General features: G+C 46.7%; 4 protein-coding genes and 2 non-coding genes across 7 annotated transcripts; 4 read left to right on the top strand and 2 right to left on the bottom strand.

Moving 5' to 3' along the window:
- Positions 1-7,635: 7,635 nt before the first annotated feature.
- Positions 7,636-17,890, bottom strand: P2RY2 (purinergic receptor P2Y2). Its single transcript, XM_062578354.1, has 2 exons — positions 17,772-17,890; positions 7,636-11,321 (listed from the first exon to the last, which is right to left on the bottom strand). Exon 2 carries the CDS (start codon positions 11,315-11,317, stop codon positions 10,241-10,243), a length of 1,077 nt encoding a protein of 358 aa, XP_062434338.1. The 5' UTR covers positions 11,318-11,321; positions 17,772-17,890; the 3' UTR covers positions 7,636-10,240.
- Positions 17,891-34,927: 17,037 nt separating this feature from the next.
- Positions 34,928-175,777, top strand: FCHSD2 (FCH and double SH3 domains 2). Its single transcript, XM_062578343.1, has 20 exons — positions 34,928-35,023; positions 38,722-38,819; positions 70,713-70,758; positions 111,589-111,665; positions 112,726-112,870; positions 116,317-116,450; positions 119,457-119,511; positions 119,931-120,059; positions 137,306-137,428; positions 140,680-140,775; positions 149,406-149,522; positions 150,781-150,885; positions 163,602-163,763; positions 168,259-168,393; positions 169,164-169,247; positions 169,377-169,554; positions 169,827-170,047; positions 171,167-171,296; positions 171,453-171,535; positions 173,522-175,777. The coding sequence occupies exons 1-20, from the start codon at positions 35,003-35,005 to the stop codon at positions 173,603-173,605; spliced, it is 2,223 nt and encodes a 740-aa protein (XP_062434327.1). The 5' UTR covers positions 34,928-35,002; the 3' UTR covers positions 173,606-175,777.
- Positions 175,778-201,015: 25,238 nt separating this feature from the next.
- Positions 201,016-207,262, top strand: RPS3 (ribosomal protein S3). The gene is made up of 7 exons (XM_062567461.1): positions 201,016-201,106; positions 201,771-201,901; positions 202,161-202,254; positions 203,519-203,613; positions 204,521-204,708; positions 205,984-206,180; positions 207,194-207,262. The coding sequence occupies exons 1-6, from the start codon at positions 201,077-201,079 to the stop codon at positions 206,175-206,177; spliced, it is 732 nt and encodes a 243-aa protein (XP_062423445.1). The 5' UTR covers positions 201,016-201,076; the 3' UTR covers positions 206,178-206,180; positions 207,194-207,262.
- Positions 204,007-204,153, top strand: LOC134135769 (small nucleolar RNA SNORD15). The gene has a single exon (XR_009957357.1). It is a non-coding gene; the product is annotated as a small nucleolar RNA SNORD15 (small nucleolar RNA).
- Positions 205,464-205,611, top strand: LOC134135770 (small nucleolar RNA SNORD15). Its single transcript, XR_009957358.1, has one exon. It is a non-coding gene; the product is annotated as a small nucleolar RNA SNORD15 (small nucleolar RNA).
- Positions 207,263-209,892: 2,630 nt separating the features above from the next.
- Positions 209,893-216,167, bottom strand: SERPINH1 (serpin family H member 1). 2 transcript variants are annotated; one of them, XM_062567459.1, is made up of 5 exons: positions 216,061-216,167; positions 213,232-213,845; positions 212,947-213,045; positions 212,302-212,534; positions 209,893-212,122 (listed from the first exon to the last, which is right to left on the bottom strand). In XM_062567459.1, exons 2-5 carry the CDS (start codon positions 213,812-213,814, stop codon positions 211,820-211,822), a joined length of 1,218 nt encoding a protein of 405 aa, XP_062423443.1. In that variant the 5' UTR covers positions 213,815-213,845; positions 216,061-216,167; the 3' UTR covers positions 209,893-211,819. The 2 variants fall into 2 exon arrangements, with proteins under 2 accessions (XP_062423443.1, XP_062423444.1); XM_062567460.1 differs by having other exon boundaries at positions 213,232-213,848; positions 216,061-216,161.
- Positions 216,168-221,903: the final 5,736 nt, after the last annotated feature.

Below are 221,903 nucleotides of genomic sequence, written 5' to 3'. Positions count from 1 at the left end.
TGATCCTATCTGTGTGCCCCACAGGAGTTCAGACATCTACCCAGATGGAGGTGCCACCAGTGTAGGTGACTCTGTCAGACTTGGTTGCCCTGGGCTCCCTGTAGAGCCAGTGGAGGGGCTCACTGTCTACCAGATGTCCACAAGAGAAGACAAATTGCTCCTTGGAGTGCCTTCCTCTCCCTGGCAGCAGAGGAAACCCAAGATGACTAGCTCCTGTGGAAACTCCTAGCCTCAAGGCATATATAATTGCCCAGGGTAATCCTATCCTAGCCTTGTAGTCTGAGTTAATCCTCTACAGCTCCTTGGGAGTCAGAGAAGAAATCCTTCCCCTGGGTTGGGAGAAATGGAAACATCTCTGGGGAGCATCCTTGCCTCCCACCAACACCTGGGGGTGAGCTCAGGCTGGCTTCTTGCCTTTGGAAATATTGCCAAGGGAGACGTGTCCATTTACAGGCATCATCCCCTTATGATCCCAGGGGATGGTCCTGCAGTTGAGTGCATGCAGCAGGCTCTGGGGCATCAAAGAGCTTCGAGAAAGCCAGTGCAGTGTCGGGGGAAGTGAGGCTGAGTACCTTAGAGCATCTTTCTTTCCTTATTCCCATCTCCTTGGTCTACTGGTAGCTCAGATGCCACAACGAAACCATGGCCACTGAGCATTCCAGAACAAAATTCCTTAATCAGGGGCTGAGACTGTGAATGGTGGTCATGAGACAAAATGCATCTGTCCAGCTGGGTGGTGGCAGAGCTGAAGCCTTACATGGCTGGTACACAGCTGCGGGCAGCGTGGGGAACATAGGGGCGGGTTGGGTTTGGCGATGCCTGGCGACAGGAGGGCTGGCAGGGCTTGCTTCGGAGGCTAGTCCATGGAGCAGCTTAACTCTGTCTTTTTGGATTAGTTTTGGAGTGTGTCACCAGCTGAGCTTCTGCAGGCCACCAACTGGAAACGTGATGAGAGTCAAACAGCCTGGACCATCATTGGCCAATGTCTGAGCCCATGTCTCAGCCCTGGCTAGTTACTAGCATGAACCTTTGGTGGCATTTTTCATAACATTCTTAACGGATGCCTTACGAAAGGCCAGGACATTGCATCCTCTTACATCCTAACCCAGCGTAGGAGGTTTACAGGCATCCACCAGCATCCACCTGAGGCATCCTAAAACCCAGAGCTGGGCTCATAGCCTCACTAAAGACATTGCGGGTGTGCTGAGTAACCATCCCTGGAGGGCTAACAGTTCGGATCGTACCCCAGGTGAATGGCTGATTGCCCCCCTCGGGGACAGGCCAGGAACATCTTTCTAAAATAAAGCTCTCTGGGCTGTTTCCAAATACTCCCAGAGCCAACCCAAATGACTCAAGGGTGACACTGGGAGGCTTTTCAATCTCTGCTCCTCAGGCTTTCACCTCCACCTAGATGGACAAAGGATTATCGGTCTTTCCTGGCTGTCTTTCCAAAGGGAAGAAGAAAGGGAAGTGAATGTCAGGGAAAAGGGAGGTAGAATAGTCTACACTCAAGCTATGGGGCATGAAGAGCAGATGGTGCTGGACATCTGATTTTCTACTTGCCTCTCCCAGAGGTGGAGGAAAGTCCTAGTCCATTTAGGGGAGGATAAATCATTCTTAGAGTCTCCTCTGTGTCTGGAGCATCTTCTACTGGCTACTCAGTGATGCAAACTGCCACTCTCATAGTTTTGCAGCCCCAAACATCCCTATAGCAGTCTGCAGACTTAAACAACTGCGAGCAGCAGGAGGGAAGAAAGATCTTCTTGAGGCTATAAATCTAGGCACCCTTAGGTGTGACCCTCTTCTTAGACCTACTCACCCCAAGTTTGACTAAGTCCTGTTCAGGCCCTGAGAGGAAAACAGTGCTCTTTGCACTGGGCTATCAAGTATGAACCAGGATAGGCCAGGGCGCTTCTGGCCAATGGTTCAGAAGGAAGCAAAGGGGATGAAGTGACCAGGAGAAAAGAAAGTTAAACAAATATTGAGTCTTCATGTCGTGGGCAGGGACAGAGCTGAGAGCAGCGGGTGGGAGGCTGGATGAAAAGCAGACAGATGATGCCTGGGCCCCTTTTTTGGCCTTAAAACCCACGGCTACAGGGAGGGAGGCTGATTCTCATCCCATGCTGTTGCTCAGCTTTGGCACGCAAGGAGAACTTCAAAGCGAATATAAACATCTCCATCCCCCGGAAAGTCCCTCTCAGCCAGGCTGGAGAGCGTGGATGAAAACCAGGGCCCTGACTGCAATGGCATGGCCTGGAGCAAAAGAAAGGGAAGAGCCGTGTGGCCACAGGGTGTGCTGGCTAGGTTGGCTGTCCCACCGCAGACACAGCAACCCAGCACCGCAGTGTCCTCTTAGGGGCACCCTGATGCTCCCAGTGTTAGCTGGGGTCTAGATGCTCAATCCCTTAGCTTGGCCCTGGTGTGTTGGACCCCATGGCCAGCTAGTTCAGCTCACCAAACTGGCAGTAAACTGGCCGTTGTTGATATGGCATGTTTTTCTCCCAGTTTAGGGATCTGAACTTTGGTGGCCCCCAATACCACTTAACAATGCTGCATCTTCTGGCAGCTCAGAGGTGTTTGGGGCCTCCTAGACAGACACAGGTGACCAAACTTCTCCAGTGCATGAGTTTGTGGTGCTCAGGTTTGGTTACGTCTCAAGGCAAGGAGGAAAGGGTACAATTTGCTTTTGAATGGACAGAAATTACTATTTGCACATTAATGAATGAAAAGCCAGGGCTCTACACTCTGTCTTTCACCCAGTATGGGGTGTTCAGGCCCATTCTGTCCACTGGGAAAGGCTTGGGCATCAGCACTGGGTTTCAGGCTCCACCAGGGTAAGCGTCAAGCCTGAAATGGCCCACCGTGGCTGAGCAATGCCTGGAGCGTGCTGGTCCTGTGGTGTCACCAGTGGGAAGGTGACAAGTGTCTACGGCATCAGTAGTGTAGTGATCACTGCAAACGCTGGTTGGGGCTGGGGTGGGAGAAGGGGTGGGCTCAGCCCTGCTTTCCTACTCCTCTGACAGCCCTTGGTGGGGTGCAACCTCCTCTCACCCTGGCAGCTGCCCCAACCCCCTGCTCCAGCTTCTGCTCTGCCATGTCCCCCTTTTGCCGGCAGAGGACTCTGCTGCAGCAGGATTTACCCTATTAAGGAAAAACAACTTCTGCAAGGCAGATCAGTCCAGGACGTTGGCCTGGAAGGCAGAGAGCAGGAAATCCTCCATCGGATCTGAGCTGGGCGCCTGCTGAAGAGTCCTGTGCCAAGGTGCAGGGTTGCATCTCTGCATGCTGATACCCCACTGGAACATCCTGGGGACAGGGAATACAAAGACAGGGCAGGTACGGAGATGTCTGGATCCAGGGTCAGGCTCTGGTAGCATCACTTAAGCTGATGGTGGGCCAGGGGCAGGCAATGCCACCACTCTGAAGGAAGAGAAAATGCCCCTGACAGAGCTGGCTGAGTTTTCTGGGCTGATTCAGAAGATATCTTGGGATTTGGATGGTGAGCTGAGCCTGGACACAGCAGCCCGAAATCCTGATCTCCATGGTTATATTCCTCTTTTTAGTGGGCTCGCTCAGCAAATGCACATTTCTTCCTGGACTTATTCAGCTCTGGGTTCAACCTGCATCCTCAGAAACAGCTGAGATGGAAATAACAGGATGTTTGTTCTCTCCTGGTACCAGTAGGATGGTCTTTCCTACTGCGTCGATGAACTGCCTGAGAAAAGGAGTAAACTGGAGCAATTGGGAACTCAGAGGTTGCTGCAATGACTCCAGCCTCCTGGGGCAGATCTGCAGCACAGGAAAGGGCAGGAGCCTTTCTCTGGAGCCTGAGCAATTTATTCCAGCTCCTTTGGTGCTGTGTCCAGCGTCGGGTGGTACATGGCGTACAAAAGGCCTGCTGATCTTGCTCCTGGAGTTCGGGCCAAACACAACAGAGGGAGAGGGAGACAGACTGTGGCGAAGCTGCGCTCTTGGCAGATGTTTCGCAATCCCGTTTGCTCCGCCTGGAGATGCCTCGGGTGCCGTCACCACCGGGAAGGAGGTGCCCTCTCCTTCCTCCAGACCCCGTGATCGGCAAAATAAATAGGCTGGGTGTTCCACCTGGGTTTCAGGACCGCGAGGGTCCCTCATCCTTTTCTCCACGATGGGATCCTAGTGAGGATCCACCACCGAGCAGATCTTCCTCCTGCAGGATGCGTGCGAAGAGCTGTGCTGGAAATCGTCTCAATTCTCCCTCTTTCATTTCCAAACCTTCTCCCCCGGCCGTGAAGGAGCCAGTGCCAGGATTTCAATCCAAAAGCAAAGAGCCTGATTTCCCCCCTCCCCCCCCCCCGCTAAATTTCTAAGGGTTTGGCCCCGGTGCAGCGTGCCATTTTTTCTGAATTTGCAGCAAACCAAGGCGTCAGCTCCGGGGCCGCGAGACCCGCGGGGCCGCGATTGCGCAGCCTGCGCTGGAGAGCGAGACACGGGCTGGCGGCAGGGACCGCAACGCTGGGAAAGTCATTTTGGTCCCCACCATGGAGGGAGACGCACGCATCTGCCAGGGAGGGCTGAGCCACTCAGGACTCCTCGTGGGAAGCTGGACATGTGAGTCCTGTTTCTGGAGACACCCAACCTTTACAGGCTCCATTTGAGGAACGAATGCTCATGCCGAGGTGCCCGGGGCCATCTGACGAGGGCCACCACGGGAAGACTCAGGCTGTAATATTCCCTGCATTTGAGATTCCACTTTTAGAGGCTTTTTGCTGCAGAGGATTCACCTGTGTTTGTCCCTGAGCCAAAAAAACTCCTTTCTTTTTTTTTTTTTAAATATGCCTCCATCATTTTAAAAATATTTTACATGAATTTCAAGAGCTGACAGATATTTTAATGTGACAACGCTCTGACATCTCACTTCATCTTGATTGCAAAGGAGGCATGGGGACCGAGGCGAGGGGGGGGAAAAGAAAAAAAGAAACACTGAAAAAATGCTCCTTATGGTCTTTGGTACACCGCGAAAGCACGAGATGCCAAAGACGGTTCGATCCTGAAATGAAAAATGGGGCTGTGAAAATGAAAAGTCTCACGTTTCGGGAGAGCACTATTGAACAAGGACAGAAAAAGCCTGCAGAGCAGAGGCAGAACCTCGGCGGCGCGGCCGAGGAGCCGCTCTCCCGCGGGCAGGAGCCTCCAGCAGCCGAGCTGAGAGCTTGCAGCTCATCTCACCGATGCCACCACCCAACCCGCTGCTTTCAGCTTGCTGGGAGACTTCGGCAATTAGCTCTTCCTCTGAGATCCAGCACCGGATTGCCCTGACTGTGGTTAGCCAGTTTAGAAAGAATATTTAAACTGGACATTTTGGGCTTTCCTGGGCGTTTATTTGCTAAGGAGTCTGCAAATATTGGCGTTCAGCTTGTGAAGGCCTTAAAATAAACCGGTCGCAAAGCCGGGTGATTGGCGTGGGTTATTTCAAACACTTGCCGGGTTGTTTTTTCAAAGCAAATGATACGTCGCTCGATCCATTTTTGGGAACTCCTGGAATAATATTATTAGCCTGCGGGATACGGGAATCTCTGCCGTTTAAGTGAACCCGATGCCGGGCTCCCGGACGGCACCCTGGGGCCAACGCTGGGTGAAACGAAGGCGTTGTGCCTCGCCAAGCCACCGCAGGCTGGAGCATCAGGGAACTGGGTGACGTCCCCGGAGCGTGTGTGTGTGTGTGTGTGTGTGTGTGTGTGTGTGTGTGTGGGAGGATTCTCTGGTGTCTAACGTAAAGGTTGAGCTATCAGGTGAGGACTCCTTTGGCTCTCTCCCTGCTTTGGCGACGAGCTCTTTTCTGTGAGCCTTGTAGGAGCTCAACAGTGTGGAGACACCAGTTCGCTGTTGAATTGGTCACGGGTTCAGAAACTACTCGGCAGGGCAGATGGGGCAATTTCGAAGACTCACTCCATTGAAAATCAGGCCCCAAAAGAGGAAAACTGAAAGAAAAATGTACCCAGGACCCAGCACTTGAAGAGAAGTGGACATATCAAGTGACTCACAGTAACAGCACGGCCAGCTGCCTGCCTCCACTGGTTTAAGGATCTGCTTCCTCGAAAGGCATGAACGGGGAAGAAAAAATCCTGTACATGGACACTGAGGGCTAGCAAAAAATCAGAGAGAGCCGTGCAGTCTTCCAGTCCATGCGGCAGATGTGCTTGGGTGGCAGGAAACTGTTAGCGCTGTGCACTTTCCCTTGCTGCTCCCAGTGCTCAGAGCTATTTAGGAAGAGTGGTTTCTTGGTTTTCTCTTTCTCTGAAGTGCCACCACGACCTCCTCATTCCCCCTTGGTGGATATTATTCTTGCTAAATTCACATTCTTGGGTTTGAGTGACTCACACAAGTCGGCGCTCGGCTGAGTGACACAGAGCGGCTATTGCCTGCGGACGAGAGGGAAGGAATTCGAGCTGCTCTGCTTATTACAAGGAAGATTTCAAGGTGATTCAATCACAGCTTATAATAAATTCATAAGTGAAATGACGGCGTCCTCAGAGACTCATTACCTTGGCAGAGAAAGGCATAGCAGAAGCCAAGGCTAGGAGCAGACGACAGATAAATTACAATAGAAAATAGTATTTTTTTTTTCACTGTGGTTAGATGCTGGAAACCTCCCCCTCTTGGTTTCTTTCGATCAGGGTGAGAAGCCTTTGAGAACAAGTCATTTCACTCCAGCACGAGTTGTGGGTGGTCCCAGCCACCAGGTGAAGCAGAAAGACTGTGGTACTGGGGATTACTCAAATTAATCTAGCAACCTTGTCTGGTCTTCAACAAGAGAAGCCTAGGAAAGCCCCCCTCCCCCAAGCACGGGGAGATGGGTCACATAGCCAGAAGAAGACCAGAGACTGAATTGATCACATTACCAGTGGTGGCATCAACCCCCTGTGAGTGTTGTGGGTGAGTGGAGATCCAGATCCAAATTCAGGAGATATTAGGCGGAGGCCGAGTTCTGCCGAGGAAGTTTTGCCCCGCAGGTGGACTCCAGGAGACATTGCCTCACTTGGTGCCAGAGCATCTTCTAGCCTGCTTGAACCTTTGTTGAGCCATCTAAGATCAAATCAGAGTTTTTCGGGTCACCTTGTTAAAAACACTTGGCCGCGCTGTGCAGGTCTGGTGTGCAGTGACTGCAAGGAGCTCTAGGAAGCTGCTGGGGACAGATCAGACAGAGGGAGGCCTGAAACCTGCTCAATGGCTTTAGAGATCCACTTTCAGCTGCAGGACAAGAGCCATCAGGGGGAATGCTGGGGTTGCCTTTGAGCTGCCTCCACACCAAAGCCTCATCCACTACGGTTGGCTGGCTCTTTTGGATCGCCTATCCTCCTGCCTTCAAAAGGCAACGACTTGGGAAGAGCATGGGCACTACTAGACATTTCTGGAAAGAGGGAGATGGTGGCAAGAAAAACTGAAGTCAGCTCAGAGATGAAGCCCTCCTCACTGAGCTGCTGGGTTTTGGGTCGTTCCAGCAGCCCCCTCCACCTGAGCAGGTCACCCAGCTCCTGGGAGACGTTCAGTAACCCCACTCCTATGTCTGCTACCCTCTTCCCTGCACACACCAGAGGAGACAGCAGAAGAGTGCTAGTAGTTGAAATAAATTTATTTCCTATAAGAAATCTGAGATCATGTTACAAAAATAAAAAATGTACAGTTATTGTCACAAAAACCCACATTTTTAGTATAAGTTAGTGCTTTTACAAACAGTAAGAACAAAAAAAAAATTTCCAGCTGGTACCTCTCCAATTACTCTGAACCCAAATAGTGCCACTAGCATGTGCAGAGCCAGAAGCACAGAGGGACCCACATCGGATGGTGAATGAGGTGAATCACCCTACAAATGTTCTGTTTCTCTTCACGAATGGTGCTCAGGGTTGAGCGCAGATGGAGACAATTCCCCCACTGCCTCCTGCGGCTGCTATAATGTTTGTCAGGTCAGGAGTCCTCCAAGTGACCATGGCTCCACTGAGTGGGACCACAAGAACCTCCCAGTTATCTCTGTGGGGTCCTAGTCACCCCGGCTATACTTGGCTGGCTACGTGGCGCCATGTCGTTATCTCCAGCAAGCCATAAACACATGCTTAGAAGAAGGAGGAATGGGAGAAACTCTTTTTAGGTCTGAGCAATTGGTTTTAAACCAGGATCAAATGTATCTAATGTCTAACCCTAAAATAGAGTCGCGGCTGCTCTTACAAGATACGACTAGTCCAGCTTTGCAGGACGAACAATTTTCATTTTTGGGTGAGTAAACAGCATCCTTGCGGCAAGACTGGGCAAGGAAACCACGTGCCTGGGCTCTCTACTCTCAAACCCTGCAATTACAGGGAGAAAGACCGAGTGGGTCATCTAGTGAATTGTTTTGTGGATATTTTCACTACCCCAGTTTGAATTGTCCTGACTGACTGCAGGATGCAAGGCCAAAGTCAGTCACGACTGGCATGACGCATGTCAACTCAGTGGCTAAAAAGCTGATCAGAGAAGACCTGAACAAAAGCATCCAAGATGGTGATGTCCATTCCAACTGCAACTGGCTAGATTCTGCTGGTTTTGCACATGCTGAAGAATACTTGACTCCTGTTGGCCACACGAAGCCATAGGTGGAGGTCAGCCTGCACCCATCCTCCTTGAGAAGGGACATGGTGCTTGAGGAGCTGTGCTAGGTCCAGCTCTTCTCCCCCACCTCTGCTGCCCACCTTTCCTTAGCTTGGGGTTTCCTGTCCTTCTTGATCTGCAGATCCTGAAAAATCTTCCAAGTGGACGAGAGGAGCATCTCCATGCGAGGGAGACGTGAGCCTTATGCATGATGTCTGCCTCTCCTTTTACAGACCCTCAGGATCAGCGCAGGGCAAGACAGCCAGCCCAGCACAGGCTGGAGGAGAAGGGGGTTAGGACTAGACGCAGGAGCAGGGTCATTTTCCTGCTTAAATATGCTTCAGTGGGAGTTAAACCCACACAGAGGCTTAGCCCTGGCTAGCAGACACGGTGCTCCCTAAGCACTACGTTTAATATTACGGCTCCTAAAGTCAGCATTCAGCACTGCCAAATTTCCAAGGGAAGGTTCATGCTGTCAGTGAGGGCTATGCTGAGTGCTGGGATTATGGGGAGACCGGACAGCAGGGTCTGCGCAGGATTTCAGCAGCTCTTTGGGTCATGGCAAGCTGTTAAGGGCTATCGTCTCTGAGCAGCAACGAGCTCATGGCAGCCCACAGTTGAGGGTGTGACACCGGTCTATGGTTCTTCGCTGGAAACACAAGTCATTAATAAGAGGGCTAAAAACAAGGCATAAAGAGCTCAACCCCCCTTCAGTTTTAATGGGTTGGAGATGATTATTAAAGGCAGCAGCTGAGACAGTGTTACGGATTGCTGAAAGCCTTTCAAAGGTGGATGTTGTCGGGTGGCAAAGCATTAGCAGTTCTCTGGTGAGTAGAACATTAACGCCACTTGCGTATCTTCATGGAGGAGGCTACAGAGGACCTACTTGCTAATGCCAGCAAGCCCCCGAGTGGTGGAGGGTATCAACCCACCAGTAACTCTCCAAGGAGCAAAGCAGCCCTTGGACAAGACCTCAAAATCCCTTCCTGGCTAGTCCAGCAGAGGCATGGGCAGTAGCTGGGGGAACATTTCTTAAGGGCTGTCAAAGTTGTGAGAGTCCCTTCCCTGCTTCCTGGGTGGTATTTGCACTTGATATTTTTATCGACCTGTTTATTAAAACCACAGCTGACACTCCTCATCGATCGAAAGCCTTTCTTCCCTTGCCAAGACACACAAAACTTCGGATAAACACTTGCTAACAATGTGCCAGGGAATCTGGAGAAAGGCAAATGTATTTTCTTCAGTTTTTGGAGGCCTTTTGCTTGAAAAGTTTCTGGTTTAGAAAATAATCTTAAATATTCAGGGCATGATTTTCTAGCACATTTTGCCACCATCATAGAGGTCTCCAACACTCACCATTGGGGAGATGCCATTCGGTGTTGAGCAGATGAGCAGGTTTGGCAGAAGAGACACAGATACGGAGTTTCTCGGTATAACCACAACCATGTCTTCCTTTAAATTGTTCAAAATGGCAGCTTGCATAGGAGTGCATTTAACAGGGATCATGCTGAAGTGGGTGCAAGTCAGGGCACTGCAAACCACCACAGGCCTCGGGAGACCCAAGGATCACCAATTCCGTTCACACACAGGACAAACCCTTCCACTGGCGAAAGGGTACTCACCGCAACGCGATGGAGAAGACCTAGGACTTTCCATCCTTGGATATCATGTCTGTGTCGTTGCTGGTTTTCAACTGAGCAGTGGGCGTGACTCCCAAGGCCATTTCATTTTGGGGTTTCCCTGGCATTTTGTTGCCTGCAAATTTCATAAATCTTTGTCCTGCTAAGAAATATAAAATGGGATCCAAGCAACTGTTGGTGCTAGCTAAGGGTCTGGTCACCTTATAGGCTAAATTGATAGCATTGAGAGTCTGACAACTTAAGTCCCAGCTCCGGAAGGAGTAGTACAAGGTACGAGTGATGTGGAACGGAAGAAAGCAAACAATGAAGACCACAAGCACTATGATTATCATCTTAACTGACTTCCTTTTGGACTGAGACATCCGGGAGGTACCCCGTGTGGGCTGTAGCAGCCTCCGAGCCATTAGGCAATAGCACACGATGATGGTGAGAAAAGGGATGCAGAAAAGAAGCACCAGCATCACTGAACTGTAAATGACAAACTGGCCAAAGAGGTCCTTCCTGGATGTGTCGTGGCAGGTGACACTGTCGCGCTTCATGCTGGTAGTGACGAAGAAGAGCACGGGTGACTGGCACACCACAGTGACCACCCACACGATGACTGACACTCTCCGGGCATAGCGAACGTGGCCCCACTGCAGTGATTTCAGCGGGAAGCAGATGCCCAGGAATCGATGGACGCTGATACAGAGGAGGAAAAGGATGCTGCAGTAGAGGTTGGTGTAAAACAGGAAGCGGACTATCTTACACAAGCCCACACTGAACGGCCAGTTGTCCCCCATGGCATAGTAGTACACCAGGAGGGGCAGGGAGACCACGTAGAGTGTGTCAGACACAGCCAGGTTGAACATGTATGTGGTGGAGGCATTCCATGTCTTGATCCTGAAGATGAAGACATAGAGGGCCAGAAGATTGAGGAACAGCCCCACCACGCACACGATGCCGTAGGAGACAGGCAGCAGGATGTACTTGAAGTCTTCATCAAATACACACTTGTACGTGTTGTCTCCTGTGCTGCTTGTCACCAAGGAGGTGTTGACGATTCTGGTCCAGGCCTGAGGAGTTGTTAAGTTCGCCATTACCCTGGGGGAAAAGGAAAGAGGCAGTTAGGACACAGAGGTGAGGATTCCCCGGAAGAGGTGGATTAGATGAGAAAACCACACTGCCGCAGGGATGTGGTACTTTCCAGAGCCCAACATTTTCATCATTACTATGATATTTGCACACCTCCTCTCTCCTCTTGTCAATGTTGCCATCAGCACCTAGGTGTGTCTATTCGAGAGCCACCTGTAAGCACGGCTCACTGTGTGGCAGGCAATGCCATTGCAACACACGTGACAATGACCTGACCGGTGGCAGTGCACACCTCACGCCAGGACATCGTGTCGCCATCGAGATCAGGGCCTCATCGTGTTGGTGTCAACACAAGCAAGGCAGCCCCTCACGTGTAGGACTTACGGTCTATCAGATAAAGGGAGTTTTATTTTTCCACATTTTACATCTGCAGCACAGAGAAGGAACCAAACTGGTCTAAAGTCACCAAGAAATCTAGGCCATACCTGAATGTTAAACTCAGACCTTCTGCAGCCTAGTTCAGTGCCCCAAACCACCTTTCCTGGCAGGACCAAATCTGGTCTCCTGAGTTACAGAACGGGAAGTACACTCTGTTCTGTGGTCAACCATCCATGAGAAAAGACACAGTTGGGCACTGTGAAACGTGCATCCTACAAAACCACAGGCAGAGAGGGAAGAAAAGGGAACTTGTTCAGCAAGCAGTCTCGTGACTGGCAGGGCAGTGATTTCATAGGTCCTCCACGTCCTCCTGGCAGAACAAACATCACCACAGCATCTGGAGACCCCTATAATAAAGCCTTGCCAATGGAAGAGTGTCCTGCACCTTCACCCTTTAGTTGCCCTATCTTAATTTAGGAGGAAAGAGTTGGTTTGTTGCTGCTGCTGTTTTTTTTTAATACCAAGGGGCTCCAGAAGAGAAATTGCAGGGTTTTCTTGTGTTAAGAGGATGGTGACCATCTGGCTGGTCCTGCTCTCTGGCCTTGAGAACTGCCTTTCCAGCATTACCATCACCAGAAAGTCCATCTATGCTTGCACAAGACCAGTTCACACATGGGAATAACTGGCTAAGGCTGGAAAAATCAGCTACAAACAGTCACTGCAGACGTGCACAGTCTGGCATTGCCCTGTTTTAGGAGGAACAAGGGCCCTTTTGTATGCTGGAGACAGCCCACGATCAAACTGACACACGATCACTTAGCCAGTCCATCGGCCAGGCTGCAAAACAAAACGGTTTTGCCTCGTTTTTTGCAAAATGAGCTGGTTTGATCCCGGGCGATGGGCAGCGATTCCCTTGATGGCCCAGCACTGCTGCACCCCATCACAATCTCAACACAGAAGTGGCTGCAGACACCCGCCGACACAAGGCTTCGTCTTGCAGCCCAGCGGTTTTCCCTGAGCTGAACCAAGTGAAACTCATTAAAATCCTGCCCACTAACGCTGGGTAAAAGGGGAACCTAAACACCAGGCGAGAAGCAGAACCCAACCATCCTCCACACCGTAGTCCTCTAGTTAAGCCCGGAGGACGGAGCAGCCCCAGGGCCTGCTGCTGGGAGAGGTAATCCAGTCCGTCTTGCTGGCCAGCTGCCCAAACCGGACTGAAATGACTATTGTCCCCATGTCTACAACTCACACGGCTAATGACAACTGTCCCTTTGAAAGCATCCCTTTTGAGAAAGTCCCGAAACAGTCTCCGCTTTCATCTCCCTGTGCACAAAGGCAGAGGCAGGAGGGGCACGGAGGCGGGCGGTGAGGCTGGCGCAGCTGGAGGGGAGCCGGCAGAAACAGGGTTACGGGCGGCTGAAGCCACTGCGGGAGCTCAGTAAGCAGGAGCGACCGTGGGATGAAGGATTTGGGTAAAAGTGCTCTCGTATGATTTTACTGAGCCTGGTACGTGCCCTGAGTGTCCAAATCCTTGCGTGGCTTTAGGTGACAGCGCACAGCTCTAACCTGGCACCACCAGGCTACATGAAACAAGACATCCTAGGCAAGAGGGAGGCAACGCTGTGCTTCTAGATGCCATCAGCCAGGACTATCTCTTCCTGAAGTGGAGCTCCACTGTGAAGAAAGTGACCTGACAAGTCCTATCAGACGGAGAAGGGGTGAAGTGATCCTCCCAACTCATCATCACACAGGATAATCCCAATTGCTTGCTCCCAGGGGTGGATTAGACAGAGCCAGCTGTTGCCTGGCCTCCGTGGACGTGGCACAGAAACGCTCCCCACTGATGTCTCCCTCCGTTTGCTCGTCCCACTTAATGCGTTTGGGAAGCAGACCACAAGCCTCATTGGCCGAGGCTCGCGCATCCCAGGAACGTGGAAAGAAACCGCACGCTCATGCCCTGTCTAATCTGCAACATCTGAAAAAATCCAAATATAACTTTGGAAACCACTCTGTTCTCAACACAAGGAACTGAGACGCATCCCACACCATCTCTGCCCAGCAGGTTCTGCTTTTTCTTGTGTCTGGTTCTTCTGCTTTCTTCTCACCCAGGCAAGTACTTCGCTTGACCATCTTCCACAAACACTTCTTCCCCTGCATACGGAGATGTCCAGTAATGCTCAGGGAAACACGAAAACACTTTTTTGCTGCTTATTTCCCTGACTTTTTCCTTCGCTCTGAGCTTTGCAGATCTGGAGCCAAAGACACAACGGTTCCCCACAAACCTGGCAATGGATGAAACAGTTAGAATAGGCCACCATGAAGAAGCAGGCCATCCAAGAGATGTTCAAAAAGGCCCAGGGAAGGTCTGCGGCGCTCCAGAAACCTCAGCCTCATATGCGAGAAGCCCCTGGCGCCCTCTGAGCCGAGCAGGGATATTGCTATCGCTGAAGCTGCTCTCTGGCGCTAGCACCACTGGGAGCAGGCAAGAATCCTCCGCTTGCCAGCCCAACCGTGGCTCTTCCCCTTTTCATCACAAGCCTGTGAAACAGCTGCAAGCCCCAAGCTCCTACATTCACCTCGGACTGAGTTATGGTATGTCCTTGCCTGAAGAGGGTCTTTCAGGGCAATTTTTAGAGAAACTGGTGCAGGGGAATGGCCAAAACCCCATGAAGCCGTCAAATGAGGGTCTGGGCCTGATGGCCACTCTGCCGTGACCAACTCCACTCTCGGCACTCATCTGGCTCCCTCCAGCTTGCAGCTGGGGGCTTGTGGCACGCTGTGATGGGGCTGCTTATTTTCTGAGCTGTTTTGGCTGGCATCAGTGGATCTGCCATGCTGAAACACAGCAGAACAGCAAAGCTCCCTTACCCTTTCTCCGGACACCCCATCCTTCAGCGTCCAGCCTGTTTCCATGAGTTATTTCCTCCTGGCAAGCTCCTGCACGCCAACTACAAATCACAACTCATTTGAAACCCACCTGTAAGACGACATGGGGACATTCGGGGGGACACAGGCTGTCCCGAGCCCTACGGAGCCCTTGATGCGGACGTGCCAAGGTCCACGTGGCCTTCTTTGAGAAAAAAGAACAAATGGGCTTTTCCGGTTGGCTTGACAGCGTAATTACGGAGACAAAACCCCCGCTCACAAGGCAGCCTTGTCCTTGCTGCGCTGTTCTTCTTCTTCGCTTTTTTGGAAATGCAAAAGAGTTTTTTTTTTTTTTTCTTATGAATTTTGCCCAGATGCCCAGGATTCCTGGGACAAAACCTGCTGTGTCTATCGGGGCTGCGGTTTGCCCTCGACCCCGTTACATCTGCGTTGAGCAAGCTGGAAAGGATGCGGCCAGCCAAGCCATGGGGAGATGCAAAAGCTGGCAGCCGCCCTTTCCTCTGCCGACCGGCGAGACGACAAGCGTGCCAGATTTTACAGCGATGCATCCAACCCCGGGTGGGACGACGGGGCAGGAAGGGCCAGCGGGGAGGGAGAACGCAAAGGGAGGCAGCGCTCTTTGCCCAAGGAAAATGAGCTGGAAAGATACTTCTGGGACTTCTAAAAGCAAATCCCTCCCGATGCTTCGGTGAGGACCAGTCGCATCTGCTTCCACTGCTACGTCTTTCCCACGGGTATTTTCTCTCGCACGAACGCAGGTGACTGCGCACAGCTTTTTAAGCACCTTCCGGTCACCCAGGCACAGCAAGCGCAGGGCAAGCTGCAGGTTGGCTCCTCCAGCTTGGATCGTGCGCCGAGTCCGGATGAACCCGGCTGCACTGGCCGGATCGGCTCGCTCCATCCCCCTCTTTGCAGTCGGGCTCCGGGCTGCCGGCTGGAAGAGCCCGTTTATCCCAAGAGCCTTGTTTCCTTTCCCAGAAAGCAGGAGAAAGCTCATCACCTAACAAGGGGGCAACGCAGAGGGCCGGCAAACGAGGGGACGTTGCAGCACCCCGTCCAGCTGCGCCAACCTGCAGGGAGCTCCGAGCACGGCGCGGGAGAGCAGGAGGGCGCGGGAGGCACCCGGCGGCCGCGGCCGGTCTGCGTTGCAATCCCAGACTCCACACGCCCACGTATATATTCCCCTTGGCACGCACATGTGCTGCCGGTCTCCCAAAATACTCCTGTAACGGTATCTGCACGGGGATATTTGGAGGAGTAAATGAGGGAAGGAGGGGGCTGCCGGCGGAGGAGGGCCTGCGCCAAGGTCATGGGTGCCCGAGGGACCGCAGCACCCAGGGCCAAGACAGGGCGACCGAGGGGAAACGGGGTTGTGCATCGGATCGCTGAGTAGCGGGGTTCAATCCTCTTTTTTTGCCCCTTCTCTCGGCGATCCTGCTGCCCTCCCAGCAGTCTCCAAGGGGGCTCTGCGCCGGGGAGTCCGGCAGCAGGGTCGAAATCACCGAAGCAAAACCAAATAGCGGCCGCGACTGAATTGTCGCCGGCCTTGGACATGGTTCAGCAGGAATCGTTAACGCGGCTGCGTTTGCCGGCAGGGCCGCGGAGCGGGGCCCTCCTCTGTAGGCACTTCGCCGAACGTGCAGGGGTTTCGCAGACTTTGCGGGCGTTTCATGGGATTTGCACGCATTTTGCGGAATTCGCAGGCTTTTTTGCAGGATTTGCAGGAATTTGGCAGGATTTGCAGGCGTTTCGCAGAATTTGCAGGTGTTTCACGGGCTCTGCAGGCGTTTCACCAAAATCCCCACTCCGCACCAGGAACCGCTGGAGACGCCGGGCAGCAGACGGCACGGCGCTCTCTCCTCCGGGAGCACGGTTATAATCCTCAGCAACCGCAAGAAAACTGCCGGCAACCTTCGACCCCACGAAACCCCGGCCAAACGAGCGGCGTCCTCGCCCCGGCCAGCACCCGCCGGCTCTGCAAAGCCCCGCTGCTCGTTTCCGCCTGCCGAGCGACCGCCGTGGCCCCGTGCCTCAGTTTCCCCTTGCGCCCCTCAACCAGAAGGTCAAAAAGCTGCGCCGGGTTACAGGAGCTTGGGGAAGCAGCGGCCAGGAACGGATTTGGCTCTAACGCGGCGAAACCACAACCCTTCCCTAACGTATCGGGAACGATGCAAACAGCTGGAATATTTCAAATTTGTTTTTGCGCTGAAAAGTGTTTTTTGGAGGCTTGGCTGAATAGGGGGCCATAACTTGACTCGAAGGGGCAGTCGCGGCGCCGAGGAGGGAGCGGGGACGCCGGAGCGCGGCCCGACGGCGGGACCGTCCCGTTCCTCCGCGCCGCTACAAGGCGGCCGAGGGCCGAGGGCGTCTTCGGGCGCCTGCGGGCGAGGAAGAGGAACTCGGAGGGCGCCGAAGGCATTTTGCAACAGCCCGATAAGAAAACCGGAGCAGAGGGAAGAAAGCAGATGCCGCGGTGCAACGGCCGCCCCGCGAACGCGCAGCTCCCCGGCGGCTCGCGGCCGACGAAACGATTCAGAGGGTTCGGAGACGGCGGCGGGGGGGGAAACAGGGGGTTGCGGCCAGCAAGGAGCAGCGAAAAAAAAATAAACGAAGGGAGCTGGTCCGGCCGGGGCCGGAGGTGCGTGCCGGAAATCGCGGACGAGCGGCCGGCTGAGTCCCCGCGCGGCCGGGCAGGCGGTTGCAAATTAGTGAGTAAGCGAGCGAGCGACGCGGGGGGAAAGGGGCGCAGCAGGGGGAGGCCGGGCCGAGGGTCGGGCGGCTCCGCGGCTCCGCGCTCGGTTCGTCGAAGCACCCCGACTGCCCCCGGCGCTTGCACCGGTTTTAGGGGTTTGGGGCAGTTTTCCCGTTTTTTCTTTCTTTTTTTTTTTTTTTCTTTTTTTGCATCGCTGCTCCAGCCGCGAGCGGCAGCGGCCGACTCCGGCTTCGCGCCTCTGCCCTGCGCGTGTGCACGCAGCTGCGTGTGCACACAGGCGTGCGCGTGCAACGCCCGGCTGCCGGCCAGGTGTTGCACGCTCCTTCCCTGCGGGCTGCTGCGCGGCATCCGCGCGTCGCACGCTCCTGCCCCGTTGCACGCTCGCGCTCACCCGTGCGTGTTGCACGCGCACGCACCGCCGTGCCCCAGCGCAGCCCGTCGGGACGGTGCTGCTGCCCCGCGCTCCGCTCACTGCTCACCGGGCCGGGCAGCGCTGTGCCGAGCCGAGCCGAGCCGAATGGGTCTGAGCCGAACGGATCCGAGCCGAGCGGAGCCGAGCCGAATGGGTCCGAGCCGAGCAGCGCCGAGCCAAGCCGAACCGAGTCGAATGGGTCCGTGCCGAATGGGTCCGAGCCGAACCGAGCCGAGCGGGTCCGAGCCGAGCGGGACGCCCCGCTCAGGCCATGCTCGGGCTCGGGCCCCTCGGCGGGCCGCGCCGGGCCGGGCCGGGCCGGGCCGAGCCGCGCCGGGTGCCGCTCGCTCGGCGGCCGCCGCTGCCTCGGCGCGTGTGAGCCGCGGGAGGCGGGTCGGGGCCGGGCCGGGCCGGGCCGGGGCCGGGCCTGCGGCCGCACCGCCCCCCCGGGGCACCGGGCCCCCCTGGGCGGCGCGGGGAGCTGCCCGGAGCCGGCGCCGAGGCAGCTCAACCCCCCCCACCACCACCACCGCGGGGTCGGGATGGGACCGGACCGCCCCCCACCCCGGGCCGGCATTGGGACCGGACCGTCCCTTCGGGGCTGGGAGCGGGACCTGACCGCCCCCCTTCCCCCCCCCCCCCTCCGAGGCCGGGATGGGACCGGACCGCCCCCCCGGGCCGGGATTGAGATCGGACCGTCCCTTCGGGGCTGGGATCAGGACCGGGATGGGACGTGACCGCCCCCCCCAGGGCCGGGAGCGGGGCTGGGAGCGGGACCTGACCGCCCCCCCGAGGCCAGGATGGGACCTGACCGCTCCCCCCCCCCCGGGGCCGGGATGGGACCAGACCTTCCCCCTGACTGGGATCAGGGCCAGGACGGGACCAGACCGCCCCCTCGGGCCGGAATGATGCCCCCCCCCGCCGCCCCGGGTCCAGGATGGAGTCCAGGACCGGGAGCCGCCTGCCCCCTGAGGAAGCACATCCCACCCCACAGGGCCGCGGCAGCCCCCAGCTCCCCCGGGAGCCCAGGACACCCGGGACGGCCCTGGCGCCCTCCTGGTGCACCCCAAGGTGCCCCCCAACCCCTTGTCCCAGGCGAGACCTGGGGTGCAGTCATGGAAAGGGCGGGAAAGGTGATCCCAGGGCTCCGGGAGGATGAGACTGGAAGCGGAGCCAGAGCAAGTGGCTCCGCTGGGGCAAAAACGCCTCCGGCCTGGCTGGATGAGTTGTTAGGTGACAACGGGACTTGGAGGCCACTTGGGCTTTGCTTCTTCTTCACCTCCCCGAAAAGCGCCTGCTGGAGAAGAGCCTCCTCCGTGGGGATGCGGGTACCACGGCATCCCCCGGGAGATGCCGGGCCGTGGCGCGGCTCCGGAAGGGAAAGGCGATGCGCTCGGCTTGCCGCCGGCGAAGCCCTGGCTCGCCGGGACCACCCCGCGGGGCACGCCGTCCTCTGGCTGATCCCCCGAGCGCCCGCGGCTCTGCTCGAGCGGGAAGAAGAAGAAGAAAAAAAACCCAAATTAAAAAATCCAGTGCAAGCAGCTTTTTCATGCCACGGGGGGAATGAAATCCTGAGCTTTCCCTGCAAGCCCGCTCGGAGCGGGAATCGCCCGGGGAAGCGATGCCGGGAGCTCGCGCTGCGGCAGGGGCTTGCGGATCAGCGTGCTGGTAACGGGTGCGACACCAGGTTCTCGGCCAACTTACTCCACCGGTGTCTTCTCCGTCCTTCTTGACCCAGGAGTTTTGGCAGGTGACCGGACCGGCGGGGTCCCCCCAAAATCTCCATTTGCATTCAGCGGCTGGGGCGGGCAGTGCAAACAGCGGCTTTGCACCGTGCTTTAGCATCTGTTTTCTTTTTTGGGGGGTGGATGATTAGTTTTTTTTTTTTTTTTTTTTTTTTTTAAGCCCAGCTTTTGCTTCCTCCCCACGGAGGACACGCGATCCCCCGGCATCCGCTGGCCGTGGGGGCTTGAGCATCCCGAGCCGGGGCTGGCCGGGCTGGGGGGAAGCCGGGGCCGGCGGAGAAGCCTCATCGTGGGCTCGGCTTCGCCAAGGCCCTTGAAATAAACACGGACGCGCCGGGAAAGGTGGGTTAAAATTAACCTCCCCCCCCTGCCCCTTGCTGGGCATATGTGTCCTGCGGGCAGGAGCGGGGCGCCGCGGGTGGCACGGGAGCCCTGGTGCCCCCTCGAGCCATCCCCTGCCGCGGGAGCTGTTCCTTTTTATTTTTGTGGGCTTTTTTTTTTTCTTTTTTCTTTTTGCACCAGCAGACCTGATTTTCTGCCTAAAAAACAGCGGCGCAAAAAGCGACCCGTCGACATAATGGGCAGGAGCCTCGTTGCCTGTCCCCAAATCCTCCTTCTTGGAGCTATTTGCTGCCCCGCGAGATGCAGCGGCGAAGCGGGACGTGGGCCGCGGGGATGCCGAGGAGCGAGCTGCCGGCGGCGGTGCTGGCGGGGAGTTTTCCTGCTCTCGGCCGGAGCGGCGAGAGCGCGGGCACCCACGCAGGGTGCCACCCTCCAACCTCTGTTCCCCCCCCTCCAAAAAAAAATAAATCGCTGTTCTCAGTAAGGGGCTTTTGAATTCGCTTCCTTCCTCTCTTGCTCCAAAATAACCTTTCACTCTCAGGGGAGACCTGCGGCGGCGGCGGGAGGGCGGACGGACACACGGCCCCTGGACGGCGGGATGCCGCTTTTCCATCCTAACCTAAGAGATTTGCTCAGCCCCCCCCCCCCGACCCAGCCCCGCGCGGAGGGGGCCGAGGGTGCCCGCACACGGCCCCTCGGCACCGTCCGTCCCCATCGACGTTTCCAGCGGCTCGGAGGGCTGCGCCGAGGCCCTCCCGCGCCCCCCACGCCGGCGGCACCAGCTAGGAGGCATCTTCCCACCGCCGCGGGCTCTGCGCCGGGGGTGACAACCCCCCCCCAAGGAGGGAGACGCCGTTCCAGGCTGGCTCCCAAATCGCGTCCTTGTCAGGAGGCCAATATTGTTATCCAGCACCCGGCCGGCGTTTCGTGTTTGGACCTTGGCCACCGCCTTGAAAATAGCTCTCCCACCACTCCCTGAATTTAAAGGGCACGTTCCAGAGGTTGGGATGGAGCCTCCCGGGCAGGAGAGGCCGACGCAGAGCGAAGAGGCCGGCCGGGCGCTCCGAGCGCCGGAGATCCCCCGGCCGGGAGAAGGCTCAGCCTCCTCCGCGCATGGGAAGAAACTCCGATCGACAAGCCTTAGCTAAACAGGAGTGAGTCCCCGCCGGGGGAAATGGTGATTTCCACGTAAATATGCCTCTTGCCCTTGGCTGAGCAGCACTGGAAAGCCTAGATTTGCAAAATAAGCTGCTTTAGGCAATAACGCTTATTCCAGCGACTGGTACCGTTGGAAAAATGAGACCTGCTTTTGGGCTACACCAATCCTAAAACCAGGTTTCCAAGCTAAAAATGAGCGGGGAGTAATTGAGCGCTTAATGAAATGGGTAGCAGCTTGACCATTCCTAAGGTAAAGTATCAACTGGGCCTAAAGGGTGCTGCCTGGGTCCCCAGGGCAGCTGATGGGGCAGCACCATAGCCTGGACCACAGTGGGTCCACATCAAAAGTCGGCCTCTTCTGGGCTGCAGGCTGAATGGGTGGTGGGTGGCACCGGATTCACGCTCACAGATGGACTATGCACAAAGCACTCATGGAAAACAAGGCCAATGGTCTCCTGGGGTGCATTGAGGAAAGCGTTGCCAGCAGGTCGAGGGAGGTGATCCTGCCCCTCTACTCAGCCCTGGGGAGGCCTCATCTTGAGTACTGTGTCCAGTTCTGGGCTCCCCAGGACAACAGAGACATGGCAAGAGTCCAGCGTACGGCTATGAGGATGATCAGAGGGCTGGAGCACCTGCCCTGTGAGGAACGGCTGCGAGAGCTGGGCCTCTTCAGCCTGGAGAAAAGTCTGAGAGGGGATCTTATCCATGTCTTCAAATATCTTAAGGGAGGGTGTCAAGAGGATGGGGTGGGACTCTTTTCACTGGTACTCAGTGAAAGGACAAGAGGCAATGGGCACAAACTGAAACACAGGAAGTTCCACCTGAATATAAGGAAGAACTTCTTTCCTGTGAGAGTGACGGAGCACTGGACCAGGTTGCCCAGAGAGGTTGTGGAGTCTCCTTCTCTGGAGATATTCAAAACCCACCTGGATGTGATCCTGTGCAATGTGCTCTAGGTGACCCTGCTTGAGCAGGGAGGTTGGACTAGATGATCTCCAGAGGTCCCTTCCAACCTCAACCATTCTGTGATTCTGATTCTATGGGGTAGCCCAGACAGAGACTGAGGTACATCTAAAGTACCGTAAATTCAGACCTTAGTTCACCCTATGATGTAGCTGGACCTTAACTGAGATAAGTGAACAGAGTTTAAATGAGGGCAGTTCACACATCAGCAGGTTGCAGAGTCATCTCAGGCATGATCTGGGCTAAAATCACAACTTTAGTCTCAAGTTGATAGCTCATATAAAACTGGCACACATATGGCCAGACTAGGATTTCCCTCCTCCTGGTTAGAAAAGGCCCATGATGAGCAAGCGAGCAAGACACTTCCTACAGCCCAGACAAAGCTTGGGCTGATGTCTCCAGCTTTGAGGACCCACTGGGTTCAACTTTTTAATGTGTTGGCCTCAGGGCAGCTACATCAGGCTGCGAAGGACAAACCATCAGGACATGATTGGAGCCACAACAGGGATCGTGGGAGATCTGTGGTTTTCAGAGCGAATAAATCATCGGAGAAAAAAAAAATGGGAAGAGATCTTTGCAGGAGGAGCAGGTATTTGCAAAGGAAGTGAATGGACATTTATCTCTAGCTAGATAAGGATGACCAGGATTGCCTCCTGGCCGCCCAGCTGCAGCAGGAGTGAGTCACTCGCCTTCCTGTGGCGGGAGGAAAACCTCCTACTCATGGAGAGCCCTCCAGGTTCACTCTTCAGTGCCCTGCTCTGCGTAACGGAGAAGCTATTTTGGCCTACAACGCCCTGCCGCTTCCTGCAGCCCCAGGGCTCAGCCCAAATCTCAGGGCCAGCTGTCCCAGCCGTGGCAAAGACTTGGCTTCAGGGCAGCTGGGGAGTCTCTGCTCTGCAATTCAGCTGCTAAAATGACCCCAAACTCCAGTTTGGCAATGTGATAGGCATGAAGGGACCAGAATCTGGGCCCAACATCCCCAGAAATAGGGTGATGAGCTCTGCACTGAGTGGTGATCTCCTCCCAGCTGACTGGGACCTTCTCCAGTGTATGGAGAGCTGCAGGGCAATGCTCAGCAGGAGCTGGGCAGATGGCACCCAGGGACGGTCATGGGTGGAGAGGTCACTTGGCAGGAGGATTTCTCGCCCAGGACTGGGCAGCTACCAATGCCCTAAGTCTCATCACTGCACCTGAGCAAGCTTCCTTGGCCGTGCTGGTTACACATTGCGGGAAGAGTCCATGTCTCAGTTTCCACAGCTGCTGAAAGGAGGATACAGAGCAGATACTGCAACTAGACACTGCTCCAAGAGCCTACGCCAAAAACATGACTGGAATAAAGAGAAACAATTACATTACATTAGCTAATTACATCACCACGCTATTTCCCCATGGATTACAGCAGCCAGGGGATCATTTTGCATATCAGCACATTTTCCTAGCTCACTTTCAGGTTTCTCAGCTCCTCTCCACTTTCTAGGACCAACCTAAGAAACAGGGTGAAAGCAGCAGGACCAAGGCAGTAAGCCTGGCCGGACATTGCTGTCTCCCAGGTCTCCCAGGGGAGCACCTGGGAGAGCCGGGAGGACGGAGTCACCTGGTAATTAGATCATCTCAGCTGCCCTGTCCTGCCACGTTGTGCTCCATCAAGCACCAGGTCAGGCCCTGTGGAAAGGTAGGCTTCTCGTAGCAGGTGGAGGGTGTTTGCTGAAGGACAGGTTGCTGAAGGACCTCTGGGACCTCCCAAATAATGAGTTTGTTGGCCTTGGAGCCCACTGATAAGGAGGAAGTTGTCTTCTTGCCAGATGGAGGAAATGACACATTGCCTGGCTTTCTGTGGAGCAAACAAAAAGCCCTAAGGGATGAAGCTGGAAGGGACCTATGGGGTCCTGGAAGCTGGAAGGGACCTATGCTTAAAGCATGGACAGAGCAGGCTGTTCAGGGTCATGTCCAGGATAGGCTTGAATATCTCCTGGGATGGAGATTCCCTTGCTCTCCAGGCCCCCTTCCAAAGTTTGACCACCCTTAAGGAGAATTTTTTTTCCAGTGTCCAATGGGAATTTTCCTGGTCCAGCTTGTGCAGTTTTCTCTCATGCCATCACATCTCTTGTCTCATCTGGGCATCGCCGAGCTGAGTCCAGCTCCTCTCCACCAGCTACAAGATCCTCTTTGGCCTTCTCCTCTCTCCTGGGCTCCAGCCCCAACCAGTCTGTCACTGTCTGCCTGGCACTGGGGAGCCCCAGCGTGGACCCAGTGTCCCAACATGGCCTCACCAGTGCCAAGGTCAGTGTGTCCCATGTTGGCCCATATTGAACCTCCTGAGCTATCAGCCACTCCCCCCAATCTGGCATCATTCACAGGCTTGCTGAGAGCATGCTCCATCCCAGGTTGTTGTAAGAGCTGCTAAGCGTGTCTTGGTCCTCCAGTCCTCCCTGGAGCATGCACGAGAGGTCTCAGAAGCACTGCTGCGGTGGGACATTGCGTCTGTGGGACTGGCAGCCAGACACCGGGTTAACTCTTTATTTCTCCTGCTCTCCTAGCTGCCTAGTTTGCTTTCCAAAGAGTTCACTGCGTATTGTCATCAGGTGAATGACAGAAAAAGTCACTAGGAGTCTGCAGTCAGTTTTTAGCTTTAGCCAACCATTTGCCACCCAAGGAAATGCTGATGAATCCTCCTTGGGCAGAAATGGCTCTTCTTTGGGAATGTTTTGGGAGCCTGCAATGGTTTGTGGGCCCTCCTTGGTTAGCATTAGGTGATATTCTTTGTTTTGCTGGCATTTCATGAAGTCACGTTGTTTTTAGGGGTGGCTATGTCCCAGCTCCCCCAACCCCAATCCTCCCTATAGACACCCACGGCTAAAACCTGGCTCCCGTCAGCATCGTCTGAAGCCTGCGTGATGTCTGCATGGATGGATTTAGTCCCACTCCGAGAGGATAGGCCCCACGCTGTGTCCCTGCACTGGCAGGTTCAGGTGCCAGTGGGGTCCCTGCCCAGGAGATGGGGAGGCTGCTGGGGCCACTGTGCTCCCAATCCCACCTCTACGTTTAGGGCACAGGATGCTCTGAACCAGGGACCATCCAGCATAGGGACCATCCAGCCTCTTGCAACTGGAAGGAGATGCTCAGAGAGGGGCAAGGATGCTCCTGCCTCTGCGCTTGTGTCCAGCACCGTGGCCTTCAGCCCCGGGCAGCATCTCCTTCCATCCTCTGCCGGCAAATTCATCTCGCGCGGGGCATGGGGACACACTGTGCCTACGTACAGCAGAAATAAGGGCACGTGCTATAGAGCCGTCCGACGAGCACGCCGGTGGGAACGCCCTGCCCAGCGGCGTCACTCCGTGCCGCAGCTCCGCTTGCACTGGCACAGACGTTTTTCCGAGCTTTTCTAAGTGATGCGTTGCCAGATGCACATCCTTTCTCTATACGCTGAAGGGATGCGATGAAGCTGAGCTTAGCTAATGTTTATAACTCATATGTTTATATGCCTACAATGCTTTTAGCTACTGCCTCACTCCAAAAGCTGGGACTTTCCCGAGGCACAGCCTGCATTTGTGAATGTCCAGAGTAAATAGAATAGATTTTTCATGGAGTTCAAACCAAAATAAATTCTTATTTCATTTCCCCTATGACTCAGAGATGAAAAATTGCTCTCCAGAGCAGCTATTGTGTAAGAGTGGGCTTGGTAAGACCGTTTTGCTGTTTGCCACTGCAGCCTATCAACTGCTCCCCCAGAGGATAAACCTCTCGCAGAGCAGGAGCAACACACTCGGACCCGCAGAAGAAACTCGCTCAGGAATACGGCAAGTCTTTCTAGTGCATAGGGTCTGGTTATATGCAGGTGATGTATTAAAATAGCAACCTTTTAGCCAGCACGCTTTGCGCATTTAGTGCTATGGTGAAGCTGTTGAGAAATTACCCACCGTGGCTGAACAAACTCAGCTCCGGGAGAGCAACTGGAAGCTGTTCTGACTTTTCTACCGCAAAGAAATGATTGCTTAAACTAGTATTTGCAGGGATCGTAGTGCTGCTTTCTTATCTTCAAGCTCTGAGCAGCAACAGGAGTGTGCTTACAAAAAAGGCTGAACCCATACTCCTGTATATACCTGTATCTTTAGATCTGGAAATTCGAATTAGGGGATTACCCCCATTAAAAATGCTGCAGCTGTGATCAGACCTGGTAACTGCCATGGCAGTCTCTTTCCTCGGCACGTACTCTGTTCCACAAGAATAAAAATCTCAGGGCCATTCGGTTTATTCTGCTTCACATGGGCCTAACGCAGCTTTTATATCAGAGTTGTCACCTCTCTGCGTATCTCCAAGACCGCTCTTCCAACCAAGATCATTTCATTAAAAAAACCCTAAAGGCAGAAGAGAAAAGTAAGAAGGAGCTGATCCTGTGGGCCTGCCCTGTTCAGTCACAGCAGGGCTAAACCACTACCACCAATTCAAGCCCAAACCAAGTGGTTTCAGTTCCCAGCATTACACCCAAGCCCAAATTCCTCTCCAGTGGGATAAAAGATGCTGAACTTTGCTGCTGCCACTTTGCCAGATCCTTACCCAGTTTTGCTTCCACCTGAGCCTCAGCAGACCGTGAGCACCTCCAAGGTCTCTATCCACCTCTCTGCTGGTGTCCCTTCCTCCTGCCCCCTTTCCGATGCTTCCTTCGGAGCTGGGTCCTGTCAGCGATGATGAAGATCACAATTCTCCAGTCCATATTTCTGGAGAGACGCATCTGGTCTCCTCCCAATAGTTCCTCTAGGAGCTTCTTTCTGTTTCCTTCCCCTTATTGGAACCAAGGATGAGCTCTTCCTTGGAGAAACCCCAGAATGATGGGATCCCTCCCTGCAACGATGCTTTTGTCTCCTACAGCCTTTGTCCAAGCAAGTAAAACCTCAACACGACTTCACTTCCATGGCACTGGATATAATATTTGGTGTTGGGGTCTCAGTCCTTTCATGGAGAAGACTGAAAGAAAAGGAACGGAGTCAGATAGTGAAGTCTCCCAGAAACAAAAGAGGAAGAGACATGAGTGTTGATGAGTTACGCCATGGGAGTGTTGTGGCCGAAAGCAGCAGCAACTGAAATATGTTCATAAGTGAGAAATTCTCAGTCAAACTGTCTTTCTGTGGTTGAGATGGGGGCAGCGTGCAAAGCATGAAGCAAACAAGGGAGAAGGGAAGTGTGGGCTTGTGGCCATGATGCAGGCAGGAGACTCGCCAGAGTCATCTTCAGTCTCTGGTCTGGTGATGCCACCATTCTCTACTGACCCAGAGAAAAGGTCCTTAAACCACGTTCAGGCCCCAAGGCACACACCTCTCCTTGGCTGACCCATAGCTGCTCTCCTGGGCTTCAGAGGTGTGTTGGGGGTCAGAAGAAGCTAACCTCCCATCAGGACACAGCTTCTTCCTCACTTCAGCTGCACGTGGCTATAGGGAAGGAGGCAGAGCTCCCCTGGGGAGCTGCAGAGATGTGCAACAGAGATATTAAGGAAGGTTTCAGTGAAAGATGAATGGAGATGTCTGCGAGTGGAAGCAGCAGAAGAAACATTGGAGCCAGGGTGGCAGGAGTGGCTGGGGCTAATAACCAGGGCATGATGGGCAGCATGAGCACCAAACGGGGAACACTGGAAATGTGCCGCTCCCATCCAGCCCAGACGGTCGTGGTCTGATATGGCCCCAGCCCAGCAAGCCCTCAGAACAGACCAGCACTCTGATAACAGGAGAGTCGCAACAAGGTGCTGGCACATCCCGTGAGCTGCCTCCACCCCGCTGTTCAGCAGGGAGACAGCCTGGAGCCACTGCGATACCCAACGCACAAGGAGACAGCGAGCAGCATCGCCCGGGCTCATGGAGGCTGAAGTCTGTAAGACTGAAGCACCAGGATCACACCAAGTCCTGAAGGGTGTAAAAAGCCTTGTCTCAAACCCAGTTTTTTGTTGCCTGTCCAGGGGAACCCAAGAGAGGTGACAAGAAGGTCGTGTCCCTTGTTGTCCATGTCTCACCAGGCTGCTTGAACACACGTCTGTCTTGCAGTGTGTGGAAGTGAGCGTGGGTAGTATAAACTGGAGACAATGTATAATGAAAGCCCCTTCCCGAAGGTCTCGCGCTTATTTTTGTTGCATTAATTTCCCGCTGAGCCGTGAAGGTGGGAGCAGGTTTGATGGCACAGTGTCTGCACCGGACAGCTTCCTTTGTGCTGATGCCATGGTAGGTCCATGGTTCTCCATGAGCTTTGGAGACACTAACATCACTTCCAACAGCATGTCCAAGGTACACCACCATCCCTGGGTCTGCAGGAGTAAGAAGAGCTTTGCCATGGTCCTCACTGGAGAGACAGTAACCGTCTGGACTGCTCACGGATGCACAGCCACCCCTCTGCTGGACACTTGGGGCAGGGAATAATTTTGGCCACAGAGCCAAAAATGAGCAAAGCCCTATTGATCCAGACATCTCTGGGGATGCTCCCTACAGATCAAGTAGGTCTTTCCAAGAAAAATGGCCTTCTGAGGCAGCAAAATCTGGGCTGGAAAGGGCATCTCCACCATCCTCCTGCTCCAAGGGGAGGATTTTCCGCAGCTGCCCCGGAGGGACACGTGGATCCAGGAAATCCTTCTCCAGCACGCAGTTCTGCCTGCTCAGCCCTGCCCAGGCAGTGCCCTTTACACGGTACCAGCCACCCCGAGATAAAAATGCCTGTGGTCCAAGGGGCAGGGATGCACCCAGCCGGGAAGAGATAACGTTGCAATCACAGAAATGTGCCCAAGTGAGTTTCAGGTTACACATTAACAAGAAGCGGGGAGCGCAGCCCCGGCGGCGGCGTTAGGCAGTGATGCACGAACGGGCAGGGGAATTTGTGTCAGGAATGCACACGGGGCTCAGCGCACACGATGGGAACGACAGCCCTGGGAGCCGGAACAGCTCGGTGCCAGGATGCTCCTGCATAAGCCAGGGCTGGCAGCTCTCGCGCACGCTGAAATCCCCCGGCTCAGGAGGGTGCAGGGTCTCAGCAGGGTGCTGGGGAGCTCCGTGGGGTGCAGGAGGCTCAGGAGGTGCTGGGGGGCTCAGGAGGGTGCAGGGCTGGCCAATCCTGACCTCCCCATGCCAGGGCCACGGGGGTGGCACCAACTCATAGGGTTCCTTGGCCCCTGGACTTTGCTGGCCGCGTCCCCCCACCCCACCTCGTCTCTTAAGCTCCCATCACCGCTGATGGAGGTCTGGTCAGCATGGACCACAGGGTTTCTTTTCTGAGGCTCAAGCTGCCTTACAGCATACAGCATCTCCCATGAGTCAGGTTCTCCCTATCAGGCTCTTTTCCTCTGTGAATCTGAAGCAATTTGGGATTATCACTTCTTTCTCTCCCTCAAAATATGCCCAAGGATTGCCCAGGAGGCTGCCAGCTGGCGTGAATAAAACTATGCCAGGGAGCGTGCCAGCAATTAGACTAGCTGGGTGATCAAGGAACCGTGCCTGGATCTCTGCCCCAGCCCTGTTCAGCTACCAGAAGGAGAGAAGACAAATGTGTAGAGCGGGTCAGAGCCCTAACGGTCACTGCACGGGGAATTTGCAGCAGGGCAGACCTCTCCAGCTGGCGGAGGGGATGCTGTCCTTAAACAACCCTTGTTCCTCTGGCTGTGTTGTTGAGCTCTCCTGGCGTTCTCCTCTCATCTCTTACCAGCTGGCTCACCTCTTCCACGAACAGCAGGTCTCCACGAGCTGGAGACACTCAAAGTGTGCCCAGGGCAGCAGGGCAAACACTGAAAGGGCTTCTGGAGTCAGATCTACGTCTGGTGGAGCTCATGAGCCCCACTGGAATCTGCTGAGCCCGCTAGTTCTGCTTTATCTCTGAGCAGGATCTCCTGGTGCAGAGTGAAACACGGCTCCTCTCTGAGCAGCTTCAGGGTCCAATTTCACTGTTCCAGGGCATATCTTCAAGTCTGCCTTCTCAATACCGTTCATCACCTTGCAAACATCCTCATCCTTTCTGTCTCCTCTCATACTGAAGCCAGACAAGCAGGAACAACTGAGCTTTTGTCTCTTCTTTCACCCCTCTTTTTTTTAACACTGCCTTGCTGCTGATTTTCTGATTATTCTATCAACCTCTGAGCTCTCAGAAACCCAACAGCCACAAGGAAACTACACAGCCCATCAGCCAGAAAACCTTTAAGTGTGAACTGGGCAGGAGAGGATGGGCCACTGGTGTTGAATACATTTCAGGAAGGCCACCTTTCTGAAGACCTTTATCAACAACTGGCTTTTAAGAGCAGCTCAGCAGGCATGCCTTTACCTTGGGCAACCTGAACAACCTGAGCTCCTGGTGGGAGCTCTTCACTGTCCCTGCTGCCCAGTGCGATGTCTATGTCCACGTCACGTGGAAAAGTTTGGAGGAAAGAGCTTGCTGGAGGTTTGCTAATGCTCCTGTCCCTGAACTCTGCGTATGACCCCTGGGAGGAATCACAGGCATCCAGGGAATTTCCCTGCCACACTTGGCACCAACAACCTCCTGTGCCAGTGTCTGTGAATCCACCCTGTGCAAGCAAACTGCTTTTCTATATATGCTCTTTGGTGGAGGATGGTGCATGAGGTGGGACAAGGACTATGGTCTTGGGGGTCTGCAGAAGGGTGTTGACCGTCAGTAGGGGAGGTGTAATGATGGTGAATGGTGAAAATGATGGTGAGAACTCCTGGTTGAACTCAGATGTGTGTTCCTGGGACTTCGCTCGGTGATGGTGTAGCTGTGAGGCTGGCTCTGGCAGAAGGCCTCCCCTGTGCCTTGCTACACCCAAAAGCTCTGTAGCCATCTCCGGGTGTCCCACATCCCAGGGGCAATGTGATCCCACTGAGCTGAGCCCAATGTTTGTGCCCGATTTCTCTAGGAGCCAGGGCAAAGCAAGAGTCAGCAAAGACTCCCAGGGAGTCACTGCCTGTGTTTTCGGCTTGGACAAAAGGACCTCCATGGCCAGAGTCAGTTCATTTGAACTGCTGTCATGGAGAAACCACCCTAGGCAAGGAAGAACCCCCCATCCCCTGCACACCTCTGGTCACGAGCAGATTTGGGCTGGGAGGGGGGGAGGTCTGGGCAGCCCTGTGCCACCCAGCACCAGCTCTGTGGTGCTGCTTATCAATACAGAGGAGGAGCAGGATCAGAAAGACAAAATCAGGAGCAGCTGCACGCTCAGCCTCTGCATGCAAGGGCTCCTCTGGTTGCTGGGAAAGGGGCAAGGACACGCTGCTATCCTACGAGACACGGAGATGGCAGTGCGTTCTGCTGGGGCCTGCTCAGTCGCAGAGGGAGAGAATCGGGGGCTTCTCTACTGATGGTGGTAGACCAAAAACTGTTCTCAAGCGCCAGGCTTGCCTGGTGACTCTGGCCTCTTCTGCACGCTGGATGAGCCTCGATGAGAAAAGAGGCCCTGAAGATGCAGCCCATAAGGCCTGCCTGCTGCTAAAATAGTCCAGAGCTTCACGATGGTTGCTGGGCACCTCTTTGAGGCTCTTCTAGGGTCTCACCTGCCCTTGTATTAGTGTATTGGTCGCCCTCCATCTCGTGCTCCTGAAATGCCGCTAGTGTAATGCAACTCTGCATTACCAAGTGACCTGATGGGGTTGTACTTTGTGGGCTTGACTCCGCCTGCTCACTCCTAGACTCATGGGGCTCAGGTCATGGCAGCTCCACAGCGTGCAGATTCAGTCCCACCTGGGCAGTGAGCTGTCGCTTGCGATCTCTGGGCATAACCCTCATCTTGCGTGGGTCCCATCTTTGCTTCCCCCCGTCTGCTCACCAGCTCTGAGACAAGCTCACAGGATGGAAGACAACACTGGTGTTGTCCAACACCAGGACCCAAGACTAATCTTTTGATTTCTCCAGATGGGTAGATTTCTCTTGCCTCCTTCGAGCCTTCTGATCATGTCTGGTCATGAGCACCCAGGAAAAGAGGAGAAAAGTTGCCAAGATTTTGGGAGGAAAAAAAAAATCTTGCCAAGCCTCCGTGCTTTGAGATATTTACTCTGGGCATCGCGTTCTCACGGAAATTAATCCCCGTCCCACCTGCCAGGTACGGTAAACATTACGAACGAGGAATGGGGAGAGGCCAGGACAGCTGAGCACGAGGAGCAGAGCAGCCTGGGTGTACCAACACCTCCTGCACCGAAATGCAGCGGAACAGGCCCAAGCAGGATGTGGCAGGGCCGCGGCTGGCTGCGGGCTCTCTTCCAGCCCTTGCGAACTGCTCAGCAGGACCTCTGTCCCCCACGGCAATCTCAGCTGCAGGACGCTCCGTTCCACCTGGGCTTAACCTGGAGGAGGCTGATTCAACCCTTGGGCTCCTGTAGGGCCTCTTCAAAATTTCTCCAGCTTGCACCAGGTTGTAGCACGCTGCAAAGAGTGATCCCCTCCAGCTGGGGAGTGCCCGAGCGTGCAAAAAGCCCAGGAGGCTCAAGTCGGCTGCTGAAGGCTCCCAGGTTAACCCTGAGGAGCCCGATGCGCCCGATATCCTTACAAACGCTGATGTTTCGGAGCCTCCTCGTGCGTTTGGGCACTGCAGCGACTGCAGCTGTTTACCGATGCAACACCCAGAGCCAGGAACCTGCCAGACTCGGGCAAACTCTCCCGCAGAGTCCCACCTCCGCTTGACGGGACGGGAGCACGCAAGCAAGCGCATGGATCAGCCACGTCCTTCTGCCGACCCTCTCGCTCTAAACGTGCTGCTCGCTGCTCGGGTGGGCGGCAGTCAGGTCTCGATTTAGACAGCAACGTCTACGCTACCGAAGAGTCCCCTGGAAATGCAGTTTATGAGGCTGTGGAGTATCTTTGGAGATGCTCAAAACCCTACTGGACATGGTCATGCAGAAGCTGGGTCTGGCTGACCCAGCTGGAGCACTGCGGTTGGACTACATGGTCTCCAGACACCCTGTCCATCCTCAACTACTCCATGATTATCTTTGCACGTTATACCAGCTCCGCAAAGCTCCGCTAACAGTACGACGGAGGCACCAAGAGCTACTCTGAGGAACATCCCTCCATAGAAGCTTGAATCTTGTTTTTCCTGATCCACATGCTCTCTTTTGCACGGCAGAGGGGCAACGTTTGAGCAACCCCAGCTGTCATCTGCCACCCGTTGGGTACCACAACGCCAGTCAGACACGATGCCGCCGCACAGGACAGCGAAATGCAGCTTGAGGCTGGTCCGACAGTCAGGAAAACGGCCGAAACGTCTCCGGAGCCCGCGAATCGGCAACAATTTTGCGGCCGAAGAGCACCTACCTCTCGGACCTTCGCAGACACCTGCCGGCTCACCGCTCCGGCGAGTCGGAGCGGAGCAGCCCGGCGCTGCCGAAGGCGGCAGAGGCGCAGCACGGCCGCAGCGCTCGGGGAAAGGCAATCGCGAGGGCTGCCGGCGCTCTGCAGACCGCCCCGGCGACGGCCCGAGAGGGAACGGCCGGACGCACGCGAGCGCGTCCAGGGCTTCCTCTGAGCGGCTCCAACGGGCCGAGCGAGGCCAGCGAGCGCGGTCGGCGGGCGCAGCGCGGCCGTGCAAGGCGTGCAAGGCGTGCAAGCCGCCCGCGCAATGCGCCTGAGCCTCGTGCGGCCAGGCACTCGCCCGCCGCCTCCGCGCGCAGCGTGTGCACAGCCTCCTTGTGCAACACGCCTGCAGCCTCCCTGCGCAGCGTGTGCACGGCCTCCTTGTGCAACACGCCTGCAGCCTCCCCGCGCAGCGTGTGCGCGGCCTCCTTGTGCAAGACGCTCGCCGCCTCCCAGCGCAGCGTGTGCACGGCCTCCTTGTGTAACACGCCTGCAGCCTCCCCGCGCAGCGTGTGCGCGGCCTCCTTGTGCAAGACGCTCGCCGCCTCCCAGCGCAGCGTGTGCGCGGCCTCCTTGTGCAACACGCCTGCAGCCTCCCCGCGCAGCATGTGCGCGGCCTCCTTGTGCAAGACGCTCGCCGCCTCCCAGCGCAGCGTGTGCACGGCCTCCTTGTGTAACACGCCTGTAGCCTCCCTGCGCAGCGTGTGCGCGGCCTCCTTGTGCAACACGCCCGCTGCCTCCGCGTGCAGCGTGTGCACAGCCTCCTTGTGCAATACGCCTGCAGCCTCCCCACGCAGCGTGTGTGAGCGGCCTCCCTGTGCAACACGCTTGCTGCCTCCGCGTGCAGCGTGTGCGCGGCCTCCTTGTGCAACACGCCCGCCGCCTCCGCGTGCAGCGTGTGCGCGGCCTCCTTGTGCAACACGCCCGCTGCCTCCGCGTGCAGCGTGTGCGCGGCCTCCTTGTGCAACACGCTCGCCGCCTCCGCGTGCAGCGTGTGCGCGGCCTCCTTGTGCAACACGCCCGCCGCCTCCCAGCGCAGCGTGTGCGCGGCCTCCTTGTGCAACACGCCCGCCGCCTCCCAGCGCAGCGTGTGCGCGGCCTCCTTGTGCAACACGCCCGCCGCCTCCGCGTGCAGCGTGTGCGCGGCCTCCTTGTGCAACACGCCCGCCGCCTCCGTGTGCAGCGTGTGCGCGGCCTCCTTGTGCAACACGCCCGCCGCCTCCGCGTGCAGCGTGTGCGCGGCCTCCTTGTGCAACACGCCCGCCGCCTCCGCCGCTCCGCAGCCGTCCCCGCGCCCCCCATCGGCGCGCGCCCCCGCGCCCGGCCCGGCGCGCGCCGCCGCCGCCGCCCTCCCCACGGCGCCCCCCAGCGGGCGCAGCGGGCGCAGCGGGCGCAGAGGCGGCGGGGGCGTGGCCAGCCCCCTCGTCCCGTCTGTCGCCGCCCGCAGCTCTATGGTTCGCCCCTCTAGGCGGCGCGGAGGACGGTGTCGGCGGGCGCGCGGGGCCGCGCCGCCGCCGCTCCCCCTCAGCGGGGCGCTCCCGAGCCGCTTTTCGCCTCCCGTATTTTTTTTTTTTTTAACCTCTTTTTTCTCTTTCCTTCCCCCCCCCCCCCCCCCCGGAGTCGCTCCCCCCTCACCCCCCGCCCCGCGCCGCCCGTCCCCGCCTCCGCGGGCCGCGCTCGGTGCGTGTGAGGAAGGCGGCCTGCGCGCCCCGCCGAGCCGGCAGCCGCACGGGCTGCCCCGCCGCCGCCGCCGCCGCCTGCCGCCGGCATTGATGTGGAGACCGAGCGCAGCACCATGCAGCCGCCGCCGAGGAAGGTGAGGCCCCACCGGGCAGGGGCTGCGGGGGGGGGGGGGGGCTGGGGCACGGTGTGGGGCTGGGGGGGCGGCTCGGATACGGTGTGGGGCTGGGGGGGCGGCTCGGGCAGGGTGTGGGGCTGGAGCAGGGTGTGGGGCTGGGGGGGCGGCTCGGATACGGTGTGGGGCTGGAGCAGGGTGTGGGGCTGGGGGGGGCGGCTCGGATACGGTGTGGGGCTGGGGCAGGGTGTGGGGCTGGGGGGGCGGCTCGGGCAGGGTGTGGGGCTGGGGCAGGGTGTGGGGCTGGGGGGGGGTGGCCTGGGTAGGGTGTAGGGCTGGGGCAAGATGTGGGGCCGGAGCAGAGTGTGGGGCCGGGGGGGTGCTCAGTCAGGGTGTAGGGCTGGGGCAGGGTGTGGGGCTTGGGGGGGCACAATCAGGGTGTGGGGCTGGGGGGCTCAGCAGAGTGTGGGCCTGGGGGGTTCTGGGGCAGGGTATACGTTGGGGGGGGTTTAGGGCAGCATATAGGACTGGGGTGGCTGGGGCAGGGTGTGGAGCTTGGGGGGGGGTGTCTGGGGCAGGATGCAGGGCAAGGTGTGGGGAGAGGGAGCGTGTGGGGGGTGCTGGGGCAGGGTATAGGGCAAGGTGTGGGGAGAGGGAAGGTGTGGGGGGTGCTGGGGCAGGGTGTAGGGCAAGGTGTGGGGAGAGGGAACGTGTGGGGGGTGCTGGGGCAGGGTGTAGGGCAAGGTGTGGGGAGAGGGAACGTGTGGGGGGTGCTGGGGCAGGGTGTAGGGCAAGGTGTGGGGAGAGGGAATGTGTGGGGGGTGCTGGGGCAGGGTGTAGGGCAAGGTGTGGGGAGAGGGAACGTGTGGGGGGTGCTGGGGCAGGGTGTAGGGCAAGGTGTGGGGAGAGGGAGCGTGTAGGGGGTGCTGGGGCAGGGTATAGGGCAAGGTGTGGGGAGAGGGAGTGTGTGTGGGGTGCTGGGGCAGGGTGTAGGGCAAGGTGTGGGGAGAGGGAGCGTGTGGGGGGTGCTGGGGCAGGGTATGGGGAGTGAGAACCTGTGTGGGGGAGCTGGGGCAAGGTGTGGGGAGAGGGAACGGGTGGGGGGAGGGAGCCTGTGTGGGGGGGTGCTGGGGCAAGGTGTGGGGCAAGGAGAGCCAGGGGCGGGGCTGGAGCAAGGTATGATCATGGTGGGGGGAGACCTAGGGGAGACTGGGGCAGGAAATGGGGTGGAGGAGGCTGAGGGGGCCTGGGGCAGGGCATGGGGAGAGGGAGGCTGGTGTGTGTGTGTGGAGGGGGGGGGCAGGGCGTGGGATGGGGTGTGTGGGGAAGGGGGTGAGGCTGTATTTGGGGAAGCCTGGGCAGGGGCGAGGGGGCTGGCGGGGGGCGTTGAGGGGGGCGAGGGAGGGAGGCAGCGGCCGCGGGGAGCCGAGTCTGGGTTTGGATGAGCTGGTGGGGGGGGGGGAGGGAAGGTGGAAGAGGTGGGGGGCGGCAGGGGGCTGCGGGGGGCAGCGGCGGTGGCGGGGGGCTGCGGAGGCCTTGGCCGCTCCGGGGGCGCCGGGGCAGCCGGCGTTGGCTGCGGGGCGCTGCTGGCCCGGTGGCTTCGGGCTGCCGCGGTGGGTGGGAGGGAGTCGCGGTGCTGGAGTGGAAGGTCGCGTCCGGAGCCGCTGTAAGGACGTGGGCTGGCCCTGGGGGGGGTGTCGGGAGCACGAGCGGGGGGCGGCCGAGGCCATGGGACACGCGGGTGAGACGGCAGCAGCCCGGCGTGAGGCGGGGAGGCTTTTCGGGGTCCGCGGGAATGCGGGGTGCTCGGCGTTACAGCCGCTGGGAGATGCAACAGCAAAGCGGATTCGGAAGAAGGTTTTTCCCGGCACGGCTCGTCTGCGCCGGCGGGTTCTTCGTGGAAGGCTTGAGCCGTAGCGGCGGGTGTGGAGCTACGCGCGAGTACTGATGCGTGGGGCTTTATTGATTAGTTATTTTGCGAGCTGCGTGCGGCGGTCGGCGCCTGGGGAGGCCGGGGTTGGGGGGCTCGAGGTGGTGAAGCGGGGTGTCGCGCGGGCCGTGGAGGCGGCTCGTGGTCGAGGCTGGCGGGAGGGAGCGCGCGGGCTGCGCGACCCGGGCGCGCTGCGCTCCCCGAGAGGGTGCTCGCTGGCCGAGGGGGGCCGCGCTGCCGCCGTCGTCGTCGTCTGCGGTCGGATTGGCGTCGTTCGGGTGCGAGCGCTTCGGGCTTCGTCCGCTGCGTTGAGGTTGGTAGCGTGGGGAGAGGGAATGGCGGGAGCCCGCAGCGCGGAGAGCGCTGGAACAGCGACCGCGAGCGGCTCGGGGGCGAGCGGCGGGTCGCGCCCGGGGAAGGCGGGAGAGGGAGCACGGACAGGAGCCTCTCCCCAGCGACCCCAGGCAGCCTGCTGCAGCGAAGACCTCTCCTTGGCTCCTTCCTCCCTCCCGACGTCTCCTTTTGCGAGTGGACTCTGCTTTTGTTAAACGAGTCTTCTATTTTAGTTTGCATTTGGCGGCTTATTTATGTTACCAGGGTGTCGTTCTCTGCCTATGTTATTTCGTTTTGAGGTTATTTCCACTACACAGGGCATCTTGTGTGGGTTTGTTTATTTAAAATAGATTTTTTCTTTCCTATATAGATAAAAATGTTGAAAGTTAATGTTAGAAATAGATTATTTTTTGCTTAATCAAATTCAGGGATGTTCATGTGACTTTCAGTATCTCGTCGGTGCTAATGTGAAAAACGTGACTTAAATGCTGTGATTAAAGGGCCCTTATTGTATGTAGGGTTTTTTCCTCCCCTTTTTTTCCTTCCCTTCAACCTTAAAATTGAGGAGGCTTTTCCTAGCTGATGTGATCTGGAAGATTATTTTTTGCCTGGCTAGTAAGAAGAGGGAGATTTCTGTCTACCTCCTCTCTTCATTTTTCTTTTCCCCCATTACAGTAACCATTCTGCATTTCTGTTTTCATGAATGCATAACATCTTTTGATATGCTAGTGATCGTTTTCTTTAGGCCGATACTTGGACTCCTTGTGATCACTAGAGGGCTTAAATGCCAAGACCGCTTGTTTTTAGAAAAAGAAAAAAGAAATCCAGGTTGTGTTGCCTGAGTCAAGTCTTGGTCTTTTGCCCTATTACAAGTTAGCAAACGGATTCCCAGATTGTTGAAATCTTCAGGATCATGAAATTCAAAGGAAAATTACATAATGCTAAGAACATAAAGCCAACCTTAGGAAGTATCTTACGTAGAAGAGCTTTTGCTCTGATGCACAGTTAAGAAATAACTTTGTGTAAGCTGTCTTTAGTTATAGTAATAGTGGGACAGTTTAATCAAGACACATTTAAAAATTCTGTAACTTGCGCTGAAGTGATAAATGTACACACCACCAATTTTTTTCCTGTTACCCACTTTCTTTTTTCAAGCTTGCTTCCCCCCCGCCAAGATTATCCTCCTGGATTTTTGACCCCCTTCCCCCACCCCCACATTCTTGTTAATGGTAGGGTGTAAGTTTGAGATTTTTGACACATGAAATAAAGGCTTGCTGGAGTTAGAGCACTTGTTGAAATAATGGGATTAAATTGCATTATTAATTCTGTGTTCTAATTTTTCACTGAAATGTGCAAATTCAGAATTGATGAGAAATTATGGATTTTTTTTGCTGTTGTTGAAATTTGACCTAACCTCTACAGAAAATACATATGATTTTTTTTTTTTTTTTGGTAGGTGAAAGTTACACAAGAGCTAAAAAACAGCCAGGTTGAGCAGATGACAAAGCTTCAGGCCAAACATCAGGCAGAATGTGAGCTACTTGAAGATATCAGGTAAGGTTACAGAAAATGCCACCAAAAATTCCTTTAAGATCTAGCTTTGGAAGAACATTTGAGTTACAAAACTTCAGGAACTGACGATGGAATTTCCTCTTTGGATTTCCTGCTTTTAGGCTGTTAAAGTTTTGACACAGCTGGAAATTATAACTGGAGCTAACACAATGCAAACCATTTTTTCTTCTCTTCAATGGGGGAAATGTTTCAAAAAGCAGTCACAAACAACATACGAAAAGTATTGGTCTTTTCAGCAGTATTTCTCTATGTAATAGTTTATTAGGTTTGCCAGTTATAAGAGGCTGCTGAAATTATTGAAAATATTTTAAAACCACTACCGATTTACGTCTTGTTACAGATGGCTTTGAGTAGTGCTTTTGAGTGATTTTTTTTTTAAACCAGAAACTTATAAGAAGATACTTGCATTTTTAATCTAAAACTCTTTACAGGCTAAAATCAGTAGGGAGAATCTACATGACACAAATTGCAGTTTTTTATTATTCATTTTAGCCAATGTTGTTGCTTCTCTTCAACATGAAAGTTTGCTTTTCACAAAATACTCATGGAGATGAGGGGGGTACATGGAATTACATGGAGAATTAGTCATTCCGTTTTGAGAGGGTCAGTTTTTAGAATGGTTCTTCTGTAAAGCATTCATCAGTGAATCCTCTGCTGTCTTTCTCTTTTTGGCAGCATATATTCCACCTGTTAATGAGTTAAATGAGATTTTTTTGCTTTGTATTTGTATATAAAATGCAAATTTGGCACCTTTGACAGATGACAGTGTTTGTCTCACTCTTGATGTCCTCTCTTAATAAATCAGTGTGTCAAGACTCAAGTCTTCTCTCACCCCTTTTTCTTTTGTGGATATTGAAACACTTTATGGGAAAGACCACAGCATTTATTACCTTAGATTAAAATTAGTGGCTGTGCAGTGTTTAACTAGCAAATTCTGAGTGGTAAGTAATAGATTGATCTGAGGAATTTTTCCCCCAGAGAGAAACTTACTTTTAGGACATCTAGACCAGGTACTGCTGCTCTAGTCCAGGTTTTATTAGCATTTCCTATTTTTCTGGGGCTCATAATGACTTAAGTCTGGATTTCTGCTGAAAGATGTCGTATGCATTATTATAGCTTTTGGTAAGAAAACAGGAAAATGTGAAAACACCGCTTAAAATACTTCAACATAATTTAATTTCTAAAGTTCATTTAATATCTAAATGTTAATGCTATGGATTAAGAAACTGAGTTAGTGTACTTAACTCACTAACGTGGTCACTAAACATACATAGCCCGTTCAGCATTCTTGTTACAAGCATTCTGGGTTTGCAGAATCACTGTGTGGATTTACAGATTAAATATTCTTCAAACATGGAATGATGTGATAGAATATGACAGCTCCATCGTCAATGATTTGTTCAAATACCAGATTACAGAATAGGAGGCAACAAGAGAATTTGTGCTTAAAAATATTTGCTGCAGAAAATTATCTTGGCTTGTAAAGCAGAGGCCGTCTTATTTGCATTTAGCTGGCAAGGAAGACTTCGGTTTTGAGGACTGTGTAGTCCTGACACTGCATCAGCCGCTTTATGACGCTCGTGTAAGAAGTTTTGTGTCAACCCCATCCCACTACTCATGTGTTTATCGCTACGTTGAGGCTATGCAGCACACTGTGTTTCCAGAACGCTCCAGAAAGCAGGGTTCATTGGAACCATGCACGGGATCTTTTGCAGAAGGAATTATTTTGAAAGAAAGCACTCTGCCATTATGCAGAAGTATTAAATTTTAACTGAATGCTGTTTGTTTACCGAGGCTAGAGAGTTCAGTTCCTTTTGTAGCACTGTTTGAACTTTCAAACAGTGCGAGAGTACAACTTCGTGCTGTGTTATGCTGCTCTAAGTTCTACAAATTTAACTGCTGCAGCAGTAGCGAGAAACTCTGAATACATGGTTTACAAGTTAGTGATTAAGAATTCGTATTTTAAAAGATTAAATTGCTACAAATAGTTATTGTATTTATTAGCATATAAATGCAAACATTTAAACCATGTATGCAATATTAGTTTAGATTTAATATCCTTAATTACATTCTTTATATCCTTTCAGTTCAGTTTAGAATAAAACCTTAAATGTCTGTAATGAAGAAGGGATACAAGGAAAAGATCAGAAACTTCTCTTATGAATTCTATTAAAACACATTCATTGTATAGTGTATTAGTAGATGATTTTTGGCAACATACCAGATCATAAACATGCTTTCCATTTCAATAGCTTTGATATTTTTATGCAAAACTGAACACTCTTTTAAATGTTTATAGTTGAAAACTTCAAACTATGTCATTTGGAGACAATGAAGATTGAACTAGTGTTTGTTCCAAAAGGGACTCTCCTGGGTTCTTCGGCGTTGAGGCATACAGGTGTGACTGCCTATTTTCCACCCCCTCTGTAGCATCTTAATCTCCTTGTAGACTGTACACAAAACCACCAGGTTTAATTAAATCTAAAATACATCGTCTTTTTGAGTGATAATACAGGGTGTGGCATGCCAAGGATGTAGCTGCAGATCATGGAGGCAGGGAAGAAAAGGCAACATGCTTTGAGTGTGGAAATGGGTAGATGCTTACCTAGGGCTTGACAAAACTGTATGAGAGCAGTTGAGTGGAAAACTTTCTTGGGAGTTGAGCAACTTCTGACACAACATAAAATTGTAATATAATCTGCAGTCTAGTCTCAGTTGTAGTGTGAACTGTGTCTTTCCCTTTTCTGTGAAAGGTTGTTAGAAGTAAAGTTGAAGTGTCTTGGTGACTTGACAGTAGTAAAAAACGTGTTTGGAAATGTATCAGCCGATAGGTTTAAAGATACCTTTTTGTGTTTATAATCTCTGCTTGGGTCTTTGTATTACACTTCTTCATACGTGGTGGCTGGGGAATTTGTGGAACAAGTGATTTGTGATGCTTCTAGGACCATTGGCTAAGTTTTAGGCATGGCATATGTTTATCTTCTGTAGTTTACTAAAACCACCGTGTCCTTTCATGTAGTAGATCCATGCTGGCATTTCTATAAAAAGATTGTCTCTCTGCAGCCGTGATGGAGAAAGAGCTGTTTTTTCCTGAAAGGTAAAGTTAAGCTTTGTTGGTGCGAGCCAGAAATCCTTCAAAATTTCTTCACAACTAGAAATTTTGGGATGCTTGTAGCCATACCTGGCTGCTTTCAGGCAGCAATCCCAGTGGCCCACTGTGTTATGAATGGTTGAATTTATCAGAGGTGTTGGCAGTTTTTCCTGTATTTTATTTTGGTTTTAAACGTGGCCTTATTTGATTAGTGGTTGTAAATAAGTCGCACGTTGTAGTCTGAATTTGCCTTTAATTTGCCAGGATATAGATATATTTTCCTTCTATGTATGTGCATGTGTCTGCAAAATTGTGAAGAACTTTTTGTGATATCCACATTTGAATTTGATTTAATATTTCTGTAATGTGTTTATGCACGGTAGACTTTATAAAATTGTTTGTGATAGTTGCGTTACCTGGTATGTTATCTCAAAGCCTGGCTCTCAGAATTTTTTACCCCTTACATTTTTTTGTTAATGTTTTCTAAAATGTTTGTTGTTATTTCTTTGCTTTTATACTTTGCCAGAGAGAATGAGGTTATCGTTACATGGCTGTTTTAATCTGTGTGGGGTGGAAGTTGCCATGTAACCCTGGCCTAAATGCTCCTGCAGAAGGCGCAGCTGCAGCTTTGAATTGCATAGTGAAAGGCCACCTTATTTAAGTCTTAACTAATTTTCTGCTGTCGGGATGTGTTGATCCCGTGTTGCTTTGCCATTTGGAGTCAGTTGAGTGTACGGCATATTGAAAGTAGATGTAAAATCTGCATGATTTCTCGCTGAGATGGAGTAGTAATGAAGTCATTTCATTTGCAGGGTCCTGAATTTACTTTTTCATCACTTTTGGCTAAGCTCAATCTGTAAAAGGAATTGCCAAAATCATAATTTCCATGTGTTTCACAGATGTGCATGCAAATATGTGTAGAAATACCTCCTTCTGTTTGTCACACTCTTCTGTCCTTTTTATTTCTCCCTCCTTACTTTCTCTTCTTACTTAAATACTTTCCTCTCCTCGTTGTTCAGTCTAGTGTATCTCACTGTAACATAGCCTTTAAATCATTTGCCTTTTTCTCATAAAACCACGTTCTCCTTGCACTCTGTATTTTCTTTGTCGTTCACCTTTTTCCATCTGCTGTCTTACCTTTGTGTGTAATATGTTCTGTATATCCATTTTCTCCTCCAAAGGTCTGTTCTCTGAAGATGTTCTGTACTTACAATTTATTTTTTTTTAATTTTCTTTCTTCCCTGATACTTCACATCTCTTCCCTATTCCTTCCTTTATCCAACTCCTAAATTTTAGTTCATTTTTGAGTATCACCGCTTTTTCCAGGATGCTTTGGTGTTTAACATTTAGCATAAAGCTTAGGTGTGCTTGGTTGCTTAAGCTTTTGTATTTACTTGCTAAGTGAGGAGTTTTCCTTATGGATCTTCCTTATCAGTCTGAGCCTTTTTTGATATGGGATACTGTACCTGTTGCCCTGTCAACTGGACCGTTGCTTGCTTTTGCTCCATGAAGACCTAGCAGGCTAGATGGGTGCACGAGTGAGGAAAGGGGTAACTTACTGGGGATTTTTGGCTATGCGTCCAGTACAAGGACTGAACAATTTTTGGCCGTCTCTAACTTGGTGTCTTGTTCCTGTAGTAACAAGCCTATGTATGACTGAACAGTGCAGATACGAAGAGAGGGGGAAAAAAAAAGAATGAGTATGTATCTGTAGATATCTAGTTGCTGCTAGTTTTAACATGCCATTTTATGTCTTGAATTATGCTCTGGTTAATAAGGTTGCATGTAACCTTTTGCTGCGAGTATGCTTTGTGCTCTCCGGTGGAACTCGACTGTGCTTCTGCAGACTCTCACTGGTTATGTCGGTAGGTTTGTGATAAGGTTCATGGCAACACTGGCTGCCAGTCAAGCTACTGAAGTAGAAACTAACTGCAGCTCCAGTTTTAAATACAACAAACTTAATACAGCAACTACAACATAGATCTTTTCAGATACTGTTAAGGAAAAGCTTTGTTATAGTATGGATAGTCCTGTGAAAGGGTAAGTGACTGTTAGGGGGAAGCTGTAAAATGTGTGTGTGTATAAAACACACTCTTTTATTTATATATATATAAATATCTGTGTGCATGTATATGTGTGTGTGTGTATATACATATATATATATATATATACACGGGATTTTGTAAATTAAAAAATACAAAATCCTGTAAGAGATTCTAAGAAGTTACAGGAGCACGTTACTCTTCCTGACCTGCGGCAAAGTAGTAGTGAAAAGTTTTTCTCTTTTCCTGTTTTTTCCAGTCTCCAGTTGCAGGGAATACAGTTCCTGCTCGGTTATTCTTGAACCCTGTGTTAGGCTCTTCTCCTGTGGGTTAGCCTCTGCCTGGTGGGTATCTGATAACACGTTTTTTAATTCCTCTTCAGAACTTCTTCTTTGCAGTAGCTGGGAGGTTTCCATAAGCAGGCCATCTTTTTTTTTCCTTTATACTGCTCCTTAGAAATTCGCCCTTTGCTGTCACCTTTTCTTTTTCGCTCCAAGGTTGTTCTCTGCAGTCAGCAGACTTGATGCTTGCCTCCAGTGTTTGTAGCTTTATTTAAGTAGGAGCAAAGTATTTGTTTCTCTGTGCCTACAGCTTCTGAGTTTTGCAACCTTGCAAAGCGAAAAACAACAAACATAATAGAAAAATTCACAAAAACTGTATGAAGTGAATTGTATTAGTTTAGGTTTGGCACACACTTGAAAGGTTCTCCTTGTGCAACTATTATATCTAGAGGCTTAATATTTCTTTAGAAGTAAAACCTTCAGTTTTCTTGGGCATTGATGGTATTTCTTCTCTCATGGGATGGTCTTTCTCACTGTTAGTGAGTATTGAGAGTTTATTTTCAAGCTCTGTTTCAATTAGTTGAGGATACACAGTGTCATTCTTTGTTATAACACTAAATCTGCGGAAGAATCACAACGTTTCTCAAAAGTTGTTGGTGGTACTTCTGAAAAATATTCCATACAAAGATGCCACAGAATATGTGGTCTGGGCACGTTACCTATAATTAGGCAGTCATTAAATGAGATGCTTGCATTCTTGACGGAATTAAATCCTGGTTATGTTTTGACTGGAACTGTTTGAGGGAAGCTTGGAATGTACTTTAAAAAAAATGTTGCCTGCTGGGTGTGGAAGTCCAAGTTTTCAGCAAAAAAAAATAAGGTTCAGTATAAACATAGCCACAGTGTAATGATTCAAGCCTATCTTGGCACAGTGAAATTCAGAAATGGATCACACTACTTCATTTTTATCCCTGACATATAAAAAGTAATAGATCTCCTGTTTCAGTGTTTCTAAGTAGTTTTATAGTCTTTGATTAACTCATGAAACTTTAGTTTGTTTGTTTGTTCATTTATTTATTTTGTAGTGGAAGTACAGTTAAAGAAGCAGCAACCCATTTCGTGCATTAGTTGAGATTTTTTTTTCCCTCTTTTTTGGCCTTTATGTTTTGATTTTTAAATGAACTCCAACACATGCTCTGGATCTGTGAAATTAAGAGCTTGTGTTGCCCAAGATGCTTTCAGGAGAATTCAGGTTTGTTGCATTAGCTAGTTAGCACAATGTCTTTAGTAGCATTTGTCTTGGGATATAATAAAAAGGTGATTTTGGTTACTAATAAAACACATGCTTTCCTTCCTAATGGTTGTGTTTCTAGTTTTGACTAAATGTCTTAAAAAAAAAAAAAAAAAAAAAAAAAAAAAGAGTCTTTAGCCTGCAGAAGTTTTTTTTTCCCTTTTTTTTTTTTTTTTTTTTTTTTTTTTAATTCTAGTATGGGCTTTACTTAAGCTAACTATCACTCTTCTCCTGACTGCAGCTTGGCAGAGCTCTAGAAAAGTAACAGTTGTGATACCCTTGTGCAAAGCTGTCTCTGTGACAGATTTCCTTGCGACAGTGCAAGGTATACTTAACTCGTTTGATTGTCAGTTATGGAAATTGGAATGTATGACAGAGCTAACAAAAAACTCCTCAGGTTTCACGGGCCCCAGTCTTGGACTGGGTTCTGTAAGGAAGCCTTTGCCTTCGAGCTGATCCTGCTTCCGAAACCCTGTCTGTAAGGGGATTGAAGGTGTTCAGGACATGCACAAATGTTGTGATAAGCTGCGTTGGAAAGAGGAAGAGCGTGCTTCCCGCCAGGGTAGCCTGGCTTAATTTCCCATGGTGTTTTGTTTTTTGTTCCATCATGTTTGGTGGGAAAAGGTTTATTCTCCAGGTTTTGCATCCTCTGCTAATGGTGCTTTCAGCATTTTATTTGCAGAAAATCTATTCAGCTTCCTAAGCTTAACTCCGGTCCTGTTCACAATCTTTATTACCTGGCTTAAGGGCACAGATGCCCTTAGGATGGGGCGAACGGCAGCAGACAGCAGCACACCGCTGTAACGCACCCGTGGGAGTGTTTCTGACTGTGTGTCAAGCTGGCTCGGAACAAGTTTAATTTTTGGCATGCTGAAAACACGTGCTGGAGCATTCTGAACGCCGATTCTGGGCAATGCTAACGTTTGTGCCCTAGAACTGAAGTTAATGGGGAAGTAAAACCTTGTGCAAAAATCCCCAGTGGAGATAGTGTCACAGGATTGGAATTTTTGAAAAAGCATCTTTTTCAGAAGCTTATGTCTCTGACAATGTGATAGCTTTTACCATATCTGAAGTGGTTTTTATGTTTTTACTAATAGATATAATTGAGACTGGTGTGTGTTTTGTCTCATACAGCCCAGTTGAACTTTGTATCGTTGTAGATTAATGCTGAAAATCATCTTAAGAAATGTAAAAAAGAAAAAAATTCTCTCTATATATATATTACATTGTAGTGTCCTGATGGCACATTTTGTGAATTTCCTTTTAATTTTTGAATTTCTGGATTGAGGTCAAGCCCAGCTTTGCAACCAAAAGAGATCGGTCTGTTCCTGTCTCTAGCCAGGGCTTGAGAACCTTGCACCCGCTCAGCATTAGCGAGTGGGAAGCTTGTCCTGCCAAATGAGGGAAACTCTGTTATCAAGTTATACATCATGTAAATATTCCTCAGAGGTCCAAAGGAGAAGAATTTTACTTCCCCTTAAGAGAATCTTTCGGCTGTGCACCAGGGTGGAGTAGTTATCCTGGCTGCAGAGAGCCTTGTACCGTATCACTTTGCTTGTCGTCCTTCGTTGGTCACTGAGTTCAGCTTGTTTGGTGTAGGAACTTTCTGCTCCTCCTGGTGGGCTTTCTACTTTGCTTCTGTCTTGTGTTATAGATGATAACTTCAGTTTTTTGTCAAATGTGGGTCTGTGGTTTTTTTTCAATGTTAGTAAAGTGAACCAGCTAGTTCAGTCTTCCCAACCAGGCTTCTCGCTGTCGTAGGAAAGAACACACCAAGAAGTTCTGCGTTCCTATTTTAAAAAATAGGCTGGAAAAAAAGCTGGGGAGCGTAGCAAATCCTAATCAGCTTTAGCCTGAACCAAAGTGATTCCAGTCAGATACTTGCAGTAAATGAAGCTGTGTTTTGTGATAGCTCACAGTAGTGTTTTTTCTGTGTGTGTGTGTTTTGTTTGTTTTTATAAGTAAGCTTTAAATTTTTAATAGCATTTTGCCAGAATGAATAATAGAAGTTAGTCTTTTTGTGGAATTAATATTTGTAATCATTCAGTTGCATTTCAGAAACAAACCTTATGCTGCCAGTTAATGCTTGGGGAAAGAGAATGAAAGTAACAAAAAATCCATTGAAATCGGTTATTTCCTGCATGGCATTGTAAATGTAGATGCTATTGTTTAAAATTCAGATTTTTAAAGTTCTGCTTAATGTTTGGAGATGTTGCTCGTAACGGTCTTTTGAGTTATTTTGAGCATTCCTTTCTTTGTGTCTGCGAGAATGCAGCTAGGTCCAGTCTCCAGTGGCTACGGCAGCGTTGTTCACACACATCTCTATCCTCCTGTGCTTTATCCGGCAAGCGTCCTTTTAATGAGAGAGACAAAATGCGTCGGTGTCTAATTTTATGAGAAGAGCTCAGCCATGCAGAAGACTCTCAAAGATTTATGGTGGTAAAGCCACTAAGCATAGCTATTTCTAGCTCGTGTGCCACATGCGAGTCAGTGTTTGTGAAGAAAATTTTGGCGCAAAGAGAAAATTTGTGACAGTGTTTAAATACATACAATACCAGGCAATAAATACGTTATTTTTTTTGGCTCTGTGCTACTTTGCATACATCTTTAAAAGAAATACAAAAACGAACAAACAAAATACCACCTCCCCGCAGAAGAATGAAGCACGATTTCCCTCGAATGTGTGATACTTCAAGATGATCTTGGATCAATTGTGCTTTTAAAGGTATTTGACTGTAGGCAAAAATGAATGTGTATCCTTTGCGAGACAATCCTACCGTTATTTTGAAAGATTGGAAACTTGAGAGAGGACTTAAGATAATTTCCTAAAGGAGTAAAAGGAGGAAGTACTTTGGTTTTGATTCTGTGTTTGAGAGGGGCAGAGATGAGAGCCTGGACTTTTTAAAATTGAAGTGAAACAGACCCAAATGCTTTAAAACTTTCCTCGCGTAGTAAAATAGCTGTCTCTTCTTGATTTGGGAATTTCTATCTTGAGAAAGGCAGAGCTGAAACTTCCCTGTGTGTCAGGTTGTCGTATTTCTTCTAATGCTTTGTCTAAAACCCTTCGGTGTTGGTCCGTTCTTTTCTGAAAACCGAGGGAGACGCTGGAGAGAGCGTAGAAGACGTGAAATTGGAAAAGCTGGGATAGATGGCATTATAAAGGCTTAATTCCTGTCTGCTTTCGATAACGTTAGTGTCTGCTCAGCCTGGTTTAGTGTGTCTTGTCCCTAAATTTACTTTGCTCGTTTTCAGCTGCGTTGCCACTGGTGAAAGGGAATGTAGATGGCAGCAGCTTTACAACTTAGGTTATTTTGATGTGCTTGCCGTTTGTGAAGTTTTCTCTCGCTGAATAAGATGACAAGTAAATACAGCTGTCTAGCAACACCTGACTAGAAATAGGTCCTGGTTTTGAACTTTCTCTTTATCTTCTGGTTCTTTGTGACACTTTTGTTAGTCCCTCTAGTTGTGTGTAACACGTGGTGCATAGCGAAGTGTTTATATTCTCTGTACGAGAGCTGCTGCAGTGTTTATACGTTTATATGGTTGAGGGAAGCCAAGCCAGAAACACCATATCCAAGAACATTAGTATCGCTTTCAATTACTGTTAGTTTATTTTTCATCCAAATTACGAGAGAAGAGAGAGAGAGAGAGAGAAGAAATGAATGAAGAAGTAGGAACATCACAAGTTTCTTAATGCAAGTCCCAGTAAAGGCTGGACCTTTGGGTTTTAATAAATTTATGTTACCAGCTCCTGTGGTACTAGTCAAAGGTGAAAAACTTAGTCAATTCACTATACCAGCAATCCTGAAACACACAGGAGCTCTTTAAATGTAAATGTGCCTCCAAGGTATCTTTTTCCCTGGGTTATCTAACCTATGACTTGGCCGTGCATTTGTTTTATGCTGTTACTCTTCCTTTGGTAGAACTGGCTATTTTCTACTCGTTTGGGGAAATGAAATGACATACAGCAGTTGCTTTTTCCATGTCTAGTTGAGTTTATACTAGTCTCTGCTTGTGTATAACGTTGCTTATCGATGTGCTGTATGCAGTGTAACAACTGTACTTTGCCCTCCCTCGATACTGGATTGGCGGCAAACTAGCACAGCTGGACCATGAAGGCCCTATATTTCCTATAGGTGGGTGAGTCCGTGTCCAGAATTACATCCACGCAGACTACTTGGAAGAGGATCTTGCTGGCTTTGCAGTCTAAATTGGTAAAATCATACAAGCGTAGCAGGTAGCAAGGAGTCTGAGAGGCAGGCTGTTTTAGTTTAGGCTCAGCAGTAACATAGCCAGTAGTGTTCATGCATATTCAAGCAGAGAACTATAACACTTTTTTTTTTCTCCCTCACCCCCTTCACTTTAATGCTCCTGGAGATGACAAGGATGTTGAATGGGACTGTGTTTGTGCATCATGGGCAGTACTGACATAGCATAAATGTATAGCAAGCCTGTGAGCACGGAAACGTCGTGTATGAATCTGGTGTGGTAGCTGAATGTTGTACTTTGCAGTTTTGAAAAGAATTTCTTTGTGTTTGCTGACACTATCCTTAGGTTGTCTGCAAATCTTTTGACACTGGATGGTATTTCTTCTCTTTCTCTATAAGAAGTAAAACGAGTAAAACTCTGAGAATTCACACAGGAAAAAAAAATGCCACTAGCGATTTTGAGGTTTTATCAGCTTCTTTTTTTTTTTTCAGATATGAATAAGCAAGATAACAGGAAGATGTATGAATTTGAACAAAATAGTTCTCAGCTTGTGGTTTGATTTCCTTAATCGATCTTTGAGCAATCTCATCTTTTCTGTGCTGTTAAAGGAACACTCATCTCTCTTTATAGCAAGCCTATTAGTTTTTATTTCTATTAAAATTAATGTATTTTTGATTTTTGAGGTATGGAAATGTTTTGTATGACTAATATCTTTAGGTCAGTTAGAGGGAGTTTTAGCAATTCCTTGAATCCCTCATTTTCCTCTCCACTGGCAGAGAAGAAAGAGAAGTAATTTCTGCAGTCTCTTTCAGCAGATGCAGCAAGACTAGTGCGCGTCTGTTTGCTAGCTATTTTTTTAATGTATTTCAAATAGAAGTGAAGAACTGAAAGATATAATGATCTGGGAGGTGTTGAGTTTTTCAGAGCACTAACTCTGTGTGCAATACACTTGGGAAGTGCATTAGTTTCAGACATCTGATTTTTTTCCCCCCTGTGCTAGCTGTGCAAAAAGTGCTGAAATCCTTATTTTTTTTCCAGTGACTGATATGGAGGCGTTCAAAGTTGTAGCTGCCTAAAAGTTGCTAATTGTCAAAACTCTCACAGGGCTTAGATGATGTTCACGCTGTTCAGGTAGTTAAGAAAACTCAGTATTAAATGTTAACACTTCGTATTAATCTGTCTGAAAACAGATTTTGGTTAGTTACTGTGAGCTAATAAATAGTGGAGGAGGCCATATACTGCAGTTCCTCTACGCATCTGAGGCCTGTGCTTTTCTCCTGGGGACGTGTAGTAAATCTGCAGCGTTTTGATGCCAATATCCAAAGACTGGTTGAAGTTGGTGCTCCAGTGTGGTGTTGGAGGAGAGGTTACCTGATCCCCTCCTAACGTCAGGGGAATTAAATCCTCTCTGTTTTTATGTCACTTGTGGCAGCTAGTGGGCATTATGTATTAAAGAAATAGTATAAAAATATGTATAAAGTATTTGAGCGCCTTCTAGTACCTTGCTAAAACGTGATGAAACGTTGTTCTCTAATGCTTCCTTCTGCACATGCTTCCCGTTTGGGCTTTCTTGTCTTTGGTGAGAGGTTGTTGGCATCTTTTTTCATCTTTGACTGTTTTCCTGGATTACCATTATTCTGGAGTTCTGCTGTGCCGGAGGAATGAGACCATTGACAGGGATCTTTGTTCTGGAGTTTTGGGTAGTCTTTTAAATACCTGGACTGTGGAGTGCTTTGTGTTTTTTGTTTTTTTTTTTAGCCAAAGAGATCTTATTGTGAAGCCGGACACATCCAAGCACTCCAAAGTGAGCAAATGAATCTCCCTACTTCTGAAGTTCATCTGTTGACATTTTTGAACATTTTTTTTGATGTCCTAGATGTTCGAAATCAGTTGTGCCTTATCTTTACGTAGCCATGTTGGTGAGCTGCCAGCTTAGAGGCACCCCGTATTAGCAAATACTTTCTGTTGTTATTGTAGCTTTTCATTCCAGAAAAATAGCCAGACACTTCCTCCTGCCCCCTCTCCCCAAAGAAAAGATGCTGTTTTCGTAAGTAAGATGTTTCCAATATAGTTGAATTACAAACTGACTCTAAATTCCCGGTTAAGCACCTGAGCTGTCTTTGCCCTTGGGGAAGATTATCCTCCGCCCTGCGTCCTGTTTCGAGGTGCTCGTAGTAGCTGGTTCTCTTGCAGGTAGTGAACAAGAGCAGGAAAAGCCAGTGGCAAAAGAGAGGCGTCTTCTCTTGCACACTTAAATATCTTGTTCAAGGGGCTGGTTGGTGCTGTTGGCTTGAGTGAAGTTGAGTGGGGAAAAAAAAAAGGACTGCAGCTTCTCTTCCCCTGGATAGGGAATGATCTGAGCAGGATGGGAAGGGAGGGGTTACACTCAGAAGAACCTGCCAAGGTTAAATAGAAAGAAAATAATGCCATCATTTCAGAAAAGGAGACAAGCTGAGCTGGAAAAGAGACCGTTCAAGGACAGGCAGTGCCCTATCTGTCCTGGTGGCGAGTGAAATTAGAGAATACTAGAGGGTTTTTTCGTACCCAGCAGATACCCCACTTGTGCGAATCTAGCTGCCTTCACTTCTTTCCTTATTTCAACGATGACACCAAGTTCAGAAAGCGACGTGCATTCGCTGTGAAGGCTCCTGGTTCAGCGTCCCTCCTGCAGCTGCCTCCGAGTCGCAGCTGGCCCAGGGGAATCGTAGCTGAGCTGAGCAGCAGGGAACTGAGGGAATTTTCCATTGCCTATTTGGAGTAGGCTTTCTCTGTGGTAGGGATAGCTGGTTTTCCGTGGGGGGGGTGTGTGTGTAGACCACAGCCTGTAGTAGCGACACGCGATCCTGGGTGAGTTACTCTGGCAGGGAAAGGTTTTTGGTGAGAGGATGGTGGGTGGCAGGAGGAGGAGGAGGAGACACGTTTCACAAGTCTCGATCACTGGATCGGATTCTTGCATCCAAGATACAAGCAGGTTAAATAGCTATTGAAGAAAACGTGAACAGCAAATGTAAAGATGAGCATACATGTACTTTCTTGTTACGACATCTGTGCACCGAAAAGCGTACCCAGCTCTGAGTAAGTAGCCAGATTGGTTCATCCGGCCTGGGGGGCGGCAGCCGCTGTTAAGGAGCTTCAGCCCGCTTGCTTTGGCCGAGCCACGAGCCTGTGCGCGCAGCGGGCTGAGGCGCGGGCACGTTTCCGTCCCGGCTGTCGTGCGCGCCGTCGCACCGGGGAGAGATGCGCAGCAGCGGCTTTCTGCGAAGTTAGGAGTTGCGTAGCAGCCGGCGCAGCGAGCGCGGCTGGGGCGTGAGCGGTGCGGGCCTGTTGCCTTCGCGCGCGCACCGCCGGAGAACGATATTTTAGCAGCAAAGCAAGCTGAGGTCTACAAATCCTAGGAAAAGTGAGGATTAGTTGCTTTGAGTTGCAGCTTGCGTTCTCGCGTTAAAACTTTATAAGGAATGCTCTGACTTTTTTCTGCGGGTATATTTTACAAATTGGACAACAGATTTAGGTGAACTATTGCACTTTTTGACTTAAAGTATTGGAAGAATAATGTACTGCTAAGGTGTAGTGCAGTGGTGCTTAATGCAGAAAAAAGTTGTGGTAATTCTTATTAGTTGTGTAGTGTGTTTAAAGCATTAGCAATGAAAAGCGTTATTTTATGTCAATGATCTGGAAAATAAAACCTTGTAAAGCACATAATTTAAATATGAAGTGCATGTACTAAAATCATAGGTAAGAAAAGGAAGAAAGTCTGTGCACTAATTCTGAGTGGCACTGTCAAGATTCCTAAAATGTGACAGATGAATAGATAAAAATTGTAATACTCTTATTGCCTACCACAATACATTTTGGAGACCCAGCATAAAACAAGCTGTGTTAATGATGAAATATCTTTTCTCAGAGAGCTGTCAAGCAAATGGGATTCAAAGAAGTTCATTATATTCCTGTTTTCCAAAAACTCCAAGTGGGCTGAGTTATAATGTCTTAGTGCTTTTCTAAATAGGAAATATCTTGAATGTGATGAATTGGTCTTGAATAAGCTATACAAAGTAGCTTTGTATTTATCTAAATCATATGTCTTTTTATTGGTTTAGCTTCATTTGAAGCAAAAACTCACTAATCACTTAAAATATGCTTAAGTTGGGAAAACAATCTTCATATTGTACATACTAATACTATAATGATCTTTCGCTTTTGTGTGAAAGAATGAATCAAATCTTCATGCGACTTTCTAGTTGGTTTTGTGTTTTTTCTTAATTCTGTTAAAGGGCAAACGCCGTTGTTTTAGCATTGTATTGCGGCTGGATGTTGGGTTTCTCAGATCACATTGCTTGACTACTCATCCTTTTCTGAGGCAAACCCTTGCCGCCTTTGGGTTTACAAGAATTCTCCGTATCTAGTGACAGAAGTGATTTTTATTTTAGCTCTGTTGCCCGTGGTGACTCATCCTAATCCTAAACTGTATAGTCATGTGATTTATAGTGTGTACATTGCTGTTTAAAGCTGTCGGGAATTTTTTTCTGTGCATATTGTTAGAGGAGCATTTTTCAGGCATGAGCTAAAAATATTTCACATATATGTATGTGTATATATATATATATACACACACACACACACACACATATATATGAATATATATATAAAAATAATATATGTGTGTGTGTGTGTGTGTGTGTGTGTATATATATATATATATATATATATTTAAAAAGGATTGCTTATCCTAGGCTGGATGGATTAGAGCATTTTAATGATGAACAAAACCTTAGTTCCAAGCTGAAACTTGGAAGAAAATTGCGTAATCATTTTTGATAGTTTTATGAAAGAAAAGCTCCTGACTTATTGGAAGCTCATGTGCTGCTAAAATAAATCCTTCTTAAACAGTCTGCTTATGGGTTTGCACTACTGCACCAAGTATTTAAAGTATATGTTTATGTGTGTGTGTATACATATATATACATATATATTTTAAATTGGGTAACTTTGAGTGTGTTTAAAAGTACAACATTAAAGAGCTTACGTTAAAAAAGTTACAGATGAGTATGTTATAAACGTTACAGAGAATACCCAAATACGTACTTACTGGCTTTTGCCGGTTTTGGGTAACTGGTGAATGTCCTGGTAAAAATGACAGCTTCACAGCACGTTGTACAAGGAATTCTTAGACTTCAGGTACATCGGTTTAATTATTGCCTGCCGCCTGGAGCCTTATTTCTCAGTAAAACGGTTGAGAGAAACTACATCTTTGAAGTCTGCTGCTGCTCACTTCTCCTGGAGCGCCTTATGCCTTCTCCGGTTTAGCTACTCCAGTGTAAACTGGAACAAGCTTCTCCGCCCACCCAGAGCAAAGCGGACGAGGACCAGGATGGTAGCTGTGTTTAGAAACAGCTGTACTTTAAGGCAAGGATGAGGCTCAGTGATAGCAGGGTATCGTTTCAGAGTCTGCCTCTCTTCTTGGTTTTCGTAATTCCTCTGGAACCAATGCCTAGAAATTTGCTTTCCACTTCTGACAGTTCTTTTACGTTTACCTTTTAAGAATTTTTCATCGAAATCCACGTAATCAGCATCTGTGGCCTGCCAACACCTGAGCTGGTGTTAGTTAAACTTTGTCCAAAGTTTAATTCCTTTGTCCGTCGTTAGTTACCTGGGTCTTGCTTCTTGAGCAGAGGGCAAGATCAAGATGCTGAAGACTGCGTGAAACCTGCAGCAGACCAGTGTAGATGAATTGTAGATGCAGGAAGGGCAGAAGAGTAGTCTTGACACAGTATCTAAATCAGGGAATCAAAGCTCTGCACAAAAGGCCTTTATTATATAGTATTTAGTGATTTAAGTTACAAGATGACCTTCCACAAAGTGGTTGAAACGTTTCCACTTCTGTTTGCACACGAGAGAATTTTCTTTTAATGTCATTTATCCTAGTTGAAAACAGGTAGATATTTAAAGAATAGAAACAGCATGGGGCAAACTTCAGCAGAAGGCGGTTGGTCAGGAAGGGTGTATTTCTAATTGAGGTGCTGAGTTGGAGGCAGCTGGTGAAAGTTACTGTAAATCCTCTGTGTAGCAGGACAGGCGTAGGAAGAGGCGGCAGGATTCTTCAGAGTTGTAAAATGTTTTATAGTAGTTGAATCAACACAGGGATTTTTATATACCTGACGATAAAAGGGTTGGGGGGGAAGTTGTAACTTACGCTTGCTTGGGGAAAATTGCTGTTTGAAAATGGTGACGTGTTTTGCAGTAAAGAATTTATAGAAGGAAAAAGAGCTCCAATATATTACAGGATGTTTGAATTGTCAGTTAATACCATTCTGCTGGAACATCTAAAGCTGTTTTCAGAAGACCCGCCAGTTTTATTTAAGGTGGTTACAGCTGAAGAGGAGACAGTACAAATATGCATGTTAGCAGCAAGTTTCAAACACAGCCACATTTTTTCTTTTATACTTGCCAGAGACCTGACCAACTACACTGAGATAAGTACGAGAGAGGTATGACTTGCTGGTGAGCTGCAAGAACAGTGCCCTGCAGCAAGGATAGCTGAATTTTTTGGCTCAGCAAGCCAGGACTTCCTTGATGTTACAAGTGTTTGTTCGTGAGAGCTACAGGATGTCCTCCACACATCTGCTGCGAGCAGGCAGAACCCTGTAGTTGGTTTACGAGCAGGAAGTGTCACTGGCTCCTTGTGGTGAGTCACGGAGCTTCACTGTGGCAAAAGGTTAGGCTGCAGGTGAGGATGGTCTTGGAGTTTGTTCTTCTGGCTTTTATGCCTTCACAGCTGAGGGGAACTTGAGTTACCTGGAAATGATCACAGTAGTATGCTCCTGTAAAAACGTGGTTTGTTAAAGGCTTGACATGGAGGCCACATTTATGTTGTGTTGTGTTGCAGTGCTCATGCGGTGTAACAACTGCAAATTGTCCCTGCTTGCCTAGGGAGGAAGCCTGGTATTCATAACTTGCTCTAGGGAGTCCTGTCCAGACTAGTGACAGATTGGGCTTCCATGACCACAAATGAAGGTCTGCACCAGGAGAAAGGCTTTCAGGAGAGCAGACTTCGGCTTGTTCATGCAATTGGTAAGCAGCATCTCCCTGGAAGCAGCCAGGAAGGGGAAAGACACCCTGATTATTTTATTTATTTATTTATTTAAGGAAGACATCTAGAGAGCTAGAGGTAAACCAAACCGTCCTGTTGTGTGGGGAAGCCAGGAATTGCAGCAGAAGCCCTATGTGCCTAAGCAAGGAGCTAAGAGAGGGCATGTAAGAGGTGAAAATAATAGCAGGCGGTAAAGCAGAAGTATTAAACCGTTGCTCGTCTGCTGATGGACAATATCAGTTGAATCTGCAACTCGTGAGAGAAATGAAGAGTAATAGAAGGGATGCTACAAGAATGGTAGTAGCACAACAAGTTCAGAGGCAGTAAGAGAGGCAGCCCAGCGATGGGTACTGTACTCAGTATTTTTTTTGTTGCCTTAGTCTTCACAGACAAAGTTTACTCCCAGACATCTGTGCTTAACACATAATTTGAGAAGTAAAACCAAGATGTGCTCTGATACGAATGTTGATGAATGCAGGTGGTGCAGAGCCTTCAGTAGGAAAGACAGCAGTAGCAGTGCAGCAATTGCTCAAACTTCATGTAAAACTGCATGCACTGAGTGATCCAGACTTTTTGCTGCTTTCTAAAAATGTTGGTGAATGCCTTATTCTTTAACAAATAAATTTGGAAGGTAACAGTGTGCCTATGAAATAGTTGGCCTCCGAGAAGGACATCTATTTTAATCAGGTGACATAAAATCATTAAACAAAGAGCATTTTATTTTTGAAACCTAACACAAAGGCAATTGTTAGCTTCACTGTAGAATCTGGGGCTTCTTGTTGGAGGACTGGCTGAAAAGGAAGCTGAAGTACTCTGTGTTAATATGGTTAAAAAATTGGTGATACCACTGAGCAGTACAGGTGGTGGTAACTCGAACAAAATTAAGTGAGATGCTGCTTAGTTACAATTTCTGAATTTCTGCAGTCACTTTTTTTGTGAGAGCAGTGGCTTGAGGTCTAGTCTTAGAGGGGCAACCTTTGATTTGGCTGCAGTGCAGGGGTATTTCCCTTGAATCTAGCTGGCCAGAAAATGGAAGTAGGCAGTGCCCACCTTGGTGAAATATCTTTGGTTGCTAGAGAAATCCAACTGGAGAGTTGTTGCAAGTCTTATGAAAGAATTAATTCTACAGATTTGGTTTAAGTTGAAGCCTTCTCTTGCCTCTGGGTGACAAAAAAGAGGAGCATTATGCCTTTCTGTCTCCAGAGCCTCTGAACTGCTTCTAGGTGGGGATCTCTGTACCTCTACCCTTCTCAGCCCTGATTCAGGGAAAAGCTTTCCATCAGCTAGTGGAGGATACTTCAGCAGGCTTGTTCTTATTTTTCCAAGACGGTTGGGCAGGCCTGTCCAGATGGATGTGGATAGTTAAGCTCCTTTGCTCCATTCTCTGAGCCAGCAGGTCTGTTATCTCAGATACTGCGCTAATGCAGCTACAGAGTTTCCAAATCAGAGCTGCTGAATGTCCAGCTAGCTTGGACCAAGTTTAGGAAAGCCATCGTATTTGAATCAGGTGCCCAGGCCTGCCTATGGCTCTTGAAGCATACACTGTGTCTGTCTCACTCTGAACATTACTACTCTTTACCAGTCACTTGGCTTTATTTTCAAGCTATAGTCATCGCCATATGTCAAAATAGAAGTTAGATCTGTGTTACATTTGCTTGTGGTGTTAATGAACAATAGTGAATTGAATTGCTGGCACAAACTTAGTCTAAAGAACCAGACTGAAAATGAATAGTTTGGTAGATGAAGGGAGAGCAGTGCATGATGTCTACCTTGACTTCAGCAAGGCTTTTGACACTGTCTCCCATAACATCCGTGTAAGCAAGCTCAGGAAGTGTGGGTTAGACGAGTGGACAGTGAGGTGGGTTGAGAACTGGCTGACAGGCAGAGCTCAGAGGTCGTTGTCAGTGGCGTGGAGTCTAGTTGGAGGCCTGTTGCACCCCAGGGCATGTTAGACATGCCCTGCTGTTCCCCAGGGCTCAGTACTGGGTCCAGTCTTACTCGGGCTCACAGAATCACAGAATGGTTGAGGTTGGAAGGGACCTGTGGAGATTATTAGTCCAACCCCCCTGCCCAGGCAGGGTCACCTAAAGCACGTGACCCTTATTTATCAATGGCCCAGATGGAGGGACAGAATGCCTCCTCAGCCAGTTTGCTGATGATGTAAAACTAAGGAGAGTGATTGATACCTCAGAGGGCTGTGCTGCCTTTCAGAGGGACCTGGACAGGCTGGAGAGTTGGGCAGACAGGAACCTTATGAGGTTCAACAAGGGCAAGTGTCCTGCACCTGGGGAATAGCTCCATGCACCAGTCCAAGCTGGGGGCTGACCTGCTGGAGAGCAGCTCTGCAGAGAAGGACCTGGCAGTGCTGGTGGATGACAAGTTGACCATGAGCCAGCAATATGCCATTGTGGCCAAGAAGGCCAATGGTCTCCTGGAGTGCGTTAGGAAGAGTGTTGGCAGCAGGTGGAGGGAGGTGATCCTGCCCCTGTACTCAGCCCTGGGGAGGCCTCATCTCGAGTGCTGTGTCCAGTTCTGGGCTCCCCGGGACAAGAGAGACATGGAGCTACTGGAGGGAGTCCAGCATAGGGCTGCGAGGATGATCAGAGGGCTCGAGCACCTGCCCTGTGAGGAACGGCTGCGAGAGCTGGGCCTGTTCAGCCTGGGGAAGAGAAGCCTGAGGGGGGGATCTGATCAATGTGTACAAGTACCTGAAGGGAGGGTGTCAAGGGGACGGGGACAAACTCTTTTCAGTTGCCTTGTGTGACAGGAGAAGAGGCAATGGGCAGAAATTGAAGCACAGGAAGTTCTGCTTGAGTGTGAGGGGGGAATTTCTTCCCTGTGAGAGTGACAGAGCACTGGACCAGGTTGCCCAGAGAGGTTGTGGAGTCTCCTTCTGTGGAGATCTTCAAGGCCCGCCCAGATGCAACCCTGTCTAACATGCTGTAGTTGACCCTGCTTGAGCTGGAGGGTTGGCCTAGATGATCTCCGGAGGTCCTTTCCAACCTTACTGATTCTATGAGAGTGACAGAGCACTGGACCAGGTTGCCCAGAGAGGTTGTGGAGTCTTCTTCTCTGGAGATATTCAAAGCCCGCCTGGATGCAACCCTGTGCAACATGCTCTGGGTGACCGTGGTTGAGCAGAGGGGTTGGACTAGATGATCTCCTGAGGTCCCTTCCAACCTCAACCATTCGCTGATTCTGTGACACCGTGATAAACGCATTGCTGTAAAATTCAGTTTGCAGGCTTTGTCCTATGTGAGCTTTTTTGGTGCACGAGTAGAACATTATTAGTATTGCTTGATGATCATTGGAGGCATGGTGGGCAGGTGGGAAACATGGTAGTGCTGCTTGCTAAAACTCCTGTGTGTACTGTGTTGAATGCATTTTTATGGTGTTTATCGCTGGCTCAGTCTTTTGTGATCTGCATATATTTTATAAGGTTAAAGAAACACCCTAAAAAACCTTAACAATGAAGCAGTTCTATATGAATTTTCAAGTTGCATCTTTTTTTTTTATTATTTCAAAAGTGGGTAGCACCAGCTATTGTTTTATTTGAGACTGCAGAAGAAGGAAATGGATAATAAAGTGTGCAGACTGATTTACAAATTTTCTTAAAAAACCACGCACAGCTGGTCAGAAGACTGGTTATGATGGGGCTAAGCCAGTTTTAAGTCCGTTCAGCTGTTGCCAAATGGTTGTCTTTGGGCTGTGTGGCCCTTCAGGTCTTCCTCTGTATTGGTGTTAAAGCATGTGCAGCCATGCAGCCTGAAAACCTTTTTTTTTTTTTTTTTTAAGGTTCCTTTTGATGCTGAGTAGGTCTGCGATGACTTTGCAGCTCTGCAGCTGCTAATGCTGGCTCAAAGGGATGAGGACTGTGCTGCTGAGAGGACTGCACTGCCATTTTCGGTGATAGCACAGAGCCTTATCCAAGGACGAACGCTGGTGTAATTCCAGTAGTCAGGAGTCCAGACTGAAGTCACTGCCTGACTTCCATAATACTGAATTTGTTCCCCTGTTTTGCAGTACATGTAGCTTTGATAGTGCAGCAGCAGTGAACTTGTTTCGGCTTACCTTTAGCTGGGTGGTAAGCAAAAGAAGGGTAATTGCAAAGCTGATAGTGGCTTTATATGCTCTAGGTAGTGAAATAGTTTCGTCATTACATTCCGGGCCAAGCTGGTGTATTATCTTATGATTATATGCATTTTCTGCATTTAGGGGAGACGTTCTTCTTGGAAGAAGGCAAGTCAGTCTTTCGTGTAATTACGTGAACTCCCCAGCCTACAAAAGTGTCTGAATTTAAAGCCATGGGTACTTTGTGATGAAAATCACTTCTGATCGGTCTGCCTCCGTTCTACATGTAGTGTTTTAAATTGCCTCTTTGAAGCGGTGTGTTGTTTTTTCTTTTCTTTGTAGAGCCAGGCATGCACCTACCTGGTGTAAAGAAGCTAACAGGAGACTCCTTGTTATTAGAAATATGTTTCTGTTTTTAATAACCTGATTTATTGCACTCAGGTTGCTGCTAAGACTTCTAAGTGTGTGTATAGCTAAGTGTGAATTATGAATGTGTGCATAAATAATTTCAGAAATAGAGGCTTTTCTGTAAAACAGTTTATTCTTCAGTCACTTGGAATTTTACGCAAATTGTTTTAAAGGCCTAGGTTGTGGTAATTCTGTTTCGTATAAACAGAAACATGAGAAAAGGAGGCTATTCTTACACGCAGCCTTTCAGAGTCTCTTCATGATGAAGAATTTTGATGGATTGAGGCTCCAGCTATGTCTGCTTTGTCTCTGCTGGACACGAAATGTGAATATTTATAGTGCTTGTTCTCATATACTAGTATTCCTGAAGCATCTCATTAGGTATGCAGCAGCTAGTGCTATGTTTTCCTTTAAACTGAATTGTGTCTTTGTTAGCAACACACCTATCTTTAAATTAAAAACTAGGTGAAAGCACTTGTTTAATTGTGTAGTATTTATTCACTGTGGTACATTTTTTTGCATTTTGCATTACTGGGGAAAGTGGAATGAGTTAGCTTTAATGTTTTAAATTCAAATTTCTTCAGTAGTTTTGCCTATACAGAGAATTTAAAATGTATGAAACATGTAAATTGTAAAATAAGAGGGGCTTTATCTCTTTCTGTAGAGGCATACACTGATTTAGAGACCAACAGGCAGGGATTGATTATTTTTGATGTGTAATTGCAACATGCATTCTTCTGGGTCCAGTGGAGATTTTTTATTAATGGTTGCACTGCTCCATAATTCTGCGCCCATTTTCATTCTGAACTTAATTGAACATTCGTATTACCTTTGAAAATCATGTGTGTCCAGACCAAAGCAATGAATTAAACCTGCAAACAAAAATTTCAGCATTCCTAAAGAAATCCTGTTTTGCTGCAACAGGAGAAAATATTTTGAAACTTTCCTCCTCAAGTATTTTGGGACTGTTTGCCTTTTGACTTGGTGATAAAAAGTGGAATTGCAGAGAATATTTTAGTGCAGCTGTAACCACATACAGATTTAACTCTTTCTCTCTATTGAGCATTAGTTATTTCACCTTTGAGGTGTTCAGATTTTTCTTGTGGTATGCTGTGCCATTCGCTTAAGGATGCATGTGCTCGCAGTGAAGTTGGCAAGAGGGTGCAGCAGTTAGCTACGAGATGTAGCGGTTGGTGCAGCGATTTCCAGGCTGCTTCTAGGAGCCTGTGGCTTGCTGCTGTTGGGGAGGTTTAACTTCCACCAGCTTGACCAGGCCACTTCTCTTGGCTGTTCCTGCCTGAGGAGTATCAGATCTTCCACAGCACACGTTGAACGGTTTAGGAAGCTGCTCTATAGCTAGTAGTGTGGAGCACAGCTAACAAGGGTAGCAGATGGCACAGCAGGAGCCCAAGGGAGGCCAGAAACTCTGCTCAAGACAGTGAAGGACTGCTGAGACTGGGCAATGGTGGTGTTGGTGCCCTACAAGGAATGGTCCCCAGCATCAGTGGGAGCAGCTACTCCAGGCACAACAGATGTGTCAACCCAGATGGAGCTCCAGAGGGAGGACGTGGCTGTCTAGGTTTTGGGCTGCAGGGTTTCCTTGCTGCGGGGGTCACCAGCGGTTTCCCCTATGAGAGATACTCTCTGGTCAAGCACTGAGTTGCCACCTGCGAGCTGTGGAAGGAAGTGAACAGACTAGTTACCATCAGGATGGATGAGCAAGGAGCTGCAGAGACAAGAGTCTGAGCCCTGTGGTTCGTGAAAAGGGGGCCAGTTAGAAACTGTACTCAAAGAAGTGCTATACTGAGACTCCCAAGATGAGGGAGACAGGAAACTTGTGGTTTCTGACAACAGGAGGAAGGCTCCATTCTCTGCCTCCAGATCTGTGGTTATGGAACAAGTGAAGAAAAACAAGATACCAGAGCTAGCTGAGCCTGAACCAAGTGTCCACAGTGAGAGGAGAAAGCAGGTGATAGTCACTGGGAACTTCCTCCTGCAGGGAACGGAGGTATCCGTGTGCTAAGCTGGCTTGATGTCTTGAGAGGTTTGTTGTTTGCTGGAGGCTTAGATCGAGGATGTTGCAGCGTGACTACCAAGGGGTATCTGGCCATAGGACTAGTACCCCAAGTGGACCCCAAAGAGGCAACCTTGAACATGTAAAGAGTGACCCCAGAACTCAGGGGGCAAGGGTGAAAGGCCTGAGGACCTGGGGGATGTTCCCAAGCCTTGCAGTAAAGGAGAAAGGCTGGGTAGTAGTGAACACATCCGGCAGATCAACACCTGGCTGCATGCATAGTGTTGCAGACAGAGCTTTGGATTTTGCAAATGTGAGAGCCTCTTCAAGGAGCAAGAACTGCTGAAGAGGGATAGGATCCATCTGACAAAGTGTGTGGAGCAAGAGCAGCATTGCCAACAGGCTAGCGAACCTAGTGAGGAAGGCTTTAAGCTAGGCGTGTTGAGGGAGGATTGCCATAACCTGAAGTGAAGTGAAGGCATGGGGTATAGTGAGGAAGCGTCGGGGGACCGTGTGCTGGGAGAGGCTCTGGCGGTTCCCTAGTGAGAGCAGCGTGGCTGGGGATCTATCTTGGAAGCCTGTACATGGATGAGTGCGGCCTGGGGAGCAGTCAGGAGGAATCGGAAATCTGTGTGCAGTTGCAGAAGTGTGACCTTCCTGGCAGTGCAGAGACGTGGCCAGGTAGCTCACCCTATCGTCTTTGAAAGGTCATGGCAGTCAGGGGAGGCTCCTGATAACGGAAGAAAAATGGTAGATACTACTCTCGTTTTCGAGAAGGGCTAGGAGGAGGATTTGGGGAACAACAGGCTGACCAGCCTTACCTTAGTTTCTAGGAAAATTATGGAGCAAAAGCTTCCAGAAGCTATTTCCAGGGACTTGAAGGACTAGAAGGTGATTGGGAACAGCCAGTGTGGATTATGAAGGGCAAATCATGCCTGACCAACTCGATTACTGGGTGTGCAGACAAGGGGACAGCAGTGTGTGCTGTATTTGTTGACTTTAATAAGGCCTCTGACGCAGTCTCCTGTAGCACACTTACAGCCACATTGGGAATGTATGAACTGGATAAGTGGACAATGAAGTAGGAGGAAGATTGGCTGGACTTCCCAACTCCAAGAGTGGTGGACAACAGTACAAAGTCCAGCTGGCAGCTGGGTGTCACTCAGGGATCAGTACTGGATCAATACCGTTTAAGACCTTTATTAACAACCTGGATGATGGGATGGAGCACGCTCTTGGCAAGTTCATGAATGTTATCAAATTGGAGAGAATAATCAATAGATAAGCTGGAGGCAGGGCTGTGTTCCCAGTGGCCTTGACAAGCTGGAGAAGTGAGTTGGCAGGAACCTCACAAAGGTCAACCAAGGCAAATGCCAAGTCCTGCTCCTGGGACCCACTGACGTTGTGTGATGGGATAGGCTGGAGGTGCCTGGCTAGAGAGCAGCGTTGCCGGCAAGGACCTGGTGGCCACATGTTGCCCCTGAGTCAGTAGTGTGCGTTTCCGGCAGCATCAGCCAGCCGTGCCCTGGGCAGTAGCAGCAAGAGCATGGCCGGCAGGGCCAGGGCGGTGATTCAACCCCTGTGGGACTGATGAGGCCACGTCTGGGCCCTGTGTCCTGTTTGGGGCTCCCCAGTAGCAGGCAGATGGTGGCAGGCTGGAGCGAGCCCAGCACGGCCCCAAGCTGGTTGGGGCTGGCCAAGAGGCCAAGGGGACAGCTGGAACAGGGAGCTTCCCATTAAATATACCCCTCTGAGAGTGGTCAAACCCTGGAAGAGGGCCCAGAGTGTGGTGGAATCTCCATCCTTGGAGATGTCCAAGCCTATCCTGGATCTAAGTTATCCCTGCTTTGAGCAGGGGGTTGGAGCAGAGACCCCAGAGGTCCTTCCCAGCCTCAACTATGCGAGGGTTCTCTGAGTTTCTGTCACTGTTTTCTTCCTAGCAATTAGTGTTGCTCAGCAGCTGAGGGTTTATTTATATCTCATATGCTGGATTTTGATCGGACGAGGGTATCGGACCTGTTTGGGCTGATCAGGTTGCTATTCCTTTGACCTGAAACAGTTCTTGACTAGCCCAAATGTACATTGACTTCCCCTCTCCACCACCACCAAAAAAAAAAAAAAAATCCAGTTAAAAGTTCAGGCTGTTGGAGGGAACTTGCAATAGCAGTGAGGAATACCAAAACACATTTCCATGCCGTTTTGTACATAACTATTTCAGGCGTGTGTACTTCACCATCAGGGGCCCTTTCTGACATCCATATATTAGGATGAATTTCCATTGCATGGAATAAATACTTCTCATCATGGGAGAAGGCATTCTGGGTCTGTCGTTTAGTGGAAGCAGGGACTTGCTATCTAAACATTGTGTGAGTGTGGTTAAAATACAGTGTTAAAAGGGCAGTTGCCTTTTATCTTGAAAAAGCAAAAAAAAAATGTCATTATTCACTGGTTCACGCCATTGACTGCTGGTGAACGGATTCAAGTATGCTGGAAAGTGCTCTGGGATACTTAGGTCAACTTAGTTGGAGAATCCCAGGTAGGGCGAATTGATCTTTTAAACCGAATTCTGAAATTACCTTAGTCACCTTCATATAATCAGAACAAGCAAACATCCCGTGTTCCTCCCCATTCCTGCTGTCGCTTTACTGGAGCTTTACGGTTCTGCTCCGTTGATCTGTCTCCGTTGCCGCTTCCAGGCGGGTTGCGCTGTGCCGACTCGGTGGGACCAGCCGCTGGCAAAGCAGGGAGGAAATACTGCCGCCGTCACTTTTTGCTTCTATTGGCGATACAGCAACCTGTATGAAAAGGATTAAAGAGAGACTTTGGGGAGTAATTTTAGAAGTTCCACCTCTTTTTCTGCTTTCCAGAACAACGAGAAGTATGCGTATGTATAAATCTTTCCTCCTCCTTCCTTCCCCTTCCAAACTGGTGGCACTGGAAGTGTCGCTCTGTTGGTCCGGAGAAGTCTGGTCAGAGCTGAGCCCGACGCTCCAGCATTTGATGCCCCTTGCTTATGTTAGTGTAGCAGGTGTGGGTTCTCTTAAGACCAGGTTGGTAAAACAAAGTGCATTTTTTGAGTAGTCTAGTATTTTTGGATGTTTCAGATACTAGCTTGCAGTTTATACAGCTATGTAAAGCACCAGAAAACATGCAAGCATTTGTATTTTTCCATTAAAATTCCCAAACAATTTATCAGAAGGGCCGTAGCGCCCCTCTCCCCAAAGCAAGCGTTAACACAAACTGCTAATGCTGAGCGAGTTATGCCTGTTTGTCAGTTAGTACATCTGTCTTTTGACCGTCATGACCATGGTTTTGCAGACAAACACACTCCAAATGTGGTTCACATCAGTGCTTGGCTCACTGCTGAACTTCTTAGCCACTAACTGCAAGTGCATTTACTGTGTGCAAATGCAGCGCTGTGTTTTATTTAAGAGAATGGTACAGGAAGTGTCTGCTTATGTTCAGTTTATTTATATAGTTTTCCAGATGTAGCTAAATTAACTTTTTAATATATACTGTAATGCACTTTAAAATTTTCATTATGGCACTGTATTTAGCCAGTTTCACTGTGCAATGTGTGTTCTTCAGCCTTTGCATAATTTGGTAATCTTGGCGAGAATAGCATTGTCTTAATGCATGTATGTATTAATGTATGTATTTTTAATTTTTCCTTAGAAGTGAGAGCTTTAGACATGCTCCCCCCCCCAAAGTGGACAGCCTCGTAGGTTGAGCCTGCCCATCTCTCCGTCGCAGGGTTTCCTGAAGCATCGTTCTCTGCTGATCTGACTCCTCACTTCACCGTATTAAGCTTATTTACAACAAAAAAAGTAAACGCTACTTGAATGCTTACTCACATCTGTTGTTTTAAATGGGTGACTGATACGAGTGATTTAAATACTCAGCAGTGGTTTGAATTCTTTTGGGGGAATTTAAAGTGACAGGTATGATTCAGCATTAGTAGAGGCAGCGTTAGCAGAGCTAGGATGAAAGTAGGTGTAGTTTTTCTTTCTCTGCCCCCTTTACTGTTCCACTATTTCACAGAGCCTGAAGCAAAGTTAGATCATCTGATCTCATTTCTTTAATACCACAGAACATTAGGTTTCATGTAGATATTTTTTGGCATATAAAAACCTTATGAATTAAAGAAGACCAAAGAACTACAGACTTACTCAACCTTGCTACGCGTCTTAGAGTCTCTCACGCTGGGTCAGAAGCCCAGTAAAGAGCGGGAGGCAGAGAAGGAGATGAGCCGTGTCCCCGTAGACAGCAGAATAACCTCCACCCCCCTCCTCCGCAGATATTCTCGTGAGTATTTAGTGGGGAAGAGAAGTCCTTCCCAACCCCGCGCGTGATCCTTACCGTCAGCCGAACACGACAACTGATCGCGTAGGAGAGACTGGTCTCGCTGCTTTGGCTTCCTGACCAGTTGCTGACATTTCAGAGGACAACCCTTCTCCTCTGCAGATTTTCTCTAGCTGCTCGTGCTTTGGAAAGAACATTCCTTTATAATCCCTTCAGGATTATGTTTATTCTGGTGCTACAGAACAGTGAACCGTGCAACTTTTGGTAGGCAGCAGCATGTGAGGGGATGGTGTGGGTGGCTAGCGTTGCCTCTCTGTTTTTAAGTCATATTTATTGAAGCCACTGAAATAGTTCACCCGAGCGTGACTTTTCCTTTGGGCTTGCAGCAGTCTCCCCAGCAGCAGGTCCTATTAAAGACAGACACCTGCTCACGCTATAGGTGTGTGATAGAATAGCATTTTTTTTTAAATAGCAGCCTGTTGTCCCGATGGTAAGCATGGTAATTTCTTTCTTGCTTTCTTTTTATTTATTTATTTATTTATTTTAAAAGACTAAATCGGAACATCCCACAATATGAAGGTAGTGGAAATGCCATTCTTAAAAGTGGGAAATGGTCATAGCTTGATTATATTCACTAATACTGTTGAATTTGGTTACATTTCTAAGACTTCAAATGCTTTTGAAATATTTCTAATGAGACGAAAGAGGTAGGCGTACTGCACGGGTTAACGTTTGTAGAAATAAGCTTAGTGAGTTAATGTTTGTTTAGGTTAAGAATAAAATCCCAGCTTTGCACATAAAATCTAGACATGCACATGAACATTTTCAGGTTTCCCAAGAGAAAAGAAAATAGGATGGATTTATCATTCTGGTTTTTTTCCTACTTGAAATTATTTTCTCCTGGGAAATTTGCCTACGTAAGTCTCACATTTCTTCAGGTTTTGTAATACGTTTATGGTTGTCATAAAAGGATTCTTGTATAAACTGTCCTGAGGTTAAAAACAGCTTTGTGTTTGACTAATCAAGGGAAATGCAGTCACAAAGCGACCGAGAACACCAGCTCCAAGGAATGCAGATGGCTGATCCCGTCAGTCTTGCAGAATTTACTGTTTCCTTGATTCACCAAAACATAGATCAAACGCAAATTTAAGTAATATATAAATTGAATTATGTGTTGTCTCACAATCCTTCTTGTAATACTCAGTTTAAAATTCAGAATAAAATCTAAAATCATTCTGAAATGTTTCTAATTTATGGAGCTGCTACTGTACAATACGTTTTCTTCATGCTGGAACTTGCAATCGTGCCAAATCCGAGTCCAAGGTTTCTGCCGTTTTTCCGGCTAAATTTGATTTGCATGGTGTTTTGTGATTCTACACCAGGGCCGGTTGAATGCTTTTGTTTTTCTTCTCTGGTGTAAACCTTTTAATACAGGAGGTTTCTGGAGGATATCTTAAGCTTCCAGCTTGTCACAATTATTGTTATCTAATTAGTTTAAGCGGAATTTGTTTTGAATAGAGAAAACCTCATGGCGAAATACACTGCTCCATATCCAGTTTTGGTGTACATTAACTAAGGTATTTCTAACAGTTAGCTGTGATTATACATTTCCAGATAGGATTGGCTGAGAATGAGAAAATAACTGCCTTTGGCAGCAAGTCTTCCCAGAATTACATTTCAAAGGCAGCTGCTTATTTTCTTTTATCTTCTCAATATTGATAACATTTCAGGTATTGCTAATTATTCCTGAAGTCATCTATACTTCCAGAAAAAAAGTAAGGATGTTTTTCCTTCTTTTTGAGAAGTAGGTTCATTTATAAGCATCTCGGACAGCTTAACCTCTTTGTGTAGAGGTGTTTCACGTTGCGCGGTAGTGCAGGCTCTTACACCCACCTGAGCTACGAGGGGGATTTTGGGAAGCTGGGACGTAATTGCTGGAGCTGGGATATGGCCAGCTCTGCGGGGCCATCATTAAATCTCGGAAGGGATTCCGGAGAATCTGAAACGGTTACAATTTGTTTAGACTTTTGTTTTATATCCCCCTAGGAAGTCCGCGTCTGTAGTGCCCTGTTGGTGTGCGCGCGCTCTTCATGGGTGAAACGGGATAAATGGGAACAGAAGGAGCCTGTCCGGGATGGCTTTTGTTTGTATTTATTGGTGTTAACCCCGCTAAAAGATATTCCCGAGGTTTTTTTACTTTATTAGTATGTCACCATAATTAATGTGCAACGAATTTAAATGGAATTAGATTTTCTTTTGCTGACGGCATGCCTTTAGGCTTAGCCAAAGTAGTTTATAGTACAGCTTGAAGAAAATTACTGTGCTTTCGATACTCAGCGGGTAAGAAGGGAATAGCTTAAGCTAGCAGAGCACCTGGAGGAAGAGCCTTGATGTGTCCGGATAGCTGAGCCTTCTCCCTGATGTAATTGTGAGAGTGGATTGAAACCTCCATCTCAGATGCATCGAGATGGTACCTCTCGCAGGCTTCTACCCGGGAGTACAGCGGTGACGTTAATGTAGAACGACATGCTGTGGTTGGCACCATTTGAGTTAAGTGGGTCTGATGTGGTGGAGCTGTATTAACGAGTAAATGAGGGTATTGCTGTGGGATAACAAGGATTTAAAGTTAAGGGTGGTGACTAGAACCGTTAATCAGGTATGTCCAGTTGCTGCTGAGGAAACATGGGTTTCCTTATTTAAAAAGAAAAAAAGTCAATTTAGATGTATAAAAGCCAAATTCTTTTCTAGGCCACAGAATTCTTTTCTTGGCCATACCAATACAGAGTTGACGAGCCTTCAACAAAGCAAACAGTATTTACACTGGTAGTCCTGGGAACTGAATTTATCCAATAAAACTTGGAAGTTCGAGCTCTGCGTATGTGAAGTCCACATGCAGGAGCTGCTAGGCAACTCATATACAGTTGTCAAACGATTCTGCTTGCTTTTTGTTCCTCCTTTAACCATAAAGACTGTCCAGCAGAATAGCTGAGCTGAACCGATAGAAAACCCTTTTAAGTAAATTACAGTATTTGTAGTGTATTGCTGTATGTATTAATGGATTTTTTTTCTTTTTTTTCAGAGCATTCAGTCAGAAAAGAGCTGCAATCGAGAAGGAGTATGCGCAGGTAGGTTCTGGAATAACTTTACAGTGCATGCTGTCATTCCTTGAGGAAGTTTACTCATTAGCCCTCTTTCCACGGTGTATGTTTTTTCATTTGCCCTTTTCGTAAGCTAGTTAGTATGAAAGTATCTGCTGGGATTCTGAATCAACAGTTCGGCGTTTTTTGGACTGGGCTTATGCTGTGTTTTCTTGAACATTTGACTTGATGAAGCTCTTAGGAAAAGATTAATTTTTTTTTTCAAATTTTTTAAAAGTCAATCAAGTCTTTCAGGTTTTTTCAGAAGTTAGTGTGAAAACTGTGTAAAAAGTGAAATTAGGTCAATTATTGGACAGTAGATGTGTTTTATCATCCATACTCCAAAATGAACTTCTATTCAAATCCTTCAGTTAGCCCAGTTTCACATTCATCTGAAGTAAAATCAACCAGATTTGGTCTAATGCTTGCGATAGGGAGCAGAATAAATTTTGATGTGTTTGTGGGAAAGGAAGGAGGATTTTTTTTTTCTTCCTCCTTTTTTGCAAAATTAGAAAGCATCTAATAAGGAGCAGCTGTCTGCTTAATTTACAGTAAGGGTTCTTGGAGCTTAGGTCTAAGTACCACAAATTAAAGATAAATTAATGTACTTCTAAATAGATTAAAAGTAGAATAAGATATAAGTGAGGGAACATGAGAAGTTCAGTATACAATAAATACAACAGGAGATGTACCTACCTTTAAAACTGTTGATGATGGGGCAGCGGTAGAAGTAAAACTCGAAAATAAAAGCTGTCACTAACATGTTTCCAAACCTGTTTTGTTGGCTGAAGCATCCTTTTAGTCATTAGTACTATATCATCCACAAGCACATGCAAAATGACTGTCGTCTTTGGGTCAGACTTTACTATGATTTTTATGAAAAACAATTTCTGTATACTTTAAAACTATGCTACCCGCATTTTACCAATCCTAGATTTTCTACATGTGATCTCAGCCTAAAACACAACTGAAAATACTTAGCAAGTCAAATGAAAATTTTACTGAACTTAATCCAAAACTCACAGTTTTTCTTAAAGTCTGTAGTTATTGGCGCTCCCACACTTTCATTGTACTTGAATTTACATAGATTGATCACATTAGCAGCTGCACTCAACTTGATTAAATATAGCAATTTTTCAATTGCAGAATCAATAAATGCTTAACGAAACTTTGATTAAAACTGTATATTCTTTAGTGATTGTGTAATGACATTGTAGGGAATTTAAGATCAATTCTTAACACATTTTTCTTGCATGTAAAAGTGTGCTGCTGTGACAGACATTTTTAGCATTCAGTGCATTTAGGGAGATGTCTTGGTACATTGGAAAAATAATTCAGATTCTCAGATTTGGATGGCTTGGTGTTAACAACAGAGGCTTTCAGATATTTGCATTTTAAAAAAACCCTAAATTCCAGCAATACAGCTGCAACATTTGAGATTCATTGAATGACTGCTTAAATGAATGAAGTTTTGTGGGATTGCTTCCTCAGTTTGGTGGTAAGGGTGCAACTCAAGAATAATGTTGGATGTTTCTTCTTGGGCTGTAGAGGGATTTCTGTTTTCGAGATGGCAGCAAAATTTGACATAAAGCCTTTTGGTGAGAAGCTGTAATCAGAATAAATGTGAAGTAAATGTAACAGTGGGAGGTTCCATTTAAAAGAGTTGTAGAAAGAACGGGAAATTCTCATTCACTAGTTTTTGAAGCAGATTTTCTAAACCTGTTCAAAGATTCTCTTGCTGGATGTCCAAATGTCCTTTGTCACCGTGGAAAACTCATATTTAATTTATGACTTCTTTAGGCAAGCTTAAAAAAAAAAGGAAGGGTGAGCAGTAAAAAAATGGATTTCCCGTAGCTTTTCAAAACCAAACTTTACTAAAAAAAAATTGCGTGCTGATTTGCTGTACTCGGGTGCCAAGTTTCTAGCCAGTGTGCTTTCCCGTGGAGAGGGAACCTGCGCGAACACCACGGTTTAATGTTTTTAATTTATCCCTGATCGCAGGGTAAGCGGCTTGGATGTACGTGATGAATTACAGGAGCTGTGCGTAAATGAGCCTACGGGACACTTTATCGAGGGCTTTCTGCCGAGTCCGCTTACCTGCGGCACTTACCGCACCTGAGCTTTGCGGAGCAGGAACTGTTTTTCTGCCCCATTGGCTTTTTTCTTTTTCTTTTCTTTTTTTTTTCTTTTTTCTTTTTTTTTAGGTTGTACTGTGGTATAAGTGACACCAGCCCTGTCACTGCGATCTTCCTCCCTTTTCTAGAGCTGGTGTGAACGTATGCTAAGCTGTTTTAATCAATATATACTTAAAGGCTTATCTTAACAACAATTAGAGTTGCAAGTATTTAAAGGCTCTCATTTCCCATTAATAATAGTGCTTAAATTACACCATTATATTATTATTAGCTATTCTCTATGATTAATGTGTTAGCTGAAGTTAATGGCTAAGAATATTTTTAGATGGAAGTAGAACTTACTCAACATGTGCTTTTGCTGCTACCTAGTAAAAACCTTGTTTTTACACGACATGTTAAATAGGTAAAATAGAAAGGTTTGTTTTATTTTCATCTTTGAGGTGATAATTACATCTCTGTTAACACTTTTTGTTGCTTTTTTTTGAACATTTTTCACTTGGCGACAGACTCTCCCAGTCTCGGAGTCGTGTTCCTGAGGGTGCACAAATTGTGGTTTGTTACGTTTTGGTTTTTACTTGACATTTAGCTCTGATCGTTTGAGAGTAAAACGTGACTGTAGGTATCCGGCGTGATACGTCTGCTCGAGCTTGCAGACGCCTCCAAAGAGTTTGAGCTGTGAAGTGGACTGCTCGTTTCAGTGCGGGCTAGTTTAGTTGCTACTGTAATACCATTAACTAGGAGACTTTGGCAACTATTCACTAATGGTCAAATGGTAGGAGAAAGATGGAAAAGACTCTTGTGGGAGCTACCCAAGAACTTTAAAATTTGAACTGGAGGTGCAAATAGAAGTTTAAAGTAAGATTAAAATAAAGATCAGCTGTTATTTTTATGGTTTCTTTTTTTTTTTGTCTTTTTTTTGGATAGCAAATTAGCATTGGAGAGATGAGCATGCACAGTGAAAATAGTTACCTTATCTGTGATCTGGAGGGAGCAAACAGGCCACTTGGTGTTGATTGCTGCTTCTCGTTGCTTAGGTAGCATGTTGCAGTGAGAAACTTAATACATTGAAAACCTTTTGAGATACGGAAAAAAATGCTATAGTTTATATCCAGTCATTCCTGTTGGCACCTGTGAGTGAAAACCCTAAAAATGTTTTTTGACGCTGTGTATATCAATGAGAATCATCCCAAGAGGAGCCTTGAGCTAACAGGAGCATCTTTTCTGGAATTAAGATGCAGTGGCCTTTTTTAACACTGTTTTCAGTGAATTAAAATTCTCTGTGTTAAAATCAGAGATGGATTCTGTACCCCACCCTGGCTTACTAACCTGTGGGGTGACTGATTTTTTCCTTGGAGTTCTTTACCACGTAGCCCAAAGCTTTGCAAATGTTCGTTGGATTTACCCTGGTATTGTGCAAGCCTGAAAAGGTGTTTTGTATTTTTTTTTAATTATTATTTTCAACTATATTTTTATAGCAGAAGCCTTTGGCAAATAATGCAACTTTTGGTTCAACTACAGAATTCCAATCGTTATTTTCCCCTGTATAAAATGCTTTGAGTTTTACAGAAGAGGAGGTCTGCGGGAGTATTTATTTGCAAAGTGCCTATGCTGGCATATTAGGAAGAGGAAAGGTATGCTTCAGTACTTTGCAGATAACTTTCTTGAAAAATCATGTTCTTTCATTTGTAGTAGTAGTTTAATAGTAGTACAAAATGGGACAACATCCTTTCCAGGAGAGAGAAGTAAGGTGCTATATGAACTACTAGTTCTCTTTGGGAAGTGGTTGCAATATAAACTGCAAGAACTGTTGGACAGCAGACGCCGCCCAGGAACAGAAGAGCAATATCTGGAGTTTGAAGTGGCGTTTGGGGAAGATGTTACAGCTTGTGCCTTTGGAGTAGAGCTTTCTCACCATTTCAGCCGAACACAACTTAACCTGAATTGATTCAGAAATTCCACGTGGCAAAACTACTGCAGCTTGGAGAGCGCAACTTAAGACAGGTTTCGAATAGGAGGAGCGTCAGGATGAAATCCCGTTCCTCCCTCTGACTCAGCTTTTAGCTAACCGCTGGGGCATCAGTAAAATAAACTCGGGCCGCTTGCCTTGCGTACGCTACAAGCGGCTTTCTGTTAGTTCACTCCCTGCAGTCTGGAGAGAATGTTTTTTTTTCCTGCCTGAAGGATACAAAAGGTTACTGTGGATGTAGGGAGAGCTGTGAGAGCTTGTAGACTTTAGGGGTGGGTCCCTGCCTTGGGGACAAACGAGGAGCAGCCATAGATTCACCAGTCACTAGCTTATTTTAACTGCTGAGTTTAAATTGCTGCTTCCTTTAGGGATGGCTTTAAAGCTCTCTCTAGACTGTTTCCATAATAAAGACATCTGTCATTTTCCTTGAACGCTCACGTTGCGTATCTGCTAACGCTTTAGTGCTGATGTCTGTTTTCAGATGCACGAAAATTTCTGAAAAACCACTTCTGTATTTTCTCCGTATAATCCCGCTCCTGAGATCTCTGCACGGTACTGTTTTAGCTATTTCTAAAGATCGTGTCCAGCAGGGCTCACGTTGGCCACATGAAATGATCCCGGCAGCTTGAGATGGTCCTTGTATGTTTGAAGACTCAAAAGTATGCCTTAGTGTTTTAGGTGGTTCATTTCTACCTTAGGAGTATTGCGGAGAGTTTCACTATGTTTTCACTGGTCCTGTTACCAAGTGAAAAATGCACATTTTTTGTCCTCATGTGCTAGTGAATATTCTTTTCCCAAACTAGAGCTCCAGCCACAACATTGGAGCCTGGAGAGAGACTTTCTGCGCAGACTTCTCCCAGCTTCAGTCATTTCCCACGTTGGTCGTGAGTGCGTGGTACCTCTTTGATTTTGGAGACCTCATTTCTTACCTGTTCAGAGGTGACATCTGCTAGAATCTGATAATCTCAGGTCTGAAGTGAGTTTTCCGCATTTGCTGCTATCTTGTTTTTTATAAGAAGTCAGTAGACTTGCAGAAAATTTGTATATGGCTTTATTTTAACTGTCAGCTCCTTAAGCATAGGTTGGCACAGCTAGTTAAGGGAGGCGGAAAGAACTGTATCCAAGGAACCTCTTGATCCAAATGCAAAAATGCTGGAGCCATTCAGGTCTATTCCCGCGTTGCGTGATAGTCACGTATTTATACTTAACAGTTGTTAGACTCTGTTTCTCGCAGTTTGGAGTCTGGTTGATCCCACCTGTTATAGAAAACCATATTGGACAGTCTTTCTTATACTCTGTTTTTTTTTTTCCTGAAGACTTTTTTTCTGCTCCGTGAATTAAAAATAAAAGATACTCACCAGCTTCCTGGAAAGAAAATTGAAGAAATAGTAGATTCCTTATTAACCCTAGAAGCTAGGGAGGATGTAGAGCCTTCACAGGTACCCGATACTACCTAGGAGATAATGTCTTCTGTTGATATCCATGTCACCGCTGTTACCTGAAGCACAGGGTATCTCATGAGCGGTTTCTCTCTCCACCTTCTCTTCCAGCCTTGCCTGGCTGATTTTTGTTCTCTTTAGTCGGCGAAAATACTGAATGGTACGAGGCCTGGGTACAGGTGCCTGGAAAACCCAGCTGCAAAGGGCCTACACCGAAGAATCTTTTGACAACTCTGTTTGGAAGTCTTAGTTAGTGGTTTATAGTGTTGTGTTTTTTAAATTAGTATTTTATTGGGTACCAACACAAATGCTTCAGGAAAATGTATTACCTTTATCTCATTAGTGCATAATTCCTTGGCAGCCTTACAGTATTGACTTACAACGTGACACCAGCAGCCCTTTAGTGCATGCTGACATACAAATCGAGTGGAAAAAACAGTATGAAATTTCAAGAGTGCTTTTTGTGAAAATATTTGCAGGTTTATTTTGGACCAACTGGATTCTGATTTTTATTTTTTCAAAATATTTTTAAATAGATTTTTTTTTTTTAATACGCTAGGAGGTGCATCTTGTCTGCCTTGTCTTCTGGTTAATCCTTGGTACTGCAGGTTCTATAGAAATGAACATTATTGCATCCAAAGGTGTTCTGTTTTAAGATGATCCATGATCTCATTGCAATCACACAGACATGGTGGGATAGCTCACATGACTGGAATGCAGCCATGGATGGCTATGTGCTTTGTAGGAAAGACAGGGCAGGGAGGCGAGCTGGTGGAGTTGCTCTTCATGTGAGAGAGCAACAGGAATGCATCAAGCTCTGCCTAGGCGGAGAGGAGGAGGAGGCAGTCAGGAGCTTGTGGATAAAGATCAAAGGGCAGGCTGGCACGGGGGACACTGTTGTGGGTGTCTACTACAGGCCACCTGACCAGGAAGAGAAAGTTGATGAGGCCTTCTATAGGCAGCTGGAGGTAGCCTCACCATCACAGGCCCTGGTTCTCATGGGGGACTTCAGCCACCCTGATATCTGCTGGAAGGACTGCACAGCAAGGCATAAACAGTCCAGGAGGCTCCTGCAATGCATTGATGATAAGTTCTTGTCACAAACGGTGGAGGAGCCTACGAGGAAGGGTGTCCTGATGGACCTTGTCCTTACCAACAGAGAGGGACTGGTTAGAGATGTGAAGGTTGGGGGCAGCCTTGGCTGCAGTGACAGTGACAGTGCAGGTGGTGGAGTTCAGGATCCGGCAGGAAAGAAGTAAGACAACAAGCAGGATTGCAACCCTGGACTTCAGGAGAGGGGACTTTGGGCTCTTCAGAGACCTAATTGATGGAGTCTCATGGGTTAAGGCCCTAGAAGGAAGGGGGGGGGGTCCAAGAGAGCTGGCTAATATTCAAACATCACTTCCTCCAAGCTCAAGAGCGGTGCATCCCTATGAGTAAGAAGTGCAGCAAAAGGGGCAGGAGACCTGCGTGGGTGAGCAAGGAGCTCCTGGCCAAGCTCAGACAGAAAAAGAAGGTACACAGACTGTGGAAGAGGGGACAGGCTACGTGGGAGAATTACAGGAATGCAGTCAGAGGATGTAGAGATGCGGCAAGGAAGGCTAAGGCCCAGGTCGAATTGAGTCTGGCAAGGGATGTCAAGGACAACAGGAAGGGCTTTTTCAGATACATCAGCAGCAAGAGGAGGACTCGGGAAAATGTGGACCTGCTCCTGAATGGGGTGGGGGCCCTGATGACAAGGGATGCAGAGAAGGCAGAATTACTGAATGCCTTCTGTGCTTCAGTCTTCACTGCTAAGGGCAGCCCTCGGGAATCCTGCAGCCTGGATGTGAGGGAGAAAGTCCAGAGAAGGAAAGACTTTCCTTTGGTTGAGGAGGAAAGGATTAGAGACCTTCTGGGCAGGCTAGACATCCACAAATCCATGGGCCCGGATGGGATGCACCCACGGGTACTGAGGGAGCTGGTGGATGTTGTTGCCAGGCCGCTCTCCATCATCTTGGAAAGGTCCTGGAGAACTGGAGAGATGCCTGAGCACTGGAAGAAAGCCAGTGTCACTCCAGTCTTCAAGAAGAGCAAGAAGGAGGAGCCAGGCAACTCTAGGCCAGTCAGCCTCACCTCCATCCCTGGAAAGGTGATGGAACAGCTCCTTCTGGATGTCATCTCCAGACATATGGAGGAAAAGAAGGTGATCAGGAGTAGCCAGCATGGATTCACCAAGGGGAAATCCTGCTTAACCAACCTGACAGCATTCTATGATGGAACGACTGGCTGGGTAGATGAGGGCAGAGCGGTGGACGTTGTGTACCTTGACTTCAGCAAGGCTTTTGACACTGTCTCCCGTAACATCCTCCTAGAGAAGCTCAGCAAGTGTGGGTTAGACGAGTGGACAGTGAGGTGGACTGAGAACTGGCTGAAAGGCAGAGCTCAGAGGGTCGTCATCAGTGGCGTGGAGTCCAGCTGGAGGCCTGTAGCTAGTGGTGTCCTCCAGGGCTCAGTACTGGGTCCCATCCTGTTCATCTTCTTCATCAGTGACCTGGATGAGGGGACAGAGTGCCTCCTCAGCAAGTTTGCTGATGATCCCAAGCTGGGAGGATTTTGTGGCTGACACACCTGAGGGCTGTGCTGCCATTCAGAGAGACCTGGACAGGCTGGAGAGTTGGGCAGAACCTCCTGAGGTTCAACATGGGCAAGTGCAGACTCCTGCACCTAGGGAGAAATAACCCCAGGCACCAGTACAAGGTTGGGGCTGACCTTGTGGAGAGCAGCTCTGCAGAGAAGGACCTGGGAGTGCTGGTGGATGACAAATTGACCATGAGCCAGCAATGTGCCCTGGTGGCCAGGAAGGCCAGTGGTCTCCTGGGGTGCATCAGGAAGAGTGTTGGCAGCAGGTGGAGGGAGGTGATCCTGCCCCTCTCCTCTGCCCTGGCAAGGCCTCATCTCAAGTGCTGTGTCCAGTTCTGGGCTTCCCAGGACAAGAGAGACTTGGAGCTACTGGAGAGAGTCCAGCGTAGGGCTACAAAGACGATCCGAGGGCTGGAGCACCTGCCCTGTGAGGAACGGCTGTGAGAGCTGGGCCTGTTCAGCCTGGGGAAGAGAAGCCTGAGGGGGGATCTGATCAATGTGTACACGTACCTGAAGGGAGGGTGTCAAGGGGACGGGGACAAACTCTTCTCAGTTGTCCCATGTGACAGGACAAGAGGCAATGGGCAGAAATTGAAGCACAGGAAGTTCTGCTTGAGTGTGAGGGGGAATTTCTTCCCTGTGAGAGTGACGGAGCACTGGACCGGGTTGCCCAGAGAGGTTGTGGAGTCTCTTTCTCTGGAGATCTTCAAGGCCCGCCTGGATGCAACCCTGTCTAACACGCTCTAGGTGCCCCTGCTTGAGCAGGGAGGTTGGCCTAGATGATCTCCAGAGGTCCCTTCCAACCTTACTGATTCTGTGATTCTGTGTGTTTTTTATGGGTCTGTTTATTGAAAAGTAATTTATTTATCGTGTCTCTCACAACTGTCACAAATTCTCCATGGATTGTTTCTTTCTTGAAACCAGCAAACTGCCGTTTTCCAAATACAGAGTAAAGGCAATGAATGTATTTGTTTTTTCTAGGTCCATTAATAAATATAATCTCTGTATGCAATGGTGGACCTATATGATGGCCAGTTGCTGCACACTGTTGCTTTTTGCACGGTTTGGCAGAATATCCCTTTCCCCATTCTTAATTTCTCATTAACCTCTAATTCCTTTTTTCCTCTAATTTACAATTATGTATATATTATTTTCCTGAAGCTTAGTATATGAATTGTGACTTTTTCTTTGGTTAGCTGATCAGCTTATTTTTCCTAATCTTTTGTCTTTTGGAATTTTTTGGTGTAGGTAGCTGTCTTTTGCTCATCTTCCTTGTTATTTGAGGGTAATTGTTTTAAAGAGATTGAGAGAATTGTTGCATGTATTTTGTATAAGACTTTCCTCTGCTTCCACGATTTAATTGGGTCAAAACCAGTGGTCTGTAAGGAATCTCCAGCTTCTTGTCCAAGAATTTAATAGTTTTCACTTGTCTCAGTGAAATTCTAAATAGCTGTCATGCAGCGTGCTTTCATTTTCTCTTAAAAAAATGCTTTTGGATTCTTTCAATTCAGGTAGAAAACTAAGGGGAATTTTTTTTTTTTTCAACCTACGTTGTGATAAATACATACTCTAAGGAAGCTTCTCTGGTATTCCTTGCCTTTTTTGTTAACAGTCTTGACCTTGGGTATGGATGTATGCATATTGATGGACTGATCCGGTCTGTTCAGCTACCGTGTTGCATAATACATCACGCAAACGTTGGTGGCTCCAGAAAGAAAACACCTGCTTGATGCTACCTTTGTGCGATACTTCCCTTATGGTCAAGCACCATTCAAAGCAACAGGGCATCAGCCCGAAGTTCAAGAAAATGAAGTGCAAGCCTGGGTAGCTATTCACGCTTTTCTTCCCAACAAAGCATGGAGAATCGGCGTCCGTGAACGCTACAAAGCGGTGATCTGCCCCGTTTCATAAACGGTTAAGAGCGCTATTGTGGATTTTAGAATAACTTGTAGAGACAAGTTTGACAAATCAGGTGTTATAATGGGATTATTGATACTATTCTGCACTTGTCACAGTTCAGCCTCTTAGCGCACGTTTCCCTTTTCACTGCACAACGAGCCGCTCTTTAGAATTTCTCTATATTAAATGTCCGTTTACCATTTAATATAAAATACTTTGCGTGTAACAAAGACTACGATTCGATGTGTGACGTTCCAAACAATATTATCAGTGACCTTCTCTTTTCATGTAGATCCCTTGTTCGGTCGTTCTTGTACTCGCTGAATAGGGTCCCTGTACCTTCTGCCCACTCTAAAGCACTGCTCTTTGAGAGCTTGAGATCTTAGTATATGCAGGAGAACAGACCTTGATTCGACATCCTGTATTGACCATTCAGGAATCTCTTGCCGATTTAATGTGCAGTAGACTGTGGCCTGCTTTCTTTTTTCTCTTTTCCCCTCCTCCTTCTTTAGGTGTTGACGTGTTTTGGGGGGGGAGAAATCAGGTATCTGATCTAGATTCAGTCTCCGACTGTTTTGTTCGATTAGGCAACAATTTAAATACTGAAATGTTTGTCCACTTAAAAATAATTTTGAAAGGCAGCCTTTTAAAAGAATGTCAGGCTATCTTCTACGGGTTTTGTGGAATTCTTTAAGTTAAACTAATATTTTCTAAGAACAGAGGCAGACTGTCAGCTTCTATTTTCAATGAAAACATTTAGTTCCTTATAAAGGGATTGCTAAGCTTAGAATCGGGGTATTTCTACAAAGAAAGCCCTTCATAAAGAAACTGCATTTCTTGCTGAACCGATGCAAGCAAAATTCTCTTAGCTTGCTTTTAGCAGTTATTTTTCTTTCCAATTACTGCACTCATAAGCTTCCACTGCCTGGAATTTTGATACATGTAAGTGCTATACTTTCAGATGAAATACTTTTATTCTTAAAAGCTGTTCTTTTTAACTTAGTTTTTAAGCTTTAGTGAGCCAAGCAGGGTATTTTTTTTAATTTGTGGCGTTATCTAAGTGCTGCTTCTCTGGGCATCACTGTTTTCTGTGCTGTATGTTGATTTTGTGTGTGTGTTTTTTTCTAACTGCATTAGCAGTTCAACTCTTTTCAGGTGCTACAGAAAAGTGCAGTTTTTAACACATGCAGTCCAAATAATCATCCTTCTCAACATCTATTTTTCTCTGTCCTGTGATTTTAGAGGGCGGGCTAGTCAGGACTTAAAGCTCTAAAAATAAATGAAGTGGAAACTCTCGGCCTCCAGAGTGGTACAAATACCAGCACTGAGTCATAAGTCCGTACTAGCAACATGCCACCCTGTGTTTTCCATCTCTGGACGCCTTTCTCGTTCATGTCTTTCACAGCCCTTTCCGTAACGTGTCTTGTGCGGTTTCCTTAGATGTGTTTGTTGAGGATCCCTTCCATGTCTTCTCCCGTCGGTCTGAGAGGAAGGCTGCTCTGTTCTTCCTGGCTTTCCTTGGTGCTATGTCTCATGGGTTCCTACTGTTGTCATGCCAGTTCGTTGCAGAATTATTCAAGGTTGGCATTACGTCCTGCCCCTAATACAAATACTTGGTCCATATTTTATCTTAAGCCTTAAGAACGCTTGTCAGAATGCAGTGATATGTTTTTGGCAGTATTTCTGACTATTTATAAGACAAAACCCTTTAAAATATGTGGAAAATTATCATGAAGACAAGGCACAGGCTTTACAGTAGAAGAGCCTGCATCCTCTTCACTTCACAGCATTTCCATAGAACATGTAACTTAGGAAAAAACACATTAAAAACAGGCCCCAGCCTTTCTTCAGTGACCACTGCAGTCTTCGTTATCTTCAGAATTCATTTACAAGAGATGTTAGCATGCGGGCTGCGGGCAAACTGGCAGCTGCTCCAAACGAACGAACGTCGGTCAACATGGTCAGCAGAAAGACTGGATGGAAGAAGGTCTAATACAGGGTAGAAACCCACACCGCCCTCCTCACACCCACAAAACCGTAGTCCTCTCTCCTAGGGAAACTAGGCTTTGTGGTGATGGCCCGTTCCCCTCTCTTAGGTAGCCATAAGGTTCCTCCAGAGGAACTAGGTGGTGATTTCAGCTAATGTGAGTATTGACAGAAGTAACCAAGGGAGCACTTCTGGTAGAAAACTGTCAATATTTCTTCTGGCCTTTCTTCTAAACCTTCCTCACCTTTGCCCACTCTTTCTTTCCTAGTTGTTTGAACGTAGTTCTTATGTCGTTCCTTCTGTTAGTCAGTTACTCGTATTTATGGGGATGGGTGATGGGAATTAACTCAGTGGTGTTTCTAGAGTGGAAGAAGATGCGAGATAGCCAGAGGAGGGGATTGACAAAGGAAGGTGAACCAGAGAAAGGATTTGGAAGAAGGCATCTGGGTAAAGCATGTAGCAGAATGGTCTTGTGAAAACCTGGGATGGGGAGTGGGCAATGCTGGTGGATTGGGTAACTCATGGGGTTTAACAACCCATACTGTAAAAAATGTGTTGCTTGACAGCCTAGGCCCAACCTAGCCCTCTCTTTCTGCCGTTTTTCCCACTCCATCGTCGTTTCCTGGGAATGGCTGGGGCTTCCTTTCAGTGCTCTGTTCTTTTCCTGCCCTTGTTCCTTGCTTTCGGTATAATATTGTTTCTTGAGCGTGGGAAATGCGTCCTCCCATGGAAACCACTGGAGGTTTCTGTGCGAACATCTACAGGCTGTCCATACGCCTCTGAGTGCTTCTGATTACAGACAAAACATGACACCCCGGAGATACAGCAATGTGGAGCTTCATTCCTGGCTTTACAGTTTATCCTGAAGTTCAGCTAGTTAATTCAACTAATTAATTTGCCTGAGATTCAACTAGTTCAGCTACTTCTACAACTGCAGTGTAGACAACAGCAACTTTTATGAGTTGTTATTTTGTTTTCCTGTGGGGCTAGGCGAATGTGCGAGTCCACCTTTTGCGCAGCAGCTAGAGTGTGTGTGGACTACATCTAAAGTACGTTTACTGCTCTGCGCGTTTTGTACACTGATATTTCTGAGAATTGATTCTTCCTTTTCACGTTTCTCACATCGTGTTACCTTAACCTTTGTGAAGGTAAAGTCTCCATTGGTGAACCAGAAAAAAAAAAGAAAAAGAAAAAAGAAAAGAGCTCATTTAATCCACTTCACAATAGTTAAATATATATACATTGTAAAAAGAAGAAAAAAAAGAAAATTAACATACTTGTACAGGAGTGCATGTTCGTCCCTTCTGTTCTAGAGCAGAACAGCCCTTGACCCAGCGATCCAGATTCTGCAGCTGGTACTTGGCAGCTTATTAGATGGATGTAAGTGAAATTGAGCAGAATGTTTTGGCTCCTAAAACTGTTTGTCTTAGTCTGAGGATTACTTTAAAGGCCACAGTGAACGTGTTCTTCACTATTTTGGAAAACTATATTCCCTTCTTCCCCTTTGCAACTGTGGAAGTAATGCGTTCAGGGCTGTAGAAACCAGAAAGCGTCAACAGCTTAAAAAAAAATTAAAACAGAGAGCGAATGTTTAAGTCAAATGCACCATAAATGATTATTCAGTATAAGACCCTACATGTACAGTAGTTGACTTGTTCAGCCCCGTACGGAAAAAAAAAGGCCTTTTATCAGCCCGTCCTGCTTACCCTCCCGAGGAGGAGGAGGGAGAAAGGAAACGCAAGATTCCTCAGGCTGGTGGAAGAAAGTGGTCCGAACGGCAGCTGCAGAGTGATGCAAGACGTGCCGCTGATCTGAGAAACGTGCGCTATCGGCGAAGCAGCCCGTCTGCACGAGCCAGGCGAGCGCGCGCTGCGCTTCCTGCCGCCCGCGCCTCTGAGAGCTACGTGGATAAAGGCCGGGGTGTCTGATGCCCGCGCTCGTAGGAGCGGGTCTCGGCTGCTCTGCACGCTCTGGAACCGAGTCGTGCAAACCCATCTGCGACCCGCGCGCTTTACGGTGACAGGAAGGGCAGAGCGTGTCCGTAAAACGTGTATGAAAAATCGTTGCAGTTGCCTGTCTTTTACCTGCGGTATAAAAGCTTTCGTCTGAAAACAAAGCGGTTTGCCCACGTTTAAACAAAAATACCGCGAAAGAGACGCAAAAACGAGATGATAGTAATACATCGGTTTTTTAGGTCTGGAGGGATTCGGGGAAAAATCGCGTGTCTCGGCGTGCAGTCTGCGCGGCTGGCGCGCCTCGTCCGTGGATCGCCGGTCGGGAAACGGCACCGCGGCACCTCCCGCCCTGGGGCTTTCGGTTGCTTCCCTCCACCACCCTAAAGAGCTGCCGAGGAGACTCGCGGAAGCGTCAGCGCGACGGTGGTTCGCCGGTCGGCCGAGAGGTTTCGTCCAAACCGTGGAATTTAGCGTGGACAAATTCAACGGAACTGCTGCGTGTGCCGTAGCTCTAAGAAGTGGAGATAGGTTTAAGCATGTGCTAAAATACTGAATTCAAGCCAAAACGAAGCTAGAATTGTTATTGAATCCTTGGCGTCTGTTTGTCACAGTTGTTTTCCAGTATTTTGCCATGGTTTTGCTTAACAAATATTTCATTGCAGTTCATTTCGCTAGTAATATCTTAATACTGTATCTTTTTCAGTTTACACGGTAGTTTGCCTGCCAGATTTCAAAGTGTATTTCATATTGGTTGCAAACAAACTAGTTGAACAGGAGGAAGTTAAAGACTATGGATTTATGAAAAAATCGGAGCCTTTTCTTAGTTCTGTGTACAAATATAAGTCAGCTTTTTTTTTTCTCCTTCACAAACCATAAGGAGGTGAAATTAGGGGGAAAAAAAGATTCTGATCTAACTTTTCTGAGATGTGAAATTTGTAAGCTATTAAATTATCTGGGTTTATTTCTAGGGAGGCGGCCAAGCATCCAGGCGTATCTGTGCTTGCTTTCTGAGTGCCTTTCCAAATAGGCTAGCCTTCGTAAAAGTGTCATCTTCTGGATAAGAAGGGTAAAGTAATATCTGGCTTTTCAAAAAAGCTCCTGCGCTCCAGTGTCTTGTGGCCGAGAAGCGGTTATATAACAGACGTGGCATCGGTGCGAAGGACTCCGTTCGTCGGCTGCCTAACCCTTGCACTCACGCGCTCACTCGCTCTCTTTTTTTTTTTTTTAAGAAAAAGATTATATAGAGACAGACAGCTGAAATCCAGCAGAACGCGTGTTCCTCATCATTCCTGTAGCCTATCCAATACCAGGTTGGATCTAGCATCTCTTTCTGGATCTGGAAGGCAAAAGCAGTGCAGCCAATCTCCCAAGCTCCTATTAAAAACCCCACCCAAAAAACACCACCGAGAAATTTGAATCTAGATACAAAAAATAGAAGATCATCAGAATAACATAGGGCATATTGATTATTTTCGGTAAATATGTCAGCTTTTCCTCTAAGTAACAAATTGACCAAGGTTCTTGACTTCAAAGCCGATTGATTTCCTTCTTTTGTAGTGAGAGTTACATACTAATAAAAGATAAGAAGTGTTTTTTTTTTCCATTAGGGCTTTTTGATGATGGAAGTCTTGGGCTGTCTACTCTTCCCACCCCATTCTGTCACTCTGAGCTGATCCATCCTCAAGAGCTGTTTTTAGATGGTCACTTTATATAAGTTATTTCTAGCGAGATAAAACTGCATTTCCGATGTTTTACAAATTACTGTTAGGCCTTCCTTCATGTTTTAGTATGTTCTTAAATATTAATGGCAACAGTTCTCTGTCCTGGAAGAAATAGAGAATGGAGGGACTGCTTTTTTTTAGTGTTATTTTAGATTAATTTTACTCTCAGTGACTCTATTTTTTTTAAAAAAAGCAACAGGATCCCGTGGCAGATGTAGTACAGTAAGTCTGTAGGCCCAACTTTGTGTGTATTTTGGAGGCCTCTGATATTTTGATTTCTTAGACCATAATCATAACTTTATCTTCTTTATAGCAGAACCTAGGGCCCAGTATTTAATAACATAGGAAAGTAATGTTTTTCCCTCTTACTCTCTTTTCTAAAAGGGCATCAGTGCAGATTTGTTGTGCTTGTATTTCTCACCGACAGCTATGCCCAAATATATAATTTTTCGGTCACTGAACAGCAGTCATAAATTTTTGATGTGGACCTGTTTCTTTGGTATTGTTTGCTCTGATCTAATAAGACAGTTTAGATTTTTTTTTTGGAACCCTTGAGAGATTAATTTGCAGTTATTTCTAAGAATTTAAAGCGTCAAGGATTTAACAGTCAGAGAAGTGAGACATCCACTATTTGTGCTGCTGTTTCAAACAGCTTGAAATATTTTAAGGTTTGAATGAAGGTTCTGCCTGGTGTGCAAATGTGTCTAATGTGCCTATTTTAATGCATACATAGCTTCAAGAAATAAGGAAATACCTTTCCACATGCTTTGAAACTTGCTTTCTAGAATTACAAAGCTGACAGCTTGAGATTGCATCTATAAAAGTTGGCATGGACTGTATGCTTCGTTGTGGTGTTAAAATCTATTGCTTAGAAGATTTGTTAAGGACTGGGACTGTTTGGGGAGTTCAGCTGGCCTCTTACTTTTCTTGGGAGTTCTGGAAGGTAATACCGCGTTTGTCTTGTTGACATGTTAGATGGAGTTGCACGGTTGCTACCTTTTTAACCACCTGCACAACAATGGAATATATTTTAGTACCGTTTGCAGAGTTTTAGATGTTTGGCCTTCTTTTTCTCATAAATGAATTCTTCAAGTACTGTGACGTCTCTAAGGATTTTCATTTTGCACCAGCAGTGTAAGCATTAATTTAAAAACTAAGGTAGTTTTGGGGGTGTAGAAGTCATAACTGTTGGGAAAACCTCCCCACAACCCTTAAAATTATTTTTTGAAAATGAAGCTGCCAGCTGCTGACAAATCTGAAGTCTTCACCAATACTGTAGAATTCATGCCTGGCATTGAAGCCCCTTACCTTCTTCATGGCCTCGCTTCACTGCATCACCTTACGTTCCCGTAGCGTATTGGTAGGGTGACTTCACTCTGTTTGTGCAATTCTGCTCTTGCAGTGGGCTCCAGAGAAAAATAGAAAGGTTTGATTGGAAGAAGAAGTCATAACACTTAGCTAGCTATTTTGATCAGCAAAGAGTGCTTTGTGAAACCTACTGATGAACGTTTCAGTCCCGTCTCTTTAAGCACAGTGTTTTTGAGCTCTTTTTCTGTGACTGACAGTAATGGAAGAGGATTGAATACCGGCAGAGCTAATGGGGTGGTTCTGCCTGTGTTGTGGCTGCTGGACAGATCATGTCTAGGATCTTGGTAATTCCAGGCTAAGCAGGGACGGGAGACCCTGCAGGTCCTCAGAGGTTCCTCTGCCAAGAGGTTAGGTCATTTAGAGTAAGGTACGGTAATGCTGATGCAGTCAAAATATCAGAAGTGAGATGTGTTGATCCCGTAGTTAGGAGAAGTACTGCCTAAAACAAGGCTGTGTCTCTGGCTCCTGGCAAGTTGCTCTTCCAGATGCTTTGCTGTAGACGTTACAGCTCACAGCCCCGACCAGTATTGTTGCATGACATTGAGAATTTGCCCAGCTGCTGTTTTTAGCAGCCGTATGTTGCCTGTCTGTGCTCTAAACGACCTGCTAATCGTGCCTGCTTCCCCGGTACTGTTTCACCAACCTTCCAGAGCAACTTTAGTATGAAATTGCTGATGTGATTCATGTTGTGAAGCTGCACAGATGCCACCTCAGTTTGTGCTGACAGGTGGAAGATGTTAGGACAAGTCTTGAAGAAAACCTCTGTGAGATAATATGGAGAAGCTCCAGTTGAGTGAGCACTCCCAGCCAGGAGGTGGTGAGCTGTCGGGCTTGTACGCTCTAGACTCCTACATGTCTTCTCACCAGGGTTTTATTTTAAGCCCTTTTCTAAGGATTTACATGCCAGTCGGTGTGGTAGCTTCTGACTGATACTCAGCCAGAGTAAAGTATTTTAGGTTGCATTTTTTTTCCATTGAAATGTTAACTGAATTTTGACTCAAACTGTCGCTTGAATTTTTGGAGACTTTAACTGAGAGCTGCAGCTCCTTTAAAATAAATAAATAAATCAGCACAGCAATGCTGGGGTCAGCCTGTCCTTTGGATGCTAACTATATTTTTTTCTGCCAAATAATGGAACTTGTACATCTGAGCAGTAGTAAGCTACCTATGACAAGGCAAGTAAATAGCTGTGGTTCATCCTGCAAGAGAGATTTGTGGAACAGTTGTTTCTCTACACTGTGAAAACTGGAAAGAGTAGAGAAAACTTCTTTGTATTTGTCTGGGAAGAAAGGGTATAGTCACTTTGATAGGCTCGGTTGTTTATTTGTGTGTGGCGTTTCCAGGCGAATGACTGCCTTTTTCCCCAACCTGTCATTTGACAGGAAATGATGGAATGCTTGACTAATTCTGTTTGGTTTTTGTTTTTATTATATGTGCCCTTCTTACTGCTTCTTGAAGTTCTGGAATCATAATAATAGTCATTTCTGTTGTGTTGCAGGGACACAGGAATATCTTGAAGGGTGTCGTTGAAATCAGCTTAAATAAATAACCAGCTTGTTCCCTATCATCCCAGATCACTGTACAAGGGCTTACAAAAAGATGTACTATCTGGAATCTAGATGATAATAATTATAGATCACTTTGCAAGTATTCTGCAGGAGAGAAGAATTAAAGCATCTTTGCTTGCAGAATTTACATGGAGAAGTAGTAGATTAGTAATGTTGACCTCTAAGAAATGTTTTTTTTATGCATGTGAAGTATAAAGCAGGAATGTATTCTCTGCTACGTTTTCCCTGTTTACGTTTTCTTTGTTACAGAAGTTGCAAAGTGGTGTGTATTTCATGATGTTTTGAGCTTCGAGTCTGTAGTCAAAGATGCACTAAATTAAGAATGACTGTTGCAGTTTGTCTGTGATTGGTTTTGGCAGGACATAAAATGCCTCTTGGATTTCCTTCCCTAGGCAGGATGCTTATGCAATGTACTTTAGAGTATTTGTTTTTATCAATTATTTTTCTGTATAAAATTGAAAAAAAAAAAGACTTTCCCCACCGTTTTCTCTTACTAGACAGGGAGAAGCTCAGTAAATACAAATGTTTCCCTCTATGATTCTGCGCAAGGATGCAACTGTATCATGTTAAATACACTATCCTCTGTGCCGGTTTTGCATCTTGGTACATAGTTTGCCTCTAAATTGCAGATTTTTTCCTTGAGCTCTTTACAAAGGTTTCTTCTTTTCCCTCCCTGAGTGAGGGATTGTGGAATTTATAGATTGCAATAAAGTGTGTGAACAGTTCAATTAATCTATTCTAATGAATATACTCATTGTCAATTTGCATCGAATTTATGACAGATCTCTTACATTCCCTCAAACTTCCTCATGCTTTTTCTTAGTTGTCGTGGTACTAAAAATAGCCCTGTTTCTCTAAAGATGCTCCTTACCTTGCTCTAGGAAGAAAAATGATTAAAAAAAGATGATAAATTCAACTCTAGTGTGGGTCCTTGGGAATTTTCTATTCTTCATCTGTTGCCTATCGGTTGCTACTCTGTCTCTTAACCTGTTTTTGATCGACTTCTCAAATTTTAATAGATGTTTTGTTTAGAGCAGATGTCCAAAGCCTTTTTTTCAAAGGCCGAGTTATAAATATTTCTACAGTGTTTTGAAATGTGAAAAGACTTCTGGGGAAAGTGGAAAAGGTGTAGCTTTCATATATGGAAGTCGCTGCAAGTCCAGCGTTAACATCACCCTGGCCAAGGCGTGCCTGAGCCCCGGAGTCATGCTCGTTCCAGAGCAAGCAGCTTTGGACAGGATGTGCAGGCAAGACGCTTTCCATCTGGTGGTAGCAGCTTTTAGTTTGTATCTCTTCCTTTTATTAGGGCTCTAATTTTCTAATTCACAAGTTTTAAAGGAGCCCCTATTGCAGTACCGTTCAGGTTGATGACTGCTTACTGTTCCATTTATTGGTTTGTTCTCTTTCCTCCTTTGAAGACCTTGCTATCCATTCTTTATTTTTTTGAAAGAAGGCTTAGCTTGGGCATTGCCTCATCATCCTCTCATGTTGATTTTTTTCTTTTAATTAAAACTTAAGGATTATTTTGCAAGCATCCTGCATCTTCTGTACCTGTAGTACTTTGTATTTATTGTCGTTCTTTACTCAGTTGTTACCTAAATTACTTTAACTTTCAACCATAGCTCTTTTCCACTGACTTTTTTGAGGCTGTTTCTTGCCTTTTGAAGTTTATTCATTACGTTTCATAAACTGTTATACTGGGCTTGTCTGTTTGATAAAAATATATATGTTGCTGCTTCTTTTGTTTTCCTGGATGAATCTTTGTCAGTCTTCTCTTCCACAAGCTTGTCCAGTGTATGTTGAAGCTCAGGTAGACTTCTCTTTAGCAAAGGCCAAGAGCAAAACTACCAAAACTCTCCTCTACGTGAAGAACCCCTTCCTTTATTTATTTCGAACCTGACTTCTGCTGGTTTCATCTGATGTCCTCAAATTATTGGAGATGGTGAGAACAATTAATTTCTATCTTAGTCACCATGCTGATCATGATATCATAAACCAACATCATGTTCTTCCTTCAGTTGTTGGTTTCCAGACTGAGGATTCCTCAGACTTGTTTCTTATGTGGCAGCTGTTTCATATGGTTGTCCTATCCTTGTTCCTTTATCCTCCTCCAACTCTTCTCTATTTCTTGGGTAGCAGAGGAGAGCAGAAGACGCCAACAGTACACAGAAGTCTAACTTGATGCACCGTCTATTTGTGTGGTGTCCTAGCAGTGATCTCTGTTTTGTTGTTCTTTCTTGTCTGAATAATTCCTATCACTGTTATTTTTTTTTTGGTATGAGATTTCTTTTTTTGACTGCAAATGAGTATTGCTGTTTTCACAGACATGAAAACATGGACATGGAAAACATGGACTTCATCAGCTTGTTGTCGTTCTCCTTTTGGAAACCATCCATAAATACATGTAAGAGCAGAGGTCCCAGTGCCAAGGCCTGTCTACCACTGGAACTAACCCATCCCTCTGTGCTGTATCTTTTAAACAATTATATATTAGACAGGAACCTTCAAGCCTTTGCCACAGCTGCTTCATTTCCTTTAAAGTCTTTAGTGAGAAAGTTGAGAGAGAAGTGTTGTTGCTGTGTGCTAGCTAGTTGAGCGAAAACCCTGTATTTTACTACCAGCTTTGCAAGTTTGTATGGCTTATCTAACAGTTTCTCTCTATTTGTGTCTTGGGCATAAAGAAAAAGTCAAGGAAAGAGCTTGTAATGTAGAAATGCTGAAAACAACCTTTTGAAATGGTTTTTAGCTCCTAGTATTTTTGATGCTCCTTTTGGTAAGCCACAGAGCTTACGTGAAATTTAACTTCCAAATTAACGTATTAAACGGAGCTACATTTAAGCCACAAGCTGTAGTTAAGAGTAAAATACCCTCCAATTTACAAAATACAGTTTTCATTGCATGGAAATGCATGGAAATACTTGAAGGAAGGACGCTGCAGAAGTTCCACAAGCTCTGAGCTTCGTGGGGTTGTATGAAATGGCAATAAATGAAGCTCGGCTCTTTCAACCAATTTCTAATGGAGCGCTCTGCAAAAGTCCTCCTTGATTATTCATACAGCATATCCAGGTTCAGCAGTGTGCAGTGCTTGGTGGTTCATGGGAGGCTTAGGACATGCAGAGGTGGAGTTTGGACTTGGGGTGAGCAGGAACGTGGCCCGGCTGGTCGACGCTATCGGCGTGCATGTTCAGCACGGAGGGCGGTAGGAATAGGTCCCGTGTCGATTCCCTTGTTCGGGTGTATTTAATGTGAGATGATTTTCAAGGAAATATATGAAAACAACAGGATGGGTTGAAGGCCTTTTGTGAAGGGGCTAAAACAAAGGAAAACCTGAAGATTTTTCTAGTATTATCAGCAGTGGTAACTTTGGGGTTTAGTATATTTAAAAACAAAAGTATCCTCTAATGAATATGGGAGAACAGGCCAAAGTGGCCTATGCATGTTTAATGCTGCTCATGTAGCATTTTATTAGGAATTAGGATTGGGAATGCCAATGCAGTGCTGGGCCAGGTGTCACTAATTCTGGAATATCGCAGCTCTTCTGAAGGTATCGTTTACATCAGTTCTCTACGTTTTGCTCCAAACAGCTTCTGATGTTAAAAAGTGCTTTGCCTCACCAGTTTAGGGAAAAGTCACCAGTGTGTCCACAATACCCGGAAAAATGTCTGGTGTGAACTGTGGTTTTGTTATCTTTCTTTCTGTAGATGGTTATGTGGACTAAGATTTTAAATCTGACTGTATGGAGATCATTAGTAATCAGTTCACCAAGGTTTAGGTTTGATTTCAGGTGTTTAAAACCATGATCAGAGAGGATCAGAGGGATTTTTTACCGTTTAAAAAGATCAACTAAATCCAGCCTCTAAGTAAAAAGAATGAGGGTGTTATTCAGAGAGCCACTTCTATCCTTTTGTTATCCAAGTAACATTTATATGCATCATTGGTGCCCATCTATCTGCTAGTTGTGTTTGATCGGTATTCTCTGAATGCAGGAAGTGTAGTTTAAATCAAAGACTGACTTATTTATTTTACATCTTCTTGGTATCAGACTTCAGCACTGGAATTGATAAGTTTTGCATAATCGAGGGATGTTGTTAGCGCTGCATCTCTGCCAAAGGAAGAAGTCGTTCATTTGCTTGCCAAATGTGATTGAATTTGGACGGGATCAACGTACATAATCATCTGTTGGGGTTTTTTGCCTTTTTCTGCTCCAGCTTTTGAAGTATTTCACCTCTCTGAGTCTTTAAGCAGACTCGACGGTGCCAGCTGTCTCCACATTCAAAATTGTACTGTCACCAGCTCTGTAAAAACAACAGAAAAACGGTTTCTTATGAAATTCCGTTCGCTGCATAAATGGTCAATGGGGCCGCTAACCAAGTTACTACAGGCTCCAAAGCGGAGGAGCGTTTAATTAAACATCATTTGGCGGAGTGCCCAGAAATTTCACCATCGCTGGGAGTGGATAACGGAAATCGAAACAAAGAGCTTGCCACCGCTTCGCTTCGGACCGCCCGGAAGACGCGCGCAGACCGCCCGCGGCGGCCTCGAGCGGGTCGTTTTAACCCGGTCCGGTGGCTTGGGAGGCCGTATTAGCAACAGAAGAGGATGGAAATAAAGAAATAAATAATCAGGTGTGCTTTTAGGAAGTTGCTTTAAGGTGAGAAGCACTTTAAGCCCCGTTAATTGCCCTGCGTTTAGATAAACACCGCGTGATACCGCAAGGTCTTTAGTCAGCCCTGCTTGCGCTTGGACCCATTAAGCCGCTCGTATCCTGCTGCTGCTGTTATTTAATGCGAGCGTTTCGGTCGCGGTTGTTCTGTTCTTTGTTTTCATGATACTGGAGATGCTGGATTTATCAGAACGGTTTTTCCGTAGCTGCTTCGCTCTCCGCTCGTCTCGGGATTTTCTTGGTCGCACCTCGAACATCTCGGTGAAGAAATGAGCGGTTCCAGTGAATCCTTTCTCACCTGGCCGTATTCAAGTGATTTCAATCCCGTCTTCTGTGGTTTGCCTTCCATGCCTTACCCATCACTGCGTTTGCTTTGCATTCCCAAGCCTGCTCTTTCATCCTTCTTTTTCGAGCAAATTAGATTCTGATCTGGCAAACAGGAGGTATCATCATTCTCAGTGATTTTTTTTTCATATTTGATATATGTTTCATATTTGACTCACTTTTTTTCTCTTTATTACTACCAAAATCTCTTTCTCAGTCATCTAAGCACCAAAATCCCTTATATAGTAATTGAAATGAAAGAAAGTTTTGTTCAGATCATCCTGTGGAAATATTTCGTATGGGTTCCTGTGCCTGCTTTGTTCGAGCGTATCAGCCTTTCTCTGTTCGTTGCTGTATTACAGTCAGGCTCCTTGTAAAGCCTGAAAACGTCATGCCCTTGGTCTGTTAGCTTAAATCTGCTTTTTCCTTCATTTTTTCTTGCTTAATTTCTCCATCTCCCTGTTCACGGCGCACTCGGGTTATCCTTATTGTCTGTTTTACATTGTAATTCCTTCCAGGCAGGAAATCTGTTTTCTTCTGTGTTTGTAGAACAGTATGTAAACTTGCAACAATATATAAATGTTTTCTAATGATGCGCTTCTGTAGAAGTTAATTAAGTTACAACAGAGCCGAGTTTGACGCTTTGTATTCGGAAAGACACAGTTTATTTAAAGACAGAGGAGTCAAAGTGAAAAATGAGATAAAGAAAGGTTTGAGTGGAGAGATGAGAGTAGACTGCAAATTTGAAGCTTACTGTAGGCTAAATAAAAACCAGTTCTTTCAAAATCTATTATCTAGCAATGCTGATTTCAATATGAATGTGGTTCATTTGGTTTTGATGCTATTTCAGATCTTTTAAAACAGATTTTGCTGCCTTTTCTTATGAGGAATTTGTGCTTGATGCATTTGCTTGAAACAAGACTTTAGAAAGCCCATCTGTATTTTCCAGTCTTCTGTATACAGTACTTTCTTATTTTTCCTTCTAGGAATAATGTGAAGAGCAATTTCCTTCACAGAAACTTTAAATTTTAGGCACACATTGGCCAGCATGTAAAATATGGTACCAAATGAGGTTAGTTTTATTTCTCTAAGTGAGATTTCCCTGCTTTATCTCCATTTTAAAGCTTTATTCAGATCTTTGTGTCTGGGATTAATTTGACTTGGCACACTGCAATGTCTCTGTCTCCCAGGAGCAGCTGATTATTTACAACGAATTTCTTTTTCCTCTTCTCCCTGTGGCTCGGAGTTAAGAATTTTATCTGCGCAACTACAAATAATACATGAAGAAGCAAAAATATTTTAAGAGTAAAGAGCTGAGTCACCTGCAACAAATAGAAATTAAAATATGGTAATGACTTACCTGGTAATGACTGCAAACCGGTTACTCACGCGGACATCTTTGGTTTGCGGTGGAAACCTTTAAATGATGAATAGTTAGACGCTATCTTTGTAGCGGTACGGGAGATATTGGGCTAGGGGCTGGCAAGGGCTTCACGAGCGCAGGGGAGCTGCCCGCAGCGCCGCCACCGCTTCCTGCCCGGGCTTCCTGCCCGCGCCGGGGGGCGTTCGGAGGGGGGAGCCCGGCGGGCGTATGAAACGTGTGTGTGTGTGTGTTTAGCCGTGCTCGTGCTTCCCTCTTCAAGCCTCTGCGAAGTTCCCGGGTGTTTACGTGTGGACGTATATCGCTTGGACCCAGGATAATCCCTGTCCTCTAAAGACGCACTGAATTGCGCGTGGCAGTGAAAACTAGTTGATGACTCCGGAGGGAGCTTGTAGGAAATCGGGGCCTGTCGCTGCGGCCGTCGGAGGCTTCCTCTCTGCCGGAGCCACCTCCAGAGCGCGAGCTGGCAGCAGGGACGCCGCGAGCCACCGAGAAAGCGTCGAGAGGTAAGATGTGCGATAAGCGCAGATGGGAAGAGCCGGCTGCGGGGCGGACTGAAGGAGCCGGACTGCTGTCCGTGGCGAAAGGCGAAGCGGATGGCGAAGGGCGCCGGAGCAGCGTCGGCAACGAGGTCGGAGGAGCGGCTGATGCGGGTCTGCGTTGGCAGCCCGGGACAAAGAAAGCGAGGGGGGAACGGGCGAGGGGCGGCCGAGCTGGGCACGCGTGGGAGGCTGGGGAAACTCCGGGGGAAAGCAGAAAGGAACAGAGGCGAAATCCGAATTGGAGAGGTTCGCCGTCCCGCGCGAACCGCCTCGGCTGGCTGCCGCTGAGCAGCGGCGCTGCGGTTCAAAGAACGTGTTCTTCGAAACGTCTTTTAAAAAAAAAAAAAACATTATTTATTTATACGTATTTTTTAAAATCTTGTGCTAACTCCTGGAAATTCGTGTCGCTCTTGGAAATGGAAATTGTAGCGCGGTTGAAAAGGGAAGATGCTTCCGCTGTCGCCCTCCGCCCGCAGACCTGAAGGATCCCACACCCGTAGGTTACTTTCTGATTTACGGACCCGGCTCGGAGCAAGGGTGGTTGAAGCAGGTCTCTGCTCGTATGTGACTTAGTTTGAGGATTTGGGGATTAAATTGAGATTTTTTTAAAATCTCACCGTTCAGGGTAATTCGACTCCTTTCCCCATGGCTTATTTATAAGGTTTTGCAATTGATGGCGGCTTCGAGATTTAGGGCGTTACGTGGTGATTACGTGTTTCCTGAATTGTATTTTCACTGTATGAACAGTTTTTATGGTGTTTGTATGAGTGACTGTTCTTAGTAATCGTATTGGCAGCTTTTAGCACAATCGTTTTTAGTAATTTAGTATCATTTTGGGAAAAAAAAATCACAGTTTTGCAATCTGAGGCCTGTTGGAAGGGAAAAACAAGACCCACGTTTTCAGGAAAACGAAGTGCCATTGAACGGAGTTATCTGAGGATGCGCAGAGGCAAACAGCAGTAGAAATTCAGCCCAGAACCCCCCTCACAAAACACTGTCCATAACAACAAGAGTTTTTTTTCTGTAGGCTTTTTTCTATTGCTGTAAATGCTATAAAATTAAAACGTTGCCAATAACTTCGAATGATGGTATGTCAAACATTCGAGCCTTTGTTGCATGTCACCTTGAAGTGTTGCATTTGCTTTTTCTTTTTGGAGAAGCTTTTGACCTATCTTCACGTTTTTTTCCCTTCTCCTCTTCGAGCATGCTTGCTTGCTACTCCTTGGATAATACTTTTTCTAATTTAAGGACTGGAATATTTCCATTTTCATTGCGTTGTTTTATCCTGAAGGTCCTGGTGTGGAAATACTAATGTAGGAAATATTTCCGTTGACATACCGATAGTCACAGGAGAAATTTGTTAGGTGTCACGCTGCTGATATTAATCATTGCATACATATATTTAAGTATTTTTATAGATATTTATCTGTAGATAGAGCTTCAAAGCCAAGCCTACATGAGGCAATAGCAGAATTTACAGTGAAGTTACGGAGCTGTGACGAGGCCTCGGCTGCTCTGCCTTAGCCCGGGTACGGGTGAGCCCCTGTCCCTGCGGGCTCCAGGGAAGGCTGAGCACACCATCCTTTTTATTGTATTGTATTGTATTGTATGTTTGCACAAGGTTATTCCTATTGCAGTATTGCTCGTACTTGCTCCTTTAAGCTGCAAACTTTTTTTTCCCCCCTCAAACGAATTTAAGGTGCCGATGTGCTGAGATTAGAGCGTTGTGTCGCCTGATGTTGTCTCGTTCACTTCTGCACCTGATTTGCTTGTATTAGATTGATCCTTGTGTATAATCTTTGCTTTAGATTTGAGGAGCTGTCACTGTGTTTGACTTCTGGAGATTTTTGGTCTATATTTTTCCAGACCCTAATATTATTTGTATACGTAGAGTTTATATATACGTGTGTGTGTATATATGTATATTCTAACCTATTCAAAGGGTGCTAATGCTCTTAGGTGCTGTGGTGGTCCACAGAGTAATCTAAATAAGATATCTATGAAAAATAGGTTTGGTACAAATAATTTTGGTGTGATTTTACTGGCATATTTCAGTCCTAGCGAGTTCTTTTTCCTGATTTGCAAGGAGATTTACGAATCTGCCATATCTGAGTTTTTGAAGCTAGTGCTAGAAGAACGCTAAATGCATCTACACAAGGAGAATTAGGCTCAGGACCCATTTAGAAAGCCAAAAAAGAAAAAAAAAAAGAAAAAGAAAACCCCCCAAAGAAGCAAACAACAAAACAACCTTAAAAGATTGTAGGGATTTCCCTTTGGACTTTTTCCCTACTCATCCCGTTTCAAAATTATCCAAAGCAAAGAGCTCTGAGCTGGTTGTTTATGGGTTTAATTTTCAGTACGAAAAAGCTTAAAGCAAACTGCGCAAGGTTTCCTAAGGGGCTGACACAAGCTAAGAAAAACAAGAAAATGCCTGGTTAAGGGGAAATCTGCCATAGGCTTTCGAGCGCTGTGCTGCCAAAGCCGGCCGCTTTCCCGTTGCGTTAGCGCGTCCGAGACCAGCTGGTGCGCTTCCCCTTCCTGGGCATGTTCTTGCTTTTCTCGGTTGCTCTATTTGTGGGATAATGCTCAATCTACAAATTTCCTTGCGTGAAATACCTGCACATGTGAACATGTGTGTGTATGCATGAATATAGACGTATATTTATTTACCATGGGTGGACTTCCAAGCTGCAAAGGTTCTGAGCGCGACTGAATAAACTCGTGCTGGAAATATCTCAACAAGGGTCTTTCCTTCTAGCTGCTTTGGCCAGTTTATTTGCTGCGTAGAGATTAACTTTACATTTTAATCTTTTTCTGAGTTCTTCCTGTCAAAATTCTTTTTCTTAAATGAGCAGGAAGGAAATTCTTTTCTTTTCTTTCTTTCTTTTTTTTTACATGAATGAAGTCACGCTGAGCTGGACTTGGATTCTCTTGGCAGCTCTTGCAAGATTTAGCTGACCTTGTAACTTCAGAGATGACCTTTGGAGAAAAAAAAATATTTTCAAATAGCCTGTTTTTCCCTTAGCTCTGTATCCTAGGCCGTGGAGGGTTTTTTATTCTGGATATTTGAACATCAATGCAATCCTTAAAATCTCTACAGTAGTCGCAACTGCCTGTTCTTCAGTCATGGTGAAAAAAGATTTCATTATAAAAAAGCTTTGTTTTTTATAACTTTAAGATGCAAGAAAAGCTAGTTTTAATGTCACTCAAATCTTACTTGAAATTTTGCACGCTTTAAATATTTAATGTTCTACACATTGGTTCAATAAAAAAACAGTGCAAAACCCTGGAATATAAACCAAGTTTCAGGAATGTGGATTTCTTCTCAAAAGACTGTGATCTGACTTTAAATGAACTTTAGGAAATGCGAAGGCAGATGTTCTGGAACAGAAAAAGGTCGATGGAGCACTGACTAATGTTATTGTCAAATTGTATTAAACTTCCATGCTTAGTTAATGTGGAAGGTGGGAATTTCTGTATGGCAAGGGGCCTCGAGAACATTGGCATCGGTGCTGTAAATGATCATCCTCAGGCTTTTTGTTTAACTATTTGCAGTAGCGTTAGCGTGGTACTTTTCCCCAGTGATCTTTTCACAGCAAATTTTTTACAGCTTCATCAGTAGTACAGACATCTCTTCTTTTTGCTTCTCTACTGGAGGAGAAAAAAATACCGTAGTAAGTAGGACATGATTTTCATAGATCTAAAGTGGATTTGCTGTAATTCCTTCTTCCAAAACCAAAACCAGTCCTAACTGTCCGTCCGCCTTGGGAGAGCAAGGGACATTGCGAAATACTGGTTCGAACACCATCCACTGCAGCACCTGAGCGCTTGGTATCTTGGGCATGTTGAGCTGTGGATCTTCCGCATCGTAGCTGTGAAACCTATGGCAACATCTTCCAGGTCTCTTGAGATTATAGACAACGACTTCTCCCAGGGACAAAACAGCAAGTTGCAGATCATCTGATTGAATTAAATTCACCTGTGATTTCACACCTTCATTCAGTTGAACATATGCAAGTGTCTTTAAGGAAGGCAAAGGAGGTAATTGCCTAGGGCAGCAGATAGCAGGGATTGCATGAAAGTGCTTGGTGAGGGATAAGCCAAGCCCTCCTCCCCGGGCAGGGAGCTCGGGCTTGCTGATGCCCCAAGAAGCATCAGGATGTGTGCAGAACAGCTGTCCTGGTTATCCCCAGCAACACGAGAGGAGCAGCAAACTGTGTTTCTGGGGCTTGATTTTTTTTATATTCATCCCTGAAGAATAAAAATCAGTTTTGCATTTGCCGTTGGGAAATGTTGGGACCAACTCTGTATGAATACTGACAGTTGGAGGCATAATAATTTGGGGTTATTTGAGGTTGAAATGCTCCATTGTCATCTGGCATTTTATGAAATGCAATGTCAAGTATGTGATGGAGCAATTTAGTGATAGCGGTCTAGCCATTAACTGGAGGCCACAGGTTAAAGATTTTCGAGAATGTCATTTTTCATTCCAGCTCAGCTGAAAGAGCAAAGAAACTTCTGTTGGTGTTGAAAAGAAAATATTGCAAAAACTTGAGTTGTGCCAAGTAATCAGCGGTTTGTTGCTCTTGACGGATTCATAATAAAATTGAAATTTGGAGTTATGCAAACTATTTGCATTTTATTCTTCTCAGCAATATCTTCCAAAATTTCTTGCCTATGGAAGAGATTTCAGGGTGAGCAGAATGAGATTGTTCTTAAAAGGCAGGTGAACTCAGTTATCGTTTTAGGAACTTGCAGATCAGCCGTCACGAGCAGGCCAGTCGGAGACTGCAGAAGTTCATTGTTCTTGGCTACGTTTCTCTTGAAATATTTTTTTTCCCAAGCTTTTTTGATTTCTTCTGTATTTCTCTGCTGGGCACAATCACATCAGTTTTTATCTCCTTATATGAGTACAGATTCTTCAGCGAAAACGCTTAGACAGAATTCCTGTGACCCAGATTTGTTTCTGAGCTTGTCCACCACCACAACACCTCGTCTCCACTGACACTACTGAGAAATAGTTTACAGGTCCCTCTTCGCAGGCCAGTTTTCAAAATTCCCCAATGGGCAGAAGACAGAAAAGACTAACCTTCAAATTTATCCCCTGGAACGGCCCGTCGTAGTGCCTGGAGTACAGTTAATTCTTTCGGTGTGCATCACAAGAGCTTGAGGCTCAGCGGAAAGCCCGTCATCCTGCGGATGATGCCATCGGACTGCTCAATTAAGCAGAGTTGGCTCTGTGCCTCGTAACGTAACGCTGAAGTTTATCATACGAAGCAGATAAGTGTCTGTATTTGATATCTGTATTTCATTATAACGTTGTGGCTTGCTTTATCGGGATAGTCTTTTCTAAAGCTGACGTGTGTAATGCTCCGAAAACCTGAAGGAAGTCTAGCATCGTAGGAGCTGTAGTAGAAAAGTAGGACAGCTTTCCTGGGGAAACCTCTGCGTTCAGGCTCCTCTGCGTTAATGCTCATCATCGTCAGCTGTCTAACCTGATCGTTAATGCTCATCTGGATCTGATGGTACGTCGAGGGAATGTGGTGGCCTGGTCACACTGGTTAGACTTGCAAGAGGTGAATGTAGGCGAACTGTTATCCTTGGACGTGTGTGTTTTTGGAGGTACTTCAGGGAAAGGTGCTTTGCTCCATTAGCCCAAAACTTCATCGGTCAACAAATGCGTAGCTGTAGAAACGGGCTGTCTGGGCAAAACCTTTTTTAATATAAAAAGGTGAAATACTGTTGAGGTAATTCAGCAGAGCTCAAAGTAGCCTTTCTGGGCTTAGCGTTTAAGAAAAATACTTGAAAAAATTGACAAGAAATACAGCCAAAAATCCCACGGGGGATTTTTCAAGTCTGACTAGTGATTATAATGATTTTCAGAATTAACTTTTGTTTAAACAAACTTTAGTGGCTTTGGTATGTCTCCAGTGGTAAAGGTATGGTACCGTGTTTTCAGCCAGATTTCCCCCCTCCCCAAGCGTTTAACCACGACAAATGTGCACATTTTAACTAGCATTGCTAACAGATTTCTAAAATTGGAATATAAAAGATTACTGAACTGCAGGTTCCATGTTGTCATGATATAACAAGCCTTGAAGTTAATAACCAAATGTAAAAATTAACGTTGATGCTGTAATGACTGATAAATTTCAGAATACTAATCCTTAGGTTGTTATAGACTGCTCGATAAATATACGTGGAGCACGGCAAATTTAATGCTTTCTTACCAGCTGTTGCAGAATGGAGGGGGGGGAGGTTGCGCTCCATAAAACATGGGGCTGTGTAAATGCTTTGTAATCATGTGAACCTTTAATTAAGAGGTTCCCACAGAATGGAAAACGCCAGCCTGCTCAGTTGTGAAGACACCAGACACCGACTAATATTAAACAGCTCCAGAAATTGCTGGTAACTGCACTGCAGAGGATAAAACAAATTCAACCCCCCCCTTTTTTAAATTATTTTTATTTTTTTACAGCATGGGGTAAAGCATCTGTAAACTGCATTCCTGTACAGAACTAGTGCTCTGCAATGTGTTTATAGCGAGGGGGAACACTGATCCTTTTAAAGAATATTTGTTATATAGGAATATTTAGATTCACCAATGATCAGCTCTAATGATTCGGAAAGAGTGGCCTGTATTGCCGCTCCTTACCTTTGGCGATTCCAGTGCTTTTTCAAAATACTCCTATTTCCTAGGCAGAATGTTTGCAAATTGAATTCTCACAAGTGGCGGTATTTTAAAGCACACAGACGTGTGCACGTGCATGGCTTATTCTTAAGCCTAAGTGCGCAGCCCGTTCCTCCGCGCTGTCTTTTTAGCTTGAACTCTTCTGATATTGCACTGCTTTCAAACTAGGTAAAAGCAACCTTAAAGGGAACAAATACATTAAAGTTACGCAGCGCTCGTGCGTGGAATTTCTTAGTAAGGTCATTACCTTAAACTTTTGAAGTTTTTGAATTTGAGTTAGGGTAAGAGCTGGCAGTCTATATGCTTGCATTCCGAGTAATAAATAGCCAACTCCAATTTATTTATTCCGACGAGCTCTTAACTTTTTGCCGAAGCACCTCGTGTACTGCAGGGCGTCGCAGTGTGATCTGTGACGAGCGGGACTCGCCTTGGGGGCAAATAGGAACTTTGGCACGGAACTGGTATATATTGGCAGGTATTTGTCTGTATACGTTACCATTATTCACTCGTTTCGCAGAAAAAGCAATAAACTTGCAGATCCAGGAGAGGAGGAGCCCGATGGCTCAGCTGCTGCTGTTGCTCTTGATTAAAGCCGGTGACTCCACTTGACGTAGTTAAACTCTCCTCAATTTATAGAAATACCTCTGGGATCTTCTTTGAAGTTACCTAAATTTTTTTTAAATCCCTCCTGGGGAGCTTAATAAATACTCTCAGTTTTACTCTCAGTTTATGCTTTACCCCATTACATGCGTCTGAAACTTCTTGTTGCACTGGACTGTTTCCTAGCTGTCCAGCAATATTAAATTATCTCAAATGTAGTTACTGAATTAAAAGCACTTGCAGAGACAATTCTTAATGCGTTTTGGCTACGCTAATAGGCAGCATTGTGCTGGACTTCTGTCCGCAATTCTTTTATATGTTAATCTCTGGGTTTTTTTTAATAAGTCTATCGGTTTGTTGCATATTGCTGCACGTTTCTTTCAGTTTCTTTGATTTGAGGCTTCTGAATCTTTGGTGCATTTCAGCTGTATTTGATAAGAGAAATGTTTAATTTTAACAGATAGTATCACCATCTCTGTCTCCCACCCGGAGTCTCATAAACTATGATTCTTAATTATATTCTCGTTCTGTGTTCATCTATTTTCTTTAAATTCTTAAACACAGTTCATAATTTTGCATTTCATTAATAGTCTTAAACAGCGACTGCAGGTTTTTTTTTCTTTTTAGAATATTTTAGTCGTTCTGTGATACTGCATTTGCAGGCTTTTAGAGCCAGTTTTGATTTGAATTTTCCATTTAATTCTTTCGTGACACTCCGTTTCATCACATTGAAATGCAGCTGCATGTGTTTTATAACCTTGTGATCAAGAAATAGAAGTAAAAATTGACTGTGGAATTTTCCATAACTGCACTTCCTCAATTAGTTATTACTCTTGATGTTGTACATATTTGCAAACAGTTTTCTTAAAATCCTCTGTTGCAGTCTCTGCAAATGGTGATAATGAATCTTTTTTTCTTATTTAATCTGCTTTTGTGGACAAATAGTCCTGTATGTAGTTTTACTATCATATTTTCATAATTTTCTTGCCTTTTTGATTTCCACTTTCCTTTTGCATCTTTATACATTTTTTTATCTTATCAGTTGGGAAAACAGATGCTTTCGGTAATGTTATATTGCTTATTGATTATGGTGTTAGTGTCTCCTCTGCTGTCTTAGTAATTTTACTATTGAACAGTTCTTTTATTTTGCTTAATTTTCTTTGCAGCAGAGTGAGTTGAGCTTCCTTTCATCTCCTAGGAAATAGCTGTGATTTGACTTAACCATTAAGTCACTTAAAAATCCAGATTTTGAACTCTTTCACACTCACAAACTGTATTTATCTTGTTTTCAACCACTTCTCTGCAATAAAAAAGCCAGCACTGTTTTGAAAGCCAAAGTTTTGATTTTTAGGCTCCTTTACAAACCAAATATCACCAAGGTTATTTGGCAACATTGGTCGACCAGTCTCCTCCAAGAAAGGCTGGGTTAGATTGTAAATAACTTCTTTTCTTTTTGGAAGAAAGCATTTCCTTTATTTTAGAAGGAAAATAATGACAAGCAGAGTTGACCATGACAGATTTAAATTTTTCAGAGGAGGAAAGCTCTGTGAATGGGCTGTTATATCTGCGAGCGTACCAAGGTATTTTAACCATTTTGCTACTTCCTTTAACAAATGACTTGTTGGAAATTCATTCTAGTGGCGGTGTTAAACTTCCATGCAATGCAACTCTGCACTGATGCAGTTCAATACTGCTATCGTTCTTTCAAGAAAAAGTCTTAAGGTTTTTCCCTGAAATTCTTCCATCAGACAAGCTAGCTAGTTAATGCACCTTTCCCCTTTTTCTCCTGCCTTAGTTCAGTGCCTACCTCCAAGATCCCATCCTGATTTTCTGGTTTTTAAAGGAGCAACTGCCACGTTATTATCTGGACAAAAATGTTACAGAAGATGAAGTTGCTGCCGTACTTCATCAGCCACCCAAGATGTGAATTACTGCAAAAAGCAAACTAAATCCCCTCACGCACTGCAAAACTGGGAGGTGCCAGGTTGAGATGTCTCAGTAATCCCTCAGTAAAGCCGCACGTTTAGAGACGAGTATGGGGAGGGTGGGAATTTTTAAGAGGCTGTTGCTTCTGGGAGTCGTAATTGGTGCTTTGCTCTCTACCGCAGCACTGGATCATGATTCCCACCCTTCTTTCTCTCCAGCACCGTGAAGCGCCCGCTTAGGAGGGAGGGATCAGTGTTTCGAGAGTCTGTAGAGCCCACTTTGTACGTGTTGTGAGTGATGTTTCTCAACTGTTAAAACAGAAGGTTGTGCAGGAAAATAAAGTATCTCTACTCCACAGCGGCATTAGTTCAAGCATCTGAAGTAGCACCTCGTAGTGCTTTCGGTTTGTATCCCAGAAACTGGCCAGAAGTGATGATGAGGATGTGATACGGATGTCTCCCGTTTCTCCCATTCCTAAAGAGCAGGGGAAGCAGTCGAAAGGACTTGCTGCTTTGGAGCCGCAGCACGGTTCGTGTGAAAAACCGGGCGTGCGGGAGTCCATCGTGGCTGACGGTGAGCAGCAGCAGTGCTGGGGGTGCTTCTCTGCTGTCGCCGGAGCACGTTCCTCCCCAAACACTGGTGTTTAGAAGGGGGCTTGGGGAAGAAACTGCACATCTGTCGTTAGTGAATTTTGCTACTGCAGCTTGTTACCTCTGAGGCACAGGTTCTGACGTGGGGAGATAAAATATCATGTATCTACAGATGTGAGGTTCTGCCATGCTTTCTATCACAGCGAGGCACCCAGAATTGTCCGACACGTGAAAACACGTTCATCTAATAAAACCTATCGATTGTGCCCTACGCTGAATGTTCGTTCAGAGTCTGCGTCCTTCTGTCAAGGTTCAATATTACTAAAATTGCCTAAAGTTGTAAACCGAACGTGGCCAACAACCTTATAGTTTGGTGCAGTACAGAGGAATGGAGATCTACCTTTTAAAAAACTCTGTAAAGCAATGGTACGCTCTTCAGTAGTACTTACAGGACTTCAGTTTATCTACTAGGAATGGAGATTTGCTCAAGAAAGCTCCATCTTTTTAGAAGCAGAAGAGGAAACGTCACACAGAAGACACATCACATGGCGAAGCACTTGCTGGACCGCGCAGCGAGAAAGTTTTGCATCAGCCTAGACAGCTCTCAGAAGTGATTGAGCAGAGCTTAAAAATAACCTGAAATGGTTCTGAATGGAAACGCATCTCTGGTCTAGTGATTTAAAATACGTGGTTTAGGAAAGGACAAATAATCCATACAAATGAATACTAAAGTTAGTCATTTTAACTGGTTTTATTCTAGTTTGCAACTTAGAGTCACAGGCAATTTGGCTGCATATCCTGTGTCACATTGTGAAGTTGTTCTCACTGACTAAAATCAATTGATTTAGGGTTTTTTTTTTTTTTTTGGTTTTATTTTTTGGTATTTTTCCCATGTGCGCCCAGAATTTGGGAATTGAAGGCAGTTTGGAGAGGAAGTAAACAGTTCAAAGCCTAGCAGAATATGGTTTGATCACTTAAAATTCATTGAAATAATCTAAGCATGCAAATAAAGAAACTTCCAACATTTATTATTTGCTAAATGAACCAAAGCATTGCGGGGAGTTTGGCTTTTATTAATCTCTACATCGGGTTCTCTTCGTCTTGGCCTGACACAAGGTTGGGAATATAGTAAGTTAAAGGATGTTGAGATTAAGTAGTTGAATCTGATTTTGTCTGCGGATAGCGAAGGTGCTAGGTGTGTTGACTTCAGGCAAGTTTCTGATGCGTGCTCCGAAACGCACGCTAGGGAAGTGTGGTCGGGATAAAACTACCAACGGGTGGTGAAAAGCATTTGGGAAACGGTGCTAAAAGAGGAGCTAGCAAATTCAGTAAAATGAATGAGGTTTCTTAGGGCTTGTCCTTAAGCCAGCTCTGGCCAACTTGGGAACAAAAACCACGGATTAAATGAGCTGTGCAGGTGGCTCCGTATTTCCCGAGCGCGATAGGGAGCAATACCTGCACGTGCAAACCGGAAGGAGAAGCAAGATTATTCGGAGATGCAGCTTTACCTTGGTTGATTAGTCTTTCGTAGTGTTTATGAAGAAGAGTTTTGTAATTTTTGCACGAGAGAGACAAACTGCTTTATCAACTGCTGAACTGTCTTTCCAGGTCAGGCATAGGAAGAGCCCAGGCGTAGCTTTGGTGCCCACTTTTGGGGAGGTATTGGGCCGTACAGCAAAAGCCCATCTGCTGCCCGCGAGGTGCTTTGTTTTCGGTTTTATTTGTGCTGCCGTAGAGCCTCAGTCATGGTCTCGTTGCCTAAGGCCCTGTGTAAACTCAGAGCAAAATAATTGCATCTGTCCAGGTTTTTGTCTTCAGCTTGTAATGTAAATTGGCCCCAGTTGTATCTTGCACTGGAATCACCGAATTTTGGAGCCAATTCCTTCTCGTTCAAACCTGGAAGGTTTTACTGAACACAGCTCTAGCAAATACAATGCGACTTTTAAAGAATCGCTGGGAGCTGCTTAATATCTTGCTTGAAATTCAGCGCTGAGGCTTTGCTAGCTAAATCGTTCTCCTGCTCTCAAGAGCTCTTCTTGCCATCCGGCCTGTGCTGCACTGAGATTTCCCCCCTCGCACGTCCAAATGCACGTCCAAATGTTTTGAAGAGATTGCCAGCAGTGTAAAATACATTTAAAGGCACTACTCCAACTCGTAAAAAGAAAAAGACATACATGTAATTAATAAAACTGTCTATGAAATTTTTGGCAATAGGTATCTCTCTATTTCAGTAAGTGAGAGTCTTTGAACTTGTAAAATTAGTTGAAATCACACTAGCTTGAGAAAAGAAGTGCAAGCGTCAGGAAAGGTGGCTTAACCCAAGCACCCAGAATGCCTTGAAGGCGCTGGACCTAATTTTTCGAACTTTTACGACAGGGACAATTTTCCAAATGTCAGAATCTCCCGTGGCTCAGCTGTGTGCTTCTTCTTTGGAGGACTCTTTCTGTGCGGCAGTTTCTCTTCGTTCTCGGCCAGTCTCGCTCTCATGGAAGCAAAAACGAAATTTTAAAAATCTTCTGACGTTAGTCAAACTTTTCCAACGTTAGAAAATGACTTAATGCAATTCTCCATTTTATTTTGGAAGAGCCAACAGGAAGAGAATACCGTTTCCCATCTTGCCTACAACTCTAAACAATCGTTGAGTTAAATTCCTGTCAAACAAATGGTCCAATATTACGGAACAGTTATCTTTTGTGAAAAAAGACCTCAAAACCAGAACTCATCTCCAAACTCCTCTCATGCATAAACGATGGACAACTCTGATAGCAAAAATTGATAAATAATCAAAGTATTACTTCTGTTGCTATTCTTGGAGAGTTTCTATTTGAAGGTGTTGAACAGTACAGCCATCTCTCAGACTGCTGTGGAGTCTGGGAGTAATTTTACTGCTTCCAGAGAGGTCAGGGAAAGAAAGAGATGTAGAAGTGTCTCCCTCTTGGAATATCTGACTACGAGAAGAGTACCTAGTTAGCAAAATGTTGCCAGAAAGCCACTGGCGCTGCACATACTGCCCAGGCAGTGACCTCGAGGACCAGTCAAGCAAACCACCGTACTTACATGGGTGGAGAAAAAGCGTTATTTTCTTTCACTTGTCAGTGGTCAGTGCCAAACGAGAGAAAAAAAAAAAGATGTATTAGCATCACGTAGTAGCAAATGGATATTAAACGTACAGAGCATCAGCTTGTTAAGTTGGACTTGGCTTCAGGTAAGAATTTTGCCCTTTTCTGTTGCTTGACTTCTTCTCATCCTCGCCCTCTCCATTGCTGGTCATGTCAGGAACACAGATCCCACCAACGGTGAAGGAAACGTGGCCATCGCGGACTTGTCACGGCATCTGCTGCCCATATGTCCTCCGTGTCTGCCAGGCCTCTGATTTAATGTGTTGCCTAAGGCCCTGCGAGCTGTCTGGGCTGCTTCTCCCATTCGTTCCTGCTTTCCCACTTGGAGGCATTATTTGCTACGTTTTCTTCGGTGTCGGAGGTACTTGGATCCCTGGATGTTGGAGATAGCTCAGAGGACAGTCCTTCTCTCTCCTTATCCTCCGTTCAAGGACTTCTTTCTTCAAACATTAATAGCAGGCGGTAGATTTATTTGTAAGATAAATAAATAAAAAGCTGGTGGCTTCTGTTCCAAGAAGAAACGATTGAAATGATGCAAGATGTTAAAAGCAGCTTGGGAGCGAGGTGAGGTCCTAATACTCAAGAAGGGTGCTCGGTTTGTCCTGTTGATAGGTACTTTCCAAAATTCAGTGTAACATTAGATAGCATCTAACATGCTTTCTGCCGCCGATAGTGGGTGTTAGAGAGCCTGGGTGTCATCAGCGTCTTTCAATTCTTGTAAAGGAAGATCTTGAGAACACTCGGAAAATCACTGTTAATGCCCGTCGCCTGAAAAGCCGCGTACTTTTCTATCGATAGCCTTTGAATATGGGACGTCTTTCGCTTTCCTTCTGTGTCTGTAAGTATTTATTTTCCGTTAGTGGTACAGCAAATATTCTCAGAGTATTCCCTTTTTGTCTTCCCCCAGTATCTGTCACAACCAGCCTTATTATGCCGGAGGTCTCTGGAAAGACCAGTAAATAGATCCTTAGGTAAAGTATAGCAAGCGATAAGGGACATCAAAGAGAAGCTGGAAATTTGTATGCGAGTGTGCATTGATTCATTTTAGTTGTTACCATTCCAGATAAGTAACCAAACTTTTAATTTAAATTTTAAATTTTCCAATTTAATGCTATACTACCTTAGGAAACTATATAATTAAAAGGGGGGAATTGCGATGAACAGGGTTGCCGACATCCGAGCGCTTTAGCGTTGCTTCTCGGGAACGTTATTTTAAACAGCGGCTGCACATTTATTTGTACAAAAGCTCACTGGAATTGAGAGAGAAAAGACATTTTTGTGCATTTCACTCACCTTTGGATGAGGGTTTACGTAGCAGTGTTTTAATAGCGTTTACGTTGCGAAGGCCGTGGGGGATGCGGGCAGCGTGGAGCCGGGAGCGAGCGCGCCAAAGGTTAAGCAACCAGTTTGATTTCCCAGCTTGAGCCGCACAGTGGTCTGCTTTGTCTCGGCAGAGCGAAACAAAAAGTGTCATTGAGCAAGGGACCAAAAGGATCTTACACAAAGGAAAAAAAAAAGTTACATTCAGCCTGAAGAATGCAAATCTACTGTCCCGGTCTAATTAAACACAATACTTTTGCCTTCAGCAGTTTTCTGTGAAATGCGTATAGCGATTTTTGTTGGTGGTGATGGTGGTTTAACAATTCTGCCAAGGAAAAACAAATAAATAAATGAGCTAACGTCGCAGCGTACGGCTGGAGCCCTCTATTCGGCGTTTTGCTGCTCTCTGTGGTTTGGTTGTTCGGTTTTGGGAATAAACGGCCAAGCACATATAATCCCGCGTCTTTTATGGTCAGTTCGCTCGCGTCGCCGATACCGCTGCTGAGTGCAAAATTGCCTTTTTATATCCCTGTTGTAACTTTAGGCACCTTTAACTTCTAGGCATAGCTTGTCTGCAAGGGCTAAGGAACCATATACCATTTTTTTTTTGGTTCTGATGGCATTCGGTTCGTAAGCAAGATGTCCCGTGGCCCCGCGCTGCGTAGAAACGTCCTCTGCATGTTTGGTTTCGCTGGGGTTGTTCATGCGGAGAAACGCGCTCGGCACTGGGGTGTGCGGTTGTGGCCTTCACCTAGGGTGCCTGTGAAAAAATACGAACGTGGAACTCGTTAAGGCGACTCAACAAAAAATTAAGTAACGTAAATATTAAAAAAAAAAAAAAAAAAAAAAAGGTAGAAGTAGCGGTCCTTTATTACAGTAGTTCCTTAAAACTGTGTTTGATTACTTCTTTATATGTCAGATTATCATTTGTCTGATAAAATAGCAAAAATGCTTTTTTAGGTACCTCTTGTTTTTAACTTTTTTTTCTCTTCCTTTTAATAGAGCATTCAGAAGCTGGCTAGTCAATACTTGAAGAAGGACTGGCTTGGAATAAAAGCTGATGAGCGAAGTGATTATAGGTAATTTAACAGTTGGATATCTTGAAATAGTTGTCCTTATATTTTGAATTTGTATACTTCTTTTTCTGCTTAGCAATGGAGCAGCTCTCTCCTGTTGTTAAAATGATTTTTTTGTCTTCGTTGCATGAGTGTTGTCAGTTAAAAGTGAAGCTTTGTTTCCTTCTAAATTTTTGAGACAGGCTTAAGTAGTGTATTATTACTTGAATAATTTAGGAAGATGGGGAAAAATGGCAAAACAGGAAAAAAAAAAAGCTTAATTGTGCCTTCTCTGTGAGTATTAATATTTAGGGAACTGGTATATGAATATGTTTTTAAATAGCTTTAAGGTTAGATTAATAACCATAGGGATTTCTTCATAGGAAAAGACAAAAAAAAAAAAAAAAAAAAAAAAAAGGCAAGTTTCTTTTTAGGAGGCTGATCTTAATTAAGGTCGCAGCTCACTGAGGCACGGCAAGACACAACTGTGTGCAAAACTTAGCTTCGCTAACGAGAAAGGTGGGTCCCGACGTGAGAACAGACGGGGTGTCCACAAACAGCGTGGGCTGCCGCTTCGCTGAGCCCTGCAAAGCTCCGGAGGCCTTCGCTGCCCGTCGCTGCCCGGCTGGAGCCGACGTCGGGCTGCTGCGCGCGACGCGGAGCCTCCGGGCAGCTGCGGCTCTGAGCAGCCCGTTCGCCGGATTGCAGCACATCCGGCGTCGGGAAATCCACGAGCAGATCCGCAATCCGTGATCAGATGCCGTTCAGCGTTCGGTTTTGGTTGCCGGCTTCTCTGGGTCTCTTCCCTTAGAGCGGTGGGTTCACCCCAAAAGCGTTTCCCAAAAAAATGAATCGCAAGACGAGGAGAGGAGGGGGAAAGTTTTTTAGTTTTTGTAAAACTTCAAAGATTTTGTGAAAGTGTGAATATTTGCTTAGATCAGCAAAAACAAGTCTGGGTTTTCATCTTATTTTTTAATAGCAATCTTTTGAAAAATGTATTCCGCTTGTTTAAAACAACGCACATTTTCGGAAGTAAAGCACGGCTCCATTTCTTTCTTCCCACAACTTTTCTTTCTTTATTTAGGAGCATGTACTCAGTTTGGAAATCGCTTTTGGAAGGTACAATGCAAGTGGCCCAATCTCGGCTGAATATCTGTGAGAACTACAAAAACTTAATTTCTGAACCAGCCAGGACTGTAAGGTGCTTTAAGGAACAGCAATTGAAAAAGGTATTTGTGGTTTTTGTTTGCTTGCTTGTTTTTTTTTTTTTTTTTTTAACTTTTTGTAGCCTTTATTTAGAAAAAATGATTGTTGGAAATATTATAGTATGGCACTTTTAAAGTATGTATATACTTTTCAGTCTCTCCATGTGCGTGTTGCTATGGAATTAAATAGCCAGCTTGCTGGAGAGGGGAAAAAAATCGGAGCTATGCTATCTGGAATTCAAATTACATTGAACTGAATTTTTAAAAATGTGATACAGAGCTGGTCAAAGTGCTGTCTGCAAATCTAACATCATGCTATGGTAATTAGATTGAATTGGTTTTGCAGTGCAAATTACAAGTAGTTTTTGTTAGAATAGGCTCTGATTTTAAGGAAAAGCACATCTTAAATCGGAACAATTTGTGCTATCTTCAGGATGGAGAACCTAAGTTATTCGGTGGCATTCGGTGAGTATTCCAAAAGCTGCTGGAATTGACCTATTAATCCAAACAAAGAAAATACTGCAGTAAAGGAAAAAAACGCGCTTGACTTTTATTAAAAAGTATAATTGGTTAGTATATTTTAAAGTAGTTTTAAATAGTCTGTACTGTTCCTCTTAATCCAGAATGCATTTGAAACAAAATATGATGTTCCATCTGCTTCTGTAAAGCAGTAAGACTTTTTGAAAACGCAGCGATGTCTGTTTCTTTAAAGCTAAGCACTTTTCATATTTTAATTATTTTGCGTTGGTGTTCTGTGGGTTTCCCTGGAGCGAGGAGAATGCCGCCTGGGCTAAAGAATCACCGTGGCTTACGGAAAAGCCCTACTCTACACGAATGTTTTCAGACGTTTTCAAGAACGCTCTTCTGAAATACCCACTATATGGCTTGTATAAAACATAACTAGAGAGAAAGCAAGGAGAAAAAGAGAAACGCTGGTGGAACACGCTTTGTAAGCGTCTCAAACACGATTGCTCGTCGTAAATGTTCCTTCTGGACATTATGATTAAGTATTTGTTAGGGTCGCCTTTATTGTATTTGATTTACGGTAGGCTGAATATTCCATTCAAGGTAGACGACACAAGAAAGGACCATTTTGGCCAAAAAGAGATGATGTCTTGTCATAACTTACCTCGCTTTGTGTTCTAGAACAGTATTTTGCAAAATGCTCCGCTACAAACTTTTAAATAGGTGTTAGCATAATAATTTTTTGGAAAAAATTGTTATTCAGATCCTAGAACTGTGTGTTATATATATTTTTTTTTTGTAGAGTGCAAATTAGCTTCAGTTTTGTTGTTGCTTTTTATTGTCTTGTGGAATTTTATTTTTCTGTCATGCTTTCCAGCCGATGCGGTAGCAATTTACAGTATCCTTATGTGGTAAATAATCTCCAGTTTTATTCTTCCCCAAATGCTGATGGTTTAGAGAATTCATAGACGACTAGCGGAAGTGGAGAGAGGCTTTCATTTTCAGTCAGTAGAAATAATGCAGGTTCTTTTTCTCTTACACTTTTGCATTAGCAGAACAAATGATTGCAGTTATCAGTGCAGTACTTCTAGTATGGGATGTTCTAAGAGCCTATGCTTTTTCTGCAACTTGGAATAAATACCCGCTCAATAGCTTTCATTTTCCTCTGCAACAAATTTACGTTTTTATGCGGTGCAAACTGTCACCCATTCCTTTGGATTTCCAAACAGAGAAATAACTATGATGATCCCCATCCAGATAAAACCATATTGAAATGTATATTCAGAGTCAGCAAAATACTTGCACTTACGCTAGAATACCTGTGGTTACAAAATACTTGTACGTAGACTGGGCTGCCCAACTCAAATGGAGCTTCTATGAGAAGCCGTATCTCTTCCGGCATCGCAGCAGGTATCAAGTTGCTCTTGATGAGATGTCACCTTAATTTTCCAGACCTTTCCCTAAGCCTTTAGCCTCTTGACTTGGAAGCATCTACAAATTTTGCATCCGTTTCATTCGTCTGAGCCTTTTTAATACCAAATGGGAATAGTTTCAGACAACCTGGTCATGTTTTGCTGAGAGCTGAATCACGAGGTGGCACCTGGGCCAGGGGGAGTAAATGTGGCTCCTGCAGACCGTGGTCGAACCTCTTAAGAAAACCGGTGCCTGGCCCTCGCTCAGCTGCTCGAGGACACGTGTGAGCACGCTGCTGACAGCTCGCTGTTGGGCAGCGGCAGCCCAGGCCTGTGCCATCATCTTCATCACCTCCCCGAAGGTCGTGTGAGCTTGTCTGGCCGAGCCCTATGCTTTAGAGCTCTGCGCATACCAAAGAGCGGTTTTGTTCTGAGCTTGGATGAATTTTATTTCTTTTATCGTCCTTCCAGTACTGCTAATGGAAAGGTAGCATGCATTAATAATTAATATAATGGGGAAAAATGAAAGTCAGGTGCTTAGAAAGAGAGCTCGGAGGGCAGTGGGTGCGTGGCAGCTCGATTTGCAGAAGCAGGATACGTGGTAAGAACGTGAAAAGAGGTGGGACCCTGGCGCCGATGTTGGAAGGACAGAAAGGCACATTTGGCTCTGTACCTAACTTGAGGCTCTGCCTCTGAACAGTGCTTGGAGCCGTGATTGACCACGGGCAATCTGTAACACCTGCAATATAGGTATATAATTACTTACAAATGCTTTAAAATTTTGTTCTTATATGGACCTAAGCTAGTTGGGGTAAAAGAAAGAAAATCTGTAAAAATCACTTGTAAGGATGGTGTGATTTTGGATGTTGTTAATTCACGTTTGTTTTGCTAAGTCTTCCCTAACGTAAAGCATTTCTGGCACTGGAGTTGATAAAAGGTTCGGGAAATTGTTGAACAATTTAATAACTTTTTTGCTATTCCTTCGAATGCTATTTTCTGACAGTAGAATGTATATTGGAGTGCTGGCTTTACCACATCCCTGCAAACAGGTGGAGTTATTTTCACCTCTGAAATGGTTATGCATTTTAAGCCCTTACATTTTCTTTGTGAACAACACTAATTTCTGATACAATCTTATTTGCTGGAAAGCTCTCAAAATGCAATTTAGAAAAAAAAAGAAAAAAAGGAGCTCTTAAAATAATGTTTAACAGATTGTTCTTGTTGTTGTCTTGTTTTGTTTTGCATAGTATATTTTATCTTATGTCTTAAATTTTAGAGAAGAAAAGATTAGTCATTTCAGTATCACCTCTAATGAATTGCTTCAGGGTTTTTTCTTCCTGTATTCCAGTTATTGCAACTCATCAAAAGCTTTCAGAACTTTTATGTTTAGTTTGTCAGTTGTTCATTGAATTTGACTAGTTAAAGAGCAATTGAAAGAAAGAAAATGGGTTTATAATTGACCTGGAGTCACTAGGAGAACACATAGCTCTGTATAACATTTCGTAAAGAATAGTAAAATAATGATAGTCCTATTAGTTGGATGCAGAAAAGAAAAGAAAAATTAATGCTTTGTTTCCTGAATGCTTTTTTCAGTGTGTGGACCAGTTGACAAGGATCCAAGCTGAATTACAAGAGACAGTAAAAGATTTAGCTAAGGGCAAAAAGAAATATTTTGAGACTGAACAGATGGCTCAAGCGGTGCGGGAGAAAGCTGATATTGAGACCAAGTATGTTTTTATAATAGCATATGTATAAATAATTGCATGCGTATAAAGCAGATTTGTATTTGTATTAGTTTTTACACTTGATATTCTTTTAGAAGAAGGATAATGGCTCTGAATAAGCTTATGCCAATTTTTTCCTTTGTTTATATACATTTTTGTAAGCATTTCAAGCATGCTTTTATCCTGCTAGTTAACTATAATTTATTTGGAATGGTTTCTTTAGGAAAGGAATTAAATTAAATGCTTTAATTCAGCCTTTTAAAAGGATAATGTGTGACCTGGCACTCTTTTTGATATAAAAGGCTACTTACTTCCTTTCTCTTTACAGATCTCAGTTTTGGTATCAGCTCACCATGGGGGCTGGGGGAACAGGACATAGATTTCCATTTTTGAAGATCAAATTTTGCAGGCTTTGGGTTTTTACACTTCCTGACATCCTAAAGAGGCGATTCCCTTCCTTTCAGGAAAACAACTTTGCTCTCGTGTGTTCAGTTTGGGATTTTGCCTGAGTTACGGGAATTCGCCTCACCATTCGTTACCAATCTTTTGCCTTTTTTTATTATTATTTATTCTGATCTTCCTGGGTTATTTTCCTTTTTCCTTAAATATATTTTTTTAACCTTAATTTGAAACCCAGGAGCTTCTCGATCGTTGGAAGGCAACCATCTCGGGGTGTGGGGGGGAATGAAGAGAAAGACTTTAGTAAGATTATTTATACTACCTGAAGAAAGTCAAAAAAACTTGAGTTTGGGAATTTTGGGCCAGACACATGTTGTCGTATTGTTCAGGTTAACATAGCTGTTTACTTTAAAACATGCTGTATCCTTGCTTTTGAGGCTGATAAATCTGGTTGACCTATTTGTACTGTGCTGCTGCCTTCTGTATTAACAGTGTTTATGTTAGGAAAAAATACAAACAAGTTCTAGAGGTCAGTTTTCTACTTTTGCATATTACTCTTTTTTTTTTTTTTTTTTTTGAAAAACATCCAAAATATTTGTGGTGAGATTTTTATGTGAAAGTCATACATGGTTTAAATAGTTTTCACACAATGAATATTCTAAACATACTGTATGCCCCTCCAAAATCAAGGAGATTAGAAAGCTTTTTACAAATTTGTGGTTGATTGCAAATAGATCTCCCTCTTTCTGACTTCTCCATTCATAAACCCAATGAAGAAATGTAGCCTGAAATTCAGAAGAAGGTGCTAGGAAATGGTTGCACTGATACTTCCTGCAACACGTTCTGTATTAAGCTGTTTGTGTTTAGCAAAAACATCCAGTATCGATTCCACTTTTAAGCTCTTCCAAACGGGAAGTGCTGCTAGGATGTAGCTAAGTCCTGCTGTGCGAAAATGGAAATGAGCTTCTCAACTGGCATCGCTGTTTCAGCTTGTGTTAATACAGCCTTATTTTGTGCCCCCTCCTTTTTATTTATCTATCTGTTTGTTTAAAAGGCATCTGAGGAGAAGGGAAAGGAAAAATCCTTCCAGAGAGCAGGAGAGGAATTTGGGCCTTGAAATTCCTGGGGGGTCAAAGGGTGTCCATGCAAACTGCGGTTTCCAGCAAATTTCTGGCTTTCACTGAGATTTGGAACCAAGCAGCCTTCAAGACCTGCTCTTCACTGCATCTTGTTTTTTCCACTAGTTTTACTTGGGCTTATTATATAGGATATGTCTCAGACAGAAGTCCTGCTTAAAACAATATACATGGTATCTTTATCCCTGTTTATTATTTTCTATTCCTGTCTTTTGAGAAACTTCATATCATTTCACCATATAAAATAAGATGCACTTAAAAAAAAAAAAAAAAAGAAGAAGAAACCAAAACCCAAGTGCATCTGTTCAAAGATGTTGCCTACTGCAGAAATACCACTGCAGCTGTGGTACTAACTAGTAAGGATTTTTTGGACTGAAATAGCCAAAGTGGAAATACCAAACTGTTAATATTACATGAGGACAAAAGCAGATTTAGTATAGCAGTTTTATCACATCAGTGTAATCAAATACTGTTAAAGCCAGGTCTTATCAGTTGCTGTAGATTACGTAAAAGAAAAGAATCCAACCTCTCTAAAATGTCATCTGTTACTTGAACCATGGAACGATCCTTCTTTCGAAATATGTTTTATAGTGTTAGTAGATAACATTTTTTATGATTGTTTTACTCAGTTTAAAATTCCAGGTACTTGCGTGCTATTGATAAAGACTAGACATAAAGGATGGAAAACATTACCTAATACTTCATCAGATACTTTATACATCACAGATACTTTCATACATCAGATAATTTCTATGGCTCCAAGGAAAGAAACTTACTTCCTTTTTAAAGGAATCTGATAAAATTGGAATAAAATCATTACTTATGTTGTCTATCTGGCTACAGCTTTTTATTCCCTATGTTATAAGCTGCCAAATTATAAAGAATTCAAATATTTGTTAATTTTGTTTCCTTACATACTTTTTAAACCACCATCTTTCAAATAGCTGTTAGAGAAGTTCTCTAATTTCTCTTTTGTTGATCCAAATGTGAAAATGAGGCCAATTCTGCTTTTAAAAACATGCATAGAAGGGGGCTTCTCTAGCTTTCTGGAACAGAATTCCTGGTGATCTTGCCATGGTGATCCATCCATTACCAGCAGCTCAAATTTGCAGCACTTTTGTGTCTGGAGAGTTACCTTGAAATCTGTCAAGCACCAAAACAACTTGCGTTTCTGCTGCCACCCGAGATCCCTTTCGTGATGCGTTTCAACTTTGTTCAAAAATCAGTTTAGGCTACGCAAGACATTGAAGAACATGTAATGAAGGTACTACTGATGCAGATCAGCATCCTTAGGTTTTTTGCTAGTAGCTATCTTGCTCCTTTAAACTTTTCTTGAAAACATGCAAATGTAACTTTTGGCCTAAAAAAATATCTAAGTTAAAATTTTGTAGAAGTGAAATGTAATGGCCTGTTTGTCTTGTGTTTCTGTAGAAAAGATGCAAGAGACCATCTCTTCTGTTCGTTTTTATTTCAGGTCCAAACTTAGTCTTTTTCAGTCAAGAATAAGCTTGCAGAAGGCAAGCGTAAAGGTGAGTGTAAGAATAACGTATGTTGATTGTAGTCACACTTTGAAGCTAGTTTCATGAGGCATGTGACACAAGTTGTCCGGGATCTAGCGGTGGTGGTGTTTTAGGAGGTAGATAGTTCTAGGGAGAGGGAAGCAGGCAGAGTGGGGAATCACATTTGACCGAATTTACAGGGAAGCTTTTTCTAACGGGAGATAAAACTGTTCTTGAAGAAGCCACAGGTGAAATTACAAACTGCCTGAGAGGAAAAAATGAAAAATCCTCTTACAGTTTCAAAGCGGCATCAACAACAATGTTGAGCTGTTAATCCTTTAAAGCGTTAACTGTGTTAGTATATACGTGTATGCGTGTTAATTTGCTATTGATCTGTGTTTAGTCATTAATTTTGGTACCTATCTTTTAACTTTGATTTCTTGTTGCAGTTAAAAGCACGACGATCTGAGTGTAATTCAAAGGCTATCCATGCCAGGAACGATTACCTTCTCACTTTAGCAGCTGCTAATGCACACCAAGACCGCTATTATCAAACAGACTTAGTAAACATTATGAAGGTAAGGAAGCTGATTTACGTAAGGGAATTAGAAAGTGTGAAAGTCTGGAAAGCAGAATTAATAAGATACAAAATCTTGGGTCGCTTTGGGAGCAGTATCGTCTTTTCCAGTATTCTACAATGGGTGGAGGGCAGGATACTTGGTATCAATTACCGAGCACCAGGGCTAAGCAGTCACAATTTTTTTGGTTCATTTTTTTTCTGAAAAGCTCACTTAGAGAAAGGAATTACATTTGTAAAACTAGACCTGTAGTTTCCCATTGCTGTCAGCCGTAAGTATGCTGGAGACATTTTATATCTTCAGTAACATATCCTATGATGTTTTTTTATATCTAGTTATCTTATCAGAACATTTATGATATAGCCAATGAAAACATGACCATTAAATATGCTGGTTCCAAACTCCATGAATTTTATAGAATAGTAAATCATCATTACCTCACACATATCAGCTTGCAGAGTCAACAGTTGACAGTAGATAATTGAACTCATAAGGAATGACATGCTTAAGATTCAAATATGATTGCTCACAGTGTGTGTAATGTAATTCTAGAATTACTTAAATATGCACTATGTCTGTAACTCAGATTTTTACAGATAAATTGTAAAATCGGCTATTTAAAGCTAATTCACACTTTACATAGTTACATTCATGTACTGACATACTCAAAGTTTATTTATATTTGCTATCTACAAGATTTTTCCGAGTAATATGATCTAGTACGACAACTTCGTCTTTAATTTTCATTTAAAATTGCTTTTTGTAAGCTAAAATTTGTATGTAGGCTGTCACCTGGAACCAAGGGTAGCATGTTAAAACAAAACACTGTTACCAGAATGCTTATGTATACTGGAACTAAAAAAATGTATTGATCTGGAAAACAGACGACAATTAGAAAATCAGAGAGCCAAACCCAAGCCTTTGAGGGATTCGTGGGTGCGATTCCGTTATGTTTTGGCTAAGCTAACCGCTCTTTGTGGCAGTATGCAATCATGCCTTCAAGGGGGCTTGATTCTAGTTTCCTGTGATTCTAGTTTCCTGTACGTGTCTGCTACTTTTTGTGTGTATCATGAACCGAGCCCTGCAGGCGTCCACATACTGAGGTCTGCAGGATCTTGGCAACTTCGAGCTTCCGCGCACGTTTATGTCTTTTGGATGGTGTTGGATTTCTGTATTGTGAAGTTAGAAACCTGTATATGCCCTGGGAATATTTCATTTAAGTTGTAACTAAACATCAAGCTATGAGCCATTCTTGAAAGACTGAAAAATACAGTAGCAGACTGCGTGGTCTATGTGGTGGTGCCATTCCTCTGCATATGTACAGTTGTCCATAGATGTTTTAGTTACACTGGCTCCTGTTGCTAAAGCTGATTTTTGTCAGCGAATGGTTGTTTCTGTGTCCAGTTAGGAAGCCCTGTCTCAGCTGGTCCTCTCTTTTGTAGCTATCTCCAGATTGCATTTGCTAACTCTGCTGGCCTGTTCACTGATGGTCTAGCTGTCTTCCAAACTTGTTTTGAAATTGTGTTCAATGCGAATGATGCTTTGCTTGTGGAAATCTGCCCGTACAAGGTATGCTGTGCTGTAGAGCACTACGGTTTACTGAAAACCTAGACTGCAAGTACGTCCATTGAGCCAAAGTACTTTGGAAGAGGAGGACAACTTTCCGGGCTCTTTTCCTGCATCTCTTCATCAGACCTTTACAGTAGTTGGTTCTCCTAGACTGACTAACGACAAATAATTTCTCCTCGAAGAACTATGACTTAGTGTTTTACACTACTGTTCATGAGCAAAAATACCCAGGAGCACGCACACACACAGGCGCTTGCAGCAGCGCAAGGCTTAGGGGCAAGGGAAGGAACGTCTCAGATTGAAACGTCTACTGAAAACATTTTAAAGGATGGAGGAAGGTGGTATAGATAGGATTTAATGGGAACAGTCAGTGTGACTTTTTGAAGAGGGAAGGTGTCCCTCAAGGAGAGATCTTTAAAGGAATCGATGAAGCCTGGGGATAAGGGTGGTCCACCTGATTTAATGCCTCAAATTTACAAAAGCCTTTCCCACTCACTCTCTTCTTAAGTAAAAGAAACATGTTTTTGAAGGTAGAATGAGGGTTTTTTCATAGATTAGTAACTGCTGAAGAGATGCAAAAATAAAGGAGTAAAGTAAATACTTGGGGTTTATAATGTTGCTAGCAGGATTCTCGTTTCTCTTTTGCTGGTCTCTTCTTCTGAAATGTGCAGGGGAACCATGCTGTTTCAAATACTGAGAAAATGATTATTTCATGTAATGATTTAGCAGAAATGATCTGGAAAAGGGACTGAAGGGTGAGGTGATCATTTGGTGATACAAAATTGCTCAATGTAAGCAAATTTAAAGCTTATGGCGAAGAAGTATAGTAAGATCTTGATGATTTTTGGGTTGACCAGGCAAGAAAACAGCAGATGAAATTTATGTTAAAAAGTGAAAAGTAACGAGTTAGAGGTGAAATCACTGGCTACAGAGCAGAGAGCTTGGAATAGCTGTTACCAGTAATGAAAGAGTGAATGAATGCTGGAGCTGGAAAGTGGAGTGAAGTATGAAGAAATGAAGACTGTCTAATACATACTACTATTATAATTCTGCATGTAGGTAACATCGCTAGGACAGTGGTACTTTTAAAGGGGATTAAAACCCTTTCTAGACAGCACAGTTCCTGTTTTAATAGGCTGACTGAAGGTGTGATCCCTCCTATAATACAGTTATAGTGTCTAAACTAAACATGCTCATTTATGTATTAAGTCAAACGTTTTTAAAATGCACCTTTTACCTTAATATCACTAAGTCCTTAGGTACCGTGTAGTGTTGGTCACCTTTGCTCTCTGTAAATATTTCCTCATTTATCTGCAGCTGAACTCATACGCCTTCTTCCATTTGAATTCTGCTGGGCTGTGCACATTCCTAACTCGTATCGAGTTTCTCCTTAAAACTGCCTGTTCAGATTGTATCCGTCTTGCAGCGCTTTCGGAGTTACCGTCTGCCTGCAGCTACTCAGCGTCTTACGACTTTCTCATGACCCCCCCATGACTTCCACAGTTCTGTAGTGTCTTCTCTTTCGGGACAAGTTCTGCACGTCAGTGGTTGCGTCCGCTCTGTTCATTACCTTTCCAGTAGCGGTGTTGGTTTGTACTGGCATAAAGTTAATTATGAAATTATTGCAAGGAAAGGCTCATGTTTTTGCCAGGCTGGAAACATCATAGGTTACTCCCTGACAGATTCAAGCCAACGTTGCTTTGGTTCGTTGTATCTGGCTCAAAAATGCTGCTGCTGTTTTTACAAGCAGAATTACAACTATGCATCGTGGCCGTATTTCTGAAACAGGTGACAAACGAACATTTTTGTTGGGGGAGTTGATGGTGACGTACAGCTTCTGGTATTTTTAGATAGCTTGGAATATGCTACTTTAGTTGGGACGACTTTATGTTAAAAGGAACGTGTTTCTTGCTGCAGTGCTTGTAGCTGTGAAAAGCCGTTGCAAACAAAAGAGGGAACTTCGGAAAGAAAGTGGGAAATACTTCCAACATTTTTGAAAGAATCCTAGTTTCCGTGCATCTTTTCCCTAAACTAAAATAGAATCTGTTAAAAAATATCTTTGTATTAAATAGGAAACAAATCTATTTTTCCTTTCCCCCCCCAAATAAAATCTAGTTATTACAATTTCAAATTGTTTCATTTAGAAATATGCAAGTTGCAATGGCATGTTCCTATATCTATATGTAAATATGAAATATATTCATTTTGTTCCTTTCTGTCCCCAAGAGTTCTTACTAGAAATTCGTCATGGTTTAGACAGCTTGTCACGCCAGTCCGCTTCTCCTGGTGCTTAAGCAACTGCATTATTTGTTAATTTGAGCTGAATATAATCATACAAGTTTCTAGCAGCCAAAAACAGAAGGAAAGGATCATATGATGCAGTCCTGCATATTGGATGTAAAATCATCTTACGTGGGTAAATTAAATCATCTTATATAGGAGATTTTTTTTAAAAAAGAGTGTAATTTTGGAGCAGTAACACTTGCATGGAAGTATGAGTGATCTTATTTTAAGCTGATAAATATTGGTGCAAGTTGAACGCACTGGTTTGGGTCTGTGAGCACTCCGAGTACACCCGACAATATAAAAAAACCTTACTGAAACCATAAAGAGAAAAAAAAAAAAGCAGTAAAACCCATTTTTGACCCTATTCCTCCAACTTAGGCTTCAAACACCAAAGACCGTTCCAAGTATTATACCAGGAAATCAAAGCTAAAAGCACAGAAAAGTTTTATTTGGGAACACCTGCTACCACTCTTTGCTGCTTGTCTTGAGGTCCCAGAAGGAGGACCACTGTGTAACCATCAACTGAGAACACGGTTTCCTCTGGGGTTAAAAAAGAGAGTAGAGTAAGGTCTCATCGTGTTTTGCTCTTTGCTGTTTTCCTGACAAGCAGTTGCTGTCCCCTGATCGCCAAGGTGCAGTCTGCAAATCTGCAAACTCTTTCAAGCTTGTGTCGTCCGCCCAACGTTGAGGCTTCTGCGGAAGTTCAAACCAAGGTCAGAAGGAAGTGTAAGGTGATGCGCGAAGTAAACTGAGGACTGTTTTGATACCTGTCTTTTTATAAGTTGCTCTTTTCTTACTTTGCTGCTTCACTCTTGACTCCTGTGCACGTTCCCCTCATGAGCTGCCTCCGAATACGACTGCGTAACACGCTGATAACTGAGGAAATGGCAACTTAAGAAATGAGATGGCATTAACATTTTGAATAAAACTGTGATTAGTTTCGTAGAAAGGGAGATGTAAGACTGGAGTTGGTTTCAAAACACAGGTTTTTACAGAACACAAATGTCAGCTGGTTGTTCATTCCAGTGGACCAAGGTCTTTAACACAACGGAAAATATCTTAATAAACCCTCTTTTTTTGTTCCAGTATTTATGTGGCATCTGTTGCTCTCACAAGGTTTCCCTTTTAATGCTTGTACTTTTAAGCAAAACATTTAAAGCAAATCTGTCTTAAAATTTTCAAAGGCGTATTTGAATGTCTGGGTCTTCAGTGGAGCTTTGTGGTTGATGCCAAGCATACAGCTGCCTTTGTAGCTAAAGATCCTGTATGGCATTATAGGGCATAAAAACCCCAAAACAATAACAATGAAATTTGATCTTAGTGTTACGGGACCTCTTACAGATAGCGATATGTTTTCTACTAAAAACTCTGAAAAATTCTTCATAAGGCAGCAAATAGTGGTAGCAGGTGTTCCCAAATAAAACTTTTTTGTGCTTTTAGCTTTGATTTCCTGGTGTAATACTTGGAATGGTCTTTGGTGTTTGAAGCCTAAGTTGGAGGAATAGGGTCAAAAATGGGTTTTACTGCTTTTTTTTTTTTTCCTCTTTATGGTTTCAGTAAGGTTTTTTGGATTGTCGGGTGTACCAGTCATCTTTTCTGGTTTTTCTGTACTTTCCAGTTTGTTTGACACGAGGAAGTGCATTTGTTTAACTTGGCTTCCTTCTGCTTGATCAGAGCTCTTGTGGTGATGTCGCGGGCTCAAACAGAGCTTAATTTTACATAATCCCCCTGGAACAGATCTTCACCTACGTATGGGTGATGGTACTGAGACGCGCTGCAGTATTGCTTCTTTAATTCAAGATCAACTTTCAAAAATGCAAAGAATGTTCTCCGTCTCGCATCTTTGCAGGCTTTTAAAGTACTGTCTCCAATGGGCCTAGGAGAGGAAGAAATCTGCCTGCCTTAGCAGGAATGAGCTGGTGGGCACGGTGATTAACGTGAGCGGTGGCCGAGCCATTGCAACGGCATGTTGAGGGTGGACACTGTGCCTGGCACGCATGATGTAGAAGGCAGGCGCTTGGGAGAGTTGGGTGTGCTCAACCTTGAGAAAAGGAGGACGGGTCTCTCAATGGTCTGCAACTATCTCCTGGGGATGAGGAGATGTGTCTTCTCCTATGGAGAAGACAGAGGCAGACCTTTCTCGAAGGTGCACAGTGATGGGACAAGAGGCAGTGGACCGGCTGCAACAGAGGCAATTCTGATTAGATGGAAAGAAAAAGGTTTTGCCGTGAAGGGGATCCAGTCAGCAGCAGGGGCCTGGAGAGGGAGCTGGGACTGGCTGATCTCACTTTCAGCCTCGGTTATTTCATGATTCTGTGCAGTGAGATCCTTTGTCACGACCACCTCGTTGGGAACCCTTAACTGCCACTTTGGGGGGGTTTCCAGCTGTTAACTGGAGTAGCTGTGTGAGCCAGAAGTTCCAGAATATTTATGTTTTGGTAATCTCTGATTTTTTTTTTGTTTTGTTTTTTTGGGAGGTAGTGTTGGTAGCTTTTGTGAACCTGAGCTGATAACTGTTTTCGACATAGTCATTTACTGCTTTTACAGAGCATTTTTAATGATCATTTAAATATAGACTGTTAGTCTTTTGATAGGACCTCAGACTTTACTAGCATGAAAGAGATTCAGCTGAAGCTAGGAATGTATAGAAATGACCCAACACTGCATACGTTGTGGACTTAAGTTAATAATCTGAATTATTCCCAGAAATGTATAGGATACGTGTTGAAAACAGTTCTTTGGCTTTGGTGACTCCATTTGACTTCAAAAATAAGTTGACATGTTAGCTGAAGGTCTTGAATTGTCTCCAAAATGTCACTGTCGCAATGGCTGGTCAGCACGTGCCCTGCACAAATAACAACGTTTGCGTGGCTTCGTAGTCTATGTAGACTCCAGAGCTAGACTGAACCGCTGTTACTGCTATAAGAAATCATTTTACATGCACATTATTCTTTTAAGCTTTTAAAAATGATTGAGAAATGCCCAGGGAACTATTTAGTGCTTCTAAGATGGAAGTTCTGTCCTAACTGAAAAAAACAACATCAAGTTAAAATAATTTTCAAGTCAGGCAAGGTGTTCATTTGGCTTATAATGATTTCTTTTACAAATTAGGCACCAGCTATTCTCTTAATCTTCTGTAACACTGTTTTTAAAGCTACTACTACTAACTGCTAACTCCTTTGTGTAGCTGAAAGAGCTATTGTTTCGCTTCCGCTTCTTGTCTGCGGTGAGCCATAAATATTTTGTAATTACAACTGAGCCGGGCATAGATTGCGTTATCTACAGTATCAGATGGGCACCGTCCCCTTCCTTTAAAGGCAGTCGATGAGCGCGTGTGGCTTTCTCAGGTTCATGCCTCTGAATGGAGGATGAGTGATGAGTAAGGGGCAGCTGCCCAACGCCTGATCGGTGATGGGAGCGCTCCAGCAGCCACGAATCGTGGACTGGGACCTGCTGACACCACGCTGGTTTTCCCTGACGGAAAATCAGTCTTATGTGTGTACGTGCACGTAGAGGTGTTTTTTTTTTTCCAAACTGTGGGGAAATTAATTATTTTGATAAGACCCTATCTGTAATGTGATTACCCAGCCACGTAAATTGTTGAGCAATAGAAAATTGTGCTCTCTTGTTCAGGCTTTCTCTTAAATGTTCATATGTCACGCTTCCCAGGTCATGTTTAAGTGCTGCCTTGGGGAATTTTGGCTGCTGAGAGCTCTAGCTGTTCTCTGCTGCCTGTGTGCTAACTGCCTTTTAAGCATTTTTATTCCAGCTGACTGTGAGTGAACTTCTGCAGGGAAGGGAAGAGAGGCACCCCAACGGGAAGACAGCCACTGCTGGGGCGATCTTGGCAAAATCACAAGCAAGGGAAGTTTAGATGGCCCTAACTGTAAGTGGTGGTACTACCATTAGCTATGATAGCATCTAATACTTCCAATTTGATAGCATCTAATACTTCCAACTTAGGCTGTGAAAGGTGATGTTGCTCATCACGTAGCATTTCCAGCCGAACTAGAGACAAAAAGGATGTCTGAATCGGAACGACTTATGTTTTACAGCTGAGTGATAGTCACATTTGACTGATGACAGTCAGCACTGTCTCACCTCATGTTTTAACCACAAGTCGAGTCCTTGTCTGAGCATTTGGTCTAAGGAAAGACTGTTTATTTCCGGAGGGCCAGGTGTTTGTCATTCCACTTGTGAAGAGCGTGCGCTACAGAGTCAGTATAACAGGGTGACCTAATGTACGATTCAAGGCAGCTTAGGTGATTACTGTACCTTGGTGATTACGTTAATTCAATAAGTTGTCTTCCGTGGGATATGAAAACTACTCCTTGATAATGCATCAGACTTGACAGATAGTTTTCCTTTGGCATTGGGAGAGAAATAACTTCAGAGAAGGACGGATTGCAAAAAATGGAGTGTGATCCTATGGATGCTCCAGGTATTTGCTGTATAGGAGGCAATGATAGCCAACCAAGATAGCCAACCTCAGGGAACACCTGGGGTGCTCCTGTTAGGGAGCAGGTGGGGCTAGGTCTACAATTTTAGCTAGAAACATGCAACCTTCCTATTTTAGAAGTCATGTGGATAGACATCCCGAACAGATCATTTACGAGGTGTTGTTTGATTGGAAGTTTTGTTTTTAGCAGCTCCAGATTCTCTTAAAAGAGATGAATGCACAAGGGAAAAATCGTTCTTTCTTCAGCATTTTTATCTGCTGTATATTGTTTATAACCACCTAATGTTTCCATGAGTATCTGGAGTTTACACATATTTTTGTTGAAACTATGTGGAAAAACTCAGGTGCAACTTAAAAAATGGGATGTGTGCACCTAGGCTTTATCCTGATAAGTAATCAGATATTACTGCCTTTAACTTTAAAAATTGTTATTGAAACTGTGGACCAGTAATGTATATAAGTTGAATGGCAGTCTGTAGAACTTCTCGGTATGAGAAAAGAGCTGTCAGGCGCCACCACGGCGGTTATTTAGCACAGAAGCAATAACGGGAGATGGTTCTGGAAACGGTCAAATGCTCAGATGGGTGTTTCGAAGTGAAATCCCCAAGTTTGGTGAATCACTGCTGTTTAACCAAAACCAAAATATCTAGACCTCCTAGCAGCTTAGCCAGTATAGGCTGCAAATTAAACATGGTCATCTGGTTACATCAAAGCAAATAGCAAGGTATCAGCTGTTTCTAATGCTCTGCCAAAGCCTCTGGGAAGGGTAGAGAGTTTGAATAAGCGTGTTTGAAGCATAAGCTTACTATAGATTTTTGTTGTCTTCAAGGAACCTGGAAAGTAGCTTTGAAGATGGCAAAACATGTTATAATGACCATCTTTTGAAGGAGGCTCTGAAGACTAATTTAGTGGCTTGTGTGTCAACAGCAGGAGAATACATTTCTAAGGGATATAATTTATGAAAAGGCAGAAGAGTTATCAGGAGGAGACAAGACCCAGCACGGCACCAGCCCAGTAATTTTATAAGAACAAAAATGTCGCACTGAATTTGAAGCATAATTAAACCATAAAAAAAGAACTATTGCAAAAATGGCTTCTAATCTGTTGTATTTTTTCATCTGAAGAGAGAGGCAGATCTTGTAATCGCTTTTGCTGAATTGAGAAGGCCTAGACACGGTGTGGTGACAAACTCTGAGATCAGTTTTTACTCTCTTCTGCTTCAAAAGCTTCACTTCTCTGCTTCAGCATAACTAAGTCTGTTTGGTGCTGTAAGGCCAGTGTTTGTTTACGTGGGTGAAAACCTGCAGTTTTTGAAGTGCTAAGGTAACTGGGAGGCTGTCGTGGGTTTTGAGTACTAATGAGGGTCGTACCCATCATGGTTTGGAAGAACCTTCTCAGTGAAGCTGGTTCTTCAGAACGCTCCTCCCTGGTGTATGTGAAGCATTTAAGCATTTGGCTTGGAGATGGGTGATGGGAAGAGAGAGAGAAGCTCTCTTTTTTTTTTTTTTTTTTTTTGAAAGTAAAATATTTTCACAAATATTTAATCCAGAAAATATATCTTTAACTTGCTAATTTGCTTATTATGTGTACACCCAAGTAATTTTCTTTAAGAAGTTACAAGAAATTACTCCTTGAATTTACTTTGTAGGTGATTATTTTGATCTATTCAGTAACAAAGACTAGGTGTGCAAGACAACATTTACCCTCCCCCCCCAAAAAAATCCAAAACCTATCAGATTCTTGGTGCAGAAAATGTTAATAATTCATAAAACTTGAATTTTTGTCATGGCTGTACATATATTCTGCCAGAAGGCATCATTCAAGGCACTTGACCTCTCTTTATCCTTTCTTTTCTATTAAAACTTTAAATTATGCGAGCAGGGACATATGTGATTTACACATTACCTGGAATATTATGTATTTTTCTTGGTAATACTGTTAGGAAATTAGCTTTTTTGAAAAGGTTGTTAAGTTCTAAGCACTATACTTCGATAGAGCATGCAGCACTTTGCTCAAATGAGTTTGAAAAGACGCTTACGTCGATGCAGTTGTGCTCATCAAATGATGTTATCAAAATAAGATATATTCAGCTGGTTCCAGTGAGGAAACTTTTAACACTTAGATCCAGTTTTGTCCACCTTCCCAAGGATCTTCTCATCCAGCGCTGTTGTGTATCTAATGGTAGGAACGTATAAAATTGTGTCAGCCTGCGGAGAGAGCGGCACAACCAAGAAATCCAGCAAGACTTATTTAGGAATACTACTTGTAGCGGTTTCTTTTTGCCTGGCTAAGCTGTGTAGTTGGGGGGGGAAAATGCATTTAAAAGGGAGAACCCTTTCACAACATTTTTAATTGCTGACTTCAAACTAAAATTACCTTTCCCCTCGCCGTCTCCCACGGGCGCTTGCAAGGAGTGCATGCATAAATTGTTAGCCTTGTTCCCCTGGGAATAACTGAGAATGGACTCCTAGAAGTAATAAAGTATAATTGGCATGTGGAATTCCCAAGCGATATTTGGGAAACACGGTTTAATCTTTCATGCTGCAATGCAGCTGCTGCACCTTTGGCGTGCTGCGGTAATGTTTTTTCCTTTATTGTTGAAGATAATTTCTTTCATTGCTCTGTGATTATTACGATAATTGCAGTACTGTGATTTGGCGCCGCTTTCCTTTAAGAACATGTTGCTCATTTGTGCAGATTGCAAAAATTGCTAAAAATGATTTCACTTTGCTCCTTAAATTTTAGTGTGGCTGGTGTGGAGTGCTCCTTTAGTACGTAGTATTCCTTTAGCAGAGAGCTTTGGGGGGGAAGCAGCATTAGGTACGTGAAACATTCTGTGCCCTTTTCGTACTGTTTTTTAAAAACACATTTTAATTTGATTTGGAAAACGTCTTAATTATTCTGCAAACACCCTTTGTGTTGCGGGTTAGGCAGTGGAATGTAGTAACTGGAAATTACTACATCATGCCAGAGTGCAAGCTGTGTCCGTTTGGCATGAGGAAAATCTTAAATGCTCAATAACGGAATTAATATCATTAAAGTATCATCTCTGATTTTTTTTTTAATACTGTGACACTGCCATCGCTGAACTTATTTTCGAGCATCTTTAGAACAGCCCATTCAGCGCGTGCTCGGCTGTAAGGGCCGGGTAACGTTAAACCCGCGTTCAGGGTGTAAAACAGCGTATGGAAGTGAGAAATCCACGGTAGCAGTTGGGAAGAGCAGACTGTGTGAGAGAGCGGAAAAGTTTTTGCTTACCAGATATATTTGAAGAAATAAATGTGAAAAGCACACCGGGCGAGAAATTAACTGCAAAAAATAAAGAAGCTGAGACAGAAAGATGCAGTTATTGGCAAGAACTAGACAGATCATTGGGGAAAATAATTTACAAAATGCGAAGGAGAAAATAAGAGCTTGTGAGGAATACATTTAATCTATATCTGGAATTCTGACTTTTTTTTTCTTTTAACACTTTCTGTATGCATTTTATCTGTTAAGGGAGTATTTTTAACTATTAAGTAACATGGGATTCGGTATGAAATGGGTTTTACATATACATATTAATGTAACTTATTTAAGAAATATATTTAAAAGCTAAAATACACCTTGCAGGGTGTATTTTGCCACTGGAGAAAAGCATGAGAAAGCCAACTGCACACGACAGATGCTAGAGGCACTGCTTCGTACACAGACGACGACGTGGTCAGCATGAGAACCGTCGCGTAGGAGAACGCGTCGGAAAAATGCTCAAAAAATGGGAACGGGAAGGAAGCAAAACCCGACTGGCAGGAGTGGTGTAGCGTACTCTTCGGATCTTAATGTGCCCGTGCCAGTCTGCCACGAAACCTTTTTCTGAGTGTTGGGTTTGAAGGTTCCACTTTAGACTTATTCCAGTACTGTGAGATAGAAAGCAAAATAGGTCCAAGAAGACCTTGTGGATAAAATGGTTTGGGAAAACCATGTGTATTTCTTGATTGTAAAGAATGTTTTAATCTTCTGGGGGGGGGGGTTCTTAAGCCTTATGCAGTAGTTTTTGAAGATCATCTTCTCCACTCTTATGCAAAACTTGCATCAGGGTGTTCCCACTGACTTCAGGAGAATTACTCTCGATCGCCAAAACGTTAATTTAGGGCTGTCTTCATCAGGTAGCTCCTACGGCTGTCCACCTCGTGGGGCAAAGAGTTGGTGGCTTGGGAGGTGCAAGGGTTCCCTGCAAGTGCGGTAAGGGCCAGCGAGGTAAAAACAGGTGGAACTTAACTACCTTCTGGATCTGGCCAGTGCCTTGCTTCTGGCAACGCTCAGCGTTTATAGTTGTATATACTGCTGGTGATGAGCGTAAGTAGGGCGCCCAAGGCACCTGGCCGTCCCCTCCGCTTAGCAATGGCGTTTACTGAATTACTTGTAGAGTAGCCCCCAAGCTGCTGGGTTACGGAGCAAGCAATCAAAAGCAGCTTTAATTAGGAAATGGAAGAAAAAGTAGAGCGTTCTTGGTGCAGCATTTGATTTTTGCGAAGCATTGAAGGCCACTTCAGCTTGTGCAGATGAGCACTGTGCTCCGCGGGAATGCACAGGCTGGCTAAGGAAAAATACCTGGGGTACCTTAATCGTTATTTGGAAGGGTTTTTCTTTCCCCTGGTCACATCCCAGGTAGCTGCACAGTGGCAATCCTCTAAGAAAATCAGATCTTTCAGCATAATACTGCTTTTCTTTGAGATGCAGAAAGAATTCCAGTTGCAAACTAGATGCAGTGAGGGTGCCAGGGAGGAAAAAGCATGCAAAGGGAAAGGAATAAAGAAGAAATATATATATATATAATATATATAAGCAGAACCAGAGCTGTCTTCTTTTCTGTACTTGCTCCTTTGGGACTGATCGCAGCTCTTGCAGCCCTGCGTTTTGAACAGCAGCTGCCTGCACCAAATTAGAGAGAGGCCTTCCTTGCTCGGTCTGGATTTATCATCTTCCGTAAAACGGTCTTTTCCTTTTATGCTGGAGCTTTATGGGACTCCTCTAAATTGCAGCTGGTCGGAGCGATAGTTCCCCAAGAGCGAATCGGACCTCGCTGTAAAGCGTCGCTGCAGCATCTGCCGATGCGCAGGATTATCCCGTGATACAGCAAATTCCTCTGGCCTTAGCTCAGCACCGTTGCTCACTGGCTGTAAAGCAACGGGCTCCGCTACTGTATTACTTCCAATCCTGGTTTGACAGTGCTAAGCCTGCAAGGTCCTTTCTCCTCGCAGGCCAAGGAAATCCAGCACTAACTTGGTGATCCAGGTAAGGTTTGTGCTGCCTGCTTTTCTCTGCAGCATGTGTTCACCGGAAAAAAAAAAAAAAAAAAAGAGGATTTTTTTTTCTCCCCAAATAAAACCTTTGTTCTGAAGGCAGACGGCGCTCTTCCAAGCCGGGGCGAAGCTCCCGCAGGAGCGCTGGAGCCGAGGAACGCGGAGAGGGCGGCGCGGCCCCGCTTCGTGCCCGCGGCTGCTCCAGGCGCGCTCTTCGGGGAGGTTACGCCGCTTTGGTCTGGGGTTCGCCGGTAATTCAGATGCAGGAGTTGTACTTCGCTGGCAAACGCCTGATCCGCTTTGGCGTTAGGGTGCCTGGGCGGAGGAGAGAGGTGCTTCAGCAGCATCAAAATGCTGCGGTGATGGAAGAATTTATAAAGGGGAAGAGTAGAAACAAGCTGCTCTCCTCCTTAAGGAGAAACTAATGCCTGGAATAAATTACCACCAGGAACAGCAATCAGCATTTTTAAGAGAAAAGCGCTGCGGGATGTAGCTCTTAACGAAAAAGGATGAGTTTTCCCGACCTTCCTTCCTTTTACCGCCTCAAACGTCCTTGGCGAATGCCGTTGTGCATCACTGGTGAGGACGCTGCTGACCTCGGCAAAGCCGGTGCAAACTGTTGACTTCGTAACTAGTTTCTAACTATATAATTCTTTTAGAAGCGTTTTTGAAATACTCTGTCCTTCGTTGTCATCCTTTTTTTTTTCTTTTCCTAAAACTAAGAGAAGCCAAGGGAGCCAAATAACCAGATGCGCTGCCGTGCTTGAGATAACGCTCGTGCAGACTACTCGGTTCTGACTTCTTACGTGGAGACCGCAAAAGATGCTGGAACTGTTGTCTCAGCTCCAACTATTAACGGCAATTATTGCTATTAATTATTCCTGTACGCACCTCAACTTTTCCTGTCTGTATACGCTCTTGATCACAAACTGCTCCGGTAATTTGCGTGGAAAATTTAATGCAGTTTACAGCTGGAGTCTCAGTTACTGAAATCATTCAACTCAAACCTCCCGTAGTTAAAGTGCACTGAGACCACGCTGTCTCCGTGATGGATTATGGGCACATTTTTTTAAGGCAAACGCTTCAAGATCTTTTTTCAGCGTGCACGTTAAAATGCAATTCATGCTGGTTTTTTTCATGTTAAAAAGAGATTTAAGATAGTATTATGGAAAGTATCAGAAAAATAATACAATCCGTATTCTTATTGAACTATAAGGGTTTTTTTTTAAATGATCGAGAACAAAGAAAATATGGTTCCCAATGTAAATGAAAACAGGGTGGTGTAAGAATTTAGAAATAGTCTTTAATAGACTGCCTAAAATAAAAAGAAGGCGTCGACGATATGAATCTCCCACGTTATTTTGGGCTTTCACTTTGATTACCAAACAGGAAAATAAGTCACGTCATTGCGACGTAGCACCGCGGAGTTAACAGATCAGCGGGGCAACTTATTGCTTTGACAGAGCACGAGGACTTTTCTGGAGTTCATTTGAAAACTCGCCCCGTACCCGTTCGTTTTCAGCGTGCCGCCAGGCAGGGCCAGGGGCAGCTCTGATTTTATTGCGTTGCCTCCACCCGTGCAAGGAAATTCGCAGCCTTCACCATCGGCTGCATCGTTTCCTGCAGCGCGGCGGCCGCTTCCCGAGCGCCCACCGAGGTCTGTAACGCTCAGCGGCCGCAAAAATAACGCGGTGAAGCTGCTGAGGCGCTTTCGCCGCTCTGCAGACCGCGCTGGGTTAAGTCTTAGGTTGAGACGGACGCCCGAAAAGCAGCCAAACGTGCTGAAAATTTTTGAAGTACAATTTTATTTGAATCTTTGAGGAACTCTGTGTAGAATGCAGAATTGTTAAAACTGGTGCATCTGGCAAGTTCCTAAAATGTTTTCTATAGTCTGCTTGAATTAAAGAATATGTATATATACATCCTCAAAATCATGAACTAAATTGGGACCGAGAAATTTCGTTGCTTGTAAAACATATGTTATTCTGTACTGGAAACAGTGTGTTGAAACCATTTTATTTCCATTCTTGGAAATAGTAATTCAGAGTTATTTAACTTCGTATTAACTTCTCTGAGATGATGGATTGGGCTTGGTGGGTTTTTTTTTTTTTTTTCAATCTTGATTTCTTCTTTGCATTGGCAGAGTTTCTTAGACAGGTTTTTCCAGGCTGATCTGAGTACAGTAAGTGAGTTTATCCCGTTGAGATTCAGGAAGAGAAGAAATGCCATTGCAACGGCCGAACGTGTATTAGGGACTTGGGGGGGCGATTTTCTTTTTTCTTTTTTTCTTTTCTTTCCCGTTTCCTCTTCCCGTTGTACGCTTAGAGATTTCGAAAAGGCTTTTCGGGCCTCAGCGGTGATGTTTGGTGGTTTAGGTCTGAGCGCTTGCAGTCGGAAGTGACACTCGGATTATGCGTTAAGTAATCTCAGGTGCGTGTTAGTATACGATGTGCAGTTTGTCGGGCCAGATCTCTTCGATACCAAAATACGCAGCTGGATAGCGAAGGCGCCGTTTTGCGGCACGGGGAGCTGCGTTGGGGCGCGAGCAGACGCAGAGAAAAGCCTTGGGGCGGAGGGATGGAGCGGCGCGTGGAAGTCGCCGAGCCCTCCTGGGAGGCCCTTGGGCATCGCCACGGTGGGGCCGCGGAGCCCCGGCGCCCTCGGAGAGCTTCTCCTCTCGGCTCGCGGGCGGTCGGCGGCTCCGCGGCCGGCGGTCGCCCGCCTCGCCTCCAACGTGGGGTTCGCTGTTGCTGGTGTGGCCGCTGGAGCACGAGCGGGTCGTGAAGGCTCGCGCGGTTTCCCCTTTGCTTTTCCCCCGAGGGTGTTCAAAATGATTCACGCAAACCAGCGCGAGTGCGTTTTTTTTAATTAGGTGAAATCTGTTATATACCGTAGAAATGAATATCCACGAAATTTAAATGCAGTCAAGTGAGTCGCTTGCAAATCAGTACGTCTTTAACAGAGGGCTTGCGTGAAACCCCTGGGTCACCTAGGCCGTGCGGTAAGATTTTTACACCTCCGGTTCCAACGAGCTTTGGAGCTTGAACTTTGATGGTGTCGGCTGTTAATTCTTACATTTACGATAGCAATTTGTTACGTGTTTGGTATTTCCATGCCAAAAACAAGGGGTGCGTTGCCCATAGTTAAAACAGTAGGTATTGATTGGCATTGTTAATAGGGAAAATAGGTATTTACGTGAAAGCATACGGCTATGACGTGCCCGGGTAATGTCTTCTAGAGTGCTGCACAGCGATTTCAAGAGTGCTGTGGCTGGTAGAAGCCACGTATCCTTTCAGTTACTAGGTCGCTTTCTCTACATAAATAACACATCCCTAAGCAAATTCACTTACCCAAGCCTGACCTCGGTGTTCTGCTGTGGTTATATTACACAGCTGGGTGGAAATCATTTAATAATGTGGTATTGTTACAGTGCTCTGTGGTGCCATCTAATGGAAATGAAGCACTGTCATCCCTTCCTGTCAAAAACTAAATACCTGTCCGTCCCTTCTAGTAATTGGAGGTGAATTTTCTTTAAAAAAAAAAAAAAAAAAAAGGAATATGGGCATCTTCAAAAGCAGGAGCTTGCATATGGAGGATGCACGTTCTAAAGTACTTACCACTTGTGTTTAATTTTTTCCCTCTTCGTATAGGCTCTCGATGGAAACGTATACGATCACCTTAAGGATTATTTAATGGCATTCAGCAGGACTGAGCTAGAGACATGTCAAGCTGTACAAAACACATTCCAGTTTTTACTGGAGACTTCCAGCAGGGTAAGTTTTCCCTGAGCGATCCTTTGTAACTAAATACTTGCAGCATATATAAGTTCTCAATCTTAAGATTTGCTTCCAAAATAACGACAAATCTGAAGGGTCATTATTTTTGGTTATCCCTGAGTGGCATTAGGTTAAAAGCAACTAGGCTGTTTTCTTGGGGAGAATTTTTCCTATTGCCACCCAGGTTGCGTTCTCATGAGTGTATTTACATAGCACAAAATCTTTAGAGAAGAGCAAACGAGGGATGTCCAGTTATATTCACTCTACATGTATATAGAGAAAAATTGCAGCTGAAGGTTCTGTTCTGTGTATTCTGGAATAGCATTAGTCATCCATCGCAGTAGGGCTGCATAAGACTGTTTGGATCATTCCTTAATAATTTACTGTCAGCTTAAAAACAAAATATTGCAGCTTTTTCTCCTTTGAATTAAGAATGGCAAATACAGAAAGCAGATTAGTATCTCGTTATAGACATGGTTTATTTGCCTTGTCAAGCAGCCAAAATCAGAAATACGTGATCCCTTCCAGGATAATTTTGATCCTTGAATAATTCGTCAGCTGGGCTAAAAAATAATAATAATAAAAAAAACCCGCCAACAAGCCTCAAACCAAGCAGACTTGAAGAGTTTTGGTGCAGTCATAATATTCCTTTATGTGTACTCCATGACCACCCACACAACAGAGCCCGCTTCGCACAGCCTGCGCCGCAGGAAGCCACGTTTTTCACGCGTTCCTTACTCACCTGCAAGCACGTTAACTTGTATCTCATTAAGCTAAAGCAGCTGGATTAAAAATTGCTTCATTCTAACTAGTCGTGGAATTTACTTGGCAGTTACTGCAAAAAATGATGAAAATACTGTATTCTCTTCTGCTGGAAAAGGGCTTTCAATAGCTGACCTTTGTGTACATCGTTCAAGCGGCCTGAAAATCTTCTGGATCCGTAAAGCTCCCCGGGCGGCCGACGCGGGTGGGCTCGCCGCGCCGCCTCCGAGACGCTGCTCCGCGGTGAGCCGTGCCGGATCGGCGCGGCGTGGGAGCGACCCGTCTCGTCCCTCCGGCGCGGAGCGTGTGAGAACGCAATCCGAGCTCCTTCTCAGGGGCTGGGTCTTGCTCGAGACTCGTACTTCTTGGGCTTATCTTTTAAATACGCAAAAATCGAATTTTAGTCTGAGCAGCTTGTGAAATTCCATTAGCTGCTTCGGATGACTGGACGTTGCGATGTTGCTGTTAAGAAGCTTCACCGGTCCAGAGCGAATCATTCTGTTTATGCCTATCTCTGGCCATGCATTATTTCTGCGTTTAATATCTATTAAACATTTGATTTCAAGTCTATTTTCAGATACATTTATTGACATTGGCTTCATGGGAAAAATGCACGATAACATTGAATAACAGGCACTTCATTTGGGAAAGTTTCTGTTAAACCCTGAGAATATTGTGTTGCTTAAAAGCCTCTCTTATTTTCTTTTTAATAACTGTCAAATATGCAGGGTATTTATTTGCTGGACTTGCACTGTCTCACACCAGCACTGACGTTATAATAGAGTTGCTCTTACTTAAAACTAAATGTTTTGCCTTTCAAAGAAAATTTCTCATGAGTGTTCTTGTTAAGATGGTATTTTTTTTTTTTTTGAGAAAACTAGTTGCTTAAGAGTTAGAGTTTGACTGTGAAAGCTTATTTTGTCAAAATAACTGGAAGAAAAGGTCTTTTGCTTTAAAATTTTCCAGTATGGGCTGTGTTCTGTCTTTGGTAGCGGCACTTTGGGGATCTTTTTTTAATTGAAGCTGAGTTAAAACAGTTACGTATGTTTGAAGTGGCAGAGTTGTGCGTTGTGTTTATGTCTGAAGATATATGTGAAAACAGGCCAGTTATCTCCAGCTTTGGCTTAGTATTTCGTTCAGTTGCAGTCACATTCTTAGATGTGCAACATCAAATCTTATGCCAAATTGCATATACGTGCATACATATACAACGCGTTCGCTGTTTAATAGAGGACTGGGTAAAGTTTTGCCCTTTCTGAGGCTTTTTAAAAGAAGAAAATGAAAAACTGGCTTTGTATCCCCGTCCTTTACAACCTTCACGCTGCAAAAAGACCCCGCTGGACGTCAGGTGCCGCAGGCCGTCGGGCTCGCGCCGCGTCTGCCTGGTGGAAGCCGCGATGCAAAGCGCGCGTGGCCGTGTCCAGGACGCCTCGTGTCCGAAAAGGAGCCGCTCGGCGTCGGTGACCCCGAGGCCGGGGTCTGCGCTCGGCCCCTTCTGCAGCCGCGGGTGATCCCTCCTCTCGCACTTCCCGAATTGCAGATTAAAGGTTTTATTCCTGCAATTCAGTATTTCAGTAACACAACTGTCAACATTTTAATATATCAGAGAGCAAGTTGTGTTTTCAGAATTATGCTGCAGGCTGCTGTTCTTGGCCGTATACGACGCTGCTGCTGTTTCTGGATAACCATCATCCTTGGTACAGATTTCTGCTCGTTTAAATCCTCACTGTGGTAATTCATTTTTATAGTATCTTGTTGCTATTTAGGCATTTCCATCAACTGAGGCAATTAAAACCTTGCCGAGTTTGTCATCTTGTGATCCTATTTTTAATACTACAATTACGGAGTTTTTCTTTGTAGGTATATGTAATTTGCGACTGGAGTTCAGTGATACATGCCATGCTGCCTGAAATGTCTCATTTAAACAAATTTGGTAGCTGGAGTGAGTAGTTTTAATATGGCAAAGTAGGAGCGGTTTCTCTGAAAGCTGTGCAATATAGAGTAATGCATTTTTTATTGATTTTTACCTGCTTTATTCCAAATACTATTTTCAGCTGCTGCAACTAATAACTTGCGTAAAAACAGGACACCTAAGAAATAACTCCATACGAGAAATTATCCACGAAAGGAGAGAAGGATGTTTGTGGTAGTGACACTACATACCGTATACCTATATACTTGGGAGTTGTTATTTCCTGTGTGGTATTTTATTTTGTTGGTTAACGGTAGGTACGTGCTGGGTCTCTGTCTCCCAGTGTCTGTCCTACCAGTCACTCGGGGGTAACTGCGGATCGTATTGCTCGGGGCCTCGTTCTGCATTTCCTTCGGGGACAAAACGGAGGAAATCCGGTTTTGCTGCATTCATGGTTCTGCTGCAGATCCCATCTCCGATCGAAGCGGCGTCCTAATCTGAGGCTAGCAGCGTTTGCACGATGCTTTTACGTGTACAGAGTAGCTGGTCTCACTGGTGTTTCCTCTTTCCTCAGGTGGTGCGGGATTACAATCTGCAGCTGTTTCTACAGGAGAACTCCGTGTTTCACAAGCCGCAACCTTTCCAGTTCCAGCCGTGCGACAGTGACGCTGTAAGAACATTGCTGAGTTCTTTGGTTCATTTATTCTTGCTGTATTTCTAAGAACTTCATTATAGATGGGTGCAAAAATAGCGTGCACCGGTATCCTGGTAGGCGTTAGCCTTAGGCTGCGTTTTCGGAGAGGAAAGGGAAAGCGGACAGATTCCAGCAGATCGGCTTACGGTAGGTGGGTGATGATAACAAAACATCAAACAGGCACAACGCCAGCGTTGTCATCCACGAAAGAGCTGGATCTTTTCTGTAACCAGACTGTGTGACTAACGGTCCTGCGCTTCTCCGCTTTCAGCATATTTTATACTCAACTTTGTTTGGCTTTTGATGTGCTGTTGAGGTTCTTGAAACATTCACTATTACTGGCTTACAAATTGAGTAATGATACGCCATATAAAATGTCTGTTTTCCTCTAATTTACTCAAGGAGTATCTATAGATGCATGCAGAGCAAATTCCTGATTTAAGATGAAAACAGTTAAAATCTGCATTCCGAAATAATCTCTGAAAATATTATTCTGGGACATGCATCACTTCCGTAGCAATCATTAATGAACTGAAGTAAATCAGTGTGTGCAAATACATTTCCTAACAGTGCTTAAAAAAGTGATTGATGTCCCACCAACACTACTAGCATTATTTAAAAAAAATACCAATTTAAAACAAGTCAGATTTATAAAGAATTAACCTTGTGCAGCTTTTTTTATTACTTGAATTCATATTTAATAACCTGACACAGCTTGAGTGATTAATTTCAGGAGTTCTATTAAAGGATAGCTAATAGATAATAAGAGTGATTTTTGCCTAACAGCTCTAACACAGTTTTTCTTGTCTTTCCTTCTTAACCAAACGTGACTCTTAAGTTTTCTTCTAGCTTCTCTATATAGAGCAAATTATTTACGTAAATTTTTAGCTTGCTCGTCGTACACCGAGCAGAGCCTTTCTGACTGTGTTTGCATTGCGTTTCTAACCTTTGCCGTGTGTTCTCACCTCTGTGCAATCTTTGCCTCTAGAGTTTTAATGCAGTTCAGCTGGTGGATATTGAGCCCTCACCTGTCAGTGCTATGAGAATGACTATAGCAGAGGTATATGGTAGTACTTAACGATCAGCCTTAGACATCTGTGGTGTTACTGGTGTGCATGTGACCAGGGGTGCTAACGTTGCTTATGCAGAAGTGGCAACAGAATGCATAATATATATGTGTTTTTTTTTTTAAAAAAATCTCCATAACGAGACTTAAGCTAACATAAAACAAGAAGAAGGCAACTTATCTGTGTTATTTCTGGGGATCGGCTTCACGCTCATCCTTTGCACTTGCACAGCATTTGTAATTGATATTCTAATCTTTTAGGGGCATGAATTAAAATTTCGCAGCTCGAGATAGCGATGTGTGTAATAATTCTCTAACGTGAATGGGGAAGCTTGTCTAATGACTGGAGGCTGTTAGGATGCCCCGATGAAGTACAGTCCCATCACTAATTTAATTTTGTTCTTTTTTCCGGAGGGCTGTCACCGTGTCAGACAGAATTGTAATTCCCTGTTCTTACGGTCTTTAACATTAAAAATCAGGTGATTCTTTGACAGGGCACTTGGGTGGTCTGACAGCGTAGGTGTGCGCTGCTTGGACTGCTTGACTTGACGGTGTTTTGGAAGGTGGTAGGTGGTTCACGTCTAAAGAGGTCTCAGCACCTCAGACGCAGCAAACTTCACTGGCCAGCCCACGTGAGCTGCGGAGTTACTGTATTTCTTCTTTTTCTGAGCTTCTAGCTGTTTATACTGTAGGCAGTTTTCACAAAAACAGGAGTTGTCCAAGCTTCCTCACGATCCAAATACCGATTCTCATCCAGCAGGATCCTACTTAGAAAATTGCAGGTTACACTGTTACTCAAGAAGTGAATAGAATGAGAGGTTTTGTTCAGAATTTGGCTTTTGAATTTGTCAGCAATTCGATATTCTAATTAATTGAACAACTTCAATCGAAGAACAACTACCAAGCATTCTTTTGCCACATGTTCGCTTTGTGGAAGATATAAATTACCAGGTGGTGTTTTTGGTTTTTGTGGGATATGCATGGTTGTTTTCATACTAACGGCTAACATTGGAGAAATACGAGCAGAGTGATTTATCCGTGTAATCGAGCAGTTTAATATTAAAGCTTTCGAAGAACAGAGTGTGGCCTCTCATCAGACAAAACGCCTGATAGCGCGTCTGGAGTCCAAGCTCGGAGCGTTTTAAGTATTCCTCTGATGAAAAAGTAGTAATTGTGAATATTGTAGGCAAGATGGGTGCTATAAACAATACGGATTCAGAACCTGGATCTCCGGGAGAGGCTACGAATGCTTTTGTAAATTCTACTTTTACGTGAACTATCTGGAAAGTAGGTATGAAATAGGGTATTCAAGATTTTCGTATTTCCCCAGCGTCCCGCTAATCCCAGCTAAAATGCAGAATCTTGAAAGCACCCATAAAGAGAAATCCACTACAAAATATTTTACATCAGTTAGCTATTTTTTCCATTATCTAACAAATGTTAATGTCAAAGTAGTCTTTTAATGTTACTAAAATACTTAAATTGTTTGTGTCTGAGTTAATTTTGATTAACATAAATTCGTAGTAGTAGCAACCCTTCCAAGAAGTAGCGTGTTTTTGAAAAAAAGCTTAGCTAAGAAATAATTTATAAACTCCCAACCAGCTTTAATCCTTTCGATAAATGATTTCAGAGAATGGATTGGGCCTTTGTGAAGAGCAGGATTAAAAAAGGGGGGGAAAAAAAGTCTTTGGGCATCCTTTTGGCCTTGTAAGAAAAACGATACTGCGCGTTCTGAGCATACATTATATTTGATGTAGTGACAGTTTAATCCTGAAACATCCTCTCACGAGGAAAGTGATATTTATTAAGTCTGCGGAAATCTGTGGCGTTGAAAACACGCTGTCCCCACGCTTCGGAGATAAGCGTATCCATAAGAACAGGGCAAAACGCAAAGGAAATTAGCCAGCTTTCCTATATTTCCTGCTCGGAAAAGATTCTTTTCCTTGAACTGCGTGTTATCCCGTGAGAAAAACGAGGCCAGCGGCAAAAATCCCGTCCACCGTGCCGGAGGGCAGCGGCGCCGAACGGAGGTAGGGCTCTTCCCTGCTCCCCGGCCGCGCGCCGCCGGCGGTCCCCTTCCCTTTCGGCACCCACGTACAAAATGCAGCCGGATTTTATTTTTATGAGAGTTTACCGGTCTGGAAAACGTGCAGTACCCGTTACTTTATCACACCTTAGGTTTAGCGGGTTTCCGCTTGCGCGTGTAGATGCAGCATTTGGTCAGAGGTCCGTTTGGTTTTTCCCCTCTATTTGCGCGTTTAGACGCAACTTGCATTTGTATTTAATATTAAACATACGTAAATATTTTAAAATATCCTTAAAACTTACTTAATGTTACGTATATTTAAATATTTTAAAGTTCTTTACAGTTTTATGACTGTTTATTTTACAGCTTATAATTATTTAGCATGAATATTTGATGCTGGCTATAAATATTTAAATAAATAAAAAGTTCGTAAAATACAAACTGTTAGTGAAAAATCATCGTCATGTAAATAAGCCCAAATTAAGAAGACCAGAAAATGCATTCTGCGTGTAAAGTCGCCTGTGCTTTAAAACAGAAGCAGAGGTAGAAGATTGCTTAAAATCTAAGGTCGGAGATAACGCAGTCGTATCCGAGGTTTATACCCAAAGGTCGGTTTGGAGAAAATGTGGCAAGTTCACGCCCTGGAGTTAACGCTCCTTTTTACCGTCCGTAATTACTGCCCGAGCGAAGCCCGGCGTGATCTGCGGAGGTGCGAGCAGGGAGCACCGGGTCCCACGGGAGAGCGGCCACCACCGCCGCCGGCGGGCCGGGCCGGCGCGAGAGCCGCCTCGGCCGCTCGCTGGGAGCGGTGGCCGGAGAATTTAAAGGAGAAAACTAGGATTTGCAATTCTTGTTCTCTAATCTGAACTATAACAAAAACTTAAGAAAAAAAAAAAAAGAAAAAGTGAGGCACTGCAAACGTCACAGGCTGGCTTTATAGATCACTAAAACTGAACAAAACGTAGCAATTTAATATTCTGTTTCCCAAAAGAAAAGAAAGCAATGTCCCCCTAAAAACAAAAAAGGGAGATTTATTTCATACGTAACAGCTTTACAAGTGCTCCCTTCGCGGGTGCTTCTAACGGGGAGCGTTCCAGGCACGGCAGATGGCAGAGAACAGGTTCGGTATCTGTCGGTACCGGAATATTTTGCTGCAGATCATTTCTTCTGTGGGAATAAACCCCCTCATGCTATGGCTGCAAGAGTAATGAGTGTTTCGCAGCTCAGGTGATGTCCGACAGTCCCAGGAGCCTCTCCCTCTGTTTAGATATCCCAGAATCGTCTTTCTTGTGCTGAGGTTAAATGCAATTATTTTCTTTACCTCCCGCCTGATAGGACGTTCCTTCTCCTGCTGCACCCTGCCGTGCTCATCGCGGCAAGAAGAGATGTCACTTTGTTAGATTAAAAGGCAGAATATGGTTATTTATGCAGTAGCAGCGGTATTTGGTTGGTTTGTGTTTTTACCTTTACCGTAACGTATCATATCGTATGGATTGAGGTCTGTTTTAATCCTTCTGAGCGTAAGGAAAACCATATGTGAATATTTTGTTTTTCTAAAGCTAAGCAGTGTGGCCTGAAATGCAAGGCAGTCATAGCACACTCCTGGTTGAACTAAAATTAAATGAGTTCTACTATAATAGAAAAAAAAAAAAAAAAAAAAGAACGAGCACTAAATTTGACTCATGGTTTCCCTAAAGTTGGTGTTTTTAAGCTGTCAGTTGTGTGAAAAAAGTCATGCATATCCCATCCTGCTTTCCAAAGTGTTGATCATAAGATTGAGCTTGCAATTCAACATTGGCATGGTAACCTCTTATTTTGAACTTTTTAAAAGAACTGGCTATGCTTTTTAGGTGTGTTTCGTGTTAGTGGTTTGCATGCAATAAACGTTTACTGCTTTTTTCCTTTGTTGAACTACTATTTTTTTTGTCTCCAGCTAGAAAAACAGTGTGCTTTTAGGCTCAAGAGCCAACTTCTTCTATTTTTTTTTTTAAAAAAGTTTTTAAACTTTTAAAACTCTACATGTACAGTCTGCGTAAAGATCTAATTGCATTAAAAAGTGAATGCAAGGTGCATGTTTGTCCTTGTCCCGAAGTGACTTCTGCCCTTGTAATAACGTTTCAGACAAAACTGGAGATGCAACATGTGTCTACAGACTAAACGCAGTTGTCAGTTTAAGAAACAGCCTCGTATTGCTAGTCTCTTAAGCTCTTTACTTGGCCAGTGTCGTCTGGTATTTTCTCTCAGTGTACTGATTGAATTTTTAGCGCTAAATACTGCTTTCAGTGAGAGCAAAGCTCGGAGAGGAAAGCAGAAAGTTCATCTCCGTTGAGCTCGGGTTGTTCAGTTCTTTCTTCATTCCTTAGCCATGATAAGTGGTTTTGTCTTCCTCCTTTTTGGAAGAGAATAAATCGACCGATTGGACATCTTGCCGCTGCCTGAAGTCCGAAAGCATGTGAGCTCGCGCTTAATCTAAAGTTTTGCAGCAGAGCTGTTGAGGTAACAGGAGACCGGCAGGGCAGCGGGCAGTGCCACCGTCTGTCTCACTTGGGCAATCAGTCGTGTGGACCCAGTACTAAATTCTTCTTATTTAGACCTGGGATCTCAATCCGTGGAGATACTACAGTACCATCCAGGTGATCACTTCATTAACTTAATTTGACTCCAAGCTGTCTTTAGGACACTCCTGTTCCTCATCTGCACTTACTACAGCAGATAAATCACTGCTTTGGCTCCTCTCCTTGTACCTGTTTAAGAGGCAGCAGGTTTTTCATCCCCTATTTGATGTGCCCTTCTCACCTATCCTTTACCTGAGGATTTGGACTTCTCGCATCATCTTTGAAGTCCTCCTGAAGCACATGCTCTTCAGTGCCCATCAGCTTTCTCCTGTTCTTCTGCCTTAAAGTTCTTTCACAACCTTCTTAATTTTAAGTTCCAGCAGCTTGGTCTCTTACAGGTCAGGTGAAGTCCATTGCTGCTATGCAAGTTCCCTTGGCTGAAGGAGTGCTCCGGATCCCGATGAGCTTGAAACCTTTCTCCTTGTGCTGTCTTCTCAGCCAAGTATTCAAGTGGTGCATCTCCACCAGGCTCCCTGGTCCTGTGCAGGTTCTTGAGAGCATTTTAGAGGTTACTACTGTAGAAGTCCTTGTTTTCAGCATCTTCTCCAGGAGACTGAATTTTGCCTCTAGATCTGAGCTCTTGCTTTTGCTTGTATTTCTGGTATCCACACAGACCATGGGACTGGGCGCACTTCTTATTAACCCATTTTTGTGTTTATTCTGTAGACCTTAAAGCTAGGGTGAGGTCTGCATGGATACAATACTGCTTTATGAATAACTAATAAAGCACTCCGATCCAATAACGATTCATTTCTTTTTTCAGTATGCCCTTAGGAATAGCCGCAAGGTTTACATTCATTTTTTTTCTGGTCAAGCGCTTTTAATAAATAGATTATAAACCAAGAGCACGCTTGGGATAATGCAGAATGTTATCAAGCAATTGAAATGGAGCCTCTGTTCATTCCTAATGGAGATGAGATGCTTGGTAGGAGCGATGCCGGTGGGAACGATGAAAATTCATTCTGTTTTACAGGGGAGAGGCACCGTCGAGCAAATTTGCTCGGGCTTGTGACCCTTAAGACCCAGTCAGAAGCTGTGGAAGAGGAGCTTGTACAAAAATATTTACTCCGTTAAGTGTGGGAAAACCTGAGGTCAAACGTAGTCTTAATTTAAGGCTTGAACGTGCCTAAATAAATCCCGTGTGTTTGTGCTCTCACATTTTGCAACGTTTTAATGGGATTGTTTAATGTCGAAAATTAAAGAGCTCAAGCAGTAACGAAAGAAAAACCCAAGGATAGTATAAAGCCACTTCAGTAAAAGCAGGCAAAGGACGTACCTCCACCCCTCTTTGGCTGAGGAGTAATTTATATACCTTATTTCTATACCCTAGGGATGGGTTGAAGCATCACAGACTTCTCGGTGAATTTGCAGCTTCGGAAAGGGAGGCAGAAAGCAGCCCTGGAGCCGCCCCGTGAGCCCGTGAACGTTTCGGGCTCAGCAAACTTGAGAATAAAAGCCAGGGTCAATTTGGATTTGAAAAAAGAGTTTAACTGAAGGAAAGAACAAGCAGAAGTGATTTTTGCTTTATATTCAGCGGACTCCTCTGTTACTTCAGCATGTGGTAGCATTACTGCCTCTCCCGTAAAGGCAGCGTAATCTAAAGGCACAAAAAGCTGCCTTTCGGGAACGCTTCGGTTTGTTTTCCCCGTATCTCTTTTCCATATCCCCCTGGGCTCTACCAAATAGTGATTTTAAACTTGTCATCCTTTCTTGACACAAATCCTACCACTTTCCCCTCGTAACGTACCTGTAGCTAACGCGATCGCTTCTTCCGCGTCGGTTTGAAGCTTCTCACCGTGTCTTTCTGCTCCGCTCGCTTCCTCCTGCCGACTAACCTTGGAGTCTTCCGCCCGGAGCCGCGTTTGCCTGCCTGCAGAGTCTGCTCTGGCTCCAAACTGCGCCTCGCGTAGAAAAATCGCATCTTTTAACCGTGCGACAGAGAAGAAGAAAACCGTAAAGCCGTCATTTTTCTCCTGTGCCCTGTTGGGGCTTACGCACCGCCGGTTTGTTCGGAGTAGCACGACGCACGCTAGCTCTCCTTGACTGAAAATTCATAGGGGGGATTTTTTTTTCAGTCGCTCTCCCAAGGCTTTGCAAGATCATGTCGGCGCGAAGAGGACCGGCGGTAAACAGGAACGCGGCGTGGCGGGGGGCTGAGCTGAGTCAGGCCTCGTAGCTTCAGCCAGGGGTCTCAGCGGCGAGATTCGTGCGAGTAAACAAGTCACCCAAGGAGAGAGGGTTGTTGCTGAGGCTCCCGTTCGGAGCAGTCATTCACTTAGCTGGAGAAACCACTGAAATGCCTATTTGAAGAATCTGCTCTGCTGTGCCAGGCTTGCTTTTTGCAGACAAAATAATTTTTTTGGACAGAGAAAATGGCTATGCTGTTCTAAAATATTTGATTGCATTACAATTTGATCAAAAATTACAGAGAACGAGCCTAAATGGCCCCTTGTATGGCACCTAACCTTTTATCTTTGCTTCCTATAATGCATCTTTATTTTAGAAACAAGGTGGGTTCCTTGCCTCGTCGTTCTTCGTCTCTTTGATGCCGTGTCTTGGTGAAATAGTATTGCAGTTTCGTTCATGGGGAATTGTTTCATTGCAGTAGGACTGCGTTTGGCATTCAGTCTCACAGTAAGGCTGACTTTCCGGAGACAGCGCGTTGCAAATTCTTTTGAACTTTGATTTGCCTTCATAGCTGCTTTTCCATAACATGATATCATGACAAAGTTCGTAAGGCAGAGAGTTGTTTTTGTTGAATCTCTCTTGTTTTGTACAAAACAAGATTCCAGGCTGATAAATACAAGGTAAAGTTACCGTACAGCTAAATATTATCGTATCTGCGGAGGTAGCCCCAGGTCTACATCGTGACTCGTTCTCTTGTTGCTTTCTGTTCCAGAGTCGACAACTAGAATCGGAAACTGGAACAACCGAAGAGCACAGCCTCAACAAGGAGGCTCGGAAATGGGCTACCCGCGTAGCACGTGAACACAAGAACATCATCCACAATCAGCGGGTAGGTTAGAAAAACACTAGTTTGCTGATTGTATTTGTTGCAGCTCCCTACTGCATGAGATAAGAACTGCTGGAAGCACCAAGGAATTATTTTTGTTGTATTTTCTTTCTAGGTCACCTGCCTTTTTTTTTATTATCTTTTCTTTCTTTCTTTCTTTTTTTTTTTTTTTTGGTGGCGCACCCTCCAACAGCCAAGTTAGCTGCTCCTCAAACTCATGGGCTTGCACTAATTTATGTTATTCCCATATAAATCTGAAAATTACAAAATATAAAATACAAAATATACAAAATAGAGGGACTTAGGGCTGTATTTAGGCTAATCTGGGGCCTCGGGTAGTTGTGTTTTGGATGTTTTGGAGTGCAGGTGCAGATGCAACTACCTAGGAGTTAAGCTGTACTAGAAATGCATCCTTTCAGTGCACCCTTTCAGTCTGGGTTACAAAGTTCCTACAGCTTTTACACCAAGGCTCCTGTATTCTTGTCTGCAGAGAATCTAAACCTCTAAACTCCATCAGAGCTCAGATATGAGAGGGAAGTAGCTAACCTCTGCCTAGAGAGATCAGATACGTTACACATGCTCAGGTCAAGCCCAACTCGCTCAGAGTATATTGAATTCAGTTAAGGAGCATGTGGCTATATGGTAATATCTGTAATATTTTATAATAGTCTATGTGGTTTTGCCCCCAAACTTTGCAGGAGAAAGCATCAAACAAAAAGCAAGACCAAAATAGGTTTACCATCTTGCATGAATTCTGTTGAACCTGGATTGCTCTACAGCAACAATTAGAAGTTGTAGCACCAGGTGGAGGGTATAAACAGAGAGGATCTTAAGTCTGTATCTGAAAGATGGTAGAAGGATTCCCCTGAGAGAAAAAAGGGGGCATTCTGGAAAAAAAAAAAAAAAACAAAACAGGCACTCCCTGTTGAAGATGCACGTTGAACTTGACACAAAGATGGAACAGCCTGTCTGTTTTGTATATGTGATTAATAACATATCGATGAGTTAATTCATACTTATCACAACTTAATGTTTTCCTTTGTGTATGTTGAAGCATTTCCTTAGATTGAATTGCCATGGGAGATGCCTTTAAACTGTGTTTTGCCTTTAGTCATCATCTTTTTTCTTCTGGAATACAGTATCATCTGTTAACCTAGCATCTAATCAGATGATGATTTTTGTGAATTGTCGTAAATACTGATCGTGCAAATGGCTTATGAGCATGTGCTAACCCTGTGATGTATTTTCTTATTTTTGACAGACGCTTGAGGAGCTAGAGTGCCATGGGCCTGTGATGTCTGAGCAAACCCGCGCAGAACTGGAGCAGAAAATAGATGAAGCCAGAGAGAGTATTCGCAAGGCTGAGGTAAGAATGAAATTATTTTGGCATGTTCAGCTTCTTTCTACAGTAGGATATATATTACAGCTGTTGAATTTTGTGAGTGGAAATGTAAGCTTTTAGCATCAAAGCACCAGGGAATTTTAAGATGCTTTTTTCTTCCTTGATTTCATACCTCTCAAATCACTGAATCAACTTAAAGAAAGACTCAAGAGATTAGAAGAGCAATATTAAAAAAAAAAAATCTTCCTGATGAAGAGTGATGTAACTTACTGTGTTTTCTCCTATTGTGCAGAGATGAAAATACACACATTTTAGGGATTTTGTCTTAAGTTATATAGAGAAAAAACAATCTCTGATTTGCTAGTTTCCTTGTGCTTGATGGAGTTGATACTGGAAAGTGATGATTGTATCTCTATACTCAAGTATTTGGCTTCTAGAAGCAACTACCACATGGTGATCTGCCTTGTGCTCTAGTATTTCTTTAATATACAAATTTATTTGTAACGTAGATGAGAAAACATTTGATGTAATCTTTGTATCTCTTTGTACTTTTATTCTGCCGTGCTTTTGAAAAGGTTACAGAGGCTAATAAGACCTATTCTGGATAAAAAAATAAAATAAAAAGAGACTCAAGAGAAGATAAACTAGCTTCATATTTGATTACCAATGTTAGGTTGATAAAAACTTAATTGTTTTCATGGCCAGTGATTCAAAAACCTATTGGAAACAACAGGAACTAATCTATTAGTTTTCAGCTGAGTGGGCTGCTTAATTAAAACCGTAAAGCAAATGTAATTATTTCAGTTAAGTGCTTCTCATACTGGTAGGTACTTGGAGTACCTGATGTAATTAAGAATGTGATTTAGAGTTTGAGAGGTTAGAAGATACAGAATAGAAATATTCCTCCTACTAATGTAATAGATGTTAGCATTTTTAAAACAAATTCATAATATAATCTATTAAAAAATGTCTTAAAATGCATCAGTATTTTATCTTGAGTAACCATTTCAAACAAGCTGCACTCCAGGGTACTATAGTTAATGATTAAACATGCAAGGACAGAGAATGTGAGAAAGAAAAACAAAAGCAGCACCAGAAAGAAATAAAATGAGGAGAAGGTTCTTGCACAAAAATAGTGTAAAAGGTACGGATGAGATCAGTTCTAGAACTGAAGTACATGTTTGCAGGTCTTCGCAGAATCACAGAATGGTTGAGGTTGGAAGGGACCTCTGGAGATCAGCTAGTCCAACCCCCCTGCTCAAGCAGGGTCACCTACAGCATGGTAGACAGGGTTGCATCCAGGCAGGCCTTGAAGATCTCCAGAGAAGGAGACTCCACAACCTCTTTGGGCAACCTGGTCCAGGGCTCTGTCACTCTCACAGGGAAGAAATTCCTCCTTGCATTCAGGTGGAACTTCCTGTGCTTCGATTCCTCTTGTCCTGTCACAAGGGACAACCGAAAATAGTTTGTCCCCATCCCCTTGACACCCTCCCTTCAGGTACGTGTACACATTGATAAGATCCCCCCTCAGTCTTCTCTTCCCCAGGCTGAACTGGCCCAGCTCTCGCAGCCGTTCCTCAGAGGGCAGGTGCTCCAGCCCTCTGATCATCCTCGCAGCCCTATGCTGGACTCTCTCCAGTAGCTCCATGTCTCTGTTGTAGTGGGGAGCCCAGAACTGGACACAGGACTTGAGATGAGGCCTCGCCAGGGCGGAGGAGAGGGGCAGGATCACCTCCCTCCACCTGCTGGCAACACTCTTCCTAATGCACTCCAGGAGACCATTGGCCTTCCTGGCCACCAGGGCACATTGCTGGCTCATGGTCAACTTGTCATCCACCAGCACTCCCAGGTCCTTCTCTGCAGAGCTGCTCTCCACAAGGTCAGCCCCAAGCTTGTAGTGGTGCCTAGGGTTATTTCTCCCTAGGGGCAGGACTCTGCACTTGCCCTTGTTGAACTTCAGGAGGTTCCTGTCCACCCAGCTCTCCAGCCTGTCCAGGTCTCTCTGAATGGCAGCACAGCCCTCAGGTGTGTCAGCCACTCCTCCCAGCTTGGTATCATCAGCAAACGTGCTGAGGAGGCACTCTGTCCCCTCATCCAGGTCATTGATGAAGAAGATGAACAGGATGGGACCCAGTACTGAGCCCTGGGGGACATCACTAGCCACAGGCCTCCAGCTAGACTCCACGCCACTGATGTCGACCCTCTGAGCTCTGCCTTTCAGCCAGTTCTCAATCCACCTCACTGTCCACTCGTCTAACCCACACTTGCTGAGCTTCTCTGGGATGATGTGATGGGAGACAGTGTCAAAAGCCTTGCTGAAGTCAAGGTACACAACATCCACTGCTCTGCCCTCACCTACCCAGCCAGTCGTTCCATCATAGAATGCTGTCAGATTGGTTAAGCAGGATTTCCCCTTACTGAATCCATGCTGGCTACTCCTGATCACCTTCTTTTCCTCCATATGTCTGGAGATGACATCCAGAAGGAGCTGTTCCATCACCTTTCCAGGGATGGAGGTGAGGCTGACCGGCCTAGAGTTGCCTGGCTCCTGCTTCTTGCCCTTCTTGAAGACTAGAGTGACGTTGGCTTTCTTCCAGTCCTCAGGCACCTCTCCAGTTCTCCAGGACCTTTCCAAGATGATGGAGAGCGGCCTGGCAACAACATCCGCCAGCTTCCTCAGTACCCAGGGGTGCATGGGTCCCTCAGTACCTGTGGGTCTTAAGAAGGTATAATTAACAGAACCCAATAAATCAGTGAAAATCTGTTTGAGGAAGGAGAGAAAAGGAGAAAAACTGGCAGAACTTTATTTGTGGAGTCCTGGCAAGTTAGAGCTTTGAAGATAAGAGTTGCAATAGCCATGATTTAAGAAAGATCTCAGCAGTAAAAATTAGGCCATGTTATTGTCCGTGCCAAAATTGAGAGTATTGAGGGCTTTTGCCCAGCAGAAGGGTGGCATTTCTGAGCGTCTTAGCGAAAAGAGCTTTAGACAAAATTGCAAGTTCCCTTGGCCCACAACTACAGAAGATTAACTGAGAAGAAGAGTGCCAAGAAGTGGAAGATGTGTGCATATATCTCTATATGTATTAAAAAACAGAGAGAGAGAGAGAGAGAGAGATATGCAGGATAAGAATTAAACCCCGTTGGGTGCTGTAATAGAAAATGGTCTTTTCCAGAGGTTGAGGGATGGATAGAGCTTTATTGGGAAACATACAGGAAGGGAGGTACCTTGCCAGGAAAGTGATTCATAAAAACTATGAAGAAGAACATAAAATAGCATGCAAGTCTCCAATCTAATGAGAAATGAGTGCAGAGTAATGTACATATGTCCTAATGAGAAATGGGTGACAGAGCCCTGGACCAGGTTGCTCAGAGAGGTTGTGGAGTCTCTTTCTGTGGAGAGATTCAAGTCCCGCCTGGATGCAACCCTGTCTAACGTGCTGTAGTTGACCCTGCTTGAGCAGGGGGGTTGGCCTAGCTGATCTCCAGAGGTCCCTTCCAACCTTACCGGTTCTATGATTCCCCCTAAATATCAGGTAGTATTCAGAAGAGATTGAAAGCATGGACTTTTCTTTGAACATTTTTTTTAGAGGGAGGTATTTTGCAGTATTATTAAGTAGTAGAAAACTGAGTTTCAAAAAAGAGCATATTTTCCCATTTTTTCAGTGCTAATTGGTGCCTTGTAGTGAAAATATCCTTTATCTTTCTAATATTTAACGTACATTCTGTTTTGCAACAGAAGAAAATGCCAGGTGCTTGAGTCTAAGAAGACTCAATGGCTAACTAATTTTCTCTGACCTTTTTCTTCCTTCTCTTTTGATGAATATTTTCTACTCTATATTTCAAAGACATTAGAAATTTTTGAATGGTAGGTATGTAAACCACGTTGTGTTTGAGACTTTTATATATTGCTGCGTAAGTTATTTGTAGTGTAGAATATTTCTTAAGAAATCCCACTACATGAATTCAGTAAGCTTTTGACTTTTATTTAGGAGTGGCCTTTTCTTCTAGCTTCAGGCCTTAGCAGTCCCCACTCTTTAAAGTGGTGCTGTCAAAGTCACTTCAGGACCATTAATTAGCAAAAGAGATTTTTGCCATGTATACTATCAGTAGAAAAATAAACTATGTAAGCTTTGAGTAGAAACCTGTTTTATTTTGCAATACAACGGTAATTCTTTTCAGGAGGTAAAAGCATTTGCTGCATTCCTTTGCATTAGCGATGGCCAGATGAGGGAAAGATAACTTGCAGGCGACGAAGAAGAACAAAAAGTTGCAGTCACGACTTTTGACTGTAGACTAATAGAGGAATTGTCCTCTCTCTGAGCCACTGCACTGCAATTTGCCCAGCGTTTTTCAATTCAAGCAGCTGCTGATTTGTAAGTAAAGCAAAGGAATGAGGCAACTGATTGAGCTCCGTGATTCACAGAGGTCCTTCTTCCCTTCAGCGTTTGGAAATTTGGTGAGAGCCAACACACAGTTATTGGATCACAGAATCACAGAATGGTTGAGGTTGGAAGGGACCTCTGGAGAGCATCCAGTCCTACCTCCCTGCTCAAGCAGGGTCACCTAGAGCATCCAGGCGGGTTTTGAATATCTCCACAGAAGGAGACTCCACAACCTCTCTGGGCAACCTGTCCCAGTGGTATGATGAACGTGGTTGAGAAAGGAGAGAGAATTTTCAGCACCTCTGTGTTATTCACAAGAGGACTGGGAAAGCGGACAAAGAAAAATTACATGGGCTTTCTTTTCCTTTTGTGAATAATTTCAGTCCAGCACAACTCCTCCATCCTCACCCTGATTCTTTGCTTTTGGACAGCTCTTTTCCTATCTTCCCTGTTCCTTTGTAGGCCAAGGGAATTCAAAAGCTTTTCTGTTTAATGGCATTTGCTGGAAGAGTCTCTGTACACTGTTGGGTGCAGCTTGCGCTCTGAGCAAGGCTATGGGGAGAGGCACACGTGCACAGTCCCTGTAGCTGATACTGTTAAGGATCCTCACCACACTTGTGCCAAGAGAAGAGTGATCCTGCCAGCAGCGATACAAAGGATTTTTACACCAATGCAGTGGAGGAAAAAAAAAAGATGGAAGATGTTAAGATATTTTGAGTTGAGATTCATGTCTCAAGTACTGAGTCCAGTTCTGGGCTCCCCAGTACAAGAGAGACATGGAGCTACTGGAGAGAGTCCAGTGAAGGGCTACAAAGATGATCCGAGGGCTGGAGCACCTGCCCTGTGAGGAACGGCTGCGAGAGCTGGGCCAGTTCAGCCTGGGGAAGAGCAGACTGAGGGGGGATCTGATCAATGTGTGCAAGTACCTGAAGGGAGGGTGTCAAGGGGATGGGGACAAACTATTTTCGGTTGTCCCATGTGACAGGACAAGAGGCAATGGGCAGAAATTGAAGCACAGGAAGTTCTGCCTGAAGGTGAGGGGGAATTTCTTCCCTGTGAGAGTGACGGAGCACTGGACCAGGTTGCCCAGAGAGGTTGTGGAGTCTTCTTCTCTGGAGATCTTCAAGGCCTGCCTGGATGCAACCCTGTCTACCATGCTGTAGGTGACCCTGCTGAGCAGGGAGGTTGGCCTAGCTGATCTCCAGAGGTCCCTTCCAACCTTACCGATTCTGTTATTCTATGGAGGGTTGATATAGTTAGGAGAGTCATTAATATTTTTTAAGGGAAAATTTTTCTCTCTGAACTACATAAAAAGATTCAGGATGGATTGTATTTTCTAATCGCTTTAAGTTAAGATGGGAGGTCTGGCAATGAAGTGTGGTAGGCATTCTGTGGCTCATCAGTTTTTGACGATTTGAGTATTTTAAGCCCAAAATCTGTTGTAATTAATTTGTGTGGGATTCATGTGAATCAAGCCTGTTTTCAGGTCTAACAGTTCATTCGTTGTTACCTTTCTATCTTACAGCCTGCAAAGAAAGTGATTTATGTAATTCACAAAGTAAAACAAAATGAAAAGTCCCCCCAAAATGAGAACAATTTGCTTGTTTTACATTTGCAGCTCTTCAGTTGTTATTGAAGTCATGCTATTATAAGCTTGCTTCACACATTGCGCCGTTAAATCCTGTGTGAGTAGCCTGCAGTCTTTTGCCCTTTACCATTAAGATGAGTTTGTTATCACCTTGTTCAGGTTAAAGCTTTGCATCTGCAAAACATTGTGGATACTGTTACGACTGTAACTGGAAGAGTAAAATACTTTGTGCCGTGTCTGAAAGTTTCTAATGTTAACGTGTAGATGATATTATAAAAAAAAAAAGAAGCTGAAATGTCTCATGTGGACCTGATTGCGTAGACATGGAGAAAGCTCCATGGCCATTCTCCCACCTTTCTTTTTTTCTTTTTTTCTTTTTTTCTTTTTTTCTTTTTTTCTTTTTTTCTTTTTTTCTTTTTTTCTTTTTTTCTTTTTTTCTTTTTTTCTTTTTTTCTTTTTTCTTTTTTTCTTTTTTCTTTTTTCTTTTTTCTTTTTTCTTTTTTCTTTTTTCTTTTTTCTTTTTTCTTTTTTCTTTTTTTCTTTTTTCTTTTTTTCTTTTTTTCTTTTTTTCTTTTTTTCTTTTTTCTTTTTTCTTTTTTCTTTTTTTCTTTTTTTCTTTTTTTCTTTTTCTTTCTTCTTTTTTCTTTTTTTCTTTTTCTTTTTTTCTTTTTTTCTTTTTTTATTTTTTCTTTTTTTCTTTTTTTCTTTTTTCTTTTCTTTTTTCTTTTTTCTTTTTTTCTTTTTTTCTTTTTTTCTTTTTTTCTTTTTTCTTTTTTTCTTTTTTTTCTTTTTTTCTTTTTTCTTTTTTTCTTTTTTTCTTTTTTCTTTTTTTCTTTTTTTCTTTTTTTTCTTTTTTTCTTTTTTTCTTTTTTTCTTTTTTTCTTTTTTTCTTTTTTCTTTTTTTCTTTTTTTCTTTTTTTCTTTTCTTTTTTCTTTTTTCTTGTTTTCTTGTTTTCTTTTTTCTTTTTTCTTTTTTCTTTTTTCTTTTTTTTTCCTTTTTTCTTTTTTTCTTTTTTTCTTTTTTCTTTTTTTCTTTTTTTCTTTTTTTCTTTTTTTCTTTTTTTTCTTTTTTTTCTTTTTTTCTTTTTTTCTTTTTTTCTTTTTTTCTTTTTTCTTTTTTTCTTTTTTTCTTTTCTTTTCTTTTCTTTTTTTTCCTTTTTTTTTTGTTGGTTTGTTTTTCTCTTGAAAGGTGTTTGTGTTCCTTTTTCTTACCCGACTGGGGAATTTTCTATTCTTGATGAATTGCTCCAGTGTCAGGACATTTAAATATCAGAAGACAGAGTCATCCCTGCATGCAGTCTAGTATGACGTGAGCTGAGTCATAACCTCTTAGCAGTCTTAGGCCTGGTCGGGGTACAGGACACAAACTCCGGTGCTGCTCTTGGAAGCGTTTCCCACCGTGGACATCTGCGAAGCAGCCACCTGGAGCTTTTCTTTTTACCAGGCAGTGAGCCATCAGAGACATATCCCAGAATGAAGTTGTGGTTGATAGCACAGTCTACAGTTACTATTCAGAGGAGAAACAGATGTACAGCATGGGCCTAAGATGGAGTTTGCAGTTGCCCACAGCAAATCTATATGTGGATTATCACCTGAAAAGTAGAAGATACACATTGGTAACTTGGTTTCTCCAGGATGTGTTGTCCAGATACCTATTAATCGCTTTCCCCTCTTCCTCCGAGACCCTAAATCCAATGAGATCTAGCATTTTAGAGGAACTGTGGAAATCTGTTGTATATATGGCATATGCTGATGTTGTATATATGGCAATATACTGATTAAGCACCAAGGGTGTGGGTGCAGGCACCTTTTGAAGGAACAGCGAAGACATGTAGCAAAAATGCACCTGTGATGACATTTTGCAGAAACCTGGTTACCAGTGAGTGTCTCCCACAAGATGATATAGAGCCTGAACAGAAAAACTCAAGAGTGGCACGTTTACAACTCAATGATTAATCTTTATTCCCCCGTCGGTGATAGAAGGTGTTTTTCCCGGTTTTCTTTCTCACGAGCAGATTAAAGTTTGGGGAAAATACTGCTTACGCCAGCTCGCTCCTGTGCAATCAATATATGAAGAAGATAAATGACGACTGTAGTTGATAACCGTTTTCTGTGTTGTTCTTAAATATGAGAAGTTTTGTGCCGGTCGGAAAGCTTTTAACCACAGTTGTATAAGGCATCGTGAAGTATTCTGCCTACGTTGTGATACGGGCAACCACTGAAAGCAGAGGGTGCTTATTTAAATCGGAGGTGGCAGAATACAGGCATCATCCGTAAACGAGATCGGCACCTTTGAAACTGTATGGCTGTGAAGCAGTAATCTGACAAAATAAATTATTGCTGTTGCCCCTTTTCACTTACTCAGCCAGCTTGGGTAGCTAAACTACAACTTTGGTATTTTAAATGAATGTTTTTGTGGCAATGGTAAGGAAGCTTGCTGGGTGTTTTATAGCTTTTAGTTCAGGCAGTTTGATAGACCTGATTTTCCTTGAAATAGCTTTCCATTTCTCTACAGCCCGTGTCCCTTCATATTATTCGATGAGTAGTGGGCGAAAAGATACTTGTAGTCGCCAAAGGATTTTATCTTTAAACTATTGGAGAGGAAAAAAAAGTATGACATCCCCTGCTCCGTGGTGCAGAAGTGAGGGGAATCCTTTCCTTCAGCCTGTCTCCTGGCCTCCAGAAAGAGGTTACCTGAGTTGTTCTTCCTCTCAACTTACTCTGTCTCTCCCAACTACTGACCCTGATGCTTTGATTGCCTCGTGTGAGTATCGCCAAGGACTAGCGACAGTCTTAGGGCTGAAATAATTTTTTAATGGTGACGGGAGATTTCCCATTTGTGCTAAGGTCTGCGTTCTAGGCAGGTCTTGGGGCCTCCACAGTAATTAATCTTATTGCCAGTTAATTATAGGGGGATGCATTTCATCTCAATTAGGACATCTACAACCATCAAGAGAGTGTTTGTACCAGATTAGATTTGATTAAGGCTCATTATGCTGCTGTTTACTTCATTTGATTAGTTCAGAAACCAAACATTGCTGAGGTCCGTTTCTAATTGTAAACTGGGGGCTCTTCTCTCCTTCTCCTTATATTTGATTGCGAATATTTATTACGACGCTGTGGGGCTGGGTCTGTTCGCTCGCTGAGCTCCCATTGCATCTTTGGAGCTAAGCTATTAATCATATGCTGCTTGTGGACCTCCTGCATCTCAAGGAGATGCAGCTAGTTTTCAGCGATCGGCGTGTTACTTGGGTGTTCTTGCAGCCGTACCTTTCTGCTTGGTGCTGTAAGAGGTGTTATTCTCTGCTCATAAGAAATGTGAGAAAATCTCATTCCATCTGCTTCACCTCCCCCCCAAAAAAATAAATAAATAACGGAATGGAATAAGGCTACCGACAAAAAAGTTTAGTTTGTAAAATGTCACGTCTGTGGCTTTGCTCAGGCAACATATGCTTGGGAGCATCGTGCTAAGCAAACAGATTGTCTTCTCCGTACGAAACCTGGATGAGTCCTTCCGGCTAGTCACACTGAGCCTGGAAATAAATAAATAAATATATAACCCCACGGTGCCTTTTGACATCCACAGATCTTGAATTTTGAATGTGTTTCGTGGCAAGCAGTTTACTGGGGACAACTGGACGGAGAAGAGTTTTGTTGTCGAAAACGGGTATCATCAGAGCCTCGAAGTCGTGTGACGGTGTTATCAGCTATATGCAAACCTGTCATCGTTCTGGCTGGAATGGGGCAAAAATTGAATTACTGTGTTTGAGAATTTTTGCCCAGAAGTAATACGTTTTAGGAATTATTTTTCAGGGACTTTGCTCTAAGTCAGCAATTTGCACGCTCTGCAGTATTCTCAGGTCCTGCTTAAGTATTTCACAGTATAGGTTTTGACAGTCTGGTCCAAACAGTGAGAAAGGAAGTCCTTAGGAGACTGGGTTGTGTAGATTGCTGATAATAATAAAGAATATTTGTTCATTATTTCATTTGTTCAACAGAGGAAGGTATTTTGCAGGATGAAGGGGCAGGAAAAAACATGGAAATGTTTTGGAGCTAATGATGAAAGACAGTCCTACAAAAGCCTGGAGGAAATACTCAGTTGAAGAACTCTGCTTAGTATATGTGTTAGAGAGCCCTGTGTACTCTAAAACTAGGCGTTGTATATGGAGACAGATGGATAAGTCATTCTGAAAACACCCTGCAAATAATAATCATAAATTTAAATTTGGTGGATATGAAGAATAATTGCAGTAGGAATTATTTTTCATGATATCTATCATACCTGTTTTTCATAAAGGGATTGAGAATTAAACTGGGCTGCAAGAATATCAATGTTTGTTTTGCAGATTTTTCTTACAATTTTTTTTAATGCATTTTTTTCCACCTTCTTTTGAAAAGTGGATTTCACTATAAATCCAGTTTAGTTTCTTAGACCTATGGTTTGAATGCAGCGCTGTTTTCTAAGAATCGTTCAGCTTGGAAGGAACCTTGGGACATCTCTAGTCCAACTTCGGCTCAAAACAGAGCTAACTTCAAAACCTCTCCAAATTTTCTGGTGGCTGTGAAAGGTTTACAACATTTTTCGGTGTGTTCAAAACCAGTATTGCTTCAGAGGAGTGCACCCGTCGGAGAAGGAGGTTAATGAATGTATGCACAGGCACATCTTACGTACGCTTCATCTCCCACTTGGGGGCTTTGGGTAAGCGCCTTTCGGTCCAGTTACTTCTAGCCTGAGAAAGGCTTAAATCCTCCGCGACCCCGCTTGCAGCCGCTCGCGCATCTCCCCCTTTCCCAGCAACTGCTGGCCGCGTTCAGGGATCTTTAGTGTTTTCATAGTTGCGATCTTAGGCTTGAGCGTGGGAAAAATAATCCCTCTGGTCGGGCTCTTCTCGATGAATAACTTGGCCGTTTTTTTCTTCACCTTGGTGTTCCCCCTGCCCAGCCCTTCCTCCTACTTAAAAAAAAAAAAAGAAAAAAAGAAAAAACTTGACGTTTTAGTCTTACCTGCTTCTTGAATCTCTGGCGCAACATGATCTTGAGTTACTGCATTGCAGGTTCGTGCTATAAACCTGGAGGTACTGCTAGACTCCCTGTTTCAAGGCTGAATGCCTTGGGAATTTTTTTTTTCCCGTGGCAGGTGTTTTTGGCATGGCTTTCCACCCCGGATGTGTTTTATGGCAACAGGGCAGTGGAAGTTTAGTTGCGTGGATTATTTGCTCACGCATCCTTGCTTTAACATCATTGGATTGCCAATTAAAACTGATTTGCAGGGGGCGGTGAGCAGGGATTTGCTTTGGCTTTGGGCATATTTGCAGCATTCCCATAGCTGTTTTTACTGTACTCAAACTCACTTCCACCTCTTGCTATGCAAATAGCTGTTCATAGTGGCTGTTGGCTGAGCTGAAAAAGAATTACAGTGGCCCCAAAATTGTGTAATATTGTTTATTATTTAAAAGCATGGTTTCATTTTTTTGTTTATATTTAAATCATTTTATTAAAAAAAAAACCCTAAAATTTAAGCAAAAATGTTTCTAAAAGGAAAAAACAGAATAACATCTTCTCAGAGGGTTGAGCCAAAACCTTTCTCGCAGTGCTTTCTTTTCAGCCAGAACAGTTTGCCGAGTGAGACTCTCCCCCGTGCTCGGGATGCTCCGAGCTCGGCCGGCCCCGCTTCGCTCGCTGAGCTCGGGGCGCGTCGTTCGCGTGAAGCAGAGCCTCGTCGCTTCACCCATCGCTGGCCTGCGGGACGGATGCTGCCTTTCCGAGAACCGTAGAGGGGGGAGACGCTTATTCCGTTCGCTGACACGATCCCCAAAGCTGGAAATCTCTCTAGGATTTTTGCTTTGGGACTTTCTCCTGTTCAAGGAGCGCGTTGCTTGCGTAAATATTTACAAAGTCCAAGCTGCAGCCGGGGCCGCGCTGACTTTAAAGGCGTTCGGGAGTTGCTCCATGGGCGCACGAGCGGTGTTTACAGCACGTGTAAATCATTCACCCCGTGAGCGCTTGAATGGAGAAGCGGAAACTTCTGGCTGAGCAGCTTTGGCCTTCCTCATGGGAAATGTTTTGCAGGCTCCTCCTGTCCTTCCCGGTACCCAGCTGCGCGTGAGAGCGTGCGCGACGGCACGTCCGCGCAGCGAGATTAATTACACTTGATAAGTTCTCATCTTTAGGAGTTTCATCTGCCCTTCGAAGACCACATTCGTTCGAAACAGAAGTTTAAATAACCTCCCTCAAAAGGTAGTTTCATTTTTCGGAGCAGGTTTAAAGCCCCCCGACGCTTGCTTTGCCAGTGAAAACGTACCTGCGCTCGGGCGCGCAGCTGAACCAGACTTGCACCTCAAGCTTCGCATTTGTTTTCTGACTTATCTTCTTAATACACAAGTAACAGCGATAAAGCGCAAAGTCCTGTCGAAACCAAGAAAAACACCAGGATCGTTTGAGAGCAACCCGAGCGCCGATTCTGGAAATGGCAGAACGCGCCGTCTCCGTAACGCGACAGCTTCCCGTGCCCTCCGGCGGCCCCGCCGCGGGCGAGCAGCCGGGCTGCGCGCGCCGCGCCGCCGCGTCCCGCCGCCTTCGGCCGAGCGGCGCGTCGCGCGTCCGTCCCCAGCTCAGATTGCCCGGGCGGCGGCCCCGATTCGGGAGACGTCGTGAAACCCTGGCTTTTCGGTTTCGTTGCGTGTAAGGTGTGTTTTCATTGCGGCAACGAACGAAACGTAATCTTGGCAAGAATTCTGATTTTTTTTTGTGCGTGTGTTTTGTTTCCTCAGATAATCAAGCTGAAGGCAGAAGCGCGGCTCGATCTGCTGAAGCAGATCGGAGTGTCGGTGGATACGTGGCTGAAAAGCGCCATGAACCAGGTGATGGAAGAGCTGGAGAGCGAGCGCTGGGCAAGCCTGCCGTCGGTGACCAACAACGGCTCTTCGCACCTGGTACCGTTGCCGATGCGTTAAACCGCTCTCTGTTTCCCCCGACTCTCCCCTAGTAGCAACTCGTATAGACTAAAACACGGAATAGCAGGTTTATTTTGCCGCCTCCCCGCAAAGAAAAATGTCTGCTGTGCAACTCCCAAAATTTCCTGCAGCGTGTGCAGAAGATAACTGAAACCCAACTCGGGGCACTCTGAAGTTGGTAACGGTTTTTATACTCTGTTGTACACGAGGTCACTCACATTTGTAACGTATGTAGCTGATTTGCAAAATAGGCCAGAGGCATCTCACATATGCAGCTTGGAATTCATTCTCAGAAACGTTTAGCTTTGAAGAAAGCACATTTTTATATGAATCATAGAGGGATTGCAGAAAAAAAATAAATAAACTTGCTTCCCCCCCCTCCCCTCAACTCCGGAAGAATGAGATCTTTCAAAATAAACACTAATAGCTGAATCAAACAGCTGCCTGAACCAAGAAATCCTATTCGAAAAAACAGGAAGTACTAAAAAAGCTTGGGTTTTTTTGTTTTGTTTTGTTTTTTCCCTACATGGCATGCAATGCTGAGTTGTCACCTTTGGCAGTAAAACTAACCAAACGGTTGCTCTTTCCTAGTAACCAACAAAAATAAAATTCCTAAAAGCTTAGTCAACTTGCCTCAAACAAATTTTAGATTTTTGTGTGCCTGTTTAGCACGTGGCAGAATGCTTAACAAAATTCAGAGGCTTTTATGGAGCCTCAGTTTGCGTGCGGATACTTTTTTTTTGTTGTGGTCTTCATATTCTGCTAAAATTACTTAATTCACACCTTTTTAAAATGTTTTTAACAAACACTTCTGAGCCGGAAGCTGTACATTTTATGTGTAATGAAGCTTCTGGGGAGTGTGAGCTGGTTTCCCATTGCGTTGCAAATGCTTTGAGAAGATCGTTCTTCAGCTGGCCGTCTACAAGAAGCAAAATGTCCATTTCAGTAAGGATGCAGTATTTACACCCCCAAAAGCCTGCTCACTCTCATGTATTTTCACATTTTCTTACCCATTACTGGACAAACACTAAAGAGAGAAGTGTTTTGCTGGCAAACCCTTACAGGGGAAGCCTGCTTTGAACGTACAGGTTTTTTTTCCATCTATGTCAACTTAACTTTACTTCAAAAAAGTGAGCGAGCAGTGAATGGGGACTCAACAAACGCTTCCTGAAACCACTCTTTGCTTTCTTCTGGTCAGGATGTGGGGATGTTTCTTCTAGGATGTTAGATCCAGAGCTTGAACACATTGATGGTGATTTACAGTAAGTTTGTTGTAATCGCTGCTCTTTGTAGTCCATCTCTGGAGGCTTCATTCCCTGGTTAATAGGATAATTAGAGATTAAAGTTGCAGTAGGCAGATCCAAGTTTCATACTTATCCAAGCCCGGAGGGAATCTTGTGCTCCGGTTCATTTAGATCCTTCCTAGCTGTGAGAGATGAGGATATGCCACATAGCTGTGTAGAAATGTGTTTTTTCCTCCTCCTTTTCCTCCTCCTGCTCCACCTCCTTCAGCTTCCTGCTGGGTTCCTCCCACTGCCTTGCTCTCTGTCCCGCCAGACGTGCCAGCGCTTGGCCCGGAAGCCAAACACAGTGCTGGTCCCTGGCAAGCTGGCGGATGCTACAGCGTGGGAGGTTAAAACCTGATTTGTATTTTCCCCCCTTTTAAGCTTGCATATGTTCTTGTATAAAAAAAAAAAAAAAGATGCTGTTGACCTTGGCAGGCCACGTGAGGCCGGCCCGTAAATGGGATTTGTAGCACTGTTGCAAAAATCACATTACTGGCAATTATTGGAAGACTTGCTGCAGCTTATAAGAGCCTGTGCTTTCGCCTCACCCCGAAGAGCGGCGCGCGTTTAGCGTTCAAAACTCGTCCGTCTGCCTTGGCCGCGTCACGCGTCGCTTTGCTCCGAGCATCAATATTTGTCATGACGTAACTCGTCCGGCAAAACTTGCGAGGTATTTTCTTTTACTGAGCTACAAATAAGAAAACGGCCCGGAGCATTTGCTATCTCTGTCTCTATTTGACCTGCTACAACAACGTGTACCGAGCTGCAGGAATCAGTGTCCCACCGCATGCCCAGCTGGCTGCTTTCTGATACAACGCAGAATCTTGGGAAGAAATACAACTTTTTTTTTGGTTCCACTCTAGATGGCAAAAAGTTAACTGTTATTTTGCATTCATGCCGTGCGTCTGTTACGCATTAACATAATCGAGAAGCCTTCGTGTTGCCTGGAGGACAGCAAATATACTGCAACTCTTCCGTAATTTCTTCAAGAGGAAGGAGAAATAACGTAACGTTCGTATAGCGCAGGCGTAGCGCTTGCAAAGTTACAGATAACGTTCGCACTTGGTACGTTAATGGTGAACGTGCAGCTGGATGCTTTTCGTGGGGAAGGATATGGTTTCTTTCAGCTGTTAGGTTACTGGTTCGTATTCGAGCCTGACCGGCCTGACGTTTCGGGCCCTGTGGATCGCCAGACACCGCTGCTGGGTGGATCTTCTCGGTGCTTCAGCAGACTCTTCTGCCAGTGACTTGCCGTGAAGATTTTACCTTTTTTAGCTCCTACACCCAAATCAGATTTGAACTGGTTTGGTATAAATGTGTCTTCTGTTGTCCGTAAGGTCTCGGCGTGTTCTCAGAGTAGATGGAGCAAAGGGCTTCTGGGCACTGAGGCTGCTTCTGGTGTTGAATCTCTCTTGCATATACACAAGATAAATGAGACGCGTAAATGCCATATTAACATCTTCTTCATATGCTTAATCAAGCTATCCTGTCGCTTTTTAACGTGCATTTATTCTTCTGTTGGTTCTCTTTTTTATTGCGCCTTTGACAGAACCGTGGCCCAGGCCCGTGTTCTTTGCTTAGACTGTCTTTTGGCACCAGACCATGTGCAGAGAGCGCTTTATGAGACAAACTGCTGCGTTTTTTGCATCATTAACACTGTTTTCCCTCTGCGTGTGTGCCGACTTTGCAAATGATTCCATTGAAAGAATATTTTTGAGCAGCCCACACACTGAAAAATTAAAAAGTATTTTTTCCTCCTCTTGTTGGAAAACCAGATGTTTTACAAACCAGGATTTCTAGATATGTGTGATCCATTAATTTCCACGGCGTTGCGTACGGCTGTCAGCTGAGCGTTCGGCTTTGGCTCCGGGCAAGCAGGCGATGCACAGTGAAAGCTAGTTAAAAAACTGGGGGAACCCCCCCCCACACACACAAATTTGCCTTAATTATAGCTAATCATTAATATAGCAAAGCATTAGCTAGGTAGGATGGCAGTTTTTTTTTTTTTTTACAGCAGCATCCGTGTATGGATGGATGGATGTAAACCGTACTTGAACGAAAAAACGAGCGGGAGAAACTCGTACGAGTTCCAGAGACCCCGCGGAGGAATTACAACGTAGAAACGAACGGGGAGCGGGAGCTGGCCAGGCGCCGCGCCGTCCTGCCCCGGGCAGAGGGGAGCGAGCCGCTCCGGAGCCGCGGCGGCGTCGAGCCGCCCCGCAGCGTCTCGCCGGTCCTCCTGCCTCGATTTATCGGCCGCGCCGTTTTCACGAAGGGCGAAGGTGAAGACGGCAGCTGCGTAGCAGCGCTGCCGTTGATTGGAAGGACTTGCCTCTTTTCACATGAGATAAAATGTTTATTCAAAATTTAATCCAGGCACAGGGCCAAAGTACAGCACACGTCAACGTTGCCCAAACTACGTTTATAGAAACTTGTATTTTTCCAGCAGATTGACTTCAGTTTTTATTTAGACATTTATAGCTAGTTTTTAATCACAATTCTGTGCCTGAAGAATTTTTTTTTTTAATAAACTGCAGCAAATGTATTGTGCAGAGTACGCCAGATGGAAGACTGATTTTTTTTTTTTATTATTACTTTTTTCCCCAAGTATTTCCCTGCAGCTTTGTTGTGTAACTTGTGGTCATAGGTGCATTGGTCTTTTAATAGCATAAATCCTCAGTGTGTCTCTCTTTTTTTCCCCTTCTTTTCTTTTTTCCATCAAACTATATGTTGTTGCTATTAAATAACATCTTTGAAGTACATTAGCCGCTGTTTCAGATCTTGTATTAAAAATATATATAACTATCCAACAGTTGAGCCGCAGCCTCCAATATTTTTTTTACAATAATGTATTTAAAATACAGGTGCCTGTTCTTGAATCAAGAAATACAGCTGAACTATTAAGATGTGGATTGATTACAGCTCTGATTCTTTTCCTTCCACGTTTGCTTTGTTTGACTGCTTTTCTGATGTAACTTGAGACTCGTATGGTAAATGTTATTTATTGATGGTCTCCCGCTTATTTTTTCAGGAAAAAACTTGCATTGTATCATTGTTCAGTTACCAATATTTCAATAACTGTAAATAGTTAAAATTGCTGAAGACTACTAGTCAATTCATTTTTGTCTACTGTTGTCTCTTCACTGATTTTTACTTCGTAATATGACAAATTTAATTTGTTTTAACAGATTAATGCCGATGCAGAAAAGGAGGAAGGTGAAGAGTTTGAAGACAGCATGGATGTCTTTGATGACAGCAGTTCTAGTCCTTCTGGTACTCTAAGAAATTATCCTCTGACCTGCAAAGTTGTTTATTCCTATAAGGTTTGTATTTTTTGTCAAAATTTCTGTCGGATTATAAGATTAATTTTGTAACAAGCAAATAATAGATGCAACTATGCCTGTGGAGTTTTGTCCAAGTTAGAACCTTAACATTTGGCTCCACAACTGTGCAAATTAAACGTGTCTATCATCTAGTTAGGCAAAACTGCAAAGGTATGAAATTCTTGAAGTCCCTACCGGAACGGAAGCACGTGGAGACGGCCCTGTCTGACTTCAAGGAGACCGTCTGCCGTCAGGAGACGTTTTAATTTTTGTCACTGAGTCAGGGTGTCTGTATTAGAAACGCCCGGTCGGCGCAGGCATGCTTGTGCGCCGCCCGACAAAGCCGCTCTTTGTATCGTTGTAGCGAAACCGCCGTTCGCGGGTTAAAGCCTCGCTGACAAACTGCATTCACGCTGCTGGCTAGCACCAGTAGGTCTGTAAATCACACCGCTTCAGTAGCCAGAGCTACTCACGGATACGGTCTTAGAGCATGGAGTAATTAGGGCTGCAAAAGGAAATAGGCTTGGACGTGCTGGTTGGTATTCAGGGTGCTTCCTTCTGTCCTCTTGACTGAAAAAGGCCTTTTGAGTATCGGCAGTTGTACGGAAGAACCTTTATTAGGGAGTTTTGAAGTATACTGCGTCAGAAATTTTGCAGGGTTTTAACATCATCAGTTTTAACGAACGTCAGGATGACAGAGTTCCTTACCCTGTCTGTCCCTTGCACCTGAAAGCGCTTCTCTTGTGTGGTCTTCCTCTTACACGCTTTAGGCTTCTCAGCCGGATGAACTGACCATAGAGGAGCACGAGGTATTGGAGGTTATTGAAGATGGAGATATGGAAGACTGGGTAAAGGTACTGTTTTCTGAACTCAGTTTCTTTTCACTGTCACGTTTTGAAACAGCACTTGGGAGAGGAAAAAGTATTTGGCTTGTTCTAAGAGAAGTATGCGAAGGCAGAGTGCATTTTGTGTCTCATTCACAGGCGCGCAATAAGGCAGGTCAGGTGGGTTATGTTCCAGAGAAGTACCTGCAGTTCCCAACGTCCAGCAGCCTGCTGAGCATGCTGCAGTCCCTGGCGGCGCTGGATAGTCGGTCGCACACCTCGAACAATTCAACTGAGGCTGACCTCGTCTCGGGCAACCTGAACGGAGACTCCAGCGGTAAATACCGTCAAATAGTCTGTTCGGTTTGTTTGCGAAAGAACTCCGTGGCTCGACTTGGGTGGCGGAGCGTGAGAATTTCTCGTATTTGGCATGTGACTGAGTGCAGCTCTTCTATCTCGTATCACGAATCTGTGTAATTTACCTGGATATCTCATGGATTTGAGATTAATATTAAGATAAAAACTAAAATAATTCGAGCAATTATGTACAGTACTTTTTTTTTTGAAACTAATGCCGTTTATGCTTTTTTTCTTTCTCCCATTCTTCAGTCTGTTTTGTAAAAGCACTTTATGATTATGAGGGCCAGACAGATGACGAGCTGTCCTTCCCTGAAGGAGCAATCATCCGCATCTTGAACAAGGAGAATCAAGATGACGATGGCTTTTGGGAAGGGGAATTCAATGGCCGTGTTGGGGTGTTCCCATCTGTATTAGTTGAAGAACTTACAGCCTCAGAAAATGGAGAGACTCCGTGGATTGGAGATATTCAGGTATGTGAAAAGTTAAAGTGCATGTTTTCATGGCTGGTACCAGTTTGTTAGAACATTTTCCTGTAAGAAACTGAGTTTCTGCTGGCTCACCCTTTTCTTTCAGTGATGAGCTTTGACAAACTCCAGCTTTTTCTTTGGCTATTAGTGTAGTAGATATTATGAAAATGTGACACAAGATAACAAAAGAAATTAGGAGATTTTGCAAGGCTGCAAAGATCTGCCTCTTCTTTGGAAAAAAAAAGAAAATCAGAACGAGTTTAAGAAGAAAAATCCTGAGTGCATACCTTTTTGTTCTTACCTAGCCTAATAATTATCCAGCGATATATTTTGGCAAATATAATGCAAATATAACAGATCTGTGAATAGAAGAAAATGATTGGGCAGAAGGAAATGAACCAAAGGACAAAAATTCACAGTCTAATTCCTGTAATTAATTTATGGCATATACTGAGAGATCAGAGCCTGGCAAAAAGAGAATTATAGGCTCTTTTAATCCTAATTTAATATTTTCATACTTAAATCTGTTCTGTATCTTCTTAATTTTTGAAGGGCAGAATATTGTAGGATATGCCATTACAATAACTCATTCTATTACAATAGCCTCGTTTCGGTACAGTTCTGTAAACCTTATATCACAATAGAAAACTGGACATGTTTTCATCTGTAATTGTGGTGCTAGCCAGTGGTGTTCCACGTTTCCTACAAAGTAATTTCTGCAGTATTTTTATTCGTCCATTTGGGAAGACGACCATGAAAACTGAGAAGTATCTTCAGCTACGTTCCCGGATGCGCAGCTGTGATAAAATTCAGGAGCTGAACATTGGATGTGTGTTTGTGGAGAGGCATACTTGGCCAGATGAATGGTTTTGGATAACCTTCAAAAAGTCTGTCTAAATTATATCTGGGAAAGGATGAAAATTTTGCTCAGTGGCAACCTATGATTTAAAAATCACCGTCACTGTTGGATATCTTGGCTTTCTCCCTCAAACGTAGCTGACAGCAATTTTATCTGGCAGATAGTTTTTCGCTAGAGGAAAGCTACTAGCATAGAAATGTGTCGGATGACTTATTTCGTCTTGGAGGACAGCTTTCCGCAGCGTCTCCCTCTTTTGAACGCAGGTGTCCCCAACTCCGAAGCCCAACAACGCCGTGCCGCCGCTGCCGCTGTACGACCAGCCGCCCGCCAGTCCGTACCATAGCCCTGATAAAAGAGGTTCCCAGTACTTTCCCAGATCGCCATCAACTAACGGTGAGGAAATCTGTGGTAATGAGCATTTCAGCCAGATGCTTAATTTAAGATGTTTGTGTTTCAGACGGGGGGAGGAAAAAAAGCCTTTCTCTGCAGCGTAAAGCTAACTCAGCAATACCAGATGGCCTGTTCATGGTGGATTGCTTAATCTTTCAGAAAACAGCTTCGGTTCAGAGTCTCCGGGATTCTCACAGCCTCCGCGACTCCCTCCTGAAACTTCTTATGGCAAACTGCGACCTGTAAGTTTGAAATACTGCTGTGTTTATTGATTCTGCAATGTTATCAAGCCAGGTCGTATCACCAGTCCGGGCAAATCAGGATAGGTACGCTGAAAGCTGTGGAATTCTGCTGACACAGCTCCTGATAATTTGGCTCTCTGTGTTCTGCAAATCCAATTACCAAGTATGAAAACACAGTTTCTCAGAAGAACAGCTCAAGGAAAGATGTGTTTGCTCCTCGTTGGTTATACCATAGATGCGTCAAAAAGCTATAGAACATGAGAGCTGTATGAGATAAGTAAACACTGGGACAAAACAAAGCTGCTCTTGTTTGAACAGTAACTCGTTGTGTTTAAAGATGACCTTGAGTCTCCTCTGTCCCCTGTCGTTTTAGCTAACCTGCCTGTCTTTATCTACCTTTATAGCTTTAATATCTCTGTGTCTCTGTGTGAGGCATATGAATCATGAAATCTCACCAGGGAGGAAATTTTTACATCTCTAGTGATGATAAAAAAAAAAAAAAAAAAAAAAAGACTTCACTTTCTAATCTTGCAGTGCTTTCTTCAAGCTTTGGGAGATTGTTTCTGTTCCTGCAGGCCTGTAATACCCCCTAAAGGGAACTAAAAAAGAGGCGCTAAATAAATGCTAGAACAGTTTGGTCACCTGATCTTTTTTCCTGGAGATTGTGTTGTCAGCTGCACAATGTGTCGGCGGACAATTCTGCTTGCCAGCAGTTTGACATAACGTTTGCAACATTTAGGGCTAAGTTTGTTTTAAAACCCCCTGATTTGAGTGTTTCAGATTAAAATCTGTCAGTGATAAGATCCTTTGGTTTGTGATGTCTTTGCTGCCTAAAAAGAGATGTTTTGCCCCCCAAATATTTTTTTTGATCTATTAGAACTTTCCAAATCCATCTGCCAGCATTAATTGTAAAATGAAGTTCTGGAGATTTCAAAGCCCTAAATCAAATCCTACTAAGATTCGAACAGCTGGATTTTCCTGCATTCTCGATGAATAATAAAGTTGCAGAAAACATGTATTTAGCATGACGGTTGTCTGACTAAACCAAGCCAGGATTTTGTCTTTATGCAGCTGAATCCCTCTTGTTCACATCAGTAGAGCCCACAGGTTTCTCTGCTCTTACGTGCCAAGGCTGAATATTCGCTGAGTTGACCCTATTCATTGAAATATGCAACGCAGAGATAGTGCTGCATGATTAAGTACTGAAGTATTGATCAGAGAAGTTGCACGTTAACTTATTCCTGTTTTAAAAACACTGTGAAGTTTGCTATGATATTGCTGGAATACAGCTGGAAGCTCCAGTTCTGGCTGGGGTTGCACAGCTATTCCATGCCCGGCAGGTGATGTTTTTCGTAGCAAGTCACTGTGGTGTCTTGCGAAAACTTCGTAAAAATTCTGCGTGAAATGCTGTTAAAGCTTGATTGCAATGCTCCAGCTTTACTGATGTGTCAGAGTACGAAAATAGCATCAGATTTCAGCTGTCTGTCACCAAGGTCAGTTATTGATTAAACGAGGAACCTGCTTATATGCAACACGACGTTCCTTCTTGGGGATTCCAGCCCACCCGGGTTCCAGGCAAGAGTGGCATCAGCTTCCGGCACTTCATGGGGAGTCCAGAGTTCCTCTCGGTTTATCTGCCAGAGTTTTCATTGATACAGGCAGAATAAAAAGCTTGTTTTGCTCAATATATTTGCATTCTCATGACTACTAGTCATCCTGGAGAAAAGTCATGTAAAAGTGGTGGCTCTTAATTTTTACTTGTTTTTTTAATCATTAAAAGAACTGATGGCTTAATTGTATTTCTTGGCTAATGTCAGAGATAACTGGACCAGAGTTCAGCTGGTTGCTCACTATAGCTACGTTAATACAGTATCTGTGTGTTTGCAGCTTCTCGGGGGGTGTGCTCAAAGTCTCAGCTTTAGTCTGGTCAGGCTTTGAAATTTTGACCGTTTTCTGATGAATCCGTGCTGGTTCTGGCTGTTCCAGGTGCGAGCAGCTCCGCCGCCCCCTACGCAGCATCATCGCCGGACGACAGAGAAGATAGAGGACGTGGAAATTACTCTGGTGTAACGATTGGACTAGTTCAGTAGTAGTGCTACAATCAAGGCCAAACGCGGTATTTGGTCGATCTCGTTTTTAGGCACCTTTGCATGATGAAGACTTTTCCTAGAGCAAGAGATAGGAAGGATTTTATGTGACAGTGACATGGTGGACTCCTTCCCACAGTCATGAATATTTTGTGCCTTTTTTTTTGTTTTGATTTGTATATATCATTCTTCCTCTAGCACAAACCAAGATGGGCCAAACAGCGAGCAGAGGATCGCCTTGGAGCAGGTTTCTCTCTTGGCTGAAGATGGTCAATTTTTATATGGAGGCTTAGGAAAGAGCCTCGTTCATGCAAGTTAGTCATAGCATACTTATATCACGTGCATTAGTACAGTATATTACTGTTGCCATAGGAATGTGTTAAGATTGTCAATTCTTCAAGTAGCATTACTTGTCTGATTAGGTATTAATCAGATCTTACAGAATGAAAAAGGGAACCGAAAAATAAGTATAAGGAGAGGCTGGCTCCTCTTTTATCCCCTTGAAGAAGGAAGAAAAAGGAAAATAATCTTATAAGGAAAAGTGATGCAGATCATATGGCGTTAATTACATTAATGCACACCTCTTCGATAATTAACAATTAAACAGAACTAAATGTTCTTTGTATTAATATTTATGCAGTACATTTAGTAATAGAGGATCTAATATGGAGGTGCTGAATTAGTAGCAACATCTTGTTCCATAGCATAAACCAACTGGTAGAAAAGTAAGTGAGATTTTGTCTAGATCTGGAAATTGAGCTTCATTTTTTTTTTCTTAGCAGATTTTGGCTTTTTGATTTTTTTTTTTAAGTATTTGGGTCACTCTTATCCCAGTTATTGCCTGTACTTTATTATCCAACATTAGCAGTATATCTTTGTCACCAGAACATCTGGCTAGAGTTAGAAGTTACATTTAGAATATTTACATGCATTATATAGTTTTTGCATTGGATGGTCCTGTAGCATTTTCCCATGCAAAGCCCATTAACTAGCCAAATCTGGAGAACCAAGAAAATCTCTGGTTTATACCAAGCCTTCAGACCACCTCTGTGGCCAAGAGTAACATAACAGACTATGCTCTCAAATTACTCTTAGGCACAAAATAGAGAGTGAAAGAATTTCAAAGCTAATTTTAAATCAGAGATCTCTGAAAAGGAAACCGCTTTCTTTTATTCACGTGAAAGAGAAAAGAAGAGGGTATTCCGAGTTGTAACCTGAAGAAGAATGGTCAGAGCAGAGGGAAAAAGTGACGAGATTTTTCACTAAATTATTCTCAGAAGAGCAATATCCATCAGATCAAAGCTTCAGTTAGAAAGCATCACAAATTTGTTGTTTTTAAGCTGTTATATGGGTTATGTTGAATGCGCTCTTATGTGCTCACCTTTTTTTTCCTACGCCAGTACATTTTCTACCTTTAGTTTACTAACAAGGGCTATTTTTGAGGCTGCATTTACAAAAATCATCTAACAAGATTTTATCATAAACTTTGCACATACTTGTAAATCCCAACTCAAGCTGGGTCTCTGAAACATTCGCCTTTGCCAATCTCCTTTCCCAGTGGGATCTTTAACCAAGAGTGGGGCTGTTTGAAGAGAAAAAAATTCATTGATCAGTTATGAAATCAGTGACTGTCCAATGAAGAGTCTTTTCCATATTTTTTCATTCTTTTGCACCTCTTGTCCTGTTGATCTGTTTGAGGTCTTTTTATGTGTTTATCAAACTTGTTCTTAAGTTTAAAAAAAGAGACGTTTTTAAAAAGATGTAACTGTTTGCAGAAATTTTGAAAGCTTCACAATGCAGAAGAAAAGCAAGCGTTGCCATAACGTTCATGTTCAATTTCTTTGGCCAGTTTTTCTGTGTCCTTCATGCCTGGACTTTCAAAATTCAGAAAGTGTTATTTAAAGTCTCTTTAGTTGTATTTTAAAATATTTTCTGTAAGAGCTGCTAATTTTATTTAAAAAAAAAAGAAGAAAAGTTGTAAAAATATGCCTCCTTTTTAACTATGATTTCTTCATACAGGGCATGTATTCGACGTATCATCGTGTACAGCGTCAGTACACTGAAAGCATAGGTGCAAATGCTTTCTTTATATTGGCTGTAAAAAGTTTGTATTTATTATGTATAAAAAGTTGAATAATAAAAAAGTGGAACTAAATCCCACGAGGTTGCCTTGCTGTAGAGCGCTGCCGCGTTTGTGGGGAGACGTCAGCAGAAGATTTACTCTGGGCTCAGCTCCGTAACACAGAGGGAACTTTGCATTTGAGCATAAAGCTGTAAAGGAGGTTTTGGGGGCATCATTTTCACGCTTTATTCTTTTACAGAGGAATCTGAATCTCCTGCTCAAGAAAACACTTAGGCACATACTGAAAGTGATCTTACGTCAGCGTGGTATTTAGGCGAGGAACAACATTGCGTGAAAAATGGAGAGCCGGTAACAAAGCTTCGATCGTGAAAACAATTGAATATCCTGAATATGCAGTTCGGAGGGCGGCGCGGAGAAGGGAGGGGGCTGAGATGATGGCTCCTGAGCGCGCCTGCCCCGTTAGCGGGGCCGATTCGCCGGACTGCGCGAGGAGCGTTTCCGCGGCGCCGCAGACCTCGCGAGCTTTCAGACGCCTGCACGCTCCGGGTTTCCGAGTTATTTTCTGACAGCGCGCTGGATCGGCCCTTGTGTGACCAGCGCCTTGCTTTGCTAATTTTAGTTTCTCAAAGGTAAGCGCTTTTTTTTTTTTTTTTTTTTTTTTTTTTGCATTAGGAGCTAAAAGATACGTGAGCTCTGCGTGTTGACGTGCTCCCGATTTTCGCTTTGTTTGGAGTTTGGGCTGTATTTTTCGCTGCTCCGAAATCCCGGTGCAGCCGGGCTGGCCTCCGGCGTTGCTGCGGTGCTAGGCTGGGTCTTTAATCTTTGATTTCCAGTGTTCACGCCAAACTGTTATACAGGCTTTCATCTTTTTTTTTTTTTTTTTTTTTTTTCTCCTGAACTCCTGCAGCCTCTTCCTTAGAGAAATCCCATTTTCCCCTGCTTTTTATATACATTCGCAGTGCTCCTCCAAAAATTACTGTCCTGTCTTGCTGCTTTGACTGCTTTGTCCTTTTCTTTTAGCATCTTGCTCTTTTCATCCTGCATCACACACAAACCTCTTTGGCTTGCAACTCTTTTCACTGTCAGCATCGCTTACAGATGATGCTAATTCCATAGATTCACCAGTAATGTCCCTTGCTATTTCTTCCATTTTTTTTTCACAGCCTCCCTTCGTGCCTTGTCTACTTTTTGTTGCACCCCCCTCCTGAGAAGCAGTGCCGCGATGGCACGGATAGCGACCACGCTGCGACCACGCCGTTCTTGCCAGCAGCGCGAAGGTGACTTATTTCCGTGAAAATCTCGCCCCCCCGGGGGGCGTTAGAGCCCCGAGCGCTGCCGTTGGCCGGCGAGCGGGGAGAGCTGTGGTGGCTTCAACCGCACGTGGCGGTCCTTCAGAGTCAGAAAGGCGCTGAGTAAAAAAGAAAGGGGAAAAAAATGCTAAATTTTTGACATTTAGAGCAGCAGCAGGTGGAACGTGGCCAGCGCAGAGATTGCACGTTCGGGCCCTGGGAGAGTTCGCCGCAGAGCTCCCGGGTTTCTAATGGAGGCAGGATTTCCGCAGGTGAACCTGGTTCTCCCCCTTCGCAGAGCGGCAGCGAGCCCGCAGCTGGCCGCAGGCCGCGGGGCTCGGGAGCGTGGTTTACCTGAACGCGAGGAGATCGCGTCGAGGCCTTGCTTCGTTTCCCGGGAGCGTCCAGAGAAACGCAGACGTGTAGCTGTGTTCTTTTTCCCATATAACACAAATACCTCTCACTGTCCATAAAAAGAGAACGAAAACCGCATTGCCTTCTGCAAAAGAAAGGATCTTTTGCGTCTCTGCACATAAGAAGCTGCTCAGAGGAGAGGCTGCTCTGCAACTTGCACTTTTTTCGCCGCTCGATCTTCCAGCAAGGTCCCTATAATTAACGACCTACAAATCTCAGCGGCGGAGCAGCAGACGGAGCAGGAAAAATACTTGAATTGGCCTTTCCTTACAGGAAGGCTCCCAAGAAGCTTGGGAGGGGAGAAGGTGTTGCTCTGGATGGAGACCTGTTTCCCCATCTTTTCTCCCATTTGCAGATCTGATGCCGTACGTAAAACTGGTGGAAGGGAGAGAAGGAAGTGGTGCTGCCTCCAGCTATCGTCTGACCAGTTCTCTTCCGGAGTGAGCTGGGAGATACTGGGACCTTAGCTCAAGGCTCACGGAGAGGTTGGAGAGAGTGAGTGATCAAAGGCAAGAAAACTTAACCCAACTCAGGGAGGCAGCAAGTAAGCCAGTAAAAAACGCAGCTCGGGAAATGCTGACGTGCTTACACCACCGAGCAGTTCCCTACTCGAGGCGTTCCCCGAGGGGGCTGAGGAGCACAAACCTGGCAGAAGGATCGCTCTAGCGAGTGAGCCTCTGCATTGCAGAAGCGCAGGTCATTTCAACCGGAAAATAAAAGCGCCGCAGTGATCTCAGGGCGGCGCAGGGGAAAGTAAGGGGAAAAAAAAAAAATCTGGTTGGTTAGCGGAGCCGAATTGCAGTAACCAGCTGACATCTGCAGTGAGTAACTGTCGGTTCGCAGCGAGGAAGGGATGCTGGTAGATGTGTGCGTAAACGTGCAGTCACTCACCACTCGAACGGCCCCGGAGTCCGGGCACGGCTGGGCTGCGAGCGCACTTGCCTGCCCTAACGGGAGGAAACTGCCGGCAGCTGGTACCCGTGCCGGAATGTGCTCTAAATCCCCGGGGGAAACGTAGCCCTCTTCTCTCCCCGTTCTTCCTCCAGAAATAAACCCTGGAATTATTTTTATCTGCAGCAGCCCAAGATCTCACTCGGCGGCCGGCGTCCCGCTGCGCGGTGCTGCCATTCTGCCGGCCGGGGGGCTGCCGGGGCCGCTGGAGCTGGCGCGCTGCGGGAGGATGCTGGTGCCGGCCTTGCCCGAGAGCGTGGTGGAGCTCGGGGACGCTCAGGCTGTTAATTTGGGCAGCCTGGCACTAAAGCTCCTCCCTACCGCCGGCTGCAGGAGCTCCCACTTGCTCTGGACGCTGTGAAAAGGAGGAGAGGGGCAAAGCTGAGCGGGCGGGAGGACAAGCTTTCCGCCCTCGCTCGGCCGTGCGTGGCCCGGGGGCGTCCCCGGGGCGCTGCTGGCCCCGGGGGGAGCCCTCCCTGCCCAAGGAGCTGCAGCTCCGGGCCGTCCTCCCCGCCAGCGGAGCGGCGGCAGGGGGTTCGAGCCGGGCCCCCGCGCCGCCGGCGGGGAGGCAGCGCTGGGCGGGCTGGGGCCGCGCGGCCGGCTCGCGGGGCAGCCGCGCTCTCACCGTCGGCTCAGAGCCATCCTCCAGCTGGGCTCGCCGTCGGGGCTGGCGGCGCCGTAGGCGCCCAGCTGCTCTTCCTCGGCCGGCCCCTCCTGCTCTTCCTCCTCGCCGCAGGGCAGGTCCAAGAGCTCTGCCTTCTCCTTTTGCTGCCGACAAAGCAGTGCCGGAGGCTGAGGCTCCCCCGGGAAGAGCGAGGACTAACAGCAAGGGAAGAGCCCGGAGACGCTGCCCCGGGGGAGCTCCCCGGGGATGGGGTTGGCCAAGGCTCTTTGCTGCCCGAGCCCCGCTGCCGTGCCCCGGGGTGACGGCAGGGAGGCGAGAGGGGCGCCGGGCGGGGGAGCGCCGCGGCGGCCGGCGCGCCGAGTCCGTGGTACCTACCAGCTGCTTCTCGGCCTCCTGCCACTGCTGCTCCATCTTGTGCAGCAGCTGCTGGTGGGCAAGGAGCGTCTCGCCGAGCTCCTGCAGCAGGGCGAGAGCGAGAGCCCCCGGCTGAGAGCGGCTGCAGCGAGAGCCTGGCCTGTGCCCGGCACGGGGCGGGTGACGGGCGCCCTCGGTGGCGTCGCCCGGCTGGGGGATCGGCGCCGCGCCCGTGCCGAGCGGAGGCGCCGCGCTGTGCCGCGCCGCCTGGGTGCACGCGAGCGTCCGTGCGCTGGGGCGAGCGCGGGCGCCGGGCGCCTCTCCTACCTGGAGGTGCTGCCTCTGCTGCTCGCAGTCGGGCCGAGGGGCTGGCACGAGAGCTGCCTCCTGCCGCTGGGCGGGCGAAGGAGCGTCCGCGGCTGGCTCAGAGGCCTGAGGAAGGAGAAAACGTGCTGCCGACACTGGACACGACATCGCAAAGTCAAGGCAGGGCCAGAGTGGCAAAAAAACATGTTCTCCAGGAGATGCCCGTGGTGGTGGAGCGGTTCCCAGCTGTGCTGGTCATCTGCAGCTCTGCCCTTCCCGCAGGACGTTGAACCGATGCCCCTGCCAGGGCTCGAGGGCACGCAGAGGCCCTCAGAAGAGCAAGCGAGAGGCTCGCCGTGCGCGCCTGCCCCCGGCAAAGCCCGGCCTGGCTGGGACCCTGCAGTGCCCGGCTGCCGGGACACTGGTGGGAGGGAGCTGGGAGAGCTGCGGCGGGTGGCAGCGCCAAGTGCTCTGCCCAGGAGCGGGAGCCCAGGATCTAGGACGCTGGGGTTGGTGGTGTGAGCCCTGGGGGGGGGGGGGGTCCCCATCTCCAGCAGCTCACCTCTTGAGCCTGTGTCTTCTTGAAGACGCTTGCCGAGGCTTCAAGCCTGCTGGCAAGGTCCATTTCTGGAAGGGAAAGGCAGAAGGTGAGGAGAGACCTCCGACACCACCAGGACTTGGCCGCGGATGGGGCTGCCTCTGGCAAAGCCCTCGAGGAGAGCGGGAGGGACATGACCGTTCCGGCCTGCTCTTGGCAGCCCCTCTCTCCTCCCTGGCAGTCCCTGCTGCCCAGGGGGACGAGGGTGTTCTCCACCCTTGCCCTGGGAGCAAGGAAGGCCAGTGCCAACCGCACAGCCAGGCCACCGGGCTTCGGCTTGGTGTCGAGCCAGGGGCACCGCACAGCTCCCTGTTCCCACCCCCCGGCCGCCCACCTGGAGCTCCAGAAGCTCCGCTCTGCCCAAGGAGCTTCGCCCTCGGGCCGATCCCATCACAGGCGCTTTGCTCTGTGCGTCGACGGGAGCCCGACCCGGCTGTGCACGAGAGCTCCCCGCGCAGCCCTGCCGCCCTACCCCACGAGATGGCTTCGTTCATGTAGGCAGCCAGGTCCTTCACATATCTGGTGATGTAGCAGACGGCTGCCTCCACGGCCTCGTCGCAGCTGGGCTCGGTGGAATGCCCTTCTGCCGCGGGAGGCCGTTCTGCGCCCCGGGGCGACGACGAAGATGGGAGAAGGGGAGAAATCGCCTGAGTGGTGCTCCTGCCCAGCACGGCCAGCACCCACCACGCTCTCCAAGCGTTCCCCGAGGCCTGGGGCAGGCAGGCGAAGCCCAGCAGCAGGGAGGACGCTGCGTCCCCGCGGGGCTGCCCCTGCCCGCCCCGGCTGCCCCCGGGCTGCCTGGCAGGCCGCTCCGGACGCCCCCGAGCAGGTCAGCGCCGGCTGCCCCCAGCCTTGCTGCCCGGGAGCTCGGGGCTTACCCATCTCGGGGATCTCCTTGCCGGACAGCACCTCGGCTTTGCCAGGACAGGAGAGCTCTTCATCCAAGCTGTCCTGGGCCTTTGGGGACAAGGGCGGAGAGGAGAGGGGCTCAGCGCGGAGGGCAGGGATGCTGAGGGAGGCCGGTGGGCCTGCCCGGCCGGGGGATGGACGGCCCGGGCTGCCGGGGCCGGGGTGCCGGTGCTCGGCGCCTGCGCGGCGCGGCCCCCGCTGCGGTGGGGGGAGCCGGGGCCCCGTGGGAAGGCAGCCTGGGCACGGCCGCTTCCCACCCTCCGAGCCTTCGGGACGGAGCTGCCCGGTGCCGCGGCTCACCGGGTGCTGGTCCTCCATGGGGCTGGACGGTGCCGCGCCGGCCTGGCTCTTCCTCGAGGCCCACGGGCGCGCTGCGAGGACAGGGCAGGGCAGTGAGCGGGAGGGCGCGGGGGAGCAGGCGCGTCCCGGCCGTGGGGCGCCGCGTGGGGCGGCCGGCGGGTGACCACTTACACAGCAGCGCGGGCGTGCGGGGGCCCATCCTGCCTCGCTGCCTGCTGCCGCCGGGGTCCCGAGCCGGCCCCGGGAGGCCGCCCGAGGGGCAGCGCGGGGCGCTGGTGTCCTCCTGCCCCGGCAGCAGCCCCGCGTGCCCTGATGGTGCTGGCGCGGGGGCTCCGGCGGGCGCCCGGCCCGGCGAGGGGTCCCCAGGGCCGCGCGGGGCCTCGTCGGCTCCAGGGGCTTTCTCGGCCCCGCCGGAGGCGCGCGGCTGCCGCGGAGGATGGAGCCAGGCCAGGAGGCAGGTCAGGCCCCAGAGATGGGCCCTCGCGGCCCCGGGCGCCGGCAGCCCGTCCTCGGCGGTGCGGCCGGAGCGCCGGCACGGCAGCGCGGCGATGGCAGCGGCTAGGCTCCCGCCGCGCAGCTCCCACCGCCGGTGCCGCCAGGGCAGCGGGAAGCGCCGGCCCTGCGGCGGGTCGCTCCTGCTGCCGCCCCCTCGCAGCATGGCCGCGGCCGGCCTCGAGGGGGAAGGCGAGCGGGGCAGGCGCTGCTCCGGGTCACAGGTGTGCCGAGGAGCGAGCTCTCTCGGCAGCACGTTGCTCCGGGTCACAGGTGTGCAGAGGAGCGAGCTCTCTCAGCAGCACCCAACTCCTCGGTCGCCCGAGGAGTGCGGAAGCTTCCCCAGGAGCTCCCGGCAACGCTTCCGAGGCCACTGTGACCCGCCGAGGTGGGAGGGAGCAAAGGCTCCTGGGACACCCCGGCACCCACCAACGGTCCCCGGGGCGGGGACGGGCCGGCGGGATGCTCCAGCGGGGTCCGGCGCCCCTGCGAGTCTCGGGGCGTCCCTGGTGGCCGAGGTCCCGCGCGTCCCGTCCTCCGTCTGCGCCCCGGGCGCTGGGTTGTGGCCAGGCACGGCCCTGTGTTAGATGGTCCCCGCGGTGCCACCGTGTCCCACGGCTCTGCTCCGGCTCGGACAGGGCAGGAAGGACACTCGGACGCTGCCCCACTGCTGGCACCCGTCCTCCGTGCTCATCCCCGTCACCCACGGGGAGATCCAGGAGCGGTGACTGGTTCTCCCACGTGGGAGACGGACACTCGGTGGATTTTTCTCATAGTTCTCCTCATCTCACTGTGCCTGTTAGTACAGACATGTATTTCTACAGCTGAATGCAGACTTCATGCAAGAAGTGTCTGCTGCGTGCATGGGCTTCCCGCTCGCTCGCTCAGGGACACCCGTGTACACACCCTCTGCCTCGGAAAGGCTGGAGATGAGAAATATAGGAAGGCAGAAGTAACCCAGGAGGCAAATCCACACCTTGGTTCTGTGCCTCAGTTTCCCCTTTGCAAAACCAAACGAGAGACACGAGCCCTACAGGTGCTGCACAGCTCCAGGGGGGACTGCGAGAGCCTCCCCGGAGTTGCACTGCATACCTAGGTGAATCCCTATAGTAAGGTGCGATAGGTTTTGAAGTCACAGTATTGATCCAGCAGACAGTCGAAGGCATCGCAGTAGTTGCACACGTCACATAACCAGGAGGAAAACTGTCTGTGAGCAGGCAGAGGGAGCGTGGGGCAGGAGAGGCCAGTTTTGCGGGGCTCCGGGCTCTGTGTAAACAGCTGCCAACACGGTGCGGCCAGAGCACCACTCTCCTGCTCGATGCTGCCTTTCACCCGAATGGGAAGTAGTTACCCTTCCAAAATTATTATTTATACTTTGTACTGGCTTTCTGCTCTTTACACTCCCGCCTACTCATTTGGGCAAATGGATCTGCTTCCTGCCCCGTACTGCTGATTTTTCAGTCTTACATTTAATCACCTGAACCTGGAAGCATCAGAGCAGACCAGGGCCCTGCAGCTCCCTGTTGGCCCTAAGCAACCCTCTGGGACTTGCAGAAAGAGAGCCTAAATACGCTGAGGTCTGGGCTATCAGCACTGCAAGTCTTCCACCAAGATCACTGCCGGCAGCTCCTCAGCCCTGGTTAAGGCCAGACCTGGCGAGTCGCAGTGCGCAGGACCCAGCCCTGGGGCGGCTCTTCCTTGCTGCGGACGGCAATCGTGGCAGGACAGAGCAGGTCTCCAGAGCACGCAGTATCGAACTGCAGGGCAAGCGAGTTAGAGGTGGGAATTACAGCAGATCCAGACGGATTTTGCAAAAAGCAGCTGTGCTAGACAGGGCTGAGCTTACAGTGAACAACGCGTGCAAAGTTCCCAGTTCAGGGGACACGACGCCCACCAGCAATGAGGTAGGAGAAGTGGTGAGAAGGACACCAGAACGGGACATCTTCATCGCTGAGGGGTGTTTTTGCCATGCTGGAATTAGTTCATGCAATGACAGGCTCGACACCAAGCCCAAGCCCGGTGGCCTGGCTGTGCGGTTGCCGCTGGCCTTCCTTGCTCCCAGGGCAAGGGTGGAGAACACCCTCGTCCCCCTGGGCAGCAGGGACTGCCAGGGAGGAGAGAGGGGCTGCCAAGAGCAGGCCGGAACGGTCATGTCCCTCCCGCTCTCCTCGAGGGCTTTGCCAGAGGCAGCCCCATCCGCGGGCAAGTCCTGGTGGTGTCGGAGGTCTCTCCTCACCTTCTGCCTTTCCCTTCCAGAAATGGACCTTGCCAGCAGGCTTGAAGCCTCGGCAAGCGTCTTCAAGAAGACACAGGCTCAAGAGGTGAGCTGCTGGAGATGGGGACCCCCCCCCCAGGGCTCACACCACCAACCCCAGCGTCCTAGATCCTGGGCTCCCGCTCCTGGGCAGAGCACTTGGCGCTGCCACCCGCCGCAGCTCTCCCAGCTCCCTCCCACCAGTGTCCCGGCAGCCGGGCACTGCAGGGTCCCAGCCAGGCCGGGCTTTGCCGGGGGCAGGCGCGCACGGCGAGCCTCTCGCTTGCTCTTCTGAGGGCCTCTGCGTGCCCTCGAGCCCTGGCAGGGGCATCGGTTCAACGTCCTGTGGGAAGGGCAGAGCTGCAGATGACCAGCACAGCTGGGAACCGCTCCACCACCACGGGCATCTCCTGGAGAACGTTTTTTTGCCACTCTGGCCCTGCCTTGACTTTGCGATGTCGTGTCCAGTGTCGGCAGCACGTTTTCTCCTTCCTCAGGCCTCTGAGCCAGCCGCGGACGCTCCTTCGCCCGCCCAGCGGCAGGAGGCAGCTCTCGTGTCAGGCCTTCAGCCTGCCTTTTTTGTTTTATTTAACCTCCAACCTGCAAGCTAAGAGCCAGAGGCTGTTTCTCCAGCTACTCTGGTTCTTCTTGCACCTAAATATATCATTTCAGACAATAATGTCTCTGGATTCGATGCAAATGGAAATACCAATCGGGGCTTACTTTGCAGATTTGGATTTGAATATCCTCTAACATTTGTAATGACCATTACTGCTTCAGAGCAGGATACCAAGAGATGGGGGAGCCTGTTGATCCTTGGGCGTCTCCTGAGTGTTGCCGGGAGAAATCCTGCTCCTGAAACCAGTGACTGGATCATTACTACGTTCTGCGTAAGGCCGCTAACAAGGGTCCTTGCTCCACGGTCACCGCTAAGCAGCTGGAGCAGCTTCCTGCGCTGATCACTAGGGTACGACGCGGTGCGGAGGAAGGACGTTAGCGAGACGCACGCAGAACGGCCCTGAGCAAGGAAAAGACAACGGCGATGCGACGCTGGACTGGGGAAACTGGGAGCAGGGGTCCTACTGGCAGCTCTCCCGTTAACCGGCTGCGTTGCTCTAGACAAATTCTGTATCTTCTCTGTGCAACATTACTGGAAGATTTACCTTCAGCAAAGATAAACCTGTAAAATTATCAGGTTGTGTGATGAAGTATCCTTCTATTTTGAAATTTTTTGTGCTCCAGCCCTGAATTTTCTCTGTTTTTAATGGAGTGGTTTGGTTTAGATCTTTGTGTTTCAATGCAAATTCAAGAGCAGTTGCTGTGAGGTTTGCCTCTGCTCCTGTGCAGTTAATTTTGTCTACTGCAATTGCTTCTCCTTTTTCCGTTGTTTATTGAAAGACAAATGAATTTCCAGGTCTTGTTGCTTTGGGAGCGCTGACGGCAGCTTTTTTAAATCCCATAGCACAGCTGTTTTGCTCAGCTGAATCCTGCAGAGTGGGCCAAATTCAGCTCCACCTCTGTGTCCTGGGCAGACGACTGTGATAATTAATTTCTCTAACACCGGCGCCTCCCCCCTGCTTTATAATATGGGGCAGCGAGGGGGTTAAGGCCCTCCATCTGTGGGCACCACCATGCTCAGGCAAGAGGGCTTCTAGTGTGGACACAAAACAGCAACAACCTTGAATTAACTTGCTGAGTAAATTTGGATTATGAGACATGAGAGGCTGATAGCTTAAAATTATAGTTACAGCGTTTTTTTAGAAACTGTTCTTAATTTCATGTCCTGCTTTTAAGGAGGACCTCCTTGATCTCTGAAAAATGAGGATGTAATCCACTGCATTACATGTTTTTTCTATTTGTGCTCTTTGGGGTGGTTGTCCCAGGCTTACTGCTTCTGTGGAGCGAGCAGAATTGGCTTTAAAAGAGGAGACCTGGCATTTTTCTCAGAAATGAGACGACAAAAATTGCTGCTCCTTAAGAAGAAGAAAGGGCTGCTCCATACCAGCAGCAAAAGAAGAGAAGTGACAAAGAGGGGGCTGTGGCTGAAGAATGCGAGTGGTTAGTATTAGAGCTAGAAGCCAGCGGGTTTGGATGCCAGAAAAAAAAATTACAAGGAGGAAAACTTCTGGCAGAGCTTTGGAAGAAAGACCCAGGGAAGCTGTGAGCACTTGGACTTCCCAGAAGCTTCAGTGAAAGGCTCTAAGCAGCTGTGTTTGGACATGTGCACCAGAAGAGCAGAGGGAAAGCCAGACGATGGTTGCTCCGTTAAGGCATGAAGGTGATAGCAGGCTTTCTGAGGCCACGGTTCAGTGATAAGTCCGTAATACAAAGTACAGACAAACTTCTGCTGCCGGTTTAGATGCATCTGGTAAATTCTGACAGGTTCATTTTTGTACCAGATCAGGTGCTACCTGTGTTGCTCTAACTATATGCCAAATGGGGCATCGTGTGTCTTCTCCCAGGCTGCACGGACACAGAAAGCTGGCCTAGGTCGTCGCTGATTCAGCAGAGACTTTGTGTTGGTGGACATCTGGGCAGTGCCCAGGTCTGGCATTAGTATATGTGGAATGAAAATGCAAAGTTGGGAAGGCATTAAAAGATTTTTCTAATGAAGCAGACTTTGTTAGGAAATGCTGATTTGGCAAACCCGGGAAAAAGATCTGTCACTAAACCAAAATGCTTCAGTGTTTCAACTGTCTGCTTTGAAATTTCCAGGAGGAGTCTACCAAACCCGGCCAGGTTTTCTCCCGGCTTTCCTGGGGAGTATTGCTGGGAAGTTTTGTCTTCCCGAGGACCTGATGCTAGTAAACCCTTGAATCCCCACGCGTGCTGTGATGCTGCTGAGAGCTCCCAGGCTTCATTTGAAGGTCAAGGAGCATCACAGCTGCAGACTGCTCATATGGAGCTGGATGCCTGTGAAGCACAAGTGTAGACAAGGACTTGCACAGGGCCAAGAGACCTTTGATATCTAGCTGGGCTTGAGAGTTGCTGGGCTTCGCTGTTGGCAGGGTCTTCTTCCTAACTCCAGGCATCAAGGGACTCTTTCGGGATGTAGCATCCAGCATTCAGTGTATCCACCTCTGTCTGAGTTCTTTCAAAAGAATTGTGTTGCCAGAGTTGTAACAGAAAACAGTGTTTTCACAGAATCACAGAATGGTTGAGGTCTGAAGGGGCCTTTAGAGATCATCTAGTCCAACCCCCTTGCTCAAGCAGGGTCACCTGGAGCAGGTTGCCAGGACTCTGCACAACTGGATTCCAAATAAGAAACTACAGATGTGTTTTTTCATACGTTAGGGTTTTGATCCAAATAGAAATGCCACATTTCAAGCACCTCTAGTGAAAAGCCTGTGTGTCTCTGAAACAGAAACCCGCTGCAATACAGGACCCAGCGCCGGGAGCCGTCAAGTTGAAAGACTAAAATAGGAAGCGCTGAAAACTTGGCTCAGAATCACACTCGAGGGATTGCAGGCGAGGAGCGAGGTGGCGGGATGAGAGGGGAAAGGCTGCATCGATAAATCCACAGCTGTGATCTCTGCTTCAATCCGGCCCTCGCCGCTTGCATTCATCGTGCCAGCGACTGCCGCGGGCTTCGCGGGGCCGGATAAATCGACGCTGCTTCCCCCAGCTGATGTTGCCACCGCCCGGCCCTTGCAACAGAGCGCCGCGTTGGGAGCGAAAGGACTAACTGCCTGACAGTTAATATTCCTGGAAAGGAAGCCAGCATCATCACGCCCAGCGCTCAGACTACCACAAATGGTTGTCGAGGTCAGTGCGAATTATCACCCAAGGACGCTGACAGGGCGCGATTCGCTCTCGGATAACGCGGGGGATCGCGTGTTAATTCAGCTGCCTGAGCTGTTATGACTAACAGCGGAGAGCTGCTGCTGCTGCTGCTTTTGAAATTACCCGACTGAGCTAATCCGAGGATGAGGAGACGATTTATTGATTTGAAGTCCCAGCCAGACGTCGACGGAGATAATTCTAGCATGTTAAGTGTATTATTCCTACAGAAAAGCAGGCTTGGTAAACACTTTGCATTTATTTATTAGCTCTTGCAAAACAGTTGTGTTCTACTGCAGCTTGAATGTTTTATTTAGAGATGTGAATAGCTGCCATACTGAAAATAAGAGCTTTCTGGATGGCAATCACCTGGTATTTTTGCTGAAACTGCTCATTTTCCAAAGCAAATAGCCACTCACAAGTGCTAACACTGGTTTGAGCTCGTCCTTTCTTTAGAGCTATTTTTAAAAGATCAAAACCAAGAGGAGGCACTAAGTTGAAGGCTCTGCTTTTGCATTCTGCTCAGGTGTCTTTCCCCCCCTTCATGGGTCTCTTGCAAGGCAGCTTCTGAGGCCTCTGGTTAATGTCCTAGAAAATAACCTTGTGCTTAAACCAACAGCCGTTTGATCGCTCTTGCTCGCTTGTTGTTTCTTGGGGGTTGCCTGCAGGAGCTTGACAACATGAAAACCAGGTTGTGGTAAGGCTGTTCGGGAGCAGCTCCTGCCCCGTCCTGAGCTGAGGAGTATTTGTGCCCACGCCGCTTTGGTTTTCACACGGTCTGGCAAACCATGGGTTATTTAAAAAAAAAAAAATCATATGTACATATTCCGGAGGGCAGACTAGGACCTGAGACCCAGCTGGCAATCGGGCCTTGGAGAGGGTTTTGCCCCATTAGTGCTCAGCCTGTCCTCGTGCCAACGGCCATTAGGAAGAACTGCAGGATGGAGGTCAGCCAAGTCGAGATCGCTTAAGCGTCCCCGAGGAGCGCTGGTGTTGGATTACACGAGAAATGATTCCGTGACTTTGATGCCTTCATATTCATTTTCTGCATTGCAAAACAGCTCTGCGTCCCCTCGAGAGGAGGCGGCGTGAAGCCTTCTGAGGCCCGGCTCTGGGACCGGGGCTGGAGACCTGCGCTTCCTTTGACTCCTGCCCCAACGCCTCCTCCTCCTCCTCCCAGACGGACGGCTCCGGAGAGAAGCGCAGAGCGTTGTCGCTGGGATCTCGGGGACGGAGGGAGCGTTGCTGGTTTCTGGTGCTTTAAGGCCTCGCAGATTATCACTGCCCATCTGGAATTTTTCATCGTCGGTTTTACTTTCATTCACCGTGTCGCAGTCGGGCCCCTCTCTCCCACCCCCCGAGTGTTTCAAGCAAAGGCTGGGAAAAATCCTCCATCTTCCCAGTCCCCAGGCTCCTATCAACACCCCTCAATCTTCATCATCCTGCAGCATGCAGCGTTTCAGATCTGTTAAGCAGCGGGCTCCCTGGCAGGTGGCTGCGCGCCCGGCTCGGAGATGAGGGCAGCGGTGACCGTAGGTGCTGCGTGTTTACGGCGTGGCTGAATCAACGGCAATTTAATTGCTTGAGTTCGGCCAACTTAACGTCCGCTGGCCTCGGCATCTGCTGTTTGATGACCTAATTATACACAGGTTGTTGATGCAGCTGTAGTTTTATTTGGGGCTTTGCTGCTCGACTGTAATAGTGCAAAAATAAGGAATGTTTTTGTTAGTCTATGGCCAATTAGGACCCTGCAGACATCATCACAACGTAGTGTTAATCTGTGGCCCCGGCTGGGCGAATGCTGTAGGAAGCGCCGATTTAGCTGAGCTCGGGCACCGAGGCAGGTGAAGTGGCGACCGCGCAGCCTGTTCCGCCTGCCCGTAACTCCCGGCGCGAGCGTCGGCGGGATGCGCGGGCGGTTGCCCAAGAGGAGGCCGGACGGAGGGATCCGACGGATCCAGCGCTCCTCGGATGGGCAGCTCCATGGAGCTGTGCCAGCTGCAAAAAAAAAGAGGAAAAAAAAAAAAAGAGGAAAAAAGGCCAGTTAAGCCACTCAAAACCTGCCACAGAGCGATGCTAGCGTCTCCCTCTGACGCCTGCAGTAGCAGCCGGACTCAGGGCTCGCCGCGCGCGTTGGCACAACGGCCGCCGAGCTGCCTGCCGAGGCGCTGGCCCCGCTTTGGGAGGAACGGGCAGGAACGCGGCCCGAGCCGACGGCGCTCGGAGGCAGGGCGCGCACGGAGAAGGCGAACCCGCGCCGCGGGAGGCCGGTGCAGCGCGCCGCGCACCGACCGACGGGTCGAGGCGTCCGCGGCTCCTCGTCCGCCCAGCGGCCCCGGCGCCGCGCGTGCCGTTCCCCTGCCCGTGCCCTCGGACCGGGCAGCGCCCCCGGACGCCACCGTCCCCGCGGGCTGCCGGGACGTGCTTGCAGGCAGCAGCACGAGCTGCTCGGCGGCTAGTCTCCGATGCAGCACGGCGTCTTTGCAAAGAACGTAGAAGCGGTGGGATTTTTTTTTTTTTTTTTCCGGCGCTGAATTTTTCCTGCTGTAATTATTGCTTTTAATCACCTCATTACCCAGCACAGAAAAGAGCTTAAGGCTGCAGGTAGCAGCGTAGTGGGGAAAAAGTATATTGAGCTTTCCAGCTGTATTTTCTTTTCTTTCTCTCTCTCTCTCTCTCTTTTTTTTTTTTTTTTAACTCTGTCCCTCAGGGCCTGAAAATAAAAAAGCTGCCTAAGGAAGTCGTGGAAAAACCACTGCAACAGCAGGGAGCTGCCGTTTCGGGGAGAGCGGGAGGCGCGAGGTCGAGTCTCTCAACGTGCCCAAAAATTGCGGCGAGAAACAGCCGCCTCCTGCCCGCTGCTCGGGTCCCGGAGCTTGAAAGCCGATTAGGATCCGCTTGCTTAAGCCGATAGGTTTCAAGTGATGCTAGCGGGGCAAACGGCTCTCCTTGAGCTGCCCGTTAAAGTCTCGCTTTACGCACCTCGCGCCGGGGCGGGCGAAGCCGAAAGGCCGGGGCGCGAGGTGCTGGAATTACCTCTGTTAGCAGCCAAGCGGCTTCATTAAATAGTAAAGAGCAGAACAATTTCCAGCTAAATACTGCATCGAGCGCCCTTATTTCGTTTCCTGTTGATAGAGGAAGTATAAATTATTTACTAACGTGCTTAAAGCCCTCTAAGTGAATCCAGGCAACGAAGCAAAATCTTGTTTACAAGGGCAGATGCCCAAACGAAAGTGTCGGCGCGATGAGCTCGTTTGCGAACGGCCACTGAACCGCTGCCGGCAGATTAGCGGATTTACCGGAGTTACGATCGAGCCGGGCTGGCAGGTTGGCTAGCGGCTCGGCGGTCGGCACGACTCGCGGGTGACGGCTCTCCGGAGGCTTGTCCGCCCCGGCACGGTCCCTGCTCCTGCCTGGTTTTGGAGGGCATCGTTTGCAGGGCTCGTCGCAAATTCACGCGGGCCTTTCCAGAGCCGCGTCCCCCCACCATCAAATTTGGGTTCGTCCTTAATATAACCCCGAGTTTGTATTAAAACCCTGGAGTTTCAGCCAGGTGGTTGGTTTCCTTTGACGAGCCCAGGCTACCGCCTCCGCTCGCACTCAGGCCCACGCAGAAATTCAGGGGAGTGCCCTGATTTAGCACGGCCACAGGGACGGAGCCGGGAGCGGGGAGCTGAGCCGGGCAACGGCGCGGCCTCTCGCCCTGCCGCGCCGTCTGGAGCTTTGCAAACGCCCAGGGGCAGGGCCTGTTTCTCAGGAGCTTTTTTCCAAAGCTGCTGCAGTCACGAGGAGCTCGAGGAGGGGATTTATAACGGGCACGGCAATTCGGCTCGAACGGTAGCAGCTGCTCCAACGGCAGCAATAAACCATAATACTCCGGCTCCTGCAATAAAATTCCCATCTGAGGCAGACTTTACAAATGCTTTACAACCGGTGCTTGCAATTCATCATCTCTCTACTTGAATTACTTTCCAGGACCGGTCTACATTCATTTAACGTGAACTATCTCGTGTTGTCCATCTCTGCCCTGGGTTTTATTTTCCGCAGCCGCTTGCAGGGAAAATTCATTAACTCCAAGGCGCGTCTGATGAAATCGCTGGTCGTGAGGGCCGGGGATTTAGATGTTTTTTCTCTTCTCGGCCTTAGGCTCTTGTTCAAAAACGCGGTAGGACACAGGCTGAGCTCGGAGCGTTGGCCTCGGCCGCTGTTTCTTGGTGTCACGGCAGGGCCCGAGGGCTTGGAGTGTGCGTTAGGTTTCCTCCAAGGGCTCCAGGGAAGGCTACAGTCCAGTTTGGGGATTTCTCCCAGCCTGCGCAGGGACAGCAGCACCCTGTGGGCACCACCTCAGCAGCAACGTCTTGAGGTGCTGTTTCATGCCCTGCTTTGGCTTCTGGCTGGGCGGAACTGCCAAAAAGGAGCTAAAATCTGCGCTTTGGTGGCAGAAACTGAGAATTCGTTCTAAATTGGCTCCTGCGAAGGGGGACGATGGATACGGCCTTACCGGAAGGAAACGATCGGCAAGGTGGTGGTCACTTTTGAGCCAAGAACCTCACCCAAGTAGATCTTTTGGGCTATTTGTGCCCAAATTCAGCTGATTTGGGGGAAGGGCCCTCACTGCAGTGAAATGCTCTGTAAGGAGCTTGCTGAGCGCCCTTCTCCAGGGGAGGTGAGGAGAGCTGCTGCCCTCGGCTTTGGCCATCCAGGAGCACTCTGGGCTGGGTATGTCCCTTGGCTTTTGGTTTTTGCATTCACCAAACACAGCGGGTTGGGATCTACAGGGAGGACTCACCCCTTTCCCTCCAATTTATGGGGAGGGAGTGGGACAGGGGATGGGGTGAAGGTCACCGTCACGCTACTCGGAGTAGTTACGCTAATGGACACAGCCCAATCTCCTCCCCCTGGAAGCTGCAAAAATATACATGTCTAGTAACGTAACATGTGATCCAATCCCCCTTCTCCCAGCCTGCGGCGAGATCCCGGCTTGGGCTGAGGTTTCTGCTCCGTGCTCGGTTTCCTCCTGCTGTGCTGCTCAATGGGACAGACGCTCTCGGCAGGCAGGGGCTGAGCAGAGCCATCGAAGCCACTTGGGACTCCTGTGATTCCTCTTGGCTCTGGACCCACTGCTGACAGCAAGGAGTCGGGCTGTGCTGACGCTTCAAACCTCCGTGCACTGGTGGCTTCTCCGTGGGGACCGAAGCAGCTGCTGACACCTTGCAGGGAGGGAATGAGACGCTGCCAGGGCTTCACCAGCTTCCCTGGAGGGATGAGTGTGAGGAGCCCTATTTCCCTGCGAGAGCACGAGCGGCAAAGGACACTGCAAAGGTGCCTCCAAACATCACTTTTTGCCAGTGTCCAGAGAAAGCACAGGGAATCCCCAAACGCAACACACGTAGGAATCGGAGAAGATGCCGGCCCTCCTGGCCTCCTTCCTTGCAAAAGGCCGCCAGCCCCTCCTGGATGCTCTGAACAGGAGCCAGGTTCCTGGGGCGAAAACGCAGGGAAACCGGCTTAATTGAGACTGTTCAATGGGCTTTGGCTGCCATAAACCATGTCGCTGTCTGGGGAATGAAAGGAGCAGGGGGGAGGCAGAACAGCTCCTGATTCCCGAACCTGCTCAGAGCCGGCTTCCCCCCGCAGCGGGGAAACCTGGCACTAAATCCCACTGCGGCACCAGCAAGCAGCCCTCAGTGGAGATGTAGGGGAGGCCGCGGTGCATCCAAACACGCCGTCCACGACATTTCTCTCCTCTGTCCCCTCCGTTTGTTCCTGCCGACGCTGGCAAGAGGGAGCCTATTTTGCAAGTACAAGAGGAGATCAAAGTTTTGCATGCCAGAGAGGGGATCTGAGAAGACCGGCTCGGCTCTGCAGTGCAAATGCCACCCAGAATGGGCCCTGCTGAAAAGGGGGCTGCCAAGACGGCGACAAAAGCCCCAGTTTGAATACTGGGGCCGTGGGCCGGATGCTGCCCGTGCAGCTCACTGATGCTGGCGGCTCCAGATGCCGGTGCCATGCGCGCAGTCGGCAATGCTCACTGCCAGGAGCCAGGAGGAGCCAAAGATGTCAGCGGCAAACCATCAATAAAAGATGCGCTATATCCCTGGTTCCCTGCTGGTTCTTCTCCTGCTGGAGAAAATCCCTTGCAGGACTCACGTTCCTGAGGCCGTTTTGGTAGATGCCAAGGGCAGGCGGGGAGGAGAGCCACACGGTGACCTCTGCACTGGATCGGCAATTTCCCTCGTGGGCCAGGAGCCCAGCAGAGGCTGAGCCTCTGTCAGGACCAGAGCTGAAGCTGTGGGCCACATCGTCGTGGCAGTCAACTGCGCCTAATCCGAGGTCCTGAGTGCCACCCTGAGGGCACAGGCACCATGAAGGAGCATTGCACATTTTCTGCAAGGGGTAAACTGAGGCATGGGGGTGTCTGTGCTGCTGGAGACGGTGGTGGAGCCAGATGTGCCCTGCAGCAGAGCTGGGATTGCTGGCATCTTCCCGACTGCCCTGATTTAGCTAAAGGGAGCGAGCAATGCTCCTGGAGGGTGCAGGAGCACTGAGGCCACCCCAGGCTGATGCTCGCAGGATGCAGCCAGCCCTCCCCACCTTGGTTTTTCGTCTCTTTTTTTCTTTTGCTGCCGCAAGGCCAAGGATCTCCCCCGCTGCCGCAGGCCTTGCGGACAAAGGGAGCTCCTTCCCTTGCAGCACGGCAGCCCTCTCGTGGCTGGCTCTGCACAACGGCGCGGCAGGGAAACAGGGACAGCAGGACAGTGGAGCCATGGTCTGCAGGGGTGGCCACCTCTTCCCCTACTCCCTCGGTGCCTGGAAACCCAAGTGATGACTGCCTGCCTCGTGGGGGTTATAAGATGGAGTGGGATGGTACAAGGAGCCTTCCCTGTGATCTGTCGCTCCCCAGCCCCAGATGTCCTAGCTGACCGTGCCCAAATGCCGTGCAGAGTCCCCCTACCACCCTGTCCATGAGGATCCTGCAGGTCTGTGGCCACCCCAAGCGATGCCCTGAGCTCCCTCATACCGAGCAGGGATAGACATGCTCAGTGGGCACAGCATCGCATGGGACATGGGTTAGCAGAGGAGACGCCTGAGTCTAGGTTACATACATGCATGCCCCTGGGATGCTGCAGCTCTGGCCAAGCACTGGGAGGGTTCGCTCGGTCCCAGCAGCTTGAGGGTCTCTGGCTGCCCCCTGGGAGAGGAGAGCACTGGACAGGGATGCTGGGCTGAGCTGTCTTCCTCCAACATGGGTAAGTCGGGAGCTGCTTTGGAGGGAGGAGAGAAATATGGTCAGGTTCATGCCTACATCTCTGTCAGCACTGTTCTTGCTCTCCCGCCTTGGGGCTCCCAGCCCCACTCCCAGTTGAATGTCCTTTAGTTACAGCAGCGGATGGGCTCCCTTTGCATCCTGGAGGAAAGTCTTTGGCTCTCTGCAAATCCAAACTGCTGGCTGGTGTCATTGGGACCCTTCGCTTTGCTGGGCTGTATCTGAGCTCTCCGGAGTGAGGGGGTAGGCAGTTCACAGCCTTTCTGGGCTGCTGCTGGTCTGTGTTTGTGTGGGGATGGAGCTGAAACGACTCTGTCTCTATTTGGCCACAAACATCAGCCTGGAGGCTTCATTGTCCTCCTGCTCATCTCAGGAGCAGAGGAGAGCAACACTGGCCCACTTGGGCTGGGGATGGATGGAGCCAACGGAGGAATCCCGCGTTGCTATTTGTGGAAGGGACTGAAATTTTTCCGGTTGTGAAGGCCATGTTTTGGAGCCTGCTGGCTGAGCTGGGCCACGTCTGGGGGGAGAGGGGACATTCCCTCAACACTGTAATGCCATCGAGGCCCCAGCTTTGTACGAAGGTGCAGCTTGACCCCAGCTTTGGTTGTTGATGCTGACCCTGAAATGCTGACACAACACATAGTTTCTCCTTAATAGGACATAGAAAAGGCAATGCATGTCAGGGCCAGGCTTTTTGCTAATGCTGTGTCTTTCCTTTTATATGATCCAGAAATATGTTGGCTCAGCCCCTCCTGGGTGAACTCAGCCTGACAGAAAGAAGTTCCTGGGCAGATATTTCTCAGTTCATGAAGGCTCATAACCTGCCCTGTATCATGGACCCAAGCAGGAAACGAGCACAGACCAAATGGGTGGATTTTGTTATGGTCAAGAGCACCTTTTCTTGAAAAAATGTTTGAAACACTCTGGTTAATAGGCTCCTGGGCTTGGCTCCCTGCATAGAGATGTCCTCAGCTCCCGGTCACCCCTCCAAAGTCAGTGTCTTACCATCTGATGTTACTCTGAAGCAAGGACTGCAAATGCAGATGTTGACATCCGGCCAGACGATCTCCCCAACTCGGCACAGTGCTGCTGTGGCCGAGGCTGCGACCGTGAGTTCCCAAGTGCTGCCCCAGTCCTGGCCTCCTTCGTGGGCTGGGAGCTGAGTCTTTCAAGCAGGACATTCCTGCCTGGCCCTGTCCCCATCCCCCTGCCACAATTCTCTGCCCTCTCCTTGGTGCTTATAGGCGGCTGTTGAGCTGGGCTGGAGCAGGGAAAACGAGCAGGGCTTTAAATAACCTCCCCCGAAATACATGTGTGTTTGTGTTGGACTGTTTCTGGGGGCTGATTTACAGCCAGGCTCCAGAAACAGCGGGATGGAAGTGGGTTGGGGGGGAGCAAGGGGCAGGCAGGGGTGAGGGAGGAAAGAGGAGAGTTCCTATAAGCCTCTTTGCCGCCAGGAAAAACGCAATACTGACACCAGACTGGAAGAAAAGGAAACTCTTCCTCAGAGCTGGGATTTCTCCTGCCTCAGCTCAAGTCTGAGATGAGCAGGACCATGTCTGATGGGCAGGAGGAGAGCTCGCGTGTGCACCACTCTCCCTTGGGTGCAGTATGGAAATGCTTTCTTGGTCAGTCCCGCAGTCCATCCAGCTGGGTTAGGGATGTTTGAGGTATGTCTCTGGCTTATTGACTTCTACATCTTCTGGTAAGGCAGCTGCCCCATCCCCTTTTGCTATTTCCTCTAAATCCCCTGTCTCCTCCCTGACTCAAGAGGCAGCTCTGCTGTGGCTCTGTGTGACTGAATGGCCCCCAGCTCCTTTGGAGGATGAAGCTGAGTGGGTATCTCTGAGAGGGTCAGGTCAGAAACCACGGTGTGGAGGAAACTGAAGCCTTATGTGGGAGAAACACAGGAGACCAGCGGACACAGCAGAAGTGCAGCCCAGCAGGGTCAGAGTCACTGGGCGAGTGATAGCAGCTGATACAGCTTCCCTAGAGCTGGGATCAAAGCGGGTGGTTACTGCCAGGATGTCTTAAGCCACATCAACTCCTTGCATTTACAGCTTTGGATAAAATATAGGAGACAATTTATGCAGCCTCAGGGATGGCCCAACACCTTTGCCTTCTGGATGTGAGCTGGCTTGGCCTGTGTCCAGGGGATTTCTAAAGCAAGTGATGCTGACAGAGAAAAGCATCCAGGAGTCGACACAGTTCCTATGTGCGTATCCCTATCCATGCTACAGAAGTCCAGTTTGAGCCCTGAACCCCCAGCACTTCCCCAGCTCCATCCCTGGTCCGCCCAGCCTGATCTCAGCCTCAATCCCCAGGGCAGAGACCTGAAGGAAACTGATGGTGCTGTGGCTCCAAATTTTGGCCAAAAGGAAGTCGCTGTTGGGACCAGCATTGCAAGAGGCCAAGGAGAGGAGTTGCAGCTGGCGCTCAAGGAGCATGGAAATGAAAGGGAAGAGGGAGCTGGGGCCATTGGAAAGACATGTGAGATCAGGTGCTGTTTCTGCAGCTCAGAAAGGACCAAAGGGAAGAAGCCAGCGTCTCAGCTATCTCCAAAGTCCTGGACAAATAAATCCCTCGGGAAGAAGAAAGGAGGGAGATGAGGAGGAAACAGAAACCTTCTTCCACTTGGAGAGCGTCTGACATCTAGTGGCAGAATAGTCCTTTCCCTGGCAAAGAAGAGCGCTGCTTCCTCTAAGCACTGCTGCATCCCTGCTTGCCCCCATGGGCCATGCTGGGGATGGGTGTTTGAAGGTGGGGTGCATTACCGACAGCACTGTACTGGTCATACTGGTATTCCCTGCACAGCTCATCTGGCTAGGTCTCAACTAGGCAACAAAACGGTGCCAGAACCATCCACAGGCACTGAAACACCATCATTTAGGTACTGACATTGTTAAAAGGGCCCCAGCAGGAGGGGGTTGGCCCGGGCCACTCGCACCCTTCTGGGCAGGGTTCAGGCCAAGGACCTTCTCAGAGGTTGTCCCCATGTGGCCACCCTATCCCTGGGAGAGAGCTTAAGCAGCTGGAGAAGGACTTGGCAGTGCTAGATGCCCTGATAACCTTCCCTGGAGTGGAGTCAAGTGGGTGACTGAGGTCTCACTCTGCTTTTCATCATCCCTTTGAGGTCTGATGCCAGCTCCAGAGCAGAGGTTCCACTGGCAGTTCCTGGAGTGACATCGTTTGCGATTACGGGAACCTGGCCTTTACTCATTGACTTTGAGCAAGAAAGCCAGAAAACGGGGGCAGTCCAGGAGATAGCTGCCAGGCAGACCAGCCCTTGCTGCCATGGTGGTGGCACACTCTCTTGGTGGGGAGATAGGGACTGGTCACTGGTCTACCCTCTAAATTTCAAACCACCACTAGCCCTAACCTGCTGCTGTCACCTACCTACAAACATTAGAGCAGCCATACTGGCTCAGAAGATATTTAGTCCAGAATTTCCGTCCTTCAGTTTTTCAGAGAAAACTGAAACTATAGCAAACATGTCTGTATCAAACCTAGCTCCCACTGCTTCCATTTAGTTTTCATGGGATGACAGTGAACAGTCATTTCCTTCCCATCCTTTCTAGGCCTCTGTGGGTTAGTAGATCTCAGCCACATTTTATCTTTCCCAAGCTGATGAGTCTCAGCCTACTCAGCTTTCTTCATACAGAAGTTGTCTCAGACCTGTGAACATCCTTCCTGCCCTGCTCTGACCCTCTTCCCTTTTCTTCTCTACCGTTTTAGAGATGGAGGACCAGACGCACCCACTGCTCACAATGCAGGCACAGCAGTGATTTATTTACAGAAATGACCATTTCCAATTTCTTCTTTTTTTGAAAATTCTTAACATTTGGTTTGTTCTTTTGCCCCCCTCTGGGCATTGAGCAGGCACTGTCTATGTAGCCCCTGGTTTCTGTCCTGGTAGTGGTCAGCTCAGAGCCCTTCGCTGGACACATGAATTGGGGAGGAAGTAGGGAGACATTCCCCCAATGCATTTCTCTGTATATCTTTCTACCAAATTTAATTTGGCTTTTATATTTCCCAGACATTCAGACCCAGGTCTTCATGGTCTTCCAACCCTGAAGGCTTGACAATGCTAGCACACCAAGGCACCTGCCCTCTAAACCTGCACAAATCGCTGCAGCATCTCTGTAAGAACCTCTCTGTGTAGCCAGAGCTGCCCAGTGCTCCCACACTCACCCATGGCCTTTTACTTTCTGTAAAAATCTCTGGTGAGGCCTTCCAAAAGAAGCCTTACAGGGAACCAAACAGACTATTTTAATCCATTCACGCTTATCCACTTCTCTGTTGGCTCCCTTCTGGGAGATCTGTAAGGCAAGGCTTCCCTTTGTTGAATCTTCCCAAACAGATTATATTTACCCACCAACCTGTAGGTATTTTTATGTACTGATTCTACTCATTATTTTCTACTAATTTACCCAGCACAACCAAAGGCCTTTAGTTTCCTATGTCCCCTGAAGCCTTTTTAAAAAATTGGAGTCATATTTGCCACTTTCCCCACCATTAGCCACCACAGAAGTCTTAAGTAAGAAATCGCATCCCGCTGTTACTAATTGAAACCTGGAGTAACTGCTGTCTCTGCAGAGGTGATGATACTGTCGTAAGAGGGAAAAAGCAAAACAAAATATGATATATTTGCCTCTAAACAACAATTAAACTATTTGTTTAATCATTTGTTTTGCAGAGAGGCCTAGGGGCAACAACCTTGTTGCTCAAGATGCTGCAAAAACATAGAAAAGATCTACTACCATTTGAACAACTTATAGTTGGCTATAAACCACATTCATAGCTAAGTATAAATAGTTGATTGGTATTGTTAAAATTTACTTAAAGTAGCAAATTACTGGGATGGAAATACAGCATCCCAGAGCAGCAAAGTGCTGCTAGTGCTTCCCTGGAAAGTTGCTTTACGGGTTGGAGGGGGCTAGGAACGGCTTTATTGCTTTTGCATAGGGAGCTGCGCCCTGTAGGACAGCATATCCTCACAGCCCCCCTTCCTCCCCCCATGCCAGCAGCAGTCTAAAATGAAATAAATAGTGATTTTTCCACATTTTTTCTCCTAGTTTGCAGGCTTACAACATGTCACTCGGCAGCTGCCGAGCTTCCTCTCTTTTGTGGATTCTGAGAAAGATTCACAGACCTCTCAGGATCAAAAGAAGGGACGTTTCGTTTGTCTACGAATACTGGAAAGTAGCGGAGAGGTTAAAAAAGACAAAATAAGACCCCATTGGGAGAGCCAGCTACCTGAGCCCCGTCCCAGCCTCCTGCATGCCGGAAGGCCCCGGGGGCAGCCCAAAGCGCCTTCCCAACCTTTGATGGCCCCACTGCTGGGCTGCTGCCCCTGGCCTGTAGCTGTACCCTCCTCATTGCCCTCTTTTCCCATAAAAAGCGGCGCCAGCCTGGGCAGGCATGGCCCTCTCGCCTCCAGCCCACCCTGGAGCCCACCTCGCCATCTTGGCCTCCAGGCAAGGGTGGCTGCGACAGGAGGACTTCCTAGGTGGCCCCTCAACAGCAAGATGGGGGGTGAATTATTTCGTTTCCCACCCTCCTATGCGTTTCTGTGGGCTTGGTGGCCGTTTTAATGCGGATTCAGGGCGTTTAGCCGTGGTGGGGGGGGAAATCCCCACCGAGAGCGCCGGGGTCAACTCCCACCCAAGATGGCCGCGCCACAGGCAGAGAGGAAAACTACGTTTCCCATGGGCACCCTCGCCCGCCGCCTCACGTGACCGCGCGGGGCCAATGGCGAGCGGCGGAAGGGACATATAGCCCTTCCGGCAGGCCGCGCTCCCTCCTTTCCGCCGGGCGGCGCGGCGCAAGATGGCGGTGCAGATCTCCAAGAAGCGCAAGGTGAAGGCGGCGGCGGCGGCGGCCCCGCTGCTCCGCGGCCGCGGGGCGCCTCCATAAGGGCCGCGCCGCGCGGGAGGCGGCCCCGGGCCGCGCCGGGGCGGGGTGGAGTGGGCGGCGGCGGGAGGATGGCGGCGGATGAAGCCCGGCCGCCCGGCGGGGAACATGGCGGCGGGAGGGAAGGAGGCGCACGGAAGGGGGGGGGCGCTGCGAAAAGCTGTTAAACCGGGCTGTTTTTATCGCTTTTATTGGGAAGAGGTTGGGGGGTGCGAGGCCCTGGCTAGTTTGGGGGGGGGAGAGTCGGGGGTATCGCTCTGACACGGCGGCGCAGCGCGAGTGCGAGGAGGAGGCTGAGGGATGCGACCCGTTAGGCAAATTCATAACCGAAGCGCACGAAGCCGCGTTCAGCTGTGATACCGCCACTCAGCCCCAGTGTGGCTGCAGCGCGGTGCGGGCCCAGCTGCTGGAAGTGAATTGCCTCGGGGAACTTCGAAGGAGGTCGTTGTTTTCCGTCCCCCCTCACTGCTGTTTCTGCTCCGTGGCATGAGAAGCTGCTGGTCTGCAGGACTGTCCAGCGATGAATTCCTGCGGGCATCCCAGCTCCAGAGATAAATTGTGTGCAGGCCTTGTGCTGGAGCAGAGCTTGACTGGGTCTGTTTGCTTCCAGTTTGTCGCCGATGGTATCTTCAAAGCTGAGCTGAATGAGTTTCTTACGCGTGAACTGGCTGAAGATGGGTACTCTGGAGTAGAGGTCCGGGTCACTCCAACGAGGACAGAGATTATCATACTTGCTACGAGGTAACTGAAATGTTCCTGCTGATTTGCAAGTGCTATGCAAAGTTGGGTGTGATGCTGCTTTTTTACAGAACAGGTTAAAATGATAAATATTATTAGGAGAGGATACCTGGGAAAGCAATCCTCACGTGGTCTTCAGTGATATAGCAGTGTTAGAACTCATGCTTGTTGTCAGCCTAAACTAGGTTAGGTGCTTAGTCCTGAAGTTGTTTGGGATAGTTATGGGAGACACTTTCCCAGTTACACTCTGCCTTTTTTCCAGAACTCAGAATGTCCTGGGTGAGAAGGGGCGCCGCATCCGGGAACTGACTGCTGTTGTGCAGAAGCGGTTTGGCTTCCCTGAGGGAAGCGTTGAGGTAAAACTTTTCAGTAACACAGTATGAAGTGAGCTGTGCAGTTAGCTTTGTGCACTGTCTGGATGGTGTCAGTTGAAAGGCAGTTTGTCTCAAAGATAACTTGAGGCCTGTTTTACCTGCTCACACAGAGGAGTGTCGGACTGAAATAGAGCATGTTTTGGTTTTGGTGGTATTTTTGAGTGCTGTCAGTCTGGCTTATTTTCTCTGGTTTCCTAACTGGGAGGATCAGAGAAGCAATTAAACTGTTTTTAACTTGTCTGTAAATATTTTAGAAAGAATATGACTGTTATCAATATTGAGGTGGGAAGTCAGTCTACCAACTTTTTTTGGCATTTGTATGTTATTGTTATTAAAATCATAGTGCTTCTGTGATTTCTTATAAAGAAAGTATTTTGGTGCTCAAGGATTTTAAAGATTTTTTTCACTATGGTACCGTAATGGGACAGTAAAATGGCACAACAGTAATTCCCTGATCTTTTTGATGTTTGAAATTTGGTGCCCTCTGTAGAACTTTTCTCTAAAACAAATTACATGGAGAGGAGGTGTCTGGTTTGAGATAGTGCTTATATTTATTCTGCTCAGCCAATGATGCTGGATCATAACGTACTGTGAAGATTGCTGATCATCTCCTGTAAATACTTGCATTTATTTAAGGTGCAAGTGCTCGCATTCTGAGGTGTGAGCTCTGGAAACATTTTGTGGATGACTTTTGACTACCTACTTGTTGCTTCCTCTTAAGCATCAAATTTTGGCCTTTTGGAGATGGTAGATTAAATGTATATTACTGTCCCAGATCTCCAGTTCTTCTGTTTGATTTTTTTTTCATGTTGGCTAAACTTGTTTCTTTACAAGGGGACACTGCATTTGAAGCTTTTGCCAGGTGATCTAAGCAAACATACTTATCCTGTATATTGCTATAAATCTGCATTACAAGAGCAGTTCTTGGATCTTGTTGGATGCTTGTTTCTCTGTGTTACTTAATGTCTTGGGGCTATTTGAAAGCAGCAACTCTTGAGACTGCACCAAGCATGTTTTAGTGGTCTCCTGACATTTGATGCAGTGTCATTAGTGTGTGTCTACTCTGTCAGAGGACCAGAGTTGTTAAAAGAAGTCTTGTGTCTGAGAATAAAGTTTCATGGAAAGACAAATCGAGCTGCATATAAAGAACAGGAGAACAAAGTAGTATGAAGCTCTTGTGGTCTATTAAATTAAAAGTGTGTTGAAATGTAGGTTTGTTTCTGAGTTTGATGCTTTTTCTTTGTAGCTCTATGCTGAGAAGGTGGCCACGAGAGGCCTGTGTGCTATCGCTCAGGCAGAGTCCCTGCGGTACAAGCTTCTGGGAGGTTTAGCGGTGCGTCGGTAAGTAGAGCAAGGTAAATGTGATGGCGCAGTGAGAAATCCTGGCATTCAAATACCATTTTGAAAGAATCCCTTACGAACATGTCTTTAGTTTGAAAAGTGAAGCTAGTAATAGTACACCTGGTGAGAGCAGATCATATTTTTATTACTCTTACCATATGCAAACTTTTGGGCTCATATACATATGATATATGTATATATATGATATACATATGATGGGCTCATATAATTACTTGATACTTTATTTCAAAAGCAAACTTTAAAAGTTGTGTGACTGGTGTGGGTAAAGCCTGTGTTTACTTCTTTGTGAATAAATGGTGGGTGGGGGAATTGAGGCACAATTTCAGGCTTTCCGACAGAATTCAGGTAACAGTGGCCTTGCTTCTCAGATCCCTTCGGTGATGATAAGATGACGAGTCAGAAGGGGGTGGCTCCTGTTGAGTGGTACCTGCAGTGTCACGTTCTGTGATGCTGCGTGTGGTTCTTTAGCAGGAGCGTCCTGTCATCATTGAATGATGTAGAGGCATTTGTCTGAGAAGGGATGGTCTGCGAGACTTCATTTGGATGGGAAGGTCACCTTTAGGTGCGGAGCTACTCTCACCTCCCTGAGAACTTACGCTTGTCACTGTTCCCACAGCCTTACAAGAATCGTAAGACACAGGAATTGTGTTAGACTGGGTTTGAGGGTGCTAAACTGGTGTAGAGACTTTTGCTGCTTTGCATAGCATTGACATAGCTTTGATTGTATGGGTGTGTGTTTGGGAGGCTTTTACGAACAAGGACTGAAGGGTGATTGTCTTTGCTTGAAATCTGGTATAAAATGCTACTGCAGAGCCATGTGGATTTGGGAGAGACCTGCTGAGTCCATGGGACTAACCTGGTGGGTGTTGCTGCTCTCTCCCGGTAGAGCCTGCTATGGTGTCCTCCGCTTCATCATGGAGAGCGGTGCCAAGGGTTGTGAGGTGGTTGTCTCCGGCAAACTCAGAGGTCAGCGTGCCAAATCCATGAAGTTCGTGGATGGTTTGATGATCCACAGTGGAGACCCAGTGAATTACTATGTCGACACAGCCGTGCGTCACGTCCTTCTCCGGCAGGGTGAGTGGCTGGGATGCAGATGCCTTTGCAACGCTGTTTATTTCCTATGCCAGTACTTCAGAGCCAGAAAATCCAACCTGCTGGCATCTTGTACCTGCCGCTTGGAGGTTTTCCTTATTCAGCTGTGAGGTGGTAACTCACATGACTGATGCACTGCTGGTCTTGTAGAGTGTTTTTGAATATCTGTTTTCTTGAGCTCTTGAGGCTAAACTCTGTTTAGTGGAGTGTGTTCATTACATCTAAAGTAGACCTTTATTTGCATTTGTGCTATGTGAATAGGAAATAGAGAAGGGACCTTGGGCAGGCAACAGGACTTTGTTTAGTGATCCCAGGTCATCTACTTTTCTAGTGTTGAATGTTTGTAACTGAAAACTTGGCTTTAGATTTTCCAGATGCTCTGATTTGTGTCTCATGGTCTCTGAGGCTCACAGCCTGGGGCAGCCAATCATATTTACTGGTTTGAAAAGCTGTTGGCAGTTTGGATTTTGGTTTTCTTGGCTCCCAGGGTTGGGCAGACAGAATATGGGTGCTACAAGATCCATAAAAAAAAAAAAGAAAATGTCAGTGACATTTCCCCTCCATAGCTCTATTCTGTCAAGTCTTCCTTGCTAAACCAGCCAAGCCTGCTTATGCTTGTCCTTGCCTCTGGTAAAACACGAGAGGAGACTTCTGCATCTTAATTGGCATTGCGTTACTTAACTGCAGAAAGCTTGGTGTAGGTATACTAGCATATACAAAACTATCCTTCGCCATCCCTTCAGTGATGATACGATGACGAGTCAGAAGGGATGTCCTCGCGTGAGCGTAGCCTGGTCGGTGCCATGTTCTGTGGTGCTGCGCTAAGGCTGCCTTGGGCTGGATGTCCTACTCATTGGATGATTTAGAGGCATTTGTCTGAGAAGGGATACAAAGAAACAGTGTGACTTTCTAGGCAGATGAACCTGTTTATTCCGGAAAGGATAAGGTTTAAAACCAGCATTAGCAGGGTAACAGGACTTGTAGGTACAGCACTTTTTCATCACAGTTCTCACAGGCTGCAGTTAACTAAGGCAGTGGGTTGGATAGAGCTAAATACACTACTGTAAATTCACAGTAATTAGATTTTTAAGCTATAGCACAGTTTGTGTTGATCAGCTTGCATCCATTCATTGTTTTCAGGAGACATTCTTGATGCAGGTAACTTCTTTTGTAACCTTAGGGCTTGTCGCTGCTGAGGGTATACTTGTTATTTTGTGCTAAATGAGCATGTCTGTATTGTCCTATCACTCTTTGCAGGTGTACTGGGTATCAAAGTAAAGATTATGTTGCCTTGGGACCCAAGTGGAAAGATTGGCCCCAAAAAGCCTCTGCCAGACCACGTCAGCATTGTGGAACCCAAAGAAGAGATTCTGCCCACCACCCCTATTTCAGAGCAGAAAGGTGGCAAACCAGAACAGCCAGCCATGCCTCAGCCAGTTCCCACTGCCTGAGGGGTAAGTGCCTGCAAGCGATGGGAGTTAACGTGGTGAGGATCCATGCAGAAAAGGTCATGCCACCGCAAAAACCGTGAAGGTGCTGGGAAGAAAAGCTGAATTCAACTGTACTCTTCCTCCAGAGGTGCTGCACTATGCCAGATGCGGTGGTCAGCTTAGTGGGGTTTAGGGTATTACAGTGGCTGGACTGAAAGGCATGGTTAACTAGCAAATCAGCTAAGCAGGCCCTTCAGTGAAGATGTGAGGAGGTGTCTGAAAAGGAATATCCTTGTCCAAGTGCCCTGCTTCATGTTGTGTTCTACAGCATGGATTTGGGGATCTTGGGTAAGAATTTAAGTGACTTTGAGACATTTGTCTGAGAAGGGTTCAGTACCTTTGTATCACAGCAGTGTGCAGTTGACGGCATGGGGTCAAGCGTATACATTCCTCACGCAGTAAATATATTGGGACCCAGTTTAGGATTGACTGTCAAAGTAATGTGTTGAGCACAATGTATAGACTTGTTTCACAAGTAAATAAACAAGATATGAAATCTGGTCTCTCTGAATGAGCTGCTTCTAAGACACAAATGAAGAGCTTGAAATTCTTTTAATGTGTACTGAGTTGTTCCCGGTGAGAACATACGACTTGATGCTTTTAAAAAGCTTTGTTCACTTTCTCCCATTAGAGCAGCAGGAGATACTGGTCCTAAGGCCTTTGCTTGAGGCAGTTTAAATCCACGTCTCTCCCAGAAGACTTTCTTAGCCGCTAGTGTAGCCATCTGACATTTTCTGACTGAAGCTGGCATTGTGTGCAGCAAGGAGAGTTCTGGAAGTTCTGCAGTGAAACAAGGGGATCTGACTAGGAAAGCATACTCCTATGGGGAAAAAATGTGGTTCTTGCTGAAATGCAAGAAATGGGAGCTACTATTTATTTGAATGTTGGAACCTGTTTTTCCAGTATTTGGGGTAGGAGAATGGTCATGGGGAAATGGTTTGTCACCATCTCACTCAGTATTTTGTTTTTTGTTGTAGGGTTTGTACAATCTGCAACCGGAAGCTTGACTGTCCTGAAAACATCTCTTAATAAAATCACAAAAGACAGTGTTTGTGGAGTTGCTTTTTTTGCAAGATGTATTCCAGGAGAGCCTTGCTCCCACCTTTGGTGTGAAAAGAATTCCTTTGCATTTCCCCCAGCTTGTTTTATCCTTTCAGAGTGAACTTACCAGGTCCTGATCTAAACAGAATGGAGGCAAAATTCTGATTTATAGGTAGAGCTAATGCAACAATCTAATACTTAGGCGGTCGTGAATAACATTCCAAAACCTGGAGTCCTCATAACTGGTAGTTACATAGCAATCCTTTTCTTCTCCCAAGTTATTCCAGAAGGGGGAGCTTTTTAAGCAGTGTCTGAAGTAGTTGCAATTGTTGATATCTTTCTGGCTTAAGTCAGAATATTGCTGTATTCTACTAAATGCTGCTTTCACCTCTATACCCCCATCTTCTTCATTGCTGAAACATGTTCAGTATGTAGCTTTCAGGGCTACAGGCTGTATGGGAGCATTGTAGCTCCTGTTAGGGGGATGTAACCTTGGTTGGTGGAGATACAGGATGAGACAAGCTCCTAGACGTTTGCTGACAAGTTATTGAAAAAGAACATCTAAGCTTTGGATTTCATACTTAGATCCTAAGCATTGAGGTACAAGTTTATTTAAGCACTGGAGGAAACCTTGTCTTCCTTTGAGACTTGAATAGATAGTGCATTAATTTGTCACTGTATTAATAACTGTGGCTTTAATGGGTTGTAGGATAATGTGATTAGATCTTGTAGAAGTTGATAATTAGATCACAAGGCTACTTGTGCTATAAAAATGCATAGCTGGTATGCAGGGATATGTTTTCACTCCAGTTGCATTCTTGTTTTAATTGCTCTTGGTGATCCTCTTGTATTTGCTGTAGACTAATGCAAAGCACAGCTGAAGCAATCAGAACGGGCATTTGGTCAAGATTTGGGCAGAGAATTCTGCTCTCTTAGCTCCTTTCTCCATGTATTTTTCAAGTCCAGTACAATTAAGAAAAGAGACTTGGAGAAATTCAGAACCCATTTGTTGCATTAACTGAATTTGTTGTATGTAAATCTGCAGAATCTGTTCATCAGGAGCAGCTTTTACAAAGTTCCATTTTCTGGAGTCCTCCCTGAAGGAACTAGGCAGCCAACCGCTGAACTGGAGTTCCCAACTGACTACATCAGAAACTGGTCTGTCAGGCAGCCTGTGTAAGCGTCAGCCTTCCTGTTCCCGGTTTCCCTGGCAGGCCTCCTGGAAACCTGGCCTGGCAGGATGCTGGGCTGGGAAGCTGGTTAGGTTTCTGTCAGAAACAGATGTCGCCTTCTCAGTTCAGAGATCTGATTGCTGGTTTCTGTGCACATCTTTCACTGGAAAGCTTTAACAATCGCAGCTTTTACATGTGTAAGTGTTAGTTACTGATTTCAATGTGAGGGAGCTTTTCCACTTCCTAGGAGCAGGGAAGGGGTGAAAGCTGGAAGGCCTGAAGCAAAAGAAGAGGATGAAATTGAGTGACATGCAGTGGAAAGCCTCGTGCTCAGTACAAGTTCTTACAAGTCTGTACATGCTAGGAGATGATCAGCTGTACATTTCTCAAAGTGTCTGGTTCAATCTATGCTGTTTGACAAAAGTGCATTCACACAGCAAAGCAGCTTAAATCAGATTTGTGTGCTCTGTTTCACTCTAGTCTTCTTGCTGCTGATGTGACTGGGTCCGTGTTGCAAATGGCAACACGTCATTTACATGTCAACAAGACGGTTCACTTTCTGGTTTAAAGCCCTCCAAACAGGTCCATCTGTCTATTAAATCTCACTGTACAGGTCACTGGTAGCATCAAGAGATGTTTTTTGCAAGATCAAGAGCTGTGTAAGTAATTGTGTATGAGCATTGTGTCTCCTTGCTACATCCGGTGTTGGGAGAAGTTAAGGATGACATTAAGGATTATCCCACAATGATTAAGGTTTGTATGAACTGTTTTGCTTGATGTTCCCACCTCTGTTAAGGAAAATGGTGGGAATCTTGTCTGGAGCACTGCTCTGTTGGAACAATGCTCAGGGAAGGGTTTGAAAGGCAACGTGTCCGAAGGAGGCTTCACGCTGCACAATGCAGGTAGTGTGATTGAACGAGCAGCAGGTTAATCCCGGCAAAGGAAGGACGCAAGTCAGCAGGATCTGATCTTGCTGGATTCTCCAAGATCTGACTGCATGCCCACAGCCGTGGTGGAGGTTCTTGCAGTCCTGTTCTGTCATCTGTCTTCCCTCCACTGGACCCAGCTAGATAAGCTTTGGATTGTAGGGTCAGGAAGGCTAGTTCCTGCAGCGAACAGCTCAGTTTTGTTCCTGTTCTGCCATACTTTCTTTTTAACTGGGCCATTTACTCACCATTAAATGTCAGAGCAGGGGAGGGGAGCGAGTCCTCTTATCTGTGGAGCATTAAAGATGTTGAATACTTAAAAGCTTCAAGAGAAAAATGTAAAAATTGAGTATTTGAAAAGCAGAGCTGCTAATAGTGTCTCTTTCCCATGACATAAATGTCATGGAAATTAATATGGTTCTGTGTATTAAGTGTAGTTTTGATCTATAAATAGCAGATTAAGGAGGGTATGTTGGATTTAAAGATGAGGAATTTACCTAAGTTCCAAACCTTACAGGTGACTGCGACTGCCAGAGGTTCATTGAAAAAAGTTTTATTGCAAAATAACACAACTGTCATTGTGTGGTACAAGAACATACAATAAAAGCCATCAGACACTGCATCCACATGATGCAAATTATTCACAATATCCCACACTGTGTTCTTGCCGTGCCCTCCCCTTCTCCTCCCTGTTCTCCATGTGCTACAGCATGTGGGTTTCAGTGCGCTGATTCCTCGCGTAGTGTCTAGCATACACACTTGAGTTTTAGGCTTCCTGTGCATTTGGATACAACAGCCTTGTGGATTCCTCCCCTCTCCCCCAAAGTGCCTTGGAGAATGGACTGGGAAGAGACTAAGGACAGAACTCTCCTTCCTGCTGGTCTGTTACGTGAATTAGGGCACGTACCCCTTTCTGCAGTTGTGTAACCTTGCATACCTGCAGAAGACATGGTCAGGTCAAACGTTGGAGGCGTAAGTTGCTATAGTTTTGGCTCTACAAGGTTAGGCCTAATAAGAGACTTAACTGTTAATAAATAAGTGGAAATAGTCCAAAGTATGGTCTGAAACGATGCAGTACTGGGCTTGTATAGCAACCTGACAGCAAATGCATTGGCAGGGAACCATACTCAGAAAAACAGTGCAGTCACTGTCCTTGCTGGTTCCAAACAACTGGCATTTAGATTATGGTATGTGGATTTTTTCTCGTGTTAATAATCTCGTCATTACTTGCTTTGCAATGTCTCCGAGTGCATGACAAGGTTTGTTTTTCAGTGTGCCCTTATCCAGGTCAGCCAACGGGGAGCTAAAGTATTAAGGAAAAGAGAGGAGCTGCAAAAAAAGGGTCATTAGGAAGTCAGGCAATGGCAGCTCTAAAGCTTTGTATTTAAACAAAGTGAAAGCAAAAGCTGGTCCATGTTCCTCCGACATGCCAGCAGGAATCCCTTGGGCTTCTACAGGAGCTGATGGGTACCAGCCCTGGTAGTAATTGGGAGAACCTTCACAGTGTAAACTGAATCTCTTCCCAGCCATATGCAAAAGCACCAGGAGAAGTGAAGTTCCTCAGCTTGCTTGGTAAAAGATGTTTAACTACAGATGTTGACCCAAGAGCCCCTTCACGGTCCTAGAGAGGTGAAGCACAGCCACTCACAGTCATTTCCTCAGACTTGCAGGAGTGCTGAAGGGACCCTCAGGTGCATCTGTCACTCCCTAGGAGCCTATTTGCTCTTTGGCCTCCCTGCTGACACTCTTAACCCTCCGAGCCACTTTTTTATGGAGTGTTTGCTGCAGAGCAAAGCTGCACCTGTCTTTGCAATGCCCCTCTAGTTAAGGAGCTGATGGCTTTTGCTTGGGCTGAAGCATCTAAACAATCATCAGGAGCAGAGTTAGACCAGACAGAAGGGCATGACTCCATGCAATCTTAGTTCTCAGATTGAAGAAGAATGAGGCATACTCCTACCTTCTCTACAAACAACTTCAGCAAAGCAACCAGAGCAGCTCCGGTGCAGTACCCCATGGATACTGGGAGGTAGTAAAGGAGTAAAGGGAGAAAAGTAAGTGGCAGAGCTAGATGTGCAGAAGCATTGCAGATGGAAGGGTGGAGGGCTTGTGCCTTTGCAGGGCTGATGGCAGCTGCAAGGTTCTTAGCAGAAGGCTTAATTCTAGTGCAGGGAGGAACCAAGCATCAGCCTGATCAGCTGAAGATACCAATAGCTTGAGACAGTGCGTGCCAGCTCCCTTCCACTCCTGGTGACCCTCTTGTGCCAGACTCCCCTGTTCCTCTCTGGAGGTGGGTTTGTGCAATAGAGTATTTCGGGGTGAGGTAAAAAGTGTATGCTGGTTTCTCATCAAAATGCACCCTGGTCTGAATAGCACCCATAGTTCAAGAAGGATACAAAATAGTGTTTCCCCTTTTTCCAATCCCTCACACTAAAAACACAAACCAATCTCTGGAAAAAAATCCCAACTACAACTCATCACGCATCTTGTCCCCTTTGGGCCTCACGAGTCTGCCGATAAAGAGAATGGAGCTGGTTTTATTGTCCTTAATCATGAAGATGAAGGGGTGGTCAGCATAGAAGAGCTTGGGGTTCCTCATCTCCTCTCGGCCATAGATGTCAGCATCGTAGGGGTTCCCTTCTGTGTCCCATTCGAGTGCAGCAGCATGGAAGACATTGGACAGGTAAAGGTCTTTCTTGCCGGAGATCTTCGAAAGGTCAGCCTTGGTTTTGTCAATGGCTTCTGTCAGGCCCAGGTCAGCCAAGTGTTTCTAGAAGGAGAAAGACGTCAGCCACCCTCCCAGACATGACACTACAATCCTTTCCATCCATGGTCAGCATAACCACTGGGGAAGAGGCTGCATGGCATAGACAGCACCTTGTTGTCTTCCCTCCCCTGCCCCCCCAAGAACTGCAAGGCCTACTTGCTCTCTTCAAGGACCACCTTTACCTGAAGATCGTGGCTGACTTCCAGAATGACTTTAGGCAATGAGACGGCCACTGATCTCTTCTTCATCTTGCTAGACCAGGTCTTTAGTTGCTCCTTGTTCAGCAGTTTCTCAACCCTCTCCAGTGGCTCCACATGGTTTGGCATGATAAAGATCATGCTGGAGAGTCTGTGAGCAAGCGGCATCTCTACCACCTGAAGCCTCTCTGTCTCATCATCATAGTAGTTGTAGAGACCTTGGTAAGTCAGAAACAGAGGCAGCAAATGATGAGATGCAGGGCACAGGTAAAGCTTCCCACAATCCTGTCGTGAATTCACCCTGGGCCTTCTGACTGGCAAAGCAATGATGCCTCAATACCGCGTCAGGAACTGGCACCAGCAGAGTTGGCAACATCTCAAAACTACTGCTCTCGCTTGCGTAATGAGCTAGGATCTCTTCCTAGCAGCCAAGTGCTTCATAGTAAGCATGGATTTTCTCTTCTCATTGAGAGCTCAAAATCAATAGAATAAGCACACCCCACTTCGTTTTCCCTCACTCATTGCAGAGGACCCAAAGCATGGAATCAGTTAGTGGAAAACTGGGTAACAGAGCAGAAACGAGTGTAATCCCAAATGGTCTTGGCATGGAGCAGCAGGTTTGCAACTTACCTGTGCGATGCATCATGGGAACTCCCACAGTGTAGGAACGGGTCACCATGAAGCCACGGTTGTCCACCATCTTATGATGGAACTTCTCATCCCAGTGAGCTACAGAAGAGAGAAATTCAGCTCGTAAGAATGGGAATGGATGCTAATTTCACATAATTTTTAATACCCTGCTCTGAACAGAGCTGGCCTTAGTGGACCCAGGATTTGTTTACATTTCCATTTGGGATGTATGGACTCAAGCTAGGAGCTGGGTCACTCGTCTGAATAACTGCAGGTAGAACTTACGTTTGAAGAACATGGCGTTGACAATGAGGGCTCCATCAGTTTTCTCCACATCTTTAGTGACCTCTGGGAGCTTCCCATCCGTGGTCTGGGCTGCCCACTCATTGATGGATTTCAGGGCACTCCTCTTGTCCCGGAAGTTGATCTTGGAGTGCTCATAGTTGTAGTGCTTCTTGCTGTTCTTCACAAAGTCATCAGCAAAGTTGATGGAGGCTGGGCCATATAAGCGGTTCCCAATCTTCCACGTAACGTTGCGGGCTGTGCTGTTGCTGACCTCGTTCAGGAGCTCCGACAACCCACTGTGCACGTAGTCATCATTCAATTTGTCCACGCTGAGCACTGCCTTGGCTTGGGAAGCTGTTGTCGCCTTGCCCCCGAGGGACACAAGGCCAAGGGAAGAGGCCACGACCACCGGGGACAGCAGAATGTTCTCCATGTTCTTGTCTTTTGCCATGGCATGGTAGAGGTTGAAGGCCAGCGTTGCGCTGCGGTCAGCCAACGTTGTCGCCTTGTCGCTCAGCTTCCTGTCCTCTGAGGGCACAGCTGCAGCAAAGCTGCAGAGAGCGAGTGCCAGAATACTCCACATGGTTTTGGTAGCACCCAACACCTCTGGCGACCTGCTGGGCAAGAAATGTCCACCGTTAGCATGACCCAAACCCTTCCTGGAGCATTCATACATCCCAAGAGCTCTTCCAGTGAAACCCGCTCCAAGGCTCCAGTGACAGAGAGCCAAAGCAGATGCACCAACACTTCACTTGTGGTCACAGCACCCCAACTCTACATCAGGTTTTTCCCCTGGGCCAATGTATTAATGTGTCAAAAGTCCAGGCTGCGCTATGACATGCTGGGCCTGTGCATTTTCAATGAAAGCTTCCCTTTTAAACAGGTTTTGATGTATTGCTTTGCATTCACTTACATTAAAGGAGCTGGGGAGGGCCCAGGAAATAGGAGCAAGAGATTTTTCTATCTCCAGAGTAGCAGGTCAGACCTATGCCCTGGTAAGGAAAAGCTAAAAACAGGATGTTTCTGCTGTCCGAGGGCCACGTAATCCTGTGCTGCCTGTCAATGTCGAGGCTGCTGTGGTCAGGGTACAGAAGGGATCATTCCTCTCTGAGGACTCCAGCTCAGTATCTTGAGCGCTTAGCTTTCTAGGCACTAGATGGAGCACATGAGCTCCCACCAAGCTTGGTCAAAGGGGGTCCCCTGGGAAGATCTGGCTCTGATCAGCTCTGTCAGGAAGGCAGGGGGACAAAGCAGATGGTGAACCCCTCCTCTCCATCAGCAAAGCCCCTTCCCAACACCTACACGCACCAGATAGATGCATCTCATCACAACCTAAGTGTGCTCATCCCCAGTGAGGGCTCTCAAATGCTCTAGGGATTTTAAGTATATCTTCAGGCTAGTTCTGAAGCCCTCCTGAAAACTCTTCAGGGACCCTGTGAGTCTCAAGGGTAAACATCTACTCCCAAGTGAGTTGTTCAGACTCCTCCTCTACTGAGCGCACAGCAAAAAATATACCCAAAAGGCAGCTCAAACCTCCTGCCTCCAAGGCTATAACCTGCCCCTGAACCCTCCCTCCTGACTTCACACTGCTGCTGCTGCAAAGCTTCCTGATAGCAGATCGCTAGGATTTAAATTCCACCTCCGTGCCCCAAACAAGCCTCTTTTTTTTTTTGCAGCAGGCAACATCACGCCCAGGGCTACAGTGGAATTACATTCCTCGGCCACGTCCTCCCACCCTGCTCGGGGCCGGCCTCGCGGGCCGCTCGTTGCGTGCGCAGACTGGAACGGCAGCAACGGCGGCTTCAGAGTTAAAGCCAAGAGAGCAGGAAGCGAAGGGCCCCCTGGGATTACGCATGGAAGGAAACACGCATGCAGCAAAGCGAGGAGCCGGGCGGCTGCACCAGGGACCCGCTGCCAGAGTTGGGATTACGCAGCCTCAGAAAAAGAGGGAGTTTGTATCCTGTGATCCTTTGGAGAATATGCCTTCCGCTGAAGGGAAGAGCTGTCCTGGCTGCCCAGGAGAAAAGACCTGTGCAACGGGCTCAAAACTGTCCTTGACGCGCCTTAGCGTCGGGTTTGACAAGCATTTAAAAACTGAGAGTTTTTTTTTTCTTAATTTTTCCTTTTCCCTCTCTCCTTTTAGTTCTAAAGATACCTTGAAACTCTTTCATAGTGAGGTCAACGTTTGCCTTTTTCATTCTGAAAGAAAAACAGATACACGGAGTAGTTCTCTTGCGAGCAACACGCAGCCCGCAGCGCTTACATCCTCCAGCTACAAAAAAAGTTCATTACTCCGTAGACTGAAGAGTCTCGCCCGCGGCGGGACAGAGTGATTTTACCCATCTTTGGCCGGAGGAGGAGATTATTACCGAATTCGTAACCTAGGATGGCAACGGGGCCGGGCACGGCTCCGGGAGCGTGCGCTCGGTGACATCCTCGGTGCCAGCGTGGCAGCCCGCGGAGCCGCCCGGCCGGCAGCGGGCTGCGATCCCGGCCCTCGTCGAAGCCAGCTGCATGCGCGCAACCCTCCGAGCGGCTCCTCCTTTTTTCTTTCTTTCTTTCACCTCTTGGAAAAAGAAAACTGTCCAGGGTGCAAACACCGGGGGCAGCTTTAGCTGCGAGCACCTCTAGTAAGCTTGGAGGGCGGAGGGGGTGGTAAGGATATTTTAGGGTTTTTCTTCTAGCAGAAGAGGGGCAAAACGGATCCGGCTTGTGGGGCAGCCTCATCTTCCCCCTCTCCACGCCACTGCACCCCCCCCCCCCAAATATCCCCCCTTCACCCCGCCCGCCCATGGGGCTGCTGCAGCCGCCTCCCGGCGCTCGCCTTACCTGGCGCGGCACGGCACGGCACGGCGCGATGCGGAGGACGCTCGGCTGCCCTATAGCCCGCGCGGTGCCGCGGAGGGGGTATATAAGGGGCCGCGGAGAAACTTCTGGAAAGTTGGGAAGAAAAAAAAAAAAAAAAAACACGAAACCCTCCCCCAAAACGCCCGGGGAGGGAGAGAGAGGAAGGGGGAGGATCCGGCCAGTCTCTCCGGACATCCCACCAATAGCACGGAGCGCCCGGCCCCCGGTGACTGCAAGGCGGGGATGGTGCTGGTGGTGGTGCTGGTGGGGTCCCTCCTTCTCCAGGCACGGCTGGAGCTTCCCCCGCCGGCTGCTCTGAGCCGGCCCTCGCAGCAGGGACGGGCGAGCGGGATGGATCTGGGGCTCCTCTAAGCCAAACATTGCCCCCCCCCCGCTTATTTTATTTTATTTTTATTTTTTTTTTGCACCTCCTCGCAGACCGGCTGCAAGCAGAGCAAGCGCAGGCAAGGTTCGACATCTGCAGCCTGAGCCACACCTGGCCTTCTGAAATGTCCCCTGTTGGGTGACACCCCCAGGGAGCCGCGTTTGGCTCGGCAGTGACCTGGTGGCCAAGTTTTGGGCAGCTAGAAAGCCTCCATATGTCTGTATCTTGTAGCAATATATCTATCAACCATCCATCCATCCATCCACCCATCCATGCATCTCCCCACGGTGGCAATGTTTTAGGTACCACCCGGTGATTTACGCAGAGCCAGTGGTCACGCTGGCGGGGGCAGGCTGCATCGTTGTGCTGTTTAGCTGAGGTCTGTCCACATCTTCCTTTGCTTCCAATCTCCGTGTGACTTCCTTCCGCCTCCCCCGCCGTGAACGTTGGTTTTGGCTCCACGAATTTGTCGCTGCCCTCAGAAGACAGGGGTCTCGGCGCATATCGCTTGTTGCTAGGGTAGAAGATAGCATCCAGTTTTGCATATTCTGCCCTCAAAGCTGGGTTGTCATCTTGCAAGCACCTTGGACTAGGATCATCTCAGCTTTTCACTGCCCAGCTCCCCAGAATGCCAATTCTAGCATCAAAAAGTGACATCTTTCTGCTCTCATGGTGCCATGCGAGTAGGTCCTCAGCACCCCAGAGGGAGCTCTTTGAGCCACCCCAACCCATCAGCTGCTATAAACCAGCTTGCTGGAGCTACAATAGCAAAGCAAACCGTGCGTCTCGGCGATCATGTTGCTCGCAGCGTGGTTTCCAGCAACGTGACCTTGATAACAGCCGGAGCAGATAACGGCAGGTCTGTCCCAGCCAGCTAGGGGTTTGCTCCTGGCCGTGAGAAAGAGCATCTCCGTCATCCCTTCCCGGTACCCGGTGTTACGGCTGAATTCATCCACGCTGTGTAATTCGCACAAAAAAAGCTGTTACAGGGGCAAAGTGCCAAGGGGTCTCCATCAGCGGGCAACCTCGTGGGTGCCAAACATGAAGTCATTTCAGCAACCTGAAGGCTCCTGGCTTTTTTTCCCCTCCTCCTTTTTTTCTTTCTTTTCCAGGGTGACTGCGCAGAGGAGGAAGGGCCTGAACGAAGCGTTCCCTTGGCGTTTTGCACCCGAGCAGGTACTTTACGCTGCAGTCTTTAATGACGTTAACGTGCCTAAATGCTCCTGAAGGCATCATGACGGTGATGTTCAGAGCTCAGCCTCCTTCCTGGAGGGATTCACTAGGAGGTGCCTTGAGGCACCTGGAGCATCACGTTGTTGCATACCCTAGGGTATATCGGGAGCAGCTTCCTTGCCTTCAGTGGGGCTTTGCATCTGCATAAATGATCAGGATTTGCCCCCCAGTGGGTTTTTTATAGCAGTATTTGCTGGTCTTTAGCACTACTTTGCCATGGAGGAAAAAAAAAAAAAAGATTTACTGATTGCAGACAGCCAGTGCGCTCAGGCTTGGTGCTGTTCTCGCTGCCGGTCGTGGTGCAAGGCAGGCGCAACGTTGCTCGCCTGTGCCAGCGGCGTGTGCCACTGAGAAAGGAGAGAAGCTCCTTTAAACTCCCGGTGGCAGCTGGTGCGCTCTGCCGGGCTCTGAATCGCTCCACCTTCACCCCCCCGCCCCCCCGGGCAATAACTTCCCATGCACAATTTCTGTTCTTCCTCGTGAAATGAGAAGTAAAATCCTAAAACTTGTAATCTCGGCCTCTTCCGGTGCCTGCCAGCACCAAACTGCTTCTGCAAAAATGCAAAATAGCCTTCAAATGTCCTACGTGGATTTGCCCAGATAAGGGGAAACGGGGGTTGAATAAAAGCAGTTCTTTGGGTTTGAGGCAGCTCAGTGCAAAGATGTTGCAATTTTTTCCCTGATTTTTGATGTGTGTAGCCCGCTATTCCTGCAGGCACCATGGGCCCCCCCACTACTAATTTATCCCCCCAATTACCAGTGCATTTCTCTGAGCTAAGAAAAAAAAAAACACATCTGCAGTGCCTTAACGATCTCAAGGTGCAAATTCCACCTCCGACGGCTGCAAACAGCCCTGTCTCAATCAAGAGCGTGTTTTCGAGGGGGAAAGCGCTGGGAATCGGGCCGATCCGCATCGGGGGCTCTCGCCGTCGAGGCATTTCCAAGCGGGATTTGGCTTTGCCGGCTCGGCGCTCCCTTCCCCCCTCCTGCCCGAGTGCCACGTCGGAGATCCTGCAGCCGGCGGCGGGACGGGGAGAGGATCGGGAAGGGGGAGCGATGCTGGGAGTTGCCTCCTTCCGTCTCCTCCGCTCCTTTAATGAGAGGGCCCGGCTGCCAAGAGACACGGGCGCCGCTCCAGCACGGCTTTGAAACGCGCTTGCGCACAGGCCAGAACTTGCATTTCTTTTGTCGCGAGCTATTTCGAGCGCGGTTACGTTTCCCGGGGACAGAGAGTCTTTGCTTCAGAAAGGGGCAAATCTACCGAGCTGTGACATACTCTGATTAAAAAAAAAAGAAAAGGAAAAAGAAAAAGCCCCGAGAGCGTTCGATAGGGATCGGATCTTGCGTGCTCCGGCACACCGGACGGAGATTTCCTGCCGGGCTTGGGAGAGCTGCTGGGGGCGGGGGAAAAGTCCCCGTGGGTCTTGGGATCCCGCACCCAAGCCTGCCGGGAGCAACGCGCGCGCAGCCATAGGACATCAGGGCTGGTGCCGTCCTGGCTGCTTGGCCTGGCTTTTGACAAAGCGCCCGTACCGACTCGCTTCATTGCGTCTTAAAAAGCATTTTATTGCTACAAGTGTGGATGAAACCAAACACTGGAGTTGAACAGGCTCTTTGGACAGGACTTTTTAGTGTAAACTCCAGCAGCTTTGCATATTTACCCTTTCCTGTAGGCACCCAGGAGACCAACATCTTCTAAGCTGACCCAGGACAGCACTGCTGCTGGATTTCTCCTTTCCAGGATCAGACAGGATCTGTAGAAATGCCAGCAACGAAGGTGACTGCTAGAGAGGAGACACCGAGTCCCATCTTGCAGCTCTCACCTTTAATGGGATGGTGGGTTGAACCTATTCGCTGGGTCCCACAGCCCATCCAAGACCATGGACAACCCACCCAAGAGCATGGAGCTAGGTAGAAATCACTGGGAGATCATTTAGAAACAGATCACAGGCAATCCTTTTTCACACAGTTGTATCCGCGGGAGGCAGACAGGATCAGCTGGTTCAAAAATGCATTAGCCAAATTCACGGACAATGCTTCCATAAGGAGACACTCGTGGAAATACCTGGGGATGTATTCAAGTCTCCTTGAAGTCCTGCACTGAGCGGTGATTTTGCACATCCAGCTTTTAGCAGGGTTTCTGAGTCCAGCCCAGATTTTACGGATGGTTATTCCTGATCTGAATGGGGAGACTTGGGACCTCATCTCTCCGTGCAGAGAGGAGCTTTGCTTTAACAACTGTGGCCAGCTCTGGGGAGTGATGTCCTCCCCCCTTGGTGTGGGAAGGACAGGGTTAGCCAGGACAGTGATGGAAACCTGCTCTTACTGGATGCCTCTGGGGAATTCTGACAGTCAGTCAAGTTTGTGGGATACATAGAAAATTCCTGTTTTTGAAGGTTAAATTAACAGCACTGAGCAACGAGGCATGAATGAAGTCGGCTAACCTGCTTTTGCAAACAGAGATTTTGGCCTGTGATTTTTGCAAGGCTGCATGTTTTGAAGAGGCACAGCCTGTCCGAGACCTCCTCCCCCACATCCCCTTCTGGGAAATGCTGTTGTCTCTGGGGTTTCCCTGTGCTGGAGCTGAGGAAGGCAGGGATGCTCGAAGCCAGCATAGGTCTGAAGCCGCAAAGCCATCCTGATGCTGAAGGTCTCTTGGAGGGAGCGCTGATGTGCACAGCACCTGGCAGGATTGGGCCTACAAGGCATTTGCGGTGATGGGAACTGTAAAGATAATGGTGGGGGCAGCGAAGATGATATTGTTCCTCCTTGCAGCCCACGGCTGAAACATCTTTTATTTCCATGGCAGCTTCTCTGCAGTGACGTTATCCACCCGAGCCATGTTACCCCCCCTTGACCCCACAGTGACCATGGTCAAAGCCTGAAGCTCTCTGGCTTTGAAGGCAAAGAGAGCTTGGGTTGGGGGTCCAGAGCTACCCAGAGCTTGCCTGGCTTGCAGCCGTGCCCGGATCCCGGTGTAGCTGGAGCTGGAAGGGATCAGCTTTGGCTGAACAGACAGCACGCAAAGGGCATCACCAAAGCTGAAAGGCTTGGACATCCCGCGGGCCCGTGCCCCGGCCTGTCCAGTCTGTAGTGAGGACGAGCCAAATTCATCGCTGCTAGGCCTGCTGCCCCCGGGACTGGGCCGGGGGGACGTGGCTGTGCCGCAGCCAGGGGATGCTGAGCCCTGGCGCTCCGGGATGCGTTCAAGGTGGGCTTGCGGGCTCTGAAGGTGCAAGTCCAGGCCACGCACACACTCTTCAAAAGTGCTGGTTGGCTTCTGCTACTTCAGCAAATATGATGGACAAGGACAAGGAAGAAGGAAAAAACCACGATTGCCCCAGAGGAGGCCGAATTCTGTATCCGCCGTTGTTTTGGGTCTGCTGTGATGCACAGATGAGGCAGGATGAGCTAGCAAGGCCACAGCTACTGCTTTGCAACGGGACGTAGAGAGCCTGCCTTGATCCCAGTTCATAATCCCTGTTTAATACTCCAGAGAAAGGTTCAAAATCCACCGGGTCTCCTGCCAGCGCGTCGGGGCAGAGGGAAATTCCTCCGGTGCTTTCGGACGGAAAGCATGGCATCTGGGCGGCCTGGGCAGACGTCCAGCATGGGTAACTGCAGGTCGCCTGGCAAACCCCCGTGTCCTGCACCATCCCGGGTGCAGCGGGGAGCCGGGGGGTCCTTGCGGCCGGTCCCGGCTCAGGGGCAGGAGTTTGCTATTGCTGGGCAGGGGGGACCATCCGGGACCGCGCTCGTTCCGCGCTGGTAAACGAGCTCCGATTTGGGCTCATGGTAGATGAACGGGACCTGGGACTCCTGGGTTGCCTTTCTGCGCTGGCCGGACCTGCCACCACGGACCAGTCCACGTGCCTGAGCCCAGCAGGTCCCGTGAGCAGCAGGACCGGGGAGGTTGGGCTGCTCAGAGCTGTGCACGGCGTGGGAGCTGCTGGGTGGAATCTCTGACGTCTCGTAAAAGGCTGAGCTTGCAGCCGCTGCGACACTAGCAAGACCTTTCTTTTCTCTTCCTGGCTGCCCGTTTCCAAGAAACATACAGGCGCTGAGAAGGCTTGAGCTCCCTGCCTCTCCTTTAACTGCAGTTGAAGCGGTCTGAAGGTAGGGAGGAAGGGCAGACCCATGCATGTCCCGCCCCCCCCCCCCCCCCCCCATGTTTCAACCCTCTTCTAAGGAAATGAGATTTAAAAGG

This window comes from Rhea pennata, chromosome 1 (genome assembly GCF_028389875.1).
Source record: "Rhea pennata isolate bPtePen1 chromosome 1, bPtePen1.pri, whole genome shotgun sequence".
NCBI lineage: Eukaryota > Metazoa > Chordata > Aves > Rheiformes > Rheidae > Rhea > Rhea pennata.
Note: the sequence above shows the minus strand (reverse complement) of the source record. Positions and strands in the feature narration are given on the sequence as shown.

Coding starts and splice junctions, on each gene's coding strand:
- SERPINH1 (XM_062567459.1), bottom strand. CDS start 213,814: ATGTGGAGTATTCTGGCACTCGCTCTCTGCAGCTTTGCTGCAGCTGTG. Junction 213,046..213,231: donor CAACGCCATGTTCTTCAAAC/GTAAGTTCTACC, acceptor TCTCTTCTGTAG/CTCACTGGGATGAGAAGTTC. Junction 212,535..212,946: donor TCCCATGATGCATCGCACAG/GTAAGTTGCAAA, acceptor TGACTTACCAAG/GTCTCTACAACTACTATGAT.
- FCHSD2 (XM_062578343.1), top strand. CDS start 35,003: ATGCAGCCGCCGCCGAGGAAG. Junction 169,555..169,826: donor CCTGAACGGAGACTCCAGCG/GTAAATACCGTC, acceptor CCCATTCTTCAG/TCTGTTTTGTAAAAGCACTT. Junction 171,297..171,452: donor CAGATCGCCATCAACTAACG/GTGAGGAAATCT, acceptor TTAATCTTTCAG/AAAACAGCTTCGGTTCAGAG.
- P2RY2 (XM_062578354.1), bottom strand. CDS start 11,317: ATGGCGAACTTAACAACTCCTCAGGCCTGGACCAGAATCGTCAACACC.
- RPS3 (XM_062567461.1), top strand. CDS start 201,077: ATGGCGGTGCAGATCTCCAAGAAGCGCAAG. Junction 203,614..204,520: donor GGAGGTTTAGCGGTGCGTCG/GTAAGTAGAGCA, acceptor CTCTCCCGGTAG/AGCCTGCTATGGTGTCCTCC. Junction 204,709..205,983: donor TCACGTCCTTCTCCGGCAGG/GTGAGTGGCTGG, acceptor CACTCTTTGCAG/GTGTACTGGGTATCAAAGTA.